Raw genomic sequence first — 225,256 nt, 5'->3', positions numbered from 1 at the left:
GTTGAGAGCATAGGACAGACCACAACGGGAGATGTGAACTCGCCTTTTCCATGTGTACCCAGGTCGGTAGGTGGTCGCAATCATCATTCATCCAGTACAGGATTTTTTGCAAGTTAGCAGCCCAGTAGTATCGCCTAAAGTCAGGAAGTGCCAAACCGCCGTCACTCTTAGGAGACTGTAGTAGCGTCTTTCGAATTCTGGCCGGTTTGCTACCCCATAAAAATTTAGATATTCTCCTTTCTAATTTATCAAAAAAAGATTTAGTGATAAATATAGGAACATGCTGGAAAAGGTACAGGAATTTGGGTAGGACGACCATCTTGACCAGATTTATCCGGGCCGCGAGGGATAACGGTAAGACTGACCAGCGGTCAAAGTCTCTTTCAGCTTTCTCAACCAGGGGCAGGAAGTTTGTGCGGAACATATCAAATATAGGTATTGTGATAAAAACGCCGAGGTAGCGAAATCCTTCCTCCGCCCATTTGAATGAGGTTAAAGAGCGAGGGAGCTGCTTAGCCAATGAGTTAATCGGTAATAATTCACTTTTTTGGTAGTTAAGTTTATAACCAGAGTACACCCCAAACCGTTCTAAAATATTCATAATCACAGGGAGAGAGCTGACTGGATTCGAGATGTACAGGAGCAGGTCATCCGTATACAATGAGACTTTATGAATTGTGTCAAACCGTGTAATGCCTTTAAAGCCCTTCTCTGAGCGTAACCAGACCGCCAAGGGTTCTATCGCGACAGCAAACAGAAGTGGTGATAACGGGCAACCCTGCCTGGTACCTCTCCGAAGGGGGAAGTGGGGCAACAGTGTGTCGTTTGTTTGTACTGAGGCCACCGGGGACGAGTATAATAGACTGACCCAATGAATGAAACTATTGCCGAGGCCAAACCTGTCCATCGCCTCGTATAGGTACTTCCACTCGACCCTGTCGAAAGCTTTTTCGGCGTCGAGGGAGACCACTATCTCCGGGGTCTCACTACTTGGTGAATGGATGATGTTAAGGAGACGCCTAGTATTGTGGGAGGACTGTCGGCCTGGCATAAACCCTGTTTGATCTAATGAGATAATAAAGGGCATCACTTGTTGAAGACGGAGCGCAAGAACTTTAGAGAGGATTTTGAGGTCCACATTCAAGAGTGAAATTGGTCTATAGCTACTACAAAGCAGAGGATCTTTCTCCTTTTTAAGAATTAGGGAGATAGTAGCCAACGACAAGGTGGGCGGTAGGCGACGATGTAAAAACGCCTCATTGTACATATCTCTCAGGACTGGTGCGAGGAGAGCAGAGAAAGCTTTGTAATATTCTACAGTGAAGCCGTCAGGGCCGGGCGACTTTCCGCTTTGCAGCGATGTGATGGCTGCTTGGACCTCAGTGACAGTTATGGGACCACCCAATACTTTCGTGGCTTCATCGTCAATTCGGGGAAACGTCATACTACGGAACATGTCATCTGCAGTGGGAGGACAATCGGAAGCGTATAGCTCAGCGTAAAATTTAGCAAATGCTTCATTAATTCTAAGAGGATCGGTATGAATCTCCCCTAAGCTGGATCTAATGGCTGGAATTAGCCGTGAAGTCGCCTCGGTTCTGGCCTGATGGGCCAAAAGCTTCCCAGCTTTATCCCCAGATTCAAAAAAGTGTTGCCTAGATTTAAGCAGTCGTAACTTGGCTTTATTGGTAGACATGAGGTCAAAGTCTATTTGTAACCTAAAGCGTTCTTTATAAAAATTAGGGTCTGGATCAGATGCGTATTTATCATCAATGTCCTTTATTTTTCGTAACAGGTCTGCCATTTGGGACGTCTCGGCTCTTTTCAGGTTGGAGACAAAAGAGATAAGTTGGCCCCTAATATAAGCTTTTGAAGCTTCCCAGAGTATACCTCTTGCTATGTCCGGCGAGTCATTCAGCTCAAAATATTGCTTGTAGTGAGCCTCTGCTAGTAATGAGGAGTTGAACCTCCACTGTTTAAAGGGGTTAGTTCGTTTACGAAAGTGAAGATCGAGGGAAGTCGCAGCGTGATCTGATATCACGATACTATGATACTCGCTGGATTTGATTTTGGAGAGCAGTCTGTTATCTAAGAGGAAGAAGTCTATACGGGTATAGGTACGGTGCACGTGGGAAAAAAATGAAAATAATTTAGTCGTGGGAAATGTATGTCTCCATGGGTCAGTGAGCCCAAGTTGTTTGGTAAAAGCATGCAAAGTCCTACCTGATTTAGTTAAAGTGGAGGCTTTGTTCGAAGATCTGTCTAGTATAGGGTCTTGGACCAGATTAAAATCTCCACCTGTATTGCGTATTCTTTAACATTGCAATATTTTTGCAGTTAGATAACCATCTCTAAAACAATCAATCTCTAACAAAGTTCTATTTTTTTTACTCTTCGCATGTCCTCCTCGTGCCCTGTCCCTGTCCCTGTCCCTGTCCCTGTCCCTGTCCCTGTCCCTGTCCCTGTCCCTGTCCCTGTCCCTTCCCCTTCAAACCTGAAGCATTTAACCCTTGTAGTAATATGGACTCAAAGCTTGATTCAATACAAGGTCATTTGGCTCCACCTGCCTACACTGGCTCCTCATTAAATTTGTTTAATTTACATCATGGACAGCTACTGTTTTCCCGTTCCATGTTTTTATCCAATTCTGTCTGGAATATTACAATTTGATCTCCTGCCAACCATCCCAGTTGGAGACCTCATGCCACCTTTGGCCAGTAACTTTAAATCTGAGCCTCCTGTTGCTGACCCTTCTGCCACAGGAAAAGCTTTGGTCATGCTATTGAAGCTGTTCGCGTGCAACTTTAAAAGTGGGCCAAAGTCAAGATTTAGGTCGGCATGGGAATTGGTGGGTGAAGAGTTTTATTCTGAAATTTAGTTTAATTTAGAACATCAATTTCTGGTACGGTATTAATTAGTAATCAGACCGCCTGCTAATTGCTGTTAAGTTAATCAGATAGTCAGCTGTAAATGGTTGCCTGATAAAGGTAGTAATTACTCTCAGCTGGGATTCAGTCAGTACTTGAGTGAGTGTAGAGGTCTCAAGTATAAAGGTTAGGTAGACAAAAATGCTGGAGAAACTCAGCGGGTGATGCAGCATCTATGTAGCGAAGGAAATAGGCGACGTTTCGGGTCGATTATGTTGATTTGCGCAGTGTGCAATTTTCCCCTTAGTGCTAATGGCAACATGTGAATTGGGTTCAGAAGAAAGGAGCTGGTGCAGTATGCCTCAAACACTAAAGGTTCATTGAAGCTTTAGGCAGTAAGTATTGAAATTTTGTCCATTTTCTTTCATGCTTAGTCTTTTAGAAAAAAAAACATGCAGTACCCTGAAAGTTAGTTATGTACCATGAGTTTATATAATGGTAAAACTCTTAATTGTTTGAAAATATTAACCAAAGTTTTATGGTGATGTTTTGTAACTGTAACATGCAGAGGTTTGTGGAAACAACAGATTCCTAGCAATCACATCTGCAGTAAGCTGCATAATGTAGGATGAAGTCTGAGCTTTAGCCATCAGAGAATTGAAGGGACAGGAGTTATCTGGACATTTTAATTCAGGAATTTGATTCCCAACTGTTTAGGTAGTGGCCTCTATTTCGGCAGTATTCTTGATTAGTAAGGTTGTCAAAGGTTACGGGGAAAAGGCAGGAGAATGGGGTTGAGAGGGAAAAATAGATTCACCATGATCGAATGGCAGAGCAGATTCAAAGGGTTGAATGGCCTAATTCTGCTCCTATGTCTTATGGACCTGTATTCATGGATACAAATATGACAATTAATTGGGGACAGGGATGTAGCAATGTGAAAGTCTCTATTTAATAGCTTTAATGTATTTAATCCCTTTATTGATGTATGGAGAAGATAAGAAACTCCAGCATAAAAGACGAAAGGAGTTACTGAAAGGGAATATAGTGGTGATAGGGAACTATTTAATCGGGAGGATAGATACTGTTGTAATTGCAATGAAGAACCCTGAAGGATCCTTGTGCCAGTGTTAAGAATGCTGGAGAAGAACGGGTTCTTGGGTGGATTTCAGTTGCCATAGTCCACGGCTAATGTGGGTCTAGGACTGAGATTATGCCAAGGGTCTTTGAGGCGATTCAGACCCAATTAAAGTGCAAAGCCTTGAGTTATAACTTTGATAAGAACCCGAACCCCACACACGTTAATGTTTCTGCTGACTGGACAGCACACAACCAAAGCCTTTCACTGTACACGTGACAATAAACTAAACGGAACTGTTGGAGATCAGAGGATGAAATGCATAACTCCAGAAATGTCATGGGAGGATTGCCACATGGGACTTTGGCACCAATATTGGGGGAAGTGGGATGAAGGAAAAAGGTGTTATTCCTTTGGAATGTGCTCATGGTATACCAATGCCCTGTGGAGTCGGATACTTAGGGCTGAAGATGGGGCTTTCAGTGAGTGGTGTGGAGGGAGAATGAGGAAATGGGTTTTGGATTTAAAGGAATGAGGCTAAAGTAATAATTTGGGTAATGAGTAGTTAGGAAGGGATGATGCATTAAACAGCGAGCAAAGGAAGTGGAATGTGAAGTCTTCTCAAATTTGCTTGGCTGTAAAAAACAATTTGTTTCCATCTTGTGTCTCCTACACAACAGTGTTCACATGCCAATATCTTAACCGCAGGGTGCACCTGACTCAATCTCAGTGCAGACTGATGTCAAGCCTTGCGGAGACTGTTGTCAATGCTGCACCTGCCCTCCAGCCAATTTACAGTAGAGTGTAACTAATCCACAGGATAAATGGGACACTGTTCAACCACTCCAGAACTAAGCAGTCCCACAGGAACTAGGCTGACGTCACTGCAGCCTTGTTCCTGTGGGAAGAAAGAATTAATGAAGGAATGAAACCTTATAATGAAGTTAGCTGTATGACTTTAATAATTTGATTTGACAGCTATAATCTGCAACATCTTGGGGATGGTTTCATGGAATAATTCATAATGGGAAGAATCAGGGTAAAGTTAAATCTCATTGGAAGGAAACCTCTTGAAGAAGTGTGACCAGAGCAAGTGGAATTTTATATACAGCTCAAGACGTTGTGATAGAATTGTGTGTGCAGTTTTAGTATCTAACTGTGGCATTAGCGCTTCAATTTAAGGTAATTAGGTCGGCAAAGGGGATGCATAGTTTAAGAATGGGATTTAGAAACTAGATGAAAGGATTCTGCCAGTAGATAAACCATGCAAACATTTTGAAGAAATATTTTGAAACTCAACAAATGTGCATTCCATTGAGAAATAAAATGTCCATGAGAACGTTAACCTTAGTTATAGCTTTATATTCAGCCGCAGCTGAATATAGATCTGATTATAATCAAAAAAATGGTATATGGATTGTGGGAAGCAGCAATGAATTATTAAAAGATTTATGAAAAAATAAGAAACTAGCAAGAAATAAAAATACAATATATGAGTAGTAATAAATAAATGTGAATCCAAGGGAGGAAATGATTGGAGTATTAAATTACTGAAGTCATTAAAACTGTATTGGAGAGTTAAAGGGATACATTTGCTCAAACTGATGGCCTCCATTCCAAGGTCAGAATAAGGGCAGCTGCAGAGATGGTGAATGCAGCATTAATGATATTCCAAAATTCCCCGCAGATTAGAAGGCACCAAATGTATCATTATTGTTTAAGAAGCCGCAATAGGTTACGATAGACACATTAGTCTGGAATCTCTTGCGGGCAAAATGTGGTAAAACCATTAAGGATGCTGTGATATAGCGATTCGAAAATCATAACATGATTAGGCAGCGTCAGTATGACTCCTACATGGGAAATTTAACAAAGTTTGAGAATGTAACTAGCAATAAAGGACGTAAACATCATTTGCAGAAAATCAATGTTTAACAAGTTTAAGTTGGCCAATACAAAGCTGCACAAAAAAGTGTGCTGCCGAGGGAGGGCAAAGTCTACAAAGAAAGGTGTACAGTGGAACCAGTGATAATGTGGCATTGGAGTAAATGAGAAGAATACGTTTAAATGGTACAGTAACCATTGGCATAGCGGGCTGTTAGTGTGCTGAGGAAGACAACTACTTCACCAGTTTATCTCTATATTTAGTTTCTGATATCATTCTAATGCCTTCCAAACCAAGGCCTAATATCCTTAACAGAATTGATGGCACAATTGAATTTCATACTCAACATAACCAGCAAGATGTGAAGGTTCAGTACAACCACTTAGTTTTGCACTATCATCATTGGGAGTTAAGGTTCCTTTTCCATGTTTCTCAACTGGATCTGCCATCTTTGTAGGCTGAGCATACACTATCTCTGATCCCCATGTTCTTGACACGCTGCAAAATTGTGCCATACAATAATCACTTCATCCTTCTGATCAAAGTACATTATTTCACATTGTCAGCTATTTAATCACATCGAGCACCAACCTGTCCAACATTTAATTCCTCCAGCATAGATTGTAGAAAGAAGGAACTGCAGATGTTGGTTTACAAGAAAAAATACAAAGTGTTGGAGTAACTCAGTGGGTCAGGCAGCATCTGTCTCTTTTTTTCTAGCAGAGATGTTTGAATAATGAATGGGAGTTCAACTCAATGGCAAACCAGCTTCCCCCAACTTGAAGATCGATGTGAAACTAAATGTCTTTCCTGGCCTGTCCTCACCGGCATCGCAGCTGGCCACCAGGGAAGCCATCACACTAGCAGTGTTTTTCCCAAATGGAGTTGGCTGTTGTTTAAGGGGTGGTGTTTTAATTGCCATCTGCAATAATTGCAGGTGTAGGGAAAGGAAAGGCATGCAGGAGAGGTTTTAGAGGAAAGAATGGTGTGGAAGTGAATGTCTGATCTCAAGCCCAGGCTGTAGATGACCATTGTGATCTCGAAGCACTGGAGGACTGGACCAAACAAAAACATCAGATACAAGGAGAATGTGCAGCTTTTCTTGCAACACCCTCTGAAAAGGACCAGGGTTTTTTGCGTTACTGATCTCATTTCCTGATGTACGAGAAAGTGAAGCAGTGAGATTAAAACATAATTGTGTTACTGGGAGAATCTAATGAATTCCATGATTTCCCTGCCTAAACAGGGTGGCACTGGCACAGCAAATAGTGTTGCCACCTCATAGGGCAAGAAACCTGGGTTCAAACCCGACCTTGACACACATACAGTGCCCTCACTTTGTGCAGGTGTAGCTTCCTCCATGTGCTCTATTTTCCTCCACATCCACCATAAATTGCTCTTAAAGGTAACATAATTTGTTAATTGGGAAATTGATGGACACATGAAGGAAAAAAAATGTGTAGAGACACAAGCAAATGAGGGGAATGGTCAAGTAACAGGACTGACCCCATAGACCTGGGGTTCAATGCCTGCCTCCTGCATTGTAAGAGATTCAACCTACCACTATTTCAAGTAAACCTATTCCTATCCTACTGCACGCATCAGCAACCCTCAAAGCTACTTCACCAGTACCTCCATTGAAATATCACATCTGAAAAATCAATGCCAAGTTAATGAATACGTTTTTTAGAATACACAGTTCCACTTCAATTAAAAAAAACAACCAGGGGCATAACATACAACTAGAAAACAGTTCATCCTTCAGTCCCTGGCCCCACAACCTTGCAGCCAACAGCTTTCCATGCCCACTTCAAAGTACCATTCTAAAGTGATGAGGGTTTCTGCCTCCACAATGCTTTAGGTATTAGGTTGGGGTGGGAGATTGCAACCTTCACGTGATCCGCCCTGTTTTGACGAATGCAATCAGCCTGGTGTGCACAAATAAGATCAAATAGAACAAGTTGTCCTACAACTTTAGACTGTGCACGCCATAAGCAAGAAGAGGTATTAGGTTCTGGTCCCTAAAACAGATATGTGCAGACTCTAATTCCCTCTAATCCTAATTAAGCCTTGCCACCTGGATTTTACCCCTGTGCTACAGAAACAGCCTTTTTTAATTACTTTAACCACACCCTTCAATTTTACACTCTTAAATCTCCACTCAGCGCTATGTTCTTTAAAAAAAAAACTCGCCCAGAATGACTGTACTATAACCTTATTTCTTTTCATTGTCTCAGCCAATGAGCAAAAGCATCTCATGCCTTTTTACTTACTATTTGACTTGTCCTCCTGCCTTTAAGTTTCTGTGGACATAAAATGGATGATTCCTGTGTTTCTCAGCAGTTATTGTGTATTTTCTTAACACCATCCTAAATCCAACTGCCCAATATGTATTCTCATTGACCAGTTGACTACATCAGTTTAAAGCTCTGCTGCTCACTGTCAACCAAATGGACAATGTTTGTATCTTCTGCAAACGTATCCATCCATCATACATTTAAGTGCAGACCATGAATAACAAACAGAAGGGACCAAACACAAGTCTTGTGGAACATCACTGGGAACAGTCTTGGTCACAAAAGCACTCATCAACCATAACCCTTTGCTTCCTGTTCCACGGCCAGTTTTGAATCAAATACGTCTCTTTCTGTGACATATGGGCTTTAATGTTATTGAGCATCCAAGCTTGGTGAGAACTTTTCAAAAACCATATCTGAGTGTCCCTCAGTATCCACAACCTAGTGAGAAAGTGTGTAGGTCTCATGAAAAAGTGCTGCTTTGATACTCCTCTGATTTTCAGATTTGAGGTTTTAAGGCCAGTTTATTGTAACCATTCCTCCCAGTCCCCATCCCATCTGATTGGTTTGGCATCGTCTCGCCCACATATGCTGCACAGAGTGAATCCTTGTGCCGTTGCAATCCCCTTCACCTCTTTCCCCTCACTATAGCTCGCAGTGTGACCCAAATGACTCACCAGCAGAACACACCAGTTTCCCCAACAAACCAGCAGTGGGGAAACATCTTGGTTTACAGCTCTGTAAGTAATCATTGAACACACATTAGCGTCAGTCTCAACTGATGCAGAGGATTAGATGAACGAGAAAGGAGCACATAGTCATATTGTTTTTAGGGACTGTATTAAGATGCACTTCGAGTCTATACAGTCAACTTAAAGCCTTTCAATTTTAGAGAGACTTTCTTACCAAATAGCTTATTAATCAAGTAGAACAGCAGTAATATTCTGTACACAGAATTGGAAAATACAATAACAACTGACAAGGTAGTTTAAAAAAAATAAACAAGTTAAAACACTGGGATTTGAACAGGTATGTGCAAATGGCAGGAATTTCTCTCAATAGGTCTCCCAGGTATTAAGTGAACAGTACAATACCTGCCATTTATAACATAACACTTAAGCAAAAAGATGCTTTATCAAGTTACCCTCAAACCAACAGCCTTCCATTGGAATGGAGATAGATGGGGAAGCAGGGCTGAACTATTGGCAAAGGAGAATGTGGCAAAATGTAGAAGTATAACCTCTAATTGGGATTTATAACTCCAGATTCTTGTGTCTGGTTGCCAGCATGTTTCCAATTTCACATCAGCCCAGAGGCTTAATTAATTGGCTTAAGAAATCTGAAATGAATTTGCAGAGAAATTGACCTTTTCCAAGAGTTAGCATAACTGTGATTGGGTAGTGTCTAGTAAACAAGGTTGATGATTTTGTCTTGCTTTGCTGATTTTCAGTTACTACTAGAACTAGAACGGTCCTTGTGCAGTGCTGTTCTGGACCATTGCCTTGGATCAGATACAGCTTTAGGACAGCTTTCTCCCTCCCATTCCTGGGCCAGGCACGTCACCAGCACTAGCCCATGACATCTGGGCACTGGGTGAAAAATGAAGGACATTGACTTTAAGCACCCAGAACAATTAGTACCTTCACAGAGGAGGCTAGTAAGGAGAAAAGAGGCAAATGAAAGCATGGATGGGAGGGAAGCAGGAATGAGAGAACGAAGAAAGAATGAAGAACAGTGTGAATAGGAAGATTTCTATTTCTGCAGTAATCTTAACATACAGAGGACAAAAGGAAGGATAACAAGGGAGGGATGGACTGTGTGGGAAGGGGCTTCACAGACAAACTCTGAAAGGGTCATTTTCAAAAGCTGACACCTGAGTTACAGCACTTCACCCCAATTTATATAATTTAGTTGCAAACGGTGACTGAAATCCCAATATTCAAGTCTCTCCACGAGTATAATAAACCAACTAAATTTGACATTTGGCATAAAAAAAAATTGCATGAGGAGTTTCATACAAACATTCACCAGGAAGAGTGATTAACAATAGCAATGAGATTTGGGATTCTTCCCCCCTCTCCTGACGTCTGACCAGGTTGTGGGTTCCGTGGCGCCAGGATAGTTGAGTTCTAGGACGGTGGGTTAAGGAAAGACGAATGCCAGGGTCCTTGGCAGCCCACTGGTGCCTGAACCTTAGACCATTTATTGTCCTTGACATCAACAGTGACTGGGGGAGACTTATTGCTGAGTTCAGTCCTGGTCTTGCCCAAACTCTTGCCACCTGGAGGCATGACCAGGATTTCTCTAATTAGTAGCTGAATCTCTGCACTGCACAGAGTTGCAACCTGCTAATCCAAGATAATTCCAGACAAATACCTCCAGATTATCAGTAACATACGAGACCGACTGGACAGAGCACTTGTATAAGGAGTGTTTTCCGGTGTGTGGTAAAACTACAAGATAGTACAATGGCACTAATTGGTTCCAGAACCTCAAAATACTTCAATAGGGATGCCGCATGGGGGGAAGTGAAGGCTCTGCCTTGTGAATACGGGAGAGCTGTCGAGAACAATGAACCCTGAAGCAGAACAAGGAGATGTGTTCTTTGTTCCAAAGCAGGCTGAACTAGGCCCAGTGTACAACATCCAAGCTGTGGGCTTCCTATCTGGAATGCAGGGTACCGGAGTCGTGTATCCCGTCCCCAAACCAATGCACGACTTGTGCCTCTTTTCACAGGAATCCAGGGTATTCAAGGGAGCAGGGGAGTTCTGGCTGGGGTTCTCTGGGACCCAGGATGGTATATGAAACAGAGGGTGATTGACAGTGGTAGTTATTTATGGCAGATTATACTGGGCTAGTTCATACACCTTTGGGCGTATGTGGGGTGGGTTAGGGTCATAATACTTTGGTTGGGGGCAGAACACTAGTGGGCCATTAGAGGAGGGATGGGGTTAGGAAGAGTACACTGTAGCTGGGGGGAGGTAGTTTAGGGACTGTACACCATGGAAGGTAGTGGGTATTAATGATGGTGAGAAGGGATAAGACGCTGAGCAGGATCTGGAGAATCCGCTCCAGACTTTCCATGTTCTGGTTGGGAGGGTGTTTTTCTTGTCCCTATCCTCTGGCGTTCTTCTCCCTGAAACAACACTCAATGCAACAGGAACAGCCTTCCACGAGCGTGCAAAGTAAGTGCAAATATGTACAAGTGAGCACAGCACTCCCACCTGCTCACCCACCACCCTCTCCCCAGACAAAAACACTTGATGTGTCCAAAGAATGTTTAGTGATGGCCAGGAGCGTGGTGCTTGTAACTGCTGTCAGCCCGAGCTGATCCTGGGGACTTGTTGTCAATCTTCGATGCAGATTACATCACTGACTTTATCTTTCCTTTCTCCTTCCAGTTCTTTCAATCCTTCTGACAAGTGCTTTTTATCCTGTACACTCACAGCAGAAATATTTGTGGTTGCTGCAAACAAATAGAATTCATTTAGTATATTTTCTTCCCTCTGTTTTTTGTTTCCCCCATATAATTTCTACAGTGCCTTTCACTTAATGAAGCTTTCCGTGGTGTTTCTCTGTTCCATAACAAACAAGAACTTATTCAGGGTCAGACTTTATGTCCAATCTCTTTGGTTAAAGAGTTTCTGAGGAGCATCTTGATGTGGGGACAAGAGATGCATGTGGAGGAATTTCAGGTGGCACTTTGGTAGCTAAAGACAGAGTCAAAGGAAGCAGGCATCATAGCCAGGCAGGATGCCCTCTGGGGTTTATAGCGCACTATTTCACCAGAGACGTTTAGTTTTATTCATTATTTGGCTCAAAGGAGCTGCATTTACCATGGTGTGTAATCCTAAAGTTCCCTCAGGACAATCACTTAATCTAGATCAGTGTCCAAGAGGCCAGTGAGATTTCTGCCCGGATTATCCTGATTCTCTGCACATAGGCTGCGGGCCGAGGAGCTTTTTTGTTCAGGTTCGTGACCCAACTCACGGAACAACCTGAATTTTTAACATTATGTGTAAAAATATTATATAAATCACACCTGAAACTCGTCAAACTGCACATGTTTAAGAAATATGAGAAAAACCTCAAATTTTTCGAGTAGTAATTGTCCTATCAATGCACGTTTGACATTGAGGTTGGATGCAAATCGATCAATCCCGCGCTTTGTTTTATGGTCGCTAGGCAGCGAGGACCCTGGGATCATGGCTGCCTCCTCATTACATCAAAACAATTACAAGGTTTCCAAGGAATAAAGGTAATGGCGCTTTTTTGATTTCATTTTCCAATTAGTTTAATTAATAAATGTGCAACTTTTGCACTGACGAGTTATTACTTCCTTCACAATTATATTTTATCCAAATCTGCATAATTTCATGTAGTTCCGAGACATAGGTCATGAGATGCCTCATGGTCACATTCACTGATACAAGTAAGCCCCTACTTTACAGATTTGTAGTTGTAGAATTTCGACACAAGATTCTGTATGTCTAGCACCTACCACTGATGTAGGGACCCAGTGGCATCTGGTTGTAGTTGACGAGTGCTCCTGTGCCCGGCCCCCGGAAGCTGGGCCCAAAGTTGTTACTGTACATCTGTGCTGCTCCGTACTGGCCCTGTGGGAACGGCTGCAAGACATGGTGTGTTTGAACAAAAATTAACCAGGAAATCAAATGCAGAGTGGATCACAACATTAACCATCAGATTCCCCCTACTTGTCTGAAGGCATTGACCAAGTGTCACGGACACTGGCCATTTGTGCTTTGCATTGCTCATATCACCCAGTGTAAACACACTCACCCTCCACAAACAAGGAGCTTTACTGTACCTGCCCTCATGGTTCGGGTAACACCACAGGAGGAAATACCTTTCTTATTAATAAGAAGAGAGTTTGCACCATAATAATGCCACAGAACATCCGCTCCCTCACCTGCTGCTGGGGCTCGGTGCCCCGGTTGGCAAGTTGACTTAGGATACTTCGCTCGGACATCTGTAGCCTCGCAGCGACCGGCGGGACCCGGGACAACATGTTGGGCAACCTGGTCACGTCTGCCTTCATGTCACTCAGCAGCTCCTCCAGCTGATTCAGGACTGGAACAAACAAGAAGCAGAGAAAGGGCAAGGTGCTCAGGGCCAGGGTTTCAGCAGGGGACACACGCCAGCAACAGCAAGGCTGTGGCTCCATCCATCACAGTAACAGCGCACACCAAGCAGGGCCATAGTCAGGAGGGAGGTGGTGACAGGAGCAGCAACTGCAGCCACCAATAACCCTGCTGCTACTCACAGACCATCTACGTCCTTATCCTCTGTCCAACTTGGCTCTAATATGCTCGGCAACTTGCCTTTAGATGGACTCAGTTCTGCTGCATCCCCGTTGTGAGTCCTAATCTTTGTGTGTGGACTGAAGAAATAATAGATTGTGCAGAATGAATCATAGAATAGCCAACATTCTGAACTGCTATCCAGCTGCTGTATAGAGCTCACAGGGGCACTGGGTATGTTTCTCGAGGAGTTTAGGTCCTAAAACAAAAGTCTGTGAAATTAAATTTAGAAAAAAAACTAAGGATCTGGCATGAGGGAGAGCGAGCATAAAGTTGTAACCACACACTGTTCTCTAAAGGACGGACTTTCCCTAGTCTGCGCCTCTAACTCCAGTCTCACGTCAACATGCTTCTTAACCAACCTCTGAAGAGACAGACGCCTCACCTGCACTGGAACCCGGGAAGGGAAAAGGTTTGAGAAAGCTGCTTCTCGGCTAATTTGAGCAGCCAATAAAATTCAATCTCGCCGAGGACTTCCAACCCCAAGATTAGCGTTCGGACACAGCTGCCCTTCATTGCCGAGCTGCAGGGGAGAGCTGGCTGCCTTGGGGGGGTGAAGGGACACAATCTCTTCAGATCAGTGGTTTTAACCTGAGCTGGTCCAGGTACAACCTCAGGCTCAGTTTGCTTAACTTAACCACAATTATAAAAAGGTACACAAAAATGCTGGAGAAACTCAGCGGGTGCAGCAGCATCTATGGAGCGAAGGAAATAGGCAACGTTTCGGGACGAAACGTTGCCTATTTCCTTCGCTCCATAGATGCTGCTGCACCCGCTGAGTTTCTCCAGCATTTTTGTGTACCTTTGATTTTCCAGCATCTGCAGCTCCTTCTTAAACACAATTATAAAAATCTTGGTCGGAGGGAAAGGAGGGAAGGGGGAGAGAATAAAACTCGCTTCCATTCCACTTCTAAAATAAACAAAGCTGGAAAATCTGCTTGTATTTCAGATTTCCAGGAACTGCTGTTTTGACTCCCATTCTTTTCTCACCGACAGTTCAGCTGTCCCCCTCACCCCAGGCTCAGGAACAAGGGGGTGCATTCAGTTTCTCCTGCCTTCTCAGTGATTCTGTTCCAGCTAGTTCATTATTTCTGTGCCTCAGGGACAGGATTCAGACAGAGAGGCATTGAGAGCACAGTAAGGGAGGTTGGTGGGAAGAAGATAGCTGGCCTAACTCATTACTCTTCAAACTGAATACGTACAGATCATCTTTCAATTGCATCGCATTGAATTCTATGGTCCAATCTAAAAATGCAGCAGAGAATAGCATCAGCAGTCAACAGGGTCATGAACAATTAAACCCAGGTTTATGAGTTCTACACGGGTTAAACACACTCATGCTCCGTCTTCCATAGATAGCATGGTGCAAGAGGAATCATTTGGTGCTTACAAAAAGTGTTTTACTACCAGGACTACAACATGGGAAGTATGTATTCTCCGTCGCCAGCTCTGTTTATCAGAGAGATACAATAATACCTGCGCTCAGAATCATGAAGGGCTTTGAAAAGACACAAACTATTTCCAATCATGAGAGAATTGGTGAGCAGAGGGTTCAGATTTAAGGTCCAAATGAAAGGTGAGCAGTTTTTACATTTATACAATAGGTTTTGGAATATACTGACCTGAACAGGTGGAAGACAAATCAATAACTTGCAGAAAACAACTGTGCAAATTAGTACAATGGCAAAATCCATGGGAGTTGGGAAGAAAAACGGGGAATGGGAACAGATACATGAGGTTAGATGGCTATCTTCAGTGCTGCACAGTTCAAGGGATCTAGCTAGTGATATGTGATATACAACATTGAGTACATTAGGCCTCTGTTTCACAGAACAAGGAGAATATTACTTTTGTGCATTGTAATAGAAAATGTATTATCCCCATATACACATCCCCAAATAACAACTTACACAACACTTTTATCGTAATAAAACATAGAGGTGACTTACAGGAGCATTATCAAACAAAATCCACAAAGTTCGCGGCAGGAAAGATGGCTGAGCTTGCTGAAAGGGGTCATTTTATGGGGCATGAGTTAGTGCAAGAAATTCGAGAGTTACAAACCTCAGTAACCAAAGGTACAAACTCCAATGGATTGCAAGAGCTCGATAGTGCAGAGTTCTCAGCCTGGTGTATTGAGACCACGGAGATGGGGTGGGTGAGACTCAGGAACAATGTGGAAACAATCCCGATTTTAAACCGGAGCTTTTCTCTAATGCAAGGGAGTGGAGCAAATGGCTGTGGGCAGAAATTTGGTCGAACTCAAGTTTATGGAGATGGGAGTCTGACTAGGAGAAGATTTAATGGTCAATTGTAGAGACAGGAAGGACTTGGGTGAAGGTTTCTGCAGCTGAGATGAGGCGAGAGCTGGGTAATGTTACAAGGGCGGTGGAAGTGAATCCAAAGTGGAGTCTGGGGCCGAAAATGATGCTTGGCTTTGTACCAGCCAGCTCAGCATCAGAGAGCAGTGGGAGAGAGGACATGCCGTTCTGTATCAGCAAAGAGCCCAGCAATGAGGCGGTGATGGGGTTGAGGGGCGGTGGGCAGGTAAAGCAATGTGATGCCCAGAGCTAAAGAAATTTACAGTGTTTCTGGATGATGTTGCTGAGAAAAAGGGGTCAGTGGATGGGAGGCAAACTCGAATATTAACTGCGTTGGGAATAGTAGCCATTGCACAGATTCTCAGGCTGCAGTTTGATCAATAGAGGGAGGAGCGACAGTGATGAGGCATTTTTTGGAGCATAACAGTAAATTTCTGCATCATTGTTCTATTTTGGTACAAATGACAATGACTCCCGTGAAGGGGAGAGATTTCACACAGGAAGGTAGATAACAAAGAGTATACTTTGTGTCGTACAGGTTATATTCCTTGTGCCACACAGGACCACCGTCCCTAGGCACTGGTATAATATGTGTGGGGTACAGTTCCAGCAAGACATTGTCCCTCACACACAGCAGTTTCAGTGCAGCCCACATCTGCCCCCTGGTGGTCAGCTCAATGATGAGTGTTGATCAGGTCTCTGACACGAATCACTCACATTTCCACTTCATCCAGAGGCGCTCACTGTGATTTATCCATTCAACAGCGAGGTGTGAAGGCCGCAGTCCACGGGCCTTCCAGCTTAAACAAATCCACTTTAGTAGGAGATTTATTTTGCTTATTGTCGAATTTCCACCATAAATAATTCCAAACAGGAATGAACCAGCTGCTCCCCCTGCTGGTGGAGTTGGTCAATGACGACCCAGTGCCATTCACGGAGGTGTGGTGATCCAAGCTTTAGAGTTAGTGTGGTCCAAGCTCGATGGACCGAGCAGTCCAGCTCTCATTGCTGGGGGAACTCAGCAGCTCAGGCAGCATCTGCAGAGGGAATGGATTGACAGCGATTTGGGTCTGAAGAAGCGTCCTGAACTGAAACATTGTCCATTCCGTCCACAGATGCTGCCTGACTCGCTGAGTTCCTCCAGCATTTTGTGTTTCGCTCAGGGTTCCAGCATCTGCAGTCCTTTGTGTCTCCTGTCCCATTAAACGCTGCCAGAGCAGGTACAAACATAGGTAGGTAATACATTGCAGGTCAATCCTCACTGAATCACACCCGACCAAGGCCGATACAACAAAGCCCCCAAAGCCTTAAAACTACTCGTTAACTTTCACCCCCTCCCCGACCCAGCCCATCACTCCACTGAGAAGCATCTTCTGTACCTGGAACCTGTGGACAGGTAGAGGCAGCTTGTCTCAGGCTTGGCCTGACTGTCAGACTTGTCAGCACACACCTCTGATGCATCGAGTACTTGGTTTATCCAAAAATAAATGAAGATCACAATTACACCAGAGGCACTTCATTACAAAAAAGCTGAATTTATTAGCAGATTCGCTAAAAAAAAAGAAACAATTTTTACAAGATAATGCGGGGCCAGTGGTGCTGAAACTATTCTCTTATCTTTCAATCTCTACGATGTCCAGGACCTGTCTGAGTGGTCACTATGGAGACGGGAGGTGGATGGGAGGGGATGCCCGAGATCATGTGACAAACCTTTGTGCAGCACGGCATTGGCAGGCTTGTTGCCGGCCAGAGACTCCTTGGAGAGGTGCTGGTGACTCTCGGCCAAGCATTCCACCTCGGCAAAGCGGGCGTTGAGTGCCATGGCGGGGTGGTTGGGGTCCTGGGTCATGTTGAGGTACGCAGCTCTCCGCAGTTGCTCTTCAATCACCAGGGCCTGCTCCAGGAGCTGATGTTGGCAAAAAGGAGACAGGAGGGGGGGGGGGGAGGGGAATCAGTGTAAATGGTCAGCGACACTCCCTCCATCCCCATCCACCCACCCACCACTGACCCAGGGTCTCACCAACATCCCAACAAGGTCCATCAGTGAGAAACAAAGCAAAGGGGAGGAGGACAGAGGGTGGGGGACAGCAGCATCTATGGAGCAAAGGTTTCTACAGCACTTTTGTCCACCTTTGATTTTCCAGCATCTGCAGTTCCTTCATAAACACAGAGGGTGGGGGAGCGGGGCAGGGCTTCTGATCCAGGGCACTTACCAGGAGTTTAAGAGGGAACTGCAGATGCTGGGAAATCGAAGGTACACAAAAACTCCACTCAGCGGGTGCAGCAGCATCTATGGAGCGAAGGAAATAGGCAACGTTTTGGGCCGAAACCCTTCTTCAGATACCAGGAGTATCGTGCAGGAGAGAAGTGGAGGGTACAAGGGTCAAGTGGGACAGGGGAAGGAGGGGGCATGGGGAATGGTGTGAGAGGAGCAAAAAACAGATGAATGAAGAACTGAATCATCCTTCACAGCCACAGAGTCCCAGAGTTAGTAAATGTAGAACACACGGCCGCTAACCTTGACATTGCAAACATATTTGGTTTAAATAACAACCAGATAATTGAACTGTGGGTTACGGGATAAATACGGGAAGATTTCCAGCTTTTCGATATGTGCCCAGGGACTTGAACATTCCTGGGAAAGCGGGAGGGGGTGGTGCCCATTGTGTTCCCACACGGCTGCTCTGGATCTACATGTCACATCAACCGCACAAGCCCCTGACTCTAATGCAACTGGAAATAGATCCTGTTCACAGGCGTGCACAACCACAGCATGTGTGCATCTCAGAGGTGGGGGGGGGGGGGTAAAGTGAAGATTGGGGGGGGGGAGTGGCAAGGAAGCAGGGGCAGAGAGAGATCTCAGACTGCCAACAGTTTGGTTGAGACCCCAATACTTAGATGTGAAGTTGCCACCCCAGGTACCATCAGCACGGTACCTTACAGCACGTATATTTCCCACCCCAGCCCAAGGGTTGAGCGATGCATGAAAATCACTGACTTCAAGACACCAGTCTGTGACAGACACCAAGAACTTGCGGCGCTACAATTGCGCAGCAGTAGAGCTACTGCCTCACGGCACTAGAGACCCAGGTTCAATCCTGACTACAGATGCTCTCTGTACAGAATCTGCACATTCTCATTGTGACCACGTGGGTTTCCGCCGGGTGTCCAGGTGTCCACCCACATTCCATTGATGCGGATTTTCAGGTTAATTGGCTTCTATAAATTGCCGCTAGTGTGGAGGATGCAAAATTGGGATAACATGGAACTAGAGTATGGGTGATTAATGGTCAACGTGGGGCCTGGAGGGCTGAAGGGCCTGTTTCCATGCTGTATCTCTACAAAAAACTAAAATGATGCATTCAGTGATGGGGTTTGGTGTTATTTTCCAGCCAGGAATTCCAGGAATCACTGACTCCTTCCCAGTGAGAGTGGAAGCTGCCCCTTGTGTCCAATGTACAATGTCAGCAGTGAACAACCTGATCATCAGTGATGATCACCACCGAAGCAGCAGATATCTGTACATCAATGCCCTGCGGGGGGAGCGGTGCCAACCTGCCCCCCCAGCCCCCTCCCCTGTGGACCCACCACTGCAGGCAACTCCCACATGCTCTCTCCGAAATGGACCAAGGAGGGATGGGCAATAAAAAACTGCCCCGGTCTAAAAAATAATGAATAATAAAACGTAGCAGCTGTTGGGGCCCACGGCTGATTTACCTTGAACCTCCTGGCGAGGAATTTGTTCTTCATTTCCAGGAAGTTGCCCTTGTTCATCTCGGCCTTGAAAGGTTCATTGATGATGGTGTATCTGGGGTCGTTTTGGATGTCCTGCCACCGGGCGTACCCATGGCTGCACAGAAACGTTAAGAAAAGCAGAACGTGGGGAACGACCGGGGGAAGACGAGGTGCTTGCACGAGACTCAGGATGAACGGATAAGTTATAGAGTCATACAGCGTGGAAACAGGCTCTTCGGCCCAACTTGCCCCAACTACGCTAGTCCCACCTGCCCATGTTTGGCCCATATCCCTCTAAACCTGTCCCATCCATGTACCTGTCTTACTGTTTCTTAAACGTTGGGATAGTCTACAACAGTTCCGATTCACTCGTGTCTAGTGGCTGAGTTAACGGAGCACTTTGCTTGAAATCTCCCTCGTGACTTTCCCATTAAAAAGTCCCATAGCAAATTCTGCACATGTTCGGCACAGAAAATGCCTTTGCTACTTGGCTTTAATGCACAAATGTGACATTTGCTGTTTCACACCAGCTCCCTGTGCATGTTCCAGTTTTTCCTGAAAAATAAGGAAGTAATTCATCTAGGTGAGAAGATGTGTCTCGGAAAGAACTGTAGATGCTGGACAGGCAGCATCCCTCGAGAGAAGGAATGGCTGGCGTTTCGGGTCGAGACAAGTCTCAAGAGCTTTAGACTCAACTTCTTGAAGGGCTTTGGTCTTCATTTCTCGAAAAGGAATATACAGGCACCGGGAAAGGTACAGGAACATTTGCCAGGACATTACAAACTGCAGGAAGGATTGAACAGGAGGAAAAAGAGCAAACAAAAGTGTGAAGAGCTGAAATCTTCCAGGGAGAGTCATACAACACAAACGACCCTTTGGCCCAACCCTTGCGTACTGACCAAGATGCCACTTCTAAGCTAGACCCATTTGCCTCTAAGACTTTCCTATCCATGTACAGTCCAAGTGTCTTTCAGTGTCGTGAAGGGAAGGTGAGCAACGATGACAGCTCCGCTTGCAGTGTGTCTGGGTTGAGAGGTTGTATTGAAGGAGAAGTGAAGCTAAACAAAGGAAGAAGAGAGGATGAGGATAAAGTGATGAAGCTGGAAGATTTTGGGACGAGTTTCTGATGGAGCATGGAATGTCCACAGTGCAAGTCCAACGTCAGCCTGTGACCACGAGTCCCCACGGCAGCTCTGAATCCTCCTCTCTGTGAGGCTCCCGGTGCCCTGACCACCCCCCACCACCCACCCTCCCCACCACCCCTCCCCAGGGTCAGGAAGAGGATACGCAACGATGCCAGCCAGCAGCCAGTAGTCGTGCCTCCTGTGCCAGATATCGTAGATCTTTCCGGAAGAGACGGCAGCTCGCTCTTCGTTCTGCCAAAGCGTGTGCAGTTCTATCAAAGCAAAAGGCAAAGTGGTTCCTTGCAGCGACGGCCCGTGCAGGCTCCGAGCCCAGCGCTGATGTAACGGAGTCCTCAGCTCCGTCACCCATCTCTGAACCCTCGCGCTCCCGACCGAGAAACGTTCCCGGTGGGAGGAGTGGGGTGGGAGGGGGGGGGGGGGGGGGGTTACACCTGAACTGACCCGGGCTCAGGGAGGCAGGGACGTGACGAGATAATGAATCTGGTTCAAAACACAAAGCGCTGGAGGAACTCAGTGGGTCAGGCAGCATCTGTGGAGGGAATGGACAGACGACATTTCGGGTCGAGACTCTTCTTCAGACTGATTGTAGTATGAGGGAGAAAGTTGGAAGAGAGGTGGGGGAGGGACACAGCCTGGCGAGTGATAGGTGGATACAGGTTAGGGTAGGAGTGAGGGAGTGAGGGGAGGTCCACCAGCACTACGGCAGCTGAGGGAAGCAGGAGACGTGATGAGAGAATTAATCTTGTTCTTCCTCACTGTTCACGTCACAGAAACGGGGGCAGCGGGGTGGTGGGGTTTATAGACCGGGCGATGGAATCTGTGGGTGGGGTTTATAGACCAGGTGGGTGGGGTGCATGGGGCGGGAGGGGACTGCGGGTTTCTAGACTGGGCAGTGGGGTCCGTGGGGTTTTATAGACCAGGCGGGCAGGGTCCGGTACCTGTGAAACCCCCGTCAGCGATGTTGAACATAAACTTCCCTTTGCCAGACTGATCCTTCCTGGCCTCGTCCTCCTTCACCTCCTTTGCGAGTTCTCCATTCTGCAGACTCTCTGCGACTTCTTTGTCCTCAGTCGTGTCCTCGGCTGCTGAAGGAAAGTCGGGTTAAACCTCTCCCGGCAACGTTCACCTCCCGCCGTCTCCAGCCCAGCGGCAGCAGAACCATCACAGGTAGAGTCGTGACGCCAGAGACAGTCTCTCCCTGGCCATGGACCAAACGGCAGGGACCAGCAACACCAGGTTAAGTCCTGGTTAATTCCTGGGATGGCGGGACAGACGTATGATGAAAGAGTGGGTCGACTGGGCTTGTATTCACTGGAATTTAGAAGGATGAGAGGGGATCTTGTAGAAACATATAAAATTCTTAGAGAATTGGCCAGGGGAGAATGAGGTGACATTTTCCTGATATTGGGAGAGTCCAGAACCAGGGGTCACAGTTTAAGATTAAGGACATTTAAGACTGAGATGAGGATAAACCTTTTAACCCAGAGTTGTGAATCTGTGGAATTCTCTGCCACAGAAGGCAGTGGGGGTTTCAAGAGAGAGTTAGATTTAGCTAAGGGGATCAAGGGGTACGGGGGAAAAGCCGGAATATTTTGGCTGATCAGCCATGATAATATCGAATGGCAGTGCTAGCTCGAAAGGCCGAGTGGCCTACTCTTGAACCTATTTTCTGTTTCTAACGTCATGGGATACAGCCCTGGCTTTGTCTCCCTCCAGTGGCCTAGCCTACCCCATGGGGCCTGACCCTGGCACCCTGGTCCTGAGGGTCGGCTGCACTCCCTCACACACACACGGCTGCCTGCACAGAGGCTGCAAGTCACATGGATGAGATGCAACTGATCAAGTTTAACGCTCATCCAAAAATCCTCCCATAAACTGGGGTGTAGTCCTGATCTTCCAACCTACCTCCAAGCGGACCTTGGACTTTCTCTTCGTAACTGCAATACTATAACACTGTATTCTGCGCTCTGATATTCTTCTCTCTGCTCAACCAGTTGAACCACATCTGGAAGGGGTGAAGGGAGGAGGTGCAGGGTAGGTGTGGCGGGACGGGGGGGGGGGGGGGGGGGTGGTTGCAGGTGGAGAGGGAGGGCGAGGTTGGCGAGAGGAGGGGAGCATGGGACCAGGCGCCCTTCACCCCTTCCTCAGCACCACCTCCACCCGCACCTTTGGGGTGTGCTGGTGCCGGGAGCGGGGGGGGGGGGGGGAATGCCGGACAGGGAGGGGGGGGGAGGGTCCCGGGTGCCCGACAGCCCACCGTCAGCACCACCCCTGGCCGCACCTTTGGGCTGTGGCGATGCCGCCTGTTCCAGCAGCTCCAACTCGCCCCTCTCCTCCGCTCCGGCTTCGCTCAATAGCTTCTTGCTCTCCGCTTCCTGCGGGTTCTCACCGGCTGGAACAGCTCTCTCTCCACTGGGAACCTGCCACAGGGTAAACATTAGGATAACACATCAGTGCTGCACTGGACCCAGCCCCTCCCCCCAATCCGACCTCTCACCTCTCCCCCTGGGGAATCCCTGACTCTAGCCCCCAGCTGACCCCTCCCCCTGGGGGAACCCACCTGTCCTGTGCCTCTGTCAGTGACCCACTCCTGCCCAATTCTGCTTTCCACCCTTCATGCCGTAAAACCTGTTGTATTTTTAACCTTGCCCCATTGGTGAAGGGTCGTGGTGAGATCTCTTTCCACAACTCAGTGATCTGCCCATGTTTCAGAATGAATGATAGACCATAGGCAATAGGTGCAGGAGTAGGCCATTCGGCCCTTCGAGCCAGCACCGCCATTCAATGTGAACATGGCTGATCATCCCCAATCAGTGCCCCTTCTCCCCATATCCCCTGACTCCGCTATCTTTAAGAGCCCTATCGAGCTCTCTCTTGAAAGTATCCAGAGAACCGGCCTCCACCGCCCTCTGAGGCAGAGAATTCCACAAACTCACCACTCTCTGTGAGAAAAAATGTTTCCTCGTCTCCGTCCTAATGATATTTTATTGTCACATGTTGCAAGTCACAGTGATATTCCTTGTTTTGCATAACCCAATGTATGCAGAGTCAACCATGTAAAGTTACAAGTAGTCCACTGCAACACAAACCATTTTTACCACATTCCATCGTTGTGACCAGAGTTCTGGTGCAGCTTTTGGCCGACACCATCTTACGCAGCCAGAGTGAAAAATAGTCAGCACCTGATCAGGCACACTCCACAATACAGAGGGTCACGGACCGGTCTTTGAAAATGGCGCCAAAACCTGGCGACTCTTGCACGCAGTCTATGTGGACTATTTCTAAATTCCTTTCTATTAATCGGGGACTGTGACAAAATATGACAAAATTTGCTGAACTCTATGTAAAAAAAAAATGTATAATTGTACGTCTGTACATGTGGCAATAAAGAACCATTGAACCAAGTGCAGCAGTTACTGTACTTTCAGGCAGTGAGATTCACTTTGCCCTTCAATACTTGCCTCGGTCTCTTCCTTCTCCCTCTCGCCATCATCCATCATCTCTGCACAGCAGCCGTTCTTCTCTGAGAGGGAAGAGAATTGTTTTGGTCAGGTTAAACCTGCAGCATTGCTTGCCGCAGCTTCAAGGGGTTCCCCCACCCCCCACAGAGCGACTGGCCCAGCAGCAGCAGGATGGCCAAGGCTCATTGCCCTGGGTTAAACCACTGACCCACTTCCTGCAGACGTACCACCCCGTCCTTGAAGCTAGATGGTGGTGTGCGTGCGTGTGTGTGTCCACATCACCCTTCAATTCCACTTCTTGGCCCCCACTGGGCTCGTGCCCCCCCGCTGCCCTTCATAGAGATGTGATGAGGACATTGCCAGGTCGAGAGGTCCTGAGCTACAGGGAGAGGTTGGGCAGGCTTGGAGCGCAGGAGGCTGAAGCGTCATCTCATAGAGATGTAGAAAATCATGAAGGGACAAGATAGAGTAAGTGCACAGTCTTTCCTTATATCATATTTCTTATATTATTTCATATCTGCTTCAACCACCACCCATGGCAATGTGTTCCTGACACTTCTACCCTCTTTGTAAAACAAAACTCACCCCGTACATTTCCTTTAAATGTTGCCCCTCTCACCTTAAAGCTATGCTCTCTAGACTTTGACATTTCCACCCTGGGGGAAAAAGGTTCTGACCTGTGCCTTGTCAGAATCAACCAAACATGCTCAGGCCAGTCAACCCCAACCCTTGCTCCCTGTCCCACCAGCCAACCGTTACACTCATGCCTTGGACAGGCAACACTGGACTCTGACCCAGCGGGACCCACCGGTAGAGGAATGGGCTGGCACCCCGGCGGTTGGGCAGGCAGGGCTGGCAGCCACGGGCGTGCTGGAATCGGAGGAGATGCAGTCCATGGGCTTCTTGCTCTCCATTCTCTCCGGCACCATGTCGGGCGTGCTGTACCTCCCGTTGATGTATTCAAACTCCTGCACCTAACATGTGTTTTCCAGAAAGATCAGGTTAGTGACGAAAAGCAACTCAAACATCAGAAAAACAGGTCGGGCAATGGAAGAGTAAAACCTCAAACCAGGCACAGGTGACAGGGAGGAAATGTGGTCGTGGAACTGGTTGTGGAAATGTCCATCTGACCCACTTCAGCTGTTAAACGCCCTCAGGACCTAACGCATACAGCAGGAACATCACCCTAGACACAAGGAACTGCAGGTGCTGGTTTATAAAGCGACAAAACTGGGTTCAATAATGACCAACCCCACTCACCCACTCCATGCCCTGAAGGTGATCAAGAGCAGCATCTTCAGTCAGAGACTGATTGCACCAATGTGCAAAACTGAGAGACATAGGAAGTCCTGTTTACCAGCTGCTATAAGGTTATATAATGCGCATAAATAACTGCACTTTTTTAAATTAATTGTATTTTAACTTGTATTTTAACTTGTATTTTAACTTGTTAAGTTTGGAAGCTATTTGAGGAAATGTGTGGTGTTATGTCTGTCTTGAAGCTGTCGTGGCACTGTAATTTCCTGTAAAGGATTATTAAAGGTATAATCAATCAATCAATCAATCAATCAAAACGTGCTGGAATAAATCTGCATCAGGCAGCATTTATGGAGAACATGGATTGGTGATATTACGGGTCGGGTTCCTTCTTCAGACTCAGAGCGTAAACATCGCCTATCCAGGAACATTACCCAGCTTGCTGGACTATGCAGCGAGCATTGCTCCATATCCAGCTGGTCACACACGCCATGATCAAACGTCACAGATAAAGCTCTGCTCCGCCTCTAACCAATGCCGGGAACATTTCATTCACTGGTGTCGAGGGAGCTTTATCATACAGGCAGAGAGACACAAAATGCTGGAGTAAATGGAGTAAGAGGTGACCGCGCTTTAGCGGTTGCAGTACCTAGACTGGAATAGCATCCCGCTCCTCATCAGAACTACCCCCACCATCGACTCCTTTAAGTCACGACTCAAAACCTATTTCTACTTCTTAGTGTTTTTGAGACCCTCTGAAGGGGCGCTGTAAACAGTTTATGCATGTATTGTTAGGTCTGTCTACCATTGTATGTATCAAACTAGTACCTGCACTGATGTAAAGCATGTTGGTCAACATGAGTTATTTTTAAATGTGCTATACAAATAAAGTTATTATTATTATTATTATTATTATTATTATTATTATTATTATTATTATTATTATTATTATTATTATAACTCAGGTCAGGCAGCATCTCTCTTGAGAAAAGGAATAGGTGACGATTCGGGTCAAGACCCTTCATCAGACCCGACCTTTATCCAACCTTATCGATCCCCAGCCCCGCTCAGCCCGATTTTACCTTCCCCACAAAACGTCATCAACAGAACTAACCTTAAATATCTTTGGTGGAAACCAGCATCTGCAGCTCCACCTTACACACAACAAGCTTTATTATATATTTGACTTGCTCCACCTTCAAAGGGAGTATTTACTGAAGAGAATAGAGAACCTTTTACTCTCTGTCCAATCTATGCTGTCGTTCACTCAGGAGCGTGTCATTGATTACCAGAATGTTCCATTCGCCACCATGTGCACAAAACTTAACAAAAAATATGAACACACGACTTTATCAGAATGCAGTCAGTAATGTTTCTTTGTTTGAGTTTGAGGAAGGGTTTTGACCTGAAATATTCCCTATTCCCTTTCTCCAGAGATGCTGCCTGACCCGCTGAGTTACTCCAGCACGTTGTGTCTATCTTCGGTGTAAACCTTCCGACACACGTTTCTTTGTTTATCAGGCAAGCCCGTATTTTGTGTAGGAAACAACTGCAGATGCTGGTTTAAATCGAAGGTAGACACAAAATGCTGGAGTAACTCAGCGGGTCAGGCAGCACCCCTGGAGAGAAGGAACAGGTGACATTTCGGGTCGAGACCCTTCCTCAGACTGAAGCCGATATTTTATTAATTAACGAGACATAAATGTGTATGTCTCCTTATAACTGGGGCAAGATTAGATTAAGTTGCTGTTGAATTAGTGAGTAGTCCCCTCTGGTCAAAAGTCAACCTGCCAGGTCCTGCTACTACTTGCACTGCCACTAGTGGGCAGTACTGCCGGCATTCTGAGTTCACTGAGACTGAAAATATATAAACAATTGTGAATCCCTTCACTCTCTGACCCAGTGGACATCTCCCACATTTTACTGTTTTATGTACATGGTTCATGTTGGCTGCCAGAGCTACAATTCAATCCTTGAGCAAAAACACCAAGTGCTGGAGGAACTCAGCGGGTCAGGCAGCATCTGTGGAGGAGATGGGCAGACCACGGTTTGGTCGGGACCCTTCCTCAGAATGAAATTCAATCCCTGCTTCCACTGAACCAAATGCATCTGAAGTGCATCAGACAAGTTCTCAAACCTCTGATACTCCCACCTGGCGGCATGGTGGCACAATGGTCGAGTTGCTCCCCTCAGCGCCAGAGACCTGGGTTCGATCCTGGCTGCAGGCACTGTCTGTACGGAGTTTGTATGTTCTCTGTGTCACCACGTTTCCTCCCACATTTCAAAGACATGCAGGTAATAGGTTAATGGCCTCTGTAAATTGTCCCTAATCTGTGGGATAGAACTGGTGTACAGGAGGGCCAAAGGGCCTGTTTATATGCTGCATCTCTAAACTAAAACTAAATCTGTCCTACCCACACAACTGTCAAGAGGAGAGGGACTTTATGATCTGCCCACAAGCACCAGCTCTCTATCCCTCAGCTTATTGAACAAAAATTAATGATTGCACTGGGGAAACAGGCCCTTCGGCCCACGGTGCTCATTCCAACCATCGATCACCCATTCACACTAGTTCTATGTTATCCCACTTTATCATCCACTCCCGACACACTAGGCATAATTTTACAAAGGACAAATAACCTACAATCCCGCACATCTTTGGGATGTGTGAGGAAAACAGAGCACCTGGAGGAAGCCCACACGATCAAAGGGAGAACGTGCAAACTCCACGCAGACGGCACCTGAGGCGAGGATCGAACCTGGGTCTCTGGCGCTGTGAGGCAGTAGTTCTAGCAGCTGTGCCATAGTGCCTTCAACGTAGACAAGAGTTTCCACAATGCCGTTAGCAAGTTGCAACATTCCCAACTCACCTTCTTCCTGACCAGTGACATCACGCCTATCCTGGTGAGCACGTGTTGCCGGGACAACCCCTCACGGGGAACGCCATCCGCAAATGTCTCCGATCCATCCGCACCCGGCTCACACAAGTGCCTCATGAACAGCGAGACGTAGGCCCTGGGGAGAGAGAGAGAGGGCGGGGGAGGGAGGCACCACAAGCTTAGAGTCATACTGCACGGAAACATGTCCTTCGGCCCAGCTCGTCCATGCTGACCGAGACGCTTCATCTGAGCAAGTCCCATTTGCCCGCATTTGATCCATTTCCCTCCAAACCTTTCCTCTATCCATGTACCTATCCAAATATCTATTGTTATAATATCTGCCTCAACTACCTCCCCCTGGCAGTCCGTTCTATATATCCACCACTCTGAAATGGTTGCCCCTCAGGTTCACATTAAATCTTTCCCCCCTCACCATAAACCTATGTCCTCTGTTTTTTGATTCCCCTACTCTGGGTAAAAGATTGTGCGTTCACCCCATCTATTCCTCTGAAGATTTTATACATCTCTGTAAGATCACCCCTCATCCTCCTGCGCTCCGAGAAGAAAGTCCTACCCTGTCCAACGTCTCCCTGTGGCTCAGGCCTGGTGCGTACAGCCACACGTTTAGTGGAGAAACTTTCTCCTGGGAATCCTCCCAGGGAGGGGGGTGGGGGAGGGCAGTGGGGGAGGGTGGGGGAGGGCAGTGGGGGAGGGGGGGGGAGAGCAGTGGGGGAGGGTGGGGGAGGGTGGGGGAGGGCAGTGGGGGAGGGTGGGGAGCAATGAGAGAATGGGTCCGTTGAGTCACAGCTTTACAAGAGTGAGGGATTCACCCCTCCCCCTGGATCCCCTCTGACCCCACGTCCCCGGGACCTGTGCACTGGTGTGTGATAGGGGGTGTGGAAGGGAAGGCCAAGAGATGGAGGATGTCCCGGGGAGGTGGGGAGAGGAGTCGTCAGCATGACAGGGGCTGCGCGTGTGTGTGTGTGTGTGTGTGTGTGTGTGTGTGTGTGTGTGTGTGTGTGTGTGTGTGTGTGTGTGTGTGTGCGTGTGTGTGCGTGTGTGTGTGTGTGTGTGTGCATGTGTGGGTGTGTGTGTGCGCGTGTGTGCGCGTGCGTGTGTGTGCGTGTGTGTGTGTGTGTGTGTGAGCGGAGGACGAGGGGAATGCAAGACGTGTCAAGGACACGGTTACTGACATTAAACATACCGGAACTCCTTCTCACTCTTCCCGCGGAGATCACGCACCAGCCAGTGGGAGTTGAAAGCGTCTTGTGGAGGCATCCCCCAGCGCATGATGGCATTCACAAAGGCTTTCCGCTGCCGTGCATTGAACCCAAGGACCTGAAGACAGACGTTATCAGGAGGGGAGGCCGGCCGGTGAGTCCGGAACTTCCCGGTTATACCCACTGACCCCCAGATCCCCTCTGACCCCAGATACCCTCTGAACCCCAGATCCCCTCTGACCCCCAGATCTGGAGCAGACATTCACATCACGTGTAACCATGCAACCACTCTCAATAACATCCCCACGCCCGAATTCACACTCTCACTGTATCGCGCCACACACGACAATAACAAATCAACACCAACACAGCCACAGAAGGCGGTGCAAACCTAGTCAATTTATATTTTTAAGGCAGAGGTTGACAGATTAGTCCGGGTGTCAGGATTTAAGGAGCAAGAGCAGGAGAATGGGGTTGAGAGGGAAAGAGAGATCAGCCATGATTGAATGGCAGCGTAGACTCGTCGGATCGAATGGCCTATTTCTGCTCCTAGACCTTATTGATGTGTTGCACAGCTTCCTGTTAGTGCGGTGCAAGGTTTCCCGGCTGAGGGTGGAGGTTTCCTGGACAGGTTAAGTGTGACCTGGATTTAGGGGTCAGTTCTCGGGTGGCCTTGCCCTGGATGTGCTGGTGACGGACTCCGCAGAGTCCAGTGGGTTGGTTCCTGATTGGGACAAAGATCCCGCCTAGAGAAACAGAGACAATATCGTAACCTGCGACAAGGCCTGCGACTTACCCTCAAGATCGCTGAGGGGAATTTTGAGCGAAACTTTTTATCTGTGTCCATGTGTCTGAGGGGTGGGGAAGAATCTAAACAATGCTTGTGATGTCAGTCCTGAGGCAGAGTCCGGACTCCAGCTGGTTCAGTCCTTCCATCTCAGTGTTACTCTCACAGTCATTCATCTACTATCCTCATCTTCCCCACCAAAGAATAGTTAACGTGATCGAGAGATTCACATTAAGGAGCACACTCCAGATGAAACTCAACTCCATAGATTTGTACAGCACAGAGAACATGCCCTTCGGCCCTTCTAGTCCATGCCGACCATCAATTAGCCACCTACATTAATCCCATTGACTTGTGCTCTGTCCAAAGCCTTCCTCTGTCTTGGCAATCCAAGTGCTGGTCAGAATATTCCTTGAATGTTGGGAGAGTATAATTGCACGACACTCTCGGGCAGTGTATTCCCAACTCCAGCCACCCTGTGGGTGAAATAAGTCCTCCTTGTATCCCCTTTAAATCTCTCACGCTCTACACTAAACCTGTGCCGTCTGGCTAGACACCTCTTTATGTTTACTGAAGTCTACTCTACCCATGCCCCTTAATGTTGGTCATTTTTACTTGGTCCTCCCCAGCTTTCTCTGCTCTAAGCAAAATGAGACCAGCCTATCCAATCTCTCCTCGTGACTGAGACTGCAGCCCGGGCAACATCCTGGTGAATCTCCTCTGCACCCTCTCCAGAATAATCACATCCACTTATCAGTACTTGGCTCTGTAGCCCAACCCAGCAAACAAGAGCTTAAAAATAAACAGGCCTGGGCTCAGACACTGCTTACGAGATACTTATTGGTAGAGTGTCAGTAGTTTTATTCTGTAACAGTCTCTTGCGGAGACTATATAGAGGCCTTTACCCCATGTCTAGCCCACACTGTCCAACTGATAGTAGGGACTTTCAAGAAAGAGCTAGATAGGGCTCTTAAAGATAGTGGAGTCAGGGGATATGGGGAGAAGGCAGGAACGGGGTAATGATTGGGGATGATCAGCCATGATCACATTAAATGGCTCGAAGGGCCAAATGGCCTACTCCTGCACCTATTGTCTATTGACTTGGAGAGAGAGCATTTTGTTCTGTAACCAAACTATGGTTAACATGTAATTATTTGATGGGACAGTGTTTGGGAGAACTTCACTCTGTACATAAACCATGGTTATCTCCCTGGCAACATTTGACAGGATATGTAGCGGAGGCTCTACTCTGTATCGAAATTCTGCGGCTTCTGCCTCGAGCGTGACTGGGGTCGATATTGCGGCTGATAAGATGGATTAGGAGGCTACATTACCTCAATGTTGCCACCAACTCGAGCCAGTAATGGTGGGAGAGGTTTGTCTCGCTCGTTCTTAAGTTGCCTCCGGGATTGTCGTCTCCCAGCTGAATAACAAAAATTCAGGAATCAAAGTTCTGGAGGCAAAGGTGACAATTTCAAGATTAAATGACTGCCCTGGGTTAGAAAGGAAGCAGTGGCCAAATCCTCACCTTCCAACTTCTCTTCAAAGTCTTCATCCTCATCCTCTGAGCCCACAGAGTACTCGGACTGGTTGTCTGACAAGTCATCCTGCCACTCTGGAAAAGAGAATGGGCGGAGGAGGATACAGGCCCGGGAAAGGCAGACCGGTATTCCTTAGGAACACTCGGCAATGGTGGGCACCCATCGCTCCCACCTCTCTCCCCTGTCGTCGCCTCCAGACTCTCCTCAAACACCCCCTCCCCCCCCCACTCATCAAGTCAGCCTTTCCCTCCCCCCCTCCCCCTCACCAGTCTCCTAGTCTCCCCACCATAATCTCCCTCTCCTCCCCACCATCCCAATCTCCCCCCACATTCCCAGCCCACCACACTCCCCCCCCCCCCCCCCCCCCGTCCCCCCCACCATTACTACAGTCCCCCCCCCCCCCCCCCCCCTCATCTCCAGCATTAAATTAGAAAATACCGAAGAACTCAAGGTTAATTCAGTGCAGAGAAAAGCTTTGGGAGAATTCACTTTGACCAAAGAGGATTGGGGACACAACAGGGAACTGCAGATGCTAGAGTTATGAGCAAAACACCAACTGCTGGAAGAACTCAGTGGGTCAGGCAGCATCTGTGGAGGGAATGGACAAGCGGCGTTTCGAGGCGGGACCCTCCTTCTGATTTATGGAGTTTGGGGGGGAAATAGCTGGAAAATACTTTATTTTTTAAGGCTCTCTTTTCCAGCTTTCTCCATCGGTCTGAAGAGTCCCGACTTGAAGCATCGTCTGTCGGTTCCCTCCACAGCGTTGAAGATTGAGTGGACAGAGGTTTCTGTGACCACTTCAACCTGACCTCCTTCTCCCGCTGATCCCCAGCATCTTCAAACCTCCTTGACAACCCCCGGACATTCCAAAGCCCACTGAGGCATCGTCATAAAGTCACAACAGTGAGATATTCTTGCACAGTAATGTGATAACAGCCAATTAATGCCCAAAGACTGGGCAGGACAGTGGCTCAGCGGTAGAGTTGCCGCATTACAGCGCCTGAGACCCGGGTTCGATCCTGACTAGGGGTGTTGTTTGAATGGAGTTTGTACGTTCTCCCCGTGACCTCCGTGGGTTTTCCCCGGGTGCTCCGGTCTCCTCCCACACTCCAAAGTCGCAGGGGTTTGCAGGCTAATTGGCTTGGTAAAATGGTAAATTGTCCCTGTGTGTGTGTAGGACAGCGTTAGTGTGCGGGGATCGCTGGTCGGCGCGGACTCAGTTAGCCAAAGGGTCTGTTTCCGTGCTGTATCTCTAAACTAAACTAAACTAACGCACCTGCTCTACGGTGGTTGTTTAGGGGATAACTCCTGGCTAGGACTGCAGGGAGAAGAGATGGGGCCTTGGTTCAACATCTCATCCGCTGAGCTAATGAACCAACAACTTTGCTCGTGTCTAAGAGCCACATTTCGGCACAAACACAACAAGGTCGGATTTCCTCTCCAAAGGGCATCAGCAGCACAGACAGGTATTTTTTAGTGAGTTGGCTGATAGCAGCTTCTAATCCCACATTTATTTAACAACTGGTGTCAGGTGTACCAGTTTTACATGTTATCCACTCAGATCAGATATACTACACAAAAATACAATCATATTAAACTCAAGTATAATAGGTAGAGCAGAGCGGAAGATACAGAGTGCCCAGAATATAGTTCTCAGCATTGTGGTGCACCAGGTTCCATAGACAACATCCAAGGTCCTCAATGGGGTACAAGTGAATGGGACGGTAGCCTACGCTTGTGGAAGGACCGTTCAGAAGTCTGACAACAGAGGGGAAGAAGCTGTTCCAGGCAGTGTGCTCTTTCAAGATTCTGTATCTTTTCCCCGACAGGTGCGGAGGGAAGAAGGAATGACTGGAATGGGATAAGCCTTTGATTGTGTTGGCCGCTTTCCCCGAGGCAGCGTGAGGAGCAGATGGAGCCAATGGTGGAGTGTCTAGCCTGTGTGACGGAGTGGACTAGATCCAAACCTCTGCAATTTCTTGTGATCCAGGGCAGAGCTGTTCCCAGACCAAGCTGAGGTGCAATCCGACAGACAGTATGCTTTCTACGTTGCATCTACAGAACAAACATTCTGCCTGCCAATAGAGGGATCGGGTTTTGAGTCACCAGATTGTTGGTCCGCAGACCTCTGCATTGGAAGTGTGGAATCAGAACCACTCATGTACCATACCCTACTGCAATCTCTCCTTGATCAATTTACATACCTTGGTCCTCTTGGGAGGCATCATTGTAGTTGACCTGCTTGCGAACGCGTTTGCCTTTGCCCAGGTTCCTGGCCAGGTCCTCTTGCTGTTGCTCATAGTGATGCCTCAGCAGCTTCTCCCAGTAGTCAGGGTCCACATTCTCTTCCTGCTTAATGATCTCTCTTTCAACTTCCTCCTAATATTGCAAGAATATATTAATAGATCAGCAGAACCAAAAAAAAAACCCCCATCCCTATTAAACAATGTAACATATAACCATTAGTAGTTTTAGCTTACAGTAAACAAAAGTAAACTTGTTGCTATTGAAAAGATCTTTTTTTTTAATCCTGCAGGGAAAAATAACTTAGTTATTTTGCGAGGATGAAACTCTCGCTCCAAACCCCATTTCCTGCATTGACAAAAATGTCTTTAGAACATGTGTTAAAGATACATCTTCTAGATACGCTGGGATGCAGCCCCAGTGATGTGATCTGGGGTTATAGGGCGTTTCAGGGTCTCACAACATCAGACACCCTCGCCCAGGCGACCCAGCCGGGGTTGATCAGGCCCCGACTTGCATCCCAGCAGCAACCGCCCACGGATCAGGAAACTTGCTCCAAACCCCATTTCTTGCATTGACAAAAACGGGATTTTCTGTAGCACGAGGTTTCTTATAAAATCCCTTCTCGCACTAGAGCCCTGTCCTGTACTGTATAAAGTAGCAAGCATTGGTTAAGTTGGGCCCCCCGAAGGAAAGCTGTCACCTGTTCTTCCTCCTCCCGCACCACGTACTGAGCTACTTTGAAGGAACTGAGATACTCATTCATGTTCTGAATGTCAGCATCATCTGTGGCATTCTGGTTGCGGTCCAGCAGCTTGGAGATGGCGCGGTCATCGTAGTGGATCATCCGCATCTCCTCCGCCTCCTTCTCCGCTGGAAGTTAAAGACAAAACAATCAGCCATTTCCCTTTAACCTGACCGCACCTTGGCTACCAATCTGTGAGTTAACTAGCGCCGCTGAGAGGCTTCAATCTCGCTCCGGAATTCCCCTTTTTCCCTAAAACTCCACCAGTCCCTCTGGCATTCCATCATCCTTCACCCTATCCCCCTGTTCGTCTTCCATCCCATCGGCAAGATGTTTTGTTTGGTGTTTAAATGCGTGTTGGAAAATCTAAAGCTTTAAAATCTAACCCTATCCCAGACGACATTATACCTCTGATGCTGTTTACAAATGTATCCACCAGTGGGGATATGTGAAAATGGATGAGAGCCGGTTGGAGAAATGTCCTGGAGTACAGCCAGTGAGGCAAGGCTGGTGTGGGCTGTGCACGTTGATCTGTGCAATCATTGCCCACAATTATAAAAGTGAAGACCCAGGCAGCTACTGGGATCCAATCGGCCCCTCACACTTGTTCAACACTTCAACCAGAACGCGATTGATCAGGACCCAATCTTTGTTCAATATTCCTCAGTATCCCAAGAAAGACCTTTCACGTTCCGAAGCTCCAGTTACCCCACAGCCCCACAGCCAGATTCTCAATGCTTTTAATCCAAATACACGCAGCAATGGGCGCAGGTGGTTATTCAAGCACGGAGGCCGCATCAAGCCACACACTGTTCATTAAAGAACCATGACTGACCAACTCCACCCACTGTGATCATCACAGAGCCTTGTGTCACAAACTGACTCGTCACGCACCTGAAGATGGATTGATTGACTGAAAGATACAGCGTGGAAACAGGCTCTTCAACTCACTGAATCCACGCTGGCCATCAATCACCCCGTTCACACTAGTTCTGTGTTATCTGATTTTCACATCCACTCCCGACACACTAGGGGACAATTAACCTACCATCCCGTATTTTCTTTGGGATGTGGGCAGAAACCAGAGCACCCAGAGGAAATCTCGCGGTCATAGGTAGAACGTGCAAACCCCACACAGGCAGTACCCGAGGTCAGGATCGAACCTGGTTCTCTTTCATCCAATCAAAGCCACGTACCCGGGACATGAGATTGATCGATCTTTTGCATCACAAGGCAATAAAAGGATATGAATTGCAGAGAGTACAACATAAGAGACAGGACAGTAATGATCACCACCTAACCTCAGCTTCCTCCAAATCCCTCTCCAAATCTCTCCAGGTCACAGGCCATCAAGTCTCCGTCCAAGGTAGTAGTACTGAACCAAGACAGATATTTGGTGCTAAGGGATAGTTATGCTATCATTGACCAGACCCAAGGGATTGAATGGGCTTACTATATGTTTTTTTTATTTAAGATTAATTTTCACAAAGAGACTCCAATGAACCTCTGAACATGCGTCGGGCATCGACAACAATGGGGAGAAGGCTGGCCTTTCTGCTCCCCTCCTGCTCCACTGGTGGCTCCTCCTGCGCGGCTCCCCCATCCCTCGCTTCCTCACCTTCGTCATCTTTGAAGAGCTCCTCGGTGCCAAACTTGAGGATATCGTCCAACTCTTGCTTGGACATTGAGCCCGACTTGGAGCCCAGCCCCGGCCGCACTACCAGGTGAGTCAACATCATCTTCTTCTTGGCCACCTGCGTGATACGTTCCTCCACCGAGGCCCGGGTCACAAAACGATAGATCATCACCTTTTTGTTCTGCCCGATGCGATGAGCTCTGCTGAACGCCTGCAGTACAGAGGCTGCGTAAGACTAGGTTTCTGCAATCCTCTGCTGAACATCTCACCCCACATACACACAAACCCACTGCCCAAACGAGACACAACCGCCTGCTAGAGCTAAACCCGGTGAGATTTCACGTTACAATCTCCTCTACCCAAGAGAACTTTCCAGGACATAACATAATGATGAGTGTTTGACGGCACTGGGCCTGTACTCGCTGGAGTTTAGTAGGATGAAGGGACACCTCATCGAAACTTACCGAATATTGAAAGGCTTGGATAGAGTGAATGCGGAGAGGAGGTTTCCACTAATGGGAGAGGCTAGGACCAGAGACCATAGCCTCAGAATAAAAGGACGTACCTTTGGAAAGGAGATGAGGAGGAATTTTGTTAGTCAGAAGGTGGTGAATCTGTGGAGTTGCCTTGGAGGTCATGTCAATGGATATTTTTACGGCCAAGATTGACAGATTCTTGATTCTCCCGGGTGTCAGGGGTTATGGAGCGAAGGGAGGAGAATGGGGTTGAACGGGAAAGATAGATCAGCCATGATTGAATGACAGAGTAGACTTGATGAGCCGAATGGCCTAATTCTCCTCCTATAAAATGACGTTATGAACCAAAGGCAGGGTTAGCTGAGGCATCAGAGAATCCTCCAACGCTGCTAGGCAAGTAGTGAGAGAGCAACCTTGGGCAGGTTTTACCATTAAACTCCTTTTACAAACAATGCTTCATTCAACATGGGCATCACGTGGCAGGGCCAGTAGACCTTGGCCACCTCACGCTGGGGCTTGGCTGCAGACTGTTGGGGCCACTTCAGATGGTGACTCTGCACCAACTGGGAATTCTGTTCTGACCCAGATGGGTACAGATGTTAACCCTCCTACATGACACTGGTGAACCAGTCCCAGGTTGGTGTGAATCCAGCAGTTTCATGTGCACCTTCACTGCTGAGTTCTTTCGGCAGTGTTTTCGCATTGACTTACTCACCCGTCCCATCCAGAGCCTGCCCAAGCCTCATTCATTCCCACCCTTGTCAAAAGACCATCACATGCCTCAGTCCAGTGAAGTAACTTTTCACAGCTACCCTTGTTCTCAGGGACCTGGAGGAATAGGTGACATGTTCGCCAGACCAACTGTGCACTGTGTGTGTGTGTGTGTGTCCCGGGCATGAGAGTTGACCGAGTGTTGCGGAGCTGGAGTCACGTGTGGGACAGAGCGGGCAGGTTCCCGTTTACAAATGACCAATCCTGGCACTTGTCACGGCCATATTCCCCCAGTGCCATTTTGTCAAAGTTCCCCACTAAAACTCCCGCCAAAAGCCTGAACCTCTCCGGGTTACTCACAGCGGAGTAACTCCTGGTGAAACCGCGTCAAATTATCACAGAATCATCTCAACAGTTTTAAAAGAAACACATAAGTAATTAGAAGGTACACAAAAAAGCTGGAGAAACTCAGCGGGTGCAGCAGCATCTATGGGGCGAAGGAAATAGGCAACGTTTCGGGCCGAAACCCTTCAAGGGTTTCGGCCCGAAACGTTGCCTATTTCCTTCGCCCCATAGATGCTGCTGCACCCGCTGAGTTTCTCCAGCTTTTTTGTGTACCTTCGATTTTCCAACATCTGCGGTTCTTTCTTAAACACATAAGTAATTAGAAGTCTCGGGCAAACTGCGTTCTGACCTGAATGTCGTTGTGGGGGTTCCAGTCCGAGTCATAAATCACCACGGTGTCGGCTGTGGCCAAGTTAATGCCCAGACCCCCAGCTCGCGTGGACAGAAGGAAGCAGAACTGCTGAGCTCCAGGGGCTGCAGGGACCAAGGACAAAGAGATGGGTCAAGGAGGGTCCCATTCACCACCTTTGATGCAACTGGTACAGATTTGCCGTCTCAAAGCGGATAAGGTGGCCCTAGGAATATCGTGCGCTTGGACAAAGACCTTTGCCACCATTCTACACATTTTTATACACAGTTCCTTCCTACACATTCTGTCTGTTCCACACCTCCTCAAGGTGCCTATTTGACCAAGTTCTCCCCCTCGCTCCATCGAGAGTTCTGCAACGTCACACCCATCCCTTCTCTCCAGAGATGCCGCCTGTCCCGCTGAGTCACTCCAACATTTTGTGTTTATCTTCGGTGTAAGCCAGCATCTGCAGTTCCCTCCTCCACCTCTCTAAAAAAAAAAATCTCCTTTTGTGCCTCATGTGTCTTACCTTGACAGCATCTCTGTGCAGCACCTTGGAATATTGTGCCAAGTTGTGTCAAGTTGCTACATGCACTGCCGGGGGAAATCACACATCACCTGCTACATGCTTTCTGCCCTATTAGAAACTCTGCAAGGCTGGGCTATTACTGAGCATGGAGACAGCCCAGCCTGGCACCACACAGCCCAGCCTGGCTGAACTAGCTTTCTTAAACAAGCTGCATCTGGGGAGGGAATGGACAGGCAACGTTTCGGGTGGGGACACATCGAGGCAGCGCCTGAAGAAGGATTCTGACCCAAAACGTCGCCTGTCCATTCCCCCCCACAGATGCTGCCTGGCCTGCTGGATTGCTGGAACCTGTAGTTCCTTGTCTCTTCATAAACAAGCTACCAACTTAGTCCCATTTCTCTGTAAGCCTTTTTTTAAATTTTCCAAGTGCTCATCTATTCCCCTCTCTCTGCTTCCAGCTTCTCTCTGCCTCGCATCTCACTTTGAACTTTGGTTCATTTTATATTCATCACCTCTTGTTCAGCAGAATACAAATAAAAATCACTGCACTCGCTGGAATTGCAAAATAAGAATAGAAAATGCTGCAGGCACTCACACATCATCAATGGAAAGCAGCTAATGTTTTTGGTCAACAGAATTGGGAGGGAGGTAGAACAATGCGTATCAGGTTGCAGAAAACAAGACAAAGTGCCTCACTCTATTGTCCCTGTGGGGAACGAGCTGCCTGGGGAAGCTACAGAACCAGACACAATTCCGATTTGGAAAAGGCATTTGGGAAAGTATATGGATAGTAAGGGACTAGAAGGCTATGGGCCAAATGCAGGCAAATGGGACTAGGCTAGTATGCCAGCTTGGTCGGCATGGACAAGGTGGGTCAAAGGGCCTGTTGTTGTGCTCCGTGACTCCATCCCTTGCCTCTCATATCTCTTCTTATGGTATCATACATCTGGACCACCTTCCCAAAAAAGCAGACTGGGAGCAAATACCAACTGTTGCCCAAGAACAGAACCGGCAGCTCCTGCTTTGTCACAGGAATCCACGCATATAGTCACACAGCGTGGAAACAGGCCCTTCGGCCCAACTTGCCCACGCTAACCAACATATCCCATCTGCACAAGTCCCACTTGCCTGTGCTTGGCCCATATCCCTCCTATTCATGTACCCGTCTAATTGTTTCTTAAATATTGCGATATTTGCGATCGACCACACCTGGAGTATTGCGTACAGTTTTGGTCTCCAAATCTGAGGAAGGACATTATTGCCATAGAGGGAGTGCAGAGAAGGTTCACCAGACTGATTCCTGGGATGTCAGGACTGTCTTATGAAGAAAGACTGGATAGACTTGGTTTATTCTCTCTAGAATTTAGGAGATTGAGAGGGGATCTTATAGAAACTTACAAAATTCTTAAGGGGTTGGACAGGCTGGATGCAGGAAGATTGCTCCCGATGTTGGGGAAGTCCAGGACAAGGGGTCACGGCTTAAGGATAAGGGGGAAATCCTTTAAAACCGAGATGAGAAGAACTTTTTTCACACAGAGAGTGGTGAATCTCTGGAACTCCCTGCCACAGAGGGTAGTCGAGGCCAGTTCATTGGCTATATTTAAGGGGGAGTTAGATGTGGCCCTTGTGGCTAAGGGGATCAGAGGGTATGGAGAGAAGGCAGGTACGGGATACTGAGTTGGATGATCAGCCATGATCATATTGAATGGCGGTGCAGGCTCGAAGGGCCGAATGGCCTACTCCTGCACCTAATTTCTATGTTTCTATGATATCTGCGGGAGTTTTTAACCTCAGCAGGCCCGGGGCTGCCTTCGCTGTAAGACTGGGGCGAGGTGGACCATTGTGTTCCCAACATACACGAGGGATGGCGCTCCGTCGCGCTGGCTCCTGCTCACCGTTGAAGCGGTCGATGGCCTCCTGCCGCTGGTTGCCGGTGATGCTGCCGTCGATCCGCTCGTACTTGTAACCGTCGTACTCCAGGAAATCCTCCAACAGGTCGAGCATCTTCGTCATCTGCCAGTCAACAGACCAGACACTGGATCACACAGAACAGTACAGGAATGGGCCAGAACCGGCAGCCCACAATGTCCGTGCCGAACATGATGCCAAATGTAATCGCATCCGCCTGCACATGATCCATATCCCTCCATTCCCTGTGCAAACGCCTCTTAAATGCCACTATTGTATCGGACTCCATCACCACCCCTTAGGCACTCACCCCTGTCTGTGTAACAAAAAATCTTGCCCCACACATCTCATGTGAACCTTTGCCCTCTCACTGTAAAGCTGTGTACTTTTGTCTTTGGCTTCTCAGGCTTGGGGAAAAAGGTTCTATCTATCCTATCCCTGTGTATCCATGTGCCCATCTAAAAGCCTCTTAAACACACGGTCGTATCTGCCACCACCACACCACCCGTCAGCGCGTTCCAGGCATCCACCACAGTCTGTGCTAAAAAAAACATTCCCTGCACATCTCTGTTAATCTTTGCCCCTTTCTGCTGAAAGCTGCACCATCTAATATTTGATGTTTCTATCCCGGGAACATCTGGATTACGTGCTGAAAGCGGACCCCCAGACTGCAGCGCTGCCGACTACATGGGCAGCCCCGTGAGGGTCCCGTCTCTGCAGACCCTGGGCATGGAGATGGGAGCCGGTCACCCCTCCCACCCCGACCTACCTGGGAGAAGATCAGCACTCGGTGGCCTTGGCTGTGCAGCTTCTTCAGCATCTTCTGCAGGAGGATCAGCTTCCCCGAAGACTTCGCCAGCGCGTTCCCGTCGTACGATCCATTGGGCAACACCGGAGCTTCCTGCCAACACCAGCAACGTGAGTAAACGTGAGTGACGCTCCCTTCAGCAGGGACCGAGCGACAGGTTTCTCTATTGTACAGTCTGTGCAATTCTACAAAGTCAATTTGAACCCAATGTCCTTTGCCTTACAGCTAAATACACCGACATTCAGACGGAAATTGCAACTCCCTGCACCCACTGGCAGGATGTCTGCCGCACGCCCAGCACTCTATACGTACCATAGCAGCCACTGGGAAGAGGTAGGGATGGTTACAACACTTCTTCAGGTCCATCATGATGTTCAGCAAAGACACCTGGTTCCCACCGCCTTTCGAATTCAGAGCCTCAAAGTTTTTGGTCAAAATGAACTTGTAATACTTCCTGTGAAGGTAAGCACAAGAATCAGATTCCCAGGGTGAGCTGCTTGCCCCCAGATTCAGAGCCAGCCCTCAGTGTTCCCCAACTTACTTCTGCATGGAACTCAGCTCCACACGGACTATCAGCTCCGTCTTTGACGGCATGTCCTTGAAGACATCGGCCTTGAGTCGCCTCAGCATGTGCGGACCCAGGACGTCGTGAAGCTTCTTGATCTGATCCTCTTTCGAGATATCTGCAAACTCCTCCAAGAATCCTTCCAGATTACTGTAACGACAGAGGAGCAGTCACTGCTGTCCTGTGGGTGGGTGCCCAGGGCTGGGGCTTACTTGCATCGTTACCTGCCATGTACTACCCACCTCCCAGACCAGTAGCACCTTGCCCCAATACCACCCCTGCCCCAACGACCCCCCGACCCAACGCCACCCTGCCAACCCCAATACAGGAAAGGGATGGCTGCTTTGGAAAGGGTGCAAGGGAGGTTTACCAGATTGATGCCTGGATTAGGGGGTTAGCTACAGGGAGAGGTTGGGCAGACTTGGATTGTTTTCTCTGGAACACTAGAGGTTAGAGTGAGGACACTGATAGAAGTGTATAAAATTGTGAGAGGCTTAGATAGGGTAGACAATCAGGACATTTATTCCAAGATGGAAAAACTAATAACTAGAGGGCACAGCTTTAAGGTGAGACAGGCAAAATGTATAGGATGTGTGCGGGGCAAGATTTTTTTGTTTATTTACACAGAGTGGTGAGTGCCTGGAATGTGCTACCTGAGGTGGTTGTGGAGGCAGATACGATAGTGGCATTTGAGACTTTTGGATATACAGGGAATGGAAGGGATATGGATTATGTGCAAGTAGATGAGGGTTGGGTCTCGGTATCATGTTCGGCACAGACATTGTGGGCCGAAGGGCCTGCTCCTCTGTTGTTCTATGTGCTATACCATTCCCTGCGACAGTGACTCTGTGAACAAACTGGTTGCTGGATGACAACATGCGCGACGACATTGTGGCAACATCCTGTGACACAAGAAGATTACCGAGTGAAAAAGAGCGGGGTAAATGTTGAAGTAACAAAGCTTACTTGAAGCGCACGGGAGTGAGGAAGTTCAGAAGGTGGAAGAGTTCCTCCAGGTTGTTCTGCAGAGGCGTTCCCGTCAACAGCAGCTTGTAATCGATCTTGTAAGCATTGAGCACCCTGAAATACTGAGAAATAAACAACTCACACATGGACACATGGAGACACATGGCAATAGCATAGACAAGTTAATCATGACCAAATCTTCAGCAGCGCATTAGTAGCATCTTCCAGTTTCGTTCCAGCTCCCTTTCACGCACATACATCCAATTCTCACACACATTATTTCCTTACCATGTATCGATACACTGTAAATGGCTCGATTGTAATCATGTATTGTCTTTCCGCTGATTGGATAGCACGCAACAAAAGCTTTGCACTGTACCTTGGTACACGTGACAATAAACTAATCTGAATCTGAATTCCTTTCTAAAGCTTTTCACTGCATCTCAGTACATGTGGCAATAAACTAAATTAATTAAAGTTAACATTGTATAAGAAGGTAGACAAAAATGCTGGAGAAACTCAGCGGGTGAGGCAGCATCCATGGAGCGAAGGAATAGGTGACGTTTCGGGTCGAGACCCTTCTTCAGACTGATGTTAACATTGTATTTGCTTCCACCGTCTCATCTTAACGCATCAAATAATTTCTCATTTATCCAGTATTTTTGCATCTGCAATTCTTACACAGTGGGATTAGTTTTAGACGTTATAGGCCAGCGTTGCAATTATGTTCACATGCTGAGAAACCTCCACACTGCCAGAGTGCTCCCTTAACAGGAATCACTTAATTATAAAACTCAACGTTACTTCTACCTTCCCCAGACCCGGTGGACAGGAACATCGGGAGCTCGCAGGTCCCTGGTGGGAGACCGCTCTTCGGAGCTCCCGCAACAGCAATTTTCCCCCACTGGAATCGCAGGGTTCAAAGGACTCGGAGCGGGGCCTAACGTCGCCCGGCGTGGCACAAAAGGCCGCGGGACTTACCATCGCCCGCCGGGGGCTTTAACATCGTGAGCCCCAGTCGCCTCAACGCAGCAGTTGGACTGCTGGACCGCGGGAGAAGAACAAAGGGAAGAGATAAGACTTTGCCTTCCATCACAGTGAGGAGGTGTTGGAGATCCACTGTGATGGATGTTTATGTAAACTGTGTTAAGTGTGGGTCTTGGGTTTTTTTGTAATGTAAGACTGTAGAAAATGCAATTTCATTCAAACCAAGCTGTTTGAATGACAATAAAAGGCATTCTGTTCTGTTCTATTCTATTCTATTACTTCTACCTTCCCCTGAATTTTACAATTATTCCTTAAGTTTTCCAATAAACGGCAAGGTTTTGAAGGACATCAGTGACCATCCCATCACAGTGTCACCTGTGGAACGTGGATACCCAGATGGATCGGTGCCCAGAGGTAGTCACCAGGTCAGGGACAGTGAACACATCCCTGCAGATGTTCCCCAGAGGTGACCGCATCAACTGGTACCTACCTTGGACTGGTTGTTCTTCAGCCGGTGAGCCTCGTCGACCACGAGACACGCCCAGTCGATGGAGCCGAGGATGGTCTGGTCAATGGTGATCATCTCGTACGAGGTGAGCAGAACGTGAAACTTGATCTGTGCGTCGCTCTGAAAACAGAGAGCGTTTCCCCTCAGAATTAGCAATCCCAATCAGCACTCAACACGCCAGGCAAGCAAATCAAATCATATTCAGCCCATTTCTCTGCAACACCGGCGGTTACGGGGAGATCTGTAGAAGTTTATAAAATTATGAGAGGTATAGATAGGGTAGACAGTCAGAACCTTTTTTTCCCCTCAGGGTGGAAATGCCAAATACTAGAGGGCACAGCTTTAAGGTGAGAGGGGAAAGTTTAATGGAGATAGACAATAGGTGCAGGAGTAGGCCATGTGGCCCTTCGAGCCAGCACCACCATTCAATGTGATCATGGCTGATCATCCCCAATCAGTACCCCGTTCCTGCCTTCTCCCCATATCCCCTGACTCCGCTATTTTTAAGAGCCCTATCTAGCTCTCTCTTGAAAGCATCCAGAGAACCTGCCTCCACCACCCTCTGAGGCAGAGAATTCCACAGACTCACCACTCTCTGTGAGAAAAAGTGTTTCCTCGTCTCCGTTCTAAATGGCTTACCCCTTATTCTTAAACTGTGGTCCCTGGTTCTGGACTCCGCCAACATCGGGAACATGTTTCCTGCCTCTAGCGTGTCCAAGCCCTAAACAATCTTATGTGTTTCAATGAGATTCCCTCTCGTCCTTCTAAACTCCAGAGTGTACAAGCCCAGCTGCTCCATTCTCTCAGCATATGCAGATGTCCGGGGAAACTTTATTTTACAGTGAGAATGACAATGGGGGGGGGGGGGGGGGGGGGACAGCATGGTGGCGCAGGGGTGGAGTTGCTACCTTACAGCACCCGAGGTCCAGGCTCAATCCTGCCTATGGGCGCTGTCTGTACAGAGTTTGTACGTTCTCCCCCTGACTTGTGTGGGTTTTCTCCGGGTGCTCTGGTTTCCTCCCGCACTCCAAAGACGTACAGGTTTGTAGGCTAAATGGCTTGGTAAAATTGTACGTAGGCCCATGCGTGTGCAAGATAGTATTAATGTACAGGCATCGCAGGTCGGCGCGGACTCGGTGGGCCGAAGGATCTGTTTGCGCTCCGTGTCTCTAAACGGAACCAAACCAAACAATAATAAACCTAACCCGACCAGTGACAGCTGCATCCTATGAATCCTAAAGAATAAAAATCAAAACCAAAAGACAAGACAAGACACTCACCTTCATCCTGAAGGTTTTTCTCCCACTCTTGAAGAAATTCTCATCAAAGCAGAATTCGTTCTCCCGGATAATGGCTCGGCAGTCCTTGTCTCCCGTGTACGTTAACACGTAGAAGTACGGTGCCCAAATCTTGAACTCCCGCTCCCAATTGATAATCGTCGACAAAGGAGCGCTCACCAGGAACGGTCCCTTGGAATGACCCTGCGTGGGAAATAAGGCAGAGGTGGATGTATGATGGATGAACAAGAGGTGCAAGTTTACCGCGCATGGAATGAATGCGGACAAAAGCTGTAATTAGAGCAGCATTGGCCTATGCACGACCCCTTCTTCTTCTTCTTCTTCTTCTTCTTGCGAATGAAACATAAACCAAAGGAATAGTTAGATCTCAAGCCTGGTGTTGAGCAGCCTGGTTGTTGTCTCTGCGCCAATGTCTGCCAGGCCCTGACACAGCTCCATTTGGTGGGTGGTAGAGCGGGCACCCAGAGATGACATGGTTGGCTGTCTGTTGTTCTGTTCCGCATTCACAGGCTGGGCTCTGGCGGAGCCCCCATCTCCACATGCTGGCATTGAAACGCTAAACTCCAGTACCAAGTCTGTTGAGCTTCACCCATGCTCCTCTGTGGAGGTCAGACCCTGAACAGCTTTTATCTGGTGAAGAGATGTAGCTGTGTAATGGAGATTCATGACCCCAATTCATACAGAGTCATACAGCAAGGAAAAACAGGCCCAATCACCCAACTCGTCCATGCTGACCAAGATGCCCCATCTACACCAGTTCCATTTGACCGCACTTGGCCCATATCCCTCTAAACCTTTCCTATCCATGTGCTTGTCTAAATCACTTTTAAATATTGTTGTTGTACCTCCCCCAACTACTTCCTCTGACAGCTCGCTCCATATATCCACCACCCTGTGAGTGACAATTGTGTTCTTCAGGTTCGAAATGCTGCTGAATAGTTCACAGCCAAAACTCAAATCAGCATTTGCCATTATTTTGATCTTTACTCAATATTCTATTGTGGAAATCCAAAAGTAGACGACACAGCTCACATTTTACATTTCAATAATATTCAAGACAACTTTTCATGTAACGTTTGTAACTACATGACCCAAGTTAACGTGGACGAACATACAGTAAAGTTTATGAATCCCAAGATAGACACAAAAAGCTGGAGTCACTCAGCGGAACAGGCAGCATCTCTGGAAAGAATGAATGGGTGACGTCTCAGGTCGAGACCTTTCTTCAGACTGAATGAATGAATCCCAAATTAGTTTACAACAGCACAGAAGGAACTAACACTCAGGGATGCGACTGAATCCAAAGCAGATCCCTCAGAGATCTAGACTTGACTACCCGTTAAATAGTCGAGAACAAAGCACGAGGGGCAAAGGACAAATTTAACCCGTGACGGTTTGTGGCAAAGAGATGGAAATTGTTGCAATGGACAGTAGGTGCAGGAGTAGGCCACTCGGCCCTTCGAGCCAGCATCGCCATTCACTGTGATCGTGGCTGATCATCCACAATCAGTACCCTGTTCCTGCCTCCTCGACTCCGAGAGGGCAGCTGCAAGAAGCAGCCAATATTCTGGGGTCATGGAACAGTCCAGCACAGGAACAGGCTCTTCGGCCCACAATGGCCATGCTAAACATGATGGCATTCAACTAATCTCCTCTGCCTGCACATGATTCATATCCTTCCATTCCATGCACCTATCTAAAAACCTCTTAAATGCCATCATATCTCCATCCACCAACACCCCTACAGTATGTTCCAGGCACCCACTAATCTTTGTGCATAAATTTGCCCCTGCACAATCTCCTTCAATCTTTGCCCCTCTCACCTTAAAGCTTTGCCCTCTAATCTCTGACATGTTCACCCCTAGGAAAAAGGTTCTGACTGTCTACCCTATCTGTGCCTCTCATAATTTTAAACAGTTCTATGTTCCTCAACCTTCCACATGAGGTAAAAACTGTCCGACTCACGAGCCGAACCGCGCAATCCCACCCCAAAGTCTTCGAAGCTCCTCCAAGCCCATGGATCCTAACCTTACCCTCACACACCTCCCCCTGGCACTTCTCCCCAATCGCACAGCATTCCACATACCCCCACCCCATCGCACGGTTGCTCACCTCTTTGAAGAGCGAGTACAGGAAGACGATGGTTTGCACAGTTTTCCCCAGTCCCATTTCGTCAGCCAGGATGGTGTCGGTGCCCTGTGCCCAGGAGAAGCGCAGCCAGTTCAGCCCCTCCAGCTGGTACGGGTGTAAGGTGCCTCCGGTGGCATCAATGTAATCCATCTGCTTGTCGAACTTCACCATCGGCTGCCCACAAGGGAAGGGTAAATATTCACACAGTCAGGGTGCGGTAACTTCCAATGCATTAAATGCACAACCCCGTCAGATTTGAACCCGACAAGAATCAGGCAATGAATGCCCCTTGCTGCCAATTCTAGAAAACAAATGGTGATCTGGATGGTTTCTGTAGGTTAATTGGCCTCTGTGAATAGCCCCCAGTGTATCCATTTCTCAATGGATGAGAAAGTGGGATAACTTAGAACTAGTGTGAATGGTTGATCGATGGTCAACATGGACTCGATGGGCCTCTTTCCACACTGTTTCACTACAAATGAGATGCTAAATCTGACAGCATGCAGAGCTTGTCTTCTCTCTGCCTTCAAAAACATAACTTGTACCTAAACCACAAAATGTTTGTTACAACATTGTGGTGGAAGCTTCAATCTATATCTAATAACGCCACTCGATTGATTCACTTTTGGTGCCATCTGTGTGGAGTTTGCACGTTCTCCCCATGACCATGTGCATTTCCTCCGGGTGATACGACAAGCGTGCGGGTTTGTAGGTTAATTGGCCCACGTGTGTAGGGAGTGGATGAGAATGTGGGATAACATGGAACTAGTGTGTGGATAGGTGATCGATGGTCGGCGTGGACTCGGTGGGCCGATGGGCCTGTTTCTACGCTGTATCTCGAAACAAAAAACACTAAAACACTCTGAAGGTTGGCGTGTCCTGTCTGGGAGCCGACAGTCGGGCACAGCCCCTCTCGTGCGGAGACCCTGTGCCAGCTGCCTGTTCACTTACATCCACCACAGGTTGGCAGGGGGGCGGCTCGAAGATCAGCTCCTCAGCTTTCTGCCCGTTCTTATTCAGCTTCCTCACTGGTCGTATGTCGTCCCCCATAATCAACTGCCTGCAGAAAGAGAGGGGAAAGATCAGAGCAGCTGATGTCCACTGTGACACAGCCATTACAAACCTCCCCTCCCACACCCTGCTGCTGGGGCTGCCCTACCCACACGTCACCAAACAATCAAGCACAGCAACCCAAGACTCTCCCGACATTTTGTTTTCATGGGTGATGACTGCAAACTTACATTTGCACTTATTAATGTTAGGACGGCAGAGGCACAGCTGGCTCACAGCGCCAAAGACCCAGGTTCGATCCTGACCTTGGATGCTGTCTGTGTGAAGTTTGCACATTCTCCCTATGACTGCGTGGGTTTCCTCCGGGTGCTCCGGTTTCCTTCCACATCTCAAAGACATGCGGGTATGTCGGTTACTTAGCTTCTGTAAATTGCCCCTAGTGTGTAGGGAGTGGATACGAAAGTGGGATAGCATAGAACTAGTGTGAATGGGTGATTGATAGTCAGTGTGGACCCGGTGGGCCGAAGAGCCTGTTTCCATGATGTATCTGTCATTCAAGAATCAGAAGGCAAGAATATAATGTCCGTGTACAATAAATTCTCATTTATCCGCTCAGCCTCCAATGCTCTTGAGAAAATAAGCCAAGTCTGTCCAACTTCTCTCTATAGGATGTTTGTGTTAAATTCTATTGTGTAGTGTGTGTTCTTTTTAAGTGTATCGCTGCTGGCAAATTCATTTCACTGCTCCTTCGGGTGCATGTGACGAATAAATTTGCCTTTATAAGTAATACTCTCGAAACCAGGCAGCAATCTGGTAAACTTCTGCATCCCCTCTAAAGTCAGGTACATGCTGTGCTTGGTGAGCAGTGTTTGACTGAACTACAATTAGTCAATGAGGTGACTAGAATTTGTCATCTTCAACCTGAAAGATCAACTCTTTCGACAGATGCTGCCTGACCAGCTGAGTGCATCCAGTACATATATATATATTATTTTTTTTTCACACTCCCAGCATCGGCAGTATTTTGATTTTCACCAGAAGTGACCTGCTGCTTCTGTAAAGAGATACTGACCTGTGATTCCAATACATCTCCTTCATGGAATCATAATCTGAAACGTCAAAATCTTCAAATTCCCAGGTGGCCTGATCATACGGCAAATCCCTCCATTTAACCAAATAGTGCAAGTCACCCTTCTTGTCAAAGCTAGGAATAAAAGAAAAAAAAGATGAAAGCGTTTAACCCAGTTATATCAAGAACACGGGTTACATGTGCAGTAGGGAGGGTTTGCGGAGGAGCAAGCTTCACACGCCATGTCCATCTAATCTAGTACCTGACCAAGGAGCTTTTGAGTGGGACTATCCAAACAGTGAGTCTGCATCATGGCATTGATTTCAAAGACAAATGAACATAGAACAAGCTTACAGCATAGGAAAAGGTCCTATGCGGAGTCAGGGGATAGCGGAGTCAGGGGATATGGGTAGAATGCAGGAACGGGGTACTGATTGGGGATGATCAGCCATGATCACATTGAATGGCGGTGCTGCCTCAAAGGGCCGAATGGCCTACTCCTGCACCTATTGTCTATTATCTATAATATGTGGGGCAAATCTAATGACAAAATAAAATAGTCACATTTTCCTGCACATAATGCAAATCCAAAAAGACAAACTGTTGTATATTTTTTAATTTTAAAAATAATCCTGCAGCATAGAAACATAGAAAATAGATACAAGAGGAGGCCATTTGGCCCTTCGAGCCAGCACCGCCATTCATTGTGATCATGGCTGATCGTCCCCAATCAATTAACCTGCCTGCAGGATCAGGGGGAAGGGGGCACGACAAGAACACAACTTCAATTGTTCAGCAGTGATGTCAAGTAGCATTTCTTCAAGCAAGTTACAAAACACTGTATTGATTTAAGATTTGTCAAGTCCGAGGAAAGAGGGCTCGAGTGGTCAAAATCTGGAATGCCCTTTCCTCCGACTTGACTAATCTTAAATAGAATCTTAAAATGAAAACAGAAAATGTTGTAGATCGGGCAGCATCGAGGGAGAGAGAAAAACAGTTGACATTTCAGATGAATGACTGTATAAACTCTCTAGCAGATGCTGCCTGATCTGAATATCTCCAGCATGTTCTTATTTCATAGGTAGATACAAAATGCTGGAGTAACTCAGCGGGACAGGCAGCTTCTCTGGAGAGAAGGAATGGGTGACGTTTCGGGTCGAGACCCTTCTTCAGAACTTTGAAGAAGTTCTCCTCCTCTCTCCGACGAGAGATCAGTTTGAAGATGTTTTTATTTCAGATTTCCTTTATCTGCAGTTCAACCTTTGACTGGCGGTGTTCTGTAGGACAAGGAGTTAGACAAGCAGGTGGGTGACGGGCTTGCAGGATACATCGCCCTTCTTCGAACTGATTGGTGCGGAAAGGCAGCCGCCATCTCAAGATTCAAGAGATTCTATTGTCATGTGTCCCTGATACATAGATACATAGAAAATAGGTGCAGGAGAAAATAGGCCATTCGGCCCTTCGAGCCATTGATAGGACAATGAAATTCTTGCTTTGCTTCAGCACAACAGAACATAGTAGGCATTGACTAGAAAACACATCAGTGTGTCCATATACCATTATATAAATATATACACACATGAATAAATAAACTGATCGAGTGCAAATAACAGATAAAGGGCTATTAATGTTCAGAGTTTTGTCCGAGCCAAGTTTAATAGCTTGATGGCTGTGGGGAAGTAGATCGATTTACTGATCGGTTCCTCACCTGTGATTGATGAATCGTTGAACGAGCAGCCACTCGGGTTTGATGCCGTATCGGTAGAACCTCGCCTCCATCGCCGCAAACTGTGGATCTTTACTCTTCCGCTTCTCGCTCTTCTCGTCGTCCCCAGAGCCGTAGTCATACGGCGGCGGCTCGTCCATGTCATTCTTCCGTTGGAAGTTCCGGAACATCACCGTGTGGTACATCTCCAGCTGCAGTGAACCAACAGCCGCCACACATGTGTGAACACAACCCCTTTGCTGTCGAATAGTGCAAGGCTTGGACAGAGTGGATGTGGAGAGGGTGTTTCCACTAGCGGGAGAGTCCCAGGACTAGAGTTCGTAGCATCAGAATTAAAGGACATTCCTTCAGGAAGGAGATGAGTAGGAATTTTTTTTTAGTCAGAGGGTGGTGAATCTGTGGAATTCTTTGCCATGGAAGGCTGTGGAGGCCGTCAATGGATGTTTTTTAAGGCAGAGATAGATCCAATTTTAGATTAGTACGGGTGTCAGGGGTTATGGGAAGAAGGCAGGAGAGTGGAGATAGGAGGGAGAGAGAGATATAGATCAGCCATGATTGAATGGTGGTGTAGACTTGATGGGCCAAATGGCCTAATTCTGCTTCTATCATTATGACCTTATGAATTCACAAGAACAGGCCCTTCGGCCCACCACGTCTGTGCCGAACATGATGCCAAGTGATCCATTCCCCTGTCTGCACGTGATCCATATTCCACTATGACCTGCATATCCAAGTGCCTATCTAAAAGCCTCTCAAACACCATTGCCATAAATGCCTCCATCACCGCCCCAGGCACCCACCACCCTCTGTAAAAAAAACTTGCCCTGCTCATCTCCTTTAAACCTTGCCTGTATCATCTTACAGAATTTGACGTTTCCATCCTGGGAAAAATGTTCTGACTGTCTGCCCTATCTATGCCTCCCATAATGTTATATACTTCTATCAGCTCTCCCCTCAACTCCCGCCCCCTTTCTCAAGTCTAACTGTAAAGGAAGTAACACGAAGATACAGTGAATTATAAAAACTAAGCAAAGAGGCAGACAGACAGAGATGGGGAGGGAAGACAAAACTGCCTGCTGGAGAGTAGAACACCAGAGAAATCTCCCTGTGAACCAACAACAGACTTGCACCTGCTGAATAATATCTTTAAGGGAAGAAATTGTGCCACAGTATCACAGATAGATAGCATGGTGAAGGCGGCTTTTGGCACACTGGCCTTCAGTAGTCAGGGTATTGAGTTTAGAAGTTGGGACGTTATTGTACAAGACATTGGCCAGGCTGCATTTGGAGTATTGTGTTCAGTTTTGGTCACCCTGCTATAAGAAAGATCTCATTAAGCTGAAACGAGTGCAGAAAGATTTACAAAGACATTGCCAGCACTCGACGGCTTGAGTTATAGTGAGAGGTTGGGCAGCCTAGGACTTTATTCCTTTGAGTGCAGGAAGCTGAGGAGTGGTCTTATAGAGGCGTATAAATCATGAAACATGATGAATACACAGAGTCTTTACGAAGATAAGGGAATCATGAATTAGAGCGCATAGGTTTAAAGTGAGGGGGGAAAGATTTAAGAGGATCCTGAGGGGCAACCTTTTCAGAAAGAGGTTGGTGAGTTTTTGGAACGAGCTGCCAGAAGAGATAGTTGAGGCAGGTGCAAGAACAACATTTAAAATACATTTGGACATGTACATGAATAGGAAAAATTTAGAGGGATATGGGCAAAAAACAAAGGCAAATGGAACTAGCTTAGATGGGATACCCTGGTCGGCATTGAACGATTTGGGCTGAAGGGCCTCTTTCTGTGCTGTCTGACTCTATACTGCCATCCATGTTTATTACGGGTGTGACTCTGAACCCACAGTGCATGACAACTGCAATAGACATGTGTACTGACAGTCTTTGGTGCATGTATTATGAATGAACACTCGGAGTGGGTAAAGAGGGGCAACTACGACATTCAGGCCCACAAAGCCTCTGCCATTCAGGAATAGGTTTGGCTTGTGCCAGCTCTTATTCAACCTACCTGCAATTCTGTGGCCCAGGAGCAGTGCCAATAGGATCGCCCCACCCACTTGACAAAGAACTCCCGCTCTGGTCGACCTTCCAGGGCCTTGGGATGGTCAACATCGTTCCCTCCATCGGCAAGAGTGGGTGGCGGTGTGCGGGGCGGAGGGGGAGAACCCCACGACCAGTGCAAGATTCGCTGCACTTTGCCATTCAGGGGGATACACTGCAGGAGCACAAAGACGTAAACAATCGATATAGACCGGCCGAACCGCATTGCGAGCTCTAACCTGTTCACAAAATACTCAAGCAAGCCTTCAAATAAACACAGCATTGTGCCTTCTGCCCAACCGTTCTGTTATATTCCCAGTTCTCTTCTCTCTTTATCAGTTCTAGCGGTGTTTCGCATTACAAGTGGCATCCCGTACCCGCAGGCCCCTCCAGGATAAGATTCACACCGACATTCAAGAATAGGACATGATCTAAGAGACCACTTCGTCAGTATGAATGAACACAAATGCATGAACGTACACACGTGGATGTACAATTCCACAGCAATCCATGGATAACTTTTCCTTTCCCGTGCGCAGTATCCGTTTGTGGTACACCCAGAGGTCATGAGTTCAAATCACCCAAACAGTATGATGAACTTTAAGGAAAAGGCCCAGCCTAGGGAGGGGATGCGCAAATCATGATTTTACAAGTCAACCCTGGCACATGGCAACAGCTGGATTGGCCGGGTGAATGGTCTCTGATACTCTAACACACGGGGATTCAAGATTTCCACTGTGGAGTAAGGGGGATAGACAGAGTTAGGAAGGGATTAGGTGACTGGTTTGAGAGAGGGGAAGCCTGTCCACGATGGGGGGCGGGGGGTGGAGAGTTGCACGATCGATGTGGGGAGGGGGTGAAGACAGCCCGATGGTTGGGGTGGGGTAGTTGCTGAGTATACCGGCAAGAGGGAAAGGACATTGGGGCAACCAGCAACCGTGGTAAGTACTAGGAAGAGATGGATGCCTCCACCTCTCCAGCAGCCCAGATAGGATGGAGGCCCAAAACCAACCGTCATGCAACGGTCTGAATTTGCTTTGTCCTCAAAGAACGGCAGCTATATTTTACACAAGGAAGTTTCGTGCAGCATTTGTTGTCAATACTCAATAGTCTCTGCCCATTGTGTGTAGGGAGGAACTGCTGATACTTGTTTACACCGAAGGTAGACACGGAATGCTGGAGTAACTCAGCGGGTCAGGCTGTGGTGACATTTGAGGTGAGGAACTGGTGACGTTTCGGGTGGAGACCGTTCTTCAGACACTAAAGTCTGATGAAGTGTCTCAACCCAAAACGACACCTTCACCTGTTCTTCAGAGACACTGTCTGACCCGCTGAGTTACTCCAGCATTTCGTGTCTAGCCTCAGAGCGCTGTTGGCAAAGGTGGTGACAACACCCCGCCTGTTAACGGCCAAGCATCCCTGAGCATCGGATCCCACCAACACCGCTGCTTTGGAGAAATAAGCAAAGGGCAGCGTGGAAACCGAGGGGCAAACTTGAAGAAGGTCAGCAAGTCGTGTGCTCAGGCCCAGTTACAGACTCACCAGGCAACGTGGACAAATCCACTCTCCGTTTGGGATCTCGGGTAGCGAGGGGTTAAGGCAGTGAATGTGATACGAAGAAGGACAAGAGTCACAACACAGCAGCTCCCCCCCATCCTTGCAGACGCGACAGAACTCCATGTGATCATCATCCTCTTCATCCACAACCTCTTCCTCGTCTTCATCCTCTTCCTCCTCTTTGGCCTCCCATTGGATTCCTTCTTTTTCCTGAATGATTGCAAGGGATAGTTTTTGGGTTTTTTACGGGGTGCCTTATAACACAATCCCACAAGGCAGCACTGCATCTCACACAGCTAGCTCCAGCCACAGTTTAGTTTAGATTAGGGATACAGCACAGAAACAGCATGGAAACAGGCCCTTCGGCCCACCGAGTCCACGCTGACCATCAATCACCCGTTCACACTAGTTCTATGTTATCTCACTATCTCACCCACTCCCTACACACTGGAGGCAATTTACAAAGGCCAATTAATCTACAAGTTTGCAAGTCTTTGGGATGTGGGAGGAAACCAGAGTACCCAGAGGAAACCCACGCAGTCACAGGGGGAACCTGCAAACTCCACACAGACAGGTTGCGGGTTTTTTCTTTTCTTTTTCTTTTTTGTATGGCTTTGTAAATATTTGATTAGTATTCAAATGTAAATAATTTGGTGTACATATGGTGTACATATAGCTGCTAAATTTGTATAAGATAATTACAAGCAGTTGAATAAGGGGTGGGAATTAATAAGCTTTGGCTTCTTCCTGCTCCTTTACGGACACATACGATTTCATTTATTTATAGATATTGTTTATGACACTTTATAAATATTTTTGTTTTGTTTTTTGTATGCTGTTTCACATTTGCTTTTTATTCTTTTATTCTGTTCGAAATAAATAATAAAATAAATAAATAAATAAATAAATAAGACCGCAGAAAGGATCAAACCCAGGTCTCTGGCACCGAGGACGTGAGGCTGGAAGGCAGATAGACCCCATGCCATCAGAACAGAAGTAATTGTGAATGCTGCACCTTCCCGACTTGGAAATATCTTTCATCAATGCCCCACCAGTCCAAATATTTAATACCCTGCAGCATTCTGCTCGCACCTTCACTGGAAAGCTGTGGTTCGAGGCAGCATTCCACCATTACATTGTCAAGGGCAACAATCGTACAATGGCCAACAAACACCTGCACTGCCAGAGACACCCACCCCCCACACCCAGTGAATGGGACAGTGGGCAGAAGATACAATCATGATGGGCACCCCTAGTTTTCAATGGCACTACGTACCAGCACCTCTAAAAATTAATAAATAGATTTTTAATTTTATATCATTTAGATTTTTTAATGCTCTTCACTTTTTTAATTCTTTTTATGAGAAAAAGATTTAGAACAGTTTTAAAAATAACACTTTTTAACCTAGACGTCGGCCCCTTAAACAGCTTAAAGGTGGTCAGAGCAGCAGCCAAGATTAATTATTTGATGTACAGCAGCCAATAGTGTCACATGAACCTTTGTATCAAAGGCTGTGACTATCAACATCGTTATATTATTTTACGGTTGCGTGACACGCATGTTTGGTGAATGGTCTAGTGAGTATTATATTAAATATCATGTTTAATGTTTCATCTTGCATTGATTTTAAACTGTTTGCTTATTAGTTTATTCAATTGGAAGTTGATTGGTGATAAATCAATTGATCATAGTTGAGGCAGGTAAGAAACATTTAGACAGGTACGTAGATAGGACAGGTTTAGAGGGGTATGTAGGCAGGTAGGACAAGTGTAGATGGGACATGTTGGCCAGTGTGGGCAGGTTGGCCAAAGGGCCTGTTTCCACGCTGTATGACTCAAAAATCCACACTGAAGAGGTTGGGGAACATACAATGAAAAACAAAATGTTGATAAATGTAGCTTCATTTTTAATTGATATTCGTGCTGGCACCATTTTGTCGACAAAAAAAAAAAGCACAGTGGGCATCACAAGTGGATGAAGGGTAAAGGGAAGAAGCTTTTACAAAGCGCTGATCAGATGCATTGAATTTCTGTGCCAAATCCTGCCTCAGACATTCACGTAAACACATCCGCTTTCCAGTGCAGGCTGACTGGCCCACGGGTTACTGTGTGGTCACTTGTTTGCTTGCACTGGGGTGAGATATTCATGCTCTCATGTGGTTGGGAGTTAAACTGTAGATGGGAGCTTCGTTTATCCCTCCACACTCCAGCTCAGTGACAGCAAAACCCCACAAAACAAATTCACGACAACCTACAGCAGCTACAGTCGCAACGAAATAGAATCGGACACTTACACAGTGCAGACAACTCCACCTCCCTTCCGGTGCCTTCTCCATTTCAGGGTCCAGGCAGACTAAATGATAAGCTCTCGGACACGTGTCGCACAAAATAATTTCCCCTCCTTGCTGGCAAACCTCACAGTAATCCTGGTGATCAGTCTCATAGCCATCGCCTTCTTCCACTGAGAATGAAAGGAGCCAAGAGTCAGGGAATTTACAGCATCCCAACAGTGCACTGAATGGGGAACTCAAAATTGATACTTTATTTGGGAGAAATTTTTTTCCCCAGTGCTGGGAAACTCCAGGGTCAAACGCACTTGCTTTAAAAAAAAAAAATGATTTGCTAACACCATGCGCTCAGGATTTCAAAGATGATGGGAGGTTCTGGAAAAAAAAGAGTGGGAGGAAGCACTATGTGACTAGATTTCAATGTAATCCAGATGCAGAAATGTGTAAGGGAATGAACTAGTTTTAAACCAGAATCAGGAGCTCAGGGGTCAGTAGTGGCAAAGGGGAGGAGATTCTGATCAAGTTGTTGAATTACCGGATGGAGCGGCTGACTTAGAGAGGCTGGAGGAGTTGATTTAGCTCCAGCCCCCACATCCCATATGGGATTCATGCACATGGCCAGTTTGTGAACTATACACCCAGACACAGCTCAAAGGCACAAGCTCTGTTCATTTACTCACTCGGAAATAATAAGACCATCTTTGAGCTTGGTAGCAGCAGCCCAGCCCAGGTCAGATAATCTGCCACAGACTAGGAACTGAACCAGACACCTCCTTCCCTCTGCCCTGGGTACCTCATCACACAACAGATTTATTTATTTAACCATAAGAAGATAAGGCTCCCAGGATGCGGCGCGCCGCAGAGCCGAACGACTGGCAGGCTGGGAGAAACTCAGCAGGTGGGCCGCCAAGAGAAAAGAGGGACCCGATGAGGGGGCATTGAGGCCAAAAGAGGGACCGTGGCGGGCTGCAGCCACGTGCAGCAGCAGCGGGGCTGGTTCACCGCTGCGAGAAGATAAGTGGACTGAGAACATTTGAAACCTAGTCGGTGCCAGAAATGTGCGACTCGTTGTGTACTGCCTCGGTGAAATCTGCTGTATGGTTTTACCATATTGTATGCAAAAACAAATAATTTCACTGTACCTAAATGCATGTGACAATAAAGTATCGTTGGATCATTGACTGGTCCTCAATATGAGATGGTCCTGCATACACACAGGTGTCAGAGGTTATGGGGAGAAGGCAGGAGCATGGGGTTAGGAGGGAGAGATAGATCTCAGCCATGATTGAATATATCTGATTTATGGTAGACTAGATGACCGAATGGCCTAATTCTACTCCTATTCCTTATAACCGCACAAGTGGTTCAACCGCCAAATGCGCGGAGGGACACTTCTACCCAATGCATCCACAGAGAAATCTTTCAGGATGATGTTGATTACTTACATTTCTTCTTTCGCTTGCCACCTTTCCTCCTCCTTTTGCCCAAACCGGCCGATCCCTCGGATCGCACCGAGCAGCTGTGGATACTGGCACTGTCCAGGTCAGATTCACCATGGTCATCTTCATCACTCTGCGGCACAAACACAAGTACAAGGAGACTTCAAGCTTTCAGACTTCCACATGCCTGCATTATCTCTTATCAAGTAGCAACTTCAGCTACACCAATATTGCTTTAGCCCCTGCTTCAAACAACATCTTCTGGCAGCTTGTTCCATACACCCACCACCCTCTGTGTGAAAAGGTTACCCCTCAGGTTCAAGGCGACATTAATCCCCACCTCCGAGCCATGTGCAGACAGAAGATTTTAAGCTGGAAAGATTACAGAGAAGATTTACAAAGATGTTTCCAGGACTTGAGGGGCTGTTTCCAGGACTAGAGGGAGAATCTGGGCTAGTTAGGACGTTATTCCACGGAGGCAGGAGGTTGAGGAGTGATCTCATAGGGGTATATAAAATCCTGAGGGGAATAGATAGGGTGAATGCAAACAGTCTTTATTCCTACATAGGGGAATCTAGGTTTAAGATGAGAAGTGGAAGATTTAATAGGAATGTGAAGGGTAACTTTTTATCACAAAAAGGGTGGTGGGTATATGGTACGAGCTGTCAGAAGGTGTAGTAACAATATTTAAAAGTCATTTGCACAGATACAAGGATAGGAAAGGTTTGGAGGAACATGGGCCAAACGCAGGCAAACGGGACTAGTTTGGATGGGACATCTTGGTCAGCATGGATGGTTGGGCTGCAGGGCCTGTTTCCATATGATTCCATCAGGATTGGAAAGGATGTTCCTCCATTAGGAACATCACAATTTAAAACAGAACGGTCCAGTCTTACCGAAGATTCTTTTTTCCGTTTGCCACTGAATCCTCCAAGTTTGATTTTCAGGGGCACCATCTTCTTGCCCTTTCCTTTCTTCTTCAGTTCTGCAGCCCGAGTACTTTTGCTTTTCTTCCGCACCCCTGGGCCTGTGGACAGGAGGCGACAACCATAGTCATACCCCGAACGCTGTACGCCCACCTGCAACAATTGGGTCATTTGGTCTCTCCATCCCCTCTCAGTTTCAAGCCCTGTTGTCCTGATGAGGACTCTCTGTGGATTACATCCCTAGCCACTGGAGTTGATATTACTTGTCCACAATCACCCTTCCTTCATGAACAAGCACAGAAGTTGATCACTGCCAGGCTATTATCACAGAGATGTTACAATTGATCCGAGCTCAACCCTGCCCTCACCAAAATCCGCACACTAACACCCATCCCAGTCATCAGAACCCTTCAGTGATACAACACATAGAGATGTTGTGTTGGTGTCAATTCTTCGGTGGGTTCGTTAAAATAATGCATCTTGCAAATATTTATCCTGACCTTGAAATTCACCGCTCAGACAGTTATTCTGAGTCACTACAAATTTCTTCCTCAATATGAACCCAGGAGACCCTCAATATACATTGCTCGCCTCTAGTTAATGGCGATTCTGAAATGGCCGTGGCATTACATGGAACACAGAACAGTACAGACAGAAAATGCTGGAGTAACTCAGCGGGTGAGGCAGCATCTCTGGAGAGAAGGAATGGGCGACGTTTCGGGTCGAGACTCGAAACGTCGCCCATTCCTTCTCTCCAGAGATGCTGCCTCACCCGCTGAGTTACTCCAGCATTTTGTGTCTACCTTCGATTTTAACCGGCATCTGCAGTTCTTTCTTACGCTGAACAGTACAGCACAGGAACAGGCCCTTCTGCCCACAATGTCTGTGCTGTAAATGATATCAAGTAAAACTAATCTCTGCCTGTACGTGATTCTGATTCCCTGTATATCCATGTGCCTATCCACAAGCCTCTTCAATACCATTATCATATCTGCCTCCACCACTACCTCAGGCACCTCGTTCCAAACACCGACAACCCTCTGTGGAAAAAAAAAAACTTGCCCTGCACATCTCCTTTAAACTTTGCCCCTCTCGTCTTAAAGGTATGCTCTCTAGTCTTTGACATTTCCACCCTGGGGGAAAAGGTTCTGACTGTCCACCCTATCTATGCCTCTCATAATTTGATACTTCTTCAGGTTGCCCCACCATCTGTGGTGTTCCAAAGAAAACAATCCAAGTCTGTTTTACCTCTCCACATTGCTAATCCCCCCCCCCCCGGGCATCATTCAGGCATCATTCTGGTAAATGCTCCTCAGCACCCTCCACTCTCTGTACTGTTGTGGGACTGTTACCTTTGCCTTCTTTGGTCTTGGCTTTCCTCAGAGGGATGGGGGGCTGGATTGGGGGTGGCACCTGGATGGGCACGGATGGAGCCACGATCACCTGTTCCACTACAGCTGCCACCGCAGCGGCTGCCACCTCTGCCGCCGCCACCGACGTCCCTTTGAATGGGTTGTTGGCGCTGAACTCCCGCCATTTTGCACCAAGCACTGTCATCATTTTTGACATGGGGATTTTGGGATTTTTCTTGGCAATGAGTGGCCTGGTGGAGAATAGAGGGCACAACAATGGACACTGTTAGTAAAGGAAGATGCTGGAGTAACTCAGCGGGTAAGGCAGCATCTCTGGAGAAAAGGAATAAGTAACGTTTTGGGTCGAGACCCTTCATCAGACTGAAAGGATTATTAAAGGATTCAGATAACCCGAAGGAAACAATTTAATACTGACAGACAATTTCAAAGTAACTAATACCTACATAGTACCTTTAATGTATTTAAGTGGCTCAAAGCACTTCAAATGAGGGTTACCAGATCAAAATTGACAACAGTGTGAAATAATCACAGTGAGATGTTTACATTGCATTACACAGGCTATTCAGTCTGCTGGTTAATTCAATGTTTAGACTCCCCAGGAGACGCCTTCCATCCACCATGTTGCCCAATCAATGCGTTCTTCTCATTTCTTCCACTAGGAAGCTTTCCTATGGTACATCTCAAACCATTGGCTCAATTATTCTGAATTATCAATTCTGAAGGGTCACGACCCAAAATGTCACCCATTCCTTCTCTTTAGAGATGCTGCCGGTCCTGCTGAGTTACTCCAGCATTTTGTGTCTATCTAAAGTTTTCCATGAGCTCAGAGTAGTGCCGAATAGAGACTGGAAGCCGTGTTCTTTCAAGGTTGCAGGAGCAAAGCCTTGGAGCGTGTTAAAAGAAAAAAACAAGTTTTCTCACGCTGCCTCCAGCTCTTTTACCAAGAATCTTAAATTTGACCTGTTGCCTCGAAGTAGCAGCAGTAAGAAGGGAAATGTAGTGAGGGGAACTACCAATGGTGTGAGCAAGGTGAGAAACACAGGAGAGATCAAGCTGAAGTGTCAACTTTGCCCCACACATTGTTGACCTGCAAGCTATTTCTAGTATTATCCATTGTTATATCAAGTCTCAACATTTACATATTTTGCTTTTATAGAGAAGCTATGTTTTCCGTGGCAAAACAAACGCATGAGATAAAGTGAAATGAATAAAAGTTTTTTTAATTTGCACACAGAATATTGACTTCTTGGTGCAAGATGATTAAACAGTAAGAACCAAAAGTAGAATCAGTTAATCCAGAGTTACAGAGACTGAGCAGGAGGAGTTCAATTAATGGGATAGTCCTAACATACCCGCTGCTCGGGCACAATGGCCTCCATCTGTGCTGCACCATTTAATGTTGTATAAATGGATAGGTCACAGCACACCTCATATAATCAGAGGAAACCAACACTAATTCTAGAGAGTACTTACATTTAGAATGTGAGTTGGCAACAAAATATAACCAACTTTTCACTCCAATTACCAACCTGCTCTCTAACGAAGACATCTCGAAGAAGATGCAAAGTCCTTTAACTGAACACTCTAACAATGTAGTGAATGATTGATCCCGGCAGTTAATGTCATTCATACTGATGCAGAAGACAACTCACTGTGTCAAAACCATGGCACTTCAGCGCCACACTGGGCCCAGAAGTGCATCTAATGCTTATTAGTGCAGACCGGATTGGACTTTCTGAATTGAAATGGATTCGGTTCCCTTTTAACAAGATTAATTATCTTGCTTTTTGGAATGTAACAGAACTGCATGGAACATTGGAGCAACCTGACACTTAATAGGACACAACAGCTGAAGCAATCCAAAACAAAATTAACCCTTTCAAAGAATAGATTTAAAAATAAAATATTCTTAATTAGGCTTAAGAGGGCGGCACGGTGGCGCAGCTGTAGAGTTGCTGTCTTTCAGTAATAGGACAGCACTTTCAGCACCAGAGACCTGGGTTCAATCCCAACAACGGGTGCAGTCTGTACGGAGTTTGTACGTTCTCCCCGTGACCGCGTGGGTTTTCTCCGAGATCTTCGGTTTCCTCTCACACTCCAAAGGCGTACAGGTGTGTAGGTTAATTGGCTTGGTATAAGTGTAAATTGTCCCTAGTGTGTGTAGGATAGTGTTAATGTGCGGGGATCGCTGGTCGGCACGGACTCGGTGGGTCGAAGGGCCTGTTTTCGCGCTGTATCTGTAAACTAGTTATTCCAGTGACGAGTACCTCAGGAACTGGCTGAAGGTTTTATAGTTGGTCAGTGTGTGGTAATCCTCCTCCGTGAACTCATAGTCCACATCTTCCAAACCCCAGTCATCCATTAAGTACGTAGACGATTTCTGCTCCTGAAGAATATGGGCAAAAGGGTAAAACAGACGGTGATTAAGAGATGGACAATTCTCACGTGATCACTCCCAAATCCAGAAATCTCCGCAACTCCCCATCCCTCCACCAAGCTCCACCTGACATTCAAAAGCAAACACTGGCAAAGAACTGGAACACCTGTCCCTCCCTCTGGTCATCTGGGTACAAGCCACATTCAACAACTTCAGATGCCCTGGCCCAGTCAGTATTTACAGAATGTTCTGCTTGTATTCCTGACTTTACCTGATTATTTCTTCCACTCTCCCCATCACTAAATACAGGCAACTGTGACAGTGGAGCCAAAAAACAAACTACTGGAAGAAGTCAAAGGGCCAGGCAGCGTCTGAAACATTGCCACCCTTCTGCTTCCACATATGCTGCTCGACACTCCATCCGTTTGTGTTTTGCTCAAGATTACGGCGTCTGCAGTTTCTTCTCTCAACATTGTGATAATTGGGCGCACAGCGGCAGAGTTGCTGCCTTACGGTGCCAGAGGCCCGGGTTCAATCCTGACTACGGGTGCTGTCTCTACGGAGTTTGTACGTTCTCCCCTGTGAACGTGTGGATTTTCGCGGAGTGCTCTAGTTTCCTCCCACACTCCAAAGACATGCAGGTTTACCCCTAATGTGTAAGATGGTGCTAGTGTACAGGTGATTGTTGGTTGGTGTGGACTCGATGGGCTGAAGGGCCTGTTTCTCTATAACTCTATAACTAAACTAATTACAATACAATTGTGTTTGGTGATGTTAGTTGAGATTTTTTTTAATGTAATATTGGTCTAGGAACAGACAAAATATGTCTGATATTGGCTATATAGTGCCCTCCATAATGTTGGGGACAAAGACCCGTCATTTATTCATATGCCTCTTTACTCCACAATTTGAGATTTGTTATAGAAAAAAAATCACTCTGTACTGAGCAAAATCCTTTTAATAAAATCTGACAATGTTTAACCGCATGTGATTTTTTCTATTACAAATCTCAAATTGTGGAATACAGAGGCAAATAAATAAATGATGGGTCTTTGTCCCAAACATTATGGAGGGTACTCTAACCCATTACAGGCATGAGGAATTATTCTGAAAACTTGGGGACAGAAACAGACAAATGTTTTTTGGATCAATAAAGGGATGATCTGGGTTGTTGGAGGATCAGCAAGCAAGTGCTCCTTTTGGGGTATTGCTGATACAAGGAAGGAAATATACAATAGTTTCAAACCAAGAGCTAAGATGCTTCCTTCCTGTATCGGTAGTGTCCAAAGTTCACGAGAAACCACGAGGCCCACTAAATGCTAAGTGTAAATCACAAATGTTGCTGCTCATATCAATTATATTTATACCTAAAATTACCAGATTTTAAGTTATAAAAGTGACCAAAGAGCAAAAGTTTGCATTAAATCTGAAGGATCAAATAAGGCCATAATACATAGGAGCAGAATTAGGTCTTTCAGCCCATAGAGCCTGCTCCGCCATTCCATCGTGGCTGATCTATTTTTCCCCTCTCAACCCCATTCTCCTGCCTTCTCCCCATAACCTTTGACACCCTTGCAAATCGAGAACCAGAGGACATATGTTTACGGTGAAAGGGGAAAGATTTAAGAGGAACCTGAAAGGCAACTTGTTCACACAGAGGGGATGTTTGGTATATGAACCGAGCTGCCAGAGAAGTGGTTGAGGGAAGTACAATAAACAACATGTAAAAGACACTTGGACAGGTACATGAATAGGAAAGATTTAGAGGGATATAGGCCAGGCATGGGAAAAGGGGACTAGCTTAGATGGGGTATCCTGGTCAGCATGGATGAGTTGGGCCAAAGTGGTTGTGACCAAACACTACATTGCATCAATTTTCATGGAGCAGAGCAAAGTACTTGGGTTCATCAACGGGGCGTCACATAATGGCTCTGCCATTGTTGTAAAAAGACACACAGAACAGGTCCCTCCCCAACTCCTGCCAATGCTCATCTTTCCAGCAATATCACCAGAACCATGGCACGTTATAGTTTGGGAGCTTGCTGGCCTTTAAGAAGATGCCTTGTTTCCTACATGTGAAAGGCATCCACACTTCAAAAACAACAAATAAGATGGAAAGCAACTTTGAGCATCATGGGCATTGGAAAAGTGGCCACAGTGAGAGAAACTATGGAACAGTTGGATTTTGTAAATACCTCTCTGGTTAAATGATCTCCTTCACAAAGGAACCTTCTGCCAAGACTGCCTTTCCTCGCTCATCAACGTGCTTGACACTTAGAAGCCTCCTCAGTTTAGGGGCAATTAGGAGTGGACAACAAAACCCAGTGTTGGCAGCAACAATTACACCCCTTAAATTAAGCTCACAGCTAAAGTCCCTCCCATCCTTCCACACCCTACCTCTTTCTTTCTCTTCTTCATTTTGGGAGTCTTGTTCTCTTTCTGTTTCCGAGGTTTTCTTTTCTTCTTCACTTTGGCCGGCTCTTCTTCGGGAAACATTGGTTCACGACTTTCCTCTTCCTCCTCTTCCTCTTCCTCCTCTTCCTCTGAAATTTAAGAGGGACATTCAGGATTTGGCCAAATCCGCCAGGGCTCAATGCACCAGATGGGAAGACCTCAACCTCCACGTTAAAAAACATGAAACGGTTTACGTATCAGAGTGAGTAGCAACTGCATGGAGTTTCCAATTATTTATAGATCTGTTACCGCAGTTACGCATTAAGTCGACAACTGCAAGCAGATCAAAATTTATGCTTTAATGTCCTTAGTGGATTGTTTTTCACCAACCATTGAAATGAAAACAGCTTCCATTTATGTAGTGCCCTTATTGTAAAATACCCCAATAATCAGACACAATTTGACCTTGAGCCAACTAAAGGGATGTCAACGCCAAGAACGAAAGCAAAAGCACAGCCTGGAAAGTTCTACACGAGCAGCTTGAAAGAGGCAGACAGCTTTTAGCATTTAGCAATGAACTTCCAGAGTTCAGGGTCGAAGTACTCAAAGGCATACCTGCCAGAGGTGAAGTGAAGGATATCAGACAGGCCAACAGACCAAACCTGGAGAAAGACAAAGACCTCCAGGTGTTCCCAGGGCTGGAATATGCTGGGGACATGAAGTAACAAGATTATGCAGGAATGAGAAACATATATGTTTTACTGGACCAGGTAGCAGTGAACAAAAGTGTGTTGACTGAACAAGATGCAGATACAGGCACCGTAGTTCGGGAGCTTTCCAGGGAAGGAGTCAAAGTATTAGCAGAAGCTCCTCTGTAGCCAGCAGCCTGTGTGTGGACCTGCCTGATATTCACCCCAGGCAACGCCATCTGAAAGAGTCCGGGCTCCCAGTTCCACTTAATCCCTTCAACAGACAATTCCAGAATCAAATAATCAGTTACGAATCAAACATTGTAAAATCATTGACTAATTTAATAACAAAAACTATTCTCCTCCAGACCACCAAGGGACTGTGAAGAACCCAGCTCAGATAGCAATGAACCCCAATAACAGAGTTTACCCAACCTATCCAACAAAGTAGTCATCAGTCTAGCTAGTTTGGGTGGCTGGTTAGTTACTGGGGTTCATTGCCCTCATTACAAGGGTCCCCCTGAAACTTATCAACAGCTTCTGAACATCCAAACTAATAATATCACCTGGTCAGGCAGCCTGACCCGCTGAGTTACTCCAGCCTTTTGCGTATGTCTTCGGTTTAAACCACCATCTGCAGATCCTCCCTACACTGATGGCAAATCACCCAGACTGAAGAAGGGTCAGCCAGGTATTGTAAATAAATTGTATTTTAATTTTGCAGTAAAATCATTAAAAAGAGTTATAGACTTTATTCCCCTGTAGGGCAACATTGATCATTGTCAGAGACAGCTTCAGTTAGAGAATAGTCATTTCTATACTGTCCCATCAAACATTGCCAGGGGAGCTGCAGTAAGACAGAGTTGACTCGATGGGTCAAATGGCCTAATTCTGCTCCTATGATGGAGACGTGGATACAAAGCAAGGCTCCTCCATTGCACCGTCATACCCTCACAGGAGGGGTACAGTAAAGATCAGAAACTGAAGAAGGGTCCCAACCCGAAACATTGCCTGTCCATGTCCGCCAAAGATGCAGCCTGGCCTGCTGAGTCGCTCCAGCACATTGTCTCTCTTTCAAATTCCACCACCGCTCAGCCCAGTTCTCCCAGATGTACAGTTTATATCCTACACAGCGTAATACGGTGCGTTTGCAGTGGTTACAGGTGTTGGTGTTGATGAAGACAGCCGCGGGAGGCCCAACGCCAGCCAGGTGAGTGAGTGGATCGAGTGCAGCCTATACCAGCTGCACAGAGCGGTGGTGGAAGGATATCCAATGGTATCTGGCTAGGCCCGACCAACCCTCACTTCATCGATTCAGTGCCACCGGGCTTTAAACATGCGCAAATTGCATGTATCCTTACGCCAAGATTGGACAGGGACCCGTTTATCAACTATAGCTCCACCTTCAACACCATTAGCCCATCCAAACTCATCTCCAAACTCCTGGACCTAGGAATCAGCATTGCCCTCTGCCAATGGCTCCTCGACTTTTAGATTCACAGACCATAATCAGTGAAGATAGGTAACAACACCTCCTCCACAATTATTCTCAACACCAGTGTTCCACAAGTATGCGTTCTCTGTTCATTATTGTACTCCCTATACACTCATGACTTTATTTTTACAAAATCACGAGGGGAATTGATAGGGTGAATGCAGAGTCTTTTACCCAAGATTAAGGTGAGAGGGAAAAGATTTAATGGAAACACAAGGGGCAAAGTTTTCACTCTGGGTATATAGAATGCGCTGTCTGAGGAGGTAGTTGAGGCAGGTAAAATAATTCCACTTCTCTCCCCCTTCCCCCTCCACTCTCCCTCCCCACTCTTTCCCCTCTCTCCCCCCACCCCTCTCCCCCTCACTCCCCCCCTCCCTCCCCATCCCTCCCCTCCCACACATCTCTCTCCCCATCCCCCTCTCTCACCCCCTACCCCGCTCTTCTTTCCCTCCCAAATCTGACCCGTTTCCTCCTCCTCCTCTCCCCTCCTTCCCCTCTTCTCACCCCCCTCCCCCCACCTGTGTGTTTGAGGTGTGGTTAATGTGAGTGTGATGCCGCAGCCCCCCCAAACCCCCCCCCCCCCCCACCCGCAAACGCCGTTGGGGAAACAGACCCAACGGGTCTGCACTTGGTCTAGTAACATTTAAAAGGCACTTGGACAGGTATATGGATAGGAAAGATTTAGAGGAATATGGGCCAAATGCTGGCAAATGGGACTAGTTTAGATGGAGCATCTTGGTTGGCATGGACAACTTGGGCTGAAGGACCTGTTTCTGTGCTGTACAACTCTACGACTGTACAGCCAAAGTCGGCTCCAACTCCATTTACTAGGTTGGAGACGAGACCACTGTGGTGGGTGGGATCCCAAATAACGATGAGATTGAGTAGAGGAAGGAGATGGGGAACCGAGTAACATGGTGTCAGGACAATAGCCTCCTCTCCCCCCATGTCAGCAAGATGAAGGAGCTACTTATAGACTTCTGGAAGCATGCATGGAGTACCCGCCATAATCAGAGTCAATGGTGCTGAAGTGGAAATGTTTGAAAGTTTCAACTTCATTGACGTTAATATTACCAAAGATCTGTCGTGGAACAACCACAATGAGGTGACAGCCAAGAGGCCACACCAACACCTCTACTCCTGAGGAGTATTTAGCAAGTCTCCAATGACTTTCACAAACTACTACAGATTAATGATAGACAGCGTACTGTCTGGTTGCATCAAAGCTTGGTTTGTGAATAGCTCTGCTCAAGACCACAAGAAATGACACAGAGTTGTAGATGTAGCTCAGTCCTCCCACCATTGATTCCAACTGCACCTCACACCTCCTCAGAAAAGCAGCCAATATAATCAAAGACTTGTCAACCCTGGTCATTCCTTCTCCCTACTCCCGTCAGGCAGAAGGTACAGAAGCTTGAACGTGTGCACCTCGTCAGGAACAGCCTCTTCTCCTCTGTTATCAGGCTTCAGAACAGCTCTTCCAGATGCTAGGATCCTGTCTGATTCACCTCCAACCTGTTGCAGACATTAAACTTTATAATGGAACTGATGCGCTGCGTTGCTGAGAATAATATTCTGCGGTCTGTATCTTGCAGTTTGCTCCATCTATAATACTCGAGTTAATATTTATGTGATCGTATGTATAGCATTATCTCAACTGACTGGACAGCATGCAGAAGCTTTTCACTGTACCTCGGTACACGTGACAATAATAAACCGAAACAAACAATTCTCCTCAGCATCAAACACATCAAGAACCACATCTGTGTGCATTGAATTCTCCTTTAAATATTTGGCCAACAGCAACTCAATTAAAGAAGAGCACAATTCTCCCATTCAGTTGCCATTTGAAGGACTCCTGCTCGCTTACTTACTTGTTCCAACCTTAAACTTCATCAATAATCTTGGAAACTCAAGAGTTCTCATTTAAGGTATTTTTAGTCTACTCACTCACCCAATGTGGATGCCAATGGCTTGGCCAGCATTTATTACACAACTCAACTTGCCCCTAAGTCTGTATGCTCTGTCAGGATTGAACTACTTTGATGCAGGTCTGGATTCCTTTATTGGACTGACAAAGAAAGGAATTTCACGAAAGGGCACCAGCAAAGCAGCTAGACACAAAATGCTGGAGTAACTCACTAATGCGTGACAGGCAGCATCTCTGGGTACAAGGAATGGGTGACGTTTTGGGTCGAGACCTTTCTTCAGACTGCATCTGCATTTCCTTCCTCCACATCAGCAAAGCATATTGTCTTTTACACAATTCAGTGGTTCAATGCATAGCATCATTGACATCAAGGAAACATAAAAATTTAAGTCACTTAAATTATTCACATTTAATTAATATCAATAAACAATAACAATTTTAAACACATTTGGACAGGTACATGGATAGGAAAGGTTTAGAGGGATTTAGACTAAGGGGTAAGCCATTTAGAACGGAGTCGAGGAAACACTTTTCTCACAGAGAGTGGTGAGTCTGTGGAATTCTCTGCCTCAGAGGGCGGTGGGGGCCGGTTCTCTGGATACTTTCAAGAGAGAGCTAGATAGGGCTCTTAAAGATAGCAGAGTCAGGGGATATGGGGAGAAGGCAGGAACGGGGTACTTATTGGGGATGAATCAGCCATGATCACATTGAATGGCGGTGCTGGCTCGAAGGGCCACATGGCCTACTCCTGCACCCATTGTCTATTTAGGCCAAATGCAGGCAAATGGGACCAGCTTAGATGGGGCATTGTGGTTGGCATGGACAAGTTGGGCCGATGGGCCTGTTTCCGTGCTGCATGACTCTATGACTGAAGGAGACCTTTCAGTCCATCGCCTCCTTGCTGGGGAGTTTCCACTTTGACAACAAAGTTGTACGTCATCTGTTCTTTGTAACATTAGACCAAGTTTACAGATTCCCAGGAACTCCTGTCCCTCTCCACCGGATCATATCTATTTTTAATTACGCTAACCCCCCACACCCTGTCACCAGTCTAAATGCTAGTCCCGCAAGTTCCCCTTAGTGTTAGCTAGTGTCGATATAAGGAACTGCAGATACTGGTTTACAAAAAAAGACACAAAGTGCTGGAGTAACTCAGCAGGTTGGGCAGCATCTCTAGAGAATATGGAAAGATGACATTTCAGTCAGATCCTCCTTCAGACTAACCAGTGCGTTTGTTTTCTGCAGCTGTAGCACTCCATGGTTTAATAATCTTTTAAATTGAAATCTCCAAACACCAATTAGCCCCACGCAAGGAGGCAAGATGGTTCTGTCGGATTGTGGACATCAAAGAACATTAACAAAACAGAACATAATGTATCCCTGTTTTTTGCCAGTTGCAAGCGCTTCTCCCGTGTGGAATCTTGGCTCCGTCATTCCTGGACAAATCTCTCTAGACCACGACAAAGTGTGAAGCCAGTTTCTGGCGAGTCACCGCGAGGTTGAGCCACATTTATCCTGCACAGATTCACTTCGCAACTGAGCAGACAAAATGGCCATCGCTAATACAGCAACGCTTTATCTTCAGTGCTGCCCGATATAATTAATCTAATGTGGCTGCGCTAGACTCTGATGTAGCTGAACGTATTGATCAGTAAATTTAAAAGAGTAAAGCACGCTATCTTCAGTCATTTGATCTCAATTTGTTGATGCACACATGACCTAACCATTTTATACATATCTTAGAAAAATAGTGAGACAGAAGAGAGAGTATTAAGACCCAAAAGACATAGGAGCAGAAATGGGCCATTCAGCCCATCGAGTCTACTCTGCCATTCGATCATAGCTGATCGATTTTAGCCTCGGAACCTATGACACCCATACCAATCAAACCCCACTTTAAAAATGTCAAATATCTTGGCCTCCAGTCACATATTGCAATGAATTCCACACACGCACCACTCTCTGGCTAAAGAAATTCCTCCTCATCGCCAATCTAAAGTTACGTCTGTTTATTCTAAGGCTGTGCCCTCTGGCTCTAGACTCTTGCATTATTGGAAACATCCTTTCCACATCCACTCCATCTAGGCCTTTCATTATTCGAGAGGTTTCACTGAGATTATCAAAATGGTTTGACCCTCGTAGGTCTTCTTTGGGGACGCTAGCAATTGCAGATGCTGGAATCTTGAGCAAAACACAAAGTGATGGAGGAACTCAGCAGGTCAGGCAGCACATGTGGAGAGAATGTTCAGACAACGCTTCAGGACGAGTCCCTTCTTCAGGGTGAAATCACTCAGGGCCAGTAGGGAACAAATGCTGACGAGTCAGCGAATCATCACCTGGGAATATAGTACGGCACAAAAAAAAACAGAGCAGACCCTGGGCCCCTTGAAGCCTTTGCCACCATCCACTGACGTAGACACTGATTCTGTCCTTTGCAACCTAAGCCTCTCCTATCCTTTATGCCCTATACAAATGATTGATCACCTTTCGTGAATGCACAACTATCAACCGCAGATTTCTGTAAGGGTGAATTCCAAACATCATTAACTCTCCTAAATACAGGAATCCCTCTTCCGTCCAGCCCCAAATAACTGGTGTCATATTCTGAAACCCAGCGCTCCAGTTCTAGACTCTTCAACCAGAGGAAACAGCCTCAATACACATCTTGTCCGTTGGTTCAGCATTCCTTGTGCAATAATACTGATGGGAAAAACTGTCGTCAAAAATATCTTTGAGGATAACAGGCTACACAACTCACAATGGTATAAAAAAGCAAATTGAATATGCTGGAAATGTGACGTCCCTCAGATAACAAGGGCAGAAGGGGTGCAAGAGTGAACATCGAAGAGTACTGCAGCACAGGAACAGGTCCTATAGCCCACAATGTCTGTGCCTATCATGTCACCAAGTTCAACTAATCTCATCTACCTGCATGTGATCCATATCTCTCCATTCCCTGCCTATCCATGTGCCTATCTAAAAGCCTCTTAAACACCACTATTGTGTCTGCCTCCACCATTACTGACAGAGGGTGGAGGTTATGGTCAGGACACAATGTTTTTGATATTTTCTTCAATTTCCAGAAATCGCGGCAGGCAAACCATCATCCATACACCTGGCACATCCAGCACAATAACAATACAGTTGCAGAGCCATGCAGCACAGAAACAGGCCCTTTGGCCCAACTTGCCCATGCTGACCGAGATATCCCATCTACACTAGTCTCATCTGCCTGTGTTTAGCCCAAACCCCTCTAAACCTTTCCTGTCCATGTAGCTGTCCAAATTGCTTTTAAATGTAGTTATAGTACATTTATAACAACATATATATGTACTCAAGATATCTGCTCTAGCAGCCCGTTCCATATACCCACACCCACACCCTCTCTGTGGAAAAACTTACCCCTGAGGTTCCTAGTAAATCTTTCTCCTCTCTCCTTGAACCTATGTCCTCTGTTTCTTGATTCCCCTACTCTGGGTAAAAGACTCCTTAAAGGGCCTGTCCCACTTACGCGATTTTCTTCGGCGACTGCCGACACCCGTCATAGTCGCAAGCAGGTGGCCGAAATTTTTCAACATGTTGAAAATGCAGCGGCGACCAGAAAAAGGTATGACTCTTTGGCCGACTACTCACGACCATACAGGCACCATGTGTCCTATCTATTGCTCTGCAGATAATGAAAATACAAAACAAAACAAAACATAAAATGCATGGAAAAGCTCGGCAGGTCAGTCGGCATCTGCGGAAAGGGGACCAGTGTTAATAGTTCAGATCTGAGACCCTTTGTCAGAATGTTTCGCTTTCCACAGATGCTGGCCTGCTGGTTGTTTCCAGGATTTTATGATTTTATTTCAGATTTCCAACATCTGCAGTTGCTTTTTATTTTCAAAATACTAGAGGCAATCAGCAGTTCAGTCAGCTTCAGGAGTGATAGAAACAGAGTCCGCAATGCATGACCATTGAGATAGCTGTGATTGAAACCAAGAACAAACAATTGGAACAGCACTGCTAAACATTTGTAGTAATTTTAAGATGGTTCATTAAAATGATTATTTGGCCAGTCCTACTTTCTCCCTGTGACCGCGTGGGTTTTCGCCAGATGCTCCGGTTTCCTTCCACATTACAAAGACATGCAGGTTTGTAGGTTAATTGGCTTGGTATAATTGTAAATTGTCCCTAGTGTGTAGGATAGTGCTAGTGTACAAGGCAATCGCTGGTCAGCTCGGATTTGGCGGGCCGAAGGGCCAGATGCCACGCTGTATCTCTAAACTAAAACTAAACACTAGTCCCACCTGCCTACATTTGGCCCATATCCTTCTAAACCTGTTCTATTTATGTATCTGTCTAAATGTTTCTTAAATGTTGCGATAGTACTTGCCTCAACTACCTCCTCTGGCAGCTCGTTCCATACACCCACCATACCATGTGAAAACGTTACTCCTCAGATTCCTATTAAATTTCCCCCCCTTCACCTTAAATACATGTCCTCTTGCATATTAAGAATCTATCTCCCCTGCCTTCAAAATATCCAAAAATCCCTCTTCAATTAACCTTTAAGGAAGAGTGTTGCATGAAATGCCGGGTATAGGCAACTCCTGACCTTTATATAGTTCCTAGACCCGCACACATGGGACAACAGCCTCGTCGTATCCACACTGCGCAGGATCTTATGTTTCCATCAGGAGGAAAAAAACTAAATACTATGCACAGTTTTCCAGTTGTAGTCTCATCAATGTCCTCCATGACTGAAGCATCTCCTCCTTCCAATAGTGGACCCATGTCCAGTATGTGCTGGACATAAGTTACATCGACAGATATATTAATATCTATAGAAAATGTGGGAATGGGAGCAGATCATTAAACTCCTCAAACCTGTTGCTCCATTGAATGAAGTAATCATGACTGATTTGTGACCCAAATCTATACTCAGACATACAGTACGTAAACATGTCCTTCGGTGCAACTCAACGATGCTGCCCAAGATGCCCAATTTAAACTAGTCCAATCTGCTCATGTTTGACCTACATGCCTTATTTTTTGTCCAATTTTGCCAACAACCTTAGTTTATAACAGAATACACAAAACTCCAATAAACATAAATTGTCATCATTTCTACAATTTCACCATTAGTCTCTGATCAATCCCCTTTGATCCAATAAAGTGAATGACCTCTCACCCACTTACAATGAAATCTTTTTGCTGTGAATACCTTTGAAACGTAATTCTTACTCTTATCCTACTCACATTGCCATTTACCTTTACGCTGTTGGTAAACTTGTTTAAAATTATTTTTGCAAGCACAACATTTTGCAGGCCGTAGGGATAAGTGAACAATGCTCATACTTCACAAAGCTCATTAAAATAGCCACTGGTGAAAATGAGAGATATCTACCGGTGTAAGACACCTAACTAACATGTAAAGCCTGCACGAGTAGAAATCAGAACCATTTGGATAAAAAAAAACCTAAAGCCAAAACAGAAGAAACCAATTCAGAAGAGTTAACAGTCAAACTGTTTAGCTTATCATTAGTACCATGTCCATTCCTGATCACACATAGCTCTTAGTGTCAACTGTGGGTCAGTTAATAACACAGTTGTTTTCAAGGGGAAAGATTATGGCTTCAAGTTCACAGCACAAAAATACAAACCAGCTCTTCAGAGCAGCAGATGCTGACCATTGAGATCATTTCGGTTTCGAACGAGACATTAAAGAAAGTCCCGAACCTATGAACAGAACAAGTCCCATTACAATAATCTAAAGAGAGGTTACAATGATCCAAAAAACCTCGGATTTATAGGTTAATTGGCCTCTGTAAAATTGCTCCTAGTGTGTAGGGGGGAGTGGATGAGAAAGTGGGATAACATAGAACTAGTGTAAATGGGCGATTGATGATCGTTGTGGGCTCGGTGAGCAAAAGAGTCTATTTCCATGCTGAATTTCTCAATGATTCAGAGAAAGCAAGATATTCCAGATAATGTGAAATAAAAGCATCATGTTGAAAACCTTCAGCAAGTCAGACAGCATCTGTAGAGCGAGATAATCTATAATCTGAATAGATAATTGATTAGAGGTCACTGACCTAAGACATTGAATCTGTTCAAATGAGTTCAAATTGGCTACAAAACATTTTAGAACATCCAGTAAGGGTGGAAACCAATTACTTTGAAATAGATGTTGAGCTCCCTGGATTTTGAGCAGTTTCTTGCAGATTGGAAAGCCACAAATATAATCTTACTTTCCAAAAAGAAGGCAGAAGGATAGCAGAAAACAATAGGCCATTGTTGGTGTCCATTAGAATGAAGTGCGGACAGAACACAAAGAAAATCTTAATATAATTAAGCAGGGAAACCACTTTTCTACCAGCTGGTTAGTTATAGAGGAACAGATGGATGTAGTTCCTTTAAATTTCCAAAAGATATTCAGCTATGTGTCACACAAAGACATATGATACTGAAAATAATATTATAATGGAATAAAAATTGGTTGACCTGGTATGGAGTCCAGTGTTGTTTATAAGTTTAGTTTAGAGATTTAAAGTACAAATAGAAGGAAGGTCTTGTTCTATCTGTACTGGGCTTGGGTGTGACCACACTTTAGTATTGGGTAGAGTTTTAGTCTCTCTAGTTAAGAAATTAGATGCTTGTATTGGAATCAATCAAGTAAATCTACGTGGGAAGAATGCATAGATTGGGCCTCTAAGGATGAGAGGTGATCTCATCATAGTCTGCAAGACTTCGAGAGGTTTTGTCACTTTAGTTGCTGCAAGAACACTTCCTCTCTTGGGAAAATCCAGATCCAGGGAGTAAAGTCTCAACAGAAAGTGAAGCTCATTTAGGACAGATCCAAGAAGCAATATTTTTTCCCACAGAAACTTGTCCATTCTTGACATTCTTGTCCAGGGTGCTGTGGAGCCAGAATCATTAAATGTATTCAAGGCTGAGGTAAGTTTAGATTTAGGTTTATTGTTGTCACATATACCGAGGTACACCAAAAAGCTTTGTTTTGCATGTTACCCAATCAAATCAGATAATACTATACATAAATACAATCAAGTCAAACTCGTACAATTGGTAGAGCAAAGGGAAAGATACAAAGTGTAGAATATAGTTCTTAGCATTGTAGCGCATCAGTTCCAAAGCCAAAGTCTAATGTCCGCAATGGGGAAGAGGTGAATCGGACAGTACCTAGCTTTTGGAAGGGCTGTTCAGAAGCCTGATAACAGAGGGGAAGAAGCTGATCTGGTGGTGGTGCACGTTTTCAAGCTTCTGTTATCTTCTGCCTGACAATGCCCTGCCTGGGTGGGACAAGTCTTTGATTATGTTACTTGATTTTGCGACTATAGCAGAATCAAGACTTACACTGGACAGTCCAGAACGTGAAGCCAAAGCCAACAATAAAATCAGCCATACTCCGAATCATATCGCCTGCTCCTATGTTCTTGTCTGATTATATGTGCATGCATTTCTGCGCACATGTGTGGGTGTGGAAAGGTTCCTGCATGCAGTCACGCATCGACACACATCACTCCTGGCAACTGGTTCTAAATAAAACTGAGACTTGGGCGAAATATTAACGTGTCATCTCATCACCTTGTATGGAGGATGGTAGAAAGGAAGACAATATAAAAATGGCATTTTAAAAAGCATCTGGTACTCCCTAGCGACAGGGTCAAGCGACATCGGTGATCCCGACCGGGAGAGAACAGCTAAAACAAAAGATTTTTTTCTGCCTTTTGGATACAAGTAATTGCTACATTCAGTGCCGCTCAACCTAACCTCTGCCACTGACCTATCACAGAGCCGGGCATTACTCTGCGGGCCAATGGGGAGGCATAGCTCCAACCACCAGCAGGGTAGGCTGCAGCCTGCTTTGTGACGTCATAATAGGCCTGCTTTGAATAATATTTGTACTTCAAGGGAGAGGGGGTGAGATGGGCAGCTAATGGGGCAAAACACACCACAAATCTCTCTCTCACTGTAACCCCAAACGCTTAGCCACCCCAGAAATGTTGGCCGCAGAACTTTTCTTAAAAAGTAAAACTCCTCTCTCAGAACACAATGCAAGAATTTGTAACTAACGGTGCGATATTCCAACATTAAAGCATTCTTCCAAAATTATCACCACAACTAATATCCTCAGAAATTGTCTCCTCCTTATCCTTTCATTTACCCAGTAAATGCAACAAGTAAAACATCACTAAAATTAAAAGCAGTACTGGGATTAATAATTTGCATCCTGAGACTAAAAAAAAACACAATGATGCATGCATGTGTGATCAGACAGGCATGTATCGAGGGTAAAAATTGCAGCAAATGTCAACGCAATGTTAATTTATAATTATTGGTGGAGGTGGCGGATTAAAAATAAGATCACAGGTTAGAGCACTATAAAAAGCAATACATTTCAATTTAAGATATGAATACTGTTTGCTCCATTGATCAACGTAAGATGTAGCAATTAAAATCAATTAACAAAATAAACAGAGTTTCAGAAAAAATACGAAAACATAACAATTAACATTTTCTGACAATGTATTCAGGCCCTGTTGAATATTCCTCTTTTATTTTTGTGAATATAAATTGCGCTGCTTTAAACGGCCACTTTCCGTTTTAAAGATGCGGATCTGGACATTTTAGCGAGAAAAAAAAACAAAAGATCAGTCTTGCGTATGCATCAGTCGCGTAACTGGTTCCTGTGCCCTGTCTGTCATCGGTCGGTGGCATCGAGCACAAAGTGCCGGCGGCAGCGGCTTGAGGGAGCGGAGGCCGGCCGGCCGGCACAACACAACTTGCAAATGAGACCGAGGAAAAGCCCCCGAATCTCGGCTTCCCGCGGCCCGGGCTTCCGCAGACATTCCGGGGCTTGGCCGAACCCTCAACTTGTCCACATTTGCTCCGGGGCTGGAGTTACTCCCGGATAGCTTATGCTCTTATTTACATCTACAATGCAGAATAGGGGGCTGTTGCCTGGTTATTAGTCACATCTTCCCCTTTTTTTGAACGCCGCCAACTTGAGCAGAAAAATGATTATTAATGAGAACCTCATCAGCACCTACCTGGAGCTCCCTCATCGTTTTCCATCCCGTCCTCCTCATTGCCAAAAGATGCCGGCATCATTGAATGTTAAGTTATATATATATATATGCGTGTGTATTTAAAGAGAGAGGAAGGTGTTGGGAAGAGGGGGTGGGGGTGGGGGGGGAGGTCACAGAAAATTTACATTGAAGAAAAAATCCTGAGAAGGATACATATATTTTTTTTTAAATGCAAATAAGGAGGCTATTTAACAAAAAAAACTGAATGAATAAAAGGCAGGAGGGAGCCCTTATTGGGTTTGTTTAGGGAGGACAGGAACGGATGGAGTGACTATATTGACAGATTTGTCAGGGTGAGGTGGAAAAATGGCCGCCACACTCCAACAAAAAAAATCTCCTCAGCCCCCCGCCTGAAAATAATCCAAAAAAAGACAGAAAGAGGGGAGAGAAAAAATTGGAACGCACATGCCCAGTTGTGACGTCTCGTCTGGTTGCCCCGGTAACCATGCATCCCATAATTATCCCTAACCTGCTAGTTATGGTAATAGTTAACCAGTTTTTGGTGCTAGTAGTCTGTTCAGAATGTGTGTGTGGGGGGAGGGAGTGAGTGAAGGAGGGAAAAAAAGTTTTGGTGCCTCTGCACATTACTCATGAAATATTACCCAATTACTTTCACCTTGCCTTTTTTGAGCACACACATTTCTGATTAAATATATCAAAGATTTAAATATACAGCCTGTGCTGGGTACTGTAAATATATATATATATATTTTAAACGTATCGTGCAAATAACTGAATTAATCTTACTGGAAATAAACTAGGTTGCCAAGTTGCTTTGGCAGATCAGCGAGAGATTTTCTCAGAAAATATTGAGAGTGGAAGGAGTCAAAAGTGCAATAGATATTTCTCTCAGATCATTAGCAAAAGCAATGAATTACATTATTTTTTTACTGCAATTTATCCTTTATTAATTATCATTCCTAAAAAACATATGTGCCATTTATGACTAACTTTGGCACCTCATTTGTTGCAGAATTAAAAGTCACTTTTGGTACTGCCGTACCAAATTGTGTGATCAAAATGTTCTACGCATTTGGCACATAGAAGGTCGGATTAATGGATAGTGGGATTAAGTTAGAGTATTGCAGGAAAATGCCATTGATACTTGAGGGAATATTACATTGCAAAGTCACTCAACCTAACAACCCAACCTCCTATCACAATAACCTTCCATCCTTTTATTCTCTATGAAAGCATCAAACTACCTTTTGAACCTGCTAGTGTGTTTTCTCAATAACCTATTCCACAACTCATTTTACCTAAAGCAACTAAATGTTGTGACTGGCTTTTCTTCTTCCTCTCATCCTGCTCATCTTTAGCTTTTGCCTTTTGATAGTTTATTTCAATGTTACAATGAACGCATTTTTCACAGATCAACTGAGGCAAGCTACTTATCTGCTCTAAGTTCCCAATAAATAAAGTGAAAATACAGTGAAAGTTTTATTTTCTTCCCTGAAAGGTTTCTAAAAAGTCTCTTTCTTCAATGATGTGTCTCTGGCTGGTACTGAACACCGAGAGATTAGTTTAGTTTATTGCCACATGTACAGAGGTACAGTTGTGTGTTAACCAGTCAGTGGAAAGACAATACATGATTACAATCGAGCCATTCACAGTGTACAGGAACATGATAAAGGGAATAATGTGAATAATGTTTAGTGCAAGATAAAGCCTGTAGAGTGTGATCAAAGATAGTCCGAAGGTCTCCAATAAGGTTGATAGTAGTTCAGGACTACTCACTAGTTGTGGTAGGATGATTCAGATGGTATGAAATCTGTAGAAATTATTAAACCGTGCACCAAGTCTCACAGGTAATTCAGGTTTTAAATTGGTGTGATACAGAACAGCTAGGCTGATTGCAATTTTACAAACTCCGTCATTCACAAAATGTTTCAACAAGAGAAAACATACACCTGAAATCCATCAGGAACTGCATAAAATTTATTTGTAATGATTTAGTTTTTTATTTGCAGCACCCTACAAAAAGAGTATACATCTGTCAGTGTTTTGTTTGATGGCCTTCAAGTATCACCGCTTCTCCTGATGGATTTTGCAAAAGACAAAGATTTAGATTTTGAGATTTTTTTTTTGTTTAGTTAATTTTATTCCTTGGTTACCATGTGTCTGTTGATAGCATTGTTGAATGTATGGAGGTTCATTGCAGTTGGAAGCAGTTATTGAAGGCCTGTGATTTTATGACATAAACCTTATCCCCAGGCAATGCCAGTTCTGTGCATATACTGCTGTGCTCTACCTTTGTTCACACCATGTGAGCTTGGGCTGTCTTCAGTTCCTTTGTCAATTTATTTATTTGGAAGCAGGACTTATTACAGGTATTTGGCACACTACTTATGTGTCAGCCAGCTTCTGACAGCAAGCCAATAACTAGAAGAGACCACACTTGGTGAAGGGAATCCAGATAGCCATGGGAGTCAGTAGGTTTATAGTAGATGTCGGTCAGTAGTCTGTCACCTGCGATGGAGATAGTGTGGTCTAGAAATGGTAGAGAGATGTCGGAAATAATCCAGGTGTATTTGAGTGCCAGATGGAAGTTAGTGGTGAAATGGATGAAGTCAGTGGGTTAAGTCAATGGAGAAGAGTTTGTCTTCACCCAACCTTAAAGCGGATGCATTTTCCAGACTCAACCAACCTCCAATACCCACAAGTTTTGAGGATTCCTCCTGCAGTTACCAAAAAAAAATGGTACCAAGGTCACATTGTGGCCACGTTCTGTGCGGAAGATAGACACAAAAAGCTGGAGTAACTCAGCGGGACAGGCAGCATCTCTGGACAGAAGGAATGGGTGACGTTTCGGTCTGAGAGTCTGAAGAAGGGTCTCGACCAAAAACGTCACCCTTTCCTTCTCTCCAGTGATGCTGCCAGTCCCGCTGAGTTACTCCAGTTTATTTGTGTCAATCTTCAGATTAAACCAGCATCTGCAGTTCCTCCTACACATTCTGTGGGTAAGATGTGATTGTATCCCTAAGGTCTGAGCACACCAGGTGTTATCACTTATTATTTCGCTGTGCATTTGATCAGCGCAATCTATCAAAGGTGTTTTCATGCATTCGCATGTAACTCAAGAACTACCATCCATTTACTATGGGGACAATGTGACGGGAACGTATCCTTGCAATGAGTAAGACCACAGGCAGCTGGACGTCAGTTCTTGGACACCTCCTCTGTATTAACTTTGTCTTAAAAAGAGACTGAAAAAGGGTCCTTACCTGAAACATCACTGTCCATTCCCTCCTCAGATGGTGTCTGGGTTACTCAAGCACTGCATTTTGCGTAAGATTCCAGCTTCTGCAGTCTATTGTGACTGCCCTCCCCCCCTCCTTCAGTGTCCTCTTAGATGTCTGCACTGTTTACATTATGTTATTTTCATCAAAATCTCTTGGCTTCATTTTTGTCTGCAATGTGTCTGGTCATTCTGGCTGCCTGCCCGTATCTGTGCTATTCTCTCATGGTATAATACACTCCAACCTCTGTGTCATCTGCACATTAATAAGTGGTGTTTCTGTACATCCAAGATCAAGTCATTAACACATTAAGCGAAGCAGCCATTCTAATACCAATGAGAGCTCCACTCCACACTTCCCTTCAGGGTAAAACACAACCGTTCACTCTATTTCCTGACATTTGACTTTTTCAAGCTATCTTACTTCTGCTTCTTTTATTCCATGGGCTTCAATCTTGATGTCAAGCCTACAATGTGCTATTTGTCATATGTCCCAAAATGGACCAGAAATTCTTACTTGCAGCAGCACAACAGGTATGTAAACATAGTACTCAGCAAAGATCCTATAGCAAGCAAGATAATACCACTCGACAAAAGAGACGTAGTACGGTCATGGGCAGATTCATGGGTAATTTTCGGTCCCATTTCCGTAACCGGCTTCCGTCTCCGCAACAAAGATCCCATAGCGGAGCAAAGATACTAGTGCGGAGACGGAAGCCGGTTACGGAAACATCCTCGTAAAAATGAAAGTTCTTTGGTAAAAATCTTCTCCTCATTTTCAGAATTATAATTTATTAACACAAACTGTTCCCCTGAAACGTTGATTACACTGCGAGTCGGGTTACTGAAATGGATGAAAAAAAAGGCACACATACGGCTCCGTTGCGTTCTACACGTCAGCCCATTGCATTTAGCAGGAGTGGTCTATCTTGCTCCGCTATAGGATCTTTGGTACTTAGTAGATACCATAACATGGAGTTCATAGTGTTCAATGGTTTGATGATTGTTGGGAAGAAACTTAGGAAGATACACATGGGTGTGGGCAGATGGGTTTCTTCTTGTTTGGTTTATCTTTCCTAGACAATATTATTGATTGTAATCAAGCAGAGGCAGAACTAATCAGAGCAGGTTCTTTCCCACAAATTGTTGTCCAACATACACAAAATGATCTTCGACAAAGTACTACAAAATTGGAACTAGTATGGATTTCAAACATGAACAGAAGCAGCTGAATTACTTCCTCTAATATAAATGTGTTACTATAATTCTAACATTTTGCAGCACAGAAAAAATGAACCAGAAGGGATGCTGCAAGTCTCTGAAGGAATTTTTCTCTGGAATGCCAGGGGTTGCAGGGAGACCCGATAGAAGCATATAAAATTATGAAGCTTTAGAAAGCATAGAAAGTTATAGCGTTTTTCCCCAGGATAAAAAAAATCAAATACTAAAGGGCAAAGCTTTATGGTGAGAGGGACAAAGTTTAAAGATGTGTGGGGGGGGGGGGGGGGGAAAGAGGGGGTTAAAAAGCACAGAGGTGGTGAGAGTTTGGAACAAGCTACCAGGGATGGTGGTTGAGGGAATTACGATCTGCCTCAGACTGTTTGAAAATGTTAATCTATTTATACAGATTTGTTAGAATCACTTGTTATTTGTGAAATTGGTGTAGTTGACTGGCAAATTTATTTTAACAGTTCTAAGTTGATGGCCTAACAGACACACTACAGATGGTTCGCTTTCACACTATGCATTACGTGCAGTCAGCAAAATCTCACAAGATGCAAACATCGCAAAGTAAGAAAATAACCATAAATAACAGACTGCATTCAAAAACATTCCTAGACTCCTGAATTTCCCAAAAACTGACAACACGCAGATAAGTGGCATATGATGAACTATAAAATCGGCACCTATTTAATTATCCACGACTGAAATTTCCACCAATTTCTTTATCTAAAAAAATCCAAGCGTTATTATTCCCACATTCATCTTCCAAGTGGCTATTCTTTCGAACTGTAGCTGCCAGGTGTGGAGCTGCCAGGCAAGGATCCACAAGCATGACCGCAGAAGACCATCTTTTGGCCGTATCTAAGCCTTTTGAACAAGGTTTATTTCTCAGCAGACAAGACCTGAACACTAGCAGTTTCTACCTTTCCTGAATCACAAAGCAGTGGCTAATAATCTTGTTCCTTCCCTGCCACCAAATACCTGTAGCCAACACAGCAGATAACAGTGAAGAGCCCCAAAGTCAGTTCCTCACTGGCTAAAGCAACTATCTATGGAGCTGTACCGTACACACCTAGATGTTGCCAAGACTCAAGGGCCGAAGCTTCGGGGAGAGGTTGAGCAGGCTAGCACTATCCTCCTTGTGCAGGAGGCTGAGGGGTAATCTTTTACAGGTGTTCAAAATCACAAGGGGAATACACCAAGACTTTTTCCCGAGCGTAGGGGAATCAAGAACCAGTAGGCATAGATTTAAGGTAAGAGGTGGAAGAATTATTAGGAATCCGAAGGGTAGCATTTTCAGAGGATGGTGGGTATATAGAATAAACTGCCAGAGGAAGGGACAATTACATTTAAAAGACACTGGGACATGTACAAGAATAAGAAAGGTTGAGAGGGATATAGACCAAATGCAGGCAAATAGGACTAGCTTGGATGGGGCATCTTGGTCAGCATGGATGAGTTGGGCGGAAGGGCCTGTTTCTATGACTATCTCCGATAACTTCGAAAACAGCTGAAAACATTTGTTGAAATTAGAGGGTAAAAACAAATCGATAGAGCATTGGAAAACAAGTTCTTGAACTAGACGAGAATAAATAGGCATCAAGTGAGCAAACTAACTTTAATCGTCATGCAGAAACATCCACAATGGCAAGAACTGAAGGTGGGTTTAAATTGTTGACTGATGGAGATAGTCAATTGATGCATCCCACAAACTAAAGCTTGTTAACAAGCAAGGGAAGTTCAAACCTGGTTAGTGCGAGACTGTTTCACATTGAGGGTGTAGGATAAATAACATGCAGTTCTCTTAAAACTAAAGTGGTTTCTAAATTGTTTAGAGAGAAACAAAAGCACCTGGAAGGCATTAAGAATAGGAATTCATTGCCCATAGCAGTAAACATAGAAAATAGGTGCAGGAGTAGGTTATTCGGCCCTTCGAGCCTGCACCGCACCTGCACATTCAATATGATCATGGCTGATCATCCAACTCAGTATCCCGTACCTGCCTTCTCTCCATACCCCCTGACCCCTCTAGCCACAAGGGCTATTTGTGACAGTAGTGACAAAAGCTCTCATCACACATAAAACAATGCCTGGTTGTATTCGGTAGAGCCATAACCTGCAGGGCCACAGATGCTGGATGGTAGATCAGCTTTTTTTCAACCACCAAAGACACTGGGTTAAATGGCCTCTTCCAGCATCAATGTTCAGTAATTCCAAAGTATGCCACGGAAGCAAAGCCAGAATTGTGCATTGAAATTAGCCAAAAAAGGTACAAAAATATACAAGAAATGAGCGCACCATTCAGCAGCATCATGGCTGATATACTATTTCATTCTATCTTTCTGCACCACTCCAACTTCTTAATATCTTGAATTAATCTTGATTATACTCCGTTTCCTTTGGGGTTGGACCTTCAAAGATTCAGAAAATCTTGCAGTGAACCTGTTCACTGAACATATACTAGTGTGGCCCTTCAGCTCATTGTATCTCTACTAGTTCATCCAATTGGTCCCGTACCTTTGTTCCTTAAACAGTACTGCAAATGGTTCCCTTTTTAATTGTATATTTAATTCTTTTAGAACAAGTAACAAAGAAAACTAGTGTTAAAATTCAGAACTCTGAGACAAGAAAAATGACAACATTTAAATGTGATTTCAGTAACCCTATGTCCAGGATCATGATTCCACATATTCTTAATTTTTAAGTTTGAGTGTTCATGGAAATCACAGATTAAAATGATTTTTGAAAATGGAATTTGATACAGCTTTCCACATTGTTTGTTGTGAAGTGTTATAGGTATAAGTGAGGCTGGATAGTACGTATGGATCTAATTTTTTCACATTCATACTTTCATCCAATTATTGAGATGCTGCTTGAAAGACAAGGGACAAGCTGTAGGAGGGACCCATTCCTTCTCTCCAGAGATGTTGCCTGTCCCGCTGAGTTACTCTGGCATTTTGTGTTTATCTGGGGGTGGGGAGGAGACATGATATTTGGAAGCTGAAGATGATACGTTATCTTGAAATACATTGTTACATACAGTGAGGGAAGATACCCAGCCCAAGGTGCAATGAAAATAGTCAGGTCAGGCATAGTCTGTGGGAGAAAACATTAATATGTCAAGTTGAAGATACTTTGTCATGAATGGGAAAGTATTAACTTTATGTTGCAAAGACAGCGGGGGAAGGAATTGGACAAAGACTCAGATAGGGTAAACCCAGGGTTGCCATGGGGATAAATGATAAGATTATCTGGTCAATGGGGCCAGTTAAATATCCAAATTTAAAAGCCTTGAAGCAAGGCAAATTAAAGACTACAGAGGAATGGAGGAGAAATGGCAAAATGCTGAGCTATTAGTTGTCCACATCAGTCTGTGCTAATTGTCAGAAAAACCAAGCCACCTATCAAAGCTGACTTACAAAAGGAATGAGCAATTCCAATACGGACAGTGAAAGCAAGTTGTAGAATCCAAATAGGGAAAGAAAATGAACAAAATACAATATTTATAACTACATGCATTAATAATAACCTAGAACACGGCAGATGACTTCCAAGCAAAGAAAGAAACCCAGAGCTTCACGATTTTCCTTTGGACCAATTTTATTGAATATAATTTGTACAAAAGTCCAGACCAGGTTTGGGCTTAATCTTCATCCTCCTCTTCTTCTTCATCCTGGTTAATCTGGAAGTAACGGAGCTCATAGCTCTCTTTACTGTTTGCAACCACGCGAAGCCAGTCACGCAGATTATTCTTTTTGAGGTACTTCTTGGTGAGGTATTTCAGGTACCTGCAGAAACACAATTGGAAGTCAATAATCGAAGGAGAATGATTGATCTTTGACTCCTTGGTCTTTCCCAATGTTTTACCCCACCTATTTCCTTCAGTCTAAAGATCAAAGCCTGTCAAATCTAGACACCATTTCCTTTCACTGCTTTCTTGTATCAAGGTTTGATCATCTGACAAATATAAGGAATCACAACAAATCTAAAATAAGAATAACCAATAATCTTTGATGAGCTTATTACCAGAAGAGATGATGGCAATATATTTTCTATACGAGACAAATTGTAATCCACCTGCCCTGCTCAGAAACAGATCAGACAGGTGGGTTATCTTGGTGTTGATCATATTAAACTCAACCATTCATTACAAGGGGGCCAAGTAAATCGTGAACGTGCACACTCTGGATCTCATATACACATACAAGACTGTGAAGACACAGCAGTGTGAGGGGATGGAAGTAGTGCACATTCAGACCTGTCCCCAGGGCTACATTGGGCCAAGAGCTGGTACTGGATGTCTTTCAGTCTTGGTCAGAGGATTCAATGCGACCAGCACATCATCCGTCACAGAACTTTCAGGGCCATCATTGCTCACACATCAGTTGAAGAGTGATGGCGAAAGGCAGAGAAAGGACAAGCTGGCTCCCAACAATAGCCACAAGAGCCTCCAGAAACAAAACTGTCCACCAAAACCAATCCTTATGGCCTGTGCATTGTCCATAGACCTCCATACCCACATGCTTATCCAAGTCTTTTAAATGCCACCATCGTATCTAGCACCACCATCACACCTGGCAGCGCATTCTAGACATTCACCACTCTTGCCCGCAATTGAGTTTTACATTTTCTTTTAAAATTTATACATTTGGTAGGGCCTTAACTATGATCATAGTAAAATAAACACTGCAATCCAGAAGGAACAGGGCAAGACAAAATTGGTTGCTGTTTCACCATACTCAATACCTCTCCCTGCATTTGAGAACACAATACATACAAGTACAACAAGAGGGGGATGTTTAGGATTTAAAAAAATAATAATTAGATAGTTCAGGTACCAGAGGATGGATAGATTATATTCTATCCAAAGGGCAGAGGTACAAGTGATGCCATCTGAGATTGATAAGTTTATCCATATAGAGATGGGAGAAGAAAATAACAGGGGCTCCAACTATTGCAATTATTTTCCAATCTTGTCTGGCTGTAGATATGCAAACAGCAAACTAACACTTATTTTAGACAGAAGGAATATACCAATTAGATTTGTTTATTGTTAAATATACCAGAGTGCAATTAAATTTCTTGTTCATATGAAGCTCAGAGTAAATAATATATACAGTAATGATAAACACCAAAATACAAGAGTGCGAAGCAGTAGAATGGTGCACAAATAATGCAAAATTTGACTAGTGCAAAATAACAGGCTAGCCAGTCTACAATGCAAAATAGAATTCCCAGAATGTTTAAATTTCTTTGAAACGAACAGTTAGAATATTGTTAATGGAAGACTGAAATATTGAATTGAAATAAGGAGAGCGAGGATAGAATGCAATATAATCCACAATTTCTTTTAGCTCCTCAAAATGGAATGATTAAAAAAAAAGATCACAGCATCCAACAAATGAAAATCTGGTTTCAACAACAGCTCATTATCAATGCAAGACTAATGGTTGACAAGTATTTTAATGAATAGAAATTCATTAAATGAGGATTCCCAGGACTCCGTGGTAGTTTCCCCGCTTTTCATAACATGCACGAATGATTTAAATGTAGAAATCATGATTAATGCTCACACTGAAAAGTGAGTACATGGTTAAAGAGAGGAAGAAAGCTGCTGGATATCAATAGATTGGTTTCCTATATGGGATAATTTTAAGCAGGGTGGCCAACTAGTTTTGAAACTTTTCTCAATATTAAAATGGCATCAGAAAAGAAATCACTGTAAAAAGTATGATGTGGTATTTATAGCTTGGAGATGGGAATTCAAGTCCCGGTCAATACATTTCACACAAGCCTCCTCACATTCTTTATGAAGGTTAAGATATCTTATTTCTTTACTAGCATAATACAAAAACACAATGGCTCCCAATTGATCCAACTCAATAAACTTGCCTTGTCTATCAAGTCTCCCCGAACCTCCATGGCTCCAGGAAAAAAAAACGCAGCCTAAACATTCCACCCCCATAAATGACGTCCTCCAATCCAGGCAACATCTTGGTGTATCTCCTCTGCATCCTCTCCATGGTGTTGCAATTAAAATCGTACAAACTTCAATTGCAGTCTAATCAATGATTTGCCAAGTTGTAATATAATATTCCAATTCATATATACTATGCCCTGACTTTGGAGCAAGCATATCCGATGTCTCCTTCGCCATTCCTTTGAACTCTATTTGGGGAACAATGGCCTTGAACTCCAAAGTCTCTGCCCCATTACAGGAAGGATGTGGCGGCTTTGGACCGATTGCAGAGGATTACCAGATTGATGCCTGCATTAGGTGGTATTAGCTACAAGGAGAGGTTGGTCAGACTTGGATTATTTACGCTGGAATGCCTGGGGTTGCAGGGAGACCTAATACAAGTATATAAAGTTATGAGAGGCATAGATAGGATAGACAGTCAGAGCTTTTCCCACCCTGGATGAAAAAAATCAAATACTAGAGGGAAAAGCTGAGAAGGGCAATGTTTAAAGGAGTCGAAGCAAATTGTTATTTTACACAGAGGGTGGCGGGTGCCTGGAACACTTCTGGGGTGGTGTTGAGGCAGATATGTTGGAATTTAAGAGTCTCTTGGATAGGCATATGAATCTGCAGGGAATGGAGGGATATGGATTATCACAGGTAGATAAGAGATGGTCTTGGCATTATGTTCGGAATAGACATTGTTGGTCAAAGGGCTTGTTCCTGTGCTGTACTGTTCTATGTACTGTCAACATTTGTAAGTGCCATACAATTTATTGTACATGCCTTAATCCTTTTGAGTTGCCAAAATGCAGATCCTTACATTTGTTTAAATTCCGTCTGCCAATGGTCTGCTCAACTTTCCATCTGATCTGTATCCTGCATTAGCCATAGACAACTTTTCTCACTATCCTCAACACCACCTGTTTTTGTTATCCACTATCTTATTAATCATATCTCCAAATTGTTGATATATCACAAACCAAAATTCAAGCACTGGTCATTGAGTCATACCACTAATCAGACTTCTAATTTAAAAAATCCTTCCACCATTATTCTCTGCCTTCCATCACCAAACCAATTCTGAATCAAAGTAGCCAACAACTGTAGGTTAAGAGGTTTCTCCTAAATTATTCGATTGATATTTATGGCCCTGTTCCAATATGACCAGAATAAAAACATAATTTCCTCAATAACCAGATGCTTCCATGGTTCTATAACCTATAATACAGGTACCAATAAAGGATTGCATCCTCAGCCTGTTCTCCACTTGCGACCAAGAAACAAGGGGTTCATTTAGCCGCTAGTCTAATTCTGCAGATTTAGTAAGTTCCATGCAAATTATAATATTTTGCTTTCCTGAGGCTAAAGTGTTCAATCCCAGCATTATTTCTTGTGGAACATCACATGCCACATTTGGTTTTAACCAGCATAAGCTAAGCAAGTCGGAACCTCTGTTTGAAATATTTGGCATATGAAGAGATGGCATTTGAAAAGGAATATTTTTCTTTAAGAATAATTGCTCCCTTTGTCTTCCAACTCACCTCTTTGAGAATGGGATCTCAGAGGTAACAGTGATCTTACTCTTGTTCCTCTCAATCGTTACCACATTGCCCAAGTTCCCAGCCTTTCCATTCACTTTAATGCGTTCCTGCAAGAACTGCTCCTGCAAAAGAAAACAGTGGTCAGGCAATTTAATATGTCCTCTGTACATGGGTGGGAGACAATACTGTATGTGCCAATTGTAAGAATCAGCAGGTGGGAAAGAGTGATTTCTGGTGTATTACCAATGTAACCAACAAGATTACGTCTTGTAAATTCCCACTCTTGATGACAACCTAATGAGCTTTTTTAACCAGGCAGGCCTGGACAGGAGAACTGGCCACAAGCTAGCACACAAACTGGCCACAAGCTAGCATTGCCTGGACTTGAACAATGGGGAAGGTGCAACAACCATACAATCACAAATTTCCTGCAATTTCAGAACAAAAAACATTTTCAAACGCAAGGGGAAAATATACAATTAATGCATGCCCCTTAACAGGAATTATGTACAGGAGATCTTGGGATCCAAGACAATAACACCCTGAAAGTGGCAACACAAGAAGATATAGTGGCAAAGGCGGCATATGGTATGCTTGTTTAAGGTCACAGCAATGAGTATAACAGTCAACAAGTTTTGAAGCAGCTTTATAAGACTTTAGTTAGGCTGCATTTGGAGTATTGGGTGCCGTTCTCCTCACCCTATTACAGGATGTATGTGGAGGCTTTGGAAAGGATGCAGAGTTAGGCAGTATTAGCCACAGGAAGAGGTTGGACAGACTTGGATTGTTTTCTCTGGATTGCTGGAGGTTGTAGAGACTAGATAGAAGTATACAAAATTATGAGAGACATTATCTATGTAGGTAGTCAGAACCCCTTTCCCATGACGGAAAAATCAAATACACGAGGACATAGCCTCAAATTGTTAGTGCCATTTAAAAAACTTTTAGATAGGCATATGGATATGCAGGGAACGGATCTGGATCACATGCAGGCAGAGGAGACTAGTTTTGTGTTCATCACAGACAATCTGGGCCGAAGGGCCTATTCTTGTGCTGTACTGTTCAATGTTCCATTTGAGTGTTCAATCCTGTTGTTTATTAACTCTCATGCTACCAGCCAATTGTATTTGAGGAATTCCAATGATTTTGTTTCAGCCAGCTTTCTAGTGTAACAAAAATGTATCACTCATATTAGAAACCGTAAGCATCGAAACCAAAGATACTATAGGAGCTCCTCTAGTATCTTTGATCGAAACTACATGGCTGATATCAATCTTTAGAATCCATCTACTATAACTTAATTTGACATTAAAACAATAGAAAAAAAGTGCTTCACTCATGACCCATGTCAGACGTGGTCAGGTCTAAACCAATAGTTGAAAAAGCCAGAAGACAAGCCACATTATTCCCCACAGAACTCCTCCCAACACTCAGCATAAAGATCCACAAACTAAAACCCACATTTTTCCAATGGGTCATAGACAAAAGCAAGGCAAAGGTCGCCCAAGTACAATGAAGTCATCTGGTATTTTGGGTAAAATGCAAAGCAATCAAAGCACTCAATGCAGTAATTTTCAACACATTTCCCAACTAATACATTCACTTAATATATGCAACCTATATGCTGCACTCACTAGGAATAGTTTGCAATCTATGTGGAGTGAGCTGTCAACAAGGAGGTTGGTTCCACAACTTAGCTTAGATCATGGAGAACACATGATCTACAAAGGTTTGGTGATCAGTCTTCAATGGTCAGCTTATATTCAACAAACCATAGGGAAGATAGGAGTGAACACTCAAATGACACAAAAAGCTGGAGTAACTCAATGGGACAGGCAGCATATCTGGAGAGAAGGAATGGGTGACGTTTGGGGTTGAGACATCTGAAGAAGCTGAGTTACTCCAGCTTTTTTGTTGTTGTCTATCTTCAGTTTAAACCAGTATCTGCAGCTCCTTCTTACACAAACCATAGGGAAGTTGTCCAGATGTACAGCATCAGAAAGTGTCCGATTCAAGAACACTTGGGGGAAGGACTAATATTGAAGGGAATCTGTAATTGTATCTGTTTATCTAGTCCAAGGAGAATAAAAGAAGTCAACTTGCTCCAACCGTTTGATATGAAAAGTTGCTGAATCGCATTTCACATTTTATTATATGAAATGTCAGGAGCTAGAAAAGTCACAACAGGTGAGGTATGAAAGACAGTCAATGGGAAATGGACAGAGATTGCAGATGCTGGAATATTGAGCAAAAAAAGTGCTGGAGCTGAGTGGGTCAAGCATCTGCGGTGGGGAACAGACAACTAGAAATCATGCCACATTGCTAGAAATGGACTCCATCCTGTTGACATATATAAGTAAAAAATGCACCTACAGCACCAAAGGGCAGCACAGTGACTGCCTTACAGCGCCAGGGACCTGGGTTCGATCTTGACTATGGGTGCTGTCTGTACAGTTTGTACATTCTCCCTGTGACTGAGGGGTTTTCTCTGGGTGCTCCGGCTTCTTTCCACATTCCAAAGACGTGCAGGTTGGTAGGTAAATTGGTGTCTGAAAATTGTCCCTAGTGTATAGGATAGAACTAATGTACAGGTGATTGCTGGTTGGTACGGACTTGGTGGGCCGTAGGGCCTGTTGCCCTGGTGTATTTCTAAAATAAACTAAAAGGGCCCAGTAATTCAAATGTAATAAAAATAAACCGCAGTTGCTGGTTTATACCAAAGATAAACACAAAATGTTGGAGTACCTCAGGTCAGGCTGCATCTCTGGAGAAAATGGAAAGTAACATTTTAGGTCAGGACACTTCTTCAGACTGACTTTAGAAGGGAGGAACCATGCAATCAGCCTGAAGAAGGGCCCCGACCCAAAACATCACCTATCCATTTTCTCCAGAGATGCGACATGACCCGCTGAGTTACTCCAACATTTTGTGTTTATCCAAGGCCCAGTAATTGCTAGTCCACAAACAATTCCTTCCTGATCCACCACTTCCTACCTACCAAACAGGATATGGAGCACCTAATGTACTGGCCAAAGAAATGTGGTCCAAAATGTGTCAGACCTATAGAAGGAACCCAGCCACAAATCCTCTGAAAACTTAACAGCCAGCAAGTCCATATCCTCAGCTTATAGTTATTTTTTTAATAAATTAAAAAATCAATAATTAAACCAGTAGCACTGAAGCAAATAAAATTTAAAAAGAAACCAAAAGCATCTATGCATACACAATTAAAAATGCCAAAGTAAGCACAAATAATTTAAAGAATTAAGCCCTCTACCTCTTAATCTGCTGCCCCATTGAAATGCGAGAGCTTTTGTATCATGCCAGTGGTGCAGAATCCAAACTGCAGTTCAATTTCAGACTGGGATCCACATCTGGACTCCCTTTTTGTATTCTGAATCAATTTATCAAATCTGGGACTTTCACACTTGACAGTCCACACACGGAATTTCTAGTTTTGTTTTAATTTATGCTCATGACTGCACTGGAAGATCCAAACCAATGTTACATCAGAATCAGTTTAAAAAAATACACGCCTATATTTTTATCCATATTCCATGATATTGAATACAATAGTTCAGACAATCCAAAGCCAACTCAAAGATGCAATATAAGGTTTGCAAATTAATGGCAGTGTATTTTAACAGGCATGAGATTGGAGGTATAAGTAGGAAAATGATAGAATCCATGTAGATGAGCCAAACAGCCACATATCTACAAAAAGATAGAAATGTATGAAGGTTGTTAGTTCTCAAGGATCCTAGGTGTGCATTGATACATAGGCCGAATTCCAGACACAATGTGGATCCATTGCAACCAATTTTAAATAAAACATAATTTTATGTAATCGTCCAGTTTCAAATTTTGACTGTCCTAAAATAACCAGTTACCAAAGATAGGCAGAAGTTGGTTGTGCAGTTTTTAATTCATGGAATTAAATCCAGAACTGCATACAACTTAAAAGTAGATTGGAGGAATTAAACTTAGTATCATTGTCGTACAAAATTGTTGCAATTAGCACATTTTGTCACCAGGAAATTAGAACATAGAACAGCACAACAGAGGAATGGTCCCTTTGGCGCAGTGTTTGTGGCAAATTGATCTTACCTGCCTTCATGTGATCCATACCCTTCTATTCCCTGCATCTCCATGTGCCTAGTGAAAAACATCTTAAATGCCACTATCGCAATCTGACTCCACCACCACTATAATTTAGGCCCCCACCACCCCGTGTAAAAAAATATTTTGCATCCACCAATGTCGTCCTCCTGCCTGAACCTACATATTAAAACTACAGTGAAAACATTATGCTGCCATAAAATTTCACTAGTTACAGAATAACAAAATGAATAAAAGAGCACAGTAACGTCTTGAACTCAGAACCTTCGATTTAGAAGCAATAATTCTACCAACTAAGCCACGGCTGACAACTCAACATCACCTCAAAATGGAAAGACATCTCTCACAACATGCTGTGCAAGAAGAAACTGCAGGTGCTGGTTTAAATCGAAGATATAGACACAAAAAGCTGGGGTAACTCAGCGGGACAGGCAGCATCTCTGGAGAGACGGCATGGGTGACGTTTCAGGTCTAGACCCTTCTTCTGACTCAGAGCATGCTATCAGCAATTTCCATATGACATACAGCATTGACAAAGTCGCATCTGTGGCCCATGCATTATATTCCTGTGTTACCCAATAAAGACTAGGAAAACTTACAAAGTTGGAAGCATCCATGATTCCATCTTCCACCGGATGTGTGCAGTCTAAGGTGAACTTCAGCACCTGTTTCTTCTTTTTGCCCCTTGTTGGAATCTTCTTCTGTAAAGCAAAAGTCAAACAGTTAAAGAGATGCAGAACGGCAAAATTCTGAAATGATAAAAGTATCGTGCAAAACATAATCAGTTTTGTTTATTATCACGTTTACCGAGTTACAGTGAAAAGCTTTTGTTGCGCGCAATCGAGTCATCCGAAAGACAATACATGTTTACGATTGAGCCATTTAGTTTCCAATGTCACATCAGGGATTAAGCTTAAAATAATTTAGCTTTTTCATTTTGAAGGAGGGTCCTGATGCGACATGTCACTCAAGGAATATTTTATTTAAGACCGATGTTTTTTCAGAACTAATTGTGACTATTCAGGTTCCTGAAGGCATTGTATTAAGATCATCAGTGTATATGGGAGGTATGGTATAAGTACATTGCAATGTACAGCAGTAGTAAGTTTTTATAAAAAATATTCTGCTTGCTGACTGCTGACAATTATATGGTTGCTGCTGACAATACCAACTTTGTGTACAGTTCCTTTTTCTCATCTGAAATGGCTAGTTATAGCAAGTTGATCACATTTTCACCTCATCAGTGATATTCTCTTCATTCTACCCACTCTTCCTAAACATTATCTACTACTTAAAACTTTTCTTTCTGACAACCATTAACTGTTTCCATTTGCAGAATTTCTGACCGACCGTTCTCTAATTTTACAACACATTGATGTCTGGAAACAAATATAAAACATGGCAAGCATGGCACATTTTCCATCCTTGAAGGACACAAGTGAATCAAATGGATTTTTGAAACAATCCGTGGTTTCATGTTTACTGAGGCTAACTTTAAAAAAAAGTTCCCTAGTTGCCTTCTTGAGAACTAAACTCAGATTGTTAAACAGGTGTCCAACAATTTTGCCTCTTGGAACAGTAAGGAACGGCTGCATTTAGCATGTGCTGTGAAAGCACAAATGACACATGTAAGCTACTGATCTGGAGGCCGGACAAAGTGAAATCCCGCCTCTGATAAAGAAAAAAGTTTTTACTTTATTAGTAGATCTTTAAATTAATTAAATGGGTTGAAAAACTTCCCAAACACGTGCCACGCGGGGCGAAAGATCAGCTCAACATTTCACCACTAAAACGGAAAGCAGCCGATCCCAGCAGTAATGAGGACAGTGCTGACGCCTGGACCGGTTGGTGCAAAGACCGAGAACAGTCTCCACATGACAACTCGCACCCGAGGCCGAGAGCTCAGGCCTACACCCACCGGCCGGCCCGCCCGCCCGCTAACCGCCTGTCCGGGGGTCGGAAGGATAAATCGGTACAAAGGCCCAACGCGGGGAACTCAAGGACTCATGGTTTCGAAGAGCGGAGAGAACCACTCGGTTTTTCCGCCACAGCCACCGGCAAAAGCTGGGTCGCGGCGGCGGACTCACCGCAGGAGCCATGTCTCCAAAAGATGGCGGAGCGAGAGAAAGAGGGAGGGCGGGGCCAGCGCGCGCATGCGTGACAGCTGGTCGCAGGAGCTCCAATCACCACACAGGTAGGGCGCAGGCGCCTCCCCCTTGCCAGCCGGGACGAGGGATCCCACCAATCAGGGAAGGGTTCAAGACGTCACCGCGAGATGGAGAAATGGGAGCACAACATGTGCGCTTGCGCATTGGTGCGAGGGAACGTACCAATCAGCGAGCAGATGGAGCTGCAGGCCCCGCGGATGGGTCGGGCTAGGCCCTAATGACAGGTACAGGAACAGGCCTCGTTGCCGCCCTCTGGGCTAATAAACGTCTCCATAATACATTATACCGACTGCATGCAAAGAAAGGTATGGGATACATGCAATGACACAGTGTAGGGTCCAGACCAGAAACGTCACCTACTCAAAAAGACAGACACAAAAATACTCGAGTAACTCAGTGAGACTGACAGCGTCTCCAGAGAGAAGAAGTGGATGATGTTTCAGGTCTTCGTACTGAGAATCAGGGCAGAGGGAATCTATTCATGTTCTCCACAGATGCTGCCTGACCCGCTGAGTTACTCCAGCACTTTGTGTCCTTTTATGTAGGAGCTATTCGCTTAAAGGTGCAACTGAGATATTGGACCAGATATCTCCCTCCCACCCATAATCTATTGCAGTGTAGAAACAATAAACTACAGATAATGATTTTTTACAAAAAAGACACTAAGTACTGGATGTGTAGGAAGGAACTGCAGATGCTGGTTTAAATCATCTTCGCTGATTTGTTTGCTGTACCGTCCAATTAAGTCAGCTGATGATGAAGATGCTCTCCAAAAGGATCTCGATACTATGGTTGAGTGGTCACAACAATGGGGCATGCAGTTCAACCCTTCCAAATGTGAAACTATGCGTGTCACCAGAAAGAGGAATCCAGGCGAAACATCTTACAATATACTTGGTGCCACACTTGAAGGATCCAAACAAACCAAGTATCTTGGCATCAAATTGCAGAATGATCAGTGTTGGAATGGCCAGACTCATCATGCAACGGTGAAAGCAACAGGTGTCCTAAACTTTCTGAGGCGCAACTTTCATCATTGTTCAACTTCTGTCAAGAAGCTATACTTCACCCTCGTTAGACCTCATTTGGACTACGCAGTTGCAGCATGGGACCCATACACAAATAAAAACATTTCTTCCATCGAACGTATCCAAAGACAGGCAGCTCGATTTGTTACTAACACCTATGAGAGAGAAGCGAGTGTCACCAAACTTCTGAATTCTCTGGGGTGGAACCCTCTCCAAGACAGACGTGAAGCTCACCGTTTGACCTGTTTTTACAAAATGTTAAATGGTCAGCTCGTCATAGGCTACAAGACCTACACCAAACCCAAACCAATTAGGAGCAGACGAGGGCATTCGATCCAATTTGTGATCCCAGCTACAAAGACAGATGTATACAGCAATTCGTTCTTCCCCCGCACAATTAAAGCATGGAATAATCTCCACCCAACTATAGTTACCCAACCAGATACAACTAAATTTAAAGTAGCTCTTTCTTCCCAATAACCCTTAAGCCCTCCCTTCACCACCTCCAGTTTAAATTCCATTTGGAATATTTTGGAGGACCAAGAAACCAAGAAACCAACCAAGAAAAATCGAAGATAGACACAACATGCTGGAGTAACTCAGCGGAACAGGCAACATCTCTGGAGAGAAGGAATGGGTAACGTTTCGGGTCGAGACCCTTCTTAAGTACTGGATACCAGCTGAGTTACTCCAGCGCTTTGAATCTGTTGAAGAGGCTCAGCCAACGCTTCATGAAAGTATTTTTTTTAACCTTTTATCAGTAGATCTGTCTAAAATCCAAAAGTAAGTCTATCTGAAACATTGATTGTTTCTCTCAATAAATCCTCCCACGCCTACATTTTCACTGATATACTGGAAATAGTTGACTTATACAAGAAACAAGGATACTTTTTTTTTAAACTTACGATGGTTGTAGCTTTCTTATTGTGGCATTTTACACCCAAATTTAAAAATTTCAAACAGTATATTACTGCAACAACGCAGAGAGGGGTTCACCATATGCTGCCATGGAGAACACTTAACACCACAATGACAAGTACTACCAACATGTTACACTTTCATTTAAAGACAAAGGAAAAGTAAAATACTTTCCCAGTCTATATGCTTTACTTTGACACAAGGTCTTCAAGATATTTGAGTTGATGGAATGCTCAAACTAGTTTCACATCTCTTGGGGTTACCCAGAGTCATTTAGCACAGAAGCAGACCCTCTGACACATTGTGTCTGTAACACCCATTCAGTGCCGATCTATACTTTTATTTTTATTTTTTATTTAACCTTTATTTAACCAGGAGAAGTCTCATTGAGATTAAAAATCTCTTTTACAAGAGAGTCCTGGCCAAGACAGGCAGCAGCACAGTTCCACAGTTACAGACAATAATTAAAAAAAAACAACAGAGAACATATAAATAGAGTCACAGTCAGAACATCATCAAACAAAGCATGTACAGACAGAAGAGCCCGCTTCAACATCATTAAGAAGGGATTTAAATCTGTTTATAGAAACCAGCTCCTTAAGTTTCAGTTCATTCTGCAGCTGGTTCCATGCGAAGGGAGCAGCATAACTAAATGCCCTTTTCCCCAGTTCAGTACGGACTTTAGGTACAGTTAGTAAGAACAAGTCCTCAGAGCGGAGCTGATAAGTTCCTGTGCTTTTTCGAATTACATACTTCTGCAGGTATGAAGGAAGAACACCGATGATAGTCTTATAAATAAGGATATGCCAATGATGGAGTCTGCGGGTGGACAGGGCAAACCATCCAACTTGAGCATACAAAGTGCAGTGGTGCGTGAGGGTTTTAAAATTAGTAACAAATCTCAGTACTCCGTGGTAAACCGTGTCCAAAGACTGTAGGCATTTTGAAGATGCATTCATATATAAAACATCACATATACAAATACCATTTCCCAGCACAAAGCCCTTGTTTTGATGCCTATGGTTCATATACATGCTTCTTAAACATCGTGTGTCGGCCTCCATCATGTTATAGCTGAGGAAAAAATCCCCACGTCCTTCCAGAATCTCCTAACATTACCGTAACCCCATGATCTCTGGTCATAGATATCTCTACGAAGAAGAAACATTTTCTCTATCTACCATCTGTCACCTTGCCTGCATTCACATGCAGATTGTTAATGTGTATAACAAACAGTAAAGGTCCCGGCACCGATACCTGTTGGACAACATTGACTGAAGTCCCCGTGGACTGCATCAACTGCATTACCCTCATCAGCACACTTGGCCATCTAAAATTCATTTAGTTTAGTCAGATAGGGCTTCCCTTAATAAAACTATGCTGACTCTCTCTTATCAATGTGTGGGAAGGAACTGCAGTTGCTGGTTTAAATCGAAGATAGACACAGAAAGCTGGAGTAGCTCAGCGGGTCAGACAGCATCTCTGGAGAAAAGGAATAGGTGACATTTCAGGGCGAGACCCTTCTTCAGACTGCTCAATTTTCTGTGTCTCTCTTATCAATTTCTGTCTCACTGTGGATCAATTCTCTTCCTCAGAAGTTTTTCTATTAATTTCCCCCGGACTTCTGTTGCACTCGCCTGTCATTAATTAGTTAGCTTATCCCTGCTGACCTTGGATAAAGGCACCGCGTGTACTGTCCTCCAGTCATCTGACACTTCCACTGCGGTCAAAGCAGATTTGAACATTTCTGCCAAAGTCCCAGAAATCAATGCAACCTGGGATATACCTCATCTAGCTCTGCAGATTTATTGACCTTTTAGCCCATAAATCTAATACCTTCTCTTTTTCAACTATAATTTGTTCTGGAGTTCCATCACCCCTCATTCTGAGTTAGACAATAGGCAATAGGTGCAGGAGTAGGCCATTCGGCCCTTCGAGCCATTCAATGTGATCATGGCTGATCATCCACAATCAGTACCCTGTTCCTGCCTTCTCCCCATATTCCCTGTTCGCTACCTTCAAGAGCCCGATCTAGCTCTCCAATTACAATATTTTTCTTCAAGAGCCCTATCTAGTTCTCCAATTACAATATTTTTCTCATCCGTCATGTACAGATTGGGGCCTTAATCCATAATGAACCTTCTTTCCCTGATTACCTTCTTGCCTGGGTATATTTTGCAAAATATTTTGATCTTTTCCAAATCTTTCCTGCCAATGCCTTTCTGCGTTCCTCTTTGTCTTCATAATTATTTTAGAACTTCCCCTCCAGATTCTATTCCACAATTTGGCATTTTCAATTCTCCAAACCTGCCTCCAACCATCAATGTCCCTTGTCATAAAGCTTTCGAGGAATTGTCTACCTTATCCGTCACCATTTCAGGGACATCGTGGCCCTGAACTCTCACAATTAAAATTTTGTTTTCCTGCATTGGTTTTCTGTTGACTTATCTGAAAATGGCTGTTTCCGCGCTACTTCTACTGGATTCTGTTGTATTGCAATTAGCCTTTGTCCAATTCAGGACCTTTATTTCTAGTCTATCCATGACATTTTGTGGAGGTCTGTGCAAGGGTCCCAACCCAAAATGCCACCTGTCCTTGTTCTCCAGAGATGATGCCTGATCCACTGAGTTACTCTAGTATGTTGTGTCTTTTCTAGTTAATCTGCATCTACAGTTCCTTATATCTTCTTGACATGTTGGGAGCACAGTTCCTGTTCATTTGCACATAAGTCTCTGCGCAGAACTGTTCATCAACACTTGGGATTGTATTATAGAAACATAGAAAATAGGTGCAGGAGGAGGTCATTCGGCCCTTCGAGCCAGCACCGCCATTCATTGTGATCATGGCTGATCGTCCCCTATCAATAACCCATGCCTGCCTTCTCCCCATATCCCTTGACTCCACTAGCCCCTAGAGCTCTATCTAACTCTCTTAAATCCATCCAGTGATTTGGCCTCTGTGGCAGGGAATTCCATAAATTCACAACTCTCTGGGTGAAAAAGTTTTTTCTCACCTCAGTCTTAAATGACCTCCCCTTTATTCTAAGACTGTGGCCCCTGGTTCTGGACTCGCCCAACGTTGGGAACATTTTCCTGCATCTAGCTTGTCCAGTCTGTGGATCTCGTACTCTATTACTGTGGATCTCTTACTAAGACCACACAGAGGGTGTTGTGTTCAATGATGGTCTCCTAACCTGAAAAAAAAGTTGTACATTACACATACTATCGAGAGGGTGCAGCAAAGAGTCACGACTGGTTCTTCACGCTGAGGGTCTGCCTTACAAGGAGTGATTAAACTAGCTCAACCTCCCTTCTCTACAGTATACAAATGAGGGATTACCTTATTAAAAACTTTTACAAGAGGATTCACCAGGATAGATACAAAGAGGATGTTCCTGGGCGAGGAGTCTTGAAATGCACAGTCAAAAAATAAACCATAGGTCAATTGGTGCTGAAATGAGGAGGAATTTCTTGACACACAAGGTGGTGAAGTTCTGGGGTCCTCTACCTTGGTGGCAATGGAGACTCGGTCACTGATTACATTCAGAACAGAAGTTGATGGATTTTTGATTATGAAAGGAATGGAAACAGCATGGAAACAAGCTCTTCAGCAAAACTCATCCAAGCTAACCAAGTTGCCCAACCAAACTAGTCCAATTTACCTGTGCCAGGCCCATATCGCTCTGAACCTTTCTTATTCAAGTACCTGTCCAAGTATCTTATACATGTCATACTTGTACCTGCTTCTACCTCTTCCTCTGGTAGCTCATTCAATATACACACAACCTACTGTGAAAAAGTTGCCTATCAGGTACATTTTACATCTTTCCCCTCTCACTTTAAACCTATGTCCTCTAGTTTTTGATTGATGATGATGATACTTTATTGTCACTTGCACCTCGCATACAAAGTACGCAAAAGAGTCACCTCAAAGGCGCTGATAAAGTTACAATAAGTACTCATTCCTTCTTTGTCCCCCCCACCTGATCCCCCTTTGTTCTCAGTGCCCCTCATGCCGGGTCCCCCTTTGTTCTCAGTGACGCGGTCCGACCCCGTCCTTGGCCTGTCTCAACCCCGACTCCGTTCAAGGCTCCGACCCGGCCTGCAGACTGGGGGAGGAGGAAACATGACTGGAGCAAACAATAAACAGCTGGAGGATCTCAGCGGGTCGAGCAGCATCTGTGAGGAGAAAGGAATTATCGGCCTTTCGAACGGAGACCCCGCATCAGGACACTTGAATGGACTTGGGAGAAAGGTTTAACAGATGTGAGTAAAATGAAACAATTCTTACACTCAAATCAGTCAGAGCTGCTTAAAGTTGCCATCACCGCAACAGCAGCATTTTGTGTTGAAGTAAAACAGGCCAGCCCTCAGCCCAATCCCTGGCCTGCTGAAAGCAGGAGCCTCCCAGTGAAGGACACAAGTTCATGGGGCCCTGACGTCAATGGGCAGCTGCTTTCTAAAAGAGATCAGAGATTTCTCTCATACCAACCCGAGGCCAGAGAGACAAAACTGAGGTAAGGAGAGCGGAGCTGAATCCCAGATAACATCTCCGGCTACTCTTGTTAAAATCACTTTAATGTTTGGTATTATTATACAACATGGTCATAGGATGTGCTGTGTGGTGTGAGGAGGAGAGGGACGGCTGGATGCAGCCTCTCTTTGTGCCGTTCATACCTGATTGAGCATTTGAACCTTGTCTTTTGTGTGAGCTTGCTCTTTGTAGATTCCAGTAGAGTAGTGACATCATTGGATAGTCAGACACACAAGTATTTCTCTGGACAATTGGAAAAATTACAACCTAAATCACATAGTTACTTTATTTTTATAGAATGTTTAAAAAAAATTAGTTGTAGCATATGAAAAGTAAAGGTTGGTGTCTGCACTGGTGTATTTTATAAAATTGCAATTAATGAAACACAACTTACATTCTGAGGGACATCTTTAAATGCATTGAAGCAAAATTAAAAGAACGAAATTGGGTGAGAGTTACCAAATTCCGTATACATTTTTAAAATTAAATTTACATCTTTTAAATGCAGAAACCTTGTAAAAATAATTTATACTTTAAAAAAAAGATACGGTATTTGGAAAATATCTTGTCAACTTTTCCCATTGGAAATCTCAGTGAGTACATTTATATTGGGGGATGGCAGTGTAAAGTGGTCACGCTGAAGTGAGGAACTGCAGTGCCTCAACTGGCAGGTAAACATGATGAGCACACCAGCAGGTTGTGCTGTGGGCTGGTGACAAGGATGCATCGTGACTTCAGGCGATGCAGACAGGTTAAGTGAAGAGGCAAGGATGTGGCAGATGGAATGGAAAATGGAAAAAAAGGTATGGTCACTCACTTTGATCGAAAAAAATAGAATATTTTTAAACGGCAAAAACAGAGGGACTGGTTTTCCTTGTACGCGAATGGGACGAGCTTAGATGAGGCAGCTTGGTCAGCAAGGCCCTGTTTCCATGCTATATGATTCCATGAAGCACTAAGGTTATGTATGTTCAGAAATTAATTAAGAATGCCAGATGATGACAAAAAATAAAGAACTCAGTAGAACTAGTAGCTTCTGTGGGTGCAGAGGAATGATAGACGTTTCGGGTTGAGACCCTGCATCAGGACTGAGAGTGCAGAGGGATGGCAGCTTGTATATAGAAACGAGAGGGAAGGTAGAGGCTGAGGATGGTATGTGAGAGGTGGTACCAGGTGCCAGAGGGATGGTGGGCAGATGAAACTGCCTGGGGGAGGGGATAGACAAGTTGACCCAAGCAAGAAGAATCCAGGAAGATAGGTACTTGGACACTTTTCACATATGTAGATCTGTTCATTCACAGGACAGACAATTTTTTCCCACAAGGAGAGATTAAACAAAGTAAGCCTGTACCCGCGAGTTCAGAGGAAAGAGGGTGCCTCATTGAAACATTTTAAAATTCTAATGTTTCAATACAGGATAGATGTGCGAAAGGTCCCAATACTTCTACAGATGCTGCCTGACCCACTGTGTTCCTCTTGCACTTTCATTTTTGCTTAAGCTTCCAGCATATGCAGTGTGTCCGTCTCTTGGTGTTTCTTTTGGCTGGATTGAATAGAACTAGGGATCTCTCATGACAGGGTGAGTGCAGCAAAGGTTCACAAGTCTGATTTCAGCAGTGGCAGGTTTTAATTTGAGCAGAATTTAAACAGACTCTTTTAAGTTTAGATTCCATTGAATGCAAAATTCTTGGCGAATTTGAGTTGATAGATGGATGATTGTTTTTTCCTCAGCTGAGGTATTTGAAACCAAGGGTAACAATTTCGAAAGAAGTGGTTGGCTATTCAGGACCCAGGTGAGGAGAAATGTATTCACCCAGAGGGTGAAGAGTCTTTGGAATTCTTTATCCAGAGAACTGTGATGATCTGGTTGCTGAGTAAATCAAGACAGTGACTGATATTAAGGGAATCAAGAGATTATGGGGTTTGTGTAGGATAGTGGTGCTGAGCTAATGATCAGCTGTAACAGCTAGTTTAATGGTCTTCCCCTGCTTCTGCATCCCATGTTTTAATATTCTTTTGTTCCCTTCAAATGAAACTGCATCGTTTGCCTCGGCTGTACTGTGTAGTAGCAAGTTGTGGATTTTCTTTGAGTAAAGTCTCCCCTGTCATTTTTATTGGATTTATGAATGAGTTTCACATGATTATAGCCACAGCTTTGGGGATGCTCCGCAGGTGAAAACATCTTTGCTACATCTACCCCATCAAATCCTTTCCTTATTTTCATAATGATCTGGTCATCCTTTAGCGCATCCTTTCTGGAGATGATTTTGGTAATAGTGATGTGTGAGAGCTTTTAGATAAACACATATGCAGGGAATGGAAAGATATGGATCACATGCCGGCAGAGGAGATTAGTATAACTTACCGTCATATTTAGCATAGACATGTAGGCTGAAGGGCCTGTTCCTGTGCTGTACTGTTCTATGTTAATAATAAACTAAACTAACGTTACCACTTTCTCAACTTGCCATGCCACCTTTAGTGAACTGTGGCTGCACATGCTCAGATCTCTCTATTCTTGCATCCAATTTAGAATTGTCTTCTCTAGTTTATGCTGCTCGATGACCTCAAATGAACAGCTATTTCTTGAAAGATCTTTTTTTTTCAGATGTCGGGCGGAATATTCTCCCCCTTGGATAATCTGTATGAGTTGGACAATGCAAATAGTCACCCGCTGGTCTGTCATCTCTGCTACGAACAGTATGAACACCCTTGTCTGCTGGACTGCTACCACACCTTCTGCGCCACCTGTCTGCGAGGCAGGGCTGCCGAAGGACGCCTCTCCTGCCCTCTCTGTGGGTAAGTCTCAAGCACATAATACATTGCAAAACAGGCAGTTCCACTTCCAGTTAAATGCAGTTGGCTTGTAATTATACAACTCATGGTTGGGGTGCTACAGCACATTAGTGGTGTTACTGAACCTGCAGCCAAAGTTCTGGACCATTGATCAGTATGTATAAGTTTGAATTTAAAGTACAGGTAATTAAATAAATCTGGTATTTAAATTTTTTAGGGATAATTAGAGGAAATACATACTGGCATTGCTAACGCCATCCACCTCCGGTGAAGGAATTTTCACTGAGTGCTGGAAAGAACTGCAGATGCTGGTTTAAATCGAAGGTAGACACAAAATGCTGGAGTAACTCAGCAGGACAGGCAGCATTTCTGGAGAGAAGAAATGGATGATGTTTCGGATCGAGACCCTTCTTCAGACTGATGACAGGGGAGTGGGCGGGACAGAGATAGAATGTAGTCGGAGACAATAAGACTGGTGGGATAACTGGGAAGGGGGAGGGGATGGAGAGAGAGGGAAAGCAAGGGCTATTTGAAGTTAGAGAAGTCAATGTTCATACCGCTGGGGTGTCAGCTACCCAAGTGAAATATGAGGCGCTGTTCCTCCAATTTGGCAGGAACTGAAAGGTCAGATTGGGAATGGTAGGGGGAGTTAAAGTGCTGAGCAACCAGGAGATCAGGTAGGTTAAGGCAGACTGAACGGAGGTGTTCAGCGAAACGATCACCGAGGATGCGATTGGTCTCACCGATATACAGGACTTGACATCTGGAACAGCGGATACTGTAGATGAGGTTGGAGGAGGTGCAAGTGAACCTCTGCCTCACCTGAAAAGACTGTCGGGGTCCCTGGATGGCATCGCAGGGAGAGGCAAGGGGACAGGTGTTGCATCTCCTGCGGTTGCAGGCGAAAGTACCTGGGGAGCGGGTGGTTTGGGTGGAAGGGACGAGTTGACCAGGGAGTTGCGGAGGAAACAGTCTCTGTGGAAAGCAGAAAGGGGTGGAGATGGGAAGATGTGGCCAGTAGTGGGATCCTGTTGGAGGTGGCGAAAAACACTGTGACACTGATAAAAAGAATCATGTGTCTTCTATATAGCATCTGTCAAAACCTTTTAGATTTATATAGCATCTGTCAAAAACCTTGTGACATTGCTAAATACTTAATTGAGATTTAAGAAATCGGCTCCAAAGTTCCGCATAATTTTCACACAATCAGATTCAACAAAACGCAGTGTGGTGATGAATAGTCACATCGAGTTTATTGTCACATGCACAAATACAGTGAGGCATGCGTAAAAAGAAAATCTTGCTTGCAGCAACATCTCAGGCATATAGACAGCCAAACTCACATTACACATCAATTATACATAAACTTCACATAAGTTCGACAAGACATTGAGAAGAAAAAGACTACGCAGAAAAACATGGCATTATTGCAAAAATACAAAATTAGGAAATGGCCATGTTAGTACAAGAGGTGATCTATAGTATAGGAAAAAACTGCAGATGCTGGTTTAAATCGAACGTAGACACAAAATGCTGGAGTAACTCAGAGGGACAGGCAGCATCTCCGGAGAGAAGCAATGGGTGACGTTTCGGGTCGAGAACCTTCTTCAGTCTGGAGAGAAGGAATGGATGACGTTTTGGATAGAGACCCTTCTTCAGTCCTGCTGAGCTACTCCAGCTTTTTGTGTCTACCTAGGTGATCTATAGTGTTCTGTTGCCGAGGTAGGATTAGGGTTGTGCAGTTCAGGAACCTGATGGTTATAAGAAAGTAGCTATTCCTGAACCTGGTCGTGTGGGACATCGGGCTTCCGCACCTCTTGCCCAATGGTAGCACCAAGAAGAGGGCATGGCCTGGTTGGTGGGCATCCTTGATGATTGATGCCATCTTCCTCAATGCACCACCTCCTGTAGGTGCTTCTGATGTTGGAATGGTCTAAGTCCCTTTAGTATACTTGTGCCTTGGACTTGCTGTACCAGGCCATGATGCAACCAGTCAGGATACTTCTTACAGTGCATCTGCGGAAGTTTGTTAGAGTACTCAGTGACATGCTGAATCTCTTTAAACTTCTAAGAAAGTAGAAGCATTGGCTCTGTGATTACATCCATGTGCTGGGCTCAGGACTGGTCATCCGAGATGTTAACCTCCAAGAATTTGAATCTGCTAATTCTCTCTAGTGACAACCTACCATGAAAACTGGCATATGGTCTCCTGACATCCCCTTGTACCATTGTTATTTTAAAGACAGAATGTACACCCCTTCTCTACTGTCCTTCTGAGAAGCAGACCATCTCCCAGCCCCAACTGAAAGACCGCTCTTCTGATAACGAGGTATTTCTTCAGGACTACCGGTTGTGTCAGGAAGGTGTTGAGAAACTCAACCACCATGGAAATGCCGGCCTGATTGATGGGACATAGAAACATAGAAACATAGAAAATAGGTGCAGGAGTAGGCCATTCGCCCCTTCGAGCCTGCACCGCCATTTGATATGATCATGGCTGATCATCCAACTCAGTATCCCATCCCTGCCTTCTCTCCATACCCCCTGATCCCTTTAGCCACAAGGGCCACATCTAACTCCCTCTTAAATATAGCCAATGAACTGGCCTCAATTACCTTCTGTGGCAGAGAATTCCACATATTCACCACTCTCTGTGTAAAAAATGATTTTCTCATCTCGGTCCTAAAAGACTTCCCTCTTATCCTTAAACTGTGACCTCTAGTTCTGGACTTCCCCAACATCGGGAATAATCTTCCTGCATCTAGCCTGTCCAACCCGTTAAGAATTTTGTAAGTTTCTATAAGATCCCCCCTCAATCTTCTGAATTCTAGCGAGTACAAGCCGAGTCTATCCAGTCTTTCTTCATATGAAAGTCCTGCCATCACAAGCCGAGTCTATCCAGTCTTTCTTCATATGAAAGTCCTGCCATCATGGGATGGGGCGTGATTGGTGGGATAAATGAGTGAGGGGAGTAAAGAGGCAGAAATGGGTTTGGGAAAAGAAGATAGACACAAAGTACTGGAGCAACTCAATGGGTCAGTGTGAAGAAGGGTCATGACCTGAAACATCACCCATCCTTTTTCTACAGAGATGCTGCCTGACTCATTGAATTACTCCAACACTTTGTATCTCTCTTTGGTATAAACCAGCATTTGCAGTTCTTTGTTTCTACATTGGGAAAAGAAGAGTTAGCTCTGTTCCTCATTCTGATTTGATGACCTTGACTGGCAGAGCCAGAGGTGGAATGGTTCAGGGGCTCTGACTCTATCTGCTAGCAGGGACAGCTCATCTAACACACTGTTGACTAGTGTAACGTAAGTTGCTGTTTGGAAATCCGATGAATCTGGTGGAATGACATGTTTTACACTTCAACATGCTCCTTTATTGTGTAGCATTTTCAGTGAGGTGAGGACAGGAGGGGATGACCTGGGGATAATTCTTGGCCCTTGTTTTGGGTCCGGAGAAACAGGTCAGATCACAAATGGACAGTTAACTCATGCTAATAAGCTTCTGTCACCCACTCAGTTCTCTGTAACTAAGGGGAAGTATTAATCGCATCAGGCTTATTGTTGAACAGCTGCACAATAAAAGCCGGGCTACTTTTAGAGCGATTGGAATGCAAGGCAAACCAGGATGACAGAGCCAAGATAGCAGAGGCATGCAAACCCGCGGCAGTAAACAAAAGGCTTTCTAATCTAATAGTGGACTGAAATCCAGCACTGACCAATTAAAACACGCCCCGACAATCCCGTCCACACCAAATCCCTCCACCCCATGCCACCCCAACCTCTTAAAAAAAAAACCCGATACCAGCTTTTGTTGTTGGGCAGTCCTGGTGTGTACCTTTCAGGCTGTAATCCCTGGGTGACATTTACAAGGTGATCTGACCCTCTTGTCAATTTTTAATTTTAGATTTGACATTGCATAAATCTAAACCCAGTGGGATAAAAAACAAAATCCACACCATGTTTATGATTAGATTCGGGCCTGTTTATTCAGGGTTTGAAAGTTTTATTTACATTTCCAAAGTAGCGTTGAATTGTTGCTTTTGGATGAAAATTACAATTGGATTGTGGGCATGGCCATGAAGATTAGGAAGTCCAGGAGCTGAGCCAGCGATATAGGCATAGCGCGGGGCAGCTGGAACCCTTTGTGATGAAACGCAATCCCCCACAGGTGACTGGCTGGCTGTGTCTTTTTTAGTCACTGGGCTGCTCCCCTTGCCAACCTGATGTTCATTTTGTCCCTGCAAGCTTGTCCAGTCACCACTGATCAGCCGTCGACAGTCCGCACACCAACGGAGACTCGGGACATTCCATTGACGGCACGTTCGGAGGGCGGCCAGCGTGAGGCGGGGGAGGGGGTGACTGCGGGGTGGGAAGGAGGGCTGCTCGTGTGTAACCTGGATGACTGAGAAGACCGAGGATCAGAGATGAGGCTGGATGAAACTGATGACCACAGGTGAGAGCCCCCATTTCTATCTGAGTTTTACACATTGCCTGATGAAGTGGCTGAGGTGCAAGGTGGTGTTTCGCAGATCCACCGGGAGGAACTGAGTTGGTTCAGCAATGTTTTTACAGGGAAACGAGTGATGTTTTGACTATCTTGGGCTAGTGCAGTAGTATGTGGCCAAGCCAGATTTGTTGCCTTGCCTCTGACAAAATTGTGTGATCTTTTTGAGAGTCAAGAATGTTTAATTGTCATATGTACCAACAGTGGAACATTGAAACTCTTACTTGCAGCTGCAAAACAGGCCAGTAAATGCATTGCACATAGATAATGTATAATAAACAAAATTAATAACCACATTAGGGCAAAAAACGGGAAACTTCCTGAGGCATGAGCATGTAATGTGACGGTTCATCATGGTGCAGAGGTAGTGCCAAGCATGACATCTCTAGCCTATCAGATGAATGAAAACAACATGCCATGGTATAATATACATCAGGGTGTATAATATTGTCCTGGAGCCCGGGGCAATGTTACTCACTATCATCACCAACAACAGATTATCAGCAGGTTAACACATTGCTGCTTGTGTCAATTTGCTGTTCACAGGTTTGCGTTCGTATGTCCTGCATTACCCACGGTGACTAAATCTCAATGCTACATCCTCGGCTGTGAGCATTTCGCTCATCCTGAAATCTGTTATAGAAATGCTTTTTTTTCTTTCCTTCACAGAAATAGATAAAAGAGAGAGATTTTCAATGGGCCAGGCTGCATCTGTGGAGAGAGACACAATTAATATTTCATGTACTTGGCTTTTCATCAGGACTGGGAATTAGAAAACCAACATAATGTGAATGGCGTGGAAGGAAGAAGGTGGAAAAATCAAAAGGACGGAGATCAGGAGAGTACGATGCAAATCTTCGCATCTCTTTTCTCTCTTCTCTCGTTCTGATGAAAGGCCTTTGATCTGAAATGTTAACTCAGTTCCCCACAGATACCACCTGACTGGCTGTGTATTTCTAGCATTTCTGATTTTATTTCAGATTTCCAGAATCTGCAGTTTTTGATTTTGCGATGCAAACGGAGATGGGTTTCAGCTGAGAAAAACTAGTGATTGTTTGATATTCACTGAAGAATTGTCAGAAACAAGACATAAAAAGGAGATGGTACACAAAAATGCTGGAGAAACTTAGCGGGCGCAGCAGCATCTATGGAGCGAAGGAGATAGGCAACGTTGCGGCCCGAAACGTTGCCTACCTCCTTCGCTCCATAGATGCTGCTGCACCCGCTGAGTTTCTCCAGCATTTTTGTGTACCTTCGATTTTCCAGCATCTGCAGTTCCTTCTTAAACAAATAAAAAGGAGATGAACGAAGAAGAGAGAAAAAAACAACACTGAAACTATGAGATATTAAAGACTGAGGTTGCCAAAAATCAGGACTAAAGGGTTGCCGGAAATACCCAGCAGAGCAGACAGCATCACTGGAGAGAGAAAGATTGAGTAATGTTACATGGTGTCGACCTTCCATCAGAACTGGCAAGACCGGTTCCCTGAAATGGTTGAATTCAGTGTTGTATCCTAAGAGCTAGATCATGCTGAGTCAGAAGATCAGATGCTGCTCCTTGAACTTACATTGAGCTTTTTTGGAAGCGGTTTAAGTGGCAAAAGGCAGAGAGGTTAAAGCAGGAGAATTAATGGAGAATTAAAGTGAAGGCAACTGCAAGCTCAGTGTCCCCTTGAGGACTGGATGGAAATGTCCCGCAAATTGATCACGCGGCCTCCGTTTGGTTTCTACAATGTAGAGGAGATCACCTCATGAGCACCGAATGCACTACACTAAATGGAAGGAGACAAGAGACTTGCTTCTTCATTTGAAAGAAGTGCTTGGATCGCAGGATAGTGGGAAGGGAAAGGGTGAAAGAGCAGGTCTTGCATCTCTTACGCATGGAAAGATACCACGAGTGGTGGAGATGACAGAGCGAACTAGGGAATTGCAAAGGGAATGGTCCCTTTTGAATGCTGAAAGGGTGTGAAGACATGGCTGGTGATGGCATTGAAAGAGGAGGAAATTACAGGGAATGTGGAGGGTGGTGGGGGTAGAATATGGGGAATGAACTACATTCAATTTGGTGTTAAAGGAGGGTGTATGAGAGTAGAAATGCAGTAAGTTTGACAGATGTGGTTGAGAAGCTTGTTAATTATGGAAGAGAAGAAAGCAAAGGTAAGGAAAAAGGAATTCAACTGAGATTCTGTTGAATTTGTCCTTATCAGAACAGATTCAACAGAAATGAGTAAAATGTACATAATCATTCAGGATATCCAATAGATATGCCAGGGTAATTCAACTTGTGGATCTTGGAAAGGAGGTGGAAGCAGGGGACTGTAGTCCTGGAGGAAAGATCACCAGAGGCATTGAGGTCAGTGGTAATAGCCTCATGTAGAATGATGGGTCATGGTTCTGAAGTAGGCATGAGGCAGTACAGAGAGCTGGTCTTCAATTCTCCAAATCACAGTAGCACCGTCTTTGTCAATGGATTTGATGTCTCGGCTCGGGGTTAGTCAGCAGTAAACAGAATGCTGTGAGTTCAAAGGCGGGAGGCCAGAGTGAGTAAGGGTAATGGACAAAGTGAGATAATGCATTTCACCGTGGTAATGAATAGAAATGGAGAGGGTACACGGGGAGAGAACATTGACCAGGGGCATTGGGAATTCTGAAGTAGGAGGAAGACTCTGCAGTCTGGGGTGAAGGCTCCTGATCAAGTAAATAGCATGGAGGTGAGCAGGACACACTGGCGCCTCTGCTGAGAACAAAGGATGGTGAAAACACAGCAAGTGGTAAGACTAGGTGGAGAGATGGAAGTCAGAAGAAAGAGAAGCGGAAGAAAATTCAGAAGGGGTATTACAAATCAAGAGTACTTGATTCACAGATTTTCCACAGGAATATTCAATGTATCCTTTGAATAATATAACACAGGGCCATGTGGTCTGTTTCTATTCCAGGCGTCTGTCGGTTGTGAAGGGAACCAGTGGACTCCCAAAGGTTGACCGATTGTTGAAGTTCCTGGTCGATAGCTCGGCTGACTGCGAGGAGGTGGTGCAGTGTGCAAACTGTGACCTGGAGTGCAAGAAGCAGGTGAGGGGTGGGGGAGTTCTTGTAAAATCACTTAGAAAGTTGAAAAAGTAACAATTGCACGGGATTCTGATGATGGCTTGAGTTTTGCTTGATTGTATTTGTGTACGGTATTCGATGGTATTGCATCGCAAACAAAACAAAACTTTTCACTGTACCTCGGTATTCGTAACAATAATAAACCTAAACCTAAAGAATCTGTCTCTCCCAACACAGCATCTATTGCTGGGATCCAGTTCAATGAGAACCAGACATGTTCCTTATTTAGACATGTTTGAGTTTGGATGTTGAATCATTTTGATTGTGAGGTGTGCCTTTATTCAAATCGGATTCGGTCCCTATCCTCTTTTCATCCAGTTTCAAAAAATATCAAAGCACGTATGTCAAAATAAGTGTTGCCTATTCATTTTATGTCACCTGGTGCTGATTGGGCTTTGTTGAAATTGTTTACCCTTGTGGATCCCGGCATGATTGATAAATGGTCTGCATTGAACTAGCCTTTCATCGCCTAGTCTAGAGATAGAAAAGTACAAATGGTGGTGATGCACTTCATGTGACCGAGTGAGGAGCTCAGCGGACTATATTGGTTTCCAATCTATCACCACATTCGTTTTAAAATTCCTAATGGTTCACATGTGCGAAGTGCTAACACAGTGAAATTATTTTTCTTACCAACAGTCCAGTAGAGTATCGCCATATCCCCAATTATTAATTAGCAAGTGTGCAAAAATTGTCTACTGAGCCCGCATGCAAGAGGCACCGTATTTAGTCGCCATTTCCAAAGTCCACGCTCCAGTTCCTATGAGCGGTGCCTGTTCCAGGCAAGTCCCAGGCTGTTGCGGGCCTACAGCCATCTTCCTCTCCTCACTTGCCCACCTTTGTTCCCGGGAGTGCCTTCCGCAGTCAATCACAAGGGCGCTTTCGGCCAGAACTCATGGTTTTTCCAATTCCTCCAGGATCTGGTCTTTCCAAATCTCTACAATCTCATCCAACCGTACAATTCTTGAAGAACTTCGAGCCCCTCCAAATCTAACATCCTAGCAATCCCCCAACAACATGACTCTGAGTTCTCTCTTTGGCGCAGTGACTCATGCTAATACTTTCTCTCATTCAGGATGCGAATGCCATGTTTTACTGCAACACGTGTGACCAGCCGCTCTGTGGTTCCTGCCGAGATGACACTCACAGAGCAAAAATGTTCGCCCGCCATGAGATCGTCACCCTCGCCAAACGCACCAAGGAGCTGCACAAGAAGTGCCGTAAGGATCTCTCGTCTTAACTCAGAAACGGCACATTTCAAATAGTGGATGGGCAGTGATGCACTTTTGTACATTTAGATAAGTAGTCATTTATGGCGTGGAATAATATCCCAGAGGATGAATTTGAATTACTGTAAGTTTGCAAAAATTGGGAAAACTGGTTTTGGATTATTCCAGAAACCACGGCATCAGAATTGTCCTTGCCGACGCTGTGGCTTTGTACTCTATCAACAGGGTGACTCAAAGCTGCCCTCTGAACAGGCAACAAATAACATATTGAGAATAAAAATGATAACTAAATTAATATTTAAATCAACATTAACAGAAAGCCAAGGAAATGCAGATGCTGAAATCTTGAACAGAACACAAAGTGCTGGAGGAACTCAGTGGGTCAGGCAGCATTTGTGGAGGGAATGTTTCGGGTCAGTCTGAAGAAGGGGCACCACCAGATATTCCATCTGTCCATTCCTTTCACAGAAGCTGCCTGACCCGTTGAGTTCCCCTGACAGTTTTTTTTTGCTCAAACCTCAGAGCTGCACAGATCAGGGAGGCTTGTGTTTCAATCCCTGACACATGACGAGTATCTAGCCTGAGCCAGACTGACACATAAGGAGTTGCTATATTACACAGCCAGCCAGAAATGGTGCATCAAGCAACAACAGGATTGGACTTAACCTTGATGTACCCCAAGGTCAAAAACCTGATTGTCTGGGCTCTTAAATGTTGCCCAAGGAAAACGGTCAAACTGCTTTGGTTGATCACCGCCTTTTGACAGTCAGGAAAATAATTGATAAATACAAAGGGAAAATAATGAAGGAAACGTACAACACTTCTATTGGGTATTGGCATCCCATATCACCTTATGGCAGTGTCTTTTTTTGTTGACAAAAAGATAGACATATCAATTAAAAATGAAGTTACTTTTATAAACAATATTTTCATCAATTCATCAGAATTGATTTTATGATTCTGTAAACTTTACTTGTGTGCTTTCAATCACCCAGTGACCTACACTCCTGGTTCCGATAAAAACATCCTAAAGCCCCATTTTGCTGGGCTCGTGTTTCAAACCTTCTCCGGTCTCTCCGTGCTTCTCATAAACATGCCAGGCAGCAGATTCTGATCGCTGGGAATGTGAGACATCGGGTGAACAAAATCAGCTTAGGAAGAGGATTTACCTAAATAGGCTCGAGGGGCTGTTCTCACTCTGACTTATGCTGTTGTATCTTGTGTTTCACCTCCTCAGCTCTGCATGAGGAACCATACATCATGTTCTCCACGGAGAAGATGTCCATGCTCTGCATCAACTGCTTCCGGGACATGCAAGTGTGAGTCAGGCATCCTTTGCCCAGGGCCCCCGATACATAACACGGGGTCGTGCAGATATAGAGTCAAGAAACAGGGTGTGCAGCTCTCCAGCACTTTCACAGTCAGATGTTAATGCCAAGTGAGCTACAAGCTCCCTGCTGTTGGGTCTGGAATAACGTCTGGGGGCTTGTTAACACCCGGCTTAGACACCTTGACCAGAGGTGCCCAGGGAAAATGAGCATCTCCTTGTGCTACCCTGTAACTGGGAGTTGAAACTGGGACGTCCATGTACCAATGGTCAAAGATGGGGAATATTAGACAGACTTCAGCAAGGGTTACCTAGGCTGATAAGCCCTGTTTCACAGCAACCAAGCTGACTGACACAACAGTGTTATCGTAATTGCATCTGTGATGTATATGTAAATGCCAGCATCCTTAGACAGTCATATTTTCATTGACTGCACATCCCACAGAATATTTACCCTTTGAAACAATGATGAGAAGATAGGGTAGAACTAAAACAAAACCCTGCATGCATTGAAAATCTGAAATGGTAAGAGATTGCAAAAATAATTGGAGAGGGAAACTAAACTGTGGCCATGATGGACATAAGGATTTATTTTTTGAAGTAAAGTACCTTTAAGGGTGTCTCTTGAACTGTTTGACTCATATGCCAATTATTTACCTCATGCAGTGAGAGCCGTGCCCACTGTATCGACATTGAGACCGCCTACATGCAAGGTTGTGCGAAGCTGGACCTGGCTGTGATGGTATGCACACTGGAACTTCATTAACTGGGATTAAGAGGGAATGTAATTCAGATATATAATCTGCCAGGATTACTCTGGAGCCTGGGGTAGTTTTGTCGTGAGATGGAGCATGGAAACAAGCCCTCTGCCCAGCGAGTCCACGTCGATCATCGATCACCCATTCACACTAGTTCTATGTTATCCCACTTTCACATCCACTCATTACACTAGCGGTGATTTGCAGGGGGCCTGGTAACGTACAAACCCGCGTGTCTGACATGTGGGAGGAAACCGGGGCACTTGGAGGAGACAAACGCAGTCACAGGGAGAACATGCAAACTCCACACAGGCAGCACCTGAGGTCAGAATCAAACTTGGGTCTCTGGTGCTTGGGACCAGCTGCTCCACTGTGTCACCCTTAGGAATCAAAGATGAATTTCCAGGGCAGTTTTGTGAGAGAAACCCAGGAGAAAAATCATATTCTATTAAATGAAATTGTTTATTTTCAAATTTTCTTTTAACAATTTGCTTTCTCAGTTGCAACAATATTGGGGATGGAAAATAAGACTCTGGTGCAGAACCGCACAACTCTGGTTCACACAAAGGGTGGTGGGTGCATAGGACGAGCTGCCAGAGGAGGTCGTTGAGGCAGGGACTGTTGCAACATTTAAGAAACAATAAAATAGGTGCAGGGATAGAATAGGTTTAGAGAGATATGGAGAACACGGATAGGCGATGTTTCGGGTCAGATCGTTACCTATCCATGTTCTTCAGAAATGCCGCAGAGTTTTACTCCAGCAGTATGTGTGTCGTTTGTTTTAAAATGCAATAAAGGTTTGGCTTACCAAAGGAAGCCCAGATTGGATGAGTGGGAGCAAGGGAACAGGTGGTGCTTTTGAAAATGTAACCGGACAAAGACAAAGGTGATTTTGTTGAGTTTTGTTTACTAGGCAGTAAAGGAGCTACAGACGTCCACACGAGAGGCCATCATCCTCCTGAAGGCCATGATTGATGAGGTGAGACTCAATGCAAATGAGGAGGAGTCGTCCATCAGCTCACTCTTCAATAGTATGCAGGTGAGGCAGCAAGTCAATCATTTAAATGACTGTGGCTATTGCTGATGGTGAGGGTCTAGACACACAGACTGTTTTTCATTTCCTTGACTATTCTAGTGATCCCCTGGTTGTTTCCCCACTGTCCACCACTGTGAGCCTGAGCTCATCCATAACTCAGCGTCCTAATTTTGAAATGATCAACTCACATTCACCTTTGTCCTCGTAGCCTACGCTGTGTCCTGGCCCATCAACACCTCGATTGTTAAATTGTCATCTGTTTTCAAACCCTTCATGGTGTCCATGTCCCTGCAACCTCATCCTGTCTTACAACTGGTGATTTTTTAGTCGACAAAAATGTGCCGGTACGCACTTGAAATAAACATACATGTTTTGTGGACGGACAACAAAATAACGACATTGAACTTCTTAGAAGCATCATTAAACTGTACAAAATACCGTCACAAAAAAAGCACTGCTTACAACCTTAGAAATCGTTGTGATCCTCCAGTTCACCCCTAACTTTCATCAATCCACAATGTGGGGGCTGGGCCTTCAATCATGCAGGCTCTACACTTAGGAATGCCCTCTCTGTCTCTTTCTTCAACTTAAGACGCCCCTTAAAACCAACGGCATTCACTTAAGTTTTTGGTCAACTGCCCTAAAATCTCCAGATGTAGTCTGGTATCAAATTTTGTTTGGTCACATTTCTGTGAGGTGCATTGTATTGTTGCATTGTAGACAAGGTGCTACATCAATACGTTGTTCTTGTTTCTACTTTCTCCCGGCATCCATCCTTCACCAAGAAAATACAGGGGATTTACAGGTTCTACAATCGTTCCAAAATTCTTTCACTCCGAGCCCAGACAGCATTAGACGCAGGGGATATAGACATCAGGGAAAAATGTTCCTTGTCTGTTAGTAATCCCAATTAATAACCTGCAACTGGGAGGCTAGTAGTGATCCACCTCCCTTACTGCTAATAGACAAATCAGATAGACAATCTTGGGATCCAATGTTGGAGTTACTTGAGCCATGAGCCCCCAAGGCTCTCGCCATGAAGCGTTTCCTCACCACATCTCTGCGCCTGTTGTGAATTAATTCATAAAGACATTAATCATTGTCCATGAACCTTGTGACCAGTTGAAAGATAAAAGGTGAGGAGATGATGCTTGTGTCCAGCAATTCTGATCCTTTTAAAAGCAGCTGCAATCTCCTTGTTGTTCAGTCATGTTTCAGCCATGGAGCGATGAAGCAGTGGCCTTTGCGCGATGACAGAGATACATACCAATCCGAGACATCATCACTTTATATAAACTCCATCTGAATTCATGCTTCCAAATTAAAAACAACAGGACGCAGAGATAAATAGAAAGAAAAAACATCTCAGCAATTAAGTTTGAACAAAGTCAGAAGGACCCCAACCCGAAGCGTCGCCTATCCATGCCTTCCAAAGATGCTGCTTCACCCGCTGAGTTACTCCAGCACTTTGTGCCTTTTTGTTTGTAAACCAGCATTTGTAGTTCCTTGTGGAGCAATTAGATATGCCTCATTAGGCCTCAGAGCCAATAAACAGGGCTGCCAACTCTCACGCATTGAGCATGAGAATCACGCATTACGCCAAATTCTCACACTCTCACGCTGATCACAAATTTCTCACGCTCTGTCGTGAGAAATTCTGTGATCAACGAAAATTTCAAAACTCATATCAATCGCATGGGCCGCAGGTGTTGGAGAGCCGAGGCCGAGGGGGGGATGGAAGCAGAAGCAGCGACGGGGACAGATGCGGACGGGGAGCCGGGGCTGGCGAGTGTTTGCCAGACTGGCGAGTGTTCGCCGGGCTGGTGAGTCGCTCGCTGCAGCTCCGGCCATGGAGCAGCCTCAGTGCAAGAGTCCTGGGCCGTCGGAAGCGTTGCGCTGCTGCCGTGAGAGTCTCTGTGCCGAATTCACCCAGGTGACCGGCATGGATCAGGCTGCGGCTCGGTGCATCCTGGGAGACAACCAGTGGCTGCTGGGAGTTAGTACCAAGCACTGGGTAGTAACGGTGGAAGATAGTGGCCGTCAAATGGGGGTGGTTGGAGAAAGCATCCTGCTTGCCTGCTAGATTTTCACTTACTGTAACTGCAGGAAAAATGTTCCCGATGTTGGGGGAGCTCAGAACCAGGGGTCACAGTTTAAGGATAAAGGGTAGGCCAGTTAGGACTGGGATGAGGACAAAATGTCTTCACCCAGAGAGTTGTGAATCTGTGGAATTCTCTGCCACAGAAGGCAGTGGAGGCCAATTCACTGGATGTTTTCAAGAGAAAGGTACATTTAGCTCTTGGGGCTAGCAAAATCAAGGGATATGGGGAAAAAACAGGAAAGAGGTACTGATTTTAGATGAACAGCCATGATCATATTGAATGGCAATGCTGGCTCGAAGGGCCGAATGGCCTATTCCTGCACCTATTTTCTATGTTTCTATGCTTGAGTATATGGCAATAAAACTACCACTTGATGTTGAAGCATTCATGCATGGTGAAGGTGTAATGCGGTCATAGAGTGAAACAGTGTGAAAACAGGCCCTTCGGCGCAATCTGCCCACACCCGCCAACATGTCCCAGCTACACTACCTGCTTTTGGCCCATATCCCTCCAAACCTGTCCTATCCATGTATCAGTCTATCTGTTTCTTAAATGTTGGGATAGTCCCTGCCTCAACTACCTCCTCTGGCAGCTTGTTCCATACCCACCACCCTTTGTGTGGAAAAAGTTACCCCTTAAAAAGTTACCTGTTAAAAATACTTCAAACAAAAAACATTGAAATCATACTTCTACAATGCACTAAAACATGATTTGAATACATCAAATTTCAAAACGTCCCTACCATGGGAGGGGGACACCCCCATTCCCACACCCTCCACTCACTCAGTTGCTCCACTCCCTCGCCGGGTACCCGCAAGGCCAGTGATCAGTGAACGCTCAGCCTCCCCACTTTCAAAAATGCTCCATGGCCCCTGGTTCAGACAGAGAGCACTGCCAGATGTGAGCGGGGAACTGAGGCCAGTTGTCCGTGATGTCTGGATCCCAATGCTCAGCGCTTCGTGTTTCGGAGTTGGCTAATGTTATTGATTTGTAATTAGCCTGATTTGTAATTAGTTGACAAAACCTTAATTTATTAATCCGGAATATCCATGTGGATGGATAAGTGTAATATTAAAATGACATGCAAGATGTCAGGCTGTCTGTCAAAACATACAGCTCCGATAACCCATTATTTCCTTTAGTTAAATTTTGGGAAGGTAGCACTATTGTCATTTGCCACTCAACTGTTCTGTTTGTTTACCTCACCGACTATTTCTAAACCCCCACCCCCCAAATTCCTTTGACAGGATGAATAGAAATGTCCCCAATCTCGTTGTTTTATTAATTGAACACGTAGATGAACATCCTCAAGGAGTGTAATCAGATGGAAACTGATTCAGATGCGATGTTTAGGAGCTTGTTCAAAGAAGGGGCATATTTTAAAGGTGTGACAGAGATACTTGCAGGGGAATGTGTGAGGAGGTTATTATTTGTCTTTAGTTTTAGCTTGAACCAGGACATCTGAAGATTCAAAGTTTAAAACAGTACCCCTCCCTGCCCCCTTGACCCACCCCCCCCCCCCCCCTCAATCGCTACGCTCGCTTGGGCTTGGTCTCTCGCAATTTCTCACTCCCAACTCTTACCCAATGTTGGCAGCCCTGAATAAAATAGGTTGATGATCCTGCATTGATGACTGATGGAAGGGGCAAGGACTGGGCCTAGTGCTCCAAAGTGATTTGAGCGTCACTTCATCAGCAGTCAGTGCCGGCATCATTCACACCAGGAGCTGGGGCAGCCTGAGTGTAATTTGATCATGAGAGGCCGTCCTTCTGACCGGAGTGGGTAATGGCCACTGCTATGCCAGAAAGTGTTCTCCTGGGAGTTGGACCCAATTTAAACCTGTCATCTCATTTAAAGCAACATTGTGTGAACAATGACCACAGTTTAAATCACCGGCCTCCACAGGCCGACTGCTTTTATGTTGCAAGTAGGCCTGGTCCTTTCTCTTATTCTGATACATTTCAGTTTGGCTCCCACATGGGTGAGTGGTGCAGCGGGTAGAGCTGCTTCTTCACAGGGCCAGAGACCCGGGTTCAATCCTGACCTCGGATGCTGTCTGCCTGGCGTTTGCACGTTCTCTCTGTGACCACACAGGCTTCCTCTGTGCTCCAGTTTTTTCCTTTGTAGATTAGTTGGCCTCTGTAAATTCCCCCTAGTGTGTAGGGAGTGAATTAGAAAGTGGGATAACATAGAACTAGACAATTGATCGATGGTCGGCGTGGACTCGGTGGGCTGTAAGGCCTGTTACCATTGAATCTCTAATAAAAACACAGAAAGCCTCTTCAGTTAGGTACTTCCCTATTTCCGATATCCCCACCCAATCAGGTATGAATGCACCAGCATCCGCATGCTTTTTGGGGAGAAATTTCCCCTCCAGAATTTGTTGCCCAATTCCCTTACTTACTGACCCAGCTTCATTTTTTAAGATTTTCATCCAGAAATTCATCTTCATTTGCAAGTGTAAAATGTCTGAGAAGGGACTATGTGTGTGTGTATGTGCAATGCGATTGTATGCATGAGAGAAAAGGAAGATGTTTTATATCTGACCATTGTTTTTCATGTTCTAGGAAAGATTAGCTGAAAAGAAGAAAATGTTGCTCAAAACTGCTCAGAAGTAAGTGTATCCTCAACAGCCGAGTAGCAATGGTGTGTGAGGGTAGGACTGGGACACTGAGTGACGACAATGAATAGTTGAATGGCGACACACGGAACTGCAGATGCTGGAATTTTGAGCAAAATACAAAGTGCTGGAGGGAATCAAAAACTGTCCAAGTGACATTTCTGTACAAGCGTTGCCTGTCCATTTCCCTCCACAGATGCTGCCTGCCCACTGAGTTCCTCCAGCAATTTGTTTTTTGATCAACATTGCACATTCTTTGGTTACAATTCCTCTTGCCAGGGAAAACAGATTCTCTTTATTTATTTTGTCAAAACATTCATAATCTTCAACATAGCTGTTTATTTACCCCATAAATAGTCCTGTTATAATTTGTCCCTGGGTAAAGTAGTTTCTACTGACATCCTTTGTATATTCATTAATTGCTCTCCTGTATTTACAGCCTCTAAATTTACACTGTGTTGAATGGTAAATGCAGAGGTGTTTTTTGAGTGTAGCGATAATATTTGCGAAAGTGTCAGACGAAAGCAGCTATTAATTTACCACTGCACCAAGTTTAGTATTCACCAGGCAAAGCGATAATGAAATGAAAACATAAGAAATGGAAGTAGGAATAAGATGTACAATTTCTTGCTCCTGCCCTGCCACACGATAGGATCATGACAGACCCTGTGCCCAAGAACACTCTCAGGCCTGATCCCCTTGACCAAAACATCTCAGCCTTGAAAGGCAGAAAAAAGAGCAAAATACAGGAATGTCTATGTGTAAGAAGGAACTGCAGATGCTGGTTTAAACCGAAGATAGACACAAAAAGGTGGAGTAACTCAGCGGGACGGGCAACATCTCTGGAGAAAAGGAATGGGTGATGTTTCGAGTCGAAATGTCACCCATTCCTTCTCTCCAGAGATGCTGCCTGTCCCGCTGAGTTAAGCCCCTGTCCCACTTAGGAAACCTGAACGGAAACCTCTGGAGACTTTGCGCCCCACCCAAGGTTTCCGTGCGGTTCCCGGAGGTTGCAGGTGGTTGCCGGAGGTTGCAGGTAGTGGAAGCAGGTAGGGAGACTGACAAAAACCTCTGGGAACTGCACGGAAACCTTGGGTGGGGCGCAAAGTCTCCAGAGGTTTCCGTTCAGGTTTCCTAAGTGGGACAGGGGCATCACTCCAGCTTTCTGTGTCTATCTACAGGGATGTCTAGCTCCACTTAAAATTTCTGCTTCTTATTCCAGCCAACATGAAGAAAAAGAGAAAGCTTTCAAAGAGCATCTTTCAAATATGGCAGCACTCCTGCCCACTCTTCAGGTAAGTGGCGCAGGAAGTTTGTCAGTAGAGTGGAGGGGCTGGTGATTGGGAAGGAATGATCCAGAAGCTGCTCAAGAACAGCAGAGGAAGCCAGAATGAACAATTGGGTCAACCAGACAGGTGAGAGTGGATCTTTAAAACACCCGCATCAACTGAGTGATTGATTGACAGATACTGCAAGAAAACAGCCCCTTCGACTCACTGAGTCCACGCTGACCATTGATCACCTGTTCACACTAGTTCTATTTTTAAATCCTTATCTTGTAACTATATCCCCCTTTTAAAGCAACTCTCCCACCAGTAGAAGTATCTTAACATCTACTCTCTTGTGCCCCCACAGGGTCTTATATGTTTCATTGAGACCACCCTTCATTCTGCTAAACTCCAAATATTACAGATTGGCATTATGCATGAAAAATATTTAACTCACTTTGTCCTGCCTTGACCTCTGCGTGGATTTTTGTTTGAGGTTTATTTGTGTTTGTGTGCATACTTCCTGTTATCCTTTTGCAAATCTCTCCATGTTCGAAGTATAGTTGAGCAACTTGATCAGAGACCCCAGGCACTTCCTATTGTAGAGAGTTTAGTAGAGTATTTAACCTGGAAGGGACAGGACTAACCTCACAAACATAGAAACATAGAAAATAGGTGCAGGAGTAGGCCATTCGGCCCTTTGAGCCTGCACCGCCATTCAATATGATCATGGCTGATCATCCAACTCAGTATCCTGTACCTGCCTTCTCTCCATACTCCCTGATCCCTTTAGCCACAAGGGCCACATCTAACTCCCTCTTAAATATAGCCAATGAACTGGCCTCAACTACCTTCTGTGGCAGAGAATTCCACAGATTCACCACTCTCTCATCCCCTCATCCTCGATACCATCACCCAACACACCCAACATACCCAACATACCCAACAAACCCAACAAACCCAACACACCCAACACACCCAACACCCACTTCCATGAAATACATCAGAATCGGGCAGTTCAAGCATCGCATAACCATGACACTAACTCTCATACTTGGCAAGTGATGTTTGGGCAACAACATTCTCCGCTTATCCTCTGCCCTGAAAAGCCCAGGGTCTAAAAGTTCATTGCAGTGCCGAGAGACTGATATACTTCTGGAGGGGCAAGAAACTGCAGAAGCTGGAATCTTAAGCAGAAACACAAAGCGCTGGAGGAACTCAGGGGGTCAGGGAGCAACTGTGGAGGAAACCAAAAGCAACCTGAAGAAGGGACTGAAGAAGATTCTGATCCAAAACATCGTCTGTCCTTTCCCTTCAGAGAAGTTGCCTGTGCTGCTCGGTTCTTCCAGTATTGTGCGGTTTTCTGCCTATATTTCTGGAGGTGTTATCAGTCGAATGATACATAAACCTAGCACACTTAAATTAATTATCTGGTTATTATCTACAAATTGTGGGACCTTGCTGTATGCAAATAAGCCAATGCATTCAGACATTTTAACAATGTTTTCAAAAGTAATGAATCAAATTTTTTAATGTTAGATCATCCAGACCTGGGGAAGGTGGTGCAGAAATGTAGGTTATTGCTTTCAGGCTGCTTTCCGTTTCTGTTTCTATCAGTGTTTGTACATGAGTACCAGTCTCCATCTCTATCCGTGTATGTGTATATATGTCTCTCTGATTGCCTTTCTCTTCAGAACTGGGGCATCGTGTGCAATGCCTTGAATGGCTTTGAGGATCTGATCGGACCCAGTGTAACCACAGGTTGTATTTATGTTGCTTCCGTCTAAAGAGTGAATGGGATGGACTGATTGCTCTCTTCCTCTTGTTTTCTTGTGCTGTAGGTCCACCTCGTCACCTGCTCTGCTTTCCTCAGCTCTGCCAATAAGTTTGAGTTCCTGGACTTGGGCTACGTAAGTAGTGCAGTGAGCACGTGAGACAAATGGAGGGTAGATATACACTCGCCCATAGAGATGGCTAAAGGTTGGCATTACTGGTAGGATGAGGTTAATGATCTATTGACAAAATCCAAGATGGAAGCTGAAACATTCATTTGAGTGTTCTAATATGATGAGATCCATATCAATGACTAGACTAAGTGGGACCCGTTGGGTCCCAGCATCACACGGGAGGGCTGGTCACCAACGCAATATTCCACCTCTCCACCAATTCCAATATTGCTCGCCAGTGGGGTGGGGGGGGGGGGGCTTTCTGTTGCGCTACTATGGGTGTTGCGGGCCGAAGGTACTGGTTTCCAGAGGGCTAGATATTGTGGGCCGAATGGATTCTTGGGCTGGCAGCCAACTGTTGCAACGATTTTAAAAGCCAAGCCAAGGCAAACAATTTGGCTGCAGCCACCCGACAACCAAAATTCATTTTGTGAACGCAAACTTTTTAAAAGGTGAGGCAAACAATTGGGCAGCAGCCACCTGACAACCAAAATTCATTTTGTGAACACAAACTTTTTAAAAAGGCGAGGCAAACAATTGGGCTGCAGCCACCTGACAACCAAAATTCATTTTGTGAACACAAACTTTTTAAAAAGGTGAGGCAAACAATTGGGCAGCAGCCACCTTACAGCCGCATCGAGGGGACTCACCATGGAGTAAAGGTGCGTTCAGTGTTATTCGCAGCTCAGAGAGCCGTGACCCTCTCGCTTCCTGGGTGTGGCAAAGACTGAGTGAGTGACTACACTTCCGGGTTTTATAGACCCCCCCCCCGCCGCCAGCGGGGGCAGCAGAGAGAATTGATTTTTAAAAAAAAACATTAATATCTCTCTGATTTTTAATCGATGGGAAAAATCCTCCGGTCCCGGAAGGCGGAGGGGGGCTTTGAGCGAAGTGGCCAAAAATTACAGCCGTAGGTGGCGGCGTTCTCTCGGAAATCACAGTACAGTGGGCCAAAAGCGGTCAAGATCAGACTTTTAGTAATATAGATTTGGATGAGAACATACATGACAAGTTTGCTGATGACACAAAATTGGGTGGTTTTGCAGATAGTGAAGATGGTTGTGAAAAATTGCAGCAGGATCTTGATCGGTTGGCCAGGTGGGCTGAGGAATGGTTGATGGAATTTAATACAGATAAATGTGAGGCGTTGCATTTTGGGAAGTCTAACATGGGCAGGACCTACACAGTGAATGGCAAGGCTCTGGGGAGTGTTGTAGTGCAGAGTGCAAGTGCATGGTTCCTTGAAGGTCAAGTTGCAGGTGGATAAGTTGGTCAAAAGGGCTTTTGGCACATTGGCCTTCATTAGTCAGAGTATTGAGTATTCCTTTCTTCTATCCAGAGATGCTGCCTCTCCCGCTGAGTTACTCCAGCATTTTGTATCTATCTATTGAGTACAGAAGTTGGGAGGTCATGTTGCAGTTGAGTAAGACGTTCGTGAGGCCGCATTTAGAGTATTGTGTTCAGCTCTGGGCACCTTGTTATAGGAACAATGTTGTCAAACTGGAAAAGGTACAGAGAAGATTTACGAGGATGTTGCCAGGACTAGAGGGTCTGAGCCACAGTAGGCTGGGTATTCCTTGGAGCGCAGGAGAATGAGGGGAGATCTTATAGAGGTGTATAAAATCATTAGAGGAATAGATCGGGCAGATGCACAAAGTCTCTTGCTCAGCGTAGGTGAATCGAGGACAAGAGGAGATAGGTTTAAGGTGAAGGGGGAAAGATATAAGAGGAATCTGAGGGGCAGCGTTTTCACATAAAGGGTGGTGAGGTTTTGGAACAAGCTGCCAGAGGAGATAGTTGAGGCAGGGACTATCCCAACATTTAAGAAACAGTTAGACAGGTACATGGATATGACAGGCTTGGAGGAATATGGACCAAATGGGGGCATAAAGGTGGGACATGTGTATCTGGGACATGTTGGCCGGTGTGTGCAAGTTGAGCCGAAGGGCTTGTTTTCACGTACGCTGTATCACTCTATGACTCTATGAGATGCATGTAAATGGAGATAGATACACATAGATACTATATAGTACAAATAATATCAATAAATTAATAATACTAATAATAATAATAATAATAATAATATATCTTTTATTGTCATTGCACGTCAGTGCAACGAGATTTAGTGTGCAGCTCCACTGATGTACAAGAAAGGTAAATAAATACAATACATAAATAAACAAGCTGAATTGATTGACGAATACATAAATAAACAAGCTGAATATGGAATATGGAAAAAAAACAGCCCTTCCCTGCTATCCGCAACACCACTGCTTTTCATAGAGTTCAAAGAGTTCTGATAGCTGATTCCGACTTGACTTAATTTAATAATAAAGTCAAGGTTTGATCTTATACAATAACAAGGTGTGAGGGTATTCCTGTCATGTTTCTGTTGTGCACAGACTTGTGTGACTGGAACCCATCCCTGCCACACTCCATGTTTGTCTCTCAACGTCCCAGTCAGTTTATGATGTTGCAGTTCAACTCTCAGCCTGAGAATGATTTCAACAGCAGCAGCAGTGTGCATTCATGCGGACCCTTTGACATGGTTATCGTATCTCCTGGACATTTGCAGCAACATTATCAAACAGACTTTGTCACCAAATCATACTAGGAAATAATAGGTCAGGCAACCATAAACTGGTCATGGATTCGGACCTGAGACAGAATAACACCAGACAAGGGCATGCTGTTTGAGACCTTGTGCTTACTCTGTATTGTGGTGAGTGCTTTAACAAATGGAAGTAAGACCAGTTCAAGTATCCAGAGTGGATTGCCATCGATCCAGGGTTGCCCTAATGCAGCAGTGTGTATGTGATAGGATGTGTTAGTAAAGCGTACCGTCACCTTGAAACAATTACAAAATAGATTGATGTACAGCAATCAATAGCCTCATGTATACTGTTATATGTGTTCTGGCATATTTTCCTCTGTAAAAAAAGCATTTCCAGATATATGTGGAAGTTAAAGATTCGAGCCCTGGGTATTAATGTAAGCATTGTGGGTGAAAACCCATGTGGCTTACAGAAAGGATTTTGTTCCTGTTCTTTGAACAGTTTAGCCTATTAGTGTAGAGATATTGGAAATGGGTAGTTTGACCATGTGGTAAAAAAAAACACAAATGATGAAACTCCCGGATAGTCTCTGCTTGAGTTGCTTGCTCCAACGTGCAGGAAGAATTTCAGATTTTTTCGTACTTCTTTGCAGCAACTGATGGAGAGACTGCAGAAGATAGTGAAGCTGCCCCACCACTTGAGGCCAACACAGAGCAGCAAGGTAAGATCAAAGCCGTCCAATCTCAACACTGTCAATTGCACAGCATTGAGTTCAAGTTTAAACTAAGATCATTTATTTTTGCCAGATCAACACGGAGTTCAGGCCAGAGTTTGCACGGTGCCTTGAACCTCTGCTCTTCCTGAACCAGCGGCGATCTGCATCAGTGACAGGAGGCTGCTCGGGGACGGGCGGTAACATTGGAGTTGGAATGTAAGCTATGCCAAAGACACCAATGTTGATGGAATGATATCATTATACCATATAATGATATACATATAATATATATCATTATATGGAGCCTTAAATATGTTGAAACATCAGAGCCCATAATAGAGTAATGGGAGAGGTGACAAAGAATTTGGTTGAAGAAGCTGATCTCTGTGTCATCCACATGGTGTGTGACTATTACCTCATTCAGAGGTAGCTGGCTATACAAGTCTGGTAACATATTCAGCAAGTGCCTAACACATTGTGCAATTTCTGCAATGATATTCTGGTTCCATTCCTTTATCGTCTGCCTGCACAAAGCAGCTCATTCTTCTGTCACACATCTGCCACTCTTCCAGATCAGCTTGCTATCCTTTAATTACTTGCCTTCTCAATAGATAGTTTAGCAATAAATGCAAGAGAGACGCCTTATCTATGATTCAAGAGACAGTCAGACATAGCTCTTAGGGTTAACGGAATCAGGTGATATGGGGAGAAAGCAGGAATGGGTTACTGATTTTGGATGATCAGCCGAATGGCCTACTCCTACATCTACTTTCTATGTTTCTATGTTTCGAACCCCAAGAAGCAGCAGGAGCAGGTTTACGCTGTGTGATGCTTCAAACCCACTGCACCATTCTAATGTTTATCTACCGTGGCCACACTTCCACCTCACTCCTCGATTTCCTCACAATCTTGATCTATTTTATCTCAAACTCGACTATACTCAATCTCAGAGAACCTACAGATTCTGGTATGTGGTGAATCATAAAGGATTCCCAACCCACTGAAGAACTTCATTTCGGTCTAAATCACAAACAACTGATCCTTTCCTCTCCAGTTCTTGGATCAAAACACGTCAGCTGATTGAAACAACATTGGTAAAAACCTCTAAAAATGTGTTGTTTGTTTCATTGTTATTACCTGTCATCTTTAGCTCAATTTATATGTTTCACCAAAGAGGTGAGAGTCTCTAGCTAAGGGTGGAGTGGTATGAACCTTGGTGGAGTGCTAGTAGCATCAGTGAGGTGGAATGAACCTCCAATAATGAGGCTTTGGACACATCTGCAATCCATCTTGGTTTGCGTGCAGTACAGTGGGCTGACATCTGTGTGCACCTCTGCACATGCGCACTGGTCTGCTAACGTGGATGCGTGTGTGCCTTTCAGTGTACCAGAAACAGCCCTCACATGTCTCGAGTGGAGCTGCATTCCTGCAGCTAACAGGTGGTGCTTTGGTAATCTAAATACGTGGAATAATTTTATTTCCAAGTTGTGACTGCCAAACCTCACAGTTCTTGGAAATGCAGATATGAAGCAGCGTCGAGCTGTGGTGATGTGTGCGGCATAAAGACTGGGCATGGCCACACATTCCGGATGCAGCAAGCCCACCCCAAGCCTTATTCTCTGTTCTTCTCCTTGTCTTTCCTTTTTCGGACTCACAGGAGACCTATTATTCAGTGAGAACCATCAGGAACATAACTACCTGCTTAACCCCCTCCTGCAATTGGTTGGGGACAGTGTGGGAGACTCTCATTAGAACAATCCTGCCCTCGTTCTCTGGTTGATGTGTAAACATCCCGAGGGTAGACAGTCAGAACCTTTTTCAGGTGATGGTTGATGCGGATACGTAAATGGCATTTAAGAGAATTTTGGATAGACACATGGATATGGAGGGAATGGAGGGGTATGAATCGTGTGCAGGCAGCTAAGTGTTGGTCTTGGCATCATGTTTGGCACAGACATTATAGGTTGAAGGGCCTGTTCTTGTTTTTAATGTTCTATATCCCACTGCATTATTTTGGAGAAGAGCAGGGTAGTACTCGTCAATATTGTTCAGCTAACAACAGAAACACAGTTTACCTGTAGTCACAAGAAACTGCGGATGCTGGTTTACGAAAAGCGACACAAACTGCTGGAGTAACTCAGCAGGTCAGGCAGCATCTCTGGCGAACACGGGTAGGTGACATTTCTGGTCGGGGACCCTTCTTTGGACTTCTAGACGTTGCCTATCCATGTTCTCCAGAGATGCTGCCTGACCAGCTGAGTTACTCCAGCACTTTGTGGCTTTTAACATAGTCCACCTATCAGTGTGTATTATATTTAGGGTTTTATTGTGTGCAACCTGACTGATTTTAGTTTTAAAACAGAACTGTGGCTACACTTCCAAAGTACTTTATTGGTTGTAACGTGCTTATAAAGTTTAACTTGCCATCATGTTCAGCATGGACATTGTGGGCCGAAGAGCCTGTTCTGTGCTGTCCTGACCTATGTTCTATGTTTCAAGGTGTGTTGAGTTTGTGAAACGTGGTGATATGAGTGCAGGTACTTTTACTCTTTGGCCTGTCTAAGGTGCCTTTGAAACAGGCGTTGATGTGCCATAGTTGCAACAGCTTGTTCAGTGGGTGAAACATCTTGGACACCCAGCCCGTGCGTCCGCCTTGTGTAACCTCTCAATATGGCAGCCTTTTATAGTCAGCGTGTGAGGATGGTCCGACTGCACTGATTAGCCTGTTATCTCCTTCTTGCAGAGCAATGATGTGAATCCCAGTAATTTTCCACATAAATCCTGCACCGTGCTCAGCCTTGGTTTCTTCTGGGAATGATTGACAGGCATCTCCCGCGGCAGTGCGGGACCTCAGGAGCAAGGTCTTGCCTGTGGCCACTATTTTTATCAGAATTTCAGGGAACTCTCTGGGACACAATTCACTGGGATTGTTTATATTTAGTCTTGTTGATGTCAGTGCGTCCCTCACAATGTGAAATAGTTACACAAGGACTCAGAGAGAGGGGAGCACCAGGGGCACTGTGATCTGGAGAAGGCAAGATAGCCGGGAGAGATTTCAAAGCAGCATCCTGCATTACTGAAAGCTGGAGGCCAGAGACCGTTCCTGTGCAGGTAGGTTGCTGCTTTTGATTTAACTTGCTGATGAATATATCTGAGATTGTCTTCCTTCGTGCCGCAATGGTTTACAACCTCTTCTGCACATCCTTATTGCCAGCTGTGGTGCAAGTTCACTCACCCACTCCCACCTGCAGCGTATTTGCTCTCTTTCAATGGGCATTTAGTTTTCTCCTTGGTTATTTTTCGGGTACATTTTGTATCCAGTGTTTCAGATCAAGCTTTGCGGCAGCCTTGAGCTTAAGGGATCTGAGGCAACGCTGAATGTCCTGCCAGTTGGCCTCACCTCATACTTTGAGCGTTTGGCTCAGTGCTTCCATTTCCTCATGACTGAGAGGCAACGTAAACAAACATCTGAAGATACAGCATCCACGACCACTGGCATCTATGTCCATGTGTTGGCTCCCTCAACACCAACCTCCACCCCAACCTCGGACAATCTACTGCTGTTCTGACACTTCCAACTCGAGGTGCTTGTGATTTAGTAGCTGTCGTTAGCAGTAGTTCTGTTGTTTAGTAGTTCATTCAGTTTATCCAGAGAGTAAAAGGTAAACAGGACTTACATTTATCCAGCACCGATAGTGTCCCTTTCAGGTTTTATGACAGTGTTTTACAACCGATAAAGTTCTTCTGAAATGTATCCACCATTGTAATATAAATGAACCCCACACTCTAAAGCGATCGGTTTAATGAGCACCCTGCAAAAGTTAATGGCCTCACACTTAGAACAGTGATTAAACTGAAGGAAGTGTGATGGATTGGCGAAGGGGTGAGCGGGGGTGAAACCAACTGAGTTTATGTTCCCTCCTCTGCGGTAAACTGCTTGCTGGTTTGGGTTAAACTGTGGTCTCCCAACAAGTGAACAGCCTGCCAGCACTCAGTGTCCGAGTAGATACAAGGGAGAAAGTTAAGCCTTCTACTGATTCAACACTTTTCACGAACTTGAGATATCTTAATACATGTCATTGCCAAATTAGTATTTTTTAATTTTAGTCACTCTTCGACTGTGAGGAAAATAGCAACTAGTTTACACCCAGTAAAGCCACCTGCACTGCAATGTAATAATAAGAAAGTAATCTATTTTCAGCAAAAAAGTGAATTGCTGGGGGATGTCAATGGGTCAGGCAGCATCAGTGGGGCAGAGAGAGGGTTGATGTTTTGTGTCAAGATCCTGCATCAGGACTGAGAGTGTAGAGGGAAGTCAGCCCAGAGAGGTGGGAGGGAGCAGTGAGGTGGTGATGGGGAAAAACATAGGCAGATGGTGCTGGGTGGGTGAGAGGAGGGGGGAGGGGGGGGGGGGGGGGGGAGGTAGAGATGGTGGCTGGGAGATGGCAACTGGAATTTTCCCAATGGTATCAACATTGCATTTTCCAATTTCACCGTCTGCCTAATCATCTCCCACCCGCTTCCATTGATTCAACATCCCTTCCCCACCTGGTTCCACCAATTACCTACCAGCCTCTATCCCACCTCCCTCCCCCATATACTGGTGGTCTTTCCTGTTCCCTCTCAGTCCTGATGCAGTCTCAACCTAAATTGTGAACTTGCATCTTCGACCTCCACAGATGCTGCTTGACCTTCTGAGTTCTCCCAGTATTCTGCATTTGAAACAAACTGAACTGTTGAATTTGCAGCATGTAATCACTCCATGTTAATGCGATTCTATATGTAAATGACCCAACTCCTGAATTTAAGATTGTTTGCATTATGTAAGTTTATTTGCATTATGTTTTAATAACATAAAAGTCTATGTTTAAAAAAACACTTCTTCTGCAGATAACTCTGTTCAATATTCTTTGCCTTTTTCAAACTGAAGGAACTTAGTGGGCACAAAGACATTTGCGGCCTCCGCCTCTCCAGCGTCCCTGAGGGACATGTCCCTGACAAACGCGGTGACCTGCAAGCCCACCTCCCATCGCTACATCAGCACCAAGGTCCTGCTGGCGGAGGGGGTGCATGGCCCCTTCATGGAGCATTGCCAGAACTACGAGAATACGTTCAGGGTAAGGGAGATTGTGAACGAGGCAGCCGCCAGAGAACCAGGTTCACAGGAAGCTCGCAGCATCCAGGGGGCTTAGGGCTTTTCCTTTCAGATGAGGACATTTTCTGAGGGAGTGTCTTTTCTTGGCAGGTCAGTGGTCCTGTAGCGAGAAAGGTTTCCAGTTGACAATGATGACACAAGAGAGTAGAAATGCTGGAATCTTGTGCAAAATGCTGGAGGATCTCAGTTGGGGCAGGCAGCCTCTGTGGGGGGAGTAAGCAGGATGTTTCATGTCGGGATTCTCCTTCAGACCATTTCCATAGCATCTTTCTTAACCTTGGGATATTTTGAAGTGTTTGTTAGACGATGAAGTCTTATGAAATTAGATAATGGATGACCGAGGACACATGAACGTTATTTGTGGATTGTTAGATGGGTAAATGGGATAGTTCTGTGAACCGGTATGGATTTCATGGGCCAAATGCCTCCTGTGTTGATGGTAACTGTGTAAAATTAACAGGAAGTATCAGCTAGGGTGCATTAGAGAATCATCAGAAGCCATTTTTTTTACTTGAGTAAGACAGACTCCTATGAGGGAAGAGATAGTATCTTCACTGTCGAATTATTACATCGATGTATCAACTGACCTAGACAGTTAATTGTTTTACGAACCCAGGTCCTGCAGACAGAGCTACAGAACCTGAAAGACCAGGTGCAGGAGATGCACCGGGATCTGACCAGGCACCACTCCCTCATCAGGACGGACGCAATGGGTGAGATCCTTCAGAAATCACTGCAAATGGACACTCAGATCACCTCCCACTACTCCTCTGTGGAGACCATGAGGACCATGTTTGAGGAGGTAAGTCAAGGTCTTGACTGTTTTACCATTGAGGTTTTCTTGTGTGTGCTTTAAGCTTATTTCTGAATGGAATATCAGTTAATGTTTGGTAATTGACATTAGATCAGGATGAGGCACTCCCAGAACAGAACACAACACTCTCCACCAGTTACTCTGCACCTCTGAGTTAGATGAACAATTTGTGCCTGAGATAGTGACACGGAAACAATACGGGGCCATAATCCCTTTGAGGCACTTAGACCATGGCTAACGTATCTTAACTCCGCTTGACAGACTTTGAGCAAACCTCTTGTCACCTTTACCTAACAATGGCCCATCATTTTCTATCATAGAGTCACTGAGAGAGTCATAGAGTGATAGTGAGGAAACAGGCCCTTCGGCCCAAACCAGCCAACATGTCCCAGCTATACTAGTCCCACCTGCCTGCGCTTGGTCCATATCCCTCCAAACCTGTCCTATCCATGTACCTGTCTAACTGTTTCTTAAACATTGTGATAGTCCCAGCCACCTCTAGCATCTTGTTCCATACACCCACCACCCTTTGTGTGCAAATGTTACCCCTCAGATTCCTATTAAATCTTTTCCCCTTCATCTTGAACCTCTGTCCTCTGGTCCTCGATTCCCCTACTCTGGGCAAGAGACCCTGTGCATCTACCTGATCTATTCCTCTCATGATTTTATACACATCTTGAAAGTTTTACAGCTCCAGGCACACGTTGATCTTTGGAGGAGTGAATTTCAGGATGGAATTCTGCGCTTCCTGATTTAGAAATAACTATATACATTTTTCTTTAGTATGGTTGGTAGTTAATCTGGTGACTGCCCCCCACCTCTTGCTACCTGTCCATAGATGCTCTGCTGACCTGGCCACTAGCCTCTTAACAGCTTACTTCACCAGAGAGGGTGAGACAATCCAGGCCACGTACTTCTCCATGGCCATCAATCCTGCTCCTTGATTGCCCATCAGGAGCCACTTGGAAAGTAGCCACAGAAGTAGATGCAAGTTGCAACTCCATAAATGCAAGTTGTTATGAAATATGCTGCAACTTTAGATCACATATGAAGAATAATTTTTCCTGCTTTGCTCTTCAGGTTTGGGAAGAAACATATCAGAGAGTTGCAAACGAGCAGGAGATTTACGAAGGTACTGATGAAGTCTATGTCCATTTCTCTCACACTCATCATTCAGACCCAACCTTAAAAAGACACAAAGTGCAGGAGTAACTCAGCGGGTCAGGCAGCGTCTCTGGAGAACATGTTGCCTGAGTTACTCCTGCAGTTTGTCTTTTTTTGTGAACCAGCATCTTTTGTGCGTGCCATGTACACGATGCACTATCACTCGAAAGATTACTCCAGCAGCACCTAGGCCCACTATCTCCTTCATCTAGAAGGATGAGAGCAGTGGGTGAGTGGGTGCCATCACTTAACTCCAAGCTTCGCTCGCTCTGTCACATGGATCTTTGTTTCCTCATTGCTGTCCTACATGTCACTGGACCATGCCACACTGCATGTGACTGGGCTGTGCTATGCCATGCCACCTGTGACTAGACTATGCCACCTACACATGGCTGGGTCATGCCATACTACATGTGACTAGGCAATGCCACGCCACACCTGACAGGACCATGCCACATTATACGCGACTGGAGTACAACCAGGACTCTCACAAGGGTTTCACATTTTATTTTTAAGCACAACTTCATGACCTGATGTTACTGAAGAAAGAGAACCTGTGCCTAACCACCATCACCCGCCAGATCAGCCCATACATTCGCTCGATTGCCAAAGTGAAGGAACGCCTGGAGCCCAGGTTGGACATATCTGTCATTACTACTTTTGTTCTTAGCACCAACGCCGTAAGTTCCTTTCCCCTTTTGAAGTTTCCTAGTAATCCTGGAATGTATATTATGGATAAAAGTTACCCTCTTTTGGCCTTTCTTCATTAAAGGCCATGAATGTTAGCTGCTTTTCATGATCTGGGCAAATCCAGACTTCAGCTAAATGCAAATAATTAATTCCAAGCAGAGATCACTGGAATTGCAAGTGGGAACCTGGACTAAATATGCGCTCTCTAAATTTCTTTCCCAGAACCAGTTCGAAAAGATGGTGTTATAGGTCTTTATTTTCTTTGTTTTACAAGCATCAGAGCTTCTTCATTGTGTTTCAGTCTCATCTTGCTTTGAAGGTCACAGACATACCTACAAAGAAGATAAGCTCCACATAAAGTTCCTCTCACCTGTCCTCCTTTAAACCGAACTGCTTAACTTTCCATGCAAAACAGAAAGAGCTGGCGGAATGCAGTGGTTCAGGCAGCATCTGCGGAGGAAACGAACAGGTGATGTTTCAGGTCAAGACCATTCTTCCCACCGATGAGGTAGGAAGGGGAAAGATGGAAAAGAGTGGTGAGGGCAGGACAAAGCCTGTCAAGTGGTAGGTGGGTACAGGTGAGGGGGGTGATCGACAGATGGGTGGAGTAAATGACGAAGGCTAGAGCCGAAAAGGAGACAAAATGTTGTCATGTGTCATTTTGAAGTCTCCTCACCCGAAACGTCACCCATCCATTTCCATGCTGCCCGAATCACTGAGTTCCTCCAGCACTTTGTTTTTGCTCAAGATTCCTGCAGCATCTGCAGTTTCCTATATCTCCTGCTTAACTTTCCATTCCCTTCCAGTCGAGTATAATTTCACTTCATCCTTGAACTTATTATTGTTCCATTAATGACATTTGTACTTTGCTTGTTGCTGCCAGACTTAAAGAGCCGAAGGACGTGAAGGATGACAGGACAGATAACATGCTGAAGATTTACGATGAAGGCTTAATTATGACGGCAGAGGGGCAGCAAAGGTAGGATTACACCTGCGGCCGATCCAGTCAATCATTCCAAATGGACCAGGAACTTAACTTAGTGAATACCAGACCCATTTAGATCAGCAAAGTGCCAAGTCTGCTAGAAATAGCAGAGATGTGGATGTAACCCAGTCCGTCACACAGACCTGCCTCCCGACCACCACCTCATCTACGATTCACACTGCCCCAGGAAAGCAGCCAACATAATGAAGGACCATTTACACCCAGTTCATTCCCTCTCTCCTGTGTGGCAGAAGATGCAAAAATGTGAAAATGTCTTCCACCAGATTCCGGATCAGTTTCTTCCCCATTGTTATCAGACTTCTGAATGGTCCTTCCATAAGCTAGGGTTTATTTCCAATCTTCCAACCTACCTCATTGCAGACCTTGCATTTTTTCTCTGTAAATGTAACACTATATTCTGCGCTCTGTTATTTTTATTTAGACTACCTGTTGTGTATGGCTTGATTGTGTTTGTGTTCCCAATGATTTCACTAGATCATAATGTACAAAGCTTTTCACTGCATCTCGATGCACATGAGAATGATACACCAACACCAATCACCTGACTGGCAAAGTTACTGCTAAGATTAACAGATCCTTATGCTTTATTCTTAACTCAGAAAAACTGACCTGGCTGTAACAGAAAACTAGATTTTTCACTCATCATTATCGAAGGACGAGTGCAAAATATATTCACTCGGTTCAAATAACACAAATTACTCAAACCAAGTGCTGGAGCAACTCAGTGGGTCAGGCAGCAACGCTGGAAAACACGGATAGGTGATGTTTCTTCAAACTGATTGTAGAAGTTCTCCTCCTTCCTCCGACTGCCTGACCCGCTGCGTTACTCCAGCACTTTTTTTAAATTTTTTTATAAACCAGCATCAGCAGTTCCTTGTTTCAACACAAATTACTCAGCTGAGTTTTATATCATTAAAGTCCTTCCCAGCAACCGACTAAAGGATAGAAGGGAATGTGGGAACATACTCCACTATAGCAGTTAGACCATCCTGCAGTCACTTGCTTCTAACAGTGGCCTGGCAGTTGCCAAGTGCAATTCTATCTGAGCCAATGGTGTAACAGGTAGTGAACTTGCAGGTGTGTAACTAAGCTGTTGCTACAATGAGAAATAGAGTATCGCAGCGGCCATTTGGTCCGTCAAAACTGTTGAAGACAATCCCGTGAATCCACTCAGTCCCTATTTTTCATACTTTATTTATTTGTCTCTTGATAATTGCTTTTCCCACTCAACCCCCTTTCCACCAGTGTTTTATAGATCGTAACTCACTGTATAATAAGGAATTATTACCTCTCTCCCAGCCATTTTTCTGAGCATTTTAATTCAGAATCCTCTGGACATAATACTCTTGTGAAAACTCCACCATTTTCTCAACTAATTTATTTCCTTGTAAAAAAGGTCTCTGGTGATCATTTTACGTTCATTCTACTTCAGTAGACAGTGATTTGCATTGCAATTAGGTGGTTTGGGATTGGAAAGTGTGTAGGGAAAGGTATAAAGTCATCAACCAGAGTGTGTGCTTGTCTATTGAGCACGTGGGCAGGTGACAACGCTGACACTTAATACTGACATTTTGTTTGTCTGCTCCTAGCTATAGAAAAAAATACCTGGGCAAGATCTCAATGGAGAATGGGAGTAAAAGCAGAAGGGAAAAGTGAAATATTTTGATTTTCTTTCAGGAATGATCTTGCTTGTGTGAGCGAAGATAAGGAGAAACAGCTGGACAAGGACAAGATTATTGACAACCGAACTCTAAATATTCTGTCCGAGGATTCCGAGGTGAAATGCAAAGACTTGTATCGCACAACAAAACTGAAGAGTGGATTGGACACTCCCGACAGAAAGCTCACCTTGTAGTGCAGGAATACAAGAGGCGCATCCTCCAATTAATAGGACTGCTGCAAAATGTAAATACAAGATATTGACTTTACCCTGGCCCTGATGATGTTCCCCATTCATAAATAATCCCAGCTCTGTTTCATAACTTTGTAGCTAAATACAAATCTCCTGGTATTATATACCTGTGGTTTAAAACGTAGCTATTTGATTGCATTATCTTTTAGCAGAGAATAAATTCCAAGAGATGTCAGTTTGCCCATAAGGTTTCTGTTCCTCTTGCTCTGACTATCCTTATGTCTTATGGTTTCTTGCATTTCTGGTCACCGCATTTATATTTGAATTAGGGCATGATTTATTATTGCAAGATTTTTCTGGCAGGAACACCCACATAATGACAAAGCGGTAAACTGGTGTTTATCTCAGCTGCATTACGTGGTTAGGAAGTCAAACGTTATTGCAAGGGAATTTGAGTGCAAGAGTTGAGACGTTCTATTCCAATAAAACAGGTGAGACCACTTCAGGAATAATGTCTACAGATCTAGTCTCCTTGCCTGAAAATGTATTTACGAGAGGAGGTGCAAATGAAAGTTCACCATATTGACCTGTGGGCGGTAGGTTTGTCAAATGAGCCACTAAAAATGAGCCCTAAATTCTTCAGGGACCTGAAAGGGAGTTGGTGCTCTGTTGTGAGGGTTAAATAAGGGATTCCCACATTCAGGACAGAGATGAAAATAAGATTCTTCAGCCAGAGGATAATGAATCTATGGAATTCGCCTCCTTGCTGAGTATATTCAATACTTGAAAATCTACTGATCTTTAAGTTAATGGAGATATGGGGTTAGTTTGTGAAACTGAGACCATGGTTAAATATCATTAGGGGCTGGATGACCTGCTTGTTTTACCTATATTCTGATGTTTAAATTGTAGGATTAAAAAAAAAGTCTCCCTCCATCTTTGAACCTGTTTTATTTATTGTTCCGGGACAATTATCTGGCTGTGGCAATGTATAGGGGTTGCAAAGTTCTTGAAGGAGAAATAGTGTCTAAATAGTTTGTTCATTGCTAAGTGATGTAGGCGTCATGGGGTACCTGGTCCTTCTTTTGCGCCTCATGTTCCTGTTCCTTGTTACTACTGTTACAAGGAAATGGCGAAGTGGTATGCTACAGGTAGGCTAAGATGTCCAAGTCCTGGTTTAATCTGGGGAAAGATGCAGGTTTATCCTGGGGAAAGATGGTGGGCAGCATTTGGGATGTATCCTGTATTTGTAATCTGCTTGATTTTACTTTGGTAACTTCAAAGCTTGGCTGATTTAGATGTCGATCCATACCATCTCATTATTGTCTGGGGTACTTAAATTAAAATTAGTCCTCAAATGTCAGCAAAGAATTGAAATGATAATGGGCAGAACTGAGTCTGACCCTATCCTCAGCAAGTATCCTGCTATTCTGTTTTGCAAATGGACTCGATGGATGGTGATCAAGAGTAAATTTGCTGGTTGATTTTTCTCTATCCACAGCTATGCCCCTGCAACACCTCTACAATATGGAGGTGCTGAGATTGACTTAACTTCTCAAGCCTGTTTGGCACTGAGATGGGAACTGAATACTTCATTGAAGATTTTACAGCTCGCATGCAATATGCACTAAAAATTTCATGGAGTAGGTACAAGGACAGGTTGGACAAAGTTGTTTTCTCTAGAACCTCGGAGGTTGAGGCCTGATAGAAGCTTATAAAATTACGAGGCATAGATAGGGTAGACAATCAGAATTTTTTCCCCCAGGGTAGAAATATCAAAGACGAGACGGCATAGCTTTACGTTGGCAGAGGCAAAGCTTAAAGGAGATGTGGAGGACATTTTTTTTTCACACAGAGAGTGGTAGGTGCCTGGAATGCACTATCAGGGTGGTGGTGGAGGCACATACCAGTGACATTTAAGAGGCTTTTAGATATGCAATGGAGAGATATTGATCACGTACAGAGATTGTTTAACTTTGCAAAGTTAAGTATGGATAGTTAAGACATGTTCAGTACGGATATAGTGGGTCGAAGAGCCTGTTCCTGTGCTTTCCTGTTCTATGCTAATGAAGAATAAGCAAATAACACAAATAAAAGTATAAATTGCAAAACTAAACTAAAAGAAATGTTGGAAAAGCACAAGTCAAGTAGCATTTGGAACGAAAGACTAGTTCACAATCCAGGAGTATCCAGGTGGATCTGGTGAAGGACACGAACCCTAAACAGCAGCTTTATTTATTTTCTTTCTAAACTTGTGCACTTACAGCATTATCAGTCTTTGTCAATAAAAGTAAACAGCAAAATAAGCAACTAGAAAACAGTTAGTATAAAGGAAACCAATGTAATTGAAAAATGCTCTTTCTCGATAATTGAAGGATAAAGTTTTAAAGTTTCCATAAATAAACCAGAAAAGTGACAATAAAGTTTGCAAATCAGTAAACTTTGTTTGCTGCTTCTCCCTCTGGAACTTGGGTTCTGCTAAATTCCTGAAGCTCCACTGTGTTTGCATTCTAAGTATTGGGTTATTGCTCCTTTCTGGGAATTACTTCATTCCATAGAATTTCCTCAAAGCATCCTCTGGCTCTGAACCTTGTGTTGGAATATGAAAGGTAGCTAAGTTAGAAGCAGGTGGTTAAAACAGATGCTTTCTAACTTATTACTACCAATCATGTCATAAAACTGCTTCACAAATACATTTTATATTCATCTTTGGAAAATTCTCATAAATCTTAAAAATTTAAAACACCTGTGTTCAAAAGCAATCTAACTTTGAAAACCTTTGCAATTGTGATTTTTAAGATGACACCCCTTCATTCTTTTCATCCCAATTCATAGTGCAAGTAAGCTCAACTCATGGCTGGGAGAAAGATCTTGTCTGTAATTGCACAACCTATTCAGAAGGATGATACCAAAATTGAAGAATGAACAAATTGGGATTATTTTCTCACGAAAAGCCGGGGTAAATTCAGGTCTTCAAAATTGCGCAGTGGTTCATGAAAATCAACAGAAATACAAGCACAAATACAAATTTGCCATTAATAAATCTATACTCAGGATATTTCTATGCATAAGAAAGAAAAATGTTGATAGCTGAAATTAATTGAAGTAATTCGGGGGGTCAATTAGATTGAATGTTCATTTTTATGCCGTAATGTCTGATTCTGGTTTGCGTTGTACTCAGTCCAAACAAAGATAGGTCACACTACCGACCCCTGATGAAAACTGCTGGTGGTGGGATCAGGCTTGGAGGTGTATCGAATCATGGCTGAATCTTTCTGAATGACTGCAACAATAGTTTGACAAGAATGTTGAAGCTCTTGGCACTGACTCTCAAATAATCAATGCTGAGGAAAGTGAAGAAACAAAAATCAACTTAAAACGGAGAGATATGCCATAGGCACCATCCCCAACTTACCTCGTAGCTGTTTGCAAGCTCATCATTTTGACACCTGCTGCCTCAATAAAGGATTGTGTAATCTAAATCAAATGGATCGCACCTTGTTTTTTGGAAGGGCACAGGTTTATGAGAATAATCCTTGGGATGATTGGGTTAACATATGAGGAGTGTTTCTTGGCTCTGGGCCTGTACTCGTTGGAGTGTAGAAGGATGAGGGGGAGGGGATCTCATTGAAATCTACTGACTAATGAAAGACCTAGATGGAATAGATGTGAAGAGGATATTTCCAGTAGCGGGAGAGTCTAGGACCAGAGCACACTGCCTCAGAATAAAAGGACATAACTTTAGAACGAAGATGAGGAGGAATTTCTCTAGCCACAGGATGCTAGTCTGTAGAATTCATTGCCACAGAGAGAGGCAGAGGCCAAGTCTTTAGGTATTTTTTAATGCAGATTGATACGTTCTTGATTAGTAAGGGTGTCAAAGGTTACAGAGAAGGCATGAGAAGGAAAAAACAGATCAGCCACGATCAAATGGCAGAGTAGACTTGATGGGTAAATGGCCCAATTCTGCTCCCAAGTCTTGTGATCCTTTGTCTGTCCATTTCCTTGCCTGTCTTTGTCTGCTTCTTCTGCACCCTCTCCAAAGCCTCCACATCCTTCTTGTAATAGGGCGAGCAGAACTGCATGCAATACGTTAAATGCAGCCTAACCTAGTTCCTACAAAGATGTAACATTACTTCCTGACTCTTATGCTTGATGCTCTGACCAATGAAGGCAAACATCCATATGCCTTCTTTACCACTATCTACCTTCACTCTACCTCTGGTTGTTATGCCTTTGTTCTCTATCTCCTTGCCCATCAAACTACAACTGCCCAACACTATTAGCTCATTTTTTTAAATTATGAAAACATAAGTATGGATGGAGGCTACTCAGCTCATTGTATCTGTGCTAGTTTATTGGAAGCATGGCTCTTATCCTAACTCGACGTTGTTCATTCTCCTAACAATCTGCCTTGGCATCGTCTCTTTGTTAGATTGTAACATTGGTGCAGAAGGACATTATTCTGCATTAACAGATAGCACATGAAAGGAAGTTTTTAATAGCTCAAACATTGTAGGACAAATAAGCACAACACTGGAATTGGTTAAAAATCACTGGGAAACTGTTCTTGTGTTCTTTGGTCCTGGTCATGAGGGTCAGGAAGGAGAGATAAAACATTGAGCTTAGAATCAGACAACTTAAAAAATGGCAGATTATGTTTTGATGCATGTTTTTCTTTAATTTAAAAGATATGTATTGATTGACTCCAAAAGGAAATGTGGCTAATAGCAAATTTTCCTCACATGTGAGTGCACGTTAATGTGCCCCAACTCTGCTCATGGTAACACAGAGCTGGGATTGCACCGATGAAAGTGTATGATCATGCTGCCACAAAACCAGAAAATGCCAGAAAGCATAGGGAAGCAGTCAGCAGGCAAAAGGTGAGAAATATCATCAAATTTCAGGTAAACATCTGCTTTTATTTAAGATTTCCAGCATTTGGAGTGTTTTGCACCCCCCCCCCCCCCCCACCTATATTTAAATATAGTAATACTTCTCCATTTTCCCCTCAATGGCACAGAGGTAACAATATTTCACTGAATAGGTGGTGGCCAATTTTTGTATCTATAAGTTCAGGCACCCAAAATCACAATTGTTTTCTAGGTCAGATACAGCACACATGAGGTACAGAGCAAAGCTCCCTGAACAGTACCCTCTGCTCCAAACTCAGATGGTTGCCCAAATATGACCACACACAGCTCACACGCTTTGTGAGGATGCAGACCTAGTGACTAATTCACCCGAACTCAGAGGCAGACTTTGAGAAACTGGCCCATGCCTGGTAGGAGTTGGGCTGAGACATCACCCAATCGATGTCAGGAAAAGGAAATTTACAATCCATCAGCCTGGTTGTTGAGCTAACCAGGAATCAGAAGTAAAAAGCTGGTCCTCTGTCATTTTCTAAAAAAAGTTCAATGTAAAATATTAATTTCAACAATTTCCTGAATAAAATGCAACATATTCTGGTCAAGACAAAATAAAAAAGTAACTCCACCTATCTTTTACAAACCATGATTATCTTTGTTTACAGCAAAACTTAATTATTTAAGTTACTTTTCCTGATACAGTATGTTGGCATATTGCAATAACGCATCTTCCCTAAATATATAAAGCAGCCCTCCTTGATATTTTTTGGTCAAAAACAGTCTTTATATGAAGTAACAAGTCTATAATAAATGGCTTTGTCAAAGCAATAGCTGGAGTGAGTGGCCTCTAACATTTGCACTGAATATTCAGTTCCCACTATCCACAACAGTGCTCCATTGCAGATTTCTGCAGCACCACTCTTGCTCCAACAGATTGAAGCTAGCTAAGATATTCTCAACAGCAACTGCTGTGGAATTCTTTTCAAGGTTGAAATCAAACAATATTGAGGTGCTAGGGGTTAACGGTGGCCTGCAGTCACAGGCCGTTCTGATTGTGCATTTCTTTCTTATTGTCTTTTCTCACTTCATGGCTCTAGTTTGGCACCTTTGATGAAGGGGAGCCGTGTTGGAATCATTTTCTTGTACAGCTCATAATCTTCACCGAAGAACTGGATCAAAGTCATCTCCTCTTCCTCAATGCGTTCACGAAAGAAACGCCATGAAGCCATCGTGTACCCGACAATGCAAATGGGATTGCACAAGATTACCTGGGAAAAATAAAGGAAGACATTGGGTTAGTTTTTGGATTGCAGCTATTACACCCCCACTGCAATTCAGAGAAAGAATGAAGAAAAATATTATCTCTAATTGTACCGGACTGTAATCTTTGTGCTAGAATGGGGCCTTGTCAGAATCAGTTATATAACCGGTTTCGGAGAGTTCCATCTCACCTGCCTTTTCGTATGCCAACTTATTGAAACTATTACAAGGCTGTTGCCAAGACTCGAGGGACTGAGCTATAGGAAAAGGTTGAGCAGACAAGGACTTTATTCCTTGGCGATCATAAAGAGGTGTATAAAATCATGAGGGGGAACAGATAGGGAGAATGCACAGAGTCTTTTACCCAGGGTATGGGAAAGAAGAACCAGAGGACATTGGTATAAGGCGAGAGGGGAGAGTTTTAATAGAAACTTAAGAGGCAACTTTTTCACTCAGAGGGTGGTGGGTATATAGAACAAGCTGACAGAGGAGGCATTTGAGGCAGGTACCATAACAGGATTTAAAAGACATTTGGACAGATAAATGGAAGGGAAAGGTTCTGAGGGATGAAAGCCAAATGGAACTAGCTTATTGGGGAAACTTGGTTAATATGCATGTCAAGCTGATGGGCGTTTCCATGCTGTATGACTGACTAAATTGATACCATTAATCTGGATGATCATCATTATAGATCCTTTTCAAGGGACACGACAAAGCCTTAATATTTACTATTCTCCCTTATCTTTAATTAATTATATTTCAGAACATGGATGAACCTCACTTGCAATGTATTGTGTCATCAGCAAAAGGAGTGATGGATTTTTGCTCCTAAGGATAGCCCAGGAAGCCAATGATGAACCTACCTGAGTGCCAATACTCCAGTAAAACCAGCCCACATAGGACGGATGTCTGGACCAAGAGTAGACTCCAGAGGTGACGAGCCTGTGGGTCTCTGCCTTCTCGTTTTGTACGATATGATTAAAATTTGACCCGGCAGTTAGCATGGCTGATTTGCGCAGCAATTCGCCAAATAGTACCATCAGCAAACCAAGGAAACTGAGCCACGTAACTTGCTTCATATCTGCATGTGTGAAGCAAAAGAGGTTTAGTTTTCTTTATTTCTAAAACATAAAATGCTCAATAAAACTCACATCAGGCCTTGCAACCTGAAAAAAAATAATAGAAATTAACATGTAAGAATAACTTAATTTCATCAGAACTATAGATTCTGATTTGAATAAGTAGTGAGCCACATAAAACGGCTGTGTAAGTACTGAAGAAAAGGAGATGAGGAGGAATTTCTTTAGCCAGATGATAGTGAATCTGGAATTCATTGTCACAGATGGCTGTGCAGGCCAGGTCATTGGGTATTTTTAAGGCAGAGATTAACAGATAGTGGAATGATGTCAAGGGTTATGGGGAGAAGGCAGGAGAATGGGGCTAAGAGGGAACGACAGATCAGCCGTGATTGAATAGCGGAGCAGACTCAATGGGCCAAATTGCCTACTTCTGCTCCTATGATTTATGAACTTATGAAAACAAAAGTAAGAAGTACCAAATAAACTAAATGTGGAAAAAATAAGTTAATATCCCCTCAATATAACTATTTCCAGCTGTGACAAAAGACCAACATAGAATGGTGAATCTCCCTTGATCCCCTGAATAATTCTAGCATCTTATGCATTAGATTTACATTATCTTCAGAACTTTGCTTTTCATTTTTTGTAATTTCTAACTGGTACTAGATTGCCCATTTCATCTTGCAGTACCAGGCAAATACAAATTGCCCAGAACTGCAATCCCTGACAAACACACAATGGACCCTATAGGAAAATATGCATGTGTGGATATTATGGATTGGACATAGCAGTGATCCTCGGTTGGTGTCGACTGAGGGGCCTGTTTCCATGTTATCTGTCCATCCTGCAACAATTCTCTTGTGAACTTTTAATTCAGCCCAAAATCAAAACAATTGCTCCTATTTTGGCATCTCAATTTGTCAGCATTGCCACCCATTCCTTATCTTGAGGGACAATTTCAACTGGTCTTACTGTCTTTCATTCACTATTGACCCAAATCAGTTGCATAAATATAATTGTTAAAGTGTAGCTTAGAGATCAGATATTACTTGGCAAACAATTCACCCGCTGATTTTCCAAACCCTTTTCACCATCTCCACACTGTCAGAATAAGGAGGTCAAAGTAAAAATTGCTGATCTCTAATGTCAAACAAGGGTAGCTCTGGTCTGCAAGGAAATACCATTGCATTCAGTCACACCTTAATGGTTTTATGAAACAGCAATTTTGTTTCAATTTCTTCAATTAAATCTGGAAGTATTAGAAGTCACAACCATAATTTGGGAAATGTGATATTCTGTTTGACAAATATATCACACCTGTTAATTTGAAATTAAAAAGCCACAACTCACCTGGAAAGAGAAGTTTCTCAATGGTGAATTCCACCCATGAAGACATGGCTGCTAGTTTGTATTCTGCACTATGATTTAACAAGAAAGAGTCTAGAGAGAGGGATCTGGGATTAATAACTGCAGTCACAAGGTATTCCGAATAATGGAATAAACTCAGAGAGCACAAATACCTGTGAAAGAACAGACATTTAAAATGTTACTCTGAAATCCACAAATTATTTGTTCCTACTACTGTACAGTGGAAGACATGGCTACTAGTTTATATTCCACACTATGATTTAACAAGAGTCTAGAGAGAGGGACTATCTGAAGCTACCAGAAGAGGAAATTCAACAGTTACTATTCAAGCATATGTCTAAGAACTGGAGTTAAGGGGTAACTCGAAACCCGATGAATATCTCAGTATATTGCTAACATTTTTTTTGGGGGAGTTTACAGATGGATACATAAAAATGAATATTTAAATTGAAAACATATACATCACTCCACTACATGACTGATCATTGATACCTAGAAGTGAAACTTCACTGATATTGCTGCTCATGCTTAATGTTGATTAATTGCTTTGTGTCAAACAGAACAAAATGACATTTGGACACGTGAAGAGTGATTTTGAAACGTGTGAACAAATACTTCAATATAAGGCTGTGCTGAACAAGTTCACTTTTGCGTTAATTAAGCCTTGCCCGTGCAGACCAGAAACAATCTAGCAAATCACATACCAGCCAAAATGTTGCCATGATGATCCTCCAAAGCTCAGTATTAAACCACAGCCACAAACAAAACCAAGGAAACAGGCCCGAACAGCAATCTGGAGGCACAGATCAGAAGTCAAAATGTAGTTTGTGAAATAATTCCAAGTGATTCAATAGGGCAGCAATTGAAAACCAATAGAATTTTTTTTTTTTTAAAAAGGAACACGTCAACTCTGGTATTTGTCACTCCTGCCCTGCATTCAGTCACAGACTTGCCATTTCTTCTCAGCAACTTTAAAGTTGTATTATCACCAATATCTACCCCCGTTGCCTCTGGCACTGTGAGGCAGCAACTTTACCAGCTGCACCACTGCGCCGCCCTAATTGATCTATTAAGTCTACATTAGCTCTCAAGCCAATCCCATCAATTTAATTCCCACATATTTCCCTGTAACCTTTACTCTCTCATCGCTTCTTCTTGCGTTTGGTGTGCACAGCCTAAAGTTGTCGGACAACTTGTTCTATTTGATCTTATTTGATTGTGCACGCAGAGGCTGATTGTATTCGTTGAAACAGGGCGGACCATGTGAAGGTTGCAATCTTCCACCCCCTCTCATAGTCACACAAAATACACAACACAGGTTTTTCCTAACCACAGTGAGGGAAATTTACCGTGGGCAATTCATCCACCAGCACATTTCTGACATGTGGGAATAACCCAGTTATTGTATTATATACATGCAGACAGGAAGGCATCAGGATCAAACCTGGGTCGCTTGAGCTGCAAGGCAGTAATCTGCTTGATGCCCACCGATCAGCCCCTACTGATGACCATTCACGACTCTCACAGACGTCAACAGCATGATTCATTTGGATAATTCTGATTTTATCACATTTACGTTCTCCACAGCCCTTTTCCTCTCTGCACCTTAAAACGTAAACTGAAATGTTAACTGTTTCTCTTACCCTATTGACTACCAGGCCTGCCTAGTTTTTCCAAATTTTCAGCACCTTCAGTTTTTAGTTTTCAACATTTAATTCATTTATATTTATCTCTTAGCCAACCCACCCCTCTCAGCTTTGGTATCAAGGTTGGGGGATGGAATGTAGAAAGACTGAAGGACCAGCATGCATAGCGGTAGACTAATGCCAAAAGATAATGAGTAAACAACAAAATGCTAGAGGAACTCGGCAGGTTAGGGATCAGGGATAATGTTGGTATTGGGGTGTTGCATGAGAGGAATACCTTACATCATAAAACTCAGCATGGCACCAGCATGCCCAGGAACGAGAGGCAGCCAATATCACCAAAGACCCACACCACCGTGGCCATGCTGCCATCTCACTCCCAGCACCAGGAAGGAGGTATAGGAGCCTTAGAACTGTGACTAGCATGTTCAAGAACAGCTGCTTCCTCAGCAACTCTGATCTGTGGATTGTCATTGGCTTCACTACATACTTACACTATTACTAAGGGCCGAATAGCCTACTCCTGCACCTATTTCCTATGTTATCTAGTATAATGGTTATTCATTTATTGTATTATTGATTATTATGTGGTATCTGTGTGTCATTGCATTAATGCGCTTGTTAATTTAGAATTTCATTATTCCATTGTTTAATTCAAGCAAGAGTTGCACTTTCGGACATCAGATTGATAGGCAGATGGCTGGACAAAGGCCAGAGATGTAAAGAAAGTAGGTAGGTAGACAGTAGGATTAAAGAGTTGTGAATTGTGAAGCTAGAGAAAGGAATATAGGTGGAAGGATAGGGAAGAAATAGGTGCAAGTCCAGGGGGGAACAGAGGAGAGCGGGGGCTATTGATAAGACCGCATTAATGTACAGAGGGATCTTAAAGTCCAAGTCCATAATTCTCTGAAAGTAGCAACACAAATTGATAAGGTGATGAAGAAGGCATATCCCTAGCCAGTCTGAATAAGGGTCTCAATCCGAAACGTCACCCATTCCTTCTCTCCAGAGATGCTGCCTGTCCCACTGTTACTCCAGCTTTTTGTGCCTATCTAAAGCATATGGTATGCTTGCCATCATTGGTTGGGGCATCGAGCACAACAGTCAGGAAGTCTTGATGCAACTTTATAGGACGTTGGTTAGCCCTCATTTGGAGTATTGCATGCAGTTCTGGTACACCATTGCAGAAAGGATGTGGAAGCTTTGGATATGATGCAAATGCGATTTACCAGAAACGCTGCCTGGATTAGAGGAGATTAACTTTTAAGCGGTTAGATTGCGTTTCCCCCCCCCCTGTAATGCCAGAGGGGAGACCTAATAGAAGTATATGAAATGATGGGAGGGATACACATGGCAGTCAGACCCCCCCACCCACCCCGGGTAGAAATTTAAAAGACTAGAAGGCATATGCTTTAGATGTGTAGGGCAAAGTTTAAAGCAAATGTGTGGGGCAAGTTTTGTTTTACAGCCTGCCAGGGCTGGTGGTAGAACTTTTGGAAAGGCACATGGATATGGAGGGAGGACAGACACAAAATGTTGGAGTATCTCAGCGGGACAAACAGCATCACTGGAGAGAAGGAATGGGTGACGTTTTGGGTCCAGGGCATTATGGAGGGATTTGGATTAAGTACAGTGAGAGATCAGTTTAACTTCGCATCATGTTCGGTACAGACATCGTGGGCCGAAAGGTCTGTTCCTATGCTGACTGTTGTATGAGTTCCACAGGGCTGGGCGACGGTTTTGCTTGCAGCATATAGCGGGGACTCGTCCCTCGCCGTCCCCCCGGCCCCGGCCGCCAGCGTTACCTGATAGTGAAAGCCCCGGTACAGCAGCACCAGTAGCACGTTGATGGCAGCCAGGTAGATGGCCAGCTGGGCGCGGCCGGCGAGAGTGGCCGGGGCGCCGGTCAGGCCCGGCAGCAGGACGACGGAAACTCCAAGCGCGAAGCTTGCGGCGCTGAGGCGACCCTCGGCCACCAGCCCGCCTCCCGCCATCGCCGCCCGCCCGCCCGCCCGCGCTCGCGAGAGCCCGCACCAAGCGCCGCGAGCCCCGCCGCCACCGCGCACTGCGCAGCCGCGATGCGCCACCCGCTCGCCACGTGACCCTGGCCAGGTACCAAGGTAGGCACCTTGTGTCAGTGCAGGTGATGGAAGTACTAGGGACTACCTGTCCTCCACACCTTGTGTCAGTGCAGGTGATGGAAGCGCCAGGGACCACCTATCCTCCACACCTAGTGTCAGTGTAGGTGGTGGAGGCGTCAGGTACTATATGCCATCCAGCACCTTGTGCAGGGCGATGAAGACTTTCGGCTAGATGGTGTTTGAACTTGAGAACCTCAACTACAGAAGGTGGTTGAGGCCAGTTCATTGGCTATATTTAAGAGGGAGTTAGATGTGGCCCTTGTGGCTAACAAGGGATCAGGGGGTATGGAGAGAAGGCAGGTACAGGATACTGAGTTGGTTGATCAGCCATAATCATATTGAATGGCGGTGTAGGCTCGAAGGGCCGAATGGCCTACTCCTGCACCTATTTTCTATGTTTCTATGTAACCAGGGATAATACAGTTGCATGCTCATTACACACTCTCTCTTTGGTTTATGTTGATATTTATACTTCTCAAGAGACTCCTCCTACTTTATTCGTTTCCCAACCCTGCTTAACTTTTCCCAATAGATAAAACTTGAAGACTTCTCGAAGGTGGTGTTTATTGCACGAGAAATGGAGTATAAAAACAGGGAAGCTTTCTAGGCTTTGGTTCTGGTTAAATTGCACCTGGAATACTGTGCAGTTTACATCCCCATATTTAAGGTTAGTATGATTTGACTGGCTAGCATTGCAGACATTTCACTGTTTGCACACGTTAAATACTTACATTAACTAATTAATGAATAGAGGCAATGCAGGAAAGGTTCACTGGCTTGATGCTCGAGTTGAAAGGATTGATGAATAAAAGAAAGGTTGAGTAAATTGGGCCTATAGTCAATTACATTTAGAAGAATGAAAGCCAAGGTGATCTCACTGAAGCATATACAATTCTGAGAGTTTACAGGATGGATAGTGAGAGAATATTTACACATTGCACATCTTTAGGTCAGTACTTTGGTGTTGCGTTATTGTTCAGTAACTTTACATCAGAGGTTTTCTGATTCTCACGAGGAATGTTACCTGTATATTGTTAAAACTTTGTTTTATCATGAATTCTACTTTAATGTTATTCAACGGGCCATGTGGTTGTTTAAAGACATGACGAGTCAGTTGAAGGCTGTTTTTTGTTATAACAACCTGTAATTGGACGTCTTTAAATTATGATGGAGACATGCCTTGCATTTGCAAAGCAAAAAATGGATATATATTCTTGGGGAAAGTTATATTAACTCTGGCTGGTTTCTAGTTTTAGTCTCCATGGTTACAAGATTAATCATTTCAAGATGGCGGCCGAGGTCGCGGGTCAGCACGTGACCCGGTCGCCATTTTGTGATGCTGCAACGGGCAGGGGCTGTTGTGGGCTGTATTTTACGGCTGGACCGAACGAAAGGACTGGCAATTATCCACAAATGGAAATACTCCAAAAGGAGCGAGGCAAATTTGAGACAGGGGTGGAGGAAAAAGTTTGCAATAAACTATGGTGGACTGCATCACCCAGCATGCCCGGCGCTGTTGCACAGCCAGGGGTCGGCTGGCCCGCGCAGGCGCATTTCGGAGGAAGCCTCTGACAGCTGCTTCAAGATGGTTTAGAGCAGTTTTACTGCAGAGCGCACGTCGTGATCTTTGTTCCTGTCACATTCGCCCCCAATTGTGCAGAAACCATCCCCTTTCAGGTACAGAAACCTTAACTGAATTGTCCAAAAGGCAAAATATAACCTTCTCAATGTTGCCAATTGCCTTCAGTCTCTTCTGCTTGCGATGGTTTGTTGGGTGTCAACAGTCTTCACTCATCTCAAGGTTTTGACACTGACTGCATGTTTGTTATGCTTTTCCATGCATCTGAATTGTTTACTGATTATTTAAGTGTATGGATTTTTGTTTAAAATTAGAATTACTTTGTAAAAACTTTTGCTTAAAATAATAATGATTCTTGAAAATCAAAACCCATTAAGTTCCCGAAAGTATAACTATCAATTGTACTGTCATGCACTTTGCTAAAAGGAATAAAGGCATAGCCTGTTTACTAAATGGGAAGAGTATTCATAAATCAGAGGTGCAAAGGGACTTGGGAGTGTTGGTGCAGAATTCCCAAAAGATTAATTTGCAAGTGAGTCTGCAATAAGGAAAGCAAATCCAATGTTAGTATTAATTTCTAGAGGACTAGAATCTAAAAGAAATGATGTAATGCTGAGGCTTTATAAGGTGCTGGTGAGAACACATCTTAAATATTGTCAGCAGTTTTGGGGAGGAGGGTTGTGCTGGTGATGGGGAGTGTCCAGAGGAGTCTTACGCAAATGATCCTGGGCATGATTGAGTTAACTTGTGGAGCAATTGATGGCTCTGGGCCTGTACTCGCTGTCGTTTCGAAGGATGAGGGGAAGAATCTAATTGAAACCTATCCAATAATGAAAGGCCTAGATAGACTGAACGTGGAGTGGATGTTTCCAGTAGTGGGTGAGTCTAGGACTAGAAGGCAACGCCTCAGAATAAAAGGATGTACCTTTAGAATGGAGCTGAGGTGGAATTACTTTAGCTAGAGGGTGGTTAATCAGTGGAATTCATTGCCACAAATGTTGGTGAGAACAAATTGCTGGGTATTTTTAAAGTGGAGATTTATAGGTTATTGATTACGGTGAGAAGACAGAAGGATTGGGTTGAGAGGGAGAAATAGAGCAGACATGATTGAATGGTGGTGGGCCGAATAGTCGAATTCTGCTCCTACATTTTATGAATTGGCACTGTCGATAAAATGTTTGTGTCTGCAGAACAAGTAAATCATGGTCAGTCAATTTGCAAGTCATCTGCCTAAAAATATTTCTGCACAGCTCAGTTGAGAGAATAGATTTGTTTATTGTGGAGATTACTTTGAGAGGAAGCCGACAGAATCCTCTGCACTTCTCTTTAAAATAACTATAAATTAGTTATTTTTGTTCCCTCGTTTCTTTCTTAACCATTAATCTAACCCATGTTTCTTTGGAATCGAACTTATTGGGATTTGCTTCTGGCCGATTTTCTTTTTGTCAAATATGTTTTTAATCGGACATTTTATGAAAAGCACCGTATAAAATGTCAGATTTTTTTCTGGTCATGACAATAATTCTCATCTGCAAGCACGTTGGTGCTGTTGTTAAAGTGTGGATACATTTGAAAGAATGATTTTCTTTCCTGTCACTCTCAATTGCTGTCAGTCCCAATTGAGCATCCATTCACCAGTCACTCAGTGTTGAGCCAAACCTTACCTTTCCATTACCTGGGCTTATTGCTAAGCTTCTAAATAAACATTATATTGCTTTATTGCCCCAAGTACAACGTGGCTGCCCGTATGAAGAAGGGTCTTGACCCGAAATGTCGCCCATTCCATCTCTCCAGATATGCTGCCTGTCCCGCTGAGTTGCTCCAGAATTTTGTGTCTACATACGATATAGACCTTGTGATATTGATGTAGCTGTGTTTGTTCTAGTTTATGGCGTCAATGGAAAGTGGCCGAGTTTACATGAATTAATTAAAATCCTTACTTTTACAGGAATTAATAGTCCTTGGCATTCAAAATCTCTCAAAACATTCGTGGAACTAGGGACTGTCTTTGTGACATTTTGAGCAACAGCGGGGAAAAAAATAGAAAATAATGACTGTTGGATGTGCAGGCTAGGAAATAACAACAAATACCATGGATATACTTAATTGAGCCATGGTAAACTGCATCTCTGTGTGGGGAACTATTAATATTGTGCTATACCTCCCTCAGGAGTATTTGATGGTACAATTGGAGATGTGTTTAGAACTATAGTGGTATAATTGGAAAAGAACAGTCCAATTAGGCTCCTCCCGCGAACTCTTTTCTCTGCAATTCCCTTGTGCCTTTCTCTATTTTCCCCCTCTTTTTAAGGTTACTATTGAATGCACTAAATGTGTTATCTTTTGATTCTGTTTAAACTGTGCTGTATCCTAAGTGGCTAACAGAACAGTATTAAGCATATCTATTGCAAACCGGAAGAATAACTCGCTTTTGTCTTTTTTAAAGATATGCAAGACCATTTTTCTGAACACAGCAAGAAAATTCTTAATGCATTGAACAAACAAAGGGAAGATGGTAAATTTTGTGATGTATCTCTGGACCTAGGAGGCTACTGTTTGAAAGCACATCGCAGTATCCTGGCTTGCTGTAGTAATTTCTTCCACAATATCTATGGAACTGGCACGTCTAGTGAAATCAACCTTCCCGAGAGTTGCTCTGGTGTTTTGGGCCTTCTGTTTGACTTTATATACACAGGCGAACTTCATTTGACGCAAACAAATGTTTCCAATGTGCTAAATGCAGCAGAGGAACTCTCAATTCCTGATGCAGTTCAAGCTTGTCACCATTATCAGCAGAAGTTTGCAGATGATGAGAGGAAGAGTGATGAGCCCGTGTGTGACCAACAAACAGATGGATGTGGACCAGTGACGGCACCAGTGGACACTACAACACAAACGGGAGAAATCAAAGTTCTCGAGGAACTAATCACAAAGAGTGATTTTGGACAATTTGGCAAAAGGAGTACCAGGTGCAACAAGAAACATCCATTTGAGTTGCGCACTAACAAACAGAATGACAAAATAAAATCACTTGTTGTTCAGAAAAGATCTAGAGATTCCTCGAAATCCCACATAAGTCCAAGTTCTAAACAGCCGAAGAAAGCCAAAGAAAGTAACTCGGAAGACAGCAGTGAGGAGAACAGTGTGGAGAGTACCAGTGACCCGAGCATGGACATAATTAAAGTGGAAGACGATGAGGAAAGTATGAACAAGAGTGAACTGGACCATGATTACATTCCATCTAGACACAATTGTAAGAGACCGAGAAAAGCTGGCGTGCTGGAAAACACCACGTTAGTGGCGAGCACACCCAAGCGCAATGCCCCGGACCCGTCAAACAGAAAGAGCGAACCCATCGAGTGTCCAACGTGTCATAAGAAGTTCCTCAGCAAATATTACCTCAAAGTGCACAACAGGTAAATTCATGGGCTTCCTGGTCCATTTTTAGTCGTTAAAGTCATGAGCAATGTATAACTGTGGGTATTAATGCAATGCAATAACAATTGCAGATGGTGAGAACGATGTACAATCCATCTGTGTTTGGGGTTAAATTTGCTGGTCTGAAATTACTCCGAAGTATCCTTTTTTTTAAAGCAAAATAACGTGCTATAGAGAGATACTCTTATTCTGTTTTATATCTTTTGGAGAAGATGAAATCTTCACAAGAGAACCCAAGGCACATTTGGATGGGAGTAGAAGATGAGGGTGGAGAGGGGAGAAGCTTGACTAAGCAACGCAGATGTGATGGTTGAATCTGAGCAAGCAATCTGAATTCTATCACCAGAGGATTAGTGCATGTAGCCCCAACATTCATCAGGCTGTTGAACACCACAAAACACTAACTATACTATGAACTGACTTGGTTGCACTAAGGACTTCGGGCTTTTTGCACTAGCACTGTTTTTTTAAAATAATTAATTAATTATTTTTTTTGTTCATTATGTTATCTATAAGTATTGTGTTTGCAAGCCTGTTAGTTTAGAGATATAGTATGGAAAAAGGCCCTTCAGTCCACCGGGTTCACACTGACCATCAATCACCCATTTACATTGATTCTATGATATCCCACTTTCTCATCCACTCGCTACACAATCAGGACAATTTACATAGGCCAATAAACCTACAAACCTGAGGAAACTATAGGAAACCCATGTCGCACAGAGAGAACATGCAAACTGACATGGTCAGTATTCGAGATCAGGATCAAACCCGGGTCTCTGGTTCTGTGAGGCAGCAGCTCTACCAACTACGCTAATGTGCTGCTACTAGTAAGCATTTAATTCTTCCGTTGTCTGTACATATGTCAATTAAACACTTGCGACTCAAAATTGTGAAATGTTACATGTTGCTATCTCGGAATTTAAATGGTAAAACTGAATCGTATTTCCACATATCTCGAAGGGCCGAATGGCCTACTCCTGCACCTATTGTTTATTGTCTATTCTGACCAATGGCTGTTAATTCCAATTTTCTTATATTCCATTCAATTTCTGCTGAATTGTTGATATTTGAGTCAAGGGCAGCATTTACTGCCCTTGAGAAAGTGTTGATAAGTCTCCTCCTTGAAGTACATTGACCAGGAAACCCCCTAATTTTTTATTAAGACTGCTAAAGGAAGTTTCATTGTATCTATAGCAGAGAATAGTAAAAGAGCTCCTATACTGTTTTTAAAATAATTGCAATGATATTGATTTTCCAGGAAAATTTAATTGATGCCGGGGCAGAGCTGATGATGTCTGTTTAAACCAATAAGGCACAATATGGGCTTAATTATTCTGTTGCCTTGGCTTTTCTTTTTAATGTCAAAGTACTTTCAGAAATTCTGCAGTAGAGTGTCCGTCACCTAGATATGCTCATTTGGATGATTATCCCGCTGAGTTTCTATTGCTCTCATTAACTGGTCAAATGTCTTTGCCCTTGTACTCCTTGGTGTTGTACTCCTTGGTGGTGGAATTGGTGAGGTTGGGAGGAGCTTTAAGAGAACAACTGCAGTGCATTGTGTTGATAGTATGCATTCGGGCATACTGTACTGGTGGTGAAGAAAATAAATGATTGTAGCAGTTGCATGGTTTGTTAATCCTGATGGTGTTTAGTCCCACACGGAGTTCAAATTTCTTGGATATTTATGGTGCTGCACTTAGCTAGACAAATGGAGAGTAACTATCTTTATATTGCAGATTTTTGTGTATTTTATGATTGTATTCCTAATACTGAGGTGGCCTTTATTTAATATTGGTAACTCTAAAACTAATTTCTAACGTGTTTTTAACCTTTAGAAAACACACAGGAGAGAAGCCCTTTAAATGCAGCAAGTGTGGAAAATGCTACTTCAGGAAAGAAAATCTGCTTAAACACGAGGCTAGGAATTGCATCAGCAGGACGGGAGTGGTATGGAATCCAGGTTTCTCAGTAACTTTTTCAATTGCAAGGATCTTTTTATTTTTACCTCATTTTGTCATCATATTTTAACATTCATGCATTTCTGGCACCAATTTGTTCTTGAAGTTCTTGCCTCTCCTGTTTATTGACTAATTTGTTTTAATGGTCCTATTAAATTTCTGCATTTAGTAACTAATACTGTTGTCATCTGGGGGAATAAACCCTATATTATAATTATCTGTTCTGATCGCGTTTAAAGTCTGAACAAATTGAAAGGAACAAGAATTAAAGAAATGGGGACATTCATTTGTACTGCTTCATGTACAGTCTATTTATAGAAATTACTCTTTTAAAGTTTAGTCAGAAATATAGCAGCTACTACAAAGGGTAGTGTGATAATCACCAGAATGTTTTTAACTTTGAATGAACTATCGTTGCTGCCTCCACCATCACCCCTGGCAGTGTGTTCCAGGCTCCCACCACTCTTTGTGTAAAAAAATAACTTGCCCTACACATCTCCATTAGACCCCCCCCCCCCCACCCCCACTTTCAGCATATGCCCTCTCGTTTTGGGCATTTCCACCCTGGGGAAAAGGTTGTGACTGTCTACCCTGTTTATGCCTCTCTTAATTTAATCAAGTCTTCCCTCAACCTCCAATGTTGTTGAATCTTTTAGCAGCTAAAAAAGCAGACAGAATTTAAACATAATGCTGTTATTAAAATATATTGTGCAACACTGGAGTCCTGGTGTAAATTCTGTACCTTAATCTCTGTGATGGGTTTCAGCCTCAGCCTTGCAAGTGGGCAAGCTATGTATTTGAGGTAAATTCTGACATCTGTCTCCACTCTAAAAAGGCCATTTCAAGCTATATTGTAGGTTTTGTAAGTCTTGGGTATGACATTGAAATATCATGACTATATCTAGAAATCCTGTTCATTCATGCTTTGTGGTCTGGCCCCTTCGCCACTAAGATCTAATTTCAAATTCTGTCCTTGATTCCTGCAATGTCTGGATTTTGTGTATCTTCGGTGTAAACCAGCATCTGCAGTTCCTTGCTACACATCTTGAAAATTACTTGTTTAGCTCGGAAGTCTTTGAAATTTTTAAGATTTTGCAGGTGGCTTTATAAGGTGATAAGTGATAGGAACAGAATCATAATGACAATAGTACTTTATTAGCCAAGTATGTTTTGCAACATACCAGGAATTTCATTTGCCATACAGACAACCAATAAAGAGCAACAAGGCACCCAAATAAATTTTTAACATAAACATCCACCACAGTGACTCCTCCGCATTCCTCACTGTGATGGAAGGCAAATAAAGTTCAATCTTCTTCCCTTCTTTGTCTCCCACGGTCAGGGCACTCGAGCCTTCCGTTGTCGGGGCAATCTTGGCTCCCACAACCGACGGTCGAGCCCTCCGCATCGGGGGGGATCTCGACTCCCCTGCGACTTTGGAGCTTCCCGACATCAGTCTCTAACCGAGACTACAAGCGGCTCAATGTTGAAATCCGCAGGCCGGTTGGAGCGTCGATCCCAGGCAAGGGATCGCAGGCTCCGATGGTAAGTCCACTGCCTCGCGGTGGGGCTCAAAGTCAGTCTTGAGCAAGGCCGCCAGCTCCATGATGTTAGGTCGCAGACTGACCGGAGATACGATCTGGAAAACAGTTGCATCTCTGGCAAGGTAAGAGATTGAAAAAAGTTTCCACCGACCCCCTCCCCACCCTCCCACATAAAACAAACCAGAGAACATTAACATATACTTTTAAAACACTAAAAATAACAAGAAAGACAGACAGACTGTTGGCGAGGCTGCCATTGCTGACGGCACCACCCGGTGGACACTTCAAAGAATTAGGCCATTCGGCCCATGAAGTCTTCTCTGTATATTAATCATGACTGATCTATCTCCCTCGTAATCCCATTCTCCTGCCTTCTCTCCCATAACCCCTGACATTAAGCATCTATCTATTTCTGCCTTAGAAATATCCATTGGCCTCCACACCCTTCTGTAGCAAAGAATTCCACAGATTCACCACCCTCTGACTCAAGAAATTCATCCACATCTTCTTCCTAAAAGAAAGTCCTTTAATTCTGGGGCAATGACCTCTAGTCCTCGACTCTCCCATTAGTGGAAACGTCCTCTCCACATCCACTCTATCCAAGCCTTTCACTATTCGATACATATCAATTAGGTCCCCCCTCATTCTTCTAAACTCCAGCGAGTACAGGCTCAGTGCTGTCAAACGCTTATCATATGTTGATCCATTTTATAAATTTGAGTCTTTTATCTACAATTCTATACAAAGGCTCATTGCTGCAGTCCACCTTGTGTTGTGTTCTGCCTCTGGCATTTGTCCTTGTCTACATCAGTTGCAGAAATCCTCAAACTTGCTTTTGACTGAACCTACCATCATCTGTAAACTCCTTGCAAGTGCCCATTCTATCCATGCTGTATTCTGTTAGGAAGTTACGGCAACTTGAAGGCAATGTACAAACTGGCCTCTTGGGCATCTTCTTTCTTTATACAGATATAATTCTGACCACAATCTTAAATGCTTTACTTCCCCACAGGTTTACACTTGTCCTGAATGTAACCAGACATTTACAGGAAGGATTGAGCTAAGGAACCACCTGGTATCTCACACAGGTGAGATGCCCTTCAAGGTAGGTCCTTATTATTTTCAGGCTGACTGATTTGTACTGAGTTAACGGGTCTCAGCTGAGTTCGCTTCTGGAGCTACAATTAAGCCTGAGTTAGACAAGGAGGAAGGGTGTGTGGAAAAAAAGCTTAATGCTAAAACGTTGATATGTAGTACACAAGGTAAATTATTTAGGACTGAGTTTCTTGGAATCAAACTGGAAAAAGCCCTCTGGCTCCCAAAACTTAAGACAATTATTATTCTTTGCTTTTTATCATACAAACCAAATTCAATCCAACTTGTTACTGTCCCTTGGATCCCCTGAGCTTTCTCATTAAAGATCAGTCTGCCACGTGGAAAAATAAATCAGAAAATTATCCTTCTGATGTGGGAAATTGGAAATAAAATTAGAAAATTCTGGGAACGCTCAGAAGGTGGGCAGCAGTTGTGAAAAGAGAGTTAACATTGCAGGCCAAACTATCAGAACTGGAAAAGAGGGAATGCACGTTAGTTTAAAGTTGCTGGGAAAGTGGTGGAGGAATAGACAGGACCAAAGTTATATGCCTGTCACTATTAGCAGGACTGTGGGACATGCCCAGCAGCTTGGGCCATGCAAATCCTGGGAGAAAAAATTAGCTAAAATCACAGCTGGATGTGAAGCAGAACTAACAGTTCAAGGTTCAGGGTAGTTTATTGTCAGGTATACCAACTAAAGTAGTGATATTCGATTTACCTTACAGCCATGCTAAAAAAAAGCAACAAGACACACAACTACATAAAAGTTAACATACACACCCACCACAGCAGATTCCCCACATTTCTCACTGTGATGGAAGGCAATTAAGTCCAATCATCTTCCCTCTTTATTCTCCCGTGGTCGGGGCAGTCGAACTGCAGTCGGGGCGATCGAGGCTCCCGCAGCCGGTGGTTGAGGCCCTTGCGTCAGGGCGATCGAAGCTCCCGTGTCGGGGCGGTCGAAGCTCCTGCGGCTTGGAGCTCCCGAAGTCAGTCCCTGTCCAGAGACCGCGAGCTCCACGATGTTAAAGTCCGCAGGCTCCTGCGGTTGGAGCTCCAAGGTCGATCCCTGGCAAGGAGATCGCAAGCTCCACGATGGTAAGTCCTGCAGGCTCCTGCGGTTGGAGTCCTCCCGAAGTCTGTCTCCAGCAGAGGCCGCCTACTCCACGATGTTAGGCCGCAGTGCGGACAGAGATAAGATACAAAAAAAATCGCATCTCCGTCGAGGTAAGAGATTTAAAAAAGTTTAAAGAACACTAAAACATACATTCAACACATTCTATAAAACACAAAGAAGGAATGGACGAGACAGACTGTTAGCGAGGCAGCCATTGCTGGCGCCACCCGGTGGTCTAATACAGACAGACTGAAAGAAAGAGCAAGTTACCTAGAGCTGGTGAATTTGAAATTGAGTTAATCAGACTGCAATGTATCCAGACGGTTGTTGAGGTGTTCAGCAAGTTTGCATAGTTCCTCAATGTAACAGTGCAGGAGGTCAGAGTGGGATGGATAATTAAAGTGGCAGGCAATTGAAAGAGCAGTGCTACTCCCACAGGCTGAATCCACAGAGAGTGGCTCTGTACCAGCAAAGCGATCGCCCAATCTACATCTCCGTTGTAGAGGGACCACATTGGGAACACTGAATGCTATAAAATAAGATTGGGAAAATGCCCACATGAATCATTGCTTCAGCTGAAATGATTGTTTGCGTCTTTGAGTGTGTGGAGAAGAGGTGAAAGAGCATGTTTCGCATTTCCTGTGTGGGAAAGTGCCGTGAGATGAGTGGTTGGTGGAGACGGAAGAGCAGAGAGAGAGATCAAAGAGTCTCGAAGGAAGTGATCCTTTTGAAATGCTGACATGTGTCTGGGAAGTGAAATCTCGTTGGAGCTGATGAAAATTGTGAAGGGTGACTCATTGATTGCAGAGACCAGTGGGGTGAAAATTAAGATCCAGGGCAATTCCATTTGACATGTGGATTTTGCCAACATCTTCATGTGTAACATCGGTATTGTTTTGTGCTATCCTCTAGCCTCCTTGATATCTGCTCAAAACTTAATCGTATTAGTTAGAATCTGAATCTAGACACAATGCTCATGTACTGTAGATCCATGCTGATGATCCTTGATTAATCTATTCAGTGTTTTCAGGGACTTTCCCACTACTGAAGTTGGATTGTGGCAATCAAATACTCTGTTAAACCCTTTCCCATCTTTTTTCCAAACAATGGTGCAATAGTTCTCCTGGTTTCTGACACCTTGCCCATGTCCAGAGACATTTGAAAATGGTCCGAACCTTTTATTTCTTCCCTTTTCGTAGTGGTCTGGGATGCATTTAGTTCTGGCCTTATGATTTGTGTCTACTTTCAAAGAATTAAATCCCGTGCAGTTTTGTCATTTGCCAAGTTTATCCGATACAATATCTTAACTCTCCTATTCCATTACTAGACTATCTGCATTGTTCCATTTTATGAGGACACACACATAGTATTCATTGAGAATGATACCCACTTACCACCACCAGAGAGGTGCCTTCTTTGGTTCCTAGTAGGTCCTAGTCTTTCCTTAGTTTTTATTTTACTCAAGTATTCTTTTGATATTTCTATTGCCAACTATTTTATGACCTCTTGCAGTTTTTCTTTCTATTTTAATCTCAGTAGTTTTATTCTCCAAGGTTTTATGCTGTATACGTTTCCCTATCTTTTGCTTCCTCCTGCTTTTGTTCTACATCCAGGGAACTAGATTTGGGGAAAAAAAGAGATGCGAGAGGTGAATGCGGGAGGCAGAGTTAACATTCCAGTGTTCTATATCCCCCAGTTATAACAATGTTTAGATCTTCTCTTCAACCCTCCTCATCTGATACCCAGGCCATGTTTGATTTCCACCTTTTGCAAATTCTGATGACAGGTCATTCATTGGAAGCTCTTTGCACAGCTTGCTGCCTAAGCTGCTGGGTATTTTCAGTATTTATTTTGGATTTCTAGGATTTTGGATTTGGAAGATCCACTCCCTTTTCCTCTTTTCCCTGAACCCAAATACTCTGCTTGAATAGGACCCATTGCTCTGATCTTGATTCTAGTTTAGTTTAGAGAAACCGCACGGAAACAGGCCTTTCGGCCCACCGAGTCCGTGCAGACCAGGAGTGTTTGGAATGTGGGAGGAAACCAAAGATCTCGGAGAAAACCCGTGCAGGTCACGGGGAGAATGTACAGACAGCACCCATAGTCAGGATTGAATTTGGGTCCAAGGCGCTGTAAGGCAGTAGCTCTACCACTACACTACCGTGTTGCCCATTCTCCTTCATATAATCGTTTACACTCCTCTAGTTACATTACATCTCAGTAGAATTATTTTGCCTTTGATCTAAAAGAGCAATTCAGAATCATGGCATTTTCCCAATACCCTGTTCTCCTGATTAGCTTTAACCCCAGACTTTGCATTGCAATTCATTCCAGTGCTAGCTGCATATTATTTGCTCAGAATGCACTTTAAGAATTGTGGAGCGTTTTAAAAATAATACTTTTCTAATTTACACTGATTAATGGAAGTTCCTCTGCCACTGTTTATTTTGCAATTCTCAGAAACTTCCTTCACATTTGATCTTCTGCTTCTGTCTGTGTAAGTGCATTTACAGGAGTTTCATTTATCATTTGCTTTTCAGTTCAATTAATATTGCTTCATTGGACATATTTTTCCTGCTCACATGTAGAAGTGTTTCTTCAGCTTGTATCTTATTTTTTGTGATCCCTCCCCTGAATGTTGAACTGCCACCGGTGTATCGGTAACACCCAGAGTTGACGCTTCTCGGGGGTTCCTGTACTTCTGCCTGGACTCCCTCATAGTGAAATATATAAATATCTCAAGTACATGTAGTTAAATACATAAATACTTTTTTGTTCCATTTTCTAACCTTGGTTTCCTCTGCCTTCAAAACATGGCCCATATTGTTTTGTTTTTCATTTGCATCTTTGATTCCTTTTCTTCTGAATCTGTTTAGGTTCAGTTCTCCCTCAACCTCCTTTCCAAGCAAGTGAGCAGTTCTCTGGTCTAAGGAGAACAGGCACACGGAGAAGCTAACATCAACATTTCATTATCCCTGTTACCTTTACAGCAAATTGGTTCTGCACTCCTTCCAAAGCATTGACATCTTTAAAATGACCAGAGTTGACCTTATTACTGCAGTAGGAGTCCAACCAGTTTTTAAAGAGTTATTACATTATTTACTGAATGGTAATAGAAATTCCAAAGAACATGCCTAGTATAGACAGTTGATGCAGGGATAATCTGTGAATATGTACTGCAGGAACCAAACACTATTGGGCTGTAGATGTGATCACTGTGCCACAAATGTTTAGCACAGAGATCCCACACTGCCATTCCTGATGTTGGAAACATGTTTTTTAATACAGGTAACACCTCCCTGCAACTCTAATTTTCTGCATGTTTTAACCCTTCTAGTGCCCCTCATGTCCTCAGCAATTCATGCAGAAGAAAGACATGCAGAGTCATATGATTAAATCTCACGGCGCACCAAAACCATTCCCGGTGAGTAAAAAAAAGTAAGTTTAACATTATATTCTCTCGCTAGCAAACGAGAGCCCCACAAACAAGGTACTTTTGATAAAGGCAAACCTGGATAGCATCATTGTGAGATGAATAGCAAACTGAAGTAGGATGGGTACATGAAAATGAAAAAGAAAAAGGGATGTATAAATAGGAGAGGTGTAAATGCTGTAGGACAGGAATGGGCATTACCGCAAAGCACTTTTCTTGCACTGTCCCTCAGTCAAGGGTGATTAGATGTGGATTCCGAGGTGGCCTTGCTTTCTTTGGTCTGATCTTCCAGAGGTTTGACCCAATGACCACAACAGACCAATTCCAATTGGGAATAATTTGCTCATTGTGGGGCACCTGGAGTTCCCCATTCATTTGCTGCCCTGAGATTTTTAAATTCTAGTGTGTAACATTTGAACAATGCTGGTAAATGCATTTCTATTGCTGAAGGGCATGCTGGAGTTATGGCACTTGGCAACTACACGGCACCACTGGTGAGTTTGATTTTAGATTGTGAAACGAGAGGGTTCCAAATGGAGGGATCCGCGAAGAGGAGACGCATCAAATATCACAAAGGATTAGCAAAGAATATCAAGGGCTCATTTGGTAAATGCATCACCAGCTTGCTTCAAGTTTTGGTTGGTATTGATTTAGCAAATAGCAGCCCAGGGAAACCAGATAGGTGTGAGGGGCGATCTTAGTGATCCGATCCTTGGAGTTTGATAACTACTCGGTGAACTTGCTGGAAAATACATAGATGTTCAGCAGTGGGCATAACTGGGATAGTTGAAAATGCTTTTGTGTGCTTGGTATGATTTCATGTGGAGAATGGTCTCTTATCCTCAACTGCTCACTGTAACCCAGTCGGAGTTATTGTTCACTCACTGTGAATCTGTCATCTTGTGTGATTCTGTCTCGCTCTATGACACGGTAACACCCTCCCCGCTACTGCAAAGATGGATTGGTAAACAACTAACGTGTAGTGTGTCTTGATTTTCAGTGTCCTGCTTGTTCCAAATGCTTCCTCTCCCGCAACGACTTGCATCAGCATGAGTTGTCCAGACACCAGGGAGAGAAGCTGTTTGTGTGTGAGGAGTGTGGTCACAGGGCTTCCACCCGCCATGGCCTGCAGATGCACATCAAGTCCAAGCACAGGTACAGTTCGTGTGCAGCGGCTTCCCATTACTTAACCAGCGAGGGGTGCACGTGGGTGAGTTCAGCACAGCACCTCATTTAGCTAACATTTTGAAATGCTGGGAGCTGGGAAGATCAAATGGTCCAAATGAATAAGTCTGATGAAGATGTCTTGACCCAAATGTCACCCATTCCTTTTCTCCAGAGATGCTGCTTGACCCGCTGACTTACTCCAGCATTGTTTGTCTATCTTCAGTGTAAAACAGCATCTGCAGTTCCTTGTTACACAAATTAATAGTTCAACCGTCAATGTGAACTTAACAGAATAAAACATTAGAAAACAAAATAGTGAACTATTCCAGTAAAATCAATATCTTTGAAACGGGTTGGGTGTGCAGAGAATCATGGGGCATTTATGGAGAGATTTTGGATGGACTGGGCAACGGCTCAAAATTAATTGTAATTAGCTGGTGACCTGAGAGAAATGAATGGATAGAGACCTTTCTCAAATGTAAGCCTTCTATTGTTAAAATGTATCTTTTGTACTAGGTTCAAAAACTAGGCCTGTGCAAATTAATTTACATACAACTGAATTTTACTATTTTAAAAAATCAAAAGATGCACTGGTGCACCCTTAGTTAGCTCACTTGTTCGTACACCTTAGTCTCCTATACGTAGGGAGCAGGAACAGTGTGTCCCATTACAACCACATAGCCAGCATATCTACTGCATGTGATTGAGATACTAATAAATAAGACAGCACAAAAGTCAACTGCCAGGCTGATTTAGATGCTCCAGTTCCTTAATTACACATTTTCAACAGTGAAACAAATTATTTTTCTAATATTTGGTAATAACGCAGGATTATGTTTCTGGTTCCTGTTTGTACAATTGGTGGATACGAGATGAGCAGCAAAATATCACTGGCCCAGCATAGTGATAATTACAAACTGATACAGTTACTCCAGGCCTGTCAGTTTCATTACAATTTCAAAACTATTTTAATGTTAAGGTAAAATTCCGATAAGAACCAGCAGATAGATGTGCAGTGTGTCTGGGATTCACCAGATGAAAGTAATGAGAGCATGAGAGCAGTGACTTTCGGGGGAGGGGGGAGGAATGACTGCAACAATGGAAGTTGTCGACTCATAAAGAAAGAGTCCAGGAGTGGGACTAACTGGACAGGTCTTTAAGAGCGAGTAGGCACAGGTACGATGGCTACATGATTCTGAACTGTCAATTGTGTGATTAAAGGCCATTGCTCTTCTTTCTAAAGTTGTTTTTCCACTGCTCCTGTGTCTCTGATTTGTTGAGGTTTAGGAAGGGGATTAATGGTTGCTGGCCAGTCTCGAGCTGTGTGGAGCAATTACTTAAATCATCTCAACTGCAAAATATAGCAACCAATCTTTTTTAATAAAAACATTTCCATGGATGTTTCTTTTAAAATATTCCAAAAATGTTTAAAACTATTATCCAAGTGTCATCAGTGTTATAGAGATGGGAAAAGTGGTCGTTGGATGTGCCACACACAGCCAAATGTTTTAGTGCCATTGGTTGCAGTAGGAGACGGATTGGTGGAGAAGGTTAACATTCACTTTATTTTTGCACTGGTGTTACAGGAATGAACGGCCATACATTTGTGAATTCTGTGACCGTGGGTTCACCCAGAAGGGCAATCTGAATGTGCATTTGCGGACGCATACAGGGGAGAAACCATTCCAATGTCATTTGTGTGGGAAGACTTTCAGGATCCAAGGTGAGTGCCTCGTGGATCGTGAGGAACCCAACTTAGATCCTGTGTCTCTAACGAAGGATCCCACGGCAGCAGGGTGGATAGATTCATCAGCCGGTACTACAGTAAGGCAATTCTAGTCCTGGTGCTCTGAGTTGGTTAGGTACCTCGGCCACTCTTGAGTGCAGCAAAGAATCTGTTCTGCTGGACTGGAAAGGGGTCAGCTGGGGCTTCTGCTCTCAAGTAATTTTTTAAAAAAGACACAAAGTGCTGGAGTGACTCAACAGGTCAGGCAGTATTCCTGGAGAACATGGATAGGTGATATTTCAGGTCAGGATCTTTCTGAAGAATAAGGGTCCTGACCTGGAATGTCACCTATTCATGTTCTCCAGGGATGCTGCCTGACCCACTACATTATTCCAGTACTTCCATTTTTTAGGTAAACCGGCATCTGCAGTTCCTTGTTTCTACCACTCACTCAATGATTACTGAAGACTGGGCTGTGAGATGCCTTCCACAGATGAATAACAGCCAATGCCATTAAAAAGTATTACTAAGATGTTAAATCTAGCTGGTCCACAGTCCTTTTTAGAAATGCCTATTTGAGATATACAACTCCTCCTGCAGCAATGGAACTGCTTTCTTGTGTGGGTTTTAACAGTTCCAGATGAATGTCCACTTCCACCTCTGGGCATCCAGAGGCAGACAGTGGAAGATATCTTTACCAATGTCCTTGTCCCAAGCATGAATAAGAAAATGGTTTTATGGAGTATCTAGGAGAGCGCTGCAGGAAAACCAAGTGAATTTAGGGTATGTGATTTTTGATCCTGAAATTTGGAAAGTAATCACCATTTTGTACTGTATTAACAATCTCCTATCTTCACCAGCGAGTCTGGACAAACACAATAGGACCCACACGGGTGAGCGGCCGTTTGGCTGTGAGATCTGTAACCGAAGGTTTACGGAGAGGGGACCTCTCCATCGTCACATGGCCAGCAAGCACCAGGAGGGTCGCCCGCACGACTGCAACATCTGTGGGAAGACCTTCAAAGGTAAAGCTGGTTGTGCTGGAATTAGGAGTTATTTGTTACGAGTTCTAGCCTTGCTCTGCTTTTTCATCCTCTCTCCAATCCCCATGAATAGGATTAACCTCCAACACAGCAGCTAATATTAACACCAAAACAGGATAACTCCATTCTCTGTGTTTACTCTTCCTTCCCCACCATAACTTAACTGTCCAGGTGTGTTGCTGCACACCTGATCGATTCCCCTCATCAATACATCTGAAATTTGTCACTTTGCAGCGAAATTAGTAGGAAAGGGACTTGTATTCCAGGAATCGTGGGGAAAATTGGTTAGAAAGCCCCTTTCCAACTACTTTGTGATTGATTTCCCTCTTGCATTCAACCAAGGTCCAATATAGGTGGCTGTATGGCACTGATACAACTCTGTGTCAGCTATTTCCACACCATTCCAGAAAGAAGGCTAAATCTCTGGGGAATTCTGCTCTCGGGAAGGGTGTTGAGGTCAGTGTTGACATTCAGTTTTAAGATGTTCCATCTTTATTCCAGCCGTTGATCAGTTGCGTGTTCATGTCGGAAGACACAAAGGGGTGAGGAAGTTCGAGTGCAGTGAATGTGGTTACAAATTCACTCGACAGGTGAGTCCTCCTTGAGTGCTGAGACACTTTAAAGTAGAACAGAGTTGTTCAAATGATTGTTTGTTCACTCCTGCATTGTGATTACCTGGAGAGGTGGTTGTGTTTGGGCCAAGCACTGCCAATCGAGTGAAACTCAGCGATTCCATTTCATAGCCTGAACTGTAGTACCTGTGCCGATTGGCACATCTATCTAAAGGGAAGTTGGCAAAGGTTGTGAGGGAGAAAGCAGAGGTGATAAGCTGAGATGGACTGGAGAGATTCACGTGGAGCATAACCCATAGATTTGTTCAGCTGACAGGTCAGCTTTTACCTGATCTATTTGATATAATTAACTCCATTTAACCTTGGTGCCTATTTAGCTACTCATTGGGAAGCAAGTGATCTAAGCAGGTGTAGAAGCACACTTAGAAAATGGTGCAATAAAATGGGACACTGGCAGTATTTTAAAGGAAGAACTTTAAGAATTTTATTTTTCAAAACTCCAGCTCTGTTTGTCTTTTAGGTAGTTATGACGATAAACAATTGTATTTGACCTTTATCACAAACTCCAAAACAACCCATTCCCTTTGATAATTGAAAATTAAAAACTGCAGTTGCTGTAATTCCAAAACAGTGTTCAAAGCACTCAGTAGGTCAGGCAGCATCCGTGGAAAGAGAAATGGTTAACATTTTCAGATTGAAGATCCACAGGTTTGTGAATCCAGCATTTCCGTTTTTATTTCAGCACCTCTCAACCCTGTGCATCCTTCCTGCCAACCCTCCTCTAGGCTGTTTCCCCACTTTTTGCTCAATCTATCATGTTTGCTCTACATTTCCTCTTGCTGTCTTGGTCTTAAGCACTACTCACCTTAAACTGTCACATAATTATCCGAGTTATTAATATATGCCTAGTTAACTTTTAGCTAGTGTCCTAATGTCTCCTTGTGGTTCCATGTTGGTCTTTGTTTCTATGACACACCTCAGGACCTGCTGCTATATTAAAGACACTGTAAATATGGAGTAGATCCTTTGATGTGCTACCAATGTGAATTTTCTCAAACATAGGCTCACCTGAGAAGACACATGGACATACACGGGCGAGTGGAAAACTACAGTCCCCGTCAGAGGAGGCTTCGGAATCTTATCGTTCCTAATGAGAAAGAGGGAGACACGGAGGTGCTCGAAGCTCCTCAAGCAGACCAGCCATCTGTGGCTGCTGCTCCTCCTCCCACAGATACAAAAGAGCTGACCAGTCAGAACACGGACACCAGAGAACTCTCTGTCCAGCGATTCCTGGACAATGGAAACTACCACCCAGAAGAGAATGTGATGTCAACGGCCAGTGAAACAGACACTTATGTAGAGGAGATTACCATCGTTGAGATATAGCGACCTGTTGCCCCAATATGAATCACCTTAAAATTAACTTCTTACGAAGCATGTAAATAAAATGATTTTATAAGTATTTGCTGACTGCCATTTCTACTCTTTCAGTAGCTTCATTCATCAGCAGTCTCTTCAGTAAAAAAAAAACTCCTTTTATACCTTAACTTAGGCATGTACTCCAGTCAAACGTCAGGGAACTCTTCCATTTGAGGCGTCACTGTTAAAACACGAGGGCCCGGGCCCTTGCTAACAGTCCAAACTAAACAGATTATTCATCTCAATAAGGAATATCACTGCATGTTTAAAAAAAAGTCTCTTATATTGATTATAAAACACTTTTTGGTACAACCTCTGAATAAATATTGTTGAAGTTTAAAATTGAAAAATACTGCAGTGCTGTGTGCCCAAAATCCCAGAAACAGCCTGACAATGCATGGACCTGCAGAGGTGCAGGCGGGGAGAGTAATATCAGCCAATATTAAAAACAGACATAGTCATTAAACCAGCACTGAGAAATATGTTTTAATCTTTTAAGCTCTTGTAATTGATGTCCATGCAAAATCATAGTTGACCAATGATTTATCATGGTTGCTCACAGCAGCACCACCATGTTCTGCCCCCTCTTTATCTTTCCTGCCTTTACTTTCCCCCAACCTCAGACTCAACACCATTAATCTTGGCCTCATCTCCATCTATTAGCAGTGACTTTCTGCTGTGTAGAAATGTTTTTGAATTTCTTCAGAAAGTTGTGGTTTAGGGGCCACGCTTCATTTTTCTTGTGAAGTTGAATGTTATCTGTTTAAGGTCTTACAACTATAGCAGCAGATGCTTTTAGACAGAGGTTGCACCGGATTTGTCATTTAGAGATACTGAGTGAACATTGGTGCCATCTACTCGTCTCACCTTTGAACTGCAACATAAGCACAGGAAGCAAGCATGATGCCGTATAGAAATACAGAAACACTAGGAAATAATTAAATGGTGGGTTGTAGCAAAGCAGTATAAAGAGATACGCAACTCATTTCCTCAAAACTTACAAGCTGCAATCAAGCGGTTGTGAGAAGAGCAGTACCTAAACATGAACAGCAGTATGTAAAATAAGGCCTACAATGTTGGTAGCAAGCAGAGTACATCCTGGGCACAGATTCAAATCCCAGTGAGAATTATTGAATGTTTGTATGTGTGAAGTAAAACTTGAAGGACATTTTCTGCACAAAAGTCAAACTATAAACCACTTTCTTCGCTAGTGCCCAAGTCATTTTAGTGAGCCTGGAAGATGAACAAAAATACTTACAGGAGATTCCCAGATCTGTTCCTGTCCTCGTACTTCTTTGCTTGATAATATTCAACATTAGTTCCAGGTTGCGTTGCTGGTGTTTTTACTTTAAGAGTCCAATGCACCAAACAGGAGCAGAATATAATTGATGTGGCAAAATGGTTCATAACAACCAAATGATTAACTAACCATCATTTCATTGTGATAGTGGGATACTGATGTGTATGAACATATAATATAAACAATATATATAGCACAGGAACAGGTCCTTCTGCCTGCAATGTCCGTGCTGAACATAACGCCAAACTAAACTAATCTCATCTGCCTGAACGTGTGACATATCCCTCCATTTTCAGAATATCCATGTGCACAACAAAAAAACAAGTTTGAATGCTACTATCATCTCTGCCTCCAACACTACCCCTGGCAATGTGTTCCAGGAACCCACTACCTTGTGTAAAAATAATCTTGCCCCATACATCTCCTTCAAACTTTGCCTCTCTCACAGATGAATGAACCTGAAACTGGCACTCTAGAACAATACATACATTTACTTACCATCCAAAGAGTACAATTTAATTGGGCAATGACTGTGCAACAGTTCCATGAGATTCAAAGAATGTTACCTCCCCCCCCCCATCCAAAACCCATACTAAAAGGTACACAGACTCGAGTATTAAGTTAGCATTAAAGTTTAAATGTAAAATACTGTACATTAACCAATGCTTCAGAGTAAACATTTTATTTAGTAGAATTTTTATAATGCAAATTCAATATAAACTGCATGTATGTACAATGTCACACTTCAGACACACACTGAAAACTCAAGATAAAACCAGGATATATATAGTGCTTGAAACTCACAGCATACGCTAGAGATTTTGAAAGGCAACGGTATTAAATTTCTTACATGTTCATTCCTCTTGCCAATATTTAAGTCCTTAAAAGTCATTCATTTAAAAAAAAATCTTCCTCAAGAAACATTTTCTCCACATCGAACTCTGAACCAGCAAAGGCACATGTTACTCATCTCCACAGAGCTCACAGTCAAGTCCAGCAGTGGGACTACAGGACTTGGCTTCAGTACACCAGACGAGGGAGCAAGAATGAAACAAAAACCAAACCGCTTGCAGTTGAGAAGGAAGGATACCTTAGTTCCAGCTGCGAACAAATAACCACTTCTGGTAAATGAGGGAAGGTTCTGTTGACGAGGTTAAAGACTGAATGATTGGCAAATAGTGTTTCAGATTGTAACCCAGCACGAGACAGTGCCTTCAGGAATTAAAGAGATAGATGAGCAAACTCTTACATATTTTACACCATCTGCGTGATAATCAACCAGTCGGACACAAATCTATCAGCAGCAAATTGGTATCACGTTGTGTTCAAGTCACTGAATCCACAACATCTTCAAAACACAAAGGATCCAATGTTCAATTTGTGATTTATATACTTAAGAGGTCAGTTCTGATATACAGCATGGAAACGGGCCCTTCAACCCTTTGAGTCCACACCGACCATCAATCACCTGTTCACAATGATTCTGTTATCCCATTTCCTAATCCACTCGCTACACACAAGGGGCAATTTATAGCCAATTAACCTACAAACCCGCATGTCTTTGGGATGTGGGAGCACCTGGAGGAATCCCACAGTCACAGGGAGAATGTGCAAACATCATGCAGACAACACCCGAGATCAGGATCGAACCCAGGTCTCTGGATCTTTGAGGCAGAAACTTTACCAGCTGTACCGCTGTGCTACTGTGTTGCCCCATACCCCAGTGTGAGTATTCTAAACTAATAACTTTGGAATATTTCATTGCATTCTTATTTCTAAAGTAGTGGCAATTATGAATGGAAGTGCCCCATTCATCCTACTCCTTCGTGGGGATCATCACCCAACTATTGTGTTTCCCAGACACAAATTGCAGCACTGGTGAGATGGTTGAGGGAAGCATTTAAGCAAATTGAAAGACAGCACATGTCCATCTGAGTGAGAGGCTCCTCAATTCCAGATTCTGAACCAAGTTGAGATTCAGTCACAGATTGGTGTTGTGAGATATTAATCTGATCAGACTCAGCATTAAAATGCAACAGATGAGGTCCATTTGGAGGTCCTTCCCATATCTTGAATAGGCTGAGTGGAACAAGTTAAATGGAACTCACTTCACTTTTCCTTTGTATAAAGTATAACTGGTTTGACCAAGAGTCTTCATTGAAAGGCTCGGCAAATGCAACATAAGTCTTTAATCCATTCCAAAACACAGAAACAGTTAAAAAAAAGATACCACATAACTGTGGTAAAATCTGGTGCATTGTGCAGCACAAAACTGCAGCTATTAAAACAAAACAATATTTGGTATTCTATAGACTATAGCAGTGATGGATCCCAAATCTGATTGATGGGCAAGCAATTGTAGTTTATGATCACCAATTGTTGTTGTCATTTTGGAAACTATCCCATTACTAAAATTATTCTCATGATAAAAGTTAGCTCAAATGGTTCCCATTTTCACACCTGCATCTATGTCACGTATCCAATCAACATCACTGTAACTGATTAATTGGCCACTGTCAGCCTTGCGTTTGTGAAATTGTGTGCACACAAATCAGCTGCTCGAATTACTGTCTTACTTATAACAACATTTCAAATCTACCTGATTGCCGACAATTCCCTTTAGAATTTCCTAGGTCATGAAGGGTCAGACATGAATTCTAGTCTTTCCCTTCAATAGTGAATGGCAGAAAGCTGGATGGTTTGATTTGATTTGATTTAATTTATTGTCATTGTCTTCAATTAAGACACAACGAAATTCTCTTTCCCTTAGTCATACAAACAATAAAATAAAAAAACACAGAACACAGAAGTCCTCCACAACACAAACATCCCCACAGTGGTGCCAAAGTTCCCCACTGAGGGAAGGAACCAAAGTCCAGTTAACCTCCTCACTGATGTTCCCCAATGTTCACCCGTGGTCGGGGCTTCCCGAGCCCCCCCCGCAGTCGCCGCTATGGGCGGCCCGATGTTCAGGCCCTCTCGCCGGGAACGATGGAACCCCAACGTCAAATGGGAGAACATCCTCAGCGGCCTGGACCTCTGAATCGGCCACCTCCCACAGGAGTCCGCGACTCCCGATGTCCACATCGGAGATTCGCGCTGGCGACCCCCGGCAAAGGGTCCCAGGACTCTACGATGTTGAAGTCAGCGCCGCCCGCGTTGGGAGCTCTGCATCCACAGCTCCGCGATGTTGGAGCAGCGGCCCAACACTCTGGAGCTCCAAGCGGCGATCCCAGGTAAGGCCTCGCCCGCTCAGCGATGTATCGAGCGCAGCGCCGCAGTTGCTGAAGCTCTGGTCCGGTCCCTGCAGGAAAGGCCGCGCCAATCCAGTTGGTAGGCCGCAACTCGGATAATAGCCGCATCTTCGCCAGGAAGCGACTGAAGGACGGTTTCCCCCTTGCCCTACCCTCCCTACCCCCACATAAAATACTGAAAAAAAACCCCAAAAAACTCTAAATATAACAAAAAATAAAAAAGACAACCAGACCATGGGTGGAGGCAGCCAGTAACAGCGCCACCGGATGTCCAGGTGGCACCACCGGATGGTCATCAGATGGAACTGGCACCTTAATTTCTGTTGCTTTGGCACTCCAATACCTTTTCAAAAGCCAGCAAGATCTACAACACTTCCAAGCGAATAAATATTAAGCTTTTACAACAGTTGCAATAAACAAACAAACCCAAAATGTGGCAGTGTTCAATCTGACTCCACACAAATTTAATTTAAACTTACAGTATAATGTGACTGCAACCTGCAGCTTCACTAAATGCTACAGCACCGGGCCATGTGTTGTATACTGAGAAGTTTTTAAACAGAATTTGCAATGTCATGTGACAGACAATCTATTTCCTTTTGCATTCATAGAATCAGAAGAGGCAATGCAACCCATAATGCCGGTGCCACATCTTTCGTGAAGCATTTCAATTTAAATTAAGTTCTGTTAATATGTCATGCGTGCGACTTCAGTGCTGATGTACTGGCAGATTATCCGGACAATTGGATATTATTCCAATACCCAAAACACTTGTAATTCATTTCTTTATAAAGAGTGATCACATTAAAATAAAGTGATAATACATTTTTCAGCAACCCAGCAAGGAGCATGGGAGACAGATTTGTTTAGAGGCAGCACATAAATCAGCATCTGGTGAGCTCAATGCCAAAACATTGGGATGTCTAAGAAGATGATTAGTTTTACTGCTCCTCCCCTGTATGTAGTTCAGCAATGAGCGATCAGTTTAATGCCAATATTAGCCATTACAGAAACCTGGGATGGAGAATAGCACAAAAGGAGATCCTCGATTTGCGGCCTGATCAAGTAAGTAAGTAAGTAAGTAAGTAAGTTTTATTTATATAGCACGTTTTAAGTCAACTCGCATTGACACCAAAGTGCTTTACATAAATTAAATAATAAGTTTCCATACAAACCATAGAAAAAGGTTAAAAATAAATAAAGAAAGAAAATGGACACAACACATTATAGAGTTCAACACAAACATCCCCCCACAGCAGAATCAAAAATTTCCACTGTGGGGAAAGGCACCACAAAGTTAAGTCCTCTTCCTCTGAAACACCCGAGGTCGGGGCCCATTTGTGGCCTTGCAGCCAGTCCGATGATTTTCAGGGCCCTCTTGCCGTGAAGATGGAACTCTGGCGTCGGGTGAAACAATTCCTCAAGCGGCTTGGAAAGTCTGGAGCGGCTGCCTCCTCCCCGGAGACCGGGGCACTCGTAGACCTCAGGCCGCGCCGGTTGGAGCTCCGACCACGGCGAACTCGATCCCAGGCTCCGCGGCGCTCCAAATCCAGCGCCGCCCGCGGCTGGACGACCGCAGCAACAGCTCTGCGATGTTGGGAGTCGGCGGCCACAGCGCTCTGGAGCCTACCGCACGGCGACCCGGCAAGGCATCGCCCGCTCCGTGGCTCCGCTCCGTGATGGTGTCCTTGCGCTGTGCCGCCGCCGAAGCTGTAGTCCAGGCCGGTCCCGACAGGAAACGCCGCTCCATTCTCGATGGTAGGCAGCGAGGACGGGGCGAAGAAGCAGCTCGGAGGGATGCTGCCTCTCCGACCAGGTAGGTGACTAAGAATTAAAGTTTCCCCCTTCCCCACCCCCACCCACCACATAAAAGACCTCCACTAACATTTTGGACAGGACTTAAAATAAAAAAAAGGTGAAGAGACAGACTGCGGGCAGGCTGCCATACACAGACGGCGCCCACTCCTGCACATATCCGCCATCTAAGGTGTATTTTCATGATGGTGAATGTTGCCCGATCAAGTTGATTGACTCAATTTTTGATGTTGACATCATATCCGCTCACCATTTGTCAAATGAGACACTAAACCAAGATTGTATTTATCTAATGTAACAGATCCCATATTACTAGAGCATTACTGTGTTCTTGAGTGTTCTATCGTCCCAATATTCCTCCTTCAAACATTATCACAAAAATAAATTATTAACCACATTTCTGTTCTTGGGTTTTGTGCACAGAATGTTTGCTTCATTTTTCCTCATTGTTGAACTACACAAGTAAATTGATTTTAATTTAAATGTTTACTGAATATGACGTAGAGCTACAGAAAGCAGGTTTTCTTTTTACCAGAGCTTTTTAACAAGCGCTAGTTTGGTGACGAGGCTGGGGAGATAAAGCTTCACATCTCCCCTCTGGAGACGAATAAAGCCAGCAGCCAGTGGTAGATAGAACGCAGCTAACAACAGCAAACAAAGTTCAGTAGAACCAACGAGTGCTGACGGTGGCAACATGGAGAATTTTAGAATTAAATAATGAAAGCCGATGGTCAATTTGACACCAGGCAGTTCAGTACTGGATGACCATCAATTGGAAGCGGGTAGCAGCCAGCTGATTTGAGAGCGAGTTTTACTGTTGTGGTCTTAGCCATCATCCCAACCTGCTCAGTGCAAAAGGCGGAGGTTCTCATTATGAAGCTGCCTCCGATACCGGGCCAGATTTAGACGGTTTATTTCATTGTTGTGGTTGTCATTGGTCGAGCTTTCGAAGGTGACCCGGGCAGTGGGCATGAACTGCCGGAAGATGCTGACAGATCCGTGCCAGAAGGTGGGTTGAGGGAGATGACCAACAATACTCCAGGAGCCAGTCTGAAAGTTAAAGGCCTCTATGACACCAGATAGTTCAAAGGTGTTGTCATAGCCTCCGGAGACAACCAGCTTTCCCCCCAGGGCAGCCACACTTCCCCCAACGTGGACCTGGGATAGAGAGGGAAAAAAAAACAAGACTGAGCATACTCAATAGCACAGAGAAATGCAACAGCCTACTCAAAACTTGACGCAGGGAATCACAGCAACTCAAGCACTTCATATCTCACAAACCAAAAACTCTCATTTTCAATTTCCCTCCATGGTTCTGCCCCATTGTTGTACCTTCCTTCAGTCCTACAACTGATTCCTCTCCTTCCCACCCATCTCCCTCATCTTGAGGAGTCCTACATTTCCATCCTTCCCACCATATTCCCAGACCCCAAGATAGACCCCGTCTCAAACTAATGCCAACACTAGCGGGTTCTATGCGGACAGCAAACATCATTGTGCATAGCACCTGAAAATTGCTAATCCCAATCTCACCAATATGCACTCTCACATTCATTTGTACCTGATTCATGGGTGGGATCTTGCCCCATTCATTCTTAGTTGGGTTATACACGTCAACCTCTGAAGAATCATCCCTGAGGAGAAAGGGGAACAGAGTGCCTTCAATAAAAATCATTGAATAAGTTCCAGTTCACCAATCTACACTACAAGTACAAACCCCCAAAGGAATGCATATCTTAAATAAGGCCATAAAACCATGAGACATAGGAACAGATTTAGGATATTCGACCCATTGAGTATATTCTGCCATTCAAACGTGGCTGGTAATGTTTCCCCCTCAACCCCATTCTCCTGCCTTCTCCCTGTAGCCTTTGATGCCATTACTAATCAAGAACCTATCAATCTCCACTTTAAAAAATGCCCAATGTCTTGGCCTCCACAGCCATCTGTGGCAATGAATTCCAGTTTCCCCACCCTCTTCTAAAGAAATTCCTCCTCATCTCCATTCTAAAAAGGAAGGTCCTTTTATTCTGAGACCGTGCCCTCTGAAATGTTTCTTATCCCACCAGAACTTGCATTTATTTGGCATCTTCCACAACTTCAAGAATACTATTTAATGGATCTTCATGTTTGCAAAATATTGACATGAATGTAATGTGACAGCCAGCTGCTCACAGGAAGCTTGTACAATGAGAGAGTTAAACAGTTAGTGAAGCTGGTTGAGAAATTAGTATTGGCTCAGGACATCAGAGTTGGACATAATTGCCAGACATGACAAACTCTGGGCTTCACTTATTATTCATAAACCCGATATCCATTATCACCTCCATAATACTAAAATGCTGATATTCAAGTTATTAATCATGAAGTTATTCCCATCCTTTAGTTTGAGACACCAATTGGGAACTATCACTCAGTCAGGGTCTGCCACACTTTCAATTAACGTGGTGGAACTGGTCTCAGTGTAGTCATCTCGGTAACACTGGGGTAACTTCAGAAGCACCTCACAATCCAACAGAGCTCCCAATCCAACACCACACTAACCAATTAGCCCAGGGAGTATAGTAAGAGGGAAGAATAGATTAGACTCTGCTGCCAGACAGCAATATCATCGTCTTCATTGGATGAAAAAGAATAGACAGACAAGATTTAAATCCTCATCAACATTAACTCCCCCACATCTCACGCTAAAATTTCTTGTTGTTTATATCCACTAATTCCACATTATTGAAATGAAAACATTTTTAGGCAGAATAAAGTAAGAAACAGTTACCAATGACTGCACTGTGGCCAGAGAACTGCTGGCAACCACAAGATAATCTTTTTAATGCAAAAAGTGGTAAAGTCTGGAATGTCCAGTTGGTGGAAATAGCTTCAAAAGGGAACAAGATAAAGATTCCAAAGAATAACAACTGCAGAAAAAAATTGAACACAGAAAGAAGAGGAGTACGTCATTCAGACTGTGGTGCCTGCTAGCATTTGGAACATGGCTGATCTTTATCTTAGCATTTTCTGCCTCAGCACTTTCTGCAACAACCTCGTATTTGCTTTGGTTCCCTTAATATCTAAAACGCTGGTCATCGCCTCAATACAAGGCTTTTGCAGTCTTTTGGGCATCTATCTTCACTATCATCTGGGCAACAAAAAAAAATACATCTGAATGGCCAACCCCTTACTACAAATCTGGTGCCCCCGAGAAAAAGCGACAAAGACTCAGCGAATGAGAGCTTCCTTCGAAGCTGAACATTGGATCATTGTAACAGTGACCATTCTTCATTGGCTGCAAATCCTTTGGGACCCAAGTCGTGAAAGACCCAATTAAAGTGAAAATTCTTTCTCCTCACTAACGAAGAAATGATCCCCAAGACAACCCTTGCCCCAACCTCCCGACCAATTCAATGGAAATAAACAGTTAATAAATAATTAGGTCATGCAAGGGAACTTGGTTCAAGTGTCAAGACAAGAGTGTTTACTTGTCATATGTACCGAAAATAGAACAATTAAATTCTTACAGCAGCAAAACAGGTCTGTAATTAGCATACTCATAAACATAACAAACAAAAAAAATGTCAGAACATTTAATTGAATAAAAAAGCTTAATATTAAAAAAGCCGATACCAAAAAAAGACCAAAGTCCTTAGTGCAACCTAGCCAGTTCTGCACTCTGCACCTTCCTCTTTGCTCTACCTATTGTTCTCGAGTTTCACTTGATTGTATTTGTGTAGTATATCTGATCTATTTGGATAGCATGCAAAAAAAAGCTTTTCACTGTACATTGGAACACAGGACAATAATAAACCTAAACTTCAAACTTACTGTACAAAGTATATCAATCCATTCAGGGTCACCGTCTTTGGCACGAATGCCCATGGAGGTAACGAGCCACACATCACCATAGTCCACAAGTTAGCGTCAGGGTCGTAGCACTGAATGGCCATTGATTCCTTGCCAGCAAGGGTTCCGATGGTGTACAACTTGCCCCGACAGGCCGTGCTCGAGCAGTTGTCCATGGGGTACGGCATTGGCTGCAGGGCCTCCCAGCTATCCACGGAGTGGTCGTAGCGCTCCAAGCTATTGGGGGCGAGGATGTAAATGTGTCCCTTGAGCACGACGGAACTGTGGTATTCATGAGCTTGCAGCATGGGCGAAACCTCCGTCCACTCATTCACGCTCGAATTGTACCGCCATACAGAGTCGTACAATGACGTCCCATCAGAACCACCTAATAAACAAGGACAGACATGATGAGGATCCAGCAATCGCCGTCCTGCAACCATGCACCAGCTGTGGCTCAAAGATAGCACTCAGTGGGGGGGGGGGGGGGGGGGGAGATCCAGAGAGGCTCAAAACTGATATAACACTATAGTGCTGAGAGAGTGCCACTGTCAGAGATATCTAGAGTTATTCGGATGAGATGTTAAAGCAAAGGCCAATGATTTCTTGGGTAGAAGATCCCTTTGTGGAAATAAAGCAGTCCTTCCCAATGTCCTGACAATCACCCAACATCACCAAGCTCAATTTATTTTTAATATTACGTTGTTCTACATGGGAGCTGGGTGAAAAACTGGGTACGGAAACTCCTTCATTACAACAGTGACTGCACTGGGAAGAAATATCTCACGTTGAACAAATCATTTCTGGATAGCCTAAAGAAATTATCTCCCCACCCCCTTTCTGTGTGGGTCTGGACACCACTCACAACCAAACTTGCTATCATTGTATCAAGGGTCTAAAGCTTATCTGACTGTTCTATCAAGTCCTGGATCTATCCCTTTCAAATATTTATCCCATTGGCACAGAAAGGATAAATGCTCCAACGATCTTGCAAGTTTAGGAAGTTTCCCCTCAATGGCTAATTCAAAACCCCTCGCCACCAACTAGGGGAATAGGTCATCAGAATTTTAAAAAGTATTGTCAAATGTTTGGCAGCAACAAGGAACTGCAGAAGCTGGAATCATCAGCAGAACAAAAAAAGTGCTGGAGAACTCAGCGGGTCAGGCTGCATCTGTGGAGGGAATGGATAGGTGACGTTTCATGTCGGGACTCTTCTTCAGGTTGGAGAAGGGTCCCCATTCGAAACGTTGTGAAGAGTCAAGCCAAGATCAACAGTGTTTACTCGGCATGTGTACCGACAATGGAACAACAAATATTCAATGACGTTCATCTGTTCATCCACTCCATAGATGCTGTCCACTCCATAGATGCTGTCGGCCGAGTTCCTTCAGCATCTTTGGGTTTTGCTCAATGTTTTAATTCATTCACTTATATTATCCATTAGTTGAACATGATAAATAAACCAGGTTAGAGGCTCTGGTACGTTGTACTGGCGTCACAAGAAAAAGAGCACAGCTTAGACGTATCTGGGAACATAATTCACCCCGTGCCTTTTTGCTGGCTGCTAATTATAAATAAATTGTATTCCCCATAGTAAAGATAGTCTGACCAGAGCGGCATGATCTGTATGTGGAGTGACCACTGATGCAACAAGGACAGAAATAGCAGGGCAACAATTTCCAGCAAAGTTGAGCTGTGTCTCAGAACTCCTCTGCCTCTGTAACGTTCGACACTTAAATATGTATATTGACCGCTGTCCAACTATCATGGACAGCTCTGGAACTTTTTTCAATCCCAAAGTTTGTTCAGTTGTGTGGGTAAACAGACCATCAAGAAACCTTTAAAACTGACAAGCTACAGCCCATCTCAGAAGTAGTCTCCCAGGTTTTTAGTTTGGTTTTGAGCATATCAAATATATTTATGGGGCTGTGAATTCAGAAAAATAGCCAAGGAAGAGCAGTTCAACTGCCCAGGTGACAGATAATTAAATGCCATACAGAGCACTGCGCCCAGAGCCTTAATCTTACCTCCACCTTCCTACTCTTCAACAGTTTTTCCCATTTGAAGTAGGAAGTTACTATTAAATCTGCTTCCACACCATCCCCTTCCCCTGTCCTTCAAACCCTCCCCAACCACCAATTTGAAGACAACATATTCTCCAGCAGAATATCTCTCGCATTACAATCAAACCCTCAGCTCAGTCTCTAATATTTTTGTCAATTTCCTTCTGTCTGTGTCCTTTGGTTTTCTCCCAACCAGCAGATAATTTCTCCCTAGTTACTCAACCAACATCCTTCATAAGTTTTAAACACCTTGAGTAAATCTCCCCTTAACTATTTCTACTGATTGAACTTTCCTCTATTTTCTTCACAAAATTGAACAGAGATTTTGCTTCCATGAGAATTATATTCGGGCCATTCAGTAGTGAAATGAAGGAAGGTTTTTACATTCAATAGATCCCAGAAATCTAAATTTTCCAAAATGCTAAGAATCCAACAGAACCCAAGAATGGGATGAGAGAGTTAGCTCATAGAAGATACAGCACAGGCATAAGATTGTTTAAGATAGATCTTTAGCAAAACACGGAGTGCTGATGAAACTCGGGTGCAAGTCAGGCAGCATCTGTGGAGGAGATGGGCAGGTGCCTTTTTGGGATGGGATCCTTCTTCAGAATCAGATACATCATCTGTCCAAGAGTTTGAAGGGTCCCAACCCATAATGTGGTCTGCCCAGTCCCTCTACAGATGCTGCCTGACTCGCTGAGTTCCTCCAGCACTTTGTGTTCTGCTCAAGATTCCACCGTCAGTAATTTCCTGTATCTCCAAGGTAGACCTTTGTTGGTTAGGGACGTCAAGGGCTGCGGGTTAAAATCTGAGATGCGGTGCTAATCAGTTACAAAGGGTAGCCATATATGCAGTGCTAACCTGCAGCCTGAAGCTTGGCCTGTTGATGGAGAGGTTTAGGTATTGACTGTGCATGCTAGGTCCAAGAGGCTGAAACAAGTCTCTTCTCAATAGACAGTCGAGATTGTTGAAGTGGGAGGATCAGTGTGAAGGGTAAACGTCAAGACTGATCATGTCAAGGTTAAGGCAGACCCATTAGCAAGCTGAAGCAAGTCTCTGGATTAAACACTTGCTTTAGTACACTTATGGGTCTAGTACACGATGGAATTTTATGCAGATTCTGTCAAATTAGCGATGTTTGCTGCACTTTCCCAATGATCCCTGGGGGCTGGGTGGAGCAATTCTAGCCCATTATTACCTGATGGGATCTGGCAAACACAATGGTCCTTCAAGCCCACACTGCAGACACCCTGAATAGACTAAGTGGTAAAGTACTTCAATAGCCTGGAGGACACTGCAGTGATGGACTGCACTGTTGGTATGTATCCAACTTGATGCAATGCTGAGGCTTTATAAGGCACTGGTCAGGCCACATTTGAGGTATTGTGAGCAATTCTGGGCACCACATCTGAGGAAGGATGTGCTGGCCCAGGAGAGGGTCCAGAGGAGGTTTACAAGAATGACCCCAGGAATGAATGGGTTAACTTATGATGAGCGTTTGACGGCACTGGGCCTGTATTCGCTGGAGTTTAGAAGAATGAGGGGGGACCTCATTGAAACGTACCGAAAAGTGCAAGGCTTGGATAGAATGGATGTGGAGAGGATGTTTCCACTAGTGGGAGAGTCCTGGATTAGACTCATAGCCTCAGAATTAAAAGACGTTCCTTTAGGAAGATTAGTAGGAATTTCTTTAGTCAGAGGGTGGTGAATCTGTGGAATTCTTTGCCACAGAAAGCTGTGGAGGCCATCAATGAACATTTTTAAAGCAGCGATAAATAGATTCTTGATTCATATGGATGTCAGGGGTTATGGGTAGAAGGCAAGAGAATGGGGTTAGGAGGGAGAGATAGATCAGCCATGATTGAATGGCGGAATAGATTTGATGGGCCGATTAGCCTAATTCTGCTCCTATCACTTATGACCTTAAGGGCTTGCCATCTTTGCTATGATCAACGAGTCTGAGGAGTACCCACCAGACTGACCCTCTTCCACTTTGACAGATGCACCATAGAAAGCATACAGTCAGGTAGCATCAAAGCTTGGTTTGGAAACAACTCTGCCCAAGACCACAAGAAGTTGTGGATGTAGCCCAGTCTATCACACAGGCCAGACTTCCCACTATTGGGTCCATCTACACTTCACGCTGTCTCAGGGAAGAAGCCAACATAATCGTAGACCTTTCCCACTCCAGTTATTCTTCTTCGTCCTGCTCCCGTCAAGCAGAAGAAACAGAAGCTTGAATGCAAGCACCACCATGATTCAGGAACAGTTTCTTCCCCTTTGTTATCAGCCTTCCGAACAGTCCTTCTGTAGAGGTGAATCGAATTTACTGTCCGATTCACCTCTACCCCATTGTGGACATTGGATTTTGTCTATGGAATTGGTGTGCTATAATATTGAAAGCTATATTCTGTGCTCTGTATATTTCCTTACACTCTACTTATTATACTTAAGATTGATTTGATTGCATTTTGAATAGTATTATCTGATCAGATTGGATAGCATGCAAAAGCACGTTTAGCGTTACTGTACCTCGTTACATATCATGACAATAATAAACCTAAACTTAAGCTTGTGTACTCAAGGGACTGCAGATGCTGGTTTACAAATAAAGATATAAATGTGTTGGGGGGGGGGGGGGGGGGGAGTAACTCAGCCGGTCAGGCAGCATCTCTGGAGAATATGGATAGGCGATGTGTCAGGTCAGGACCCTTCTGCAGTATGAAGAACGTTGCCTAACCATGTCCTCCAAAGATGCTGCCTGATACGCTGAGTTACTCCAGCACTGAGTCTATCCCCAATCCTGTCTCGACACTTGCCGGTTACGTAGATGTCATTGCCAAAGGCGGTGATGCTGTAGCCGCCGGCCAGGTTGTCGGGGAACTCGGCGAGGTATCTCCACTGGCCGGTCTGTGGGTTGAAACAGTCGACCGTCGCCAGCTCGTCGCAGTCCTTGTCGCAGCCGCCCACCACCACCAGGATCTCGGCCAGGCCGGTGGAGGGCCGAGCCCTCATCCTCTCGCAAGGGTAGTCGTGCCGGTCATAAGCGGACGACTGGAAGGCCCGGGCCTGGTGGATGAGCTTGAGGCAGAAGGGGGAGTAGTAGACCAGCGGGTCGCTCTCCACGTAGGCCAGCAGGTAGAAGCGGCGGATGAAGGGCAGGCGCACATGCTCGAAGAGCTCGGGCCAGAAGCGCAGCCGGCGCTTGGGGTCGGCTTTGACCCAGCGCAGAGCCAGCTGGTAGGCGGCCTCCTCCTTGTCCACATGCAGCCTGTCGTCAGACAGGTACTCGAGCAGCCGGCGCTGGGGCAAGGCCTCAAACTCCTTCTCCTCAGACAGCTCGATGATGTGGCGCAGGATGAAGCCTTTGGCGCTCTCGGCCAGGCTCCTGCAGGCGTAGGCCTCGGCAAACTCCTGGATCTCCAGGCAGTTATTCACGTCCAGCTGGTGCTCCAGGTAAGCACAACACGCCTCCTTCACCGAGTGAAACTGGAAGAGGTCGGCGGCGCGGGCCAGGGGCTCCACGTTGCCCTGGGTGACGGTCACCCTGCCGGTGTAGGAGAAGTCGAGCAGCAGGCCCAGGGTGTCGGCCTTCACCCCGTGCAGCTCCACCCGCTCGGCGTAGCTCTCCTTCAGCCAGCCGGCAAACATGGCCTTGAAGTAGTGGCTGGCGGCGGCCAGCACGGTGCGGTGGCAGGGGAACTCCTGCCCGTCCACCCACAGCGTCATGTCGAAGAACTTGCGCTCCACTCGCAGGTCGTTGATGCCTTGCAGGATGTTGAGGGCGTGACTGGGGTCAAAGAACGGCAGCACCGAGGTCTGGGTCAGCATGCTCGGCCTTTCCATGCTGAGTGCTGGGGATCAAATCATCTGCAAGACCAGAGGGGGGAGAGAGAGGTTATTAGAGCCAGCAAGAACTCAGCAGCTTTATAACTGACCCACTCATGTGGGCGTTGTATTTACCAGCAACTGCGTCAGCTGCAACTTGTAAATCACGCTGACACTACGAGCATTCAATGGATTAAAACTTGGCGAACTGAAACCCGTTAACAACTCAATACTTCTAGGTCCGTACATAACACAGTCACGGAACAGGATCGTGCCCTTCCAGACACCGTGTCTTCTTCCAGAGCAGCAGTAAGCTTGTGTGGAGCAGGGGCACTGGGGCCCCCAGCTCTGAGTTCAATACGTTCTACCTTGAGTTGTGAGTTTCAGCTGCACTCCAGTCATGAGCAGAAAGATCCAAGCTAACAACCCAGCCCACAATGAGGGAGCGATCCAATGTCAGATAACATGTTATATCCACGCCTCTCGCGTTGATGTAAAGATTCCCACTGTACTGTTCAAAGAAACAACATCACTCTCACTGGTATTCTGACCAAATTTCATCCTGCAACCAACTTTTTCAAAAACAGAATATCTAGTCTTTAATTTCTTTTAGATCTTTGGGTGAGCAAATCTGCTGCCGCATTGCCCAAATCATAGCAGTGACAACATTTCAAAAGTACTTCATTGACTGTGAAGTACTTCAGGACATTCCGCAATAGTTTATCACTTGCTTGTTGGAGACTAATAACCCCGTGGTGAACACAGCTGGATTAGTCACACAGACGTAGTCATAGTGCTCGCCTCCCTTGCTCTTTTTGGAAGTTCTTGCCCAACACATTAAATAGATTTAAATTATTTGATTTGTGTACCACCAGATTCTTCATCCTCCCCCTCCCCCAAATCAGGTTTCTGAACAGTCCTTCCATAAACTACGGTACCGTTCGATTCATCTCTACCCCATTGAGGACATTGGACATTGTGTAAGGAACTGATGAGCAACAATGCTGAAAACTAATTTCTGCACTCTGTATCTTTCCCTTTGCTCAAGCTTCCCCAATTGCCAATCCTCATTTACTTTGTCAGGGCCCTTCAGACCATTTCTAGTAAATCACAGCAGCATTGACTTTAACAATTACAATAACACCAATCTTAATTGTGACTCATCATCATTAAAATGAGACAATTCCAGTATCAGAGGAGAGTTGTAGGCTACAGGATGATATTGATCAGTTGATAAAATGGACAGGCCAATGGTAGTTGAAAGTTGATCCTAATAAGTACATGGTGCTGCACTTTAGAAGGACTAATAAGGTTAAACCCATACACAATGAAAGGTAGGGTCAAGTCAAAAGATCCCTAAATGGGGCTGCACCGTAGATAAGGTCTGCAGGCAGCATATTTGGAAACTTGCCCTGTCTTCCTCTAAGGGCTATGGAGGCAGAGTCTTTTAATAGTTTTAAGATGAAGGTACATAAATTATTGATAGGCAAGATTATGAAAGATCACCACAATGATGTCAGGGCTTATGGGGAGAAGGCAGGAGAATAGGGTTAGGAGGCAGAGATAGATCAGCCATGATTGAATGACGGAGCAGACTTGATGGGCCGAATTGCTTAATTCTGCTCCGATCACTGATGACTTCATGAATGGAAATTGGGAATGCAGTGTTTCAGTCCTGCTTGCGACTACGGACATCCAGACCAGACCATCCCACATATCGTGAATGACTGCTCACTGAGGCTTTTCCCCTGAGGGGCATCAAAGCCATCCACCCAGTAACTGATGCTGTCCTGGCCTGGTTGGCCACCCTTGATTTACAACTTTAGGCTGTGCACGCCATACGCAAGAAGTCACAATCAGATCAGCCATTAATTTATTAAATGACAGAGCACACTCGATGGGCTGAGTGGCTTACTCCAATTTCCAGTTTGTTTTATCCTGGGGTACATCATCTGTTCACTCCAGTTTTATTATGGAGACTTCAAAACCACAGTCCTCTAATCATGAACATGGTGCAAACCTAACTAATGAAAAAGGTGAAATATTGACAGTTGGCCTCCAAAGTAACACATTTTATCCTTTTAATAGAAACCTGCCAACATTTGCTGGTGACTTGTTCTACCAAATTTTCCATCTGAGCTGGGCTGCATTGTAACCAAGTCTAGACCCTATAGTTCCCCACTCAGGAGATGAAATGTTGATTGGTATGAAACCAGAGAAACTGGCAATCCAAAAATAGATTGGTTGTGCAATAAGAATGACCTTATGATATGTTAAGGTACAAGGCCGAATTCCTTGTTCGGCAAGAAATATTTACTGTACTAGCATGGACTAAAGCTCCACAGCATTGTCACTCTGAGTACCCCATATTATACTCTCCAAGCTTCCAAGTGTCAAATAGCTGGCCCAGGTCTGGAAAACAGTAGCCAAAGGGAGAGGTGCCGTTGGCTCAACCTAGAGCCACAGAAAGCACATTGAAAACAACATCAGCTGGGACTATTGCAACAGATCACTATGCAGCGACCTTGTTGCAAGCAGTCATGGTGACATGGACAAGAATGGTATTGAACTCCTAAGCCATCCAGTCAAATAATCAATGCCTGTAAATGATGACGGGTCACTTATGAACAAGCTAACTGTTAGCTAGGCTTATGAATCAGCAAGCCAGTAAAGTCTTGACATCTCCAGGGTGAGGATAAAATGACAAAGTATGTATTCCGTTTAAGACGGAACTGCAGATGCTGGAAAATCGAAGGTAGACAAAAATGCTGGAGAAACTCAGCGGGTGAGACAGCATCTATGGAGCGAAGGAAATAGGCAATGTTTCGGGTCGAGACCCTTCTTCAGACTCTGTATTCTGAATCATTCACTAAAGTTTACTTCCCCTATGAAATGTTTCTAAATTCATTTCGTTAGCAACAAGCTCAGTAAAATTCTGTCTGTCTCTTTCTCTCTCACACATACACACATGGGCAAGTCTCCAGGCACACTACTCACATGTCAGCCATGAGTAACTCTAGTTGGCACCAGGAATGTGAGCTAATAAAAGTACCGAGGTTGTTTTTTAAACATTTATGCTCACGGTTTTAAACAAGTCCAACAACTCATCATGGACCCCACTCACAGGACAACAGCTTGTAATAATAAAGTGCTTTATGTACAGAAAATAGATGAAATTAACAGAGCCACATAGTAGATAAGAGGCACTAACGAAGCAATCGGACACTTTCCTTGTATATTTACATACTTGCCGAATAATTTAATTACAGTTACAATTAACTCTTAAGACCATCCCCTCGATACAAAACCTACCTACAGTATCTGGATGAGTATTGCCAGCATTTTCTCTTTTTTATTAAAGGACGTTAAGACAGATCAGTTAGTCAAAGAGGTAAGTTTTTAGCATCTTAAAAGGGAATGAGAGAGGCAGTGAGTTTTAGGGAGGAAATCACACCGCTTAATGTCTTGAGAATTGAAGAAGATGTTGTGGTGCCACCTGGTGGTTAGGCCACTTACTGAACGAACCCTCGGCACTAGAACTGGCAGGGTCACGTGACTTTGGCGTGAAGAAGTCGTCACGTGGTTGAGGGGTGTGCCCTGGTATAGAGCCTCCCCAGTCCTGTATGTATCTGTATTACTTAATAAACATCACTTTTGATCCACAACGCGTGGCTCGCTATAATGTGGTCAACAGGAATACACTACAGGCCAGAATACAAATTGTGAAGATTTCAGTGCTGTTTGGCAAGGGAGTTGAGGGAAAGTGGGTACAATGCTGGGTCGCAGTTTGACCACTAGGTCAGGGATTACTTCCAGCCTGTATGACAAATTTGATGCTCACAATGTGATCTTCTCCACAATGGTGAACTAAATGCAGATTGGGCAATTGTTTTGTGCAACATCTTTGTTCAGTGCAGAAGGATGAGCCTGAGTTTCAAGTCATCTGTCGCTTTAATTTTCCCTCGCATGTTACACGCAATGTGACCTTGGTTTATGGCCTCGGCCGCTGTTCCAGCAATCTCAGACACAGAAGGAAGAGTGCTGAGGAAAGACATGTGGTTGGAGTAATGAGTCAGGGTTTGAAGAAGGGTTCTGACCAGAAACGTAATCTGTCCATTCCCTCCACAGATGCTGCCTGAACCACTGAGTTACTCCAGCACTTTCTGTTTTTTGTTCAAAGTATCCAACAGTAACTCAGCTTCCATCTTTACACTGGTCTGGTTGCCGAATAAATAAGTTACTGGGCTTGCATCCAAAGGGCTGGATCAGATATGTTTGAATCTCACTTCGACCAGTAATGATTTTACATTTCACATGAAAATGCAGGAAATGGAGGGATATGGATCACATCCAGGCAACGCAGATTAATTTAACAGCATCATGTTCGGCATGGATATTATGGGCCGAAGGGCCTGTTCCTGTACTGTATTGTTCCATGGGCACATCTCAGCCCTCAGCTATTTCACTTTCAATTTATTGCTTTGTTTCTTTTCTCTTCTAACTGTTGGTATTTGAGCTAATTGTTAAAGCACATGGAATTGGGAGTTAAACTAAACAATATGCTGACAAGGATTGAGAATCGGTTGACAGACAGGAAACAGAAGGAGTAAATGGGCCTGTCACCGTGTGGCTGGTGACTCGTGGACTACCACAGGGATCGGTGCTCACGACCCAGATGTTCACAGTTCATCAATAATCCAGATGAAGGAAATTAATATATTTTTCAAAAGATGACAATGATTGAGATATTTAATGAAGCAAAAAGGTTTCAAGGCGCTTTAATGAACAAGTACGCACAGGGCCAATTGAGTAACTTGAGTATAAATGTCAAGTCATCTACTTTGGCAGGAAAAACATAACAAGTCAAGTTTTCATTCAGATGGTACTGCATATCTGGAATGAGCTGCCAGAGGAAACTATAGAAGCTGACATAATTACAACTTTTAAAATATATTTGGACAGATATATGGATAGGAAGAAAGCAATGGACCAAACGGGACTAGCCCAGAAGGCCAAGGCGGTCGGCATGGACATGGTGGACCAAAGGGCGTATTTCCGTGGTGCACAGGTCTGTGACTAAATTGGTGAGAGTGTGATTAACTTTCAATTAATGGCTCCAATCTTGACTCCTAATCAGATACTATCCTGATATAAATGTCACAACAATGCTGTGAACTGACTGTATGCTATTGGAATAACAGAAGGGAAAATGGTGTTTGAGGAATCAGCCCAACAAAGCATAGAAAATGACACTGAAAATCTAATGCACCTGGACAACAACGACTCCTATGTTAGACTCCTATTTATTGACCTCGATACTGGTGAGAAAAATATACCTAAACCTATAAGTAAAACCTAAGTTTTAAAAGTGTCAAGATATCAAAACCCGTTCTGAAAGTGTCAAGATATAAATTCTGTTAGAGATCAGGGAGAAACGTCCAGTTGAGGCTACATTGAACCTCTAGGCTGGGATGCCCAGAGAGAACCAACTAAGGGCAAACCCACTGCAGCACCGCATGCCGGCCGCTTAGGGGCGCCACGCCCACTGGCAAATGCCCACTCTCACTGCAAGGCCTCGCCACCTTGTGGCAGATTTCCAGCATTACAGCAATGACAACAACTTGTCAAATCAAGGGAATTCAGGAGACACTAGAAACCAAAGATTATAGAGCAGAAACTTTGCTAGAAACTGCAGATGCTGGAATTTTTAACAAAATACAAAGTGCTTGAGAAACTTAACGGATCAGACAGCATCTCTAGAGGACAGATAGACAATGCTTTGCCTTGGAACCCTCTCTCAAGAGAGAGTTATATTTAGCTCTTTGAGCTAATGGAAACAAGGGATATGGGGAAAAAGCAGGAACGTGATACTGATTTTAGATGATCAGTCATGATTATATTAAATGGCGGTGCTGGCTCAAAGGGCCGAATGGCCTACTCCTGCACCTATTTTCTATGTTTCTACTGACTGAATCTGGTTACTCGAGTTACTTCAGTCCGAGTCACTCCAGCATTTTGTGCTCATAGGGCTTCAGGAATTAGGAAGAAGCATAGGCTAATCGGCTTGGGTTTGTAGGTTTAAGGATATAGGTTTAAGGTAGGGGGAAAGATTTAATAGGAACCTGAGGGGCAATCTTTTTTTTTAACATGTTTCTATCTAAGGTGGTGGGATTTCTAGAGGAAGCCAATTATTGGCAGATAGTCCTTTCTGGGTTTTGTAAAGTGCCGTTGAAATATATAATCATCCATACAAAAATAGGATTTGCATACTTTGCACTTTCTGAAGTACGAGTATGAGTTTTGTGGCAAAATGTATCCATCAACAGCAATGAACATATCCCCAATGGTCCTCACAACAAATTAAATGAATACTGGTCAAGAATGTTTCTTCTCACAGTTGTGGGACTATTACCATGCACCTCAGAAGTCATCTGATCTGATTCATAACACCACGTTAGTACTGGTCCAGGAGCAAGGGTGACAATGATGACAGTAGTGAAAGTGCTACCCACTGCACTGTGCTAATGTCAGCCTTTGAAACAAACTGCTAGAGGAACCCAGTGGATCATGCAGCACCTTCCCCCACCGCGGTGTCCTTCTACCCACCATTCTGGTTCTATATTTCCCTCCCCACCTTCCTCTCCTATCAGATTCCACCATTTGCAGCCTTTTGTCTTCACCACTTATCACCTCTAATCCATATTTGGAACAGACATTTGGGTATAGCAAGTGCAGTTAAAGCATTGGGATTATGGATAAAATATCTCATATTTATCAGAAGTTCCATAACCTCCTGGATTTCCCCCAAGTGCTTGAAATCAACAAGGTCATTGTAGTAGACAATCAATTTCACACAAGATTCCAAATACAGCAATTTGTGAGACTGAGGGAAGGAAGGCCTTTCTGGGTGGATGTGTAGAATGAAATAGTGTTCATTGTTGTGCCACTAGTCCAGTTATTCTTGCATAGTTTCAGCACTAGCACCTACGGTACAATACAACTTTATTTATCCCAGGAGGGAAATAAAACCTGACAAAATGGAAAATTGCACAGGAATGATCAGTCCATAAAAAGCATGCGAAATCCAACCTAATTACTGCCCAAATAATCTACAATCAATCTACTGCCCAAATAATCTACAGTTAATCTACAGTACAAATAATCTACAGTCAAGTGATGAAGTGGGCTACAAACATGGGCCAAGGAGCCATTCCAGAAGAGAGATGAGAATGACAGCCCTTGATATCAAGGAAGTGTTTGACCATGTGTGACATTAATGAGCCTTGCAAATCTGAAGTCAATGGGCATCAAAGAAAAACTTGCAAATGATTGGAGTAATACTTCACACAAAGGAAGATGATAGTTTTCATTTGGAGATACAGCATGGAAACAGGCCCTTCAGCCCACCCGAGTCGACACCGACCATTGATCACCCATTCACACAAGTTCTATGCTATCTTACTTTCTCATCCACACCCTACACATTAGGGGAAATTTACAGAGGCCGTTTAACTTACAAACCCACACATCTTTGGGATGTGGGAAGAAACCATGTTGTCACAGGCAGAAAATGCAAACTCCACACAGAGAGCACCCAAGTTCAAGATCGAACCCAGGTCTCTGACGCTCAGCATCCAGCTGCGACACTATGCCACCGTTTTAAAAATCAATTTCTGTCTTGAATACAGCACTCAGTGAATGATTCTCTCGGATGAAGAAACTTCTTGTTTCTATCCTGAGTATCAATCAATCAACCTTTATTGTCATCTTGCAAAGCAACAGTTTTACAGTGCAAAATGAGATTCCCAGGGAATACTTCGCATCGCACATAAAACTTAAACATTTCACACATAAAATAAAAACAATAAAAACAATCCAGTCCCTGATAAAACAGTATGAATAGTTAAAAAGTGCAGGTAAAAACAGCAACATTAAAATACAAGTAAAAACAGTCATAAATTGTCCAGGGCAGCTGATTTAAGTGGCCAGTGCCAGAGTTATTAAATTGTCAGTGCAAAAAGCAGCAGAATCAGGTGGAGTGACTGTTTAGCAGCCTCACAGCCTGTGGAAGGAAGCTGTTTAGCTGTCTGGTTGTCCAGGCTTTGATTCTACGGTATCTCTTGCCTGATGGCAGGAGATCCAGATGTGTGTGGAGGGGGTGCAGTCTGTCCTTTGCTATGCACAGTGCTTTTTTCAGGCAGCGGCTCTGGTACAGTTCTTGTACCGAGGGTTGGGAGACGGCAACTCTTGGCGACTCTTATTGCATTCATTGGATATTACTAATCCTAGCGACATTTCCTCACATCAGTATCCTTAGCCCAACCATCTTCAGCTGACTATCATTAGTTGAGATGATTGCACAAGGTTCCGTTTACAACTCTTCAGCAAATGAAATATCTAGATGTAGCAAGACCCAGACAACATTCAGGCATGGGTTGGAAACTAGAAGGCACAGTTCCAAAGGTGGCACAAGATTAGAAATCTGGGGATAAATGTGCCTAGTTTATTGAAAGTGACACAACATAGCAAGAAAGCGCTTTAAAAAGCACTGGTATCTTGGGTTTTATAAATAGAGGAAAGAATACAATAGCAATGAAATCCTATTAAACCTTCATAAAGGAGGAGTTTGGTATCAATATTTTATCCCATTCTTGCCACCACACTTTGACAAAGAAATGAAGGCTGAGGAGAGGTTACCGAAGAAATATGCTAAAATAAATTCACTGATGCAGGACCCTAGTCATATATAAAGACTGGAGAAGATGGGAATGCGTTCGTGGGACAGGAGATGGAAAGGGAATCTGACAGAGGGATTTTAAATCGTGAATTATGCAGACAGTAGAAAGAAACTGCCCCCATTGTGGGAGGGCCCTAGAATGGGTGTCACAAAATTAAGATAGTCACCAAACGAACCAATGGAGCAGGTGTCTAGAACGTGGATGTAACATCAGAAGTCGAAGAGGAGTCGGGATCAGTTGCAAGTGTAGTGGAAACGGAATCGATGTCAGTTTTCAAAAGCGAACTGGAGAAGTACCTAAAAGGAAAACAAAACTCGCAGTGGTTGGCGGAAAGAATGGGCTGCGATTCCTTACTTACTGAATCGAGCCACAGTGGGCAAGATGGGCCGACTACCACCCGCCTGCGCCGGAACTATTCTGCTACTGGTTTGAATTGAAAGCTTTCCGCAATTTCGAAAACCATCCACGCAACGATCCGCTATCTATTGATTACGCTAATATCATCGTTTACCATTACCCGTGAAATCTTAGGCCTCTAACTCATTTCTCGATTACCTCGATTAAATTAGAATAACAGACAAAATAGCCCCCGCTGAACTCCAATATGTAGCTGCTTTTATAAAGGTCTGGTTAACTGTCAGCCAAAAATAACTCACGTGTACGAACAAGGGATTGTGAATGAGAGAGACATGTAGTCTCAGAAGGCCACACGTCACCAAAAAACACCCTGTCGCTGTCTTTCCAACACGTGGAAATCAAATCCACAATATGATGCTGGGACATGAACGTCGACGTTACGGCCAATGGTTAGCAATACAAAACACACGGCTCCATACCCTTGCGAAAAATAAACACACAATTTAAAATTGTTCGTGCGTATTGACCGACAGGAACAAAAAAATGTAAGTTAGACATAACAATTCCCAGTTAACCCTCGCCTACCTCGAGGAGCTGGCTGTAATATTGGAAGGCGGACATAAGAGACTGGAGAGACGTTGAAACTGACACTGTTTCCTAGCGCGTCTGGGATTTCTCTGCTCTTGCTCTTATCCCCGCCCTTGCAACACAAGAGCAGGGAGGGAGTCCCGAGAAACGACGTAGAAAAAAAAAGAGTGAAATCAGATATACTCACGGGAAATCTTAACTCGAGTGGCAGCCGTCTGACTGACTAATCTTGCCGAACCCCTCCTCGTACTTTAGAAGCAAATTTGGCGATAAGGGTGAAAAAAAACTTATTGCAAATTCCAGTTTGCAACTATTTCTGGGGGTTGGTCTGGACACGAACATAAGCAAAAAGAGGGAGGTGGTAACGATGAAGGAGAGACCACGTTTCTCTGAAATTATTAGTTCGACAGTAACCCTGGCAATACTTACACAAGTTTACATTTAAAAAAATTAATAGGTAGGTATGAATGCGATCTTTTAGTTACTGTTTTGAGAATAATAATGAAGGCTTCCCACACCCTTCCCCTAGGCTGGGAATCGAATGGAAGAGTCTTCATTTGCATGAAGATTAAGGGTTGACATCAGGATTTTGTTACATTGTATCACTCGGACAGGAGAAAGGTATCTATTTATTTATAATTATAATTTTCTTATTCGGAAACCGATTACATTTCGCAAGGATATAGTTATAGCCACGGATGTGGGAAATCGTTGTATTCACAAGCGACAACCCGCACCGCCAGGGAATCTTCCTAAGGTGGGCTCCAGATCCTGGATTTGTGACCCTTTTTTAAAATGCTCTGTTTCCACGATTCAAAACTTTCTCTCTCATTTCTAACATAGGCTTTATTTGGGGGTAAATTGCTGGCCAAAATCTGACCATGGTCTGGCCATGTATGTTATCCGGGGATTTTGGTGTCTTAATCTTCCCAGTACTCCTCGCCAATTTGGGCTCGTTGCTTTGATTGAACATGATCAGGCTTTGAAAATCCCAAACCCATAAAATTCCCGTTTGCTGTTAGACTTTGTACATGTGGGTACAAAACGGGAGAAAGGGGGTTGGGGAAATTCGGGTAACTTTTAAGTTTGACCTGCCTCCTCCTCCTCCTCCGTCGCCGCCACCTCCTCCTCCTCCATGGCGATTTTCTCCCAAACCCTGAACTCCTTCGGTTCTTGGCAGGGTTATCTGTTTCTCTCGCACGGTGAAGGGAAAATCTATCATTATGTTCTTTAATTATAGAAATGGATTCTGAATCGCCCTCAACTTTCGACTCGGAGGTAAGATTATTATCTGATTTTACACAGCACTGAGGTTGGGGGTGGGGCGGTAGAAGATTCAGAGATCTCTCCGGGTTTAAGACTGATTTGATATGTGTCGTGTCTATCTATCCAACTCGAAATTCAACTTAAAAAATAATAATATTATGCCGTTTCCCGTCGACAATCGGATCAATTTCAGACCCAAAGGTTTCGGAGTACACCGCCTTGCGCCATCTTGTTGATTTGCATATACATTTAAACCCCTTATTAATCGGAGTAGATGGGTTAGCAATAACCAGTCGCCCACCACCTTCTATTGCCTCCCGTCCAGAGTTGGAGATTTGTTGCGGGTGGGGGTGGGGGTGTGGGGGGGATCGTTTCCCTTTTAAATCCAATTTTAATTCCCTCCCTTCAAATGTCTGCTGCTTGTCTGTTCCCTCGAGATCGCCAATCCCTGTGTGTTTAAAAAAAAATAATGAATATTCGCCATCTTGCCTCTGACCCTTCCCTTTTCCTGCCTTTCCCTCCGTTTGGATAATAATTTTATTTTCCTGGTTAATGGTCCGCGCATCCACTGACCCCCACTTCTCCCCTCCCCCCCCCCGCCCCGGCTCCAACAACACCCCGCCCGTCACCGCCTCGACTAATTTCACCAATGCCAGAATGTCCCTACTCCAAACTATTTTTTAAAAATCAATTCGGCGGTTTTTGTGGCTGGCCTCTTAATTCACAGTCAATTATAAAGGTTTAATGCTAATAAATGATATTCAATATACAAGAATGAATCGCCCCCTTTGTTTGTACTGTCACTCGGAGCTGTTGTATAAGAGAAGATGGACCCTTTGGATTTGATAATTCCCAGTGTGTAAAATGTGTACGTATGTCTATAACCGAGTGTTAACAGTAAGCAGTTCAATCCCGGGGAAGTATTAATAGTGAGATTTTCATGATGGAAGCGCATGCCTGCTAGAGGAGCTCCGTGTTAAATTTGTGGAGCTGAGTATATACTGTTTAGTCCGATAAGTTTCAATGTGGGTGGTATTTTACAATGAGGGAAAATGAACGCCTCTCTCGCGGGGAAGTTTGCGCGATGAATTTGACTGTGAAGGTAGAAAGTGTGATCATTCTGGACACTGGGTGCCAGAGGCCTCGGTTACTGGTGTCAACAAGGTGCCTTCCTCACACCGCGGAGAAAGTCAGAGCACAGACAGCTTGTTACTTACCCCATCGTTAGGAACCGCAGGGTCAAATAGCTTTCCAGTACATTATCTTATTCTTTGTGCATTTGATATTATTTTAAAAACATAATTGAGCTTGAAATGTAGTCTCGATCTATGCAAAACTTGAGGCAAGCAAAGAAAGTGCTGTCAGCACCACTGCTAAATCCAAATTACATTTAACTGAGTGGGAAGGGTCTTGACCCAAAATGTCATCTATTCCTTTGGAAGAAGGATCTCCACCCAAAATGTCACCTAATCCTTTTTTCCAGACCCACTGAGTTACTCCAGCTTTTTGGGTCTATCTTACATTTAACTAGTCAGTTTGAAAACTTCACATCCAATACCACCCAGAAATAAAGCCCTTTGGATGACCCAAAGCAAGAATCTACCTCTAACCACTGGGCATCCCACAGCCACACTACACCTGTAAAACACTATATTTTAAACTAGGTAATGGCAGGAACTATGGCTCACTGATCAGAAATGCCTTTAACGTTTGGAATAGTAATGAAATATGGAAAAATGAAGCCAAGAATTACTAATATGTGTTAAGACTTGTGACTACCCATACATGCCTGGATTGCTACCGATTTAGTGTTACATAAATTAATGTCTAACTTTGTACCTTCTCTTGTTCTGCCCCAGGATTACTCTCCATCTGATAAAAGGAGCAGAACAGTGGAAGATTTCAACAAATTCTGCACTTTCGTGTTAGTTTACGCTGGGTACATCCCTTGCCCCCAGGAAGTAAGTTTAACTATTCTTACTACGGTTTGATGAGTACTATATACAATGCTTGGTTCCTTTGCTGTATAGAGTGCAGCAAAGATTTATCAGGCAGGATCCTAGGATGGTGGGTCATACGTGGAGAATCAGTGTTGTCCAGTTTTCTGGAATTTAGAAAGAATGAGAGGTGACCTCATTGAAACATACAACATTCTTGCAGGGTTCGAAGGAGTATATATGTGGAGGAAATATCACATGGCTGGAGAGGTTGGAAGAAAATGAGCAGGCCATAAAGGATAAAACATGGTGAAAATTATTCACAAGAAGTGTGGTGAATCTGGGAAATTGTGCAGCCTTGAGAGCTGTGACGATTCAAACATTGATTCCATCCAGAAACTAGTACATAGACTTCTGAATATGAGAGGAATTGAGTGTTTTGGGGATGAGGTAGGAAAATTGCGGTGAGGTGGATCAGCCTCGCCCTCTCTCCTTTCCCCTCCAACCACTTTTGTCCATTCCTTCCCTCTGCCAACCTAATGTCCACAACCCCCTGTCCCCCACTCTCAACCTCTTCTCTATCTCTAATACCCCTCACCCCTCACTCTTTCCCATTTCTCCTCATGGTCAGCTCATCCTGTCCCTTCCTCCATCTGCTTGCTCCCTCCCTCTGCTCCTTTGCTCCAGCTACACTCCAGTTCCAACCCCAGTCAGGGAAAAGTTCTAATTTGAAAGATGGTATAACAAAAGCATCCATTTCCTTTGACAGAACGGACACTAACCCAGGGCTATAGATTTAAAGGTAATTGTGTAAGGGTTAAAGAGGATTGGCACATAGCCCCACAAGCCCCCTTCACCATCCGAATCAAGATTGTCAGCATAGATCATGTGCTCGAGCTTTCTGAACTCATTACTTTCTGACTCTAAGATGAGAGTTCATCCAATGGAGCCATGCAGACTCCTCATTATTCTCTGACTCGGGGGCGGAAATCCCGGGGGGGGGGGGGGGGCAGGGGGACGTGCTCTGTTTTGAGAGGTGGGGGACGATCTGCCCCAAGTTTTTGTAATCCGGATTTTAAAACCCGGTGAAATCTCCGCTTTCCCCGAGACAGTGGAGGTGGGACTGCTGATCGAGGGCGCCGATTGGACGAGAGAGACGTCGGTCAGCAGGCAATGGGGGCGGGACATGATTCAGCGCGATCATTGGAGGAGGGAGGAGTAGGGGGTGGGTGGGTCTGTGGATAGAGTGTGGTGATTGGAGGAGGGAGACGTGCCAAAACACTCTCGGCACAGACCTGCGCCTCATCCGCAGCCAGGATCGATCCCGGCTCTCCGGCGCTGTCCCATCCCCACCCGAGTTCCCCCCCTTCCACGGGTGGCCAGAGACGTCGGGAGTCAGACGGGAGCTGTACCCCCAGGCTCACAGCCAGCGCAGAGAAGCAGCGCAAAACCCAGCTCAACTCTGCCTGTCCCGCCAGGTTAACCTACAGCCCTGCCTGGACTTGCGGGAAATATGGCCCAGGTTTACAGCCAGCGCGGAGAAGCAGCGCTGGTGTCCCGTCAGTCCAGGTGGGGCTGTAGGTTAACCCGGCGAGACAGGCAGAGTTGAGCTGTATTTAGCTCTGGATTGAGCCTCCGAAGCCTCGCGCGTGAGTGTGCGCATGCGCGTGCAGCCACCAAGAAATTGTGTCCCCCCCCCCCCGGTCCCCTCCATATTTTGATAGCGATTTCCGTGCCTGCTCTGACTTGATGTGTTGCTTTTGCCTTGTCAGGATTTGCCTCTCCGGACCAGTTCCAGCCCTCCTAACAGTACAGGCAGCACAGCAGACAGTGAGACCTGGGATCTTAGCTACAATGACCTTCCACTCTCCGTCCCTTCCAAAGTTAAGCACACAAAAACTTTAACAGGCTTCAAACGAGCCAAACCCTACTCATTTCTGAAGCATCACAAATCCACTGGCTTTCTGCTGCCTGCCTTCAATCGGAGGAAGCCTGACAAGATAAAAAGAAAGCACAAGGTGAGGACAAAAGAGGAGGGCCTGAGGATAGAAGAATCAGACATCGAGGAAACCGTCAAGCAGGAAATATCTGACCAGAATCCAGTGTCCAAATCAGAATTCACTGACCATGATGCAGAGGACACAATACCAGCCCCTATTATCACAGGGTCCCTCGCCCCTGAACCCCTCGCCCCTGAACCCCTCGTCCCTGAACCCCTCGTCCCTGAACCCCACGTCCCTGAACCCCTCGTCCCTGAACCCCTCGTCCCTGAACCCCTCGTCCCTGAACCCCTCGTCCCTGAACCCCTCGTCCCTGAACCCCTCGCCCCCGAACCCCTCGTCCCTGAACCCCTCGCCCCGGAACCCCTCGCCCCGGAACCCCTCATGGACATCCCAAGTGAAGGCAAGGATGGTTCTTGTGTACCAGTCACTGCAACAGAAACGAAGAATGAGACGATAGAAAGTGAAAAAGTGGAACGACACAGAACGGTTTTCCGTCAGGGAAAGCAGGTTGTGTTCAGAGATGTGGATACAACAGGCAATGATGAGGACATCATGGTGGATTCTGGTGAGTGAGCATTAGATATGCCATACAGTTGGTTGCTACTTTATTGTCGTGTGTGTGTTTATAGACTCAGTGTGGATCCTCTTCCACTACCTTGGCTGGTAAATATTCTCCAATGTGAGACTGCATTATATGGACAAGAATTGTCCTGAGTTTTATGCTGGGTTAACAGTTCTAATTTTGAGGTGAATTGGGTCTGTCATTACCACTGATAAGAGCAACATGCTGTGTCAGATCTATAATAGGTGGTATTATTGTCAAATCAGTAACCACCAAAGCTAGCAACTCACTGTACTATTGACTCGTAACTGTCAGTAGCAGGGGAGGGACCATAAGGGCCAGTTCATGTCTCAGATCCTTAAGCAGCTTAACAAAAACAGCTTTCAACTGCCAGTACAAGTAACAAATGGTAACCCATCAATTCTTCTGACATTTTTATAAGATCTAGGACTAGCAAGGGGACTAGTGACCTTCGAGACATGATTTTTGTATCTGGTATCTATAATTGAACAGTTCAGTTTGACACTCTAAATATGTCATAAACTTAAGTCATTGCACACGCTTCTTTGCACTTGAGCCTGTTCATTATTATCTCTTGCTGATACTTTTGACAAATATTTTCCAATTACAATCATAAAAAACTCACTGGTGTACAGATTTATTAATCCCTTCTGCCCCGTGTACATCTTGCAGTAAATTCAGCAGTTATTCTTACAAAGCTAAATGTACCCTGGGTACATATTCCTCGCGTTCAATGGTGACCAGTGACCAGACTAGGGTTTGATTCTATTGTTGTTTGGAACACAACAGTTCCTTCCAGCCTTCATCTTTTTTAACAATTGCAAATCTACATGTCGAGTGCCACTCGGGATTTACGATCATATGGGAAAATCGTATCCAACCCATTTATGTGACAATTATGATTTTACACACAGATTCCAGCAGAGGGCACATGAGTGATCGTTTTGTCGATCGATTGACACAATGACCAGTTTTAACTTACCTTGGAACATTTTTTATTAAGATTTACAAACTAAATGAAAACTTGATTGGTTTGTAAGGTTTTACGCATTTGCGCACTAAGCCATTTCTCACAGGTTATTCGGCAAACTTTTGTTGCACTCATTTTGACTCCCTGATATTAAAAGGGATTACATTATGTAATGATGCATTCAGAGTATTTAAGATGAGGAATGTTTCAATTTGATGGATAGAAATTAAACACAAACCATTTATTTTGGTGATGGTAAAGTCCAGAACAAGGGGTGTAATGTTGACATTAGAATTGAACTGTTTGGTAATGATCTGGAAGATCTGAATGATCTTGTGTTCACATAGATTATTGAAAACTTTCAGAAAACGTATGATGTTAATAAATATTTGGGCCAGCATATTAAAGTTTACAAAAGCAAATTGGCTCAAATTGTCTTTTGAGAAGACTTTACCCATTTCTTAATGCTTAAACTTTGGTACTTAAAATAAAACTTAATTTCCTCCCCTTCTGTATCTGAATATTCTCACTCATTCTTGTGCTCCCTTCATTGAGACAGTGGTCATCCCAACCCAGTTCTAAATGAGTGAACTCTGCAGATTAAACAGTTTTTATTAAAAAATCTTAAATTTGGCTAAGCAATCTAACTAGGGTTAGTTCTGGTGAATTTACGACTGAGAAATTGGTTTTGGTTTATTATTTTCACGTGTATCGAAATACAATGAAAAGCTTTTTTGTTGCTATTCAGTCAAAGTATACTATATGTGAATACAACTGTGCCATACACAGTACAATAGGTTGCACGAAGAGAAAAATACCAGAGTGCAGAATCTAGTGCATTATAGCATTAATAACAGAGAATACAGCATTATAACATTATAGTTATGGAGAAGAGAGAAATGTTGATATGTGGCCATTTGTTAATGTACAATTTTAAAATGCACTCGAGGTCAATGCCCTTGCCATGCACTTGAACAAAAGATCTAGTCTTTTACCTGCAGTGTCAATATTTGGGGAAAGTACAACGCTGTTGGAAGTATGATATTTCAAATGAATTGTCAAACTGAAGTCTCATTTGCCTTCTGACGTGTGTGTGTGTGTGTGTGTGTGTGTGTGAAAAAAAAATTAGCGATTAATTTGAAGAAGTTTTCAACTCATTAATACTGATCCTTTAAACTATATGATGATTTACTTGATTATTCTCACTTTGTTCTATATGAAATCTTGCCATGCACATATTATTGCTTAGTATTCCACTTCACAATAACAAGACAATTCAAAGCTGCCGTCAAGCACATCAGGAATTCCTGACCTTGTGAAAACTGATGATGGATATGTAAGATTTTGTTACCTGATTTTGATTATAAACTTTCTCCCCTGAACAGATGATGACTCCTGGGATCTGGTGACGTGTTACTGCATGAAGCCATTTGCTGGTCGGCCAATGATAGAGTGTAATGAATGTGGTACCTGGATCCACCTGTCCTGTGCCAAAATCCGGAAGTCCAATGTCCCAGAAATGTATGTCTGTCAAAGGTGCCGAGACTCCAAATGCGATATTCGACGATCAAATCGATCCCGGACCGGTTCCAGGAAGCACTTCCTTGACTGAGTTGTCTGAAGTTAGCGTTCTTGGTTTGTTTTGTATCTGGGAGAGAATTTTGAGATGACAATGAGGCAAAAAAAGCCTTTTAAGACAAAAGAGACTGATGGACTGGCTTGGAGATTTCCATCCATCCGTGCAAGAATTGTCTGCTTTTTAAAATTTTATCTTTCTCTTCACCTTCATGAACTCCAATTCAGAGCCCAAGAGACTAGGGCAATTAAATCAATGAAAGTCTTGGCTAGTCCAGCACAATTGAGCTTGGGCATAAGGGGTGAAGTGGGGTGGGATGTATGGGCAAATATGCTGACTACTGTAAACAACATTTCCTTTCCCTTCTGATCCTTCCATTGGTTATCATCCTGACCCCACCATCTTTGGAGTCTAAAAGACCAAAATCCACAACAGAAAGCAAGGATGGCAATAATCCTAGATAATCATTCCCATCTTTTCTCTGCAGTTCTTCCTCAAGCAAACAAAAGGGGCCCAGTGCAATAGACAAAGCCTTAAAGCACTCTAAATTTGTCAAAGGGGAAAAAATAACTAATAAATATAACTAGTGGCCTGGCATTTAACAGTGCAATAAAACCAGGTGACGCTGTAAATATACTGCAGTTCTGTCATATTTAAGTCAGTAAAGGCAGTTTAATGTTTCATGAATTCTGACCAAGATACACGCACATGTGATGCCATGACATCCCTCTTCACACATGTTGATGGCTTTGCTGTGTATTTCCTGCATTTTATGAATTATTTAATTCATATTTCCAGCATTAGACAGTTGTTACTTTGATACAAGAGAAAACAATGGCATCTTTTAGAATAAATGATTTGCCCTCTTCTGCATTAAAAAAAAAACTTAACATCAATTACAATCCAACCAGATCTAAATATTCTGTCTACAAAGTTAAAAAACAGTGTTAAAATTCTGTGGCAAGTGGGTGGGGAAGTCATGTACATACTGGGTTCATTTATCGTAGTATGACTGACATTGTTAAAAAGGTTTGGAATCGGGAAAGCAATTCGGGATTTTATTTTGAGAATCTTTCTCATTTAAAAAAGACTTTATACAGTTTTCAATGCCTAATAATTTGGTACTAGAAATAAAACAAGGATTTTTTCCCCCCACTAAAACATTAAGAGCCAGTTTTTCAAATGAGCATTGAATTAATTCCCTCCTTTGCATTGTTTAAACTGCTGGTCCTATTTAGCTGTTGAGCGATCCGTTAAAAATTTAGTTTGGACTTGGTGCATTAAATAAATTCCTACCAGCTTGTAGTCTTTTGGGTCTGTTGTGGCACCGTATTGAAATTAATTCCGGATATTAAGCCAAATTGAAAGTTAATATGAGAATACCATCACCTATTAAAGTGTACCCACTGCCTTCATTTGTTTTTTATTTTGTACTTTGAGAAACATTAAGGGGGTGTCTTTCTCGAGCACCCTACTCTCTTTTTATACTGCAAAATGTATGTTGCCATAAAAATATTACACATGTATTTCTATTCTTAATGTTTTATCCTACGGATATTTGCCAATTTGGATCTTCTCAATCTTGGCTCTAGTGAAGTCACTGACAAGAAAGCCCTCCCACTGCATTTTTCAGAACCGATCAAAGTGCACAAAGGTTCTGCCCATCTTTGTGGGTGAGGAAAGTATGTGAAATGAAAATCCTTTCCTTAATCCACACTCCACTTTTTTCCCCAATCAGGTTTTCTATCTATCCAAGTTAACCAATGTTCTAAAGTCGCTAAATATAACAATGGAGATAAAGATATAGTGAGTACTAAAATATGTCTGACAATCAATCCACTTCCTACCAATGCACAACAAAATCATTTCCCCCCTCAGCAACTCACAACCAAATAATAGAAATTTCATCTTAGCAAAATATTCTCCTCTCCCAACAAGAAAAATACAAACTGGTAGTCTCCTTTGTTACTGAACCACCTCAAATTTACCCCCCCCCCCATGTTAGTTTTGGGTTGTGAGAGGCAGCATGTTCTCATTGGCTTGAGTGTTAAAATTCCCATCAAAAATCAGCCAAGATTTCAAAATCTGTGATTGCTGGTATTTGCATAGTTGGACAATGAGCCAGCCACAGTTTAGGACGGGTATAGAAACATAGAAAATAGGTGCAGGAGTAGGCCATTCGGCCCTTCGAGCCTGCACCGCCATTCGATATGATCATGGCTGATCATCCAACTCAGTATCCCATCCCTGCCTTCTCTCCATACCCCCTGATCCCTTTAGCCACAAGAGCCACATCTAACACCCTCTTAAATATAGCCAATGAACTGGCCTCAACTACCTTCTGTGGCAGAGAATTCCACAGATTCACCACTCTCTGTGTAAAAAATGATTTCTCATCTCGGTCCTAAAAGACTTCCCTCTTATCCTTAACCTGTGACCCCCTTGTTCTGGACTTCCCCAACATCGGGAATAATCTTCCTGCATCTAGCCAGTCCAACCCCTTAAGAATTTTGTAAGTTTCTATAAGATCCCCCCTCAATCTTCTAAATTCTAGCGTGTCCAAGCCGAGTCTTTTAACCATGGAGAATTCATTCACCCACATTCAGTCAAGGCTTGATATGTGAACAATGGCCAGCTAATAGAGGGTGACTGCTCCCTGCTGAACTGTTTAAAGAAAAGCACCACTTTCACGAAAGAAGATCCATATCCTACAATATAGACATTGTAATTCGTAAAGGGTCCCAGAAACTTGTCATAATTAAGTAAAGCATTGTTGTAAGATGTTCCTTGCAACATGCTCAAATCTCATTCTACCGCATTCTTTTGGAGGAAAACTCATCCAAGTCCCCCAACTTCAATTAACTTATTTTATTAAAAGTGAGGGTGACTTTTATAAAGCTGCATTGTGACTTTACAAGGACTGGTGAGTGCTCTTGCTCCCAATGGGAATATCTGCAGTAGATTGTCATGCAAGCCTAAGTCTCTGATTTAGGGACACTGCAGTGATGTTGCAGGAAATGTTGAAATGTCTCCTTGGAAGATTTATCAAAGCGGAACAAAGAAAACCTTGTTTCTGTGAAACTTTGTACGTGTATATCGGAAGTTATTTTGTAAATAAAGATTTAACTATTGGTATTTTAATTGATGAACCTCTTATGGTTTTCTTTTAGCCCTTTCTCACACCATAAAGGAAATCAAACCAATGGAACAACAGCACGAGTAGCTGGTCCTGAGTAAAATTCTCATTATATTTCCCATCAAGACCCTAGATCAGGTATGGAGCAATTTGATGTGGAATAGTTATACACATAGCACCTAACTTCAAAGGTTCCCCTCAATACTCGGGGTAACAGTTGAGCATTGATAAGGGAAAAAAAGTTGGGCGGAACTTTAGCCATATTAGTGAGGTGTATGTGTAGATAGAAAATAATTGCTATTGGTGGTGAATCCTGCAGTAGTATTATAGTCACTCACACTACAGGTTGGGTTATAAAATTGCCATTAGAGATTTGGAGAAGAGGAAAAAAATGGGTGTCCCATAATTGCAACAGTTTGTGCAGCTAGCTGACAGCTGAAAGTATCACGTTTTATTCTGATTTTCAAGGATGTCTGTGTAGATATTACATGTTTTCTCCATGATTGTACAAATTTTCTCCATGTACTCTAGTCTCGTGTACACTTATTAGCCACTGTAAGTTAACTGCAGGCAAATGGCAAAAAGAATCAAAGATGGGGATCTGCGAGAGTGAATAAAAGGCAGGAGTATTTGGGAGTAGAAGTGGAACTAATGGGATTGCTCCTCTGAAAGGCAGTATACACCTGATGAAACTAACAGAGTGTAGGTAGTGGAAGGATTAATGGAGCAATGGAAAGAAAACATATAGGAAGTTGTTAGTTGGCTTTGTCAGTAGCTTGAAGAAGGAAATTTTGATACATGATCTTCATAGACATATCAACGTGGAAGGGGTATCCATTGTAGTAAATGCTGCCTTTTTGACCAGTGGCCAGAAGATCTAGGGTGTCAGAGGAACTGAAGGAAATTCACATTAGGCAAGAAATCGTGTTGGGTAGACTGATGGGACTGAAGTCTGATAAACCCCCAGGGCCTGATGGTCTCCCTCCCATGGTACTTAAGGAAGTAGCTCTAGAAATCGTGGACGCATTGGTGATTATTTTCCATATCTTCTTCTTCTTGCGTATGGCGTGCACAGCCTAAAGTTGTAGATCAAGTGGCATGAAAAACTAATCTATTTGTGCACGTCTGGTTGAAACAGGGTGGACCACGTGAAGGTTGTAATCTCCCACCCCATTTTCCAATGTTCTATAGATTCAGGATCAGTTCCTGCGGATTGGAGGGTAGCTAATGTTATTCCACTTTTTAAGAAAGGCAGGAGAGAGAAAACAAGGAATTATAGACCAATTAGCCTGACATTGGTGGTGGGGAAGGTGCTGGAGTCAATTATAAAAGATGAAATAGCGGCACATTTGGATAGCAGTAACAGGATCGGTCCGAGTCAGCATGGATTTATGAAGGGGAAATCGTGCTTGACTAATCTTCTGGAATTTATTGAGGAAGTAAGTAGGAAAATGGACAAGGGAGAGCCAGTGGATGTAGTGTACCTGGACGTTCAGAAAGCATTTGATAAGGTCCCACATAGGAGATTAGTGGGCAAAATTAGTGCAAAATTGGTTGGCAGACAGGAAACAAAGATTAACGGGTCCCTTTCAGAATGGCAGGCAGTGACTGGTGGGGTACCGCAAGGCTCGGTGCTGGGACTGCAGCTATTTACAATATACATCAATGATTTAGATGAAGGGATTCAAAGTAACATTAGCTAATTTGCAGATGACACAAAGCTGGGTGGCAGTGTGAACTGTGAGGAGGATGCTATGATACAGGGTGACTTAGACAGGTTGGGTGAGTGGGCAGATGCAGTTTAATGTGGATAAATGTGAGGTTGTCCGCTTTGGTGGCAAAAACAGGAAGGCAGATTATTATCTGAATGGTGTCAAGTTGGGAAATGGGGAAGTACAAAGAGATCTGGGGGGTCCTTGTTCATCAGCCACTGAAAGTAAGCATGTAGGTACAGCAGGCAGTGAAGAAAGCTAATGACATGTTGGCCTTCATAACAAGAGGAGTTGAGTATAGAAGTAAAGAGGTCCTTCTGCAGTTGTACAGGGCCCTAGTGAGACCACACCTGGAGTATTGTGTGCAGTTTTGGTCTCCAAATTTGAGGAAGGACATTCTTGCTATTCTTCTTCTTTTCGTCTCCATCGTGTCACAAATGTTGACCTCACTGTCGTCGTCCGTCCTGAAAAGGACGCAAGCTTCCGGCAACAATCAGTGGAAGCCATCACTTGTTGCAATAGATTATGGTGGTAGCAGAATTAGCTCAGGATACTTTCAGTTTCCAGCCCCGCGACATGGACGCTTCTGCTGTGGGGCTATTCTTGCTATTGAGGGAGTGCAGCGTAGGTTCCCGAGGTTAATTCCCGGGATGGCGGGACTATCATATGTTGAGCGGCTGGGCTTGCATACTCTGGAATTTAGAAGGATGAGAGGGTATCATATTGAAACATATATGATTATTAAGGGATTGGACATGCTAGAGGCAGGAAACATCTTCCAGATGTTGGGGGCGTCCAGAACCAGGGGCCACAGTTTAAGAATAAGGGGTAGGCCATTTAGAACGGAGATGAGGAAAAACTTTTTCACCCAGAGTTGTGAATCTGTGGAATTCTCTGCCTCAGAAGGCAGTGGAGGCCAATTCTCTGGATGCTTTCAAGAGAGAGTTAGTTAGAGCTCTTAAAGATAGCCGAGTCAGGGGATATGGTGAGAAGGCAGGAACGGGGGGTACTGAATGTGGATGATCAGCCATGATCACAGTGAATGGCGGTGCTGGCTCGAAGGGCCAAATGGCCTACGCCTGCACCTATTGTCTATTGATTACATTGAAGATTCCTCTACTTCAAGTTCCTGTGGCAATTTATGAAGGAAATTCGTTTTTTTTCCTGTGTCCTGAACAAACAACATCAATGTAAACTGTTTATTTGTCTAATTATTGTACATGGAATCTTGCAATTAACCAATTTGCCACCAATATACACTATATCTCAAGGTTTGTTTATTGTTACTTGTACCAATTAAGGTACAGTGAAATTCAGATTGCCATACAGTCATATCAATAAAGAGCAAATCAAGACACCCAAATATTTTTTTTAACTATAACATCCACAACAGGACTCTCCCACATTCCTCAGTGATGGAAGGCAAAAAAAGTTCAATCTTCTTCCCTTCCATGCCATATCAAATGTGGCATGACCCCAACTTAGGGAGATCTTCCCTTCTCAGTGTCCAGCCTTCTAATTCTCCAACTCTGCCCTGCCAACTCTCCTCTCCACAAGTAAGACTGTTCAGGCAAACATAGTCACAGCCTGTTCTTATTTAAACTTATTTTTTCCTACCTTAACTCCATCTTTTGTTTGGTCATTTCCCATTTATGTCTTTAACATCTCTGATGCCCTCCATGACTTTGTTTTCCCATATCTTGGGTCCAACTTGCTCACCTTCGGTTCACACCAGCAGTTCCTCTGAACTTGCATCCCATGTGAAGATGGTATGAGGGCCCTCCACTTTCTTTAACAGAAGCCCAACCAGCTCCCCTTCAATGATTCTCATCTCATTCCCACATTGAATTACTTCAACTCCACTCACTTTCTCTAGATCAAAGACGGAGTATGGGAACTCGCATAGCTGAAGCTTTGCCAAGTTCTAAGTGGGAAACCAGGTCAGGTGTTCTTTCCAATATTTTTAAATAGGGGGGGAATAGTTCAAAACTTCTAAAATAAATATAGCACCAACACATCCCAACAGCAGCACCTGGATGCCGCCTCTGGCATCATCGTGCATGCGTCATCGAGCGTTTTGTCCCAACCCCCAGGAGCAATTGTTTTGAGCCAAGAACTCGCTCTTTTTAAAAATACCCAAATATATTTTCCTCAGTAAATTAAGTCCGGAACAAGCCTGTTCTGGAAGGGATGGTGTTTTGAGTTTAATTCGCGTCGTTTACGTTCCTGCCGTTCCTACACGCTGCGAGCGCTGCCCAGCGGTGGCGCCATTTTGCGCGGGGCGTCGGTGAAGCGGGTGTTGCCGGGCGGCCGCCATTACTGTGTGGGGCGCGAGGGAGCGAGACATCAGCGAGTTGGCTGTTGCGGGGCAGCCGCCATTGCTGTTAGCGGCTAGAGCAGAATATCAGCGAGGCGGGCGTTGCAGGGCGACCACCATTGTTGTAGGCGACTAGAGCGGGGCATCAGCGAGGTGGCTATAGCCGGGCCGCCACCATAACTGTGGGGGAAAGTACGGGCCGGAGCGAGGTGGCTGTTGCCAGGCAGCCGCCATTACTGTGGGGGGCAAGAGCGGGGCGGCGGCGAGGTGGGTGTTGCCAGGCAGTCGCCATTACTGTGGGGGGCAAGAGTGGGGTCGCCGCTGGGACATGCCCAAGTCGTGCGCTGCCTTCAACTGTACCAATAGGTACAGCAGCAAGAACAAGGAGCTCACCTTCCACAGGTAAATCAAAGACTCGGCAAAATATCAAATCAATATATAGAGAAGTAGATCATACACGTAGATCATCGATGCAACATGCTGTGAAAAACTACCAGCAGGGAGCCAATATCTTATTTGCCACAAGTAAATCTGTCTAGGAGCCAGAATATTAATAATCAGTGTATTAAAAGCAGGACAATTGCTTTATTTGAGATAGTTTAATGTATAAAAATACAATACAATAAATTAGGCATTAGTACCTCGCCTTACACAGCTAAGTGAATCTGTCAGGAAAGCATAACATCAATAATTGTTTTGTGGATGTAAAACATAACCATTTTATTGAAAGTAAATGTAAAATTACAGTACAACATCAATAGCACATCAGACCATTTGGTAAAGTTCCCCATGGTAGGCTGATCCAGAAGATGGGATTTACAGTGATTTGGTTGTCTTCAGAACTGCCTGATAGATGGCAGAGCATTGTGGTGGAAGGACAATATTCACGCCGGAGGTCTGTGACCAGCTACCTCTATATTCAGCTTGGACATAAATGTGGATGGATTGTTTAGTAAATTTGCAGATGACACCAAGATTGCTGGGATTGCAGACTGAGGGAGGCTGTCAAAGTATATAGTGGGATAGAGACCAGCTCCAGAAATGGGTAGAAAAATGGCAGATGGAGTTTAATCCAAGCAAGCATAAGGTGTTGCACTTTGAAAGGTCATTATATAAGGGGAAACTATACAGTTAATGGCATGACCCTTAAAAACATTGATTATGGATCCCACAGAGGGATCTAAGGGTCTAAGATCATAACTCAATAGAAGTGGCAACACAAGTAGATAGAGTAGTAAAGAGGGCATATTGTATGATTGCATTTGAAATGCAGTTCTCGTCGCCCATTACAGGAAAGATCTGGAGGCTTTGGAAAAGATGCAGGGAAGGTTGAACAGAATAATGTCTTGGATTGTTTTCTTTGGACCGTTGGAGGTTGTGGGGAGGCCTAATAGAAGTATATAACATTATGAGAGGCATAGATAGGATAGACAGTCAGAATCTTTTTCCCAGGATTAAAAAAATAAAACACTAGAGGGCATAGCTTTAAGATGAGAGGGGCAAAGTTTAAAGGAGATGTGTGAGGCACTTTTTGTTTTCACAGAGGGTGGTGTGTTCCTGTAATGCACTGCTGGGTGTGGTGGTTGGGGTAGATACAATAATGGCATGAAAGTGACTCTCGGCTAGGAATGTGGATATGCAGGGAACAGAGGGATATGGATTATTGCCAAGGCAGACAAGAGTTGGTCTGGGCATCATGTTCAGCACAGATATTGTGGGCCAAAGGGCCTGTTGTGCTGTTCTATGAGTAGCTTCCCTGTCTCGGGTAACCTGTAGAAACCAGCATCATTCATACGGGTACTGAGAGTTAGTAACAATTTATATACATAATTGATCAATTAATAAATTAAAATAGTGCAATAATGTATTAGGTCCTAGAGGAAGGAAAGGGGACAATATAGGTCTAGGTAATGGATGGTAGGGTAGATTATTAATTGTCCAGATAAGACTGATGCACTGTAGTTGCTGTAAGGATAGGGCTTGTTGTTGAAAGGGCAGATTGTTTCATTCTCAGATGCTCTTTCCAATTTACTCAGGTTTCCATTCAGCAAGCCGGACCTGTTAATAGAATGGATGAACAATGTAGGAAGAGCTGAATTCAAACCCAACCAGCACACAGTTATTTGCTCAGACCACTTCAAACCAGAGTGTTTCAACACCTGGGGGAACAGAAAAAATCTGAAGCATAATGCTGTGCCCACAGTCTTCCACTATCCAGATAATGTAAAGGTACTGTATTAGTCTTGTTCGGACCACCTAGACATCCTGGGTTTTAACTGCTCCAAAATAAGCAGCCTTACTTTAATTGCACAGAATTTAACCTCTGGAATTTTCTTCCCAAACTCGCTTGCTCAGCATCCCTCTAAGATGTTCTTTAAAATCTGTCTTGTAATTTGTGCTTATGTTCAAACTGCAGAAGCTGGTTTACAAAAAAAAAAAAGACAAAGTGCTGGAATAACTCAGTATGTCAGGCAGCATCTCAGGAGAACATGGATGATTTAGGTCAAAACCATTCTTCAGACTGAATGTCCGGTGGGGGTGGGGGGGGGGAGACGACGACCTGGAAGTAATATAGGGGAGGGGGGGGGGGGGGGGACCTGGAAGAAAGATGGGGCAGGACAAAGCAAGTATTAGGTGGGGGTTTTTTGATAGGCAGATGGTTGGACAAGGCCAGAGATGAAAATACAGAAAGGGTGAGACAAAATAATTGCAAATTATAAAAGTAGAGGAAGGAATGTAGGTGGAAGACAAGGGCGAGGGGGAAAATAGTGGGGCACAGGGGAGAGAGGGAGGGGGGAAAGAAAGGGGATGGGGGGAAGAAGGGGGGAGGGCTTGTTTACTAAAACTGGTGAATTTAATGTTCATACTGTTGTGTGTAAGCTACCGAATGGACTATGAGTTGCTGTTCTCCAGTTTGCTTGTGGCCTCATTCTGGCAAAGCAAGAGGCCAGAACAGAAAGATCAGTATAAGAGTGGAAACAGGAGTTAAAGTGGTTAGCAACCGGGAGATCCAATTGACATTGGTGGACTGAGCCCAAGTGTTCAGCAAAACGACTGGCGAATATACACTTGGTCTCGCTAACGTACAGAAGGCCACATCGGAAACACAGGATGCAGTAGATGAGGTTAGAGGAGGTGTACGTGAATCTCTGTCTCACCTGGAAGGACTGATGGGGTCCCTGGCTGGATGGAAGTGAGGGAGGAGGTATTACATCTCCTGTGGTCGTAGGGGAAAGTACCTGGGAAGGGGGTGGGTTGGGTGGGAAGGGTTGAGTGAACTTAGGTGTTGCCAAGGGAGTGGTCTCCGCCAAAAGTGGAAAGGGTTGGTGATAGGAAGATGTGACTGGTGGTGGGATCACGTTGGAGGTGATGGAAACATAGTAGGATGTTGTTTGTTCTCATAATTTATTTACAATGGTATTATGAATTAATTTGAGGCATAAAAGGCTTTTCAGAAATATAACATTTGTAGAAGGATGAGAGTGTGAAGGGACAGAGTGGTGCAGAGTAGTAGACAGTGGTTTTTCATCTCTGGGTCTTGGGCTTTAATCTGGACTGGGTTGAAAGCATTGAGATTGTGATCCTGCACACAGGAGGTTTATAGAAGTCTGTAATTTGGCCCAATGTGCAAAAGGGGGTTGACATTGAGATTACAGGGGGGAGGTTTACTCTACATTGTTTTTCTAATCTGCAATGCTTGATCCCAAACGAGAGGATCCCCATTGTGCTGAGCAAAGATTGAATCTGAATCTCAATGACTGTATCTTGAAAAAAGTTGCATGAGGAGATATTGTAATGGAAAACACAAAGTTGCGTTGAGACTCCCCTGTGAAGATTGAGTGCCTCGGCAAGTGCTGAAAGATTATCAGTGACTGTAGAATCAGTACCCCAGTCATCATCATTTTTACAGTCTGAAGAATGGTTTCGACCCGAAACGTTGCCTATTTCCTTCGCTCCATAGATGCTGCCTCACCAGCTGAGTTTCTCCAGCATTTTGTCTACCATCATTTTTACAATGTTGCGAATAAGGAATTTTGTCCTTCCTTCCATTATTCTAAACTAGGGTCCATTGTTTGACTCTGTTTGTATTCCAGCAGAGACATCGTGCAAGGAAAAAACTGAAAATAATCAGTGAAGTATTAAAGATTGAAGTTGCAGAAGAAAATCTTGAAATGGTGGGTATTGGAACAAGTCGGGGCATGTGAAACCTGAGTTTGGGGGTGGGAGTCAGAATACTCACACTCCTTTGGGGAAACATTAGCTGAAATAAATAGGCCATATGAGACACTATGGCTGAAAACTTTTAAATATGTAATAATATAAATGTTAGATTGTTAATTAACTCAGATATAAGTGACTACTCATTTTCAATATAGGCATTTAAAATTAGTTCGATTAACAAGAGATTAATTATAAACTTTATAGCTGTTGAGATTCTAAGGAAAACAACATTTTAGGTCTTCCTGGATCACAATATTTATACAACCTGAATCATAAGGGGGGGAGAGAGCTAACTACGTAAGAATGTGCTTGTATTGTATCTGTAGTTTGGTTACATATTCATATTTTATGCATGCGCAGGGAAATGGATGGTCTTGGATATGTTTTGCCTGCTTCAGTTGTGCTTGCAGAAGGGGTTTGGTCACCCAAATAAAATGACATAATCTCGCCTTTGATCTGTGCTTATTCGTTGAACTACATGAATGTTGAGTTGCATGGATTTCTTCTCATAGGCGCCTGAGCTAGTTCTGGGTGGAGAAGAGGAGAACACGCCACTGGCAACCCCTGCTGAAGATGGTTCCACCAAACTTGGTGCAGATCACACCTACGCTGCCACTAACCTGGGCATGATGAAGAGGAGACTGTTTACTGCACTGGAAAAGAATGAGAAGCTGCGGAAGCGGCTGAAGGTGAAGCAGGAGGAGATGAGGAGAATGGTGAAGAAATGGCATGCAATTAAGGATGAACTGGAGAACCTGAGAGCAAAGAGTCTGTCAACGGTCAGCGAGGTGCCCCTCACAGACACAACCCATCTACAGGAATGCATCAGTTAAACCAAAGTGTGTTTGGAGAACAAAGAACTGTGAGTGAATGGACGGTTCACACAGTCGCCACATAACCTTGGCACTTGATGAAACTTGTTGGTGCACACAAACTGCAAAATATTATGCTTGAACAATTTAGAAGGAAAACGATAGACAATCGCCTAAATGTGGAACTGATGGAGGCAGAGCAGATCCCAATCCAGCATGGTTGAAACCTGTCATAATGTCTTGCTAATCCCTGAAGACATCTCTGCGACTGAGTTGTAAAGAGTTCTGGCAACTGATTGTCACAGATTTTAGTTGTCAGAACTATGCAGGGCTAGTGGCAATTTTAGGAATACAAGTCTGACCTTTCAGAATGCAATCTTTCATTGTCTGTGCTGACGGGTAGAGTCCCCTGTGATCATTCTCAGCTCAGATTCACGTCATCAGGAGAGGTGGGGAGAGAACATTTGCCGAGAAAATAAACGGAACAAATAACATATGGATTTGAAGTTGTTGTTAATCTCTTGTCACAACAGAATTGTTTTGTTGTGGTTTCAGGTTGAAGTTATGGATCTTTCTTCCACAGTGAAATACGTTGGAGGAAGACATGAGGATAGGCAGCCATTGGTTATATATCTGGAATTACCATCAAAGTACCCCCACTCTCCACCTCCACCACTGACAGTGGTTGTCCAACATGTTCTGGACACTGAAAACAGCTGTAATAGACAGTTGAGAGGGTGAATCTTATTTTTATGAAAATTATGAATTAATCTACATCCTCTTTAAAATAAATCTACCTCCAATGATTATTGATCCTCTGATCATTGGAAACAGTCTCTAATTGTTTATTCAATTAAACTATCTACAGTTTCTAAACACAATTATATCTCCCCTCAATCTTTGCTTGAAGAAGAACAATTCTATTTTTTCTGGTCCCTCAACCAATCTGAAATCCCTCATCGCTGATGGCATTTTGATAAATTTCCTCTGCACCCTCTCTAAATGCTTATGTCGCAAATAATACAATTGAAACCCATACCTAGTTTGCTGAATTGAGTCTGAAGAAGGGTCTTGCCCCAAAACGTCACCCATTCCTTCTCTCCAGAGATGCTGCCTATCCCGCTGAGTTACTCAGCATTTTGTGTCTATCCTAGTTTGCTGATCTTGGTTGTGGCAACAGGTTTGTAAAAATATACTTGTGCTTGTTACTCTTACTAGGTAATGATTCAAACAGCATCGGTGAAGATCAGGAAAGAACAAAGCTAAGTTCTGGTGTGATTTAGAACATAGAACACCGCAGCACTGGAAGAGGCCCTTCAGCCCACGATATCTGTGCTAAGCATGATGTCTACTTGAACTAATCCTTTCTGCCTGTACATACACTCAATCCTTCCATTCCATGTACATCCATGCTTCTATCCAAAAGCCTCAATGCCGCCTTTGTATCTGCCACTACCACTACCTCTGGCAATGCAGTCCAGGCACCCACCTCTCTGTGTAAAACATGTCCTGCACATCTCCTTTAAACTTTGCCCCTCTCACCTTAAAGCTGTGCCTCTAGTCTTTGACATTTTTACCCTGGGACTGTAGGCCCTAAATATGCCTGTCAACATTTTCTAAGCCTCTATCAGGTTTATCCAGCCTCTCCCCTGATGCTCTCCAATCAGCTTCCCATTAAAGCTCCTGTGCACCCTCTCCAAAGCCTCCACATCATTTCAATCATAGGATGACCAGACCTAACTACATTACTCTAAATAAGTCAAAACAAAATCCCACAAAGCTGAATAAGATTTTTTCCAGATAATGTGTAGACAGACTAAACAAAGCAGATCCAAGTTGAAATTGATCGTTACTGATATCCAGTTTCCAACAGTTGGTAGTTTTGGAGAAGAAGAAGCAGGGGACCAACTGTTCCAGGGAGCTATCATGGACTTGTTGCCCTCTGGTGGTGGACATCACTGATCTATTTATCAATGTCATTACAACTTCAGTCACTGCTGTCTGCATCCAGTGCAGGTATAATGAAATCCAAATGAAAGTGTATGCAGTTGAATGTGGATAAATGTGAGGTTATCCATTTTGGTGGCAAAAACAGGAAGGCAGATTATTATCTAAATGGTGTCAAGTTGGGAAAAGAGGAAGTACAACGGGATCTGGGGATCCTTGTTCATCAGTCACTGAAAGTAAGCATGCAGGTACAGCTGGCAGTGAAGAAAGCGAATGGCATGTTGGCCTTCATAGCAAGAGGAGTTGAGTATCAGAGCAAAGAGGTCCTTCTGCAGTTGTACAGGGCTCTAGTGAGATCACACCTGGAGTATTGTGTGCAGTTTTGGTCTCCAAATTTGAGGAAGGACATTCTTGCTATTGAGGGAGTGCAGCGTAGGTTCACCAGGTAAATTCCCGGGATGGCGGGACTGTCATATGTTGATAGAATGGAGCGGCTGGGCTTGTATATTGGAATTTAGAAGGATGAGAGGGGATCTTATTGAAACATATAAGATTATTAAGGGTTTGGACACCCGAGAGGTAGGAAACATGTTCCTGATGTTGGGGGAGTCCAGAACCAGGGGCCACAGTTTAAGAATAAGGGGTAAGCCACTTAGAACGGAGATGAGGAAAAACTTTTTCACACAGAGTTGTGAGTCTGCGGAATTTGCCTCAGAAGGCAGTGGAGGCCGGTTCTCTGGATGCTTTCAAGAGAGAGTTGGATAGAGCTCTGAAAGGTAGCGGAGGCGGGATATGGGGAGAAGGCAGGAACGGGGTACTGATTGTGGATGATCACATTGAATGGCGGTGCTGGCTCGAAAGGACGAATGGCCTACTCCTGCACCTATTGTCATTGATCACTTGGTTTTAGTGCAGTAGCGATGGGAGGTAGAATGGTGCAATGTTCCTCATGCGGGATGTGGGAAGTCTGGGAAACTGCTGGTGTCCCTGATAACTACACCTGTGGGAATTGTGTCCACGTGCAGCTCCTTACAGACTGCATTTAGGACAGTTAATGGAAATGTCTTGAGGACAGTCCCTATTACGATTAAGGAGGTGTTGAGCATCCTAAGGCGTATGAAGGTAGATACATTTACCAGGCCTGATCAGGTATGTCTGAGAACACCGTGGGAAGCTGGAGAAGAAATTTCAATGCCCTGGCTGAGATATATAAACCAACATTAAATACGGGTGAGGTGCTGGAAGCCTGGAGGGTGGCTGGTGTTGCACCTCTATTTAAGAAGGGCTGCAAAGAAAATTCTGGGAACTATAGTCCAGTGAGCCTAACATCTGTGGTAGGCAAGTTACTGGAGAGTATGGGGGATAAGATATATATGAATTTGCATAGACATGGACTAATTAGGGATTGTCAGCATGGTTGTGTACGTGGGATATCAGGAAACAGTGGTGGAAGGTTATTTTTTGGACTGGTGTCCTGTGCCTAGTGTGCCTTAGTGCTGGGACCATTGTTGTGTGTGGTTTATATCCACGATTTGGATGAAAATGTAGAAGTTCTGTTTAGTAAGTTTACAGATTACACTAAAGTGGGTGGTATTTTAGATCGCGAAGATAATTATCAATATTTACAGCAGGATCTTAATCAGTTGGGCAAGTGGGCTGAGGAATGGTGAATGGAGTTTAATGCAGAGAGGTGCGAGGTGTTGTATTTTGGGAAATCAAACCAGGACACTACCTTCACAGTGAATGGCTGGTTACCTGGGGAGTGTTGTATAACAGTCATCAAGGAGTGCAGGTACATAGTTCCTTGAAAGTGGCGTCACAGGTAGATAGGGTGGCCAAGGAGGGTAGACATAAAATATCCGAAACTTCACCCATTCCTTCTCTCCAGAGATGCCGCCTGTCCCGCTGAGTTACTCCAGCATTTTGTGTCTACCTTCGATTTAAACCAGCATCTGCAGTTCTTTCCCGCACATTGAAGGTTTTGGTACACTGGCCATCATCGGTCAGAGTATTGAGTATAGAAATTTGAATGTTGTGTTGCAGTTGTATGAGATGATGAGGCAGAATTTTGAATATTGTATTTATTTTTAGGATATTGTAAAGCTGCAAAGAGGGCCAAATGACCTACTCAAATGCACCTATTTTCTATGTTTCTAAGATGAGGGGTGATCTTGTAGAAGTGTATAAGATAATGAGGTGAATAGATACGGTGAATGCACGGTCTTTTACCCCTATTAGGGGAATAAAGAACCAGGGGACATAGGTTTGAGGTGGGAGGGGAAAGATCTCAGCGGCGACTTTTTCAGAGGGTGGTGGGGATATGGAATGGGCTGTCAGAGGAGATAGTTGGGATGGGTACGCTAACAACATTTTAAAGTCATTTGGACAGGTACATGGATAGGAAAGAGGGATATGGGCCACACGCCGACCGTTAAGAATAGTGTAGATGGCAGCTTGGCTGGCACGGGCAAGTTCAGATGAAGGGCCCGTTTCCGTGCTGTGTGACTATTTGAGAATGAACTTGGTTTGGGCTGTGCTAAAGATTGCTCTTGTAGCAATTGTAAACTGTACACCAGATGGTGCCAAATTTTCTACATTTACTTGTGGGGAACCCATCAGAATTCTGTCCTATAAAGTTCTATTGTATCGTAGATATCTTATTTGTTTCCAAATCAGAGCAGAGGATTTGTATTATTCAAATTGGCACAGCTCCAAATGTATATTTGAACAGAATAGTACAAATACGAAATGAAAGGACCAAGTGTATAGTAGTTCTGCTAGTAGCAGAAAGATAGGAAGGAATAACCAACGCCTGCTTTAGAGAGGAGTCAGAGTGAAGGTTTCTCAAAGCTTGTTAGGGAAGAATTCTTATTTTGGCAGCACTTTGACATTCTGCTCAGTCGATTAACTATTTTGAAGCATGGAAACTCTTGGAATGCAAGCAAGAACAACTAATTTTCATGCAAAGAACCCTCAAACAGAGTTGATGTTTAATATGCTTTTTAATGGTTGTGGAAGCAGATACATTGGGTTGCAGGATTCCCTGCCTCCTTGAGCACTATTCTGAGATCATTTTTTGGGTTATAGCAATGACAATGACAACTTCATCATTTGTATAGTGCTTTGGAAGGTCAAGCAAATCTTTATAAAAATGCAAGTCCTTTATTAACTGGGCAGGCAGACAGATTTGAGCCCTGAAAAATGTTTTGAAAATGCATTTTAATCTCATTCCAGAGTAGAGTTAGAACGAGAAATCACGATTATTGTTTAATTTCCCTGTTCCATTGGTCTTTGGATTAGATCCTATCGTGCAGTTATGCTGCTAACAAGGTGCCTAAATTTCTAAGCTAAGAGTGGAACGGTTTTCAAATCTGAAGCTGTTGGGATTGTCTGTCAGGAGTATGACATTCCAGATCCCCAACACATACTGTAGAAAAGTAGCCTGTATGTTTTTTGAAGCAGCTTTCATATGGGCTACAGAGAGCAAGCTCTTGATCCAGTGGCTCCATGGTCAGATTAAAAGTCAAGACGGTGGGTGCATCTTCTGCAGAGACTAATTGAAAATGGAGCACCATGTTCACCGGATGAGCTTTGCCCTCAAAAATGAACTGTTGGTGCTGCTTCTGCTGGCTTATAGAGAGAGAGATTGATGCGCAAAATACCGTTAATTGTAGATCAGTGTACATGCTTTTGTAGTTATGCCCACTTGCTTTTACAGTAATCCTCCCTGCCTGTTTCCCTT

General features: G+C 44.1%; 7 protein-coding genes across 25 annotated transcripts; 4 read left to right on the top strand and 3 right to left on the bottom strand.

Moving 5' to 3' along the window:
* Positions 1-8,950: 8,950 nt before the first annotated feature.
* chd5 (chromodomain helicase DNA binding protein 5) lies at positions 8,951-80,130 on the bottom strand. 5 transcript variants are annotated; one of them, XM_033048161.1, is made up of 39 exons: positions 80,111-80,130; positions 79,382-79,467; positions 66,215-66,360; positions 63,708-63,826; positions 61,420-61,670; positions 60,038-60,168; positions 59,148-59,274; positions 57,709-57,875; positions 55,400-55,624; positions 53,826-54,032; positions 51,788-51,996; positions 50,083-50,214; positions 48,951-49,059; positions 47,982-48,173; positions 45,852-46,052; positions 44,554-44,691; positions 43,077-43,198; positions 42,087-42,260; positions 41,858-41,999; positions 41,507-41,638; positions 40,725-40,842; positions 38,301-38,425; positions 36,402-36,630; positions 34,742-34,911; positions 33,999-34,173; positions 31,782-31,868; positions 31,588-31,676; positions 29,451-29,584; positions 28,238-28,382; positions 24,919-25,084; positions 24,111-24,172; positions 22,931-23,069; positions 21,588-21,734; positions 20,792-20,900; positions 19,487-19,619; positions 17,480-17,675; positions 13,058-13,218; positions 12,629-12,755; positions 8,951-11,593 (listed from the first exon to the last, which is right to left on the bottom strand). In XM_033048161.1, exons 2-39 carry the CDS (start codon positions 79,440-79,442, stop codon positions 11,475-11,477), a joined length of 5,616 nt encoding a protein of 1,871 aa, XP_032904052.1. In that variant the 5' UTR covers positions 79,443-79,467; positions 80,111-80,130; the 3' UTR covers positions 8,951-11,474. The 5 variants fall into 5 exon arrangements, with proteins under 5 accessions (XP_032904052.1, XP_032904054.1, XP_032904051.1 ...); XM_033048163.1 differs by lacking the exon at positions 80,111-80,130 and having other exon boundaries at positions 34,742-34,908; positions 79,382-79,828; XM_033048160.1 differs by lacking the exon at positions 80,111-80,130 and having other exon boundaries at positions 79,382-79,827.
* A 7,334-nt stretch (positions 80,131-87,464) lies between these two features.
* On the bottom strand, positions 87,465-153,058 carry rpl22 (ribosomal protein L22). 3 transcript variants are annotated; one of them, XM_033048159.1, is made up of 7 exons: positions 152,828-153,031; positions 150,081-150,169; positions 149,359-149,528; positions 147,793-148,010; positions 96,104-96,205; positions 91,386-91,507; positions 87,465-87,670 (listed from the first exon to the last, which is right to left on the bottom strand). In XM_033048159.1, the coding sequence occupies exons 1-7, from the start codon at positions 153,014-153,016 to the stop codon at positions 87,526-87,528; spliced, it is 1,035 nt and encodes a 344-aa protein (XP_032904050.1). In that variant the 5' UTR covers positions 153,017-153,031; the 3' UTR covers positions 87,465-87,525. The 3 variants fall into 3 exon arrangements, with proteins under 3 accessions (XP_032904050.1, XP_032904048.1, XP_032904047.1); XM_033048156.1 differs by lacking the exons at positions 87,465-87,670; positions 91,386-91,507; positions 96,104-96,205 and adding an exon at positions 145,100-146,937 and having other exon boundaries at positions 152,828-153,058; XM_033048157.1 differs by lacking the exons at positions 147,793-148,010; positions 149,359-149,528; positions 150,081-150,169; positions 152,828-153,031 and adding an exon at positions 97,592-97,683.
* rnf207 (ring finger protein 207) lies at positions 97,823-141,076 on the top strand. 3 transcript variants are annotated; one of them, XM_033048154.1, is made up of 18 exons: positions 97,823-97,896; positions 106,760-106,950; positions 114,396-114,528; positions 115,640-115,784; positions 117,031-117,112; positions 117,787-117,862; positions 118,792-118,917; positions 123,584-123,630; positions 124,859-124,931; positions 126,746-126,814; positions 130,058-130,126; positions 130,212-130,336; positions 135,051-135,237; positions 135,892-136,077; positions 137,170-137,221; positions 137,770-137,887; positions 138,827-138,922; positions 140,627-141,076. In XM_033048154.1, the coding sequence occupies exons 2-18, from the start codon at positions 106,760-106,762 to the stop codon at positions 140,802-140,804; spliced, it is 1,953 nt and encodes a 650-aa protein (XP_032904045.1). In that variant the 5' UTR covers positions 97,823-97,896; the 3' UTR covers positions 140,805-141,076. The 3 variants fall into 3 exon arrangements, with proteins under 3 accessions (XP_032904045.1, XP_032904044.1, XP_032904046.1); XM_033048153.1 differs by lacking the exon at positions 97,823-97,896 and adding an exon at positions 104,016-104,134; XM_033048155.1 differs by lacking the exon at positions 97,823-97,896 and adding an exon at positions 111,201-111,408 and having other exon boundaries at positions 106,836-106,950.
* A 530-nt stretch (positions 153,059-153,588) lies between the features above and the next one.
* Positions 153,589-173,300, top strand: zbtb48 (zinc finger and BTB domain containing 48). 3 transcript variants are annotated; one of them, XM_033048151.1, is made up of 10 exons: positions 153,589-153,830; positions 157,189-158,158; positions 160,019-160,130; positions 162,698-162,790; positions 167,235-167,321; positions 168,331-168,485; positions 170,084-170,220; positions 171,084-171,248; positions 171,768-171,856; positions 172,901-173,300. In XM_033048151.1, exons 2-10 carry the CDS (start codon positions 157,191-157,193, stop codon positions 173,222-173,224), a joined length of 2,130 nt encoding a protein of 709 aa, XP_032904042.1. In that variant the 5' UTR covers positions 153,589-153,830; positions 157,189-157,190; the 3' UTR covers positions 173,225-173,300. The 3 variants fall into 3 exon arrangements, with proteins under 3 accessions (XP_032904042.1, XP_032904043.1, XP_032904041.1); XM_033048150.1 differs by lacking the exon at positions 153,589-153,830 and adding an exon at positions 154,527-154,840; XM_033048152.1 differs by lacking the exons at positions 153,589-153,830; positions 171,768-171,856 and adding an exon at positions 154,523-154,840 and having other exon boundaries at positions 172,901-173,119.
* A 6,392-nt stretch (positions 173,301-179,692) lies between these two features.
* klhl21 (kelch like family member 21) lies at positions 179,693-207,255 on the bottom strand. 6 transcript variants are annotated; one of them, XM_033048140.1, is made up of 6 exons: positions 199,222-199,335; positions 198,265-198,385; positions 188,343-189,393; positions 183,443-183,848; positions 181,188-181,260; positions 179,693-180,784 (listed from the first exon to the last, which is right to left on the bottom strand). In XM_033048140.1, the coding sequence occupies exons 3-6, from the start codon at positions 189,367-189,369 to the stop codon at positions 180,473-180,475; spliced, it is 1,818 nt and encodes a 605-aa protein (XP_032904031.1). In that variant the 5' UTR covers positions 189,370-189,393; positions 198,265-198,385; positions 199,222-199,335; the 3' UTR covers positions 179,693-180,472. The 6 variants fall into 6 exon arrangements, with proteins under 6 accessions (XP_032904031.1, XP_032904032.1, XP_032904033.1 ...); XM_033048141.1 differs by lacking the exon at positions 199,222-199,335 and adding an exon at positions 198,746-198,986; XM_033048142.1 differs by lacking the exons at positions 198,265-198,385; positions 199,222-199,335 and adding an exon at positions 207,145-207,255.
* On the top strand, positions 199,545-208,001 carry phf13 (PHD finger protein 13). Of its 2 annotated transcripts, none has more exons than XM_033048146.1 (6): positions 199,545-199,655; positions 200,275-200,312; positions 202,160-202,261; positions 204,010-204,402; positions 204,568-204,805; positions 207,179-208,001. In XM_033048146.1, exons 2-6 carry the CDS (start codon positions 200,277-200,279, stop codon positions 207,403-207,405), a joined length of 996 nt encoding a protein of 331 aa, XP_032904037.1. In that variant the 5' UTR covers positions 199,545-199,655; positions 200,275-200,276; the 3' UTR covers positions 207,406-208,001. The 2 variants fall into 2 exon arrangements, with proteins under 2 accessions (XP_032904037.1, XP_032904036.1); XM_033048145.1 differs by having other exon boundaries at positions 199,626-199,791; positions 204,010-204,436; positions 204,587-204,805.
* A 1,814-nt stretch (positions 208,002-209,815) lies between these two features.
* thap3 (THAP domain containing 3) lies at positions 209,816-220,386 on the top strand. 3 transcript variants are annotated; one of them, XM_033048149.1, is made up of 4 exons: positions 209,816-210,643; positions 216,571-216,763; positions 218,629-218,709; positions 219,268-220,386. In XM_033048149.1, the coding sequence occupies exons 2-4, from the start codon at positions 216,608-216,610 to the stop codon at positions 219,586-219,588; spliced, it is 558 nt and encodes a 185-aa protein (XP_032904040.1). In that variant the 5' UTR covers positions 209,816-210,643; positions 216,571-216,607; the 3' UTR covers positions 219,589-220,386. The 3 variants fall into 3 exon arrangements, with proteins under 3 accessions (XP_032904040.1, XP_032904039.1, XP_032904038.1); XM_033048148.1 differs by lacking the exon at positions 209,816-210,643 and adding an exon at positions 214,318-214,936 and having other exon boundaries at positions 218,632-218,709; XM_033048147.1 differs by lacking the exon at positions 209,816-210,643 and adding an exon at positions 214,321-214,936.
* The last annotated feature ends 4,870 nt before the right edge of the window (positions 220,387-225,256 follow it).

This window comes from Amblyraja radiata, chromosome 31 (genome assembly GCF_010909765.2).
Source record: "Amblyraja radiata isolate CabotCenter1 chromosome 31, sAmbRad1.1.pri, whole genome shotgun sequence".
Taxonomy (NCBI): Eukaryota; Metazoa; Chordata; class Chondrichthyes; order Rajiformes; family Rajidae; genus Amblyraja; species Amblyraja radiata.
The sequence above is the reverse complement of the archived record's forward strand: the minus strand, read 5'-3'. Positions and strand labels throughout refer to the sequence as shown.

What these genes read in the sequence shown, in the direction of transcription:
- chd5 (XM_033048161.1), bottom strand. Translation starts at nt 79,442, where the DNA reads ATGATGCCGGCATCTTTTGGCAATGAGGAGGACGGGATGGAAAACGAT. An exon ending in TGAAGAAGAGAAAGAAAGAG is followed by an intron (nt 63,827 to 66,214) that starts GTAGGGTGTGGA and finishes CATATTCTTCAG; the next exon opens with GAGCAGAAATCGTCTACGTA. An exon ending in GGTGGAGTTGTCTGCACTGT is followed by an intron (nt 55,625 to 57,708) that starts GTAAGTGTCCGA and finishes GCAATCATTCAG; the next exon opens with GAAAAAGAAGGAATCCAATG.
- rnf207 (XM_033048154.1), top strand. Translation starts at nt 106,760, where the DNA reads ATGTCGGGCGGAATATTCTCCCCCTTGGATAATCTGTATGAGTTGGAC. An exon ending in TGCTTCCGGGACATGCAAGT is followed by an intron (nt 117,113 to 117,786) that starts GTGAGTCAGGCA and finishes TACCTCATGCAG; the next exon opens with TGAGAGCCGTGCCCACTGTA. An exon ending in CACTCCTGCCCACTCTTCAG is followed by an intron (nt 124,932 to 126,745) that starts GTAAGTGGCGCA and finishes CTTGTGCTGTAG; the next exon opens with GTCCACCTCGTCACCTGCTC.
- rpl22 (XM_033048159.1), bottom strand. Translation starts at nt 153,016, where the DNA reads ATGGCGGGAGGCGGGCTGGTGGCCGAGGGTCGCCTCAGCGCCGCAAGC. An exon ending in TCATGGCAACATTTTGGCTG is followed by an intron (nt 149,529 to 150,080) that starts GTATGTGATTTG and finishes GTTCTTTCACAG; the next exon opens with GTATTTGTGCTCTCTGAGTT. An exon ending in TGAGAAACTTCTCTTTCCAG is followed by an intron (nt 148,011 to 149,358) that starts GTGAGTTGTGGC and finishes TCACACATGCAG; the next exon opens with ATATGAAGCAAGTTACGTGG.
- zbtb48 (XM_033048150.1), top strand. Translation starts at nt 154,645, where the DNA reads ATGGTGGACTGCATCACCCAGCATGCCCGGCGCTGTTGCACAGCCAGG. An exon ending in GCATCAGCAGGACGGGAGTG is followed by an intron (nt 160,131 to 162,697) that starts GTATGGAATCCA and finishes ACTTCCCCACAG; the next exon opens with GTTTACACTTGTCCTGAATG. An exon ending in CACATCAAGTCCAAGCACAG is followed by an intron (nt 168,486 to 170,083) that starts GTACAGTTCGTG and finishes CTGGTGTTACAG; the next exon opens with GAATGAACGGCCATACATTT.
- klhl21 (XM_033048142.1), bottom strand. Translation starts at nt 189,369, where the DNA reads ATGGAAAGGCCGAGCATGCTGACCCAGACCTCGGTGCTGCCGTTCTTT. An exon ending in CAATGACATCTACGTAACCG is followed by an intron (nt 183,849 to 188,342) that starts GCAAGTGTCGAG and finishes CTTGTTTATTAG; the next exon opens with GTGGTTCTGATGGGACGTCA. An exon ending in AGATCCCACCCATGAATCAG is followed by an intron (nt 180,785 to 181,187) that starts GTACAAATGAAT and finishes TCTCTATCCCAG; the next exon opens with GTCCACGTTGGGGGAAGTGT.
- phf13 (XM_033048145.1), top strand. Translation starts at nt 200,277, where the DNA reads ATGGATTCTGAATCGCCCTCAACTTTCGACTCGGAG. An exon ending in TGAACCCCTCGCCCCTGAAC is followed by an intron (nt 204,437 to 204,586) that starts CCCTCGTCCCTG and finishes TCGTCCCTGAAC; the next exon opens with CCCTCGCCCCGGAACCCCTC. An exon ending in GGACATCATGGTGGATTCTG is followed by an intron (nt 204,806 to 207,178) that starts GTGAGTGAGCAT and finishes TCCCCTGAACAG; the next exon opens with ATGATGACTCCTGGGATCTG.
- thap3 (XM_033048147.1), top strand. Translation starts at nt 214,863, where the DNA reads ATGCCCAAGTCGTGCGCTGCCTTCAACTGTACCAATAGGTACAGCAGC. An exon ending in AAGGAGCTCACCTTCCACAG is followed by an intron (nt 214,937 to 216,570) that starts GTAAATCAAAGA and finishes CAATTTACTCAG; the next exon opens with GTTTCCATTCAGCAAGCCGG. An exon ending in CAGAAGAAAATCTTGAAATG is followed by an intron (nt 218,710 to 219,267) that starts GTGGGTATTGGA and finishes TTCTTCTCATAG; the next exon opens with GCGCCTGAGCTAGTTCTGGG.